This window comes from Centrocercus urophasianus, unplaced genomic scaffold (genome assembly GCF_019232065.1).
Source record: "Centrocercus urophasianus isolate 14NV4802_14NV808 unplaced genomic scaffold, USGS_Curo_1.0 seq_17, whole genome shotgun sequence".
Classification (NCBI taxonomy): Eukaryota; Metazoa; Chordata; class Aves; order Galliformes; family Phasianidae; genus Centrocercus; species Centrocercus urophasianus.
Genome location: NW_024884722.1, coordinates 16,752,910 through 16,996,702, shown reverse-complemented (window position 1 = coordinate 16,996,702; position 243,793 = coordinate 16,752,910). Strand labels below are relative to the sequence as shown.

The 243,793-nt window shown below is 40.1% G+C and overlaps 4 protein-coding genes across 11 annotated transcripts; 1 reads left to right on the top strand and 3 right to left on the bottom strand.

Annotated features, from left to right (window-relative positions):
* The first annotated feature begins 695 nt into the window (after positions 1 to 695).
* On the top strand, positions 696 to 128,458 carry WDFY4 (WDFY family member 4). 7 transcript variants are annotated; one of them, XM_042818027.1, is made up of 63 exons: positions 696 to 749; positions 5,155 to 5,320; positions 9,464 to 9,725; positions 13,780 to 13,894; positions 14,469 to 14,572; positions 15,831 to 15,968; positions 16,542 to 16,731; positions 17,582 to 17,771; positions 20,072 to 20,232; positions 20,537 to 20,989; positions 22,547 to 22,651; positions 23,746 to 23,936; positions 26,256 to 26,866; positions 29,998 to 30,091; positions 37,756 to 37,970; positions 38,751 to 38,863; positions 39,554 to 39,755; positions 40,038 to 40,114; positions 40,841 to 41,059; positions 41,984 to 42,168; positions 43,938 to 44,169; positions 45,985 to 46,136; positions 46,674 to 46,785; positions 46,917 to 47,107; positions 48,700 to 48,852; positions 49,768 to 49,841; positions 50,685 to 50,846; positions 52,463 to 52,554; positions 53,518 to 53,617; positions 54,340 to 54,545; positions 55,160 to 55,329; positions 55,838 to 55,963; positions 56,665 to 56,826; positions 56,962 to 57,159; positions 58,378 to 58,495; positions 58,958 to 59,115; positions 59,545 to 59,783; positions 60,898 to 61,007; positions 61,848 to 62,039; positions 62,439 to 62,578; positions 73,737 to 73,814; positions 74,284 to 74,448; positions 75,279 to 75,330; positions 76,365 to 76,531; positions 85,812 to 85,960; positions 87,126 to 87,246; positions 88,664 to 88,749; positions 89,960 to 90,022; positions 99,597 to 99,639; positions 100,423 to 100,542; positions 101,098 to 101,215; positions 101,875 to 101,984; positions 106,420 to 106,573; positions 107,620 to 107,711; positions 112,526 to 112,738; positions 113,253 to 113,394; positions 114,317 to 114,474; positions 115,986 to 116,144; positions 119,869 to 120,048; positions 123,252 to 123,434; positions 124,254 to 124,341; positions 126,538 to 126,649; positions 127,637 to 128,458. In XM_042818027.1, exons 3-63 carry the CDS (start codon positions 9,465 to 9,467, stop codon positions 127,701 to 127,703), a joined length of 9,531 nt encoding a protein of 3,176 aa, XP_042673961.1. In that variant the 5' UTR covers positions 696 to 749; positions 5,155 to 5,320; position 9,464; the 3' UTR covers positions 127,704 to 128,458. The 7 variants fall into 7 exon arrangements, with proteins under 7 accessions (XP_042673961.1, XP_042673963.1, XP_042673962.1 ...); XM_042818026.1 differs by having other exon boundaries at positions 703 to 749; positions 74,284 to 74,487; XM_042818029.1 differs by lacking the exons at positions 119,869 to 120,048; positions 123,252 to 123,434; positions 124,254 to 124,341; positions 126,538 to 126,649; positions 127,637 to 128,458 and having other exon boundaries at positions 74,284 to 74,487; positions 114,317 to 114,454; positions 115,986 to 116,084.
* Positions 91,498 to 92,288, bottom strand: LRRC18 (leucine rich repeat containing 18). The gene has a single exon (XM_042818033.1). It carries the CDS (start codon positions 92,281 to 92,283, stop codon positions 91,498 to 91,500), a length of 786 nt encoding a protein of 261 aa, XP_042673967.1. The 5' UTR covers positions 92,284 to 92,288.
* A 7,269-nt stretch (positions 128,459 to 135,727) lies between the features above and the next one.
* On the bottom strand, positions 135,728 to 168,038 carry VSTM4 (V-set and transmembrane domain containing 4). Of its 2 annotated transcripts, XM_042818793.1 has the most exons (8): positions 167,984 to 168,038; positions 162,598 to 162,996; positions 156,752 to 156,820; positions 155,182 to 155,289; positions 151,816 to 151,849; positions 147,145 to 147,251; positions 146,673 to 146,731; positions 135,728 to 138,205 (listed from the first exon to the last, which is right to left on the bottom strand). In XM_042818793.1, exons 1-8 carry the CDS (start codon positions 168,036 to 168,038, stop codon positions 138,080 to 138,082), a joined length of 957 nt encoding a protein of 318 aa, XP_042674727.1. In that variant the 3' UTR covers positions 135,728 to 138,079. The 2 variants fall into 2 exon arrangements, with proteins under 2 accessions (XP_042674727.1, XP_042674728.1); XM_042818794.1 differs by lacking the exons at positions 147,145 to 147,251; positions 151,816 to 151,849.
* A 17,066-nt stretch (positions 168,039 to 185,104) lies between these two features.
* Positions 185,105 to 204,698, bottom strand: TMEM273 (transmembrane protein 273). The gene is made up of 6 exons (XM_042818591.1): positions 204,565 to 204,698; positions 200,022 to 200,069; positions 199,249 to 199,359; positions 197,953 to 197,977; positions 187,276 to 187,304; positions 185,105 to 186,600 (listed from the first exon to the last, which is right to left on the bottom strand). The coding sequence occupies exons 1-6, from the start codon at positions 204,617 to 204,619 to the stop codon at positions 186,557 to 186,559; spliced, it is 312 nt and encodes a 103-aa protein (XP_042674525.1). The 5' UTR covers positions 204,620 to 204,698; the 3' UTR covers positions 185,105 to 186,556.
* Between the last annotated feature and the right edge of the window lie 39,095 nt (positions 204,699 to 243,793).

Genomic DNA, 243,793 nt, shown 5'->3' with positions numbered 1-243,793 from the left:
CACCTGAACACCCTAAAAGTTCTTTCATAGGAGAAGATTAAAACACATTTCCCAAAGAGCTGCATAGCTTCAAAGATGGTTTTTAAACAGAAGCGTATCAGGTAGCAAACCTTATGTTCCTATCAGTTTCTTCCCTCTGCTTCTGCTCTGAACTATGTAGGACAGCAAAAGCTAGCAACCAAGTGTAATTGTGGTATTAGCTTTGTAAGTAAGGAAGTAAAAAGTGGAGAAGATACATGAGTCTACTTCAAAGAGCTAGAAGAATATTTGTAGAAAAGCCAGGTTTATCCATGAAAAGGGTCTGACAGCTCATTAAGCACGCTCATTAGCTTTTTGAAGGTACCTGAGTAGTTATCACTGTGGGAAAGCAGTCCTGGATGCAGAATCCCTCTGGGAGTACAGTTTACAAGAGAGCAAGGTCAGGAGCAGTAGTTTACAGATAGAACTGGGAGCTACAAAAGGGGGGGGGGGGGAAATATGTCATTAGCAGGGGACCAATCAGAGGTGGAAAATGTCTACTCTCACGTGCACTGCAAGGATTTTGTTTAACTGGCTTAGCCTGACCTTCAGGCTTCCTGTTTCTTCTGACAAGAAGGGCTGCTGTAGGCTGTGCAAAGAGAAAAAGGGGGGGTATTAAAAATGAGGTAGGATAGATTTCTGAGATTTAAAGTGGTGTTCTCAAGAGGCTTTGGTGTCAATTCTCTAGGGTGAGAGGAGTAAACCTTCTCAGGAAACAGCTCATGAACAATGTATGTTTATATAATTACATCTCTGCTTTTGTCTGAGTCTGAGTGTTGCTTTCCAATGAGTCTAACTTCCTGTTTGCTGCATGATTTCTACAGCATGATCCTTTAATTTGAATAATCATAATCCTGAAAAAAATTCCTCTGTACCGTCTAGTAGAAAGTTAATCGAGGTACAAGGGGGGAGGGGGAAATGGCATGCTGTTATGTTGAATTAATCTTTCAGCTTCTTCAGTCTTAACTGGACTAACGTGCCTTCCAGTGTGTAGATCACGTGTTTAACCAAGCTGCCTTCAATATTTTCCTGCACAACATAGTTTTGGTCAGTAGGTGGCATCTAGTGAAAATAGCAGCTTCCCAGGGGAATTTTTAAGATTTGATAATGTTATTCTTCGGGGGGGGGCGGCCCGCGTGGAAATCTGTTCATTTATTCAAAATGTTTGGTTTGACAGTATTCAAACATGAATGTTTTGACTGTTCTTACAAATTAATTTCTATACATGGCTGTTTTTCTTAAAGTTGGTATGATTTTACGAAGTGAAATAATTTTAGCGGTGTTTTGTTATGCTCAGAAACAAAAGAAAGCAGTTTGAAATTTGAAAGAAGAAGGCTTCTAAGAAGAAGGCTGGATTTACTCCCACCCAAGCAAAGGCCATGCTATTCAGGGTGCCTAATGCCTGGCCTGTGCCCCGTGGCTGCTGGCAAAGCAGGAAATGCACTGTCTCAGCAACTTGAGCTGAACTTTATTTGCTATGCTTGCAAGGAGAGAAACTTGAAGGGGGGGAGAAACAAGCGCTTTCCCACAGCAGGCTTTCGTCCCATTTGAGTTGAACTATCAGCCCCTTCAGTTCTACAGCTTCCATTCCACAGAAGATCTCAGAAGACATTTGCTCTTAGTGTAAGCATTCAGGCTGTAGGGTGAATCTAATGGAGCTGAATTGTGCATGCTGGATTTCAAGAGACACCTGCAGTCACTCACCTCCAGCCTCAAAATGCCACCCGCGCTTCTTGTTAAGATGCACTGCTGTGGATGCTCTCAGTGCTGCACAGGCATGAAATGATATTTCCTCTTGTGTGTGGGAGTTGGAGTGGTGAAGTTTAACAAGACGGAGTGTTATTTGGTGATGTGAGACAGGCTATCTATGGACCCTTGCCTGAGGCTGCCTTGTGTATGACAGGAAGGAGCTACCTGTACCTGGATGACAGCCAGGGGAGAATTTCCTTTTTTGATTTCTTGTTGTCTGTTTTAATATAGCTAACATTTTTCTGTAGCTGAAATACCTTCTTTCTGTAATTTTGAATAGCCTTAGGAAACCTTTAGAGTGAATCTGATCTTGAGAGGCCATTCTGGATTACACAAGCTTAGATGCTTGTAATTATCTGTGTGTGGGGAGGTGTATTTAGCTTACGTTCCTGCCAGTGCTAGATGGAATGTGCACAGCTTCTCAAAAAGGAGTACCCCTATACCTGTTCATTTTCTGAAGTATACTTTTTCTGGATCAGATTAAATGGACAGTGTCAGTCCTGCTGTGAGAAACAAGGTGGTGGAAATGGCAACAGGCCTTAAGTGATTGTTGCATACTGTCAGGTTGCCTGTTCAGACTGATAGCTGTCTTGCATTCAGTGCAGTAGTGACTGTGTTGTGCACCGTTATGCACTTCTCGAATGTGTGACATTTGAGGACTAGAGAGGCTGAATCTTAAGATTACTTATTTCAGTCCATGTGTTTGTCTTGTATTGGATATTTAGGTGAAGCCAGTCTTGTTCCAGCAGTTTTTGAGGACTAAAAGGCACTGATGTCTGACTTGGTATCTACATCAGGTGCCATCTCATCCCCGCTGAATCATGCAGGATCTCCTTGAAGTGCTGCTGTTATCAGAGGGCCATTTATAGCCAGTCTTAGTAGAGCTAGCTCATGAGTCCAAGATGTTCTTAGTGGGCTTTTTTGAAATCTTACCAAGGGGAGGAGTCCCTCGTGCTATCTTCTGTGCACACAGATGCAAATGCAGGTGTGTAGATGTGCGCTTTTTCTGTGAGATTTGGTACGGGGAAGGTTCAAGACAGTAAGGATTGTTCCTCTCAGTTTTTATGGGTAAGTGGGTTATTAATGTAAGTGGCTTAAACTGATGAGGGGAGTTGTGGCAGCACCTCCTACTGCATTAGCTATTAGCCTGCTGTTACCTTTTGTGTTATTTTTACTGCAGATAATTTGGTTACAGCTGTTCTGCTCCAGTGAAGCAGAGATTAAGTGAGACAGTGTGTTGAAACTTTGGACTTTCAGCTCCATTAGCAGTTAGTACAAAATGAAAATGAGAAATGATGCTTCCTCTGCTGCATGGATTAAACATCTACCAGTGGTGTTGCAACTGTCTGTATCCAGACAGCATCTAGGGAGGGTGCAATGCAAGGTAGGAGGAGGCTCTTGGAAAATAATGCTCTCTGATCAAATAGCACTGGAGGATCTGCTGTGAGTCGTGTGGGTTTTTTTTGTTTTTTTTTGTTTTTTGTTTTTTTTTTAAACTGACAAAGGGGAAAATGGATCACTTCAGCTTGCTTATGAGCTCGGAAAGGGAAAACTGTTCTCTCTGGGATGATGTTAAAATTCTCTGTAGTATCTTTGCGCTTCTGTCATTCATTTCGCCACTGGTTTTGGCTTAGACTGCAACTAGGAAAGTATTGGCTAATATACGAACAGCCTAAGGCAGGAAAGCAGTGGCCATATTGGCACAGCATTTAGCAGCCTCCATGGGTGCATGCTTTGTGTGTGCCCCAAGCTGCCTGAAGGTCTGTGCACGTGGCTCTCAGCTGAGCTCACCAGAGTGGCCATTGTCATGTTCACTGGAGCTACTACCCTTGCGTGCAGCTGGCTCAGAGTGTGACCTCATATTTGCTTGAAAAAAGCATGCAGATGTAATTAGTTTAGCTAATCATAGAATCCTTTGAGTTGGAAGGGGACTCTTAAAGGTCATCTAGTCCAACTCCCCTGCGGTGAACAGGGACACCTACAGCTTGATCAGGTCATTAGAGCACTGTCCAGTCTGACCTTGGATGTCTCCAGAGTCAGGGCATCTACCACCTCTCCGAGCAACCCGTGCCAGTGCCTCACCGCGCTTCTTCTGAAAACCTTTTTCCCTTAAATCTGGCTGAAATGCCCCCTTTTGTCCGATTCCTTATTCTATCACAGCAGACATCGCTTAGTCTGTCCCTCTTCTTTGTTAAAGCCCCCTTTAAATACTGAAAGGCTGCTTTCAGGTCTCCCCAGAGTCTTCTCTTCTCCAGGGTAAACAGCCCCAGGTGTTTCCAAATCCTGGTCTATTTAACCCTACTGTCTGTACAGACTGGAGCAGAGTATTTTCCTCTAATTCTGAGAGCTTTATTTGTTTATACAGTCTTAAAGAGCTGCTTAACTTCTGATATAATCTGTATGAACCAAAGCCATGATTTGCTGTACAAAATTTCTACAATAAAGGATGAGAACAATCTGCTAGGATTGTTGCATGCAAGGAACATCACTGCATTGAGAGAGGTCCCTGTGTTGTACAGGCATCATCCTATTATTTTCATGACCTAACCATGTCTGACAGGGAAATCAATGCCTTCAGGCCTTTCTACTTCTACCTTTGGAAGCATTGAGTGTTTCCAGTCAGAGTTCTGCTGTGAGTTTAAGCTGGAAGGGAAAGCAGTTTTTTCTTCCTGAATTCTTTTTCAAGCATTTGAGTGAAGGAAATATTAACAGAAAAGTGATGTATTTAACTACTTAGAGGAAAATCTGCCAAGATTTTAGTCACTGCAGTACCACAGTCCCACTAAATCTCAAAGTAATTGTAAAATTCTCTAGCAAAAGCAGTTTTGGAAAATACCTCAATTTCTTCCATAAAACTGCTTAAACATCACCTCCCCTTTAAAACAAACTACAAAACCTTTCAGGTATGCCATGAAGAATAAAAAAAAAAAAAAAATAAAATAAAAATCAAACAGACCACTGAGAAGTAGTCTTCTATCACCTCATGGCTAATCAGAGTTTCCTTATATTGTCAGTGAAGTTTACAGCGCTTATTTGCCTCTTAATCTGAATAAATGCTGTGGCTGCTTCAGTAGAGAGGTCACAGACTTTATTATTCAACTCAGCTTGCAAATATATTTTAAGAGCACTACATTTGAGGAAGGACTGTGTTTGGTGCAGAAGCTGTGCAAGTTTGATAAACCTTCAATTTAAAAACAAAAGTAAAAATGATCACATGCTTTTCTTTGTGAACATGGTTTTTAGGAAGATTTCCTGGTTAATCTTGATCTAAGCAGAGGGATGCAATGCCTGACAGGTTTGTATTTCAGCCGAATTACGCTGTTTTGGGAGCTTGGTAGGTCTTGAGCATGTGGTTCATTTGTTGTCCTTCACTTCTGCTTTCCTCAGGAAATAAGTGCAGCAGCTCATCAAGTGATTCACAGTGGAAAGTTGAAAGAACAGAGTGAGAGCTGCTGCATGCACCAAGGTGCCTAATTAGACAGAAGCAATAAAGCTCTCTTTATCTGTATGTCCCCGTTGACTGTAAGAGGAGCTGCTGGATCTAGGAGCCCAGGTATGTGATACAATTTTCTGTGAAAGCAAAAGGAACAGATATTCCTATTGAAAGGAACTGCAGCACCACTTGCAACTGGTTTATTTTTTGTAGAATCATTTTCTCATAGCAAAAGCAGCATAAGTCAAAAGAAAAAGCAGAGCTGTTTGTTTGTATTTTATGTTCTAGGAATGTTAACAGAGTATTCTGTTGGTGCTGTTGGTGGAAACTAATTACATTTGGTCCTTATAATAACCTACTGTTTTGAGATATATACAGTTGCCCTTGCCTAGTTCCTTTGAGTTTGTACAACTATTTTGTCTGACTAAGTAGAATTATTCTCTTGAGTTGCAGGGAGGAAAAAATACCTCAAAAGCAGGTATTACTGATACCTGAGCTGCCTCTCTCGTGGCTTCATCAGGGGCATATAGAAGTCAGAGAAGAAACTGTTACCAAATAGATACCTAGACACGACTTTCTAAAACAGGAGGAAAAAAAAAAAAAAAAGTGAATGCATGAGAGACAGCTTAAAATACTTTTGTTTTTTTTTTAATTCCATGGGGATTATTTTAAAAGATAAACTGCTGAAAAAGGTAGGACTGTTTCCTACTGAAGTGTAACTTGTTCTTTGAACAGTATACAACCTTTGTGAAGCTGACAGTGTTTTAAGACTTCTTTTTATTTTGCATTTTGTCAGTGCTTGGTTCAAATAATCAACCAGATTAGGCCTCTGTTGTACAAAGTACCGTGTCAGAAGTTATGAAGGACAACTCCCTTTCTCAAATAATCTACAGTTAAAAGAATCTGGAACTGAGTCCTTCATCTTAAAGATCTTTGCAGTCCTTATAAGGGAGAAGGTAAATAGTGTGGTGACATCAAGATATGAGTCTTGTTGGTATGCCTTTTAATTTTGTCTCGTATAATAAGTATGATCACTAGACATTGGACTGAAAGGTATAAATACAAGTGCAAGCTCAGAAGGAACAAGTAAAATAGTAGATAGCCTGGCACAGTGCTGGTTCAGAGGTACCAGTGAGGATTGAATGGTATGAGTTACAGAGGGAATTTGTGATTGGATTTGTGGGATAAACCAGTTTGTAAAAGAAATGAAATATTTCCCGCAACTTAGATATTACATCATCGGGCAGCTTTTTGGGGGGGAGGTAGTGGAATCCCTATTTTTAGTATTTCAGAAAATTGACTAGCATGACTATTCAATAAGCAAGCTATCTTGGCTCTCCAGAAGAGGAAAGGAGTTGTAAAGAGGCATTGCTCAGTGAATTTTTAGGGTGCTGTGTGGTTCCAACAGTCACCACTCCTAGTTTTTAAATTTCCTTTTAAAACTTTTTTTGCAGACACTCTGAAATTTGCTATCAGACTTCATTGTGTCTGGGTCAACCATCTTGCTGTGAGACCCTTCACTGTTTACAAATGATTTAAAATGTTTAAGTAAAATTCTTGATGCAGTGCAGATTAGTTTTTTGTAGCATTATGAAATCATCCTTTAAGCTGCTGGTGGAGTTGAAATCTCAGGTAAATATGATTTTTAATTAAAATTATGTATTTTAAAAAACAGTAATGCTTGTTCAGTCATTAAGCTTTTAGTATCAATTACTTGTTTTTCTGCCAGCTTTGGTAAATTCCTAATTCCCTTTTATATTATCAGTCTGAAAGACAAAGCAAACTGCAGTGTGATTTCACACAAGCTTATTTTAGAACAAAAGGGAAAACATAGGAGTTCCACTTCCTCTCTGTTACCTGACACCACTTTCTGAATAATAGCATTATGTTTCTTTTGTGTATTTTCTCTTTCGTGTCTTTTTAAAATATTAGTATTCAAACTCATTTTTTTTCCATAAATGTGGTAGTTATATCTTACCGAAGCTGAACGGAGCCCTTAATTTGAAATGAGGATTAGGACAAATGTTGGGGTCTAGTAGAAACTCAACAGATTGGACCTTTTAAAAAATATCTAATTTACCCTTATTTCCAAAGATACTTGATTCCTAGACTCTGCGATATGGTGATTGCTCTAGGTGATTAGTTATCCTCTATGAGCAACAGAAAACGTGAAGGACTTAGAAGCCCAAAGGAATCTGTAGATCAAGGAAGAACTACTAGGAGTAAGAATATATAAAACAGAACATGCAAGTGGAGAGAACAGACTAATAGTATATTAGGTGTCTGACATCTAATTTGGTGTGTCTATTGTAGTCTCAACAATTGGAGTAAATAAGGAGATAAAGCAAAATGGCAATTACAATTTCAAGTGCTTCTAGAGATTCAAGATTTTAGTGTATTAGCATTTTATGTAGTTGCCAGGGGTTCATTTTAGGGCCAATTCTCTTCAATGTTTTAATAAAGGATCTGGATGCAGGTCTCAAATGTGCACTATATATTTTTGCTGATAATACTAAATTGGATGGAGCAGACTGGGCAGACTCCAGCTGCATGAAGTTTAAAAAGGAGCAGTGTTGGATTCTACACCTGGGACAGGGAAATGCTCCAGATATGTGTACAGATTGTGGGACAAGTAGCTGGAGCCCCATGGAAAGTGATGAGAGGGTTCTGGCCAATGGCAAGTTGAATGAGCCAGAAGTATGCCTGACAGCCAGAAGGGCCACCTATACCCTGAGATGTACCAGATCCAGCACTGCCACCAGGCAAGGGGGGGGGTGTCCCGTTCTGTCTGTGCTGTGTGGCCTCACCCCCAGTGCTGGTTGCAAGGTTTGGGTGCCACAATATGAGAAGAACATAAAGCTATTGGAGAGCATCCAAAGGACAGCTATAAATATGGTGAAAGATCTGGAGGGCAAGGTATATGAGGGGTGATGGAAATCCCTAGGTTTGTTCAGCCCAGAGAACCTCTGAAGGTTCCTCTCTGACCTGCATCTCTTCAAAGGGAGTGGAGGGATGGCACTGATTTCTTTTCCTAGCTGTGCAGCCAGGAGGAAAGGCTTGCAAAGTAAATTATGAATAGAAAGAGGAAAAAATTAGTAAATATTTTTGGCTCTGTTCAGATAGTGCCATTGATTCCTCGGGTGCTGGTCTTGTGATGTAACAAGAAGCACTGCATTTCACCTCTCTGCCCTGATTTCATCGTGTGTAAAATGACTGCCTCTGTGAAGAACTTTGAGCTTCTTACACAAATCATCAAGGTGAATCTAGGGATGGCAGTGGGTTACTTAATACTTACCATTTACTTAAGCTTAGCAGAGTAGTTTCCAAGGCAAGATATTTCCAGTAGGTAAGAAGACAGGCTGCAATCACATCCCAAATTGCACTCTTTGAAAAATTCTCTGAGCTATGCTCTTAATGACTCTGTGAAGCAGTACCCGGGCACTTTCAGAACATGGTACAGTGCTGTGATGACTCAAGTGGGCTGAAATCCTGTACCAGCGTGAAGTATAACATATGACAAACTTTTCTCCCACACAGTCATGAGGAACAGTGTCTTCCTATTTACTCTTTACAGTCAGCCCTGTGAGTAGTAAATGTATGATGTGTTGTTCTGATAAAAGTAATTAAATAAAACAACAGCAGTGAAACATGAACTGTTATTGAGGTAGGAAGTTCCAGACTGACACTGAAGGGTGATGAAAATCTCATTGCGCCTCATCTCCTAGTGAAGGATTGAGTATAGGCCATGGTAGAACTACCATCCTTTATAGTGTGAATGATCAGTATCTGCATCCAAATTCAGGTCTCTTGTGGGACTGCCACCTTGCTGCAGACAGAGTGGTACACAGTGATTAGCATTCATACTTAATGAAATTTATAACCAGGATCTTTTGTGCTATTCTGTTGTCGATCTGATTATGATAATAGTCACTTTTTTTTATTTTACAACTGAGACGATCGAAGAAGACTGACTCAGTATCAAAGTTGGATCTAGAATCTGGATTTCCTACCTGGTTTATCAGTTTGTCCTGCTGAAGCCCATATGACTCATTCATATGACTGCAAGGTGATAAAGCTATTGTCCAGAAGCAGGGTGCTTAGCCATTAAAAGTAGAAAAGAATCAGTGGCTGCAAGCATTCCATGCTTATGAACATATTAACTCCAATCACTGACTATCAAAGTCTAGTTTTTCAAGACAGTGGGATTGTATGGGATGATGTCAACTGTAAATATGATATCTTTAACTTCATTTCCAATTTCAGTATGGACAAAGCAGCTGAGCTCATGTGGCAGCTGGAAGATTCACCTTGTGAAGCAGCACAGCAAGAGCAAAGCCCTGATGATGTCAGTAAATCAGAAGTGCCTGAACAGCCTGCACACAGAAAGGACAACCAATCCCAGAGTCATACTCTCCACTGGGAGACTTTATGCAGACAATTTGTAGAATATGAGCAGGTAGCTCCATTTCTTATCCCAGAGGAACAACAGAGAAGGCTGCTGGACTTTCTTCCCCTCTTCTTAAAGGTTTGTTCTCTTTGCCTTTGGTGCTGATGCCAAGGATGTACACTGATATTCTGCTTCTGTGTATTTTGTGGCCCTCTTACCTGCCAACAGAGTTGATTAGTGTATGAACTCTGGCTAGGAAGTGGGCTCTTTTATTTCATTGAAAGTCTGAGGATACAGCGTCATGTTTACCTCTCACCTAACTAACCTGTGTTAGCATGAAAAAATATAGTGGAGCATGGCTTTGCTTATGTGAATGGCTAACTTGCTGGAATACACTGATGGTAGAGGCGTCTTTCAAGGTGAGTACACTGTGAAGTGGTTACTTCATGTATGCCTCTACTATTCTCTTACTTAGTGGAGGCTGGACATAATTTCTGTCTGGGGAAAATGTGACTGTGTTATGCAGCTAGCTTGGGGAAGTGCAGGGTTGCAGTGTGAAAGGCGGGATTTTGGGGTTAACAGGGCAGCACTAATGTCTAATTCTAGTGCTAGAGAGAGGTGTTACAGATAGGGAAACTGCAGCATGAAAAGCAGAAGGTCATTCTGTGGGTGAGAAAAGAGCTTTGAAGTAGAACACTTCAATAAATAAGCTACTCCGCCATGTTCCCTAGACCTTCTCATCAGTCAACATTTTCTAACATGGCGATTTTGAAAGTTAAAACTAGACAAGCATTTTGATCATTGGAACCTTATTGGTTGATTTATTTTTTTGGTAGTGTGTGAAAAATGCAGTGAGTAGCCTGAGTGAGCTGTACAGAGACAGGATAGCACAGCATAATCTTGAGAGAGGCAGAAAACCTGTCCTATATTTAAATGTATTGTAGCCATGTAGTACAGTTTTTCCTCCTGAATTACCTATGATATTTAGTAGGGGAAGGTGTACAGGAGATTTTGAACTCATTAAGTAAACCTTTCAAAAAGAAAACAAAAGCTTGTTTTTCATGAAACTATTTTAATGATGGCATATTTTATGTCTGTACTCATGTGTTTTCAGTGTTCTTAGGTGACCAAACTCAGATCTATCCATTCCCTGTGTATGAGCCAGTTCTCATTTGCTCATTAATTTTTAGAGGAAAAAATGTTGTTAGACTTGGTAACTGTCTATGTGAGAGCACTGTGGGACACAAAAAGTGATGCTACTATAAAGAACGTATTTAAATGTGTGTGTGCAGGGAAATCACTATGCTCAGTGCTATGAAATCTTTGCTGTCCATTGTGGCAAAGGAGAAATAATTTCTAATAGTCAGAAGTATTTCACTCTTCTGTGTGAAGAATGAACCTGTGAAGCTTATAAATCTTTGTGCAATAGAGGGCTTTGAAAATGCTATAGGTGTTGATGACAATTAACAGTACTGATCATTGTGATGCAAACAAACTCAGTGTGGATTGAGTTGCTGGTAGTATCTGACAACTACTGCATTTGAATGCAAGCTCACTGTGATCCAAGGCAGTGCAGACAAAAGGAGTTGAAGGGTCTGTAGAGGTAGCCAGTACTGCCTGGAGTCTCAGAAGTGATTTTTCATTTAATCTGAATCGTTCTACATGTGTTTTGTATAATGACTGAGTGAAACTTCCACTTTTCACAACTTCATCTTATGAATTTGTTTGCACAGAATTGTGTCCCTTCTGAACCAAGAGCTGTATCTGGGCAGTAGAACTGTTCCTGTGTGTGTGTGCATGTTCTCCTGCCACTGGAAATGAATTTCAGTCTCTTTCTCTCTCTCCTTGCATATGGCACTACAAGTACATGGGCAGACTTGGCTCGCTTGAGAGCTCACTGCAAATTTTTGAGCTCCTGTAATTATGGCCTTGAAAAGGGTCAGTGTTCTCTTCTGTCTTCAAATAGGGCTCTTCAGAATAGAGTCAGGACTGGTAATGTTTCAGTTTTCTGTAGTGAGACCCTGCTTTATTTCATGGATCTACTTTTTAAATAGCCTACAACAGATTGCACTGTTATTTCTCTGAGACAATGAGGGGCAACTCTTTCCGTTTTAATTAGGATGTAGTTTTTCTATTTTTTCTAGAACAGTTTTCAGGGTTCCTTTCCTTCCTCCTCTTGAAACTGCATGGAAAGCATACAACCTTACTGCTTTTAAGATATAAATTGATTCCAGTTAAGATTGCTTGCATGTGTAATATAGTTTCTGCCCGCTCCCTCTTTCCTAAGCAGTGTGTTGCAATTTCTAGGAATTGATTTGCTGAAGCAAAGTAATTATTTTAAATTTCTAAAGGATATTATGTTTACAAAATATATTCAAATGAGCATTTCTTGTTAGCTTAACACTTTTGTGTTCTAAGAAGGGAAGGTGAAGAATTCCTTTTTCTCAAATTTATCAGATCTTTGAGATGCTTTGTAGGCATTTAGGACCAGATGTATGCGTCATCGTGTCCTTTCCCATATGACCTTTACTTCCTTCTTCTGATAGCTTCCTACTTTGTGCTAAGTCCCTCATTTGGCCTGGGAAGCATGTCTTTTAAGTTGGATCTGTTACAAAGCTGTTTGTTATGTTCATTACTCTTTCTTCTTAGTTGGACTCTATTCAAGTCCTCCTTCTCCCTTAAGGATTTACGTCTGTCCTTTCCTCATTGAACCATACGGGTGCTGATGTATCACTGTCTGAGAGGTTTGGATCTTACTGGATGTAGAGAAGGCACTAACCAGGAGCCAGCTGAGATGTGGAGGCTCATTACTCACCGACACTCCTTCAAGCAGAAGGAGAAGAGAAAAATGTCAGCTATCTAGCAGTAGGCTGGGAGACATTTTCATGTTATCTTTGTATCTTCCCTATTGATGCCTCAGAAAGCATTAGAATCTTCTATTACATGGATGGCTTTCAGCTTAGCATTTCTCCCTTTAGCTCTGCTCAAACTTCAGAGGGAAATGTCATCCTTCTTACATTGAAACAGTTTGTTGTTCAGCATAGGCAATTCTAATGTAATGCTCTATAAAACAGTTGGGAATTTGTACTTTGCTGCCTGTTCCCCCAGCCTGTGAGTAGGAAGAACAGATGGTAAGAGCAGACTAGGAGTTTGTGGCAGAATCTTAAACATCTAGAAACAGCCAGGCTTGAAAGGAAGAGAGAACAGATTAGGTTGACATCGCATTACTTGATTTTTTTATTTTTTTTTCTTTTCCCCTGAAGGCAGACATTTTGGAACAGAGTGAGGTTGATTTTTCTTCCAGATACAGATCTTCATATGTTAAAAACTAATCTGTTTTTAGAGGAGACCATATTTTAGGGTTAGTGTCCCACTCGCAGGGTGATCACCCATTGAATTGAACAAAAATGCTAGTGGCCTGATCTGTAAGTAGCATTGTTTTGAACCTTTGATTGAATAATGTTGTTGGTTTGTTTAGAATCAATTACTGGGGACACTGTGCACCTGCATTTCACTCTCACGTAGTCTTCCAAAAAGAGGCACTTTCAGAGAAGACAATTATGTGAAAGTCTAATGAAGTGAAACGAAAGTACTCACCTTATTGCCTGAGTTGTTCTCTGATTACAGTTTGCTTTGTGTAGGTATGAAACTGCTTCTCTACAGTCTGCCCTCAGCAGAACAAGGAGGAGCAAATAACTTGGAAAAGCACAAGCATGCTTTTTGATACAAATAATTACTGGCACAGGGGCTGTGACAGACATTTACACAGTTATGATTGTATCCACTGAAGAAAATAAAGTAAATACTGTCTGGCAGGTACATTACATGATTCACACAGAATCATGGAATCACAGAATGGCCTGGGTTAGAAGGGACCTCAAAGATCATAAATCTCCAACACCCCTGCCACAGGCAGGGCCGCCAATGTCCTCATTTAATACTAGACCAAGTTGCCTAGGGCCCCATCCAATCTGGCCCTGAACACTTCTAGGGATGGGGCATCCACAATGGTAATTCCAGGTATACTGCTGTATTTGTGGTGGTAGTGCTTCTTCCAAATGGAAATATTTGACAAACAAAACTGGAAACTTATGGGGGAATGTTAATTTTGTGTATTTATTGGTACTTATCAATCCATCGAAGGCATGCTTTATCAGAAACATTTTAACAGTTTTTCAAACTTGGATTTCAGGCTTGGGAACAGTCTGCTGGAGTAATTGTATTCCCTAGTGTTCAGCTGCTAGCCAGTGAGGTTTCCAAGCTTCTGACGAAGGAGATTAAGAGGACTCTTAATGGCAAATCTGCAGGTAATGATCCTGTGGCTCATCCACTGGGAGTTTGCTATCATCTGCCCATCTTTTGTGCTGCAGTGGTATGCTTAATACGAGGGAAAGGAAAAAAAATATATATATAGAAAATGCTAGGTATAGGAAGCCAGATCTTCTAGAAGGTGTCAGCTAGCATTGGTTTTGTACAACTGCACTGAAGATCTGGCCTTGAATGCCATGCTAACCTTATTTCAGAACTTGCTATGCAGTGAAAGAGTAGGCTACACTTCACGTTCCAAAGAGCTTTCTTTAATGTGAAAAATACTGCTAGCCCTGTATGACTTTCCTGGTGGCTGTTATGCATTCTTTGCACCAGTCAGCTGGCAAACTTCGTGACCTGAGATGATATTCCCAGTGAAGCTCATCAGTTTATGAAAAGCATTTTACATAAACTGGCCTGAGCCCAATGTTGGATCAAAACCCTTTAATGTATTTTCATTCACCTCATTAGGCTCTTGCTAATATAATTTCATAAAATTTGTCAGATCTGTTAAGATCAGAGCAATATTTTAACCTTTCATTAAGGAATTGAAGTTTGTTTTTGTACTAACAGAGGAAGCTCGGCTGGCTTTGGAGCATTTGCTACAACAGAAAGGGGAAGTAGAAGATGGCCATTTGCTCCTGAAATCAGTGTATCTGCTCTCACGGACTGACTTGGTAAGAGAAGATAACTACAGGGGATTTTTTTTGTTTTTGTTCTGAGAGGGTAGCTGCCCCACCAGTGGAGCTTATAGATCTTATAATTTGTGGTGTTCCTAAAGCTTTGTGCATCAGAATGCCTCAGGTACACAGTCAGAGGACGTGACGTGGTTTATAGTGGAGGCTTTTCTAAAAGAAGGAAGTGCTCTGTGCTTTCAGATGCCTGATGAGCAAAACAAGAAAGGAATCTGTTTTTTCTAGTCGTCTTCTGATTCTTAACTTTTCTTTTGCTCCAACTTATCTAGCAAGCAAGTAACTGGTAAGGAACTGTTTATCTCATAACACAGTGGTTGGATTGTCATTTTGAAGCACCCCTGCATGTGTAGAGCCTGTATAGTTGCTCTCAATGCAGACTGCAATCAGCATTACAGCCTGATACTGGAGTGTGAGGGATGTGTTTGCCCCTGATATCCGGCTGTGCAGTTTGTCTTATTCAGATGATGATTCTAGTAGACCTAGTCTGTGTCACAAAAGAAACTTTATAGTTGGACACAGAGTGAAGTTTCTAATGAGATTTGTGCTTTTCAGATATAAAATCATGTTTTTGTAGTACAAATTCTCACAAAACTTCATATCACATACCCTGCTCTTTTCTTTAGTTTGCTGCTGATTTTATTTTGATTATTGCATGCCAAACTGGCACTCTGGGATGCCACTTCTCTAAGTTGTACAGAGTGATTAGTGGAAATAGAAAGAAACTAAGTGCTGAGGAATACTGCAGAGAAACAGCATCTTACATTTATAAAAGGGATAATAACTGTTTGTACAGTTATTTGGTAAGTTACAAAAATAAAAATTATAGCTAAATTACTGCTATGCTGAGACAAGGATGGATTGGAGAATTCATACTGCTGTCCTTCCAGTCTTGTATAGCTACAGGGCATCTCCTTTGAACTAAGGATAAAGGTGGCTCTGTCATAATACTATTTTAGCTTTAGTTTGCAGGTTGCATGCTTTATCAACTGCAGATATCCTTACGCAGAGTATGGGATCTGTCAAAGCTGTGTAATTCTGCTGGGGTGAAAAGCCTTAGGAACAGCTATGGCAATGTATGATCAGTGTGTTTGCTGCTTCTAGGCATGTTTGTAGAGCTGTGGTATGATTGCAATGTGCACTCATAAGAATGAAATTCTCAAGTAGCTGATTGAGCTTTTGTGGCTACTGTTAGTGTGTAGAAACAAGGAAAGCACAGCCGACTTTTCTTTTCCTCACTTAGAGAACAATGTGGAACATCATTGGATCAGGACTTCCAGCTGCTCTGTTGCAGTGCCTGTACATTTTCTTTACTTTTCCTCTGGAACAAAACACTGATGGAGAGACAAATGAAGATGAAACTCAGGAGATGCTTGTTGAGGTGAGATAGCCCTCTGGGAGCTTCTTCCCCCAAGTACTTGTATGTTTACCCAGACTTGGGATTGGAGCTCATAGTGATTCAAATGACCAAAGGAATAAGATAGGTCTGAAAATTATTAAATAAACTGAGATTATGCAGTAATCTCTTTGTGTTTAATAATAAAAAAAAAAGTAATTACAACTGGGAAAGACTCTAGAATATCCTACTAGAAGTTGTCATTTTATCTTCTGGTACCTGTATAAGAACTATGATGTTTTTTAATATTCATGTTTCCCCATCCATCCCTTGCTTAACTTCTCCAAAACTACTGATGGATGGAGCAACCAATGGTTTAAATTCTTGTTTCTGAGACCTGGTTTGCAATACTCAGTTCTTATTTTACATTACCCATGTTTAGATGTTTGGGAGGACTTTGATACTATGGTACTATGGTGTCCTTGTAAGCTACGTGTGATGTGCCCCAGAATTTTCTGCTGTTTTTCAGTTTTCATGTGTATCACTGTAGGTTAGTGCTGGCCTTTATTTCCCAAGCGTTTATAAAGGTGTTTATTCCAGCTGTTTTTTTCTTTGCAGATAATGCTTAACATGTACAGAGAGGAGCGAGGTGTAGAGGAACTTCTAGCAGCTGATAAGCTTCAGTCATTAATTATAGCAGCTGCTTCCTTCTGGGACCAGTGTAGCCATCTTTGGAAAGTACCCACAGGCCGTGTGCTGCGAGCAATTTCAAAGGCTCAGACCAAAAACAGCATCCTGTACTTACAAGGTATGGTTTCATAACTTAGCTTCTCCTTTCCTTGAGGTTGCCCTGAGTAAGAATTCTCAAGAAACTAATCTCCAGGGTGGATTTTCTTTTTCTATGTAATCTGGTACTCAATCAACTGAAAGGACAGGTTCCTGATTTTCTGGGCAAGAACATTTAGTGCCTATAGACACCTGGAAACTGAGGATTTTTCCTACGTACTCAAGAAAACTGCTGGCAAGGGTCCATGTCACTTGATCATGCTAATGTAGATTAGCACAAGATGTATTATGGTTTGTATTTATTTATTTTTAGGTAATGTGACTCAATGTATGAGGCTTGTCAACATTGTAAATCAAGAGATTGAGGAATAATAGTTTTAAGTACTGAATGGTTTAGTAATTTAGAAGCTATTCTGGAAGGACTGTCCATCAAATAGACAAGAAAGACTAGTCTTCGTTGTTCAGAGCAAAATGCATATGCCTCAATACATACGCCTCATTAAGCAGAAAATTCATCTGTGAATTCTGCACAGGATGTGACTGACTTAGCACATGACAAATGTCTGCTTCCCACTTATCTTCTACTAAGGCAGCTGAATTCACAGACTATGAACTTGGATGGATGGGCTAGGTGTTTATGTTCTTGAGAGTGAGCTTCTCTGGGTTAAGCAAAGAAATGTGTGCATGCTTTAAAAACAGACGTACGTGTGCATTTAGCCTGCAGGTAAGTTTGGTGTTCTGTTTTTTCTTTTTGGAAAGATCTAAATGTTTTCTATTATTGAGAAGCAAACTTGTTTGTTCCATTTTTATCAGTAGCCTTGGACTTATTTGAATATCAGTTCTTAAATAGCTGCTTTTTTTCTGCCCCACAGCTGTGGACTGCATTAAAATAGCTGTTCAGAATCTCTTTAAACTGGCTGATACTCTACCTGCTTGTGATGTGTGTGAAGCTGTTAGTATTGTCGTGTGCTTTGTGAAAGACTCCTATCCTATATCATCAGCTTTGTTAACAGAGTTTGAAAGTAATGATGGCTACCAACTCCTGCTAAAAGTTTTACTGAGGTAAGTACAGAGGTGCTCTGTGGGTTTCTAGAAGGTGGTAGAACTTCATTTTCAGAGTGCATGGTGGTCTGTTCTTAAATGTTAATTGCATGTGTAATTCTGTGTGGATGCAAAAACAGTAACAAAGGCTCAGATGTTGAATTTCTCATTGCTATTTTAGGAGGGAGGAAGCAGTTTATAATTTCTGATACAGTTAATTTTCCTTATGGTTTCAAGAGTAGTTAGTCCATAAGTGGGGTAGGGACTTACTGAACACATGGCAAAGGTTCTTCATCAATTATTAGTACTGGAAGAGATCTAGGACACTTGTTTCAGTTAGGATGGACTCTTAGTTCAGGAATACAATCAGTAAGGGAAAGAAAGCAGATCATTCTTTTGTGCAGAAAATAAACAGAATCCACCCGAATTCATACCTTCGTTCTTCAGAACTGAGATGAATTTGAACTGGAACAAATTCCCACTGCTTCTCTTACTCATCAGTAGTACAAAGTAGAAGCTCTTGCTCTTCTTATATGCATTGACTAATCAAGTTCAGAGTTTGTGTCAAAGTAATACATTATACCACTTCCCCAGAAACACTTAAAAGCATTGTTCTTGTTTATTACTAAAAGAAAAGACCACTTCCAGATCTTTGTTCCTGTTGATTGTTGTTTCCTTTCTGACTTTGCCTGTTCTTGTACTACTACTCAAACACTCAAAAGAACTTAGGTCCCTGACTAGTGTCATACATAGGAGGTATTTTATAAGTTGGATCTAGGGATATGTGGTTTGGATGATGAATCCCAAGATGTCTAAAGGTGTTATTTCTGATGATTTTTTTGCAGGGCAATAAATGATATCTTCAGTTGGATCAGGTCTTCTTTTTTTTTTCTTTTTTTTACAATAGCATTTATGGATTGTCTAACTTTCCCTTATAAATAGGTGCTGAGAGATGGGTGTACAATCAATTAATGTACAGATGATATAGTTATGAGATGTACCAGAGAGCTTGGCTACACAGTTATTACACCAAAGCAGAAAAGACAGGATGCTTACCCACATTCTGGGCTTGCTTATGAAACTTTAGCAGAGCGGATCCCCAGAAGAGCTCCTTCCCCACTGGTAGTCAGCTCTTAAATGGGTCTAGGAGAGGTGGAGCCTGGCTCCACCCCCTCTGGCAGCACAGGTGAATTACCTTCACCTGTGCTCCTGTGGCTGAGTCATTGCTTGCCTCAGGTGATCAGAGGTTCAGCTGTGATTCAGCAGTTCCCATACAGATGGGTATTTCTGATGAAGCTCTAATGATGTAAGAGAAGGCATCTGATGTTTGTCAGTAAGGCCTTTTTTTAACTGATGTAGGCTGCGAAGATGAAAAGAGTATACAGATGCTCACAGCTGCAATTTCATGTCTACTTTCCTGAACTGTGCCAAGTTTTCTTATTGTCTGATCTTAAAATTTTTTATTCAACAAAGAAAATCCTGATTATCACACTATTCCCTACTGGAAGTGGACACTTTTTTCCTTTGTCAATGTTTTTTTCTTACCTAGCTTCAAATATTTTCTTGAGAGATTTTCCTAACTTCCAGTGTCTATTGCTCTGCCACTAAATCATACCCAGATGCTGCAGTTTTCCTTGAGAATTAACCTCTATATGCAGTACTGAGTAGGATGACATGAAAAACAGTTGTATCAGACTTTAGACAGGCATTCTTTTCAGTCTAAACTATGGCACATCTAGGATCACCGCTCAGCCTATTTCACTACTTAAAGGAGAGACATGCTGTGCTTTATATTTGATTCACAAAGCTCAAGCAATAGTGCTTTTCTCTTACTAAAGAGTGAGCTCTTTCTATTAGTTATCACAGGGGATTCCTCCCCTTGCCAGTCGTGTGTCTGCCTTTACTTTTTAAATGTAACCTTGACTTGGACTGTGGAAAAAGCCCTGGGAAGTGTCTGTAACTTTTGATTTCTCATAAAAATTGCTTTTTATTCACCAAAACAGGCATTATTATGGTGAGAATTACCTTTTTTAAAGTACATTCAAGTATACTCATTTCTGAAGTCTATCATCTTTATCTGCAGAGAACTGTTACATTGCCACTTTTCATTTTCCTTTTAAGTTTTGTTCCGATTCAGAATGTTCCACCAAGATGTGAAATTGCTGTTTCAAGGATGGCTAACGAAAGCAAAAAGATGACAAAATAAATGAGGAGAGACAGAAATGGTAGCTCTTGTGTGTTCAGTGCCTAGTGATTTATCCAAAAAACTTTGTACTGCTAAGGCTGTCCTTACATGTGACTGTCTCAACCTTTGTTGCCAGATGTGAGGGGTTGCAGCAAAATGAAGGAGATCCCTATCTGAATGAGATTCTGGACATGCTGACTTGCCTTACAACTTGTGGGAAAACTGAACTGAAAGTTTCTGGCAATATTATACATCCACAATTACCTCAGTTTGATTATGAATGGACACGGTCTTCTGGTACAGTATATATGTGTGGCAATGTGGGTGGGTTGTAAAATGAAACTTTGTAGTATGTCTTTAGAGGAAGGAGTATGAGATAACATTAAGCACATAGGCTTCTGTAACATCCACTGATCTGAATGTTACTTAACCAAAATGAACTGATCATCAGCTGTGAAGTCTGATTTCATGCTGAGGATGTATATGTGAATCTTGTTTCTGGTCTTGGATGTGATTAAGCACTGTAATTGCAGTGCTTAGTGTTGATGTTTAAAAACAGAACGCACACAAAAAAAGGGTATCTCACCTGTTTGTCTTGCAGGAATGACAGTCAAAAACCTTCAGGCTTTTCAGGTTTTGCAGTCAATTTTTCAGAAAAGTAATGATCAGCACCTGTGTGGAACAGTCTTGGGAGCAATTGGTACCATATGGGCCTGGGACACTGTGAACTTCTTTCTTCTGGAATGGACACTGCAGCCTATCAACCAGTTTATTGACATAATCCATTTCAAACCACATCCAGTCCAGGTCCAGTTCTTCAGACTGGTAGAGTCAATAGTTTTAGACCTGTCCTACATTCCCCATGAAATTCTGAAGAAGGTTCAGTGTTTGATAAAAGAAAATGTAGTGCCTTTCTGCACTTTGACAGCTCTCCGGTGCCTTCTCAGCATTACCAAGAAGGATCTGCTATTCAGCGACATCTTCCGGGACTCTGGGCTATTAGGCCTACTGCTGGCACTCCTAAGGAAGCAAGCCAAAATCCTAAGGAAGTCAGGTATAACTTATTCATGATGACTGCAGAGGCAGGTATACCAATAAGAATGAATGCATCTTAATGCAATTAATTTATATATTTTATATACCAAGTAGCTAGATTTGTCTGGAAGCCAACTGGCCCAAGTTTGAAATTGGGATGTTTATGTCATGCTAAGCCCTACTAAGGTGCCCCTGAAATCCAAACTGTATATCATTCTGTGCACTTTTCTAAGGAGTTCATGCACTGCTCTTTACTAGTGTACAATAAATTACTCTGGAGGGTACTGTTCATCCTGTTCTTCTATAACTGGTCTTCAAAGTTTTTCAAAGTAGTTAGTTCCTCTGAAAACAACAATTAGTTGGGAGGACTGATTATGGAAGGTAGCTTCTTGAATTTTGGCTGTACATTAATCACAATTACTGCCACCCATTGTCATCTGATACAGTTACGTCCTATATAGTTATTTCACAGAAAGGTAATAGTCCAGGAGTGGTAACTGAGTTTAACTGATTTATTGTATACGCTTACATATCTGAAAGGTTTTTATTTAACTGCTAATTTATATAAAGTGTGGTAAAATTGTGCTGTATGAATTGGGAAATTCATCTAAATTTCAGTATGATTGTTATTTAGTTAAGAAAAAACCCAAACTGCTAGATTTAACTTCTAATGGAGCAAGCAAAACTGAATCATTTTTATGCATTTATTTTAAGCAATATATTGAATATGAATTGCAACAGAAATTCTACAGTGTGGGTTCTGTTAAATGCAAGGAAGCGGATTTGTGTTCTTGATACCAGAGAACTAATGTTTTGAGAGTTCTTAAAGAATGTCAAGATAAGTTGCCGAGAACTGTGGTATTTATCTTACACTTATCAGTTGATACATTTTACTGCCTTAGATTGCTTGGTGATGTAAACAGTACAGAATGAGTGACTGAGTAGTTAGGTAATTTATGACACTGGATATGTGAATAAAGAGGGGCAGATGAGAACACTGTGAAGAGATCACTGCTTCCCTCTCTTGGTTTCCAGAAATTTAATCTGCAAACTTCAGAGTCTTTAGATTTAACAAAAACTTAACCTACATTATATGATCCTGGAACTGTTTGCCTTTGAACATGCATGAACATGGATGGGGTTCCTGTTTTCCACTTTCAGTTTACTCATTTATGTACTCCCTGTTGCTACAATATTTTACTAATTTACAGCTCAGAAGCCAAAGTGTTCTTTTGATCATGTGATACCTGCTAGGTATCACCAAAAAAGACAACTGCATCAGCTTTATACATGGGAAGTAAAAGCATAGCTATTATCAGTATTTTCTGTAGTTTTGCAAGAGATGTGAGATGCAAAGCATAGAGTCAGACCTGTGTTTCCCAATCTCAGATTACATCCTAATCATTACACACTGCCATGTCCGTTTTGCTACTTGCCTTTGAATTCAAGTAGCCTGTAAATAATAGTATAGAGCTAGAATTTGCTGGAGGATTGGTTTTGTTGTTTTGGTTTAAGATACTCCAGCTACAGCTAACTAAATCTTATATAATTTCTGTTGTTAACAATACACTCATAGCTGGAACCTCTCTGCCTGGTCTGGAAGAAGGCACTGATAAGGAATTAAATGCTATAATGCTGAAGATGGTGGCTGCCCTTACTGTGGGATGTGTGAGAAACTCTGGTAAGAAATGATGCATGACTGCATGACCTTAGTGATACTTCATGATAAGTGGTCACGATGCCTCTTAGGAAGCACAAACAGAATTTCTGGCTTTTGTGCTTCAGTGAGAGGTGTTGCTCTAGGCAGAAATGTGGTAAAGATACCACATTCTCCACAGTTAGCCTTACTGTACAGTTGCTCTGCTTCCTTCTGTGTAGATACCTCTAAGGTGTTTAATTGTGGTGCATGTGTGTTTTGTGTAATGATTGTTTATTCAGATTTTTTTCTGTGTTATCTAGTATTTGAAATCCTGATGTGATCAGGCATGGATTGGATCACACTCGTATGCACAATCATAGAATTGTTTGAGTTGGGAAGAACCCTTAAAGATAATCTTGTCTGCTGCACCTGCAATGAACAGGGACATCTACACATCTACAGCTTGAACAGGCTGCTTGGAGCCCCATCCAGCATGATTTTGGATGTCCTGTCCTTGGAGACATTTACCACTTCTCTGGACAACCTGTGCCAGTGCCTTACTACTTTTCTCATAGAAAAAAAAAACCCACAAACCTTTTTTAAATCCAATCTAAATATCTTCTCTTTTAGTCAGAAACCACGTTTCCCCTTGTCCTATCATGACAGACCTTGCTAGAGTCTGTACCCTTCATTTTTTTGGCTTCCCTTTAGATACAACACAGTCTTGGCACACTTGGGAGAGGTTTGTTAGGGAGTCTTTGGGAAAGAGTAAGACAGGAGTGAAAAGGATCTTCTGAATGCCGGAATCCACTCAGTACATTCAACTTGCATGGTGAGAGTGTATTTTAACAAACAAGTCTCCTTCATAAACTGTGGTTTGATCTGAAAACTAATTAGGCATTATTTCATGCATTATTGTATTGGGGAAACTACTACTCTAATGAGTAGAGACCATTGTCATCCTGTCATTTTATTCCTACTTGTGCTTTTTGGTTTGTGTCCTTCAGTTTAACTCGCTTTTCTTTCTTGACTCTTCTCCATTTGTTGAAATGCGGCACCATATACTGAAAATATGCATTTGAGAACTACAAGTAAAGGATAGTTTAAATAACAAATGATACCTTACTTGTCCCCAGTTGTTTTAAAGGACTATGGAATGGTGCCATATATCAAGATATTTTTGGATGAGGAGTGCTACAGGGGTGCTACTCTGAGCATCTTGGAGCAGCTATCAGTCATCAACTACGAGGAATATATGAGCATTGTTATTGGAGCACTCTGTTCTTCTACTCAAGGGGAACTACATCTGAAACTAGATCTGCTGAAGGTAATTCATATGGATTCCAATTTACTTATTGTTTTCTTGGGAACTGCTTGGCTTGTGGCAAATTGCTTTTAATCTTACCCCAGTGCTGTCTTTTTCCAAGATGGTAAGAGCAAAAGAGGAAAAAGCTATGAACTAGTTTTTGGTTCTGCTAGATCTGTTCCTCTGTTTTTTATCAGGGTGTATGTGTATGGTCAGCACTCTCAATCAGTATCAGACTAAAGTATTTTGAAGACTTAAGTAGTAATGCAGGGCAGAAAAGAGGTGGCAAATATTAGGGCTGATGTGGATGCAGTTATGTAATGTGAGAGAAAAGACAGTTCAATGTGAATGAAATGGAAATGTGGAGAGGGGATGTGAGAGGAGGTAGAAGAATAAGATGGAGGGACAGGGTAGACAGGCATGAGGTTAACAGCTTGATTCTCATACACTTCCAAGGTTGTAGATTTGCTGTCCTTATTTTGGTAATCTCTTAGGTACACCAGTGCCAGGGGAAAAAACAGATGTTAGTGAAGAAGAGAAGGTTTCGAGAGTAAAATTAAAACTATTCATGACCTTTTTTGTGTGTATAGTCTTTAATTCATTAGCAACTGAAGCAGGGGAAAGAATCCACATGCTTTAATTTGGTTTAGTTCATGGGCAGCAAGCTGAAAAGGAGTGGTGTGTTAACATGAAACTAGATCAATGTTTACCTTCTTTATTAGGTGTAAATGGAATTCACCTTTCAGTGCAATATAGCAGCTGCGTTTGTGATAAAAATACCACGTTACCCTAAACTTCGTTTCATCTTTGTTTTTATAGCTTTGATATGAAAAAGTAAACTTAATATTTATGCAGAAGTTGAGTACAGTGTCCAAACTAATATGAAAATAAATGCAGCTTCAGTGTCTAATTCTAACAAATGATAACTGTATTAAAACATAATGTAAGCAAATGAATTTATTATCTGCATCTATTGGGACTGTGATTGCATTATACACAAATTCAGATTGATTTGCTAATATATATTTAGCTGTTAAAGCCTGAGCCCAGATGTAATTAGTAGTGCCGTATTCCAGTGTGGCACGTAGACAATTATGAGGAATAACAAATAATGGAATGTGAAATAAATTCTGTTAGCGTTAACTGAGTTAGGGGGTTTCCAGCAGACATCAGTTTTATAGATTCAAGACAGAGGAATACTAACTCATAGCCGATTAAATTCTAACTGAGTTAGAGCTGGGGGAAATGTGGTTACTGTTGACCTTCTCTGAAATGTGTTAAAGCCATCCTGATAACTTCAACTCTGAGTTATTAAATTTACTCCCTGTTCAGAATTCTCTGCCTACTTTGATACATTATCCTACAAAACTGAATGGCACTAATGGTGTTTTCCTTCCCCCTCTAGTTCTAGAAACCTTTTCTTGAAGTCACAGGTCCTGTTACAGGGAGATATATTTGTTAGAGTTGCTCCTCTTCAGCAGATTGTGAAATGAATATCTTTCACTAAATATCTATAGGGAAACTTTGTTTAAAATGATCTTGTCCTATGTGGAAAGGTATAGCCTGGCATTTGGAACATCTCTGGTGCCTTAAAGAGCATCATTTTTGCAAAACAAATAGTGGAACATCTGAAAAACATGGGATAAATTACATTGAATTACAGTAGACTGTTTTCCAGCAACCTTTTTTTTTTTTTTTTCTGCTGCTTTAGCTCTTAATGACTTTAATATATTTGTTTTGCAATGGCAAACCTGAGGCATCAAAAATTTGCAAGTGGAATACATTGGGTTTTTATGCTTGTTTAATATTGTGAAGTACACTTAACATATAACCTGATTTAAGCTCTGTGAAAATAGAGAAAACCTTTGGATTTAATTGTCTTTGGATTTGACTTTCAGGGCTTTTTTTTTTTTTTCTTCCTTTTTTTTTTTTTCAATCTCAAGATTTCTGGAGAGAGTTTGAAAAGATTGGTCAGAGAATAGGCAAAGGTCTGAAACAATACCTCCAGCCAAATTAGATAGGCTATACAGTGCATATAGCTAGGATATACAACTTGATTTCTTCTCTTTATTTCTTTGAGCACTATTCCCTACTTCACTGGTTCACTATGCGGATTTTCTCTTGAGATTATGTTCTGGTCTTGGATACTTGACTTTATAGGTACACTGGGAAAGGTAAATGGAGAAATGCTACACAGTGGTGTAACCAATGATTTCTGTTGTTGATAGTGAAGTTTCATTGAAATTATTTCACAAAAAAGCTTGTTATTTAAAAATATTCTACGTATTTGCCCTTTTATTTTAAGTTCTTTTTTGTTTCCTTTCTCCCCAATGTTTATAGTCACTCTTAAGAATACTGAACAGTCCCAAAAGTCATTCAGCGTTCAGAACTTGCAGTGGATTCAATGGACTCCTGTCTCTTCTCTCAGACATGGAAGGTGCTTTGCAGGATCCTCCATGTGGGCTGTGGGCAACAGTTGAGCAGAGTTGCATACTGGAGCTTGTTTTCTGTACGCTTCAGGGGATAACAGCAGCTCTGCACTTGGACCCTGTAAACAGCAACTTCTTTCAGAGGAATGGCCTCTTTGAAAAGATGGCAGAGGATCTTGAGTCACTTGGCTGCTTCTGGACACACAGAGAATGGCACATCCCTCTGAGCCTTGAGAAGACAAGGACATTTGCAGAATTCTTGGATGCAGCTTTCTGTTCTTCAGAACCTTTCCCAGCATGGCTGAAGAACTGCATATGGATTCTGAGTTTTCTCGATCATATGATCAAAGGAACCCTCCATCTGGAGAATTACTTCAAGGAAATAAAGTTAGAGATGGGTGAGGCATCAAGAGATGATCAGGAAGGAACTCAAGCTCAAGGGGAACATCCTACTTTTTCTGAAAGACCAGTCAGTGAATTATGTGCCTCTGCTTATAGGTTATGGGGAAACTTTGAAGAGAAGTAAGTTCTGATTTACTACAGGCAATATAATAAGACTAGAATCTGCAATTTATATGGTAGTTAAAAGGCAAGGTGTGACAAGATTTCCCTAGAACAAACAATTTGGTCATACAGACCCAAAGGTCTGATGTCCCAGGACATCAGAAATCATATTTTTGAAAGGTTAAATAATGGTAAGCATTAATGTTTAGTGGTGTAGTGGGATGCAAAAGGCTGAGAGTTATGCAGTTAGTGCTGAAGGATTTGGCATATGCAGTGTGAGCAGGACTGGATTCTGAGGAAAGGGTTGTTGAGACTTGAAGCTAGCATTTAATCTGTTTGAACATTCTCCAATTGATTTTGGCTTTTTTTAATGATATGGAGAGATGTTTCCAGTCGTCTGATAAAAACAGAAGCTTTTAAATTGTTTTAAATGCTCCCCTATTCATGTGCGCCCCCATGTGCATGTGCCAATTCACCTACCTGTACAGGACAGAAAAATGAAAAAAGAATGGTCATGAGCATTACTGATTTAATGGAGTATGGCAGTAAGGAAAGGCTATATCAGAAATCAGTGCAGCTTTCAGCTATGAATCATTTCTGAATTTTTTTTTCTTTTTTTGAGACCTTAAACCCCTTCCTATGTCTGCAGTCCTTTTCTCAAAAATGTTTCTGATTGGAACTCCAGGTTAAAAGAAGTTAAGTTCAGTGTTTGCAATGTGTGATTCCTTCAACCTTTGTTTTAAACTATTCCCTGCTCATCACTATATACAAACAAGGTCAAATGTATTCTCAATTCTCATGACGTACAGAATGTATACTTCTCCAGTAGTAACTTTTTTGAAAATAAAACCAAGAGATCACATTCTCAGAGCTCCTGCAAGCCTGTAGTTCCCCTAAAGCAGCTTCCTCCCAGCTGTAGTCCGCACTCACTTCCTCCTGAAACCTTCAGCAGGGAACTATGCAAATTGAAAGGAGGAACTTGAGTGCAGTCAGTGTTGGTGGTCTGCAAAGCCCTGTCCTGTGACATGGGTTTAACATGCCTTGAAGAGGGGGATAAGGATGTGATGTGGTAGTTCTAAGAGCCTGTGTCTCATACACGGGAAAACTAGCATTTATACCAGATAATATTCATAACCCTTACACTGTGCAACAAACTGCTGGGTAATGGGAAATCACCCTTAAATTTCCATCTGGAAAATGGCTCTCTGTGTTCCTGCTCTTGTGTTAATGTTTGAACCATCTTCTGTTTTTCCTTTTGATCCTGGTGATTTGAGACTTCTTGCTGGAAGCTATGTGAGTAAGGCTGACCATACTTTAGGAGGGAAGGTGCTTCTCATGCCCACCCCAGCAGAATGGCTGCTGCAGCTGCTGTTGGGTGGATTAACTGTGTTAATGGCACTTTGTAGCTTTTCATTTTAGCCCCATGCTGTCTTGTCTTTTAAGTAATGACTAGTGCAGAGTGTATTTGGGATCCATGCAGCAGTAGTGATCTATTATGTAGTAGTAGAATCTATCTACTAGCTAAAACTACCTGAACCTGAGGCACCACAAACTCACAAGCACAGACTACATTGGCTACATCTCTTTAATATGGGAGTACACCAGTAGTGTAGGGGTAAAGGGAGTAGTTGGTTGGATTAGTTGGCTGATTGGATAACCCTGAGACTGGGATATTTGTAGGAGCGAGGAGTTGGTAAATGGAGACAGCTTTTCTACTGATAAAAGCCAGCAAATGAAGGTGTATAATCAAGATGTTATAATTACAATATAATTGTATAACCAATAGATATCAAGATGTTATAATTACAATATAATCAAGAGAATTAGGCAAAGTAAACAACGATCACAAAAGAGAATTAGTGGAAGAGCTTACCCTTCGGCTGAGCTCACCAGAAGACACCAAGAGGGGTGATCTCCAGAAGAGATCCTTCCCCTCTGGTAGCCAGCTCTTAAATAGGTCTAGGAGGAGTGGAGCCTGGCTCCACCCCTTCTGGCAGCACAGGTGAATTGCCTTCACCTGTGCTCCTCTGGCTGACTCATGGCTCGCCTCAGGTGATCGATCAGAGGTTCAGGCCGTGACTCAGCATTCCCATACAGAAGGCATCCCAGAAAACTGCAGAGAAGGACAGAGATAAGACTGTTTAAATGATCTAATACTCTTGAGGGAGTGAGTGCTGACAGAATGAGTTTGGTACTGGTCTGGCTCTGGATTTTCCTCTTTTGTTCTGTGTTCAAAATAGTGCTAAGCCTACCAGACAGTGTTCAAAAGTAAGAAAACCATGACAAAGACTTAACTATTTAGTGATTTTATTGATTTTTTTCAAAAGGTGATCTTACTTTCTTGTTGTCTGATGCTTATGATTTGATAGGTCACATTTTACATTTGCTATGTGGCATACCAGAAAAAAAATTCATGTTTAAAAGGAATGATGGGATTCAGACGTAACTGCATTTCTTCAATGATCAAGTCTTCAGAAAAATTGCTTTTTGTTAGAACTGTACATGCTGCCTGGCAATTTACTTCAGTGTTAGAGCTGGATAAATTGCAGGCTTTGGGGAGTTTGATTGCAGCAGGCTTAAGCTGAAAATGACTTTGCTAGAGGGGGCGGAAAATACAGCAAATGAGCTATTGCTTTTGAAGTTCTATTTCTTGAGGGTGCAGTACGAGTTGTTTGACACTGTGTGGCAGTGTTACATGTTACTTGCTGTTCTAAGACATTTAGAATAACAAGTGTTGATAATGACATTTGATCCTCCTTTATATCTCCTGTCCAAAACTTTAACACCTGTTCTTTTCCTTAAACTCTTTATACTGCTTCTAAAGTACATTGTGACACATTTTTTCTGCCTAATTTTGTCTGTTAGTTGTTTTTGTTGTTGTCTGTTAGTTCTTTCGTTGCTTTCCTCTCAATCTATTTGGAGCAGGTGTTTCTGAGAGAGTGCATCACAACTCCAATTCAGAGGTGCACCCAGAAATAATTCTCTCATCCTGCTGAACCTGTGATGCCTGGACTAGTTACTGCTAAGAATGCTGAGCCTGAGCCTTGTTACTGCCAGGCAATTTTAAGCTGTACTCTGCTGGAACATTGGACAAACTCTCTTTGATGCTGTTAATGGTAATGTTAAGTCTTACACGATTTTTCCTGCAGGTGGGAAATGAGGGACTGCGTCATTGTAAATCCAGGTGCCGTCTGTGTTATGGTGAGGCTGCTGCCTAAGTTGTACAGAGAGGGACACTCTCAGGTGAGTATGAGCCATATAGGCTGTCTGCTACTCCTCTCTTGCTGCATTTTTGAGATTTAATTAATATTTCCACATTAGAAGAGAGTAGAATTTACTGTGGAGTTCTGGCAGTAGTAGTATAGAATTCCATTGTTAGGCCAGATAAGAACAATTAAAATTTCATGGATATTGGTTTGACTAAGAACTCACACCTATCTGATGCAGTGTGTTGATCTGGGATCCAGGATAGTGCAAAGGCAAGAGTAAGATGTTAGTCCTCTTTTTACTATAAAATGTGGAGTTGTACCCAAGGAACAAGGTGGGGAGAGAATAATTCCACTTTCCAAAGTGAGGTCGCATTTCCTCAAGGTGTGAGTGAGGAAAAAATGTAGGAAATAAGAAAAACCACTCCATTTCTATGCTCAAGTAGAGAAATGGGAATGGGGCTGGTGAATGTTACTTTTAATTTTGTTTCTGGTATAATGGTGAAGCTGTTCTAAACAGCTTACCTCTGTCCTCTAGGCTCCATTACAAAATAGGCATAGTGGTTCTGATGGTTGGTTGAGCTGGCCACTAACTGACAAAAATTACTACTCTTCCTTTCAATAAATTATAATTAGTTAAATATTTAAGGCTCTGTTTAGCTGTCTAAATTGCATGTGTGAACATTTCTGCCACTGCCCTCACTTAATGGAGTGTCTGTATTCAGGAACCACGTTGCGATTCCTCACAATGATAAAAGAACACAGACACTTGTGGGTGCACTATACACACTCAATGTACCCAGGCACAGAAGCTACTTAAATACAGACAGCCATCCTTGTCTCCATTTCAAGCACTCTCATTGTGCACATTTCACCTTTCTTTTCATTCTGAGAAAATCTGCTGAAGCAGTGTGCAAGCATGACATTTTTAGTGTGGAGATGAAGGGGTTCTGGAGCACCTTTGTGAAAAGCACTCTTATTTATTATGGTTGTAGCTAAAACTGCCTGACCCTGAGACACCACAAACTCCCAAGCGCAAACTGCATTGGCTACATCTGTTTGAGAGATTGATATTTGAGTACACTAGCAATGCAAACACTAGTAATTATTCAATATCTTCATCACTTATATTCCTTTTAATCCCAGGGACTTTGTTTAACCGTATTTTTTGTATACTACATTTCCCATCTGCAAAACAGTAGCCAAAATTTCTTTCAGAACAATCAACAATTTTACCTGTGCCTTGGTATCTTTCCTATGTGGCTTTTGTTTGTAATCCTGAGTAAGCTGGGCTTTGATATCTTCTATAAAATCAGATGAATGGTAGCAAAGAATAAACTGAACTAGCCAACTGACAATTGTTGAAAAGTTGCTAATATATCCAGCAGCCAGAACAATCTGACCCTTTTGATCTATCAGTCCATAAACTTACAGCGTAACTTAGACTCCCTTTGCTTTGTCAGGCTTCCCATACACACAGGGAATCAGAGCAAGTAACTTGCCTACATTACAATCTTCTGTCTTTTAAGTATCTGAATAGTTAATGTATATGCAGAGAAACTGAAATAAAACCAGACTGTTCATCCACAGCTATGCTAGGTGGGCTTGCAACTAACTGCTGGTTCTGTGGCTGAGCTTGTGAGACCCTCAGTAGATGGCAGTGTTCTTAAAAATATGGAAGTATAGAGCACAAATTCAGGCAATTTCAATCTTGTGTTTAAATGTGTTCATTTTTTTATTTCTTGTTCTTTTTTTCTTAGCTAATAAGAAATTCTTACTGATAGTTCTTGTTTAGTATTGCTGTTGTGAATAGAATTGCCTCAGGTAGAATGGGATTACTGTTATGCTCAGTGGACTTGATAGAATTTAACACATCTTGAAATTTTATTCATCAAATGAACCACAAAAAAGGATGGAGGAAGTTTTACCGACACTTCTTGGTGACTAATTCTGTTCAAGGATGTTGAGTGAATGAATGGAACCTTGTGTCTTATTTGGGCAACTGGATGATGCTACCAGGTAGTGACACAAAATACTAAACTTAAATACCTTTACTTTTAATGTATGCCACTACACAAACACTTAAGGAATGAAGTCCTTCTTGGAAAATGCAAGTCAGGCAAGATCTGATCCAACAAGAGGAATTAAGTGACTTAATGAAGGAGGAGAAACTGGGTAGAAAATGAAGGAATTTCCCCTGGAGTTTTCCTCAGTAATAAATATGGTGCTATTTCTTTTTTTTCTTCTAGTTTGAAAGTTATGAGAGATGAATTAATTTCTTTGTGGATAGAGCTTTCTTAATGAAAACTTTCTTTTAAAAAATCCAAGGAGGCTTCTTGCACTGAGTTTAATGCTGAGTCAAATAGTCAAATAACATGTATTTTTAAGGAGCAGTGGTGAAGAACAGATAGGGTAGCTCATGTCTCAAAGCTTGTTTTTAGTGCTATGATAGACCTTCTAAGGAGTTGCCCTGAAAAATAATCAGAATAGGGTCAGATCAAGTGTGAATCTTTTGTTTTCAGCAGAACGGCAATGAGAAAGCCCTGCTTTTAGAGAGATGTTAATGGAACTTTATAAAAAGTATCAGCTTTGATTCTGATATAATATCTATTTCCTGCCAAAGTCAGACCCAAGCAGTAATGGGCTAAAGCAACATTGAGTATGTTGGCGTAGAAGAAATAATTGAAAATGAAACAGACTGTGTTGCAGATAAACTTCTGACTGTCTGAAAGAAAACTAGAAGTCAAGGACAGATATTGCTGCAATTTCTAGATATGATAAAATCATCAAGATGTTATATGGATATGAAACACTGCTTAGGAACCTTTAAATTCCTAAGAGGACAGTCATTGATGTAGATGTTCAGAGGTTTTGGTCTTATTTTTGCATGGGATTCATGTGCCAGTTCCCACTGAACTTCATGTAGTTCGATCACATAGAAGATTCTTTTCTTATCATGCTGCTTATTCACTAATGATGGCACTATTGCGTGCTTCAATAACTAAGTACCAGAATTAACAAAGGAATTCTTAATATTACAAAAACGTTCTGTTAGCTAACTTCAAATGTATAAAACCAGGTGGTTTTTCTTTTTTTTGTAGTAGGTGGCAGACCCGGTATTCAAAGAAGGAAAGCTCTGTGGCTTCTTTTGAGTTCTACTAATATGGAAGATGAAATTGTGACAGAGAGAACTTCTGTGGTACAGTTAAGATGGACCTAGTTGTATCTATCCTGCTGGAAAAGTAGAATTAGTTTATGTATGCAGTAGTATGTAGTTCATAGTACTGGTTTTTTTTTTTGTTTATCTGCGAGGAGGACATGAACACCAGTTATGCTGTAAGCTTCTAAGGTGAAGTTATACAGATTGTTAGCAAAGTAAACTTTAAGACCAGTCAGTGAGAATAATCAGGAAGTCCTTTCTAACAGGATGGGTTTGGCTTGTGGCTGGGAACTGCGCATCGGGAATTTTAGCTATGACTAATTTTTGAGTGATTTTTTAATTACACATATTTTAAAGAGTAAAACACAACTGATTTTTCAGAAGTAGAGCCAAACTACATTCAATGGTTTCTAAACTCCTGGATGTTCACTTCTTCTTTTGAAAGCATGATATAAAAACTCTGAGTTTTTGAGAACATTACTTTCGATGCCTTGATTTCTTTGCCAGGTAATTGCAATCTATGTTAGAAAATTAATTCTAATTTTCTGCGAAGGGCTGATAGCTTTTCAAGTGAAATGTTCTCTGAGTTTGAAAAGTATTTTCTTTTTCCAAATGCACACTCAATTACTGAATATTGTTCTTAAACATTAGAAAATTGAAAACCCTTATGAAATTAATCCTCATTACTGAAGATTCAAAGTTCTTAATCACTTTCTACATCGCATAATCATTATCAAATGGAGTAACAGTGATTTAAAAACAGCTACCAATTTTGAAACTATAGGTTCTTAGGAGCAAAAATCTGGGAACTACTTAAACAATCTGGGCAAATTCCTAGTTGACATTTTGACCTTTTAACACTAATCTGAAGTAGAGCTATGAGCCCAACTGCATTCTAATTGCACCTTCAATATCTTGATTCATGGTGCAGGTAATACGTGTTAGGAAAATCAATTCATGTGTACAGAAACAGCCTTATTTTCTGTCCATCATTAATATTTCCACTAAAATCTCATTTTACTGGCATTTACTTCCTTATAAATAGCACATTTTATTCAAAACAAGGCAATGCCAGTATTGACTAAGTTTATGAAAATGATCAATATTTTTCTATGTCAATATGGTTTTATTGGCTTTATTTTGGAGTAATCCAGTATTTTCACTTAGCCAAGATGCGTATCTTTATGCTCTCGTGGCTTTCTGTACCCAGAGTTTTTCCTTCATCCAGTAAAAACGTGGTGTGAAATTATGTTCCAATTAAATGTTCCAAAAAGATTCTGAGGTTTCAATACTCACAGTAGGAATAAGTTCCTCTCTTTTTTGAAGAACAATGATGTAAGTTTGTTCTAATGGGAGATTTCTATATTTATTTGGAAGCACGCTGGAACTTGTTTCACTAGGAATGAATGTTCTGAGATGGGAGAGAAGGTTTTTCTGAAAAAAATCTCAGGTATAAAAGCCAGTTGTGTTTATGAAAATGTAAGTAGAAGTTTTATTGCATAGGTGTTGCAATTAAGGCTTTTGGTTGCTGGGTACTCTTAAAAAAACCTTCCTGTGAACTTTATTTGTCCTGTATTTGGTTTTTAGCTCTCCAAATAGGGCCTGTATACAAAAGAGATGAATCACACTTTACACTTAAACTAGTTTGTTCAAAATCCAGTGAAGTTTCTTTTCATTTGAGTTATAAAATCAAATCCAAATATCATAATGTCTGTGCCTGCCACCACCAGTAGTCTTTGTTTTTTAAAGTTTATGTATCTTTTCTAGAATCACAGAATGGCCAGGGTTGGAAGGGACTTCAATGACCATGAATCTCCAACCCCCCTGCCACATGCAGGGCCACCAACCTCTCCATTTAATACTAGACCAGGCTGCCCAGAGCCCCATCCAACCTGGCCTTGAACATCTCCAGGGATGGGGCATCAACAGCCTCTCTGGGCAGCCTGTTCCAGCACCTCACCATTCTCTCTGTAAATAATTTCCCCTGACATTCAACCTAAATCTCCCCTCCCTCAACTTAAAACCATTTCCCCTCATCCTGCAGTTGTCAACCCTTTCAAAGACTTGATTCCCCTTCTGTTTGTAGGCTCCCTTTGGGTATTGAATGGCTGCAATGAGGTCACCCCACAGCCTTCTTTTCTCCAGGCTGAACAAGCCCAGCTCCCTCAGCTTGTCTTCATAGGGGAGGTGCTCCACTCCCCTGATCATCCTCATGGCCCTCCTCTGGACCCTCTCCAACAGCTCCCTGTCTTTCTTGTACTGGGGGCTCCATACTTGGATACAGTACTCCAGATGGGGCCTTGCAAAAGCAGAGTAGAGGGGGACAATCACTTCCCTGTCCCTGCTGGCCGCACCTCCTTTGCTGGACCCAGGATACCATTTGCCTTCTGAGCCACAAGGGCACACTGCTGGCTCATGTTAAGTTTTTTCATCCATCAAGACCCCCAGGTCCTCCTCTGAGGGCTGCTCTCGAGGACTGCTCCTTCCAGTCTGTATGAATGCCTGGGATTCCTCTGGCCCAAGTGCAAAACTCTGCACTTTGCTGTGTTGAACCTCATCAGGTTCACCTGGGCTCACCTTTCTAGTTTCTCAAGGTCCTCTGAGTGGCATCCCTTCCTTTAACTGTGTCAACCATACCACTCAGCTTGGTGTTGTCAGCAAACTTGTTGAGGGTGCCCTTGATTCTGTCATCGATGTCATTGACAAAGATGTTAAAGAGAACTGGTCCCAGGACAGACCCCTGGGGGGTGCTGCTCGTTACCCGCCTCCCCCTGGGCATAGAGCCATTGATGACTACCCTCTGTCTGCGGCCTTTCAACCAGTTTCTTATCCATTGAGTGGCCCACCCATCAAATCCACGTCCCTCCAATTTATAGATAAGGATGTGGTGGGGGACCATGTCAAAGGCCTTGCTCAAGTCCAGGAAAATGACATTGGTGGACAAGGGAAAGGTGACCAATGCCATCACTCCATCATCGAAGGCCACCAGATTGGTCAGGCATGATCTTCCTCTGGTGAAGCTGTGCTGGCTGTCTCAGATCACATGCTCTATCCTCATGTGATCAAGCATGTTATCCTGGATGATCTGTTCCATGATCTTCCCAGGCACAGAGGTGAGACTCACCAGTCTGTAGTTCTTGGGGTCCTCTTGCTCCCTTTCTCATAAATTGGAGTGACATGACCTTTCCTCCAGTTATCCAGGATCTCGCCTGACAGCCATGACTTTTCAAATATGATGGAGAGCGGCTCAGCAACCACCTCAGCCAGTTCCTTCAGAACCCTGGGATGCATGCCATCTGGCCCCATAGGCTTGTACACAATCAGTCTCATGAGAAGGTCTCACACCTGCTCTATTCTCACAGCAAGGGGGAGGGGGGGAGAGGGGGGATTTACCACCCTGGTCCCCACCTAGAGGTTTATGGATGCAGGGCTCAGGGATGTGCGAAGTGGAATCCTGGCCTCTAGCGAAGACTGAGGCAAAGAACTCATTCACAGAATCACAGAATCACCCAGGTTGGAAGGGACCTCAAGGATCATGTAGTTCCAACCCCCCTGCCTAGCAGGGCCATCAAACATACACATTCAGATCAGGTTGCCCAGGACCCCGTCCAACCTGGCCTTAAACACGTCCAAGGACGGGGCATCCACAACCTCCCTGGGCAGCCCGTTCCAGGGCCTGTTCTTCAGTACTTACTACTTCAGTACCTCAGCTTTCTCTTTGTCTGTTGAAGCAAGTTTTCTTTTTTACATTTACCAAAGGAGATACACTTGCTTTGGCCTGTCTCTTTGGCCAATGTACCTGTAGGAAGTCTTCCTATTGTTTTTTTCACATCCCTTGCCAAGTTCAGTTCCACCTGCACCTTGGCTTTCTTGATCCCAAGAGTGTAGTGAAGAGTGTATCAAAGCCAAAGAAATCTTGAGGATGAAGAAGAATAAAAAGATTTGTTTAAATATAGTGCACTATTACTTTTGAGAGAAATCTAGTTTGGTCAACAGGGTAGGCTTCATTCTTAAGTGGCAGAAAATTGTTCTAAAGATAATTTACGAGAATTCAGATGCTTCTTTAAGATCATTAAGAAGCAGTGAAGAAGTAAAACATCAGTTCAGCAAAACCACTAAGTGCTTAAGGGCTTTGCTTTATTCTGTTTTGTTTAAACAACAGTTCTTTCAGAACACAGATCATGTCAGTGTGACTCCTCATGTTAAGTACATTCTGAGTAACTGTATTGGTGTTGAAACTTATGTCTAATAACCTTCCATAAATGTTTCCTTCTTTTGCGTGAGAGGTGATCTGTCATTCTTTTGTTACTACTGTGGTGTGACAGGAACTTAACTGCAGATAGCTGAGCAGTTACTCAGATGTGGATATATCCAGACTGCTCAGGCAGTTTTATAGAACCGCCATATGGTTGCACGTGAGACTCTGGCTTTAAGGGTTCTTTTGAGGGGCCAGATTTCTACGCATAGCAATTGCAAAATGAAGTTCGCTTGTCATGTACAGTTTTTAGTTCCTGATCACTGACCTCAGATCTGTCTTCCAGATTTCTCAGGAAATCCAACGTGCTGTGGCTGATCATATACAGTCCCTGGTGAAATCAGAGAAGAGCCGTCAAGTGATGTGTGGATCTGGCTTGCTGAGCACTATCATAACTTCCTGCCAGGATGCATTTCGCAATGAGAGTCATCCACTGCATCTGCCCCTCACAAGAGTTTTTGAGAAGCTTGCCTCACAATCTATTGAGCCAGATGTGTTAAGGTATCACATTGTTTTTAATTGAATGAATTTGCTGTAGTGGTGCATATTTTTGTAAAGTCTGTGATAGCTGGAAACTCCATATTACACCTAATTCATCAAGACAGGATATATGACTAAATGAATTACTGAAGCTGGTATAAGTCTTCAGTCTCATGCACCATCTCTGCAAGGGTTATAAAGCCATTCATGAATAATAACTAAGTAATTGTAAAACAACTAGAATTATTTAGGATTATTCTGCCCTGGTACGAAGAAGCTATTTCCTGAAGAGTTTAAGTGATTCACTTGGTACAGCTCAATGTTAATGATAGACGCAGAAATAAAAAGTGAAATTTTATTTCTATGTTGAGGATGTGCTTTTTCCTTAAATTCTTCTAGAGAAGAATTCTTGCCATGAAATACCTGATAGAGATCAGAGTGCAGGTGTGTAGTGCATTTGTCTTAATAAAAAATGGAACCAAAATTTCTTTTTTAAGGATAGATTTTGAGGGGGCGGACGTTAGGGGGGAAGGGGGAAGGCAAATTAGTAGTGATAAAACAGCATTACTTAAAAAATTGAAACCTTGAATTTTTTTTTCCAATAGGAAAACTTTGAAATGGAAAATATAAGCCTAAATGTATTTCTGATGATAAAATAGAAAGCATTCCTTCTGTTTTATTTAACTTTAAAATTTTGTTTCCAATCAGAAAATTGTTATCTCTTGACTTGAGTTTTAATTGCATGGTTGCTATTACTCCCAAAACTGTATTGTATTTTTCTTTTTTTGTTTTGTTTTTCAGACAGTTTCTTTGTTTGGGAGGTTCTTTGTCAGTATCTTCCCGACCTAACACAAAGAGTACTGAGGTCCTTTCATGTCAGGAGAGTGTTTCATCTAAAGCAGGTTTGAATGAAGGTAAGCACTCAATGAACAGCCTATTACTGATAACGTAGCTGGATTATAGATGTCTGTATAATGACAGAAAATTGTTAGTGGAATGAGCAATAGCTGGAAACAGTTAAACATGTGAATAAGAGCTGGTTTTTTTTAATCCCTAGGATATTTTAGCAGTCTGCCTGCTCATACGGTCTGGTTGCTATCTCAGTCTTTTAACTATTCTCACGTTTTTCATATGGAAAGCTACCATGGTAGAACTTTGCTCTTCTCATGCTTAAGATACCCAATATAGCATGTTGCAGATTTGAGACTTAAATTCTTTGCAGTCATTTTTTTTAGATCTTCTCCTATATGTTGATTGTAAACATTTGTTATGGTGCTGTTACTTTTCTAAGGGTGAGGGAAAATGGAACAAAAAAGCCCAGGAACCTTTTATTGGAAATGGAGTTCAGAGCTGCCTGAAGACATGGAGAGAAACCTTGACTGTTTATCACTTTTGCAAACTCATCCATCTTGCCAATCTGCCATTTTGGAATTCTTTCAGTGCTATACTTTGGTCTGCTGTTGAGAATTTCTGCAGACTGCTGAGGCTGTATCACTTAAAAAGTTAATGCCTCATGTAGTGCTAGATCATAGGAGTGGCGGACTGAATACGGTAGAAGAATTGCAGTTATTGGTCTGACTATGACTTTGGTCTTGTATCTGCAGAGGAAGTGGCAGCAGACAGTAAAACTGCTCTTCAGACAGCTGTGCCTTTCATCAAGTCATCTTGGGTGTCAAGGGGATCTGCATTGGCGCTCCAGACTGCAATGAGTCTCATCTCCATGACATCACCACGGAACTTACAGCTACACAGCACTGCTCTGGCTCCATCGTTTGTGGAGTTTGACATGTCCATGGAAGGATATGGGTATTGCTGCTGTTGTTTTCCTCATTAGCTGCTTTGCACTCTTCCCAAGACCTTATTCGGAACACTACTAGTCAGATCTCTCATCTTAGTTATTCCTTTATGCCCTTTATCTGCCTTACTTGCAGGGAGTTTGCCAGTGTATTTGGCCTAGAGAAAGTATATCAAATTATTGCTGACAGGATGGAGTCTGCCTTGCTATCTTGACTCTGCAGCAGTAAGACACTGCCCTTTAGGGATGACTTTCCATTTCTCTGACGAATGAGTATTTGCTTGCCTTTGTAGGTGCTTATACCTTCCTACTTTAGCCACTGTATTGGGCCCAAGTGCTGAGCAATCTGTTTCAGGTGGAATTGGCATGTGTAAGTACTTTCTACTTCACCTACAGATTTCTGAAAACACTGATTTTTCTGGCACATTAAAGGTAGCAAATAAACTGTGTGCTTTAATACACTTGCATGTATGCCTCAGTACGTCTTTGAGCAGCTGTAGAGCTTGGCTCTCCAACATTAGACTTTACATGCAGCTTAACAGTGTTACCTGTTGACATTAACTTCAGCAGTGTAAATTTAAATGTAGCTATTATGTAAACAAGTAACAAATACCAGATTTTAAAGTTCCAAGGAGAGTAGAAATTGTCAGTTAATGTTCAATGAGATTTTCCTATACCTGAAAATCCTCTATTCCGTTTAGTGGGAAGTGGTTATTCCTCCTGTACCTTTTGCTTCCTGATTGTTATGGAGTTTGTTTAAAGTTTTTTATGGCTTGGTGCTACCCAAATGATGAAGTCTGTGATACACGGATCAGTAATAATATCTCAGCAGTCAGTTTTACTTCAATTATACACACTTGTATATTTCAATTATACTAATAATTATACTAATAATATACTTCAATTATACACACTTATAATTGCCTTTGCGTATGCAGTCTCTGATATTGAAGATAGGTAGTAAAATCTAGTAAAACAGATGGGAAATTAAATCTCAAATTCTAATGTTGTGTTACAAATCAAACACCAAAAAGTCTGCTAGTGCCTGCATAGAGAGAAACCACCTTTCTAACTACCTTTTGTTTCCTATCTACAGGCAGCAGGATGTTCCCTCCCTCAAGTGGTCTGACTCTCTCTTGTTGGTTTCTGGTTAGCAAATTTGGCGTGGTGCACAACAGTCACCCACTCCGTTTCCTGACTATTGTGAGGCACATGTCAAGAACAGAGCAAGAATTTGTTTGCTTTTCAGTAAGCTTCTCTCCTCAGGACTGTTCCTTGGTCATTTCCACAGAAGAAGTAGAATTCCAGCCACTTGGTGAGGCTTTTCTCAGTCAAGCTGCAGTATTGTCCTGCAGTGGTGTGTTAATGACACTTTGTCTCTTCAGTTTTCTTCTTCATCGTATTTAAGTTTGCTTTAAGCATTGAGAATTATCTTGTGGACTGCAATAAGTGATGAAACTAATGGATACTCTAGGGAAACTTTTGAAAATGAGCTATATTACTATGCAAAGCTGTGGAGATTGAATTTGAGGAACCAGCTGGTTTCTGTCCTAGTATGACAGCTTATAGGTTTGGAGAGTAGGACTGAGGAGTTTTGGAGCAGTCTAGCTTCCTAATCAAACAGCTTATTTTTTTCCTCGCTTTGCATGTTTCCTCTCATGCCAGCCTATTCATCATCTTTCCTTATTAGCATTTGTCCCTTTGTCCTCATTGAGTACAGTAAGTACTTCAAATGTGGATTTGATTGAACTTTCTAGAGAAGGATGGAAATGGAATGAGAATAGTAGGTGGGAATTTCATGTGTGTAGTATTCACACACATTTCAAGCTGTGAGTAATTTGCTTTCTGTGAGTGAAGTAAAAAATCCCAGCTTGCCTTTTTTCATAAGAACTACAAATTAATTTACAGAGTTTTACCTATTGAATGTGCTAGGAATTTATTTCTGTTATCTGTGTCATTGGGTAGCCTAAAGGGTTCTCATTCCAGCTAGTATTTTGAATTTGTTCTAGTTCTCTCTAGTTTTACAGCATTCAAGCAGACTCCTGGAGGATTCGGAGTCTTGGAAGTTGTGTAAGTCTCAGGTCCCTTTAGGGTAAGTTTTAGACATTCAGTGGGACAGCATCAGCTCATTCTCTATTCACAGACTTCTTATTTCTGTCACATTTGATAGTTGTGTTCCAGAGGAACAGGGGGAGGTGAGAGAGACTTCCTGTTGACTGTCCACTGTTTTTGTTGTTAGATATCATGGAACCTGAGGGAGAGGTCCAAAATATCTCCCCATTTCCAGAGCAAGTTCAGTTTGACTGTGGCAAGCTGCTGGTCACTGGCCAGTGGCATCATCTCACAGTGACAGTTGCTAAGGAAGCAAAGAAGAACTGCATTGTGTCTGCATTTATAAATGGTCAGATGCTTGGCTCTGCAAAGGTGAGAACTGCACAGAACTTATACCTTACAGCTTAGCCTTTTATAGCATTTCGTTTTTGTATCATTTTGCATATACCACATCTGCTCAGTGTAACCATATTTGCTTACATAAGATATGCATATACACACTGCACCTGAATGGAAAGAGAGATCCGTATGAAGTAGGAAATATCTGTGCTGCTGCCCAGAAGTTTATCAGCTTACACTGATGCTTTGAACTACATTGTTTTTTCTTGTTTCCCCTCCCCCTAGTGAGCAGATAACTTGGCAATATTGAGTTGTTATACTCAGCTTGGTTTACAGGTAGCCCTGAGTTGTGTTCATGAAAAGCAGGTGTACTTTCCTTGCAGTCTGTTCTCTGCAAAGTGGTTTTCACATAGAAAAATGGTGAGCTAGAGTTCATAGTTTGTGTGAGATATCACAAGAAAGCAACAGGACAAATGAGAAGAGCTCTTAGTTTCTATTATCATAATGCTCCTGGGTTTGAAGTTAATCTCACATAATTACAGTGATTTGATTTATAGATATTGAATGCATGAGCGTTGAAAATGCAGCCTATTTCTATTGCAGCTCTAATTGGTGTGGTGTGTTTTGGTTTGTGATGTTTTTTGATTCCTTTTATTAATTGGAACTTGCAACCTTGGTCTCCTCCAATCAGTTCCCATGCTTCAAATCAGTCTTAATATATGCAGAGCTCACTTGTGTGCTTTCTACTTCCTTTGTAAAAGCAACCTGCTTAATTCCAAATATTCTCTTTCACATACTTGAGAAAAATGATCTGTCTTCTAAATGTCTTTTGGGACCTACATCAATTTCAAGAATGAAAATTTAATTTGCCTTCCTTCAAATGAGGCTGAAATTTATCAATAAAACTAGGCCTCAGCATTGCAATTGATTAAAGAATTCATAGAAAATATGTTTAACATACAGTGAAACAGCTCATAATAAATAAAACAAGCATTTAGCAAATAAAAGATGGTCCCTATGCTAGGATCTCAGACATGATGCAAACACTGACTTACAGTGAAAAGAAGACTGTGTAATAAACGATAATTGTGCAATAGTTGTTAACGTCAAAAACTGCTTTTGGGTTGTGGTGGGGGGGAGAGGTGTATGACGTTGCACCAGAACTAATGGTCATTCATTTAAGCACTGAGCCCTGTCTCTTGTTACTGACCAGCACTGTGCTACGTATCTCAGCGGTAAGAGACTGGTCAGTTCCAGCAGTCTCACTAACAGCAGGTTGCTGGAGGCTGAGTGAAGCACTGAAGTACTGTACAGTACAAAAAACATTCTAGCTAGTTCTTTCTAGAATTGTCTCAGTTGAGGAAGCGGAATCTTTATTTTGCTACCAAAAATAACTGGTCTACTTAGCTTGCACTGATGCTAACTAATGCACTTGGGCACTTCGTGCTCTTCAAAAGCTGTTTGCTCTCTGAGTGGCTAATACAAGGCACAATTTGGCTTCCTGTGCTGAAAGTCAGTCTGAGTTACGAAGTTAAAAACAGAAAATTTTGTTTGTCAACACTTGAAATGATTTTGAGTGTGTTCCCTAAACAAACAAATAGCTTTGAACTTCTCATGATGCTTATGTTTGTGTTACTTATGAAAGTCCAAATTCTAAGCAGTAGTTGATGATAATCATCTTATACAGTTGTGAGACTTCACTGAGGAAAGAGGAGACAGGTTGTGCCTTTTGGAACAAGACCAGGACCTAAAGGGGCAATGAGTGTGCTGAGTCCCCTCACTAAATTCTTCCTCTATTGCAGATGCGGTATTTCCAGATGTTACCAGGTAATTGTATTTCCATGGATCCGTCGTCTTTTATTGATGTCTATGGGTACATAGCTACGCCTCGAGTTTGGAAACAGAAGTCCTCCTTGATTTGGCGCCTTGGCCCCACATACTTGTTTGAAGAAGCCATTTCTGTGGAAACCATGGAGATGATTAATAAGCTTGGTCCACAGTATTATAGCAACTTCCAAGCAGTACAGCTTCAAGGTATGTGATAATTCTTCTCTGACGCTATTTGTTTTTCAGGGCAAAGTTGTTTTTTTTTTTTTTAACTGCCATTAGAATGATAGCTGTGCATAAAGTTCTCTGTAGAAGCCTGGAATTCCATGATGATGGAAGTTGTACAAAATTGCAGTAAGATGCAATGAGGATCTTTTAACATACTGCAAAACAGGAAAAAAAAAAAAAAAAAAAAAAAAAAAAGGAATAGGAGGAATTAATTTTACCCGATTTTTTTTTTTTTTTAAAGAGGGATAATATTTCCTTCAGATGTAAGATTGCAGTTTCTGTTGCACAAATGTTAAGGATGGAGCTTTGTAACAGAGATTTTCTGCATTTATGGTACTAGAGAAAAATATGGCAGTGAAAGAAACATCTGTCATTGCAAATGTCCGCAAAGTAGGGTAAAGAGGAGGGGTAGAGGAATAAGTTACATTCCATTTAATGAAGAGGCTTTTTAACTAAAGCATATTATTAGCTTCAATTTTTAAGCAAGCAGATAAAACATTTCAGTTATTGATTACTATTTGTTCAACAAGTAATGCATTCCTCTCTATATTATAAATCAGCGGTGAAATAGGATGATCATTTCCTGTTAGAAAAGAACAGAATAGCCCCACCTAATGATGTGCTAAAACAGAGTGAAGAGACTGGCTGAAAGTCTTCCTTCAGAATATTGTGTGTGTGGGGGGAGGGGTGGTGAAATCTCTAAGTCAGGGTACAGGAGGATGTGTGGGGTTGAAAGATAAATTAGATGAAAAATACATCCCTAAAATTTAAAAAAAAATAAAATAAAATAAAATAAAATACTGATAAGAGTCAGGTGGATTTGTTTTTTTTTGTTTGTTTGTTTGTTTGTTTGTTTTTTGAAGTACTGAGTTTGCAAGTCTGTGATGCTTGTTCTCTTCTGCATGCGGGTCTTCCCAGATGACTTCAGAACTAAATGTGTATTGCAGACATTTGACTCCAGGTCAAGGACTTTGATGTCCTTTTGCAGAAAAATCATGACATAATCAGATCATTGTGAAATGATCCTTCTCTCTGCCCCCCTTTGGGAAGTATCTTACATATTCCTATTCCATCAAAATATCCAGAGAAAATTTTCAAATAGGAACTTTGATTTAAGTTTCAGCATGAAAACCCCGAATACTGTGCTATAATTCTATTTGCTTTTAGGAACTGTCTTGAGCATTATTAAACAGTTTCATAAATCAACATTTTTCCACTTTATGAAATGGTCAAGATTTTTTAAAAGAGATTACATATTACTTTTCCATGTGTAAGTAGGAATAAAAACTCCTTTAAAGAAAAGCATATAACTTCATACAATTGATAAACTTCTGAATTTGGGATGTTTTGGTAGCTTCCTATATGTTATAAGTTGGAAGCTCTGAACTTTTGCCCTTGTCCTTTACTTTCTGGCACATGAATCCCTGCACCTATCTGAGAAAGCCCACAGAAATGTGGAAGGAATCTGAAATGTTTTCTGTCTTGACTGTTTATACTGACTGGACGAGAATTTATTTTCTGGACTTCTGAGTTTCATGGGATCTGGGATAGGATGTAGCATATGGATGATTGACAAAGAAGAAACAAGGAGACAAACTAAGCTCATCTTCTGGTGCTTGTGTTGGCAAGCTGCCATGCACTGGGTTGAAGATTCAGGGATTTTTCTAACTCTAGTTAAGTCAAAATTAAGTTCCTGTCTGAACTCTGTTTTCCTCCGATTATTTTTCAACTTCCTCTCTTCTGTCTTGCTGAAGTTGAAAAATTGTTTCGGAGGCTTACAGTTTCTCATTTTAGGTGAGAACCAATATAGTGAACAGAATCCTGCACAGCTGGTGGCAGAAGAGAAGATTTCTTTTGGAATCAATGCGGTGTGCTCATCTTTCAGTACCATTCAAGACATAAAGAGCTCCTACAATGAAGTGGATGGCCGTCTGGTTGCTAAAGAGGTCTCTTGTTCTCCTTATTCCTCATTTCTTTCAAATGTTTTTTTTTTTCATTTCTGTTTGGTTTACCTGAGCAACATTTGTGACTTTTCTTCATTCCATATCTTTAGTGAATCATTTCAGCTCCTTTACCCATTCCTTTACTTTATTAATTGCTTTAGTTTTCATCTATAGAGAGAAATAGATAGAACAGTGTGAACACAATATTGAAAGCCTTTCTTGAAACAGCATCAGATGCCATAATTTTAAGGTCTAAGGATAATTCATTTACTCAAAGCCTTTTCAATGATTTTTCATACCCTATTATTGCAGTCATGACAGTGCCAGGCCTACTTGACATGTCAAAGAAAGAGTTGTGCAGTGTTTTTGGTGGGTGGATGTTTGTCCTAATGATCAACTTAGAGGGAAAAAAAAAATCAGTTTTTATATACAGAACATTTTTTGTATTCTAAAAGTAAAAAACCTGAAATATTAGATCCTGTTTCTTTTTGTCTCCCAGTAACTCCAAATTTTTCCTAGGATGTCTCTTATCTGTTTCAGATTGGGATTAGTTCTCGGGATGCTTCGACTCCAATATTATTGGCCAAGAATATAGCTGGACACCTCTCAGGTTCCTTGCGGACCATTGGATCAGTTGCTGTGGGCCAATATGGTAAATGCACAATGCTTTAATGTTTCTGAGGTTTGTGTTGTATGGTTTTGTTTAAGAGTTGGGTCTGTCACTGTCTGATAATAGATATAGTCTGTCTGACTTCCTGACAGAGTAACACTACAATTTCCTAGGGGTAAGAGTATTCAAGTCCTCTCCAGCAGCTACTAGCCTGAACTTCATTGGAGGTCCTTCCATTCTCCTGGGTCTCATTGCTATGGCCTCTGATGACCACACCATGTATGCAGCTGTCAAAGTTCTGAACTCCATCCTAAACAGTAGCCCAATGAGTGAAAAATTGATGAGACACATTGGGGGATACCAGGTGGGTAATCTTTTGTCCTCCTGGGTATTGTCTTTCCTTTAGAAGGCCTTATTCATTGTCACTGACACGTTTTAGAATATATTGGCTACCAGCCCTAAAGATTGGAGCTGTATAAGCTCTGGGATCTTGGAGGGGGGAATATGGAAATCCTGTGCTTACAGTTCTCTTCAGAATTCCTTGTTTTCTGGAATTACGATTTCTGGGAACATATGTAACTTTATATCCACTTGTGCAGGTGATGCATCTTGGTCAGACATGGTCTAATAATGAAAGGTGTCATTTCTTTATGTTAAGAATATTGTGTATAGTTAGTGAAATCAGTGTGGCAGGTGTCTGAATTATCCACCTCTTACCAACGTGCTTCACTCCTCCCACAAAGACCAGTTCTCTAACAGATCTACATTTTGGCTGTGGTTCATCCAGCCTCAGATTCATTTTCAGAGACTGTATAGCATAGGGTTGATAGGGAATTCCTATGCTTCGGTCTTTACTATCTATGAAGAATTGTGCTGAAAGAAATAAGTGCTGTCTGCATTTTGAATGTAAGCCTGTTGTAAATTGATCTTTCAAAACTGAAAGCTGTTTAGACTTGAGAGTTTGGTTGTTTCAGAGAGAAAGGGCAAGTTTTGAACACTATGTATGTAATACTGGGTGTTTTAAGACTGGAGTGTGGAGTTTCAGTTCAATATTGCTTACTTTATTTATGCTTTGTAGGCTAAGCAGTCTCATATTGCGCAGAGATGGTTTCAAGCAAAACACTGTTAATGTTAGGGCTTCATGAATGATTGATTATAAAGTTTCCATGTTCCCAGTTTGTCAATTTTTCATGAATTGATCCTCATTCCTATGAATATATTTATCATACTTAGGTACTTCTTGCTCAATACTTTCTTCTAGATGATTAGTAGATTGTGCACAAGCTGTTCCTTTCTACTCTGTGCTAAAAAGTATTCTCATCATGTGGCAATGGAACGATTTTGCTCTTTAGATGTCTGAACCTTTTTTTAATTTTAAGTAGGTGAGTGATAAGCATGTGTTGATATGTATTTTCAAAGGAAGTCTATTCCTCCCAAGTTATTTAAACTGTAGTGATTTGCTGAATGTTTTTCTCACTGTACCAGGAATTGTTTGAATAATTAAAAATTGCTTCAGTTGAAGCACTGGAAAAGATTCACAAAGATGTCTTTCATTTGAAGAGATCAGTATAATTTTTTTAACTAGCACACTTTGCATCTTAAAGAACAGAGTAGAAAATCTACTGTGATTATTTGAAATGACTTACTGTAAATGGCTATTTACAATTTGTATGTTGCATTTCACAAACTGCATTCAACATAATATGGTATATATGGTGTGCCTGCTCAATGGCACAATTTTCAAACACCTTCAAAAATTTAACTTTTCACTTATCACATGAGTTTGTCTCAATTTGAGCTCAAATTTTTACTTCACGATGCTTATGCACCATGTTATGTTGTATGAACACATGTATGACTGCTGCAGCCAGGCAAATGGTGTATTTGACTTGGATTTAAAAATAGGGTTACAATTTGTGTGTTCAGAAAATATTTAACGTGTTGTTTTTTTTCCAGTTGCTGACATACCTGTTAAAGAGGAAAACACAGCTGTTAAACAACAGGATTTTACAGTTAATGTTCTCCCTAGTGGGCACGGCTGAACTTGGTTTTGGGTCTTCAGTTATCAAGAATTATAATGCATTCCAGTATATTCTCTGCAACTTTGAGGTAAAACTGTGGGTTTGACTTAAAAAAAGATGCCCTTATTGTATAAAGTATAGTTTGCTCATAGCACCTTCTGAATCTGATTTCTGGGATGTAGTGGTGTGTGCTGGTATTTCACACCATGGCTCACCTTATGAGGTTCTGGGTCCTGGAACGGCTGCTGCTCTGACACTGTGGCTCCATGTCATGCCCTGTTGCAGTTCCTGGAGTGTTTCTGTAGAGCCTGAGGGCCTGTTCCTCATGTCTCATAAGTAGGATTTCTTTGGCACTGGGTTGGGTTTTCTAGTGCCTGTATGGAAATAGCTTGCTTTGGTGAGAAGCAAGTCTGAGGCTTTGTGCTTCTCCTTGTTACATCCCTGCAGGGAAATAAACACTGTACCTTTCCACCTTCCTGATCTCTTTCTCCAAGCAATATCTATATGGCACAGAATGTCTGGAAGTTACTGTGTCAGAAATAAAATATTCCTTCATTTGTGGTATTTGATAGCTTATTTTTAATTCTAGATATGGCTTTGTTTTAGCTCTTTATTCCACAGAGGAGTACTGTGATTTTCACGCTCCTCCTATAAATTGTGTTCCCTGAGAGTGGATGTACTTCTTAGGCATCCTTTTCACTTCTTTCTTTGCCTGCACAAATATACCTGTTACTGTGTTTCTCCTTCCCAAACTGCAGAAACCATTCATACAGTGCTGAGAATATTTTTTGTTTGTTTGTTTGTTTTACTGTTTACTTTAAACTTTAAATTTACTGTTTAATCTTTGTACACATGCATGATAACAAATTCTGCACACTGTCATTCAGAGATTAGCAGTTTGAGGTTATCGTCTCTGAGCCACTTACTGCTCTTCCTCTGCCACAGGTTACTGTACTGTCAGTTCATCACAGTAGTAAAATCTCTGCTTTCCTTTATCTTTCAGCTTTGGATGAAAGCACCAGAAAATCTTGACCTTATTCTTTTTGCACATCTTGTGGAGATCTTGCAGTGCTCCAGGTACACAGCTAGTATTTAAATCAGCTGCATGTGGCTGAGACTGAGAGATTGATGTGGGCCCTATCCTAGTTGGAATGATTGGATTCTGTGTGAACGATTCATCTGCACTCATCTGAAACTTCAGGTGTGGAGTTGGTGATTTGATCAGACAGATGACAGCAAGACCAGACTAGGAAAAGCTTGCTGGTGACCTTCTTTATATGGAACTATGAGCGCACAATGAAAGTTAAAATGCATGTTAGGGAGAGGCATCTGAATCTTTGAAGGAGTGTGGAATTTATTTAAAAAAAAAAAAATAAAAGGGTAGGGGTAGAAGTCATGTGTTTAAAGCAACTATGATGTTTTTTTTTTTTTTTTTTTTTTTTTTTTTTTTTTAAAGAAAGTATACTTTCTTAACCAGTTCACTAGAGTTAAACGTATCTGAAGAGATGCAGCAATACAGAAGGGCTGAGTACAGCAGGATGCTAGGTTTCTTCATTTGGCACCAGAAAGATTTCTGCAGAGCTATTTGATGTCCCTTGCCGAGTTTTACAAGAACAGCATTTATTACCACCAACTCACTGCTTGACAAGTCAATAGTATTTTCTTTGAACTCACTGAAATGCAGCAGTTTCCTGCGGAGAGGGCAGATACAAAAGGTGGAAAACACACACAGACGTCTTTAGATCTCCATTGTTGACGCTATGTCGAAAATATTCAATTTGCCTGACAACGTTTGGTTGGTTGCCAAGGCAGCATTAGAAGCCAAAGGTGCAAAATATCAATGCAACCTGATTTGCTGAAACCCAGCAATTTTTGTTCTTTCCAGTAAAAGCTTTTAATAGTCCCTGTGCTTTTATGCAGAGGTGGATGTCAGAATGCTGAAGTTGCCCACCAGGTGCAAATGGTACCGAAGCTCATTTTCCTCTTCAGTGATCCTGAAATCAGTAACTCCAGGATCACTGTGGTCTGCACTATCCTATCCCACCTGCTGCAAGGATACTTTAACACAAAGGATGTTCTCAGGTAACATTCAAGTCTATTGCTTTTTCTCAGTTTGCAGGTGAGCTATTCTCCTGCCTGTGTTGGAGAGAAATCTGATAGAACTTCTCTAAGCTCACCTTTGGTAGGAGCCCCAAATCTCTGGCAACTCCAAAATCCCCACTGATTAATGACTCTTATGCCTTCAAAACAGTGTTACTTAAGCTTACGTTTATGTAACTCACAGGCTGGGTGATGGCCCTTAAAATGAAGGCATAAATAGTCCCACTGATACGGCTGGGACTATGTAGTGTCTGTACTTAATATTTGGTCTCACTAAAGCCTGCCCCTGAAGTATTGCAACCCCTTTAGTACTGGAACGTGGCCTCACTTATCTATGTACTCAATCATATTGGCTTGACTTGTATCCCAGCAACTGTACTTTTCGTACTTTCGAATTTCTGTCAGCTAAACATGTAATTGTCAGGAATTCATGAAATGAAGTGTTTCAATGCTTGTTTGCTTTCCATAGAATGCAGTGTCCTATTTATGTTCCCACTTAACACAAAGTAAATGCACTGCACAGAAGACAGCTGTTTTAAAGCTCTGTCTTTGACCAAGTACATTGTAGAGGCAGTTGCTGAAATTTGTGGTCTCTGCAGTCAGCTGTTAGCTCTATTGACAGGTAAAAGTATCTCAAGTGATTACTGTGGAGTAAGCTAACATGAACTTGCTGCTAGCCCCAATATTTTACTGGTGAAATTGTCTGATGTGTGTTCCTACCTTGGGCTGTATGAGTTGGCCTGTGTTCTGTGGCTTTTTTTTTCCACAGATGTATGAGCAATGGATTTGTTACATCACATTTGTATTATGCTAAGGAGTGAGCATGAAACTTTTAAAATCTCATAAATAGTTATTTTGTATGGTAATTGCGTTGGTTGTCAGGCCAATTGGTGCTGCATAAGTGGATAAAAACAGTCACCATCCTTTAACCTGCCTGAGAATAGAGACTATAGCAGGCTCTCTGCAGCACTAAAAGGTGCTGAGGTTTCTATTGCTCCCAGATTTTATGCTCAGCTGTTGGACCATTCCTGCAGAACAAATGATATTCTATCCTTCAAGGAACACCTTAAACATGGGCTGGAGGTTATGCACCTGCACAAATTGTGTATGTTGCATCTATCTGCATAACCAGTTAATGGGTTAAGGCAAACTACTGATGAAAAGAAGTTGCCAGTTTTCCTTCCTGAGTAGCTGCTGAGGCTTCTCTACTTTCTTCTTTACAATTGGAAACTAAATGCTAGTGACAGTGATATCCAAGTATCCCAAGTTCAGAGTCTGTCCCTGTCTCCAGCTTTATGTAAGCAGAGTGCTTAACCCAGTATTGCCATAGTTAGAGTAAAAGACCTTTAAAATTAGGAGATAAAACCACATGCACAGTAGAATAGACATTATTTACATTAGACAAATATCTTTTTTACTTCCTAGGTTATAAAGTTTTACCTTCCTATTTCAAGCTTGTTTCTGCAGCTGTTAGAATTTCTAGCAGTCATCATTAACATTCATTGTTAATGAACATTAGGGTATATATGTTATCTCAAGTTAATTAGACAAATCTTTTTATTCTGCTGACCAAAACTGCTGCCTTCTTTCTCTGGAAGGATTGGTTTGTTCCTTGTTTACACTTTGAAGCCCTCTTCTGTGGATGAAAATCAGCTATGCCTGGACAGTACAGCTGAGATGCCCAGTGAAGGTGAGGAACTACCTTTGGTGCATATGTTCTCATAGATGGCTGACATCCCCTCTTTCCTACAGCATGATGAACTCTAAATGTAACGTAATGCTGCTGCCGCCAGTGACAGGAAGAGATGCAACTCAGACGACTGGCTGGCAAGGGATAGGCTATGCTCATGTGACATAAAAGTGTGGGGAAGAGTTGCATTGTTACAAAGTCCCAGTGTGAAGAATAATGGAGTGTTAGTCACAATATTCATGTGGGAAGACCCGGTCTTTAGCAGGATCCTCCTCTCTGCTAAGCCACCAATATTTTAACTGTGTTGTCCAGACCTTACACATAATGTTGGATTTCACAGATGCACACTGAAATGAAGGCCAATTACATTGAAATTGCTTCCAACGTACTGGATGGAATAAAATTTCATTTGACAACCTGGATTTTCTATGAATGACTTGCTACACTTATAGCAGATAATTGTACGGAGCTCTGCACCTATTAAGTATTTCCATTCATTTAAGTCTCCTACGTATGGAGGAGCTTCCAAACAACTGACTCTTCTTGCCTGTGATCTCTCAGTTTAGACGATATGGGTTATTGCACCTCTAAGCAATATGAGGCAGACACCGATAACTGTAGTTTGTACCTATAGAATAGACATCACAGCTAGCAAATGCTTCCTATTCACTTTTTCCTCTCTAGTTAACTTGAGATTGCTTCCTATGGATTATTATTCAACGCGTAGTTCAGATGAGTTTTAAGAAGCTCTGAAGACAGAACTTTTATAATGTAAGCAGTAGTCATTTCTAATTTTTGTAGAAATTCTTATATGTAAAATCTGATATTGGCATCTTTTTACTTTGTAAGAACCATTGGAAGTACTTCCATTGGGATAATGTAATGCAAACAAGGTTGTTCATCAAAGCAATGGAACGTGTGTTTAGTTTCTTCATTAGTCTTAATACTTTCTGATATTTATAGCCTTAAGCCAAACATCTGGAAAGACAATCTGGCTTCGAAACCAGTTACTGAAGATGCTGTTAGATGTAATTTGCTCAGCCAAAATTCATCTGTCCTCTGAGTAAGTAGAAAATTTGGGAGGTAAAAATGATTCCTCTAGACTTCCTCTTTTTTGATGTTTGATCATGACAAAACACAATGTTATTTGCGTGTTAGAAAAAGGATAAGATCAGAGCAGATTCATAATTGTTTTGGCAATAATTTATCTGGGTTCACAGTCATCTCCATTAAAGAAAAAAAGCAACAAAGTTTCAAGTTTTCTAAAAAAGATCTCGAAGGAATGAAGAGTTTGCTGTTTCTTCATGACAAGAGTTGGAAAAATCTCAACTGTCTGAAAAGCGAACGTGGAATTAAAATCCCTTATCAGTCATAAACATGCCGTTATAGTTGTACCTTGAATAAGCAAAAGGAGGATTGCTGGATGCTGTAACTGTGCATTTCCATTTGTTAACTTACATTGGACTTCAGAATTTAAACTGGAATTTTGAATTTCCTAGGTTGAAAGACCTAGTTGGTGATGTAGTTTATATCAGTTATTGATTCTCAGAGGGAACATAATGCTAATAAGCTTTTTGTAAAAAGATGTTGAATTTAGCGAGAATGAAATGGCTTGAACTGCAAATGTCTTTACATCTTCATCAGTCTGTGCTGCAGCAAAACTTTAATCAGAATTTTTCCAGAAAAACTTGGGTGTCAAAATTACTCAGAGGTGATTTTGAAAGAGAGGAAACTTTTATTTACCCTATCTCTTTCCACGTATTTTCATTTCTCTGTTTATTCTAGGGCACAAGAGGAAGCTTTTTTAACTTTAGGGCCAGACTGGTTTCTACTGTTCACGCAGAGCTACCTGCACTCTAGCACAGTTGTGCTAGGAATCAAGCTACTGCTGTACTTTTTACACAATCGTTTGCTGCTGAACAAGTTCAAGGAAGGGATAGTGGCTGGCCGTTGGCTGGAAAACAGCACTGCTGGATTGAATATTCTAATGGGTACGTGTGTGTTGGTTTAATGCTCCTGAAACAATCCCTTGATCAAACTCAGTAGCAGAATTCTCTTTAATCTGGTTAGACCAAGAACTGGTGTTACTTTTCAGGGTGGGCTTATCCTAGTACCTCAGCTCTTCTGGGGTGAAAAGTGGAAGGAAGCTGCTTGGTTGCACTGGAGTTGTTGGCTTTTCTGATGAGAGTTTGCAGACATGAATTTTTTCATGTTTAAAATCAAGTTACATCACAAGCCTGTGAAGATTTCAAATGTCAGCTTGTGTGCTGAATCTTATCTTCCTTTAAGTTTTTTTCAGCTTTCTTTTTTCTAAGTATTTTTTTTTCACCTTCTTCCCAGCTTGGCAATAGATCTGTGGTTAGGCAAGAATAAAGAGAAAAGAGGAAAAATTCAGGGACAGTCTCCTGTAACAAAAGTGGCAATGGGAAAAATTGCTACGTTTTAGTCTTAAGTAGTTTTGTGAACTTCTAATGTTGAGATCTAGCAGAGTTACGAGTGGCCTAGGGCACATACAAAGGAGGATAAAGTTGAGTCAGTAATCTTATTTCTAATATGTTATTCATTTGTAGACACTTTCTCAGAATGTTTTCCTTTTCTTTTAAAGATAATTTAAAAACTCATCCTCTGGTACCTAACAGTGGCTCCATCTTGATTTTTGGGTTTTCTGTGTTGCAAAAATGTCTGACTGATCATGTCCACATCCCTGAGATCTACTTGCTGGTGGCAGGGCTCTTTCTTGCAACTCCATACAGTGAGCCACCTGAAGCAGCCAAGGTAAGAAAGAAGTAGTGGACAAGCATGAAGCTGCTGTAACTTTACTACTTTGACATTCTATGGCCTTTTGTATGGCAGGATTTACAAGAAAGCTACCATACTTAGTTTTTGTGATAGTTAAAAATCAATCATTCACACTTTAAGAATGAAGTATGTTAAGTTTGATTTCAGGAAATGTGTTCAGAGCAGATTTCTTCAAGTCTTTTAATACCTAATGCACATTAGAAGGCAATTCAGATTAGTTTTCGTATCTGTTCCTATGTTGTCAGGACTCATTAAAATCTCAAAGTTAGTGGATTTGGGTACTTCTTCCTGGTGTCCTGAGAAGGCGTAAGGCTTTCCTCCCCACAAATAATGCCAAAGATGTCTTTCAGAAGGGGACAATACATTAGGGTTAGATGTGAAGATGTGAATTGAGGTTTTGTAATTTTTTTTTTCTTTGAGCAGGTGGTGTTCTTGATGTGTCATAAATCTGATCCCTTCTTAAAAATATGTCTTCCTGATGTAGGGGGATCTTGACTCTATGTTGCAGTGGATCTTGCAGCAGCATGATACAGAGAATGTCCTCAAAAATGGGTTGTGTGCAGAGGCAGCTGCTTTACTGCTAGAAATGGTTAGAGCCATTGTGGACAAGGTAAGGCTTTTGTAGCAAGGTGCATATAAATCAATGAATATTAAAATGTTATAATTACAAAGTAAACAAGAGTTTGGCAAAGTAGATAATGATAACAAAGAGAGAATAGATAGAAAGCTTACCCCTATCCTGGGCTCACTTACAAAACTCTAGCAGAGCAGATTTCCAGAAGAGATACTTCCCCACTGGTAGCCAGCTCTTAAATAGGTCTAGAATTGCCTTCGCCTGTGCTCCTCTGGCTGACTCATTGCTCACCTCAGGTGATCAATCAGAGGTTCAGGCCGTGACTCAGCAGTTCCCATACACAAGGAAAAGTGGAAGTTGAATAGCATAACAAATTATGTGAGTGTTAGAGGTTCGTAACAGTACTGAGCCTAACTGTGAGCTTCAAAATGGGCTTCAAATGTTTGCACGTTTGATGCAATAAGCTTACGTTTAAGAATTCTGAACATAGAGATTAGGGTTTTACTCCCAGCATCGCCCATTTTGCTCATTCTTTATGATAAGAAAGGTATAATAAGAAATCTTGATTGGGTAAATCTTCAGCCTGCAAGCTGGGAGTTAGGTATTTGTGCCTTTTCTGGCTTCCCTGTGGTGGTGGTGGTGTTTGCTTACCAGCTTAGGAATACCTGTAAAGGAGCAAAGATAAGCTTTATCTAAGTATGGAATGCTGCCTTGACCAGGTGGGTGTTTGTGTTCAGCCCATTGCAGGTGCAGAAGTCTCCTGGGAGATTGTCTATCCGGGGAATGTTATACAATTTCTATGCTTGATCTATCACAGTTATACTCAGGACCCAGTGTGGCACTGTCCTGACTTGTTGAAAACTTTGGCTGTAGTTGCCTTCCATTCTGGAACACCCAAGGTATGTGAATGCGAGGCAGCACAAATCCTTCAGAAATGTGTTGCTGATTTAAAAAAAAAAAAAAAAAAAAAAAAAAAAAAAAAAAAAAAAAGGTTGTAAATTAAAATCCCTTTCTTGTTCATCCATGTTTTACAGGGAGGTTCTGAAGGTCTTTTGACTCCTGATGGTCCAGCAATTGCTGAAGGGAAGGGCTGTACTGATTCTTCTTCTCTCCCATGCCTCCCACATCCTGCCAAGAAACAAGTGTGGGATTTCATGCACATCCTCCTGATGGACAGTCTTCTCAACATCCCAGCAAACAAACAAGGACATCCACTTGAGCTGCTTCTTGAGGTTTCTTTTGTAGTCTTCAGTTCTTTTTGCTGCTCTGCTTTGCAATAGGGGTGGAAGGACAGAAGGCAGTTAACGTGCTAGTGGCCTAGTGAAGGGCTAAGAGTGACGAAGAGATGTGTTCAGTGAGCAATGTCAGCAGCCCGGAACAAGGCTGGATCACAGCTCTTAGCATGCATAACTTTCTGGCAGATCTGGACAACATACTTAATGGAATTCTAACCTTATCTGCAAGGAAGAGACTTCTTTTCTACCTACTCTGCATTCATGTCAACTAAGAGAATGCTACCTTTAGACAACAGCAAATGCATTTTTCAGGAAAAACCTAACATTAAAGTAAGGCATGGAAAATTTTCCTTTTCCTTAGTAATGCCTATGTATCATTAGAACTACCCCTTGAATTCTGAGACCAAAAGATTTTACATGAAGCATTACTGTATACTGTTCTTTTTTTTTCCCCAATTTCTTTTCAGTACCCAAATAACCCCAAATCATCTCTTAAAATAGATGAATAAAAACAATCAACAATTAACTGTAACAATTGAACCTTGGTTATGAATTCCAATCACTCAGAGCACTGGAAAGATTAAATCAGCAAATTGTCAATAGTCCAGATTCACTGAGGACAAGATTTCTTGGGAACCACCTGTGAGCCTCCATTCTACCCTTGTGCAAAACTTCACTTGTGCTCAGTATGCAGAAGGGCATTGTGCTGGCTCTCTGTTAGAGTGTAGACCTATGTAAGATGTTCTGTTCTGACAGATAGGGTATGAGGGTCTGCTGCTACATTTGTTGTCTGTTGACTGTCCAGGCATGTACTTTTCACAGGCTTTCTAGGAGAACTATTGTTTTGCCTTTGTTTGCCAGTTCTCCGTGAATATGATGAGAAAGATAACTTGTCACCTTGCATCAGCTTTTCATATGCCCTTAGCAAGGATTAAAGCATGGAAATGAAATAGAGTTATTGTTCTTTCTGTTTTTTTTTTTCTCCTTATCTTTCTAAAGCAGTGCCTAGGGTGTTAAGGGAGATGTTTGACAATGTAAGCTATCTCAGGTTATGCTGCTTCACTTGGAATCTCTTCTCATTACTGTGAGCACAACTTTTACCAAACAAGATCTACTGAAATTAAAGGCCTTTGAATAAAGGCTAGAAATGAATTTCAGAGTTTAACTTTCTAGGTGTTTTTCTGCTGTAGTAATGTGTACATGGTGACTATACAGGCTTCTCCAGAGGATGCCACCAGTGAGCAGAAGAAACACTTTCAGACAAAAGTCTTGCTTTCTGCTATGGATATCTTCAATGCCGTCAGCCAAGACGAAGGGAAAACAAGACCAAGAGGTGAGTGGTGAGATGCAGATCATTAGTTAGCTGACATTTGTTGTTTAGCTGTAACTATTAGGCAGACTTGGAAACAATATGTAGGACTCTATTCAACAATCTGGTCTGTGTGTTTAATTCTGCCACAGACCAGATTGCATGAATTACTGTAGTTTTGTAACATGTAAACTTAGGATATTCCTTGCGTGCTTCTGGAAACAGCCCTTGTTAACTTAGTTGTTGCTGCTGTACTTGCTGAGTCATTGGTGGGACCAGTCCTTCATGACAGCATTTTAGTGAGATTGATTCTGTCCCTCCGGTCTAATTAACTTGTTTCTGCTAGACATAGAGTTTTCTTAGACACGTCCCACCTCTGAGTAATAGACATCAATCCATTAAGACTCAGCTCTGATAGTCTCAGATCTCACTTATTTTACATCCCAGTATGTTTCTGGGATGATCACCCTCTTGTATCCTCTCCAGGGAATAGTGATCTTCATAGCTCTTCAGAATCAACTGCATCTGTATCCATGATGAACGTTACTTATTTTGCTCAGAAGCTGATTGAGAAAATGAACAGCAAAATGTTTGCCGCGGACTCCAAGCAAATCCTGCTCTTCATTGCCAAGCAGATTACAAGGGTAAGTCACATGTAAGACTTATTCAAACCATTGTCAACATTTTCTGTTTCACAGCATGGTGGTGATGCCACAATTCTCAAGAAAATGGCTGTAATCTGCTTATTGTTGTTATTCCTGTTTTCTTGCATTAGCTCATTGTGGCTGTGAATGACAACCAGAGCTAGACTGTTAGCTCTTCTGCCTGTGCCACTGTCTGTTGCCTACACATGTATTATTGAATGAGAAAAAATTACTCTTCCACAATTCAAGAGACTTTCACAGAACTACTGGAAGAGTGAGTTCGTACCTAACCAATGGTCTGGGGGAATATTCCTGAAATAACTTTACAACAACTAAAAGAAGTGAAAGGAATGGATCCTTGGTGATGGGAGTTCTTTGAACAAGCCAAGTACGCTACTGTTTTTTTTTTTTATTTTTTTATTTTCACAGGTCTTAGAAGCCCCTGTTTCTCAAAAGGATGTTTACCTCAGTACCATGTACAGCTGTTTAAACAGAGCCATCCTCTACTGCCTCTCCAGGCCACAACAGTCACTTCCAGAACAGTTTAATGTCCTGAATGCTCTCAGTGTTCTGCAGGAGCAGTGGGACATTATTTTTGCAACTTACAACTCAAGTAATAATTTCGTTATCTGCCTAATGCACTGCCTTTGCCAACTGAATTCTGGCAGGTACAAATGTTTGTCTCAGTATGTCTACTTAACTCTGTGCTATCATGTATAGCAGTGGGTACAGAAAGGGGCATCTTGCAGTGGTGCCTGCTTTCAGTTGAAATAATACTATGTTACAGTATTATATACTATAATACAGTATGTTACAAGTGCCTTCAGTAGGTCAGAACAAAGATCTAGGTGGCCCTGACTCCTACATCGTCTAATTCTGGCCCTTAGAAAAGAATGAGAGCAGGGCAAATGCTAGGGGATGCTTTCCTGCTTGATTCTTTCAATCTCTAGTCTTCTCAGTTCATGAACTTCCTGACCATTTGGGGTCTCTCAAGCTGCTTTAGATTTTGTGACGGTCCATTTTACCTGCATGGATTTTAAGAAGGGTCGTGATCTTTTATTCCCCAGCTATTGATAGCATTTCTGGATCCATGTATGAGTTGTAACAAACTTCATAAAGCCACCAGACATTTACTTTGAGTACTACTGTTTATCTGAAATTCCTGGTGTTCTTTACCTATTCTCTGACACTCCACACCCTAACAACTGTAATTTTTTTTGGCCAGGATGTTCTTAACTGTAATAATACGTGATACAAGTACCATGGTGCTAAAGTATGTGGCTTTTGTAAACTGAATAAGTAAGCAGATCAGCTCTAAGATATAGCAACACAGTGTTTACTGCATAATGGGAGATAACTCCAGCGAGGAAATTTAGAGCAAAGAGGTTGCATACAAGGTGCTCAGGAGAGATGTAGAAGAGGTAGATGGTGGAGGTGGATTTGGCTACCTCAGAACAGTCCTGTGCTTTGGCTAATTGAGGTAAATGGTAGCTACACCATGGATTACAGGGATAAGACTGCATATGTAAAACATAGTGATCCATAGGATCTTAATGAGTGCTCCATAACTTGAAAAGACAGATTGGCTGTCATTTAGTTTCCATTTCCAGTAAATTCTGCAGTGTCATCTGATTGGTTGTTGTAAGCAATTGAACCTGGGAATATTGACCTGCTACATGAATCAGATAGGAGAGGATGAGAGGAAATATCTCTAGCTTTTTTCACTGTTCTTGGTTTTCTACATCTCCTTTCCTCACATGCTCTCCTTTTCTTTTGCCATAGCTATCCAGAAGGTTTTGGGGTGGATGCAAAACCAAAACTGGCTTCATATCACCAAATTTTCCTTGCACCCAGTGAAGAAGAGGTGGGCAGCCTGCCTACTCCAGATGATGGTAATTCATTGCACACACTGACATCAGCTTACAGAGTAGGGAAGTGCCTGGCCCAGACGGCTATCCATACAGCTTGTGCACACACTGCTGAATTCTCTTTAGAGTTTATAGGAGCTGCAAATCATGTAGTAGAAAAGGATTTTTTTATGCAATATATTTTAATTCCAAATTCATATTCCATGTCCTTGGGAATAATAGATATGTTTAGCAATCTCTTCATCAGATCATGACCACTATCAGTGCACTGCTACTTGCTATTTATAGTTCTGATTCTTTTTTTCAGGATGCATATAGATTATCTCTTATACATAGGAAGAAGCATGTGGCTCTTTAGAGAAAAATGTGAAAATATATGGGCACGATTCATTGAGGAGTCTGTCAATTGAACCATATTGCAGAGGGATACTCCAAGTTGGTCTGACTTGCAAGGAAAGACAGCAGAACAGCTCAGCACTTCCTTGTACAGCTCCTGCTGCTATATCAGATTGTTTTATGACTTGCCATGTTTGGATTGTTTCCTCTCACCATCGCTGATTCTTGAGGAATCACATTTAGGTGCTTTAGAACTCCATGTGATAAGATCATCAAACTTCTGATGAGATGTTTTTTGAGAGATGAACAGAAAGAATCATTTGTAGCTCCTACTCATTTCACTCAGGCAGCTGAAATGTGTTTTTGTGTATTAGACTAAATAGTCTGGCTTTGAATGTGTGGAGGCAGTGAGTAGAATGAACAACTTTACAGACTCCAGCAGTGTTTTTCCAAATTAGATGTTTTTACTTTATCTGCTGCTTGACATGCTACTGATAAATTGATTCTTCGTTCATTTTGTTGTCTTAGTTCATCAGGAGATTCTGAGAACAATAGAAAACATCTGGAAGCAGCTCATCTCACAGAGGCGGCAGGCACTGGAGGACATTTACAACATGGATCTCTCTGTAAAAGGAAGTGACAGAGAAAGGGATATAAAGATAACTGAGATCACTCCTTTATGGGAAGAAATGATGGCAAAGTCTTGGCAAAATTTTCTAGGTCTCTACTTTTTTACATAATATTCACTTTAGCAAGCAAAGGCGTTGCAGTAAATACAGCACATAATGTAAAACTGCTGATTCCTTGGCTGTACTCATCTTATTTTTAGTAATTTACTACTGTAACTGTTTTCTGTGTTGACCTGCAAGAAAGACATTCTTTGATAATTGTATCCCATATAATGTAATAGTTTAATGGGGGGGGGGGGGGAGGTATTTGGGTGAAGGTCATCCCAATGACAATTTTCTATGGTAAACCTCAGTAAGACTTTCAAACACAGGCTTTCAATGTTCTTGTAAGTACAAGGTGTTCGGTGTTCGCTAGTGTAAGATGATACATTATACACGACCTTCCCAAAAGCTCAACTTCAAGATCTTTTTTTTCTTTTTGGGCTGACAGCATCTGAAAAGAGAGTTCTTCAGAATAAATCAGTACTAGGCCTGTCTCAAAGCAAGCATAATTCCTGGAGTGAAAGCCTCTCTTCAGCTATGAGATTGATGCCTAGCCGAAATACAAAGGAAATAACATGCAAATCTGAGGTAACACCTGCTTTTTGTCTTTTTTTGTCTCTCCTTTTCCTCTGGCATGGTTCTGGAGAATTTGTCTGGATTTGGAAGGCTTCTGGGTATCTCTGAAATGTTCCCTTTGGAAATTAGACACCCATTGCTACTAAAGTTGCTTTCCTAGCATTCAAGACTAGAAAAGATGAGTAATTTTTTCTGACCTCCTGGATAGCAATTGCCAGGAAGCTTTACTTTGAGTTTGCCTTTCAGTGAATGAGGTGGGAGATGATCTAGAGCTTAAGTTAATAAGCAATGTTGGAACTCTCTGAGGGCAGTCCAAGTGTTTTTGCAGTAGTGTTGGCGCACTCATGCAGACTGGACAGAGGTATCTACGTGACCATAATCAGTCATCTAGAGTTTATTAGATCAGTCTTGGAGCAGCACTGACGTATTGTGAAATAGCTTTAGACTAACAGATCATCTGCCCATGTATGGAATGATTATGTAGCTCACATGGGGTAAGAAAACATGGTTTATCCTAGAAACACTGTCATTTTGTGTGCATGTGTAGCTATTTTTGCTGGAGAAACTTTATGCATGTCCAGTATTTAGGAATTCATGCCTCTGTGGAAAAGGAAGTTCAGAAGTTGTGCTACCAACTGGGTTTGTTAATAGTATTTCTGGTCATCCATGCTTTTCATCTTCCTTCATGTACCTCCCATTTAATGACTTAAATCCTGCTTGTCAACATTATCTGTTAGTTCTTTAGTAGTGCTTTTTACACATGGAGAGAGAGACATTTCTGTGTTTTTTTTGCTAGGTGATTGTCCAGAAAACCAGTTAGTTGTGTGCGCTGGGGTTAGAGTAGCTATGGGGTGGGGAAGCACTGCATTGACAAACTATTCAGAGCTGATTCAGTGGGTCACCTTAAAACTTGGCATTCTCATCTTAATGCGGTGCAGAACGTATCAAGGTCTTCTCTTCTATTGAAGAGACTGTCTGCTACAGCACCAGCTAAAGGCATTTGAATCCTCAAGCTCAAGTTGCGGCAGGCTGAAACTTTATCTCCAGTGATCACTGCTTCATTTTCAGGTGTATTGATGAGAAACTATGATACCCAAGTAATGTGCCTGATGATAGTGCCTTGCTGAGGAGCAGTCTTTTTTTCAGTGTGCCACAGCATCCTTCTCATTCCTTAAAATCATTTGCTGCTTAGAGTGAGCAAGTTCTGCTCAGGTACATATGTAGACTGTGATGTCATACTGCAAGAGCATCGACTATTTGCCCTGGGGTCTGTTTAATTATTTTTTAAAATTAATTTTGATTATTACAGCTGATTACACCTCAGTGAGCAATGTAATTGATATTTGTAAATGTATCCCAAGGAACATTTTGTACAACATGCTTTCTGCTGTTGAAGGTTAAAGACTCCGTTATTGGTTTTTCCCTAAATATGCCCACATCATTAGTTCCTCCAGTGAAAAGGTTGCCATCTGGAAAAGGCAGCACAAAGACATTATTCAGGCACAAGTGCATGAAATTGGTGTTTCTGCATCTTCTGTCTCTCTTCTGCAAGGAAGCGGCTTGTAATTAAAGGAGCTGAGTCTGAAGGAAACATTACTCATCTGATGTTATTCCTTATCATGTCAAGGACTGACAGCTCCGTACCTCTGATAAATTGTTCCTCTCACTGAGATGCAAAGCTACAGTTCCAAATATTGTTCTCCACTCTCCCTCTCCCTACTTCTCCCTCCAGCCAATATTTGAAAAAGATTGCTACACTTTGCAGAGATAAAAATTTATAAGGGGAAAAAAACATGGTTTTCCATAGTCCTTTTCCTTCATAAGAAAAATAAAATATGGCTTTCTCAGTATCAAAGTAAGCTGGGAGCACCAGTTACATTTAAAGTAAATGAGATTCCCATCAAATGCAATTGATAAGCTTCTGCAGATTTAATTTAATTGTATTCTGGATTAAGTTTTTTGGACTTGCAGAGTGTCTCTACACTGCTGTACCAGTATAGAAATGACTATACATTACAACTAGGGATTGATAGATGAAAATAGTCTCTTACTAATTTAGTGTCAAAATGTCTGCAATGGAAAAATGTGTAAATAATGTCAAAGAACACTTGGAACTTGATTTGGTGTTATATTATGGTCTCTTATCTTAAATGCATCTGTTGAAGGAAAAAGGTAACGATCATATAAAGGCTGAAGTTGGAAGGTATCCCATCTTGTTCATCAAGCTGTTAATCAAACAGCGTCACCTAGAGCAGATAGTTTCTGAGTGTCTCCAAAAACTTGAATTCCACAAGCACTCTGGGCAACTTCAGTGCTCAGTCACATTCACAATAAGAAAGTTTCTTGATGTTCAGATGGCACATCCATTTGTTTGTGCCCACTGTCCTGTCACTGTGCCACTGAAAGCACTAGCCTTCAGATATGCATCTGCAAACACTATTAGACATTTTATACATATTGAGAATCCCTCGAACCTTCTCTTTTTCCTAGACAACATAGTCTCAACTCTCCCTATCTTTCCTCATGTAAGAGATGCTCAAATCCTTGCTCATGTTAGTGATCCTTTGCAGGACTCCATCCTGCATCTCCATCTCTTTCTTCTACTGTGGGTCTTCCAACTGGACACAGTACTCTAGATGGAATATATTTACTGAGAGCTAAGCACTGTTGTTCCTAAGTGAGAAAAATATTTGTGAATTTGAGAATGGTGTAGGAAGCCAGTCAAAATTTGAAAGCTTTGCTTTCAAGTACAGTACAGGGAGGAAAAGGGTGTTGATTAGTGAGTTATTATTTGCATTCAATAAGGAGTCAGATTAAAGAACATGAAGCAGTAGTAACATTACCTATGGATTTAGAGCAAGCCACATTTAGACAAAGGCAGGTGCTTCTTTAGCACTTACAAACTGTACAGGAAGCTTTTAACTTGTTTTGTACAGTGTCAAGACTGACTGACTTATCTGGAACAAATCACAACTACATCACAGGTACAGAATTAGTCCTGCCTCCCCCCCACCCTCCCTCCATGAGTCAATCAAAAAAGACTACAAAACTTCTCTCCTGTTCTCAGTTCTCTTCTGGCTGTTAATGTTGTTTCCCAGTTTTGACTGCTGTATATATACAGATTTTTGCATTAGGTACAAAGGAGTGTGGAGAAATTACTTGTTAGAAACTAAAATTCTTAGATCATTCACAATCTATTGGGTCACACAATTCGTGTGCAGATATCTATATCTGAACTGGAAGGCTGATGTGCATCTCCAGACTCTTGCTGGGGCAGAGAATAGTTGGCCCCAGCATATAAATGAATGTTAACACTCAACATGCTGCCAGTGACTTTTTGATATCCGTGGGAGATGGATGTGAGCTTAGGGACTTGGCCACAATCACCCAAAATGTAAAGCTCAACATTTTGTTCAGCTGCCTGTAGTGGGTCAGTGCCTTCCAACACTAGCTGCTTTTATCCTGTATTGTTACAGCCTCCTTCATTAAATGACTGTAGTAGGAGTAGTGAAGAACAGGGAGGGATTGGACAAAACGAACTTATAAATGTACGTGTAACATTTGGGATACAGGGAAGGGCATGCTTAACAGTTCGTGGAAGGTGAAATAAAAAATAAAAAATTTCTGAAACATAATCACAATTATTATTTAAACAAATATTTTTCTTATCAGTCATTCTGTTAGTTTTCTACCAGCTTTTCAAGTTAACTGAGTTAAAACAAGCATACATAATGGTATTTCTTAGAAAAGTGCATTACTTGTGTAACATTTTTGTCTTCATAATAGAAGGATAATTAACATCACTAATTATCTAATTAAGTTCATTAACCATCTACCAACAGTGCACTGTGAAGTTGACATTATGTTCTACTGTCAACAAATGCTTTGATTTCTTAGGAAGTAATTAAAATGTAAATTAGCATGTCATTAAATGCACAAGGGAAGATTGGAATCAAATATTCATTTCAAACTGCTCACAGCACACATTTTTTTGTTCAGTGAAAGCAGGCACTTTGCTATTAATGATGTATATTAAACAATTTCCATTATAATATTATTGTCTTGTTTAATAACTGGCTCAAAGCTAAATTACAGTATGCTGCAGCAAGCTGGAAAAGTTTCTTTAACTTTGAACAAAGAATTTTTTTTGTCCTTTTAAGCAGTTATATGATCATCTGTTCATTTATCAATTTCAGATACTTTGAAGATCGTAAAGAAATAGCCCAAGAGGTGAGCAAGTTAGATAACAGCTAAATGAAAACCAAAAATACAGGGCTATGTAATTTTATGTAATACAAATCATAGAAATTTCTGGAATATTTGGAATTAATTTTCTCTATTTAATAGAGAAGTCAGAATACAAAGATAATGTAATGGTGAATGCAAATCATTAGGCTGTCTCTCCCACAATCATCGTCCCCCCCTTCCCCAGCAGCAATTGCTATAGGAGGTGGTGTGTCCCAGCATGATGCATAGTAGGGAATCTATCCCAGGAACATTTTTCCTTTCTTGATTTGTAGCAGCTACAGTTCATCTAAAACCTGTAACACAAGATCCATTACCCTTCCAAAACTTCTTATTGGCAACTATTCCAAGGGAATTTTTCAGTGTTTTTTACACTGTTGTCCTATGACAGTGTACTCCCAAGTTCCTTAATTTGATTACACATTATGTGAAAAAAAATCTTTTTTTTTTTTTTTTTGTTTCCTTCATCTTTTTATTCCTATTTTGATTTTATTTTTTCTTTCAAGTTCATCTGGTTCAAGTTTAAGCTTGGATATGGAATTTCAGCCCAAAGAGTTTAATGCCTAAAGCTGGTAGCATTGAAATCTCATCTTTCAAGAGCTGCTGGATGCAGAGTTTTATTTTCACATAACAGAGATCGTGCCAATTGAATTGAATGGTGTGAATGTGGATGAAAAAAGTTTTGTTTTGGTACAGAGAAGCCCTGGAAACAGATGCTAGGCAGTGAGACAATTATTTTTTTTTCTCTGCTGAATACGGAAAGAAAAATCATTTTCCATATTTCTTGGTTCAGAGACATCTATTTTCTTCAGGAGTTTTGATGCAACGTTTCGTAATAATTTCAGGAGAATTATTTGTTTTAAATTGCTTTACACAGGGATTTCTAAATCACGTTATTTTTATTGAAAATCCTTAAAAGGAGAAGAAATATGACCAATTTTACTTTTCCATGTGTTATGAGTTTATATGCAGGGAGCAGTATAAAGTATACATAGGAGTTCAGGTGGTGAGAATATCAAGTTTCTATTAGAGAGCAAGGTTTGGAGAGAGCTGAAAGTATAACTGGGTGGTGGTACCTGCAAGTGGAGAACAGGAAATCAGCAGAGGCCCTAGAAATCTCTGCAGGGTGATCTTAAATGTTTCTCCTGAATGAGGGCACAGGTTTCTTACCTGTGCCATCACTCCATGTTCTTCTTGCCCTTGTTAGCCAAGTTAAAGATAAAGCTTTGTTGCACTTGTCTGTGCCCCATTCACACTTTCTGTTGCAGAGTATCATGTGGAATATAGGATTGTTCTACAGGCTCTAAAAAGCTATAGAATGATCATATCACCTTTATTTATGTGCTGTTTTATAAAACTGGTAATTTTGGAAGCCAGGAGAAAGAGGTTACTTTGTGTTCTGGACCCTGAGCTAAGCCTATACTAGTGTTGCAGCTAAAGCCTCACCTTTCAGTGCTCACTACCTCTTCTGTAACAGGAGAGAAACTGTGCTCAAGAGGTTGAGTGAATTATCCCTAAGTCACAGAAGGTATTCTTAGAGACAGGAATAAAGGATAGGCCTCACCTTACGTTGTGTTTTTTTGCTATTAGGAAGTAACTTCTAACTGCTCTGACAGGAATTCATATGTTCAGTAGTAGTATCAGCTGTTGAAGAGGGATGTGTGTGCACGCTTCTATAGCAACTATGTGTAGTATGTATTTAAGTAGGGCAGTTTCTATGCTGCCAAAGTGTAGCTGATAATACAGTGTAGAAATCTCATCACGTGTACCCTGTAGTTCGGGTTTATCCTCTTGAAACTCATCACTCCTGTGTGTGGGTATGTTTATGGTGCACTGAAATACGGAGGTTTTTCTCATTAAGTTTGCTATTCCCCAACCAACTGGCGATGCCAGGAATCCATCCATGATCCTTAGGAGCAGTTGGCAGTGTGCATTAGCCTCCTAGCGGGTTGAGGCACGAAGCTCACATGCCACACTTAACTGCTGGAACTACAGTCTATTGGAAAGCGAAATGAATTTTGGCAAAGTAACAATAAAATCCACATGGCGATAACAATTTTGTGATTCAAAAGAGTGCAAACAGTCCTCAGTGTGGAGAGTATGTGCCAAGGACTAGGACAAACTACTCTTTGATCTGCTAGGAAAAACATTATTTGCCTTAGTATAATGTTTGCTACCTGATGTCTAATGAAACAACTTCTCCTCTTAAGTAGTGAACCTACTCACTTCCCAGTGCATGGTCTGTTCCTTGAGAAATAGTTGAGTCGCAGGATGGGTGGCCTGTTTGCTTGGGATATCTGGCTTCTGATTCACCATGTTAGATGTGGAAGTTTGGTGACTGACTTGGCTTTCATTGGAAAGCCCCTTTGTCTTCTGTAGCTGAGTTCCAAAGAGCCAGTGAACTGAAGACTTCAGCCAGCTTTAGTAATTCACTGTGGCACTTGGATGCTTCTCAGTAATGCTCTGGATGCTAACTGGAATCCTCTGCTTCTGAGGCTGATTTATTTTCTGTCATCTAGCAGGAAAAGTCCAGAAGCATTCAGATTTAGTTGCATATTTTTGGGAAGGGGGAAGAAGTTCTGGTTAGATTAGTGGAAAAAGGATGAGAATGAGAAATGAAGCGAATACTACAAGACAACGTTTGTATTTTGGAAGAGTTTAACTTCAAAACCTAATTGTTGCCAATCTAGCTCTGTAGCTATGTAATAGCATTTCAGGAATTTTCTGTTAAAACAATTATTGGCTTTAGATGATGACTGAAGTAAAACTGAATTTTATAAAATCACATTTATTTGAGTTCTGTGTCATTAAAAATTCATTTCTCTGATTCAAGACGGGAGAATGGTTGAAATATTAAACTTGCAGTAATTTCACGTTTTTGCCTTTCTAATGATGTTTGTTTTCTGTATACTGGCTTTAGTAATCATTGCCCATAAAGGTTTTAAGCCTGCTTAACTGTCACATTTAAGGTGTCCAAGCATTTGTTACGTACCATATTTATATCTTAACGCTTGGATTTACAGTGACATCTGTGCATCACTTTAGTAGCAGAAAAGTCATATATAAAAGAAATTGTGCAATTTTGTTAGTAGTTTGACTGTTCTGCAGATGCACGGTCTGGTAATATCACTGAATAGATTTTTATCTGAGGACCTACATTAATTTTATTTATTAGGAGGATTGTTGCGTATTTTTTTGTACATGTGTGTTCTGTGATGAAGCACAGCCTGTAACTCACAAAAGAAAGCCTCAAAGCATGGAGCTCCTATGACATAATATATATTTTTTTAAGAATGAACTGTGGCATATATGGAATCTGCATCACACTTTGTGAGTTTATTATGGAAAGCCTGAATATTGATGGACTGCAGCAGTGTGAAGTGGTGTGTGTGTATGCATATATATACACATACACACACCAATAGTGTAGGCAGTACACATATGAAAATAATAAAAGGAAATATAGATATAAAATAGTCCAAAGCTCAGTAAAGAATTGTTAATTTGGAAGTCGCACCTCAATTGTTTTTGGTTTTGTTTTTTTTTTTTTTCCCAACCATTTCTTATTGCAAGATGTCCTTCAGTTGCTTTTGTTGAAAGAAATTACAGAAAACCTACTCACTGGGCATTTTTAGGATGATGATTTTCTCTGCTCCAGCATTTTTCTCCCCGTTGGTTATACTGTTCCTCATTGCTAATAATTTTTGTTTTTATTTGCATGATGTCTTCATGCTGCAAGAGGAGGAAAAATGGCTTTGGCTTCCAGTTGTTCATTTGGCAGTGGTTGTATTGTGTTGTTTTTTTTTGTTGTTGTTGTTGCATGTTTTGTTGTTGGGGTGTTTTTTGGGACAGAGCTTGTAAATTCCATCATCTTTTCAAGCTGTATGTATATCTGGAGAATGTGAAGCAGCAAGATGACCCGATTGCACTTCAATTAAGTGCCTAGGTCTGCAAAGTAGAGGAGTTGCTATAAGGAAGACTTAAAGCATGATACCACCCTAAGCGTGTCAGTGTGACCTTTAGGTTTGATCTTCCATAGCATACTGCTCATGTTTCCCTCCTTCAGATTTGCTTTTCTATATATAAAACACAAACCTTATTATGTCACACAGTGCTAACAATTATCATAGCCAGTACCTCTCTTCTTGTTAAAAATAAATACTGAACTGTGGCAATGTTGCATTAGATCTGCTGTGTACATTTGCCATTTTAAGGGGTAGCCACCTATAGTGTATGATTTCAGTTGTCTTTGAAATAGAAGCTGCTTATTCATTAGGAGGCTATGGCTAATACTCACTCATCAATTATTGCTATATATTTTAATTATTTTGAGCAAACACTGAAAGTCTAGTCTGTATGCTATAGTTTACTGGATATATTTTAAAGTTGTTTTTCTTTCTTTTCCTAGTAACAGTGATCTCCAATTTTGTTAGCCGTTCATTTTTATAACCAGATGGTTTTCTTGCAGGGGTGTTCACTAGGGATGTGTTCATCTGGTTGAAGATGACTAGTTATTGCTAATTTGGAAGCCATAGTGGTTAGTCTTTTCTGCTGGCCTCATCTGACAAGAAGTTTTTTCTTCTTAGAGCCCCATGTGTGTTCCAAAGACTAGGGGCTGGGACAGCAAAGTCGGTGAGAGTCTTTGGAGCGTGGGCTTTGACCTCAGGGGTCTGATCGATGACCATGACTGAAGTACAAGCTATATGCAACTTTGAAACAGCTGCCAGTAGGGCTCCAGCTCTGCTTGAATAGCCTGTGGGTATCTTGAAATGGCTGCTAATACATGAAGGAATTGCTTATCTACTCTGAATGGCTTTTACCCTATGTCCACAAAAAACTGGGGTCTCTGCTCTCCTCCTGCACTAAGCCTGGCTCAACAGCACAGAAATGCTGTTGCTTAGTAGGTCAGCCTTTATGGGAATTTTATATGAATTATGGAATACTTTTGTGAGGCCGCAACTGTGATTACAGGTTTAATGATGCTTTAAACAAACAAAAATGTAATGACTTTCATTAGTGTAAAACAGGGGCTTCCTGCAGGGAAACACCAATAAATGTGACTTCACGGCAGGGGTACAGACCTGGCTGGCAGCCAGCAGTAATCGGCACACCACACAGACCTTGTGTGTTAACTTAATTATAGCACAGTGCAAGCAGCAGTCAGACAGTTTGCTGTGAAGAATCACTGCCAGCGTGGCACAGAGTCCGTGCATTTAAAAGTTACCCATCTGATCCATGGCTTTAGGTAGTAAGGAAATGGAATTTCCACAGCCGCTTTAGAGTTGGACTGTGACTCACAGCAATCTGAATCTTTTAGCTTTGTTAGAAACCCATCTGGTGGGCATGTGAACTTTTGCATGGTACGTGAGGCTCTCTAACCTATCCTACACAATCTCTGAATGGGTTCTGTCAGACATGGCAACCTGTAGTTGTAAAAGGGTAGAATATTTTTCTAGGGAATACACTGTCAAACAGGTGTGGGGGTTGTTTTTGTTTGTTTCTTTTTTTGTTTCTTTTTTTGTTTCTTTTTTTGTTTTTTTTTTTGTTTGTTTGTTTTTTACTTAAGAACAATAAGGTGATGAACTTATCCCAGCACCTACTTGCTGGCAGTCACAGGGCAAGATACTGAACAAGGAGAGATACGATGGAGTGACAATCTTTGCGTAGAAAAGTCTTTTACAACACTGGAGAGAACTCTCATGATTGCAGGAGAGTCTATTAAAGCCAAACTCTGAGCTGTTCCTTCGGTGGCCTTCGTGAGATAAGGTGAAACAAGCTAGCAGGTTACTCAGCAGTGGCTTGATGCTTCAACTGTATGTACAGTCTTTCAATGTGCTGTGTGTCTCTGATCAGGCAATAGGTATCATGACAACAAATACTTCTTGTTTCAAGTTCTTGGGACCCAGTATTTCCTAGGTTGCTAGGAGAAAGAGAAGGACCAACCTGGCATTTTCAAGGCTTGGAAGATTGTCTTTGAGTGAAGCTTAAAACAGGAATTTGATGAATTACTATGACAGTAAACACCCTAGGTTTTATTTTGTTTCAATTCAGATGATACTAGTTTGGCCTATAATGTATTTCATTAAGTTTAATTTTTCTCATTCCAGAAGGGAGGCTTAGGTAGGAAGTTGAGAAGTTCTTTCAAATAAAATAACAAATGAAATGCGAGTGCTGATGCACCTTCACTGTTCTGTGTGCATTTTGGAAAGTGGCCAGAAAATTGTCAGACTGCTTTGGAACGTGTGTTTCCAGAAGTACTTGGGTGGTGATGGAGTTCAGGGCTGTGTAGTGAAGCAAACAGTTACTGTGGGTGCCTTTTTGCACTGGCACAGCTCTACTATCTTCCAGTTGTAGAGCTAGCTCAGAGATTTGTGTCACATTCCCAGTAAGTAGTGTATTTATAGTGAAAATCACTTGTTGCCAAGTGGACTCAGGCTCCTAAATATCAAAAATATTTTTAGGAACAGTTGGTTTCCTGTCTGCAGAAAGATGACGTGGCTCATTCCTTTGTCTGCACTTTCTGCTTATACAGCAAGGAGCAGACATATAATTAGAAATCTTGGATCGTTACCTCACTTGGAATCTTAACAACAGATAATTGTCTTTTGTACTATTTGGAGTACTATTTCAGCTCCAAAAGAAGAAACCTTACAATTTCATTTAATGTTTTCATTCTTCTTCTTGAGTAATTCCACTAATGATCCTTGTTAAGATCATGGATGTGTTCACCTTCCTGAAGTAAGCATGCAGCTTGTACACAGATATTTGCCTCATCTCCTTACCGTCTGGAGAACTGTCAAGCTCACAAACACAGGTTGTAGTCCTTAATTATTCGTGTAAAAGACATAGTAAGTAGTGCCTATTTCTGCCTCTCACAGTTTATCTGCAGTACTTCATATTGGCATAATGATATTTTTTTTCCTAGGGATTTGTGTCCTGTATGGAACGGTACCGAAGAACTGGGCAGGAGCTGTATGCCTCTTTGTACAGGAATCATGTACAGGTAAACATAGCAATATTTTTCATGTTCCTCCTCACCTTCTCTCCAGGACTACGTATTTAGATTTATGCCAGGGTTTTCGGGAGCACAATATACTTCTGGGACTTTCAGACTTTGCTTTCACTGAACATAGTTGTTGCTGTTACACATGAACATTGGCCAGGAAAAGAAATTGAGTGAATAAGTCCGTGATGCTGCCTTCCTGGCTCAGTGTTTTTGAGCTGGCAATCAATGGAAACAGCTATTCTTAATGAGACTGAAGTTAGCTGCATTCTTACATTTGTTGCTATATCTGACTAGCAGCATTTCTTACAGTACTTTTTCAGTGATCAACTGGTACTGAATTTGCTGGGTCTGCAGCGGTCTATAGGAATCCCATTCAGCAGATTGGTCCCTCTGAGTTTGGGGTGGTGCTGTCACTGAATGGGAGAAAGGAAGCATGTAGCAATGACAGAGTGGTTCTGTCCTACAGATGCTGCAGTGTGGTTACAGCAAAGCAGCTAAGGACTGGATGATACTTGAGGAGCAACTCTTCAACAGACTGGGCCTATGGGGAGTTGCCTCACAGTCCTTAGAGCCACGATGGATTCTTGACTGTTATGAAGGGCCTTCACGAATGAGGAGAAGGATTCGGCAGGCAAGCAACCAAGCGACAATGATGCGAATGAAGAGTGAGGTAGAAAGCTTTTACAGGAAGTGCACAAATTCTGTAGCAGTTGCTGATGAATTTATATTCCCCTCTTTCCTCTGATTCTTATCAGCTGATTTACCAATTTGCTGTGCTGTGCATATGGAATCCAATGAGTGGTCTTTTTTCAGGAGACAGTAACAACAATTGCAATGTATTTAGCAGCCACAGAATGATTTTCCATCTTTTCTGATGTGAAATATCCCCAGATAAGTGAGAGTATAACCCAGAATATTTTTTTGCTTGCAATATCCCAAATGTTCAGTATTTTGAAATATATGCATAAGACTCTGCTGGATACTAAGGCTGCTAAAATTGGTGGATGATTAAAAAAAAAAAAAAAGAGCTAAATGGTTTGAACTAAGCACTGTACTGTATATGTGGGGCATCTAGTACTGTCTCTCCATAGTGCCTAAGTGCCAAATTCTATCAATCAGAAGATGAAGCAATTAAAATGTCAAGAGGTTCCCATCTTCAAGACATTTTCAGCTTTTATGTGAAGTTCTAATTCTGACAGTCTTCGGTAGACTGCGTCATTTTATCCTATAAAAGGCCTTGTGGAGGGTCATCTTTGAAAAGGCAATAGACTTTTCCTTAATTGTTGACACTTATTCTTGCATCTAATTCTTCCCTTAGGTTCTTTAAAATGCATTTATTTGAATTTCCAAGGCACTTAGTTGCAACATGGTTCTAAATCTGTGTTTTGCTCTGCAGCAAGGTTTTGAGTTATGTTTACATGATAGTATATTCCAGTGTTGTAATATCTAGTCTCTTTTCAGGTTCTCCTAGCAAACAGAAATGAAACAACCTCTACTGCTGAAGTGGATTCAGGTAACCACTTACGGCTAAATTACACTGTGGTAGTGGTAGCCACAAAGAGAGCTGGAGATGGAGGATGGAGTTCTGAGTTAGAATTTAGTCTTGGGAAAAATAGTGTTGTGGGCTGAAAAGCACTAATACAGGGTTTTTTTTGGCGGTATATAAACATTTCATTTCTTTTTTTATGTTGCCATCAGAAAGGTCTGAAAGCAAAAATGCTAAACAAAAATCAAGGCTTTCATGTTTTGCTTTCATGTGCACCTGAAAAGTTCCCAATGGCTTAACCTCAGAAGGAAAAGTGCATAGCTGTTCCCCTGATTTTTGTAGATACTTCAGTTCTACTTCTAAAATAGTCTTAAAACCAGGTGATAAAAGGGAAGTGGTAAAAGAAATGTGAATTTCCAAAGATGTGGACAGAACAATGGAGAAATTGAAGAAAAAAAAAATAAATTAGCTTTTGAAATTGTTTTTCAGTGTTCAAAACAGAACCAGATTTTTCAAAATATGATGGTTGTCAACATAATTCCTTTTTCTAAGCCAGGTTTTCTGTTACATGAGACCTTAAAATAATAATAAAAAAAAAGGAGAGACTTGTGAAATATGGTACAGAAGTTGATTATTTTTTAGAGGTAGGGGAAATTGAGAAAGAACTCTGTGTTCAGAAATGTCAGCTCAGTCTTAAGGTTGTGGATGTCAGCCATTACTATGGCTGCTCCAAATCAAGCTTCTTGTGTACATTGTTGAGTATAAGGGAGTATCATATAATTTTTGAATCTCGTTGTTGAATCTTCTTATTGTTGAATAATGTTTGAATCTTCAGTAATTACAGGGATTTCCTGAATCATGATGAGTGCAGATCTGGTTTTAGTTAAAATATGTATCATACTTCAGCAGCAACACACTTCTTGACTTTTTTTTTTCTTCTTTTGGCAGATAAATAATGCAATTTCCCAAGGTAGAACAGACTGGGCAAATGTCTAAATTGTCAATGATTTTGCTGTCATCCGGCTGCCACTAAAACTGCAATCTCTTTCTTACTGATATAGGAGAGCTGATTTTAAATGGAGCAGAAAAGGAGAGGGATGAGAAAGGATTGGACTGTAACCAGCTAACATTCTTCCCTGCTCTACATGAAAGTTTCCATTCAGAGGACTTCTTGGAACTGTGTGTGGAGAGGCAAATTATACTGCAGGAGTTGGCAGAAAATGAAAAGGTAGTAAAGATGAGCTAAAAAACTGTCTGAGTTGGCATTACAGAAGGTGAATTGGATGTGAAGGCCTACCTGTTCCTTTCAGGTTTTGATTCAGGTGAATTAAGTCTGCACAGAGTAAACATCAGTATATCTTGATTTAGAGCACTTGCAATTTCCCAGCCGCTGTAAAAAAAACTCTAATATAGCCCTATTCTTGAAGAGCTTTTAACACTAATTCTGTCAAGTAAACAAAGTTTTCAGGCATGTGATTGAAGGTATTCTGGTACCTAGGAGAAAATTGTATCTGAATTTGCCGGAGACATTGTAAACTGTGCAAACCTGAGATTTCTCTCACTTCCCTGTCTTTACTCACTTCCCTGTCTTTACTCAAGCCCAGAGCAGTGTCTGGATCCAATTTATCATCCCTGTAAAGATATGCCAGTTTTGTATAGATGCTAGTTCAGTGATGCTTATAATCACTTTCTGCTGAATACCAGTAAATGTTTTCTTTGTCCCTTCACACACCTTTTTCTTCTACACCTTTCCCTGAATAGATTCTACTCCCTGAGGCTATAGAGACCTGGCAACCTGCCCTTCACTTCTGGCATAGTCCCCACAGTGATGTCTTCAGGCCAAATCCTTGATGTTGGATATACACTGCACAAAGCTATTTTCCCAGAAATATTGTCACGAAGAGCAGAGCTAACTTCATTCTCTCATCTACTGTGTACCTCTTACTTCCAGAGGCAAGTTGGCTCAGGAGCTAGCATCCCATAGTGGGAGCTGGGGGTTAGACTCTGTCACTTAGACTCAGCTGTTACAGTGCTGTGTGACGCTTGCACCTAGATACAGAAATAGTTATTTTATTTTTGTCTCAATATCATAGCTGAATTTTTGTGGCATTCTGCCAGGGGTTATATTGGTGCTCTCCAGTGTGATGGCTTTCTTATGTTATTAGATCTGTTGGTACATTGTCTGTCTGTACAACATAATTCATTCTCCTGCTCCTCTTCCCTGCACCCATGTTCCTCTCCCCAACAGAAGGAAACAGGCATGAAAATGTGAAGCATGTTTTTCCGTGTGCTGATCTCATTTTGCGCCTTTAGGCTGTCTGTCTCTTCTCCATGTAACTCCACAGGAAGCTGTCAGAAACGCTAGGCATGTTTTTTCCCAGCAGCAGTCACTGTGTTGCTGAGCTGACAGAAGTATTAAAAAAAGCAGCGGGGGGTGACATTAACTGTCCTGCGCTCACTTAGTGCACTGCAGTCCTGCCTTGTAAATGGCTGCCTTGTGAGCTGTTTGCACTTTAACCAGGCAACTGGAACCATCTTACCTACTGCACTGCACAGAGTGCACATTGTGATGCCTTGGAAGCTGTTGGATTAATTTCTGCAGTGCAGGGATAGCTCTAATCTGGATATTGGTCGTTGTTTTATATTGTCGTGCAGTGATGTTTGTTGTTTTTTCTTTATTGCCATTAAACAGACAACTGTACATGTTCAGATGTGAGGTGGCTTTTTGCAAAAATCAGCAGATCCAAGCTGTTGATATTGTTGGCTCAGAGTTTATCAGCAAGTCAGGAGCGTATGGGTGCAGGTGGGGTGTTATGCTGATGTCAACTAGTCACTTGTTTAAACAAATAGATTGACTGTTCCCTTATATCATGTTTGAACAGCAGCAAATCAATGTGAATTTCAGCCTTTAGACAAGTCCTTTTTTTTGCCTTAAAAAAAAAAAAAAAAAAAAAAAACATTAAAGTGACCACAGAGGAACACATTTCTCAGATTTCAAAATCAAGCACTCTTATTTAGAAAATTCCGGAAATCAACAATACCAGGTCTGTGCAACTGCAGCCTTTAATGATGCAATCACTAGTCTGTCATTAGACGCCCTTCTGCTCTGCCAATACATAGGATTTGAAGGCAAGTGTATACAAATATGTACCTTGAAAGTAGTTTTAGTTGTATTGACTGTAAGTTTTGCCTCTTCCAGCCAGAGGCCTTGTAACACAGTGTTGCACTTTTAGTGTTCTACGGTTAGTGAGAACTCCTATAGCCTCTGGGCATTTTCTCTTCACAGTGGTAACTTACCGCTAGAATTTCCAGTTGTAAGGCTATGAGCAGTTCTTTTCCTGTTTCTGTACATATTCTGCACCAGTTTCCCCAAGATCCTGTCACCTTTCAGTGATCTGTTACTGCCAGATCCAAAAGCCAAAAACCATGTGAGGTGCTGGTGAAACTAGAGATGCAGAGTGCCGTTGTGTTTGACTCTGTGGTGGCACAAAAAGAAACAAGTGGCTGGTAAGAAGACTTGTACATGTCTGTAGCTTGCCCTTCCTTGAGTGTAGGCTCATAGAATGGAGGTTCAGGGCAGCTGTCAGCAGATAAAAGCAGAATGGCAGGCAGGGCGCTGAGATATTTTGATGATTCACCTCCTTCCTTACGAATAGCCCCAGCAAGGACCACTTGTTAAAGCTAGGCCAAAGGCAGCTCTTGGTGGGCTTAGGAGAACTGTACCATAGCAGTGTGTGTTTACAGGTGAAGATTGCTTTGTGTGTGACTTTAATATACAGAGTCTGTATAGGTCATGGGCATGGTGGGAGAGGTAATATGTGATGTGGGTAATAATGTGATGCTATGGAGTTGTTTGAGAAAAATGCTGGTAGGAATCTGTTCTGACCATCAGTTTGCCTACCAAAAAATAGGGCTAGTCCTTTATGAATAATTCTGGTCTACCAGCAAAGACAGGGAGCCTGGATTTCTACTAGATCACCTCCCTGATGTTTACAAGCCTGAAGCAATCCTTCCAGGTTGTTAACGTGCAGTTAGCATGTAACAGATGAAGAAAGTGTGAAAGGCTTGGGAAATGATTTTGGTGTAGAAACTCTTTTTTTTTTTGAGAAAAATCAAGTTCTGTTTGCCAGCAAGTCTCACTGGAGACTAAGAAATCCAAGCAGCTGGAGTAATGAATCTGAAGTTAACAAGAGGGCATGGCCTAGCAGAAATCTGGGCACAATGCCTTTCCTTAAAGGAGGGGCTGGGGAGAGCACAGAAGATGCCAAGGACAATAATAGAAATGACTAGTATAAATCAGTTAGAGAGGGGATGAAATCCATGGCTGCAAGAAAGGCACTTATTAAAGAACAGGTTCAGCATCTGGGGCAGACAGAAGTGTGCAGCAGCTCTGCATCCACATAGAGGAGCCAGTGATCTTAGGAGCGTTGCACTAACTTCACAGCTAAGTAAGACACCAAGGCAGTTTGTTTTTGTGAGAGCACTGTTACAATTCAGTGCAGTTCAAAGATGCTTTGTTAGTTTGAAAGAACTCTGCATGTGCTAATGTGTGGTATGAATTGGCTCTTGGAATCAAAACTGGAGAGTGGGAAACCAGGTGCTTGAAAGAAGTAATTCCCCTTTTCTGTGCCTCAGACTCTTTTTTCTTCTCTGCTGCATGGGCAGAAGCTGTAATTGCTGCCTTGCTGCTGAAACTAGTGCTGAAAATTCAGAAGTGTTTTCAGTGTGAAATGTTTCCTATGTTCAGATAGGACTGCCTGTAGAAGGACATGTTCAGATGGTTACTCCTGACTCCCCTGCTGTAGGGTTCTGCTGCAGTTGAGTGGGTGCTGGGAGCACCCTCCTGCATCCCCACCCTAGTTCAGCCAACAGCTGTGCTACTAGGTGCAAAGGACAGTGTCTGAATTTGTGTTAAAAAACAACAATAACAAAACAAACAAACAAACAAAAAAAAACAAGCCAGTTCTGCTCTCCTGACTTTACTGCTCGATCATGATACTTTGTACTCTTCCTTCCAGCTCCTTGCATATGTGCTCTGTGTTTTTTCGTTTGCTTTGAAAAATGTCTTTCAGTTGTAAGCCTATAATTGCTCCCAGAATCTCTGCAGAACTCCTAAGAAACGCCAGGGCCCTGACTGCCCACTCCAGTTAGCACAGCCCATTCCATAATGCAGTCACTTTTTGTAGAGTGATGGAGCAGGGTATGGTGTTGACAAGCTTTGCTGTCATTTTTATTCCTGGGAGTCATGAGGAAGGGCATGAACTCAAGTGAACTGGTGTAAGGGAAAAATTAAAAGACTCATATTAGTTTTTGGCAGCATTTTCTGTTTGAGAGGAGCCTGGAGTGAGACAGAGACGTCTGAGTGTGCAAGAGGTATGAGCACAATCCTATTAGTGCTGGCTTCCAGATGCTGTCATCAGCTAAGGGATGCCAACTTCTTATGCTGGCAATGGGCCGGGACAGATGGCAGCTTTCAGCACAGAAAGCAAGGACAAAGAGCAGCCATGGTGCCCATGGCCATGTACAGGCATGAACCTTCTTCCATGTCCTTTCTCCCAAATACCTAATATTCTTTTTCCTGCAGCATTTGGAAAATTGTTAAAAACCTGATGCATGCACACTTAAGGAACGCCTTCTGTGCATGGGGTTTTTTGCTCCAACAGATACTGGGAGGGAGAGAAGAGGGGTGGATAGAAGCTACCTGGAAAAGAGTTGTGTTGTTGGTCTTCTGAAGCAAAGATATGGCCACAAGGCTTGTAACTATCTTTCTGGTGTATACAATAGTTTAATTCCAAGTAGAAGGAATTTGAGACGATGTTTGTAACAGTGGAGATGTGATCAGACTTAAGCCTGGAACCATTGCCACAAAAGACAAGCTGATTTAGTTTCCTTTGGTCATTGAGCTGCTGAGGAGAATGAAACAACCTGTCAGGTACTCTTGAACTGTGATTAATGAGCTGCATGTGTGTCTGTTGCAAAGTAAGATGAGTCTTCAACAACAAGCAAACTAACAAACACTGCAGGAAAGATCTTGTGAGTGGTGTTGAGAGCTGGACGTATATGGCTGTCACCAGGAAAGCTTACATCTGTTTACCTAGCGAAAGTTGTGAAAGCAACGTATTCTATTTCATATATTCCTAGTCATTTTGAACTCTGTGGCTCTAAATAACATTGATCTGACTTTACTGACAGATCTGTTGTAGCTGACGCACCCTGATACACAACAGAGCAGACAGAAATAGTATATACATACAGTTTTCATCTCCGAGCAAGTGATTAGAGATGGCTGTGTTTATAGAGGAATACAAGTTGTGGCATTAAAGAGAAGGAGCTTCAGGATGTCATTAAGCCACTGATTGCTGAGAAGATATATGAAGAGGAAGAAATATTCAATATCTAGCTTGTTTCTTATAGTCTATCCATAAGTTTCTAATACTCAGGGCAGTTGTTTAGATGGATCTCTGAACTGACTCAGAGTATCTATTCTTTTGTCCATATGCTATAAAAATGCTGTGCTCCAGATTCTCTGTGAAAATGGGTAAACGTGTTCCTTTGATAGGGTTCTATGACTTAAATTTCCATTCTCTGTATTTTTCTCTGGAAGGGCAGTATTAACACTGCTAGGTTCTGTAGGAGTAGATGTCTAACTTCCTCATGTTTTTGTAAGCCATTTAAAGACTGATTGCATCTTCAGGCATGTAATTGCTTTGGAAATCTGACTCCTGAACTACAGAACAGGTGTGGTTTTATTGCTGTTTGTTCAACTGCAACTGTATTATAAACTGCAACTGGATACCAATAGCTCTTCTGAAAAATAGGAAAAAGGGAGAGTCCACCCCCCTTCCCTCAACCTTCTCAAAAAAAACCGCCTTAGCTTTAATTCCTTTGTTGTGAATGAATGAATAGAGCAATCAAGAGATGCAGAGCTTTAGGCAATACCTTAGAAGGTAATTATTCAATTATTTTATGTCAGCTTTGCGTCATTGATTAATGATTCTAGTAGCTGATGAACTAGATTACTTTTCTGTCAAAACAGAATAGAAAGTTTTTATTTAAATTGTGGTAATTTCAAACTGTCTGCTGTTTTGATATAAGTCTTGTAGGTACAAGTCTGTCCTGGTGGGGGTTCCGTAGTACACCTCTTTGTCAGATCTGTATTATACTCAACTGGAATAAAGATGAGCCCTGTTCTCCAAATGAGAGAAACTGCCTCAGCCCAAGGGGCTTTACTATTTCTAACAGTGCAAGCATGTTTAATTCCATTGGAGGTGTTAACATGAGATGAAGAAATGGATTTGGCACCAGTAACTGTTAGTGGTTTGACAGCACAGAATGCAGACTGTACTAAGAAGGAGAGGTACATGTGCTTTCCTCTTCAAGGAAGAGGAAAACTGAAAGCAGGTATTTGTACCAGTCCATGTTGGTAATTGTGTGCAGGCCCCCACCTCAATCTGTACCTCTAGTTTGAATTCCTCATTTAAGCAGCATTTTTGGTAGAGCTCTGAGAGTGGTTTTGTTCTTCTCCCACTGCATTGCTAACACTCTCAGGTTGACCTGCAGACCTTTCTCACTGCATACTGTGCAATCTTGATCCGCAATGAAGCTCCAGGAATTGTGTGTAGTTTGACCCTTGTTGGCTGCTGTAAACTATCTAGGTGATCAGCTGCAGTTCTTCTAGGGTTTCCAACCTATCTGATGGCTCTACCTGGTCTCCCCTGCTTGCCTTTTTTCTCGCTTCGTATCTGTTGCTCCTAGCAGCAGCTTTGCCTCCTGCACTGTTCTAATCAGTATGTGGTTTCATACCATACATACAGTCTAAGGGCTTTCACTGAAATCTTTTATCTGTTTACTGTGACTGTATAGCTGGAGTCAGTATGCTGTGCCTGATGTCTTACACCAGTATTCAGATTGGCATAAGACATAAATAGGAGAGGTGCATTCATGCTGGTGCATTTAGCTTTGTTAATCCTACATCAAGCTGTACAGTTTTGGGACTGACCCAGCTGCTTCCTGAGCTTTACCCTACATGCTGTTCAGCCAAATATTTGTGGTTTGAGTTGTTCCAAACCCCATTCCTGTTGGCTTTTTGCTTTTCAACATTAAAAGGATCAGAAATGCAAGCATACTCACCTTTGTTTTTCCTTGCTGTTTTTCTTACAAACTTCCTGCTCCCTTTTGATCTGCCTTTTTCTTACTTCTTATTCCCCTATACCTACAATTTCATGCCTAGTTCTTCTACTTGAAAATCTCCTTTCTCTACTTGACTTCTGTCTGTCCATTTCTTCTACTGCCTGCCCAGAGCTCCACGATAGCTGTATGTGCAACAGAACAAAATAATGATGCAGAGTTAAACTGGCTCTTTCACATGGAATAAAGTGCTGGTTTTGCTGAAGCTTAGAAGTATGGGTTTCAACTTTGTGTCCATTTAGCTATTTTACGCAACTGCCTGATGTTTCATTATTCAGTTACCTTCCATTTGAGAAGAAGCAATCTTTCTGCTATATAATGATTTCAGGAAGCCATGTGGTTCACTAATGTGAGCAGAATACCCCAGCACTCTCAGTGCAAGCATACATGCCTCTAACCACACAATGGTATGTGCACGTGTGGGCACTCCAGTTCAGAGTTCTGCAATAGCAAATATTGTCAGGAGAGAGGCATCCTTGTGGGATCTGCAGAAGAGTTGACTGAAATGCTAGAGTTCCTCCTAAAAATAACTGGAGTGGAAAGAAAGGAGAGGTTTTCATCAAAATTTGTTTGTAAAAATCTTCTAGAGTTCATTCTTTTCTGCAGAATGAAACCAATCTTCTATTCCTACAGAAATGATTTTTAAAATGAGGTCCTCCCTCCATTTTGTTGGTGAAAAGAACTAATTTTCATTTAAATTTTTTAAATGTAGAATCAGAACTTTATTTGAATTATTTATGAATTACCACTTTGAATTCTTGCATCTTTCCATTTCATACAATTTTCATGCTGTACTGAATTTCAAAGCAGAAAACTTTATAATTTCACCAAGTTAGGCTAACATCCGAGGCTAGGAATGTTATATAGTAGTGCAGGTCTCTTTCAGCAGACCTGAGTTAACTCTGTATGCAGTTTGGGGTGGAGACAAGTAGGGCTGTAGCTTTGCTTCCAGAAATAAAGCAAGGTAACAAAGGCAGAAAGCTAAGTAGAAACATGCAGGCTCTAGAAAACCAGACTTATTCTACGTACCTTCATCATAGTGATTTGAAGACTTCATGTGATTTACTAGAACCAGTGCTATTTATGCATGTCCATTTTTTGCATGTGCAAGAAATAATACTGGAATCTTATTCTGATGAATCTTCATAGAGATACGATCACTGAGACTTCAAGAGTGCAATAACTCATGCACACACAAAAACAAGAAGCGTCTTGCTTCTAAATACTAGGAAAATTCTTTACACTGAAACACTGATTTAAAATCAGAACTTCTACTTAAGTTTCCTGCAGACCAGTTTTCCAAATCATTAGAGATTCTTATGATCTCTATAGTTTTGGTGTTTCTTTCTGCACCATCTCTCAGCCTTAAAAACTGCTCCTTAGGAAAGGATTTTTTAAAATCAAAACTGGTCCATTCCCAAGAAATCTTTCAATGAACTAGAATAAATTGAAAAGCTATTAAGTATGAAAATTCCCAACATGACTTAAATGTGGGTTAATAATTCCTCTGTTTTAAGGGCCAATTTTTTATTTTTTTTTGCACAGGAAGAAGAAAAGGATAGTGAATCTCTTAGGAGGCCAAGGGAGGTATTTTAGCTATTCCAGGATGTTAAAAATAAATCTTTATTTTATGGCAAATGGAATCATAGCCTTGTATATTTTGACTGGCGTCATTTATAATATAGGAAGGGGAAGTACCAGTGGAAGAAGTTTTGTGTTACTTAGATTTCTGTTCTGTGCTGATTTGTCTGACAGTAGAGAGATAAATACCAAGAGTATTATATCCTTTCCTTGGTCACTGCTTCCTGGAATCTGCTTGTGAGGTTTTGTTATTGTTTTTTTTTTGTTTTTTTTTTTTTTTAGTAAGTGTAGTTTTTACTTTAAAAGGTATTTCCCTTTTTGCTGTATCCTGTACAGCTATTCGTTATATACTACTGTTTTTATGTAAGTTACTTTCCCCTCTGCTTCAACCCAATGCCCTTGTAGCATCTCTATTGCTGACAAGGTTTTGCAATCAAGTCTTCTGCAACATTTGCAAGACCCTTATGTTCTACGGTGATGCAGGCCCAGGTAGATGGGAAAGGAGCAGATTTATTGGGTGGAAAGGAGATCAGACTTTCCCACTTCTTGTTCCAGAAAGGCATATGCTCTTAATTTTTTGGTGATTTTGTGGTTGCATCCTTATATACTTGCAAATGAAGACGGTGGTTGCACCGTTTTGGTGCAAATGTATGTCCTTCTGCATCATTGAGTCTTGTTCCTGCTATCTTTCTTGGTTGTGTAACCCAGTCTTGACTTGATTATGCTTGCTTCTGTAATAGGTCACATTCAAGTGCTCTGTGGCAGTTGTGCAAGGACACACAGCTTTGGAAGGAGTGCTGCTCTTTGGCAGAAAGCACTTCTACATCTGTGAATGCTTTGTATTGTCCCCTCTAGAAGAGGTTTGCTGTACGCAGCACTGCTTGTCCAGGTGAGTCATTCCTTCCTCCCAGAGATCTGCTTGGTTAACTTCAATGTTAGTGCATTCAGCCCTTGATGTTGCACAGACTTTAGGAGATTGCAAGATGAAATTAGACCAGCAAGAAGACTGCCATCCTTTCTATATTTGCAGAATCATTTAACCTAACTCACTGTAGATACATGGAGGTGCTTCAAGGACTCCCAGGTCCAATGGATGGAGATGGTGAACAGTCTAACATGTCTGTTTTTTCATTCTTTTCAAGTGCTATTAATGTTCCTTTCTGGCTGGCTCCCATCTTTTATTCATATGGAACAGTCGTTACAAGAGTCTTTTCCTTTATTATCTCATAAGTTTGTTTCTCCAAGACAGAGATAATAGTAATTAATATTTGGAACACTGCTATCATCTTTGACTCATGATTTATTGATATTGATCAATATTGAAAATGAGCCTGTTAGACTTAGCTCTTTGCTCATACTGTGTGTTCATGTGCAAGGCCCAGTGGGACAGTGAGCAACTCAGTGTTTTTACTCACTGAAAGACTGTCTGCTGTGCATCCGATTCTTACTAAATCTGATACCAGTCAATCCGATCAAATGACTTACAGATCGATTGGACAGAGTCTGATTAAATAATTTGAGTTGCTTTTCTAAGGGGTTTGCTGTAAGTTAAATTGTGGGTATCAATTGAAGTACATGTACACACCTCTAGTAATAATGAAGTGATAGTTTAATTATTAGTTCCAGTTAATAGCGGTTAATGAAAGCAGCATGTCCATATGATGTTTGCCTTTGACTCTGGCTTTCAGGTTCTCCCACTATATTCCTTCCCTTGCTGCTGCTGCTTAGACTTCAACACATGCAAAACACTGCTCTCTATGTACTTGCATACCCTAAAATCATCACTTCAAATCTACCTTCAGCCTCCACAGGCATTTAAAAAAACAAAAAAGAACAAAAAAGAACCCAACCTTTTCAAATTTTATATTATTTTTATTATTATTTTGAGAGCTAGTTAAAAAAATATATATATATCTGCCTTTGTAGTTCAGCCTTGTTTTCAATTCCTCTGTATTCCAGTTGTCTTATAAACAGGACTTAACATGTTCATGAAGGCTTTCCAGGTCTCTTTTGTTTAAAATTGATTTCTTTTTCTTTTGTTTTTCCTTTTCCAGCATCAGTGATCCATTCATTTTCAACTTGTGTCATAAAGAGCATGTTGTGGGAGATCAGAGATGTTTCCGTTACTCATATCATGATTTAAAAGAGATCCGTCTAATGCGCTTTCTCCTGCAGGTAGGAACTAACATGCTTGATCATTTGAGTGAAAGCTGCTGCAGCAGTAAAATTATGTGACTGAAAACTACTTGTATAATTTTCACTAAGACTGTTGAGGTTTTTCTGAGCAAAAACCACCCTCAATGGAGTGATTGGCTCGTTAATTGTTAGGCTGACAGTATTCTTTACAGTCCAACTCAGTGTTTTTGAAAACAAGCTTTGAAATCATTTTTGTTTTGACTAAAGTTTCCAGTAAGCATCTAATTTTTCAGTGATATTCAGTACATAGTTCATGATGTATGTGAGTTGGACAGTTTCAGCAGAGATCTACTTCAGGATATAGGATATGGGGTACTGAAGTGGTTAGGTCACTATCCAAACATGTACGGAAATGTTAAGTCTTGTTATGAGTAACTGTATGAAGCACATTTTCTTACATCACCTGATGAGCAATCAGAGCAACAGAACGGTCACCTCTTCCTCCATTTCTCCTCCTAAGTAGAATCTTACTTTCTTCACATGTGTTTGTATCTATACATGGATTTGTTTTGAACAAGAGAAAAGGAAGTGTTTTGTGTTACACAAACTGAAAAATAGAGACCAGTGAAAGTAGTCATTGATTGGACCTCGGGTGAAAGTGTGAAGCTGTGCTTCAGATAAAGCTGTTTATTGTCGTAGCTGCTTTTATATACCCTTTCTTCTTCATATTTTATTTGTGAATCATGTATGGGCTGTTGTCATTCTCTTGTTTTCTTAGATTTGTATTACACCTGCCGTCTTTGGATTGAAACTCATGTCTGGCTTCCCAGATACAATGCATCATTTGTAATTTTACCTGGCTGACTTTGGGGAGGGTGGAGAAGGGACTGATCACTGGGTAAATTACAGGAGTGTATGCAAATGACCAACTTAACCTGTGTGAGGATATTGTGGAAAAAGGCTGAAGGTGTAACTTTTCTTTTTTAAAGCTTCAGTGAGAAACATCATAAACTCCCCTTCCTCTTCCACTTCCAGTCTTAAATGAGTAGTAACCAACAATTTTGAAAGTTGCAGGGTTTCTGTTTGGAAGAAACTTTTACTTAGGATCCCCCCTTCATATACCTATTTAGAAGTTAATACTACTTGTGTTATGCTATTCGCACCAAGATTTCAAGACAAAAACAGAAGTAGCAGATGTTGGGTGATGGGATCAGTATCTAGGCTTTGATTTTGCTTCACAGAAGCATTCATAATCCTAGTCAACCCAGTACAACCATTTCTATAGATGGAGAAATTGGGAACATTAGGTCTATTTTGCTATGCTTTTTCACACTTGCTATGAAGTCATGGCCTTTGTTTTTAAAGCCTTGAAGAACTTGAGAGCCCATAGTGGGCTCTTCACAGCACTCATCTTAGCTCTTCACTGCTTCAACCTGCAAATGATTTACCTTTCTAGGAGATCGCCTTAGAAATATTCTTCAAAAATGGTTACTCCAGATTTCTTGTCTTCCATGACTGTGACCGAAAAAAGATATTTAAGAGGTAATAACTTCATAATTTCATGTGTATGGTCTGTGTTTATCTTGGCTTCAAATTTCTGTCTTTGTGCTGTCTCTTTCTTTGATTAGAACTTTTTGGTCTTTAATGACTTGCATATAAACAAAGCTATGAAACTTCATTTGCTGACTTATGAATTCTTTGGAACATTACATAGTCATTGATTTATCAAGGGAGCTAATGCATCTGTAATACTCTTCTAGCACCTGATGGCGTGTTGTTATATATCCTTGCATCCCAGAGAAATGCAATTGTAGCTGTGCTGCTTCCTTTCCCTAAAGATCCTTCTGCTCCTGAAATCTCTGAGCACTCTAATGGGGAGCATTCCTTAAAAGGCCATTGTGAATTTATCCACTTCTCCTTTCTAAACTGGACTTCTTAAAATTACCAGATTCTGCCCCAGAGATGGCTGCTTTTAGTCCTTATCTTAGCTGTCTCTTAGCTCTGAAATGCATGCGTTGGAGTGATCTCGCTGAGGGCAGTTCAAGACAGTGCATTAGTCTTCAACTGCCTGTCTTGCCATTCAGCTGCAGGTTACCAAACCTATGGGTTTAATGTCTGACATTAAAAAAAAAAAAAAAAAAAAAAAAAAAAAAAAAAAAAAAAAAAAAAAAAAGAAGAAAAAAAAGAAAAAAAAAACCCCAAAACCTACTGGAGGTAAAGAGGTGGGAGGCTGATATGTGAGTTGGTGTACCTTTCTGCCACTTTTGCCAGCAGGCTGGTAAATGTCAGAGAGGATTCTTTTCCTCTGGGTTTAATTAGTACCATCCTAAGCCACTTGATCATAAGTTATTACTGATCAATTCAAAGCCTTATTTAGGAAAGCAACTGTTTTTATCCAGCCCACAGACAATTCCTTAACATTAAACATATGTTTTTGCTGTGTCGTCTTGCAACTTTATTCTGGGTTGGTGAAAGGCTGGGAGGCTGGGACATTCCCTTGCTATAGGCAGGGACACCTCCAAGTTGGTTTAGTGGGAGATGTCCCTGCCTGTAGCAGGGGGGCTGGAACAAAATGATCTTAAAGGTCCCTTCCAACCCAAATCATTCTATGATTCCATGATCCTTCATAAGAAAAGTTGCAGTTAAGGTATGATGGTGTTTAATAGATTATATACGGATATGAGATGATACACATACATCCTCTGTACAAATAACTGTTTAAAAGATTGTTTTGTTATTTTTTTATCTGTAGATTTTGCTTTTTCCAACCTGCTTTGAAGTCAAAGGGGGTAACAGAGGAGTCCCTGAATGTAAGGTAAAAACATGAACATTGGATAACAGTAGAAAATAAGAGAAAACACATTATTAAATTGTACCTTAAAAACATACAAACAAAAAAATGGAAATTGGAAACCTAGCTCTTTGTGCTCTCTGTTTTAAAGATTCAGTTGTGTCTCCAGAACTCTAAAGTGTTCTAGTGTACAGCATCCATGATTTGAAGGTATGAGGAATGTGTTAAGTAGCTGACAGTGCTTAGTTGATTAATAATTATTAACTCCTTAATATGATTTTATGGTAAACTCTACACAGATGGTTACTGTGGGATAGAGACAGTCAGTGAGGTGAGGCTACAAAGCTAATCCATAATGTTTCTACATAATGGGCTGTTTATTGTGTGTTTAGAGTAGACAGTGACAGATGTGTGCGTGGAAGTTTTGGCATGCTACAGTAACAGTGCATTGGAGATTCCAATTTGTGGTTCATCAGATTTACTGCTGCAGGAAAAGAAAGCTTTCCCTTCCGGTGTCAGTTGAATGAAACCATGTTCAGTGCAGACACTGAGTTATTTGTATAGCTGCAGATCTTTTCCAATTGGGTGTGTGAGGAATACACCCCTGAGGGCCTGACTAGTGTACTCTGGAATGATCACTTGGAGGCAGAATATTGTTGAGATCTGTGGAGTTGTAGTATCTTGTTTGTGTGACCTCTGCTTCCCTTTTTTTGTTTGTTTTCATTCCACCTGTTGCAGGTCGTTACTTATCTTTGAAGTGAATGCTTTCACCTTGAGTACCAGCCATCTGCTTGCAAGAAGTATCATTGCAGTGTGCAAACAGCTCTGGCTAGAGCATAATCTGAGCTAGAAATGATGGTTAACTCTATAGAGATGGTAGTGTTCTGTGACATTTAAAATTGATAATCTTTTTTGATATTTCTGGACCACTGAATGCTTCACCCATGGCACTTCATTCTTCATTTAAATACAGTTAAATCTGTGCTGCCAACATGTTACTGAGGCTGCAGCCAGCAGCTATTCATGTGCCATGCTCAACTACTTTTATAATCTGCTCATTGCTTGCACTTGTATATTGTATTCACTGAGACTGTGGATGACTACGCCTCACCCGATGAAAATTAACAAAAGTAACGTTTGGGGGGCTAAGTGGTACGAGATAATTACTAGAAATAACTATTTTTGTAAAGTTTCCCTTCAGTGGACATGTGACAAGGACATAAAGTTCATAACAAACAAAAAAAAACCCACAAAGAACCAGAAGAACATGTTGTAGGAACAGGCCCAGGTGCTAGAACATAGTCTTTCCAATGTGGCCTTTTTAAAATGTACATTTGTTTTACTTATTTGGGATTTGGTTTTAGATACCGCCTCAGATCTGCTTCTAAAACTGGGTGTCTTTAAATGAAGAGAACTGCAGAAAAAGGCAGGTGGATAGCTTTTTAATTAGCTTGAGCTAGATTTCATAGGACATGGCCCATGGAGCACGACTGTAGAGTTCAGAGATGTTCATCTTTTAATCTCCATTGTTCTTGGTTATCCATTGCAGTGGAGTTGGGTGTAAGGAGTAAAGGGAAACTGAGCTTCTTGGAGGGGCAGGACATTGTGTTCTTCAACTTGCTTAGTTTGCCCCTTTCTTCCTGACAGGTCTTCAGGCAGGAACAGCATAGGTCTTTCTCTTGTACTAAGTAAAGTGATTCTACACGCTTGATGGGGTCAATGTACTCTTCTTTTTTTGGCTCAGGGAAAGGGTTTCTTTCTGCATTCAGTTTCTGGAGCCTGGGAAGCGTTTTCACACTCTTTGGGATAGTGGTCAAGAAGTTGTCAAAGAGACCTAACTCCTTAAGTTCCTTCAGGGCCCCAAGTGTGGAGGGGATGTTGTCAAGACAGTTCAAGCCAAGATTGAGAATACGCAGGTTTTTTAGAAGGTTCAACTCTTCTGGCAAGGTTTTGCTGTTCAGCTTGTTGTTACATATATTCAGGTAGAAAAGATTCTGAAGTGTACCTACTGTCTTGGGCAACTCTTCGAGCTGATTGCTGTGCAGGTCCAGCCAGCGCAGTTTCTGGAACTTTTCAATGCTGTTTGGGATCTTTTTTAGCATGTTTCTACTCAAATCAAGCTCATCCACATCAGCCAGTTTTAGAATGCATTTGGGAAAGGTAGTGATACCCATCTTACTTAAGTCAAGACGACGGCCTCCATCAAAAGAGATCCTGATAGAATTTTTTGCAGTTTTCAAGGTGATTTTTTTTCCTTTAGGACCTTTTCCTTTTCCCTTGGCCATCTTTCCTCAGAGAAAGACAAACACACCAGACTCTGGAAGAAGCGGGGAGCCCCAGCCTTTGAAAGCAGTGACTGTTAATTCCTAATTAAAAACAGAATAATGTCTTAGTCAACAATTAACACGACTGTAGAACTCATCAGAGGTCTTTTTTTTTTTTTTTTTTTTTTTAAGCTCATGACTTTTCAACGCTTGGGCTGCAACTTTGAAAGGCTTTCCTGAAAGCATTTTGAGTAGGTGAAATTCTAATTATTAAAAATATAATTTTATTGCACCATGACACTTGCATTGCTCTGTAAAGCAATGTAAGTATTACAGGATGAAATTAAAAGTATTACAAGTGGGAGAAATTTGCTGTCTTTCATCCCTAGATACTGGTTTGAGCCCAGCATGTAATGAAACCGAATGAAATACATTATCCATTTGCTGTATGAGGACTCAGGTGAAATATATTATGGGTCTCAATGCAGTCCTTGAGGATAGCACTAAAAGAAAGCACTGTTGTAGGTATTTGTAGCAGACTAAAAGGTTACTTTTTTAAAATTTTATTTTACAGTCCTGGCATCGGAGGATAGGTTGGTTAAGTGTCGTGTTGAATGGACCCGAGACTTTCAGCTCTGGACAATACTGAAAGAAAAACTGAATGTTTAAAGCAAATGACCGAGAGTTTTTCTTTAAGTGGGATCTCAGAGACCCAGTTGGCTCACAGATTTGCCAGAACTGGTTACAATTGCTTGTTGATAGGTTAAGCTAGATCACAGAGTCTCTCTGTGCTCTTAAGCACAGACTCTAGATACTTCTACTTTGTTGTTCTTCCGCACATGTTGAAGGATAAGTGAATTCCCATGGTGAAGGTGTTTTGTCCTCAAATAATGCATGTAAGGGTTCTAGTCAGACTTGTCAACGCTTATACTAAATACGTGCTATGTACTGTGAATGGGGACCTGTGTGAGTAGTAGTAGTCCACTGTAGTCTTAGGGTTGGTGACCTGTCTGTATAATTGAACATCATTAAATATGAATAATAGTCACAGTTAGTGACAAAAGGTGCCATAGAAATGAATGACTCATGCTGAGAGGAGCAGGGGTTAAGCTGGCTAACCATGGGATAGTCTGGGTGCTCTTGCATTTAGTTGTGAAAAGGTAAATTGCAGCTTTGATGGGAGATTGATTGTGACAAAATATGGATTTGTCCACAGTACATTTCCCTATTAAAAAGGCTTCATTACAAACCCTCAGGCTCTTTGGCTACTCATTAATCATGTGCAAATACATGAAGGGGTAGCTCAGGCATTTCAAATACATTCTTTCAAATACATGCCATAGCCAAAGATGATGCAAAAGCAAAATTATCTCTGCATTCCCAGGAGCTCCATAATGAGGCAGTCGCTCCAGGAAGCAACGCAGTGGGGTCAGTCTTGCCCTGAGGATATATTCCAAAATTGACTCTTTCTGATATTTTTAAAAATTGTTTAGAAGGTTAAAACCTACAAGATTCTGTCTCTCACCAGTAATTACAGGGATTTATTAACACTACGTCCGAAGGCCACTCACCCTTTTCTGTATTTAAAGTTACTGCTTCAGGAGCAGTATCATGCTATTTCTTTCATAGTATAGACTGGAAACTGAAGGAAACAAGAAATTACAGTGGAAAATTAAGCATTTTCTAAATGTTAGCTTAAATAATTTGCCCAGGATTGTGCAGGAACCAAATCTTTTTTTTTTCTTTTAATTAGAATTCTCATATTTTAAAGAAGTTGATGGAAAAAGATCTGCAGGACAACTGCCTTAGGCTTGGGCAGGCAGGCTTGGGAGAGAGATTTTCTGCTTCCTGAAATTTATGTGATCTTGGCGATGTTGAGATCCGACTTTTCTCTTTTTGCTTGAACTTCTTGTCTATGTTGGACAAGTTGATGAAGACATTCAGCTGTAATCAGTGAAGGGTTTTTTTTTTTTTTTTCAGCTAAATATGCCTTGAATAGAAATGGAATTGGCCTCAAGGAAAAATGTTTGTTTTCTAAATTCAAAATGATAATCTTTTAGAATACTTTTAAAGACATCTTTAAAACTCTCAGAAGGAAAACATTTTGTTCAGTTCCTAGTGATTTTTTCCAAAACTTTTCAGTGAAAATCCTGAGTGGGGGGGGGGGGGGTTCAGAGTGGGGGAGCAATCCATGGAGAGAAAGTTGCTTTACTTTCGTCCCAAACAGTCGTCTTAAAATAAAAATAATAAAAAATAAAGAACACAACCTTTTGTTTTATTAATGCTGGTTCCCAGAGCTGCCGTTGCTCTGTGCTGTGTGCACCTGGGAACACGAGAGGGAGCCTGGTGTGAACAGCTGAGTGCTGGAGGAAGACTGGTCAGGAATATGAGCGTAGTTTTAATCTTTGAGGTACTTCTCTGCCAATGACCCTCACTGACTTGTTAAAAAAGAAATATTAAATAAACCTAGGTCTTTCAGAGTTTTACAAGTCCAAACAGGTTAGTAATTTTCGTGAAGACAGATCACTTACTATGAGGCACTGGATAATGGCCAGATTTCAAACCACCTTGGTCAGGTCACTTTAGTTGGATTTTTTTTTTTAAATCATACCTTGGATCCTTACTTCATATGCAGTGATGAGGTAAACATGTCCAGGATGTGTGATCACATACTGAGGGGCTGTTTGTTTTGGGTTAAAAGTGGGATCCAGGTTTTAAAATAACTTTTTTTAAAGTCCCAGAGAAAAAGATCAGCATTAGAGTTCTGAAACACCACTGTAGCACACCAGCTTGCAGAGCATGAATATCTCTCTCATCTCTGCATGCTTGTAAACTAATTATCAATGTTTTGCAGGGCTGTAACTGGAGATAATGGAGCTTACTTATCCGTGTCTCATTTTCTTCAGCTTTGTGTAAGAGGCATCCAGTTCTGTAGACACTGGTATTAAAAATTCAGGAATCACAAGAGCCCTCCTTGCTGTAAATATTAATTATACCCATTTGATCTCCTGCTCACAGTGCATCTCTGGTGGTAGCAGAGAAAGAAGTACTTTCCTTGATCCAAGGAAGGCTTGCAGATTACTCCTTACTTGCACAGGGCTCTGCCATGACCCACTGCAGTTTAGGCCTGTCCTAAGCAGATCCATTTAGGCCTAGGAAGCAGATCCAGTGCTAGAAGAATGCAGATTTGGACCCTGGTGCAGTCTCAGCATTTCTTTTTCCTTCCTCAGCATAGTGCTGGCAGGAAGAGATGAAAGGGAGATGGCAGGAAGAGGCTTTCTGCCCATGCTGAACTGGGTGTTTCAAGATCTCCTCTGGGATTCTCCCTGTTCTTTTCCTACCATGGGTTGCTGCTTCCTACTTCACTGCACCCAAAGCCATACAGAACCATCTCAATTCTATCGTGAACTTGCATGTGGAAGAGTTTGTTGTCTCTCCTTGAAGTTTGCATGCTGCAGAGCAGCAGGCCTGTGCAGTCCAGCAGAGCCTCTCTGGGATCAGGACAGTGAGGCAACACGTTCTGGCTCAAAAGAAACAATTTCACATACTGCTTTAAAGCAGCATTCATACAGCAAATGATGTTGCATGAAGCCAACCAGTTCCAACTAGGGGATTGTTTTATTTCCCTGCTTACAAGCCTGTTACCATTTCTTTGTTGTTGGATACGACCTATTGTGGAAGAGAGATTAATTCCCTGACTATTTTAGATGCAGTCTCTTGCTAACAGGCTGTTTGAAACTAAATCCTATCAGAACAAATATATACTGAGCATTTTCCTTTAATTTTTTTACTTTAGATAGCTTTTGTATCAACATGTGCAAGGTTACTTATAAACCAAAACCCACCCCACCAAGGATATACAAAAGTACTGCCTCATCTCAGCAATTCTGCTATCCGCCTACTTAAGATCTTACCAGCTAGCAGAGAGACAGTCTTAAAAGCTGTGGTACCGATGTCACAAGCTGCTTCTTTCTTTCAGCAACATGAGATGAGCCTTCATGGTCTGCTACTGCGCAGTCTTCCTCTGGTCTGCTCCTCTGTGAGAAATGAATTTGTCTTTCAGTTGGTAAAGCAGGGGAGCACAGGACAATTTCCTTTTCAGAGGCCTGTAAATTTTTAATTGGGCTTACTTGAAGGAAAATGGCGGGCCTTCAAGAAACTGTTGTGTATATGAGTTTACTGAGGGGAAGAAGAGTTGAAAAAGAACTTCCCTGGCTACAGTGCTTCTGTTCAGTTCTCTGTCTGCAGCCTATAAAACTTTTGTTCCTAAGCAACAGCACTGCTAGGTCCTTGGAGATCATTAGCATAATGTGTGGTTCCAGCGTGCAAGTTCAGGCTGGAGGGAAAAGAGCTGAACTGCATGTCGTGTTTGGAAATGTTAGATTTCAAATTATGCAGAAAGAAAACACATCTGGACCTGGTTAGAAGCTATTTGTCAGCTTGCTGCCTTAGCTGTCCATTTTAGTCATTTGACCATTTCATTTTACTTAGCTGTAACTCAGTGTGAAATGCCTGCATGTACATGTTAGAACTCCCAACACTTGTGATACCATCCATAGCATCTGTCAGACTGAGTAGATACAGACTAGGAGGAAAAGTTTGTTCTGTCCTGAGCTGCAGCTTGCATTTATCTATCTGTGACCCTTCAAAAGTGCTGTTGCAACAATTCCCTCTTGTATGATGCAAGTTTCCTGGAATTTTTTTGTATAGCTGCAGCTCATGATTTTAGTGGTTGCAATTATTTCAAAATGGTATTTGGAAAAAAAGAACTGAAGAGATATATCTAATGCAATCAACCTGTCAGTTGACAAGTGAGATCTCAAAGCTTGGAGAGAGCATCTCATTTGGACCACCGAGGCCCAGAAGCACAGCTGTTTCAGGGAATGACTACTTTGAGCCTTGCAACTTCTCAAATCAACATATGTATGTTTGTATAGCATGCTTGCAGACTAAGCCAGTTTAGCCCTGTCTGTAATATTTTATTTCCCTAACTTTACGATACTCTCACTATAAAATGCTGCAGGACTGATAAACTGAGCAGGTTTCTACATGACATAACTCCCTGCCTTTTAACTCAACCATAAATCCAAAATAAAGCTGGACAGTTTTAGTGAGTGTGTCTACCTTTGTGGAAAGGGAAGAACCTAAGCGGCTCCTTACCTGACAAATACTCTAATCCAGTAACACATGTGCCTGGATTCCTGATCCTGTACCTTCCATCTGAGAGGCAAATAGCCATTGGAGACCTTACAAAGACCAGTGGAACAAAACTCAGTGAAACTATAGTACAGTAGTTCTGTATTGTAAAGGCCCATAGATGTGTTTTTCAGTCGAGAATTCGTACATTCTTGAGCTACTTATGGTTCAAAGTGGGGTGCAAAACTAGTATAATTCTACTCCAGTCAGTGGACTTTCTCCCATTTTACATTGTGTAAATTAGAACATCATTTAATCTCTTGGTTTTTTGTTTTTTTTAAATTGCTGAAAAATGACAGAATGTCTTGGGTTGAAAGGAAATTGAAGATCATCCAATTCCAACCCCCTGCTGTGGGCAAGTTCGTCATGCAGCAAAGCAGGCTTCAGAGCCCCATCCAGTCTGGCTTTGAACATGTCCAGGGATAGGGCACCCAAAGCTCTCTGGGCAGCCTGGGCTAGTGCTGCTTCTTCCTCTGAGTGAAAGATTTTCTTCAAATATCTAATCTAAATCTCCCCTCTTCTAGTATAAAACATTGTCCAATCACTATCTGCCCCTATAAAAAACTTTCCTTTTTGTAAGCTCCCTTTATGTACTAATTCCTTTTATTTTTTTTTTTCAGACAAACTGTCAAGGCCCCATCTTCCCATGTCAAATATGAATAATACCTTTTTGTGTTTCCTGCTTGTTACAAATATAACCTATCATTGTTAGGTTTCGTATGCTTAACAGGAGAACTAATCAAAGCTTAAGAGTTGTAGACCATGAGCCAAAATTAGTCCAGGGTTCCACATTAGTTAATGAAATAGGTTATTTAGTCTATGCAAAATCTTGCGTCAATTACCTACCAACCTACCTCTGGCGAGAATTCCTAAACAAGGAATAAAGTACTTTGTTGAGTAAACAGTACCGTTTATCCTTAATGTATGCTATTAGCTGATCTGAGACTGAATAGGCAGTAAAAGAGTGATTCATAATCATGAGATGAAATGTCATTTACAAGAATTTACTGCCACAAATTCAATAAAACTGTAATGATCGTAGACCATCCTAGTATTTTATTTAGGTCTTTGAAAATGCTTTGAAACTAGCTTTGTGGACTGTTAGTGTGATCCAATACAGAGCACAGCTTGTTCATGTAGCAGTTCTGTCTTCTGTGATTGAATTGATTCCATCATGCTTTATGAAGTTAGTAAGTTCGTCTCTGAACTGGCATCTTAGCTTTGGTGTAAAGCTATGTACTCAAAAGGAAAAGCATCCATAACCTTCGGTTATGTCATATTGTGTCACTAACCTCTTTATTTTGGCAGATAAAGAGTCTCTTTAATCAAGAAACCGTCACTTGTCTCAGTTTGATTGCCTGCAGCTAGCAAGAACAAATCCACGCCCTTTTGATACTAACACACCTGATTCAGCTCAGCTGGAGCGTTACTTTTGCCTCCTCTGATCCTTTGACCCTTCCACCTTTTCAAATACATTTCCCTGTTTAGAATCTGCCTTCAGCTGGTTTGTTTCTATTTAAAGCTTCAGTAGATGTTGCTCTGAATTTTGAGAACAAAGAAAGTGGAAAAAAATATTTTAAAAAATTGTTAGAAAAAGAATCAAGCCAAAACAGCAACAACACAACAAACTACTTTTTCAAAACTGCATTAATTTAAAAGTCCTTCATACAAAAATAATCTTTGATATGGAGAATGGGAGACCTTTGTTTTCAGCTGTCCTTCTGTTCGTGCTGCAGGGGTATCTTCTCTCCCCGTTTGGCAGTTTCTGAACTGTTTCTGAGTTATCGTACTTCAGGTGATATTTCATTCAGAAGCAATTTGGCACGTAGCTTAGCACTCTGTCCAGTTAGAAAGAGTGGCTGGCATGGTAGCCTCATCCGTCACCTGAAGCTGGCCATCTCTGTTCATCAGGCAGAACCTTGCCTCCTACTGAAAGTGGTAATGAAACTGGGATCCTGCAGTGCTAACGTAAGCGTCAACACTTTCTGATTTTAAAATTATTTGGTCTCTGTTGAAATCTCAGTATTCTTTTAGTGTTGTCATAGGATGAGAATAGGGGCTCAAGGAGCACAGGCAGTAATGTATTGACTTTCTCTTACGGTTTTAAAACAATTATTTCAAATATCTGTTCCATACAGGAAACACTCAGGAGGAGAAAAAGTAATGCTCCAGAAGTGGCAGGTAAACTAAATCTTGTCTGCACATGATTAAGCTAAGATTTTCATTACCCGTGTGTCCACTCACATTTATATATTGTGTGTTTATGTGCTTCAAAGCCTAAGCTATTCTCTCACAGCTGGAGGTGAGGATATTGGCAAGACGAGCAGAGTATTTACATCTGGTTATTGCAGAGGTTTTGCTTTTCCCACTGTGAAACATATGGCCAACTATCTGACAGATTGTGTGGTCCTATGCATGTTTTAAAATGGAGCTCAGAAATAGCCACCTAGTTAATGACAGATCATCTAAATCAATGTACATCTTTTGTCTTCACTGACTTTATACTGAGCTGAGAAATGTACTCACTTTCTTGTATTCCTGTTCTTGGTGGTTTAAGGCATATTCAGGAAATCTATATCCTTTTGATTATATGCAGCACTTTGTGAATCCTTTCCATATAAAGTTGTCCAGGATTTGCAAATACACAAATTGTTTGCATTTGGCGCTTCCAAAATCCAAAAAAGTGCTCTGTTACTCAAATACCACATAAAAGTGTGGATTGATTATAGACAAATACAAATGACCTGTCTGAAGAAGAGCCAGAAGAAAGACTTAGATTCTCTTGAATGGACTGTGGCATAAGAGCTGTTGTGCTGGTCTGAATGGTGATAGGTGATTGATTCCACTATGTTTAATGTTTATCCTGGTGGATGGGGGAGCTATGAAGCTCTGAGGTTGCCTCTGGGGCATGGTTTTCAGGGGTGGAGTTAGGAGATTTTAATGTCTGCTTCTTTTCCTTGACAGAAGAGGGAGATCAGCAACTTTGATTACCTCATGTACCTGAACACACTGGCTGGCCGCAGCTACAATGATTACATGCAGTATCCTGTGTTTCCATGGGTCCTTGCTGACTATCACTCCCAGGTCAGTGCATGCTGCTTAGTGGGACTCAGTACTTTCTGCAATTTGTTGCATGATGCTACTGCAGTAGAAGGGCCTAGACCAAAGATTCAAAACTTGATGTAGTGAAGTCAAACTGTACTGATTATTTCCATATTAGCCTTGTCTTCAGGTCAGCTTGTGAAGGGATGTGTTCTGCCTCAGTAAGGTGGTCCAGCACCTGTTATGTGCATACGTACGTAAGGGAAGGCTAAGCTGACTTTGCAAGTAGTCAGTGGCAGGCTTCTGTCACCTGCTAAGGGATCTAGGCAGAAGTGACTTTGAAAACAATTTGAAACATGCCAAGACTTTTATTCAGTACCTCGTAGGTTCTTCATTTGTGAAGCATCTTGTACGTGCTGTCTTTTCAGTGGCACATGTTGCCATTCCATTTCCAAGTCCTTTCAATACTGAATCTGTGACAGCCTTGTACAGGTGGAACTTTTAACCAGCTTTGCCATAATCCAGTATCACTGAGATGGTCATGATGCCTTAGTCTGTGTTCTAAAAAATCCCATGTTTGTTCTTTTTGTGTTTCAGACTCTAAACCTTAGTAATCCCCACACGTTTCGGGACCTGTCAAAGCCAATGGGAGCACAAACTATGGAGAGGAGACAAAAGTTCATTCAGCGCTACAAGGAAGTGGAGAAGAGTGAAGGTAAGCATTTTAGAAGGCTAACAGATAGCAGAGGCTTTAAGGCATGCTTGTGAATCCTTTGGTCTTTCAAAACTTCGATGATGGGAAGCATTATACCAAGGAGGTCCGCTTGCTTCTGCATACAGAGTGCTTGAGGATTGAAAGAGAAATGGCTGTCTTGCAAACAGTTCCTTCTTATGTGACTTGAACTGTTGCATTCTGTCATCTTCCCTTGGGCAGAAAGATATGCATCGGCAGAAGGCAGTGTCTGAAAAGATTGGTCTGTTAGTTAAGTTGTATGTATCGGTTTTCTCCGGTAGCTAAACTGCATATAGAAGACTGCTACATGCAGTGCAGCTAATGACAGCTACAGTAAGAGGAGAAAACTGGGCGTTTAAACTATTGACCTCTGGAGATTTAGACCATTTTTCATTACTAACATGGTGATATAAGAGGATAAAGACTTTATTCATCAGAACATGAAAGGTGGGAGGCAAAGCAGAAGAATACATAGATGGTTTTAACAGCATGTTCAATGCAGATATGCAGGGTGTGCTTTTTGCACATCTTTGAACGCATCTACTATAAAGAATTACTGAATTGTGCCATAATAAATTAGTGTTATGGACTTGAAATGGTGAAATTTCCCATTAAAATCTGATTTTGTGTTGAATTTCCAGGAGACTTGTCAGCCCAGTGCCATTACTGTACTCACTATTCCTCAGCAATTATAGTGGCATCTTACTTGGTCCGATTGGAGCCATTTACACAGACCTTCTGTTCTCTGCAGGTAAGGAAAAGATAGCTTCCATCTTACACCTCCTTAGTTGCTGGAACAGTTTGCCCAGAGAAGTTGTGGATGCCTCATTCCTGGAGGGGTTCAAGGCCAAATTGGAGGGAGCCTTGGGCAACCTGATCTAGTGCCTGATTCAGTGACTGGCAACCCTGCTCACATCAGTGGAAATTGGAACTAGGTGGTCTTTAAAGTCTTTTCCAACCCAAACGATTCTGTGATCACAGAGCATACAAGGATGAGCATGTAACAAAGAGAGATTCATTCTTTTGGCATCTCTAGTCTATTCTGTATTGGCCTCCTGGTTAACTGAAGGCCATGTGTTGTGACTGCTAAATTCAATGGAAACATTTTAATGGAGCAGAATGATGCAGAAGGGTCATTTTGTTTTTGGTTCTGTGTTGTATTTTACAATTGTGAAGATATTTAGCTTCCAAGTCAGTGTTTTACTATTGCTCTGAACACTGCCCTTCTGACTTTGGGGCAGATGCGCTTAGAATACCTGTCATCAAAGTCTCAAGTGCTCATACAATAACATGGCTATTGGCAAGCACTTGGAGCTGGCAGAATGAAGGCTCTGTCTGGAGTATGACAGGAGTCATGGGAATGGTGTATGTGAAGTAGAAGTAGAGTGAGATAGATCTCACGTCCCAGAAGGAATATTTTGATTTTACTTGTTCTGAACCTGCCACCATTTTTTTTTTTTTTAGGGCTTAAAGCACTTCCAATGGAATTAAACTTCATGGAAACTGAGTCGTGCATTTGCCTTTCCCAGCCAGTCAGCATGCAGGGGCACCAGATTTCCTGGCTGCTCTCCTCATGCTGCCAGTGATGCACAAGCAGGGCAACTTGGGCTGCAGCAGAGCAGTTGTTGCTCTCATTTTTGTAATATGTTTTGTTATAGCAGGGTCTACTAGGATGACACACTGTCAAACATATAATTTAAGAGATCTCTTGTTGAAGTTTTCCTGTGTTTACGGGGCAGTTTGAGAGAGGCAGCTGGGCCAGAATTTTCTACAGGCTGCTTGAATAGCAAGGGCTGGCGATATGTCCTGAAGCTCTCCAGAAGCTTTGCTGTTGAGCTGTTCTCTAATTTTTCAGAATGAGCTAATACAAATAAAGCAATATGGTAATTAAATAATGAGCCCTATGATATCAGCTGTTACCAGCAGTAGATGAGTTAGCGAACCACCTGAGGCAATGGTTACCATTGTGCTCTGTGAGCCATATGTTAGCTGCAGTCATGTATTACTGTGGAGCAGCTATTTCTTGTAAATGATAAAGGTTGCTATGTCTCACTGGCACAGTTTTTATGCAGAACAAATTTTTAGCTTGCTTTGTGGACATGCTTGTGTAATTGGTGGGTAACTGGCATTTCCGTGTGGATGGTAATTTTCAAGGACTGCTGAGATGTAAAGGATTAAAAATGTCTGGATATGGATTCACTATACCTGCTGAACTCCCATTCTCTTCCTTTGCTCTTTTGTTGCTACACATTAAGCTGAGCTTGTTTCCCATAGGTGATCAGTCCTACTGTGGCATAGAAATTATTGTGAGATGCAGTCAGGCAAACAGTTGATCTGAAACGTTTATACTTAGTAAAGAGCGTATTGGAAAAGTACTCCCAAAGTTAAGGCCTTGGAAGGGTGCTGAATCAGCAGCTGCAAAAGTGTCTCCACATCATAAGAATTGGAAAATATATGCTTATAACCCCAAAGTGCCTTTCTGAATGCACTTGACAGGAGAGGCAGGGTACTTGAGTGTACTCCTTGTGGTAAATTGATGTTGCAAAACATCCTGTTTGTCATGTCGGATACATGGTTTGCACCTAACCACAGAAGAAGTCAGTGTACAGGAGTTTGCAAAACCTTATCTTTCACAATTTAACTGTATTGAAATCTTACTGAAAGAATGTACGTATCTACTATGCATATTATGCTAGGATGGATGAAAGATTGTCTCATCGCATAAGCATTTACTGGTACATCTTCTTCCACTGATTCCTCCAGTTACCTTTTTAGGTATCTCATAAAACTCCTTTCAGGAATTGGTCTCGCGTGACAAAAGCATAGTAAAGGTTTCTGTGCTTAGTGTTTCTTTTGGAAAGCTATTCTAGGGCTTCATGGGCTCAGCAATTAGTGACACTTGTGATTCACCTTGTATTTTAGAATCATAGAATCACCAAGGTTGGAAAAGACCTCCAAGATCATCCAGTCCAACCATCCACCTTACCACCTGAATTTCCATACTAAACCGTGTCCCCTAGTACAACATCTAAATGTTTGTTATTCCCTTTTGTTCTTATCCCACTGCTGCATTTCAGCTAGCAGGCTGATCCTCCTGGTGCTTGCCTCTATGAGGTACTTCCGGAGGACAGGTTTCTTGTTCTTCATTGTGTTGTTGAGCAGTCGTTTAAGAACTATCTGCGGGTAATTGCGTCTCGGGGGTTTGGTAGGCCTTTGCACCTATGTGAGCATTTCTTAGAAGTACTTGGATGTCTTTGACTGTAAAACAGCCTCAGTGTTGCTTCGTTTTATGAACGTTTGGAGTTCTAACTTCACTCTAGAGATCACTTTGACCAGCTGCCTTTTATATACCATGCTATATTTTTGGAAAACATGTTTTAACCAGTATTCTTTATTCATAGTTTAAGGCCTCTGCTAACAGAAAAGAAAACAGGCTTAGTGTATCTAGCTATAGAAGAGTTGTAAGAGTTTACATTGACTTGCAATCTGAGGGCATAAAGCAATTCTTGATTCTTTTTTTCCTTTCAGCACACTTTTTGCATTCATAGAGAGAGAAAACTCATTAATTCTGATATAAATATATGCAAATACATTTATTAATATAGGAAATGGGAAAATCAGTTATTGCTTCCTTTATAAATAATACAGGCTTAAGTTTTAAAGATATTACTTTTCCCTAAAATGAATTAGACAGCGAGGGAAAAAATCACATTTTTTCGTGGTGGTAATATCTTTAACCAGATTTGTCACGCTAACAGCATTTCCTATGTATATATTATTTTTATTTAATACAGGTAATCTTTTTATTACAAATCATATTGTTTCTCAGGAGATTACTATCAGCTCTCATAAAAGCTGCAAAAAAAGATGAAAAAGCATCAATCACCACCAGACACAGTGCACTGTGTGCAGATTAAATATACAAAGCCCTTTAATATGCTTCAATGAGATACTTGTTAGCTGTTGATTTATTTATAGTGCTGCTTCTATTCTGTTTTAATTTCAATTTGAATTTGACTCCAAGGGTCCCTCTCTAATAATGATCAAGAGCAAAATGACCTTGTGTATCAGATTAACTCCATCTAGGTTTACTCATATGATTTTAGCCACTTCTTTGCTCAGTCCCTTCAGTGGGTGTGGGAAAGCTTCACAATTGCTGGTGGCATAAGGATGAAGGACATGAAATACAGGAAGGTGAAGCAGGACTATGTTATTGTTTAGAGCTGAGGCTGGACCCAAGTCCTTTCAGAATTCACCTCAGGGGAAGCAGTAACAGGATCTTTACATATAGAATACATGTCAGCTTTTGTTGGTAATCTAAATCAACTTGCTCATTCTAAAAAGCTCGGTGTGATGATCTCCAGAAACTGATTGTCTATTGGGCAATTTCTGTTACTGTAAAACTTTGTTAAATAAATCCTTTGTTCAATGTGGGGATGTCTATATAGATGTGCACATGGGATTTTCACAAATTCAAAGAGTATCTGAAATACCCATTAGAAAATCCTGTAGGAAATACAGTTCCAACATAAAGCATACATCTTTCATTCAGTGGGTGATTTATTTTTATTTAAAGATCTTGGTTCATAATGGTGGTTAAGGCTAAGGAGGGTGCTGCTATCCAGTGCTTGACTGTTACTAAAGTAAACATATTCAAACACTCTTAGGACTCGAGGTAGTTTGTTTCTCCTTCCACATGCAGCAATTTAGCCTTATCTTCAGATGTTCTTCCCCTCTTCTCTTCGTTATGCTGTGTCTCCTTTCCTGCTGTCCCCTGCCCACTGGGCCTTTCCTGCTTGGATCTCAAGAAGACTGAACTTAAGATTTGGCACAACTCTTTGGGTCACAGATGAAAACACCAAAGCTATGTTCACTGCTTAGAAATCACTTCTTGACAAAAGGAGTTACACTGAAAAGTATTAATATTGGTTATGCTGATATTTTCAAGCAGATCGTTTCTGCTTGCCTCCAGGTTATTACAAGCTGCACAGTGTCTAAGCTGTATGGTATTCTTAATCTACCTATCTGCAAATTGGGACTGAGGTAGTAAACAGACCTGGGACAGATCCTGAGGTACCACCTAATCAAATGTGATGGTTATTGCAAAATTGACTGAGATTCTGTATCTGCTTCTTGTTTAACAGAATATTCACAATGCAGTTGTTTTTTTTGTCTCCATTTTACAGGGTGGAAGCTTTGATGTTGCAGACAGGATGTTTCATAGTGTCAAGAGCACGTGGGAATCAGCATCAAGGGACAATATGAGTGATGTCAGGGAGCTCATCCCTGAATTCTTCTACCTGCCAGAGTTCCTCACCAATGCCAATCACTTTGAACTTGGTATGTGCTAGAAGGGATCTCACTTCTATGGCTATGAAATACATATTAATTTAACTTTTGGAAATGGATGGGTTGCTAAATGGTAATGATGAAAGGTCTTTTTAAAGCTGTCTGTGGTGCTTAATGTTGCCATGTGTGACCTCAGTGTCGCTTGGAAAGATTCGCTAGAAGTCTTATGAACTAGATACATCATCCCCTGGCATCAAGCAGCATTGCAGTCCCTTCTGAATGAGTGTACACTTTCTCTAGACCTGTAGGGTGATGTTGAGATCTAGTTATAAATTGTACTTAAAAACTCAGTGGAGTGAAATGTGCAATATAAAAGGCAGAGTAGAGGATAGGTGTTAGAAGACTGTTAAAATATTGTAAAGAATTTGGGCATTTTCATCTTTGAGAGGAGACCAAGGAGCAGAGTCTAGCTGATAAAAAGATCCAGAAATTGACCTAGATGTAGTAAATTGAGGGATCTAAAAAAGGAACCAGAATTTCATGGATAGCAAATAAATAGAAAGATTTTGCAGTAGGTCAATCCACTAACCAGAATCTGTTAACTACTGCCCTGTTAGGAAACTTGCAGTCTCAGACCTAGGCCTTAATTTAGATCATCCAGATGTGTAACTCCTGTCCTGATTTGAGACCTTATGCTGACCTTCTGAAGGAATCAGACTGCAAAGGACTTGAGAACAAAATCCTTCCTAGAAGCTGCTTCAGAAGAAATAGCTGGCAGTTAGTCCAGTGGGATTTAGTATAAGAAAAAAGTTGTGTCAACAGGTCTGTCTTGTCTGAGCTTGCATTCAGGGTTAAAATGGTTTGTGCTGAGGACATGCATATATTTACTGTATTAATTACATCTTCTCAGTGCTTTATTACTAGATCAGACACTCAAGGAGAAAAAAATTCTTCAGTGTTCTGTGACACTATAGCATAGAATCTGAAATTGTTTGTGTGAAAGTCACCTAAATTTCCCTTGACTTCACTGTTTTGGAAAAGCTGTTACTATTTGTAACGTGTTATTCTCGGTTTTAATTCTTCCTTTAATCCTGCAGGCTGCATGCAGGATGGAACAGTGCTGGGAGATGTGCAGCTTCCTCCTTGGGCAGATGGAGATCCCCATAAATTTGTTCTCCTGCACAGACAGGTTAGTGAAAATGGTGTTTTGGGTCACAGTGTTGAACTGATTCCCATTGAAAATGAAATCCTAAAGGCCAGAGTCACAACAAAGGCGTTAGACCCAAATAAATCCTTCCTTAGTGGAGTTCATGTTGTGTTTGGGACTTTGCTTGTCTGCTTGACAATTCGCTCAAGACCAACTTTGCAGATTGAATGAAATTAGATTCAAGCCACACACCTAGCTCTGATCTCAGTCCGTAAGAGCATGTGAACATATTTTAATGCATGCACATGACATTCGCATGCATGCAGTTCCATGTTGTTGCTAAGCAGCTACGTATGTATTCAAACTACCTTCCTCTATCTGAGTCATGCTGGCACTGCAATTACTTTTTTTTTTTTTTTTTTTTGAGTGGGAGGAAGTAAAATCTAATATTTTAGGGTTAGTTTGGTGTTTTAATGAGGCCAATGTTTCTTTTAAAGTTTGCCTTTAATAAAGTCAGTCTTGACAATCTGAATGCTAATAGCTGTAAGGCCATGAAACTTACTGCAGTTGGGGTGTCCACAGTTAGCAGGACAGCTGTGGGAATTTCTATGTAATAAGGAGTTCAAAGGCAATTCTGTAGGGAAGTTTTTCATTGAACACAGAATTTGCAGCTGAATGCTGTTGTGTAGGTCTGCTAGAGCTAATAATGGTATGAGCTGTATTGCCTGCCCCTTCTGGATGTATCTACCGTATTTCATCAGATTTCTGCTGGGGAAAAAAAAAAGTGTGTTTGTGAGTGCATGAAGGGTTACTGCTTTGTGCAAGGCGTGTGGCAATTGTGTGTTAGCATTGGTGTGACAAAGCAAGTAGCCCATTATTTATTCTATAGTCTCTTCATTACATGACTGTACCACACAAAAATGGATGTGATTGTCTTCTCTATTTTATTTTTAAATAAGTCTTTCCTTTCTTTATCTCCCCATATACTGGTTTCTAAATCCTGTCTCTGACGTTCTTAATGACTGTATCAACTTTTTATTCCTGTTTTGAAGAAAGATCAGACAAAATTCTTGTCGTCTTAATATTCTTTTCTCCAACTTTTACTTTACAACTGACAGCAACTGCCATTTGTCCATTAAATTACCACTGCTTTTATATCCCTTGCTTTGCACTTCTGCACTGCATTTAGGGCTCATGTTTTTTGCCACTACTATTACTAAATCATTTTCCAGTTTTTCTTGGGTATTCTCTTGAATCTTCATTTCATTCCTTTGTTATCTACCCATACCTTACTTCACATCAGAGAACTAGAAGGCGACTATCTTCATGTGACTGGTGTTACATACAAGCCTCCTTCACCATGTCTTTATGTTTGGAATTTCTCTGGCTCCACTCCTCATATCTAAGGATTCTCTCTCTATGTGTCAGCTAGATTCATTGTTCTTATCTCTTCTCACAGTTTCTTGTCCCTGCAGCCACCTGGGTACTGTCAGCAATCTTGCTCCAGTACTATGTTTGGCAAAGCCTTTTTATCCTTTTTTTTTTTTTATAAAATATGTATCCTTTATAAGCTGGTTTACAGTTTGTAAATCCATCCTGGAGAAAGTTTTCTTCTATGAAACCATTTTTAAGAGAGCAGACTCCTGGTAATGTGCAATGTCTGCATACTAGCTAGTGAGTTAGTGATATTACAAGTCACACAGTGGGGTGAATAGCTGCTTACTATTATTACAAGTCTTCAGTGTCCCCAAGCTTAGTAACTAGATGCTGTGTTGTGTTGCTACATAAATAACTTAAGCCAGTATGTTGAACTTGCTTTATATTCAGTAACTTATAAGTTACTTCACTATGTTTATCTTTGTTTGTTTACCTTGTATTTCTGCAGTTATTAAATGTATAACTCAGTGTTACTGGGCTGACAAGCACACAGCGAGTAGATATGTCTGATGAAATAAGAGGATGTCAGTAATAATAAGGACATTACTCAATAAATCATTTCAACTTCCAATCTTTGGCTGTTCAGACTCCTGTACATACACGGTCGTGGGTATTACTGAGTCAGGCATCACAAAAAGTATGTAGAGAGTGATCTAAAGGCTCGGAGCCATAGACACGCTGAAAGGTAGTGAGTTCTGATCAGTGCTCATCACCACATGAGAATTCATCTACTGTAAGGAAGGAGATTCTTGTAAATGTATGCTGGTGAGTGTGCTTGGTTCAAGTACAGTCATTTCCAAAATGAAGAGTTGAGCCTAAGGACTGCCCAGTTCCATCACTTGCAGGGAAGCAGCTCAGTGCTACCCACCGCATGTAGGCTTTGACCACTGCCATCAAGTGTGTAACTCTTCCTTGGTGTTTCTTTTCCCAGTGACTCTAAAGAAGGTATGTAGACTCCAAAGAAGGTGTGTAGGTTTGGAGGCTCTAGTTTCTTCCTCTGCTCTGTCTCATGCTCACTCTGTGACCCTACAAGTTGCTTAATCTCTGTCCTCCAGTTAACTAAATATGGGAATGACATTGTCCTTCCTTAATAGAGAAAAACTGAAAACAGAAATCTATAGATGCCTGAGAGCTGCTGCAATTTTTACTGATATTTTTTAAAGGAATGAAATCTATGAAAGTGTAGGGAGGCATTCTGGCCTACATTCTGGCTTGTTTGGATATAAAGTACTGAGCTTTGCTCCTTATTTCTTGTGTAATGCTGGCCACTCTGAAGGCACTTAGATACAATGGGACCATCTGGTTTAGCTATGTAGTTTGGAGCAAGGGTGCAGTTTTGAAATGATCTGTCAGTCATCCCTGCATAACATGCTTGTTTTCATTGTAAAGAGATCTCTGATTGTTAACTAGATTAGTTTTGGATGAAGTAAAACCAAAAGCTGTGCTCCAGTTGTGCACCTAAGGGTATACTTTTGCCACTGGTGGCATTCAGCCTGAGGGAGCAGACTAGATCTAATTTGAAGTAAAGCCCCCACAGTGCAAGTAATGTGGGTATTGGGTCCTCTCTACCAGCTGTTCTGTTCTGCAGACCTGCTTCCAGCGAGCTGCACTGTTTGATAACATTGGCACAGATGATTAAGTCACATGACTTGTAGAAATTAATCGAAATCTGAAAGAGGAGCAGTTTAGCATGTGAAAATCATGCTTATAAATTCATATTCTTAATGATTTGCCAGGCCTGATCAGACCTCAAATACAGTCAGTCCCATATTTTCTCTCCAACCACAGCTGGCACCACATGCTGCACAGGAGGGTGCAAGAAATCTTGCCATGGAAATTTAGTTCATTAGGCTGCCTGAAAAAGCTTTGTCTGAAGTGAAGAGTTAGAAGTCTTGAACTCCATAATGCCAAAGCCTCTCTGTCCTCTAAAATCACCTGCAGTACTATATGTACTTGTTACTGGTGTTGTCCTTTTCAGGAGGCTTTACAGAATTTGAAGAACTAAAAAGATCTGGGTCAACACTGTTGTGAAATCTGGCTACTTCTCTAAAGAGCATGAGAGCAAAGATTGATTTTGAGATAAGTCTGTGAATAGCTCCCCGTTTCATGTGTATTAAATAGGGAATCTACAGGTTAGGTCTATATAAAGTAATTTTTTAGTCTCTTTCTAGACTACAGTTCTCTCTCTCTTGCTGGGCACGTCTCAATGCTCAGTGAGATAGTGAGTGACTGCATGGTTGCAGCTCTGTTGGTTGCTTTGTTTTGTGCTGGTAGTGAAGCCAGACAAAATTTATAGTTTGTAATTCATGCACTAACTGCTTTTATTAATAAGGATGAATTCTGAGTTGATTTGTAAGTGTTTTCATGATTTGCAGGGGACAAATCGTACAGTGTACTTGTTTTCTGAGCTGCCCCATGAGTTGTTTAGCTGTGGGCATGGTCATTTAAACCAGCTGTACTGGGCTCACTGTCTGCTTTGTGAAATGAGCCATTGTTCTGGATCCCATTAGCGTGTTTAATTCTGCTGTGCTTTGAGTAGGATGGCCTGCTTGGGAAACCTTTAAATGAGCATCAGGGAGTATTACACAGTCAAATGATTTGGAGATAGCAAAGTAGTTTTAATCATGCTTAACACTGGTGTTTGAATCATTGGGCAAGGCCTCTGGGGAATGCATGAAGATTTGGTGATTGCAGGTGATAGCAAGGGCAATAATGTTTAGTGAAGCTTCATAGGTAAGGCTCACTAATCTGGAGATGGGCAAAGATTTGACTTGAAATTGTGGCTGTTGCCTGTGAACTTGTCTGGGTCTTGCAAGCACAAATTTCATTTTTGATCATTCGGTTTTCTAGGGAGCCCACCTTGGGTTTGGATGTGTGCTGCCTTATAATGTCTCTTATGGTATTCTCCAGTAGTAATTATTTCATTTGGTTATGTTAATTCACGTACCTGTGACTTGGATTGCAGATCTGGTCAGGAAAAGTAGATATTTCTTATATTGGGATAAAAAGACAGACCCTGAGGTTTTCCAGCATGAGAGAATCTGGTTTCTGCAATGCTTTCTGCTTAGACCCTGTAAGGCTTCAGGCACTGGAATGGCTGCCCAGGGAGGTGGTGGAGTCGCCATCCCTGGCAGTGTTCAAGAGGTGTCTGGATGACGTGCTGTGTGATGTGGTTTAGTGCTTGTGGTGGCAATGGTGATGAGGAGACAGTTGGACTAGATGATGTTATAGGTCGTTTCCAACCTTGTGATTCTATGATGCTATGATGATATAATGTGTGTATTGATGAAACCCAGGCAGTCATGAAGCTTCTGTCAGACAGCAGTGAGTGCTGCAGAGAGTTTGTCTCTAACAGGGAACTGGGAGTGATAATGTATCTGCAATGAATGTGCTCCACTGAATTAATTCATTTTCTTCAGGCCCTGGAAAGTGACTATGTCAGTGCACACCTCCATCGCTGGATAGACCTGATTTTTGGCCACAAGCAACAAGGCTCAGCTGCTGTGGAAGCAGTTAACACCTACCATCCTTACTTCTATGGAGACAAGATGAATCTCAACAACATTAAAGATCCTCTGATTAAGAGCACCATCCTGGGTTTTATCAGCAACTTTGGACAGATACCAAAGCAGGTATCACTTTATCATGAGAGTAGAAGGAAAAGCAGAGAGCACAACTTATTTTGATCTTGAAATATTTCAACTGGAAAGCAAGCAACTTAGATTAGAGGTGGCATTTGGTTTTTAAATTTGCTGAAATACGGCCTGTAGAGTTCTACAGATTGTCTCCACTGTCTAAATACACTGTTCTTGTCATATACCATACAGCTGCGGTGTCAAATCTGGGTTCTTCTTCTGTACAATCACATGAGTAATCATTAGTCTGGTGTTGAGTACAATCAAATAAAGGCAGCTTAAATTCTCACCTACAGTCTTCTCTCTTCTCCCAAATCACTGAGACTAGCTTCTTACCTATGTATGTGCTGTAGTCTGATGAAAATGGGATGATAAGGAGAAGATGACCTGAATTTAATGAAGAGGTTTGTGTATTATAGTTCTGGAGTCTATGATTAATGATTTAAATAGATGTTTCCTTCACAATCTGACTGATGGAGGTGCATTTTTCAATTTCATTCCCTTGTTCTAGCTCTTCACTAAGCCACATCCACCCAGGAATGTTCAGAGTAAAAGTTCATCAGGAAAAGAAGCAGTACTGTCCTTTCAATCAAGTGGAATTCTTCCTCCATTTGTCAGCAGCCTGCAAAACCTGAAGATCTCACCAGTAAAAGGTGCAGTAGGGGCTGTGCTCCATTTTCTGAGCTAATAAGCACTGAATTCTTAAACGGGGTTAATCTGAATTTTTAAGAGCACAAAAGCAGTTGCGCGGTCTTGTATGAATTCACATGAGTTGGTACCAAGATCCCTTCCCTAAGTTATTTGTGGAATATGAATGGACATTCAAAGTACTCAGAATCACAGGATATCCTGAGTTGGAAAGGACACCAAGGTCATCTCCTGGCTCCACATAGATCCTCTCAAAATTATGATATTCATGACAGATCTTGAAACTTATTTTCTAGTGTTCAGAGCAGATTTTTTATGACATCTATATCTTTTTTTTTTTTTTTTTTTTTAATCTTCAGCATTCTGAATATATCAAAGTAAAAGTTAATACTCATTGTTTTCCCTTCTCTTTTTCTCTTTTTATATTCATCAGCAAAGTAAATATGTTCTTTCCCTGCCTCTTTATCTCGGTCTTCATCTTCTTAGTCTGTGATTCTTAAGATGTAGAAATCCTGAAAAATTTCAGTGTATGTACTTTTTAATCCCATGGCAGTGGTGTTTGCATCACACAGCCTTGTGGTGGTAGCAGGCTCCTGCAGCTGTATTCTGAGGCTGTTGGTGAGATGCCCTGCATCCTCTAGTTCATGGCGTATGGTAATCTGCCACTGAAAAGAAGCTTAATGGCAATGCTGTTAAATCCCCTCCTTTGAAGCCGGTTTCCCTCTCTGCATGGATTGATTTATTCAAAAAGGGGGTTTCTGCTCTTGCCTGGAATTGCAGTGGTGGAGAGGGTTTTTCTGTGGACCCAGCCACCACTCACTGAGCCCAGCTGTGGGGCTTGCCAGCTCACCACAAAGCCGTGTAAGGCAATAGCTAACCTTAGCGTTCTAAAAACAATAGAATTAAATACATTCTTTGTCTTGTCAGAATGTTCAAAAGGAGCTGTTGGACACATTGTTCATACTGAGAAAGGCGTCCTGGCCGTTGAAAAAAATAAAGTTTTGATTCCTCCTCTTTGGAACAAAACATTCTGCTGGGGATTTGATGACTTCACCTGCTGCTTTGGTAACTATGGGTCTGAAAAGGTAAAAATAAGAAAAAATCTAAGTGTTTCAGAAATGGATGTTACGTAAGCCCTTGGTTTGTTTGGGAACCATTTTCAGAGGCTGGTGATGAGCTGCTCTGATGGGTGCTGTGCAGTACTTTTTTTGCAGTCAGGCTTTTTGAGAAAAATCAAATTGGTTATTCCAGTGGAGTACAAAATCATTCCTCTGCTGAAAAATGTGATATTTCCCCTCTAAATGATCTCAAGCTTTCCTTCAAGTGATTGTGCTGTCTATCAAATGAAGGAGAAACCTCATTTCATAGGTTGTAAGAACAAAACAAAGTCTCCTAGCCTCAGATTAGAAATTTCATTGTGCAGAACTTTCTGCTGGATATAGATAGGACCATCTGCCAATTCCCCTCTGACTTCCAAGCTTAGTCCAGTGCATTCATTCAATGTAATGCTGCTTCTGTTAAAAATCAAGAGTCTGTGTCACCACACTACTGACCAGGGCACTGGGCAGATTCAGCTTTTCTCTGCTACTAACACACTGATTTGGGGTGTCTTTGGGACAATATTATGATATGCTAAGACACAAATGTTAGCTTGGATACCAAAACAGTGGGGTATGTTGTTCAGCTTGGCTATTACTGCATGTCAAATGGTTATGTTTTTACAGACATATCCACAGTCATTGGACATGAAAAAAAACAGAGATTTACTTTGCTTTCTGTGCCCTATGAAATCACAAAGATTTTTCTGTAAGTTCCAATATTAGTGGTGGCCATAACAACCTGAGCTTTGTTCTTAATTGACATTGAATGCTTGCACGTAGTCACTATATGGTAGCAGAATGAACTTGCTTGAGGTCATGTAGGAAGTCTGTAGTGTGAGGGGATGGAATTCTGGTGTCCTGGGACACTGAATTAATAGATAAAGCAACTTCTCTCTACAAAACATTATTTTACAATATGATCACCACCATTGGCTGGTGATGAAAACAAGAATCTGCCTGCTGCACTCAAAATCTGTACCAGCAGAGGTTACCACTGTCACTTTCACCACTGTTGAAATGCACCTCCCACTGCCTGACTCTGCTGACATCCACTGTTTGGTCTCCATAAACATTCAGCAAGCTTTATGACTGTAAATAGGTACATATTTTTTCTGCATGGAAGAATTCTGTTCCAAAATTTTGCTTCATGCATGCTTCCGTGTCAGATGCTGTTCTGTCAGATTGCCTCTCTGCTGCCATCTGTCACATGGCACCAAAATGGAATGGAATATTGGTAGGAAGGTTCATCTACTGTCATAGCACCATCATGCACATCTGACATTGCGTGCCAACAGAATAAAACAGGAGGTGTTACTTTTGGATGAGCCCTTGTACATAAATTGCAATTGTATATTAACACAGGTGTGGGATAAGATGAGCTTTTCTTTCCTGGGTTTGAAGACCAAGGAGACTGAGTTCAGAAAATGAAATTTGCATGTAATAAATGCATGGTATCACCAGATGAATATTTGCCTGACAGCTGCTTTCTCATACAGAACATGACTACATTTGAGTGCATGGCAGACTGGGGAAAATGCCTCTGTGCTGTGTGTCCTTCAGCAACTACTGTAATCACATCTGGAACAAGCTCAGTTGTGTGTGTCTGGGAACTTTCTTTGGTCAAGGACAAAGTGAAACATCTAAGCTTGAGACAGGTGAGAGACTTTTATTAAAGAAATTTAAAAAAAAAAAAAAAACAAAAGATAACTTTCTTTCTGTCTGATGAGTGAAAGAGAAAACATGCTACAATGAAACAGAAGGACAGAAAAAAGTGATGGTCTTCAGTATAATGTGAAAACCTGCAGTTAGGCCAGGAACTGATTATATGCTTTATACCTATACCTGATTATTACGTATTATGTTTGCTTGTTGGTTTCCTTTTTTTTTTTTTTTTTTTTTTTTTTTGCTTGTTTGCTTTGACAGCATTTCCAAAGTTTATGATGATAAAAAGAAGGGGATAATAAAGCATCTCCTGTCTTCACTTGTACTGCTAGAGCAGTGTGACCCCCAAAACACCCTGTGAACATAACTGATGGAGGTGAACACTTGAGTAGGCAAAAGAATCGATACTTCTCTCTCAACCTGAATTCAGAATTTACTCCATGAGGTAGAGATGGATCCCTACAAGTATATAGTTTGTGACCCCACTGTCCACAGTTGCTTGATGTTCGTTGATTTCGAACTCAACTCTGGTCACCCAGTGACCACATAAATGCAATTTTATTTGCGAAAGTGAATTCTCATGCAAGATTTGTGCAATTTAGCTATGGAGAGTTCTCAACTTTACAAGAAAATATGGAGTACTATCATATCCAAAAGGCAGCCTATCACCTCTTTTCCCTAAGTATTCAAGAGACAGAAACCTCTCTGCCATTCTCAACTGAATTAATAAACTGTGCATCGAATGCTCCAGATGTGACACTTCTGTTCAAATGCTTTGGAGGGATATTCAGGAGATGTTTTGGTGCTTTTTATTCCAAAAACTTTTTATTTGTCATTAAATAACATGAGAACATCAATTCCCATTAGGAGGCCAGAGAAGCTTCAAGACCTTCATTTATCTGAAATATTGGGATGTTGAAATTACAAGGGAAACAGTTCAGAGTACCCTTTTTTTTGTTTCTGAGATTTATGTTAAAAATAGGAGACAAGGTCTTCAGTGATGACCTTTTAATCACCCTGCTTAATATTCTAAAACAAGAGATGGACATAGAAAAGGAAGAAATAACAGTAGAGAAAATGTAAGCAGTAATCTTCATAACCATCAAAATGATACCAATCTGGGGATCTGCTTGAGTTTCAAGCAACTCATTGAAGAGGCTGTTTTATCTTCAGTGCAATGCCTTTCACTTTTGTTAAAGGAAATTCAGAATCAGCTTTGCTGATGTGTTCCACTGTGATTAAACTGATACTACCCATTAGTCCATTAAAAGGCATGAGGTCATTCAGTGACAAATGTTGTATCTATTTTTTTTTTTTCTTTACTTGCAGAGGTTTTGGTTTTTGATGACTGGCATAGATGTAAATTTGTACTAAATGACTTCCAGTGAATTACATGCTGCTTTCATGTCATTCAGTGTTTTGTAGGGGCTATTTTTTTTCTTTTTCTTTCTTTTTTTTTTTTTTTTTTTTCCTGAGCAAAAGAATGGTATCATCTTTCCTGAGAGAGTGAGCTTTGCTTAAGTAAAGCTGATGTGCTATAAAGTGGATGCTATTCACTTATCAGTTGTCTCATGGGACTGACACATTCTGGTTTGGAATGTAGTAAAGTGCAGAAACTGTGTTTCACCATAAAAAGTCTCTTTTTCCTCTCAAGCAGGGGCTGCTTCCACAGTTTTCTGGAACGCTAAAGATTGAACATAATAGCCTCAGTTATTGATCCATGCAATTTACTGGTTCCCTTAGTATTCAAGAGCAGAGCAACCCATGCAGTCAAACCCCCAGAATTTTTGGGCCAAATGAACAACCAGGCTGGAGAAGTCCTCAGGCAAGCTGTGCCCTGTCTGCTGTGCAGACCTGCCAGGGAGGTGCTGAACACAGATAGCTGTGGAGAAACTGTGCCCATGTCAGCCAGTTAAGCTAGATGGCCAGAAACCGGTTTAATTTTCATGGACTGAGCGTTCCTGCAGTGAAGCTGATCCTCTTTTATTTTTGGTTGATATTCGTGAATTTACTGCGGACGCAGGCCTCTCAGTTTTTCCCCAGTCTTCACAGAGGAATAATGAGATGTTAGAGAGCTACAGCACTTGTCTGTTTTTTGCATTAATGCATACTGAAACACTGGTGAATTGAAGCTGAGATTTTTAGCTGAGCTCAGATCTATATTTCTTTTCCACACTTAGCTTGCATTTAAAACACTTTATCACCAAGCAGGAGGTCTTCCTGAGTTAAAAATGAAAAAACCTTGATTAAAATTTGCATAGAAGCATAGCTTGTCTGGCAATATGGATGCTGTCACAGTAGGTATGCTTCCTTTCATCCTTCTGAGGAAGGGAGGGGAAATTTGGAGCCCCTGATCTTGCCCTATCCTAGCCCTTTCTGCAGTGGTCCTGTTTAGTTCTTGAACACAGACGTGAGTTTATCCCAGCCCTTTGTAAACAGATTGTTCTACATCCAAAGTTACTGCAGAGAACGTCTGAGGACCACTGTTGGAGAGAAGACCCAATTTTTGTCAGTATTTTAAATTGATGGCTCTCTTCAATAGAATACATTGCAAACTGAAATTCATCCCTTGCAATTGCAAGACACCTTCTGTACATCATAGGCTGCTACAGCTCAGCTGTACCAGTGGGTTATCTTTGAATACTGTTGTCCTAATAACCTTGTCAACTGGTAGCACGTGCTAGACAGCAAGACTTCAGTCTGACAGTCACAGGCTGGAAAAGAGTATGAGATGTGTCTGCAAAAATCATTTGAGATATGTGGCTCTCTGACACAGACCCTGAAGATCTGGTAATTATGTCATGTAGAAAAAGTCAGTGAGGAGTATGCAGTTACTGTTAAAACCAGCAATAAAACTGGTGGCTCTAATTTTTCACAGTAAGGCAGTTAAAAATTGAACCCTGAAAGGCTTTCTAGGAAAGTTGTGGAAGTCTTTCTCTGCCCTACAGAATTTAATGTCATTGGTGATTAAGCAGCAGAAATGTTGTTGTCACTTGAGAATGCCGCAAATTACACAACTGTCGTTAGCATATTTCTGTCTATGATTTCTGTGACATTAAATTGCCTAAAATGCAATTTACTTATGTATTTGTTATAAAATTGTTTCAAGTTAAACTAGGTATTTTGTATGACTTTGAAACCTGGGAAACAGAAAAAAATGTGCTGGATTAATGATTGATGTGAGAGGAATTAGCGTATGGTTTTTTAAAGTAAAAATTCTCCCACAAATGCTATTTTTATTCTGAACTAAAATTGGAAAAATGTTAGTGCTTGTTCGGTAAAAGAGAAAGAAACATTTGATACGTTTTATTTTAAAATGATTTCTAAATTTTGAAAAGTGATAATTCTCAAGTCCAAATTCTACTTGCTTTAGACAGTCTTGACTGAAGTAAAAGGTGATGATTTGTTTCTGCACGCAAACCACTGTGGTAGACTCAGAAATGTAAGCCAGTTCAGTTGTTCCACTGAGTTACTGGGCAACTTGGATCAAGTCATTTAATCTCCTTGGAGACTGAACTTTCGTAAACCACAAGTTGTAGACAAGAATAATTCTGTAAGATACTTCAGGATTTTTGCTTCATACCATTTTCAGTTCTCTGAAATCTGACTGGACAGTCTGACTGGATTGTTTGTTCTAACTAAGTAAATGGCAGTAGGATTGCAGTTCTCTCATAATTCAGCCACCCTCTGATTTGTTGGTTACTTTTCCCTCACTAGGCTTTGTATGGGCACTCTCAGGCAGTGACCTGCCTTGCTGCATCTGTGACCTACAGTATCATTGTGAGTGGATCTGATGACAGAACCTGCATCATTTGGGACCTGAACCATCTGACGTACATAACCCAGCTTCCTGCCCATGGAGCGAGTCTCTCTTCTGTTGCCATCAACAATTCAACAGTAAGATCTTCATTTATCATCTTTCTTCTGATGCATCCGTGAACATTTTATGATAACTTAATGGGTACTCTTCCCAACAGAAAAACATCCTGAGTCTGATGCATTGATTTTTTTTCTTTGTATTGAGACTGCTAATAGTCTTCTTAATGATGAGAGGGGAGCACTAAAAGCAACATCTTAGACTGAGTAGCTAAGCAGAAGCATCTTTGGGTAGGTAGGCAGCAGGATTAAAAATCTTTTAGTTTACAGAGCGTGAAGTATTGGATCTGGCTCACCCATAGCCTTGTTGCTTCCATTATTCCATTAATCTCTCCTGACGTTCATGAAACAGACTGCGGCCAGCTAATACCTGTTGGACCTCAGTCTGCCACCTCAGCTGACAACTTTCTTACACCCTTGTAGTGACAGTGTTGTTTTCTTTTTGCTTTCCCTGCTACCACCAGCTGAGAAGCATGCTGCTGATAGCAATGGCTGGATTTGCCTTTACCAGCAGTGGAAAAATTCTTGCTGTGGTCTGGGCATAGCTGTAACTGCATGCATGCTGATAGGAAAATATTCTGTGTTGGATTTGAGCTGTAAACACTCTTGGTGGGATTTTTTTTTTTTCCAACCTTCTATCTTCCAAGAATGTTGCTTGTACATTTGTTTTTTATATGTCTTTTAGTATACTAGAGCAGGGTTCCAGCTGCCCAGACAATTTGAGCATGCATCGAGCACTGTGGTTTGTACTAAGAGAGGCAAAGTTATTTAATAGCAGTAAGACGAAGTAGACATTCTCTACTTAACCTGTGTCATATTAGAGTTCTACTAACCATACAGTCTGATGGCTGATGATTGAGGATGGGATTTAATTAGTCTGTTCAGTGTCAGCTCAGCACTCAGCCCCAGGGATCTTGCTTAGCATTACGTGGCTGTTGGCTTTGAGCAGCCAACTCACAATACCTGGTGATCCCTTGAGATGGTAGTTAAAATTGTACTAAGCATTCAGAAACAATTGGGTGGGCTGGCAAAAAAAAAAAAGCCATGGGCTTCAGACCTCAAGATAATGGAGTCCTCTTCATCTTGCACATCAACTTACCATTAACTGTAGCTGTTTGAGCTGGTGGCCCTTCATCTGAGCTATTGAAAAATAGGATGGTCTGTGCCAGGAACATTGTGATGACGGAGCCAAAAGCAGTTCTCCAGCTTGCTGGATTGTAAATGGTAAAACTGATTGGACAATAGCCTGCAGAAAGGTTCATTTAACCTTGAGAAACCTTGGGAAATTATGTTTGAAGGAGAAAGCATAGCAGGATGTTTCATTTTGAAACTTTAGTTTAAATTACGTCTTTATATAGTGTAGTGAAGATAGAAATAATGCTTACATTGCATTAAGTATTTCAGTTGACACAGAATTATGATTTTGGTAATGAGGTTTTTTTTCTTGAAAAATTCAAAACATTTTGAAACAAAGATTTGTAGGAAACAAAGTTCAGAATATCATGTACTCCCATGCTGATGAGTTTGCTGAAATTTAATCTCTTTAATTACTGGTAATTCTGTGTTAAATATGCTATATTTGTTTTATCTTCAGAATTCTGAAGAATTCTGCCCTCCAGTGTGAAAAGCTCTGTGCTCAAATAGGCAGAGATGAAGTACAACATTAGTAAACTGGGCAGCCTGATCTAGTTGTGGATATCCCTGTTCATTGCAGGGGAGCTGAACTAGATGACCTTTAAAGGTCCCTTCCAATTCTAAGGATTCTACAGTTCTAGTTGATTTAAACCAGATGCGCACTGCTAGCTTGAAGGGCACACCAGCCATTCCCAGAATCATTGACTTTGCTGGTACTATTCTATTTAACTAGTTCTTAGAATGCATCAAGGGTGAAAAGTGTGGGTGGAATTTCAGTTAGTTTGTTGATCAGATTTAAAGGTACAGCACTGGCTTTTGGTTTTCTAAGTTACTTGCTTCAAGGGATTATGTGTGCATTTGCTCCTTATGTACGGTCAGACCATGAACCTTCACTGAAAGAATAGGAGAAATACTATTGCAAAGATGTTTTCTGAATTGAATGTGCAGCTCACTGAATGCTGAGCTGGTTATTGCTAGAATGCAAAGCAGTACAAAAATGCGATGACATTAAGCTCCCTGTGAGGGGCAGAGGAAGATTGTGAAATCACCAAAGGCTTCACAGCTAAGGAAGTAAGCACTATGTCCTTATTTAACAGAACGTTTATTTGTATATCAGTAAAATTTAAAAGCTCTAGTTCTGGCCCAGAATCTGCACTAGGTGCTGGCTGCATACAGTTGCTGTCCCTGGCAGTAGCTGGGGATCAGCTGATGCTCTGCAGGGCTATGCGCTGACTGAAAGGTAAGGGCAGAACATAGCAGTTAGCTTTCTGTACTCTTTTCTTTGTTTACCTCTTTTTCTATGATTCTTTGAATCCTTTGTCATGTTCAAAAATTCTTTCTTGATGGGTAAGGAGAGGATTCGATTGCCTTACGTAAAGGTAACAGACTTATCTTGGTGCAGCCCGCTGTGCTGTAACCCTGCGCAGTCTGTAGGCTGCCTGGCTGTGTTTTGTACCCAGGATTGCAGAATGGTACTGAGAACCTCCTTTGGTCCCCCCCTGCCCAGTTGTAGGAAATGAATCTCAAGGTTGTTTTTGTGTTTAGCATGAAACAAGGCATTGCTTTTTTCCTTTTTTTTCCTATTTTCTGACACAGCATCAGGTGATCTGTATCTGACATGTCTGTGCATTTTTATCAACAGTTGGAGCTAAGATCATTTTGGCAAGTCAAGAGCACAAAACTAGAAAAACAAGTATTGAGGCTTGCATACTTAGGAGGATGTGAAGGAAAGAGATGCTGAGATAGTTTGAATAAAAAGTGCCAAGTAATTAAGTGCTTAGAACCAGCAAGACTACAGGAGGGTGGAAGTAGACTGCAGGGTGTGATGTTCTGTGGATATTTGATAGCCTCAAACTATTTTGTAAAAGGAAATGTCATTCAAAGTGTCACCCAGTGTCTTTTATTTTACGAATGGGCATTGCAATTCTAGCCCAACTTACTAAATGGTTTCTGTTGAATATGTGAAGGCCTCCCCACCTTGAACCAAAAGTTTACTGCTGATTTGCATCCTTCTAAATCCATTAGCTCTGCCCTCCTGTGAGAAGAACAAGTGTAGGATCTTGAAAACGTTGCCTGTTGTTATGTTACAGGGTGATATTGCCTCCTGTGCTGGATCTTACCTCCACCTATGGACAGTCAATGGCCAGCCTCTTGTGAGTGTTAACACCACCTGCAGCCCCAAGAGCTGTATTGCTTGCTGCTGCTTTGCTGAAGTGATGGACTGGGATACACGCAGCATTGTCATCACAGGAAGTACAGATGGAGTGGTCAGGGTAGGTGGCCGGGGGTGAGAAAAAGGGGAATCCTAATTCAGTGTAAACCTGAATGGAGAGACAGAGCTACTAAAAGCCCATGCCACTTTCTGAACAGGGCAGCACAAGGGAAAAAAACTGAAAACTGGAGTAAAGACTTCCTTCTTATCAGGTTGTGTCCTCCTCGATGAGGAGTGTCTGTCATTTGGGAAGAGTTTTGAAAATACGCTTTTCAATCTGGTTTGTTTTTGAAAGCAAAACTGTTATTGCCCGTCAGAAATATGTTTGTGTTTCTAGGAAAAACAGTTCCTCACAGGGAAAATGTAGTGCCTGGCACTTCTGTAGCACTTGCTAGTGGGTGTCAATGCGTTGCCTAAAAAAAAAAATCAATATCCACTGCCTTTGTTTCATAAATGGAGACATAGATGTGGTGCTGGTGAGAAAAGCACTGAGATTCACTTTTGCATAAGTCAGTACTACAGAACCCTTCGGGATCCATAGTTTCTGAGAGTTTGTTCACAGCTTAATTTATTACATCATGTTCTCAGGAGCAGAAGGTTTTTCTGGTTCTGCCTCCAGTCTGGTGAGAGAGCTTCCTGGATGACTGGAATCATGGCTACTGCCTTGTTTGGAAACCCTGCCAGCTCCCCCCATACCTTTCTCCAGTGTGACACACTGTAACACGGTGGAGGGGAGAACCATGCCAAATCCTGCTCAGATCATAAAGTCCAATTTTCACCCCTTACTAGGAAGAAAACAGCCCTGTCTCCCATGTGATTGTTCTGTTACAATCTGTTGTGTTTTTTCTTTCTTCTCCTTTCCTCCTCTTTGCTGGCACAGCTGTGGAAGACTGAATACACCACTGGCCCAGAGCAAGCTGCTGGCCTGAGCTCGCAGAGAGGAACTGTGGGAGAGGCAAGCAGCCCAGGTATGACCGTAGTGGGCTGTGAACTTCAGGCTGACTTACTGCAGCCCTTGTTTTATTCTGAGAAAGAGGGGGTGTGAGAGCAAAGTGGCATGGCTGAGAGGGTTCAGGCAGTGATAAAGTGTGACTGTAACCAGCAACAGTAGTGGGTAGTCACTGCCATGCCTTAGAGAGACAGAAGGGCTCTCAGCCACTAGTCTCATGGACAAATCTGATGCGGATGAAGCTGATAGGTTCTTCATAGGTTCCATTAAGCTTGACAGGCCACCTTTCTGCATAAACCTATGAAACTAATGAACTATCCTAGTGCCATAAATCCCACTTCGTTAGCATATCTGCTGGTAGCCTGTACTAAAGTGTGCTGAGACATCAAAGCAGGCAGGTTGTTGTCTGTGCTGCCTTAAATGAGGTCAGAGTTCCTCCAAACCAGTTGGATTCCAGCAGCATGGTGCTGTATATTGAAAGCAGTGCCAAGCCGATGCCCTGTAGTTCTTACAGAGCCGAGATGTACAAGGTGACAGTGCTACAGCACTGGCTGGTATTAAAAACAACTCAGGCTCACTTTTCTGTTCTAACAAACACAGGAACTGAAGCCTGCCAGGGAGCTTTACAGGCATGTCCTAATAGCACAGCTTGCTTCTGTTCGCAACACATTTCATTAAAAAATAAAAAAAGAAAAAAAAAAGAAAAAAAAAAGTTGTGTTGTTAACATGTATAATTTATGCCACTTATTTGCTCTGAACCTCATTAGACATTCTCTGTTGCTTTGGTTGTGGGCATACGGTTTACATAAAGGTAGTTGTAGATGTAACATCTGCATGAAAAGATATTATGCAGTAATTGGGCATTACCACTGAGATCTTCAGAAGTGCTGTTTGTGGAACTTGGCATCTGAAGTATACTTAGATTGAGATGCAGAAACATAGGTACAGAGGCATATTGAAAATGCCAGACCAGATGCCCGTCTTGCCTTTTGTTACATCTATGAGAGTAGGTAGAGCCAGATGCTTCTAGAGAAGGAGCAAGAACACTAGAGATGCCAGATGTGAGGCAGTCTGCCTGCAGAAGCTGGGCTGGTTTGGTTTCACTGCAGTCTCTAATCAGAGATTGATGCAAGTCAAAAAACAGGTTTTAACACTTTCCAGAATCCTTGTAGCGTTCAGCAGTCACTTTGCAGATTCTTTTTCCATGTAGAAGCATCTAATTAATTTTAAGAATTTTCTAAACTCTTGTCCTTCACTCCCTGTGGTAAATATTTCCATGTTAGTTTTACTCAAATACAATTGCATAGTTTTTGTCTGTCAGCAAAGTGAGATTTTTGCTTTAAAAAAAAAAAAAATTAAAAAAGTAATCTTCTTCACCCATTTTCTAAGCTAGGACTTAAAAGCTGCCCATGGGAGCACAGCAAGATGCTTCTGTTTGTGCCTTTTTAATGCAGGATCATAAAGGAAGACATGCTTTAATTAGGCATCTTTTGGGGTGTATGTACACACACCTGTTCTCGCACAAGTGTAAGGAAGCATGTTCTCAGATGCATGCAGCAGCAGCATTCCTTATTGAAGAGCTGAAGAGTGATCAGCACTGTGACATTCTCCCTTAAAGTATCCAGATGATTTCAGAATTATTTTAAATGGCCAAGTATTCCCACATCTCATTCTGCACATTAAAGAAAATAAAATTAATACAAAACACAAGTCATTAAGAAGACTAAAGTAACTATGATTGAATTATGTTGTTAGGTCTCTGTATGTATGTGTGTGTATGTGAAATGTTCTCAGCATTTAATTATTGGCTCTGTTACGAGCAGATTTAGATAAGTTGATAATAACAGGGCTTTATGTAATTTCTTTTTACTAGGCAATTATGAGCTGTATTATATCTTGGCAGCAAGGTATTGTGGGGCATCTTATTAAACACAGAGCCAGTGAAAACTGATGAACAATTTTGCTGAACTAGGCATGCAATTTAGAAAGCAATAATACACAAATCCAATTTAGCACACAATTGATACAGCCACACGTCAGCACATGTAACTATCATAGCCACAAATTAAATTGGGATGGGCCTATTTTGCAACAGCACAGGTTGGGATTGAATGTATTTGTTCTCAACAACTTGCTGACTGTAAATAATAACAATCCCTTCCATGCTGCCCCCTAGACACTTTCTAAATATTTATTTTTTTAAACCAAACAACAGGTAACAAGTGTGGAAAACATCTTGTTCTCTTTCGGGAACTGAATCCCAGCCTTGCCTTGTCAGGGAAGCCAAGTAAGAACAGCCCAACAGTGACAGCGCTTGCTGTGTCCAGGTAATGGTTCTGTCCTTTGCATTGTAGCCTATGCCTGGCAGGGGACAATGCGTCATCCTCTGTCCTAAATTCTCAGGTTATTTTATTCTGAACTTTGTGTTTTGTTTTTGTTCTGTTTGTGAGTTTTTGTTTGGGGTTTGCTTTTTAAATTTCATTCAAATTCTTTGCCGAATTCAGTCATTCTAGGAGCTGGCCTGGCTAACAACATTACATGAAGGGTGTTGGGACTGGCAATGGTCAGGAGAAAGCCCAGAAGAAGCAGCAGCTTTTGAGTAGAATAGTTGGAGAGATTAGTGGATGCTATGCTGTCTCTATACCACAGGAAAAACACTGTCCGAGCAATTGTTGGAGATGCCATCTCCTGAGAAGAAATGTAATATGGAAGTTTCTGGCTAAAGGATAACTTTGCAGTTAAACTCAGCTTGCACAGCCAGCAATACTTTAGTTTATTCAATCCCCCTCTTGCAGTGTCATCTGGTGTAATGTTTGTTGCTGTCTTCTAGCCCATGATGTTGCAATGTTCTGTAAAACAGCTGCTCTCTTCATCTCCAGAAGTGCTGGCATTTTGATGGTTGCTAAAATGATCCCTGTATTTTCTATACTGAGAGCTAGAGTTCTTCGTGTGATACTTATATGCATGGAAAGTGGGAAGGTGTTGCTGACTCTGCATGCAGCAAAGCTTTCAGTATGCTGACAAGTCTGAATTCTGAAGCTGCCCAGGTGATTTAGTTAACAATTACAGATTCTTCGGATCAGAGGAGGTTAAAAGCACCAGATCTGGATTGATCAATTACAAATAACACTCTGAAATTCAGGAAAACGTGAATCTATTTCTAAGTTCAGTCTTTTGTCTAGTCTAGATCATTGTTAACATGAGAGATTACTTGCTGCCCTGCCTGTTGCATTCTCCCAATTGCTGCACATAGAGGAGAATGCCTTATCGTATTTACTTCTTATTCTTAAACATTTTTTTCTCTCTTTTTCAAGAAATTCCTCCAAAATTCTAGTTGGTGATGAATGGGGAAGAATCTGCTGCTGGTCTGTGGATGGGTAGGAAGGACTGATCAGGAACTCGTGTTTTCAGCCTTTTGAATGGAGAGAAAAGAGCATGAAAGAGTCAGAGACATCAGAAGCATATGTCTGGGGACTGAATCTCAAAGGAATTGTTGGAGTGAGAGTGCAGTCAGCTTTCTTCAAATCAAATAATGGACTCCAAAGCTGTGGGAAAGACACTGACAGACATACAGATAACAAGAATTCATGGTATTTGTCCTTGGAAAATTTCTGTATTTTAAATGTTATTTTAAATACTGAATTTGACATAATACTTTGTTGTTCACAAATAAACGCTTGCAAATAAAGTATTCTTGATTTGTGCTGAAGAGCAATGTAGCTTAGTAAAATGGACCAATTCTAATTTTACTGTCACGACATCAAAAACTACTGAATCTTCAAACTGTTGTTAACTGAATTTGTAGCAGAATCTTTGTTCTTACCAACATTACAAGTCTCTTCTTGACATTCCTCCCTCCTGAATCTGCATTATTTTCCCCCTCCTGCCTTCTTTCTTGGACATGTTGTGATGTTACCTTGACTGTCAGTATCACTACTTAATTTCATAATCATTCTTTGTGGTAGAAGTGGATTTTTGCATTGTAAGAAAGCTGAGGCCATAATATAACAAATACAAATGTGATTTATGTTCCTAGTTGAAATGGAGGAAGTGTGAAAAATCAAGCTCCTTAACATTTTATTAGCAAATTTGAGGGAACTATTGCTGATATATATATTGCTGATAATTCCCCCTCACTTCTCCTGTCTTGCTTTGGTAAATAAGTTGTATGTCTTAGCTTATTAAGGGAAGGCCTGAGAAACCAGTTAGGCAGAGTGGCTTCCTGGACATCACAGCCTGGATAAGGATGGAGCCTGGATGAATACAGAAGACACTGTGTCCGTGAAGGTCTGTGTGTTCGTATCTGCATATGTACCATTGGACAGCCAGAGCCACAAGAGTTCCGTGATTTCCACTGCACTGACTGCTTAGTGCTGCAGGAGAGAAGCCATGTGTGTGCTGTGCTGAACAGGAACGTGCAGAACTGCTGTATGTCATAATCTTGGTGCTTAGAAACTTGCAAGCATCGTTTGGAGGAATCAGGAGTAGATTTTACTTGTCTTGCTTATACACCATCTTTTGTTTTCCTGTAGGCCAGTGTTTTGTTCACAGCTTGTGTTCTGAACTATATTGTTGAATGAGCAAGATTTCCTATGGCAAACATAGATTTCCTGGCTTCCCCAGTGTCAAGACAGATCCCTTTCCTCATGTCCTGCCTAACCTCCATCTTGAGTGAAGTAATCACCTATAGTAATTAGTGATCAGCTCAGGAAGGCTGCATTATGTCTACACAGATGACCTCCCTGGTTAAATTTCCTAACCTCCCAAGTGCATGACCTGATGACTCCAATACCAATACCAATACCAATACCACCTCCAATACCACCTTTCTGTGTTTGGTGAAAACATGCACTTGGAAGTTGGCCAAAATTCACCACCCTTATTTCAGATAACCCTCTTTTCACGCCCAGCTTTCTTGAGGACTGGAGAAAGATCAAATGCCAGAGAGTTCAACAATTAGGTACACCTCCTTTTTAAGTTTTCTCTCTCTGCTTGCATTCCTTAAAAGTAAGCTGTCATTTGGTTACACAGCAGGATTTGGACTCCTTTCAATTGTGAATATAGCTTTGCTGAAACATAATAAAGGAAATTAAGAGCCATGGAAAAAGCTTGCTACCCATGCTTTCATTTACCTACTGGACTTTTTGATGGCTTCCTAATTATCTGCTCCCTTTGTGTTTTCATCTAGCCTGTCTTTGCCAGCAGTAGACATTCCCTTTCTTAGAGCCAGCTCCAGAAACTACTTTGCTGCCCACACAGCAGCACTAATGGTACACGTCCTCTAGATAGCAACCTGGCTTTGTCAGGCATAAGCAGAGGCCACTTGAAGGTGCAGATTAACTGTGCATGGATTTGGCAGGCTAATCTCCTTGAGCCTTACATTGTTTTTCTTACATCTACAGAGAGACATCAAGTTGTGGATCACAGAACAAATCCAGAGTGTATGTATGAATGGGAGTCATCAGGTTAAGAACAGAAGTCTTTATGAGCCAACCTTTTCCAATACTCAAGGATATTTAATCTGGGAGAATATAATAGCTTCTCTAATAGCTAATGGGATGTAGGGGTGGAAGATCTAGAATATGTTTTTGAAAATAAGCAGGTAAAGCAATTCCACAGCAAATGCTTTCAGCATAACTCCATTGCTTCTGTAAGAGGCATGATGCAGACATCACTAGAGCATTGTAATGATCTCAGAAGCAACTTTTGCGAAGTGTAAGTAGCTTGGGGTGAGAATTACCTTTAAAAGAAATCCAGTCCTATTAGAAGACAAAATGCAAAACAAAGGTGCAGTCTTAACTCTGTCCTCTAGGTAAACCAAGAAGTAAAATATACAAGAGCACAATGTTTACATGACTTTAAAAAACAGCTTAATCTAATTGGGGACTGTGAAACCTAAAATGCCTCAATTGCATACATTTGGTTTTTGCACAGACCATGCTGCCTCCTGGTTCTGGAATAGGAGTTTTATAATTGTTACAGTGAGCACTGAATACTGTCTGATTTCTGTTGGTCTGATAAGAAGCCCTGCCTTCTTATTTTATTGACACTACAGGAATAACCAAAATATGATGCAAAGTGTAGTAATGTAAGTTGTTGTCTTTGAAGGTTGCAGTTGGTGAACAAGCAAAAGACACTTATTTGCTTTGACAGTGAGACCATGCACCTTATAAACAAGGGATTCTGGTAATTTTACTGAAATAACTGTGGTTGCTGCCAACCTAGGAGTTAGTTTGTTTGGGAAGGTGAAATGCTCATTTGCTCCATAACTTTTGCCTGTCCTCTGCCTGTGATCTCATTTTTTTGACTTTGATTGTGCAAGGGCTCAGCTGCTGTCGTAAGGAGTGTAGCATCACATGGTGTTCCTGACGGGTTGAAGCTCTGGGCTGCTTTTGGCTCTTCAGAGGCCGATTATGAGCTAAATATATATTCAATATTTGGTCTGTATATTTACAGGCCCTTCCCTGTGCAATGCTAGGTCTGTGATAAGTGGGAGGAGGCCCACTAGAAATCTACTCAAGCAGGTCTAATTGTACCAAATAGAACGGCTCAGTAGAGTGGAAAATAGTCCTCATATATCTACCCGAAGAAGATAATGACCTTTTAAATAACAGAAGCAATTTTATTTCAATACTCCAATTACTCTGAACTCTCAAATGTCAAAGTGCTGGGCACTTTCAAAATAACTTAATTTAGACATTTATAGCACTTAGACATCGCTAGTTTCTTATCTAACCTAATTATGGGTTGTACAGGAAATTGCAAAGCATCCCAATTAATGTTATTTTTTATAGTGATACATGGAAGTGGCCTTTGCCATTTGCTGTCATCATGTGCACAGTGATTTACTCATTTGGACTTTTGAGTTGGTTCCCTATCAGGACAGAGCACTTCTATTCTCTGACTGATCTTTGAAAGTAAGTGAGGAAGAAGTAGGGGTAGAAGTGAATGTAGTTATGTTTGCCTGGGGGATTTGAAGGGCACAAATTTCAGTAAGAGCAGAGTGACTTTGCAAGGCAGGACCATTTCAGGCATGAAGATGCCATATAGAATAATATCAGCTGGCTTGCAGCTTCTCTGAGTACTTAGGCCAGGATTCTTCAATTACCTCTCAGCCTTGGGATGAGTGCAGTGGAATGAGGCCTCATTTTTCCTGAAGATAATCCAAATGGATCTATGTTTAATTTCTCAGAGACGTGGAGCTGTAATTAACTGTGTAACGTATCTGCTGTCAAATATGTCCAGTGCCAGCACAGAAGATGAAGTTAAAACAAAACAAAACAAAACCCAAAGAAGATCTCATTTCGTGAGGTTCTCTACGTACAGAGCCATAATGCACTGTTGTGTTCTTATTCACTTTCTTATTGTGAAATATTGCTGCTGGATTTTAACCAGAGTTCAAGAAGCATTTGGACAACACTCTCAGAAATATGGTTTGAATTATGGGTGGTCCTGTGTGGAGCCAGGAGATGGAGTATATGATCTTTGTGCACCCCTTCCAACTCAGGATACTTTACAATCGTTTGATCCCCTGGCGTTTGATGTATGAGAGTGCCAGGTTTTGCACAGCAAGAAGTTTGACTGCACAGACTTGTGTTATTTACTGAAATAAAGAACCTGTGCAGCTCTCAGGTAGAAACATAACAAAGGCTTCATTTCTGACTGGGCAGTCAAAGATTGAAAAGCCTCTGAGGGTTGGGCAAAGAAAACAGCAATGTTGATGAAGAGCAAGAAAGTTAACATAGTATGATGGCAGGAGAGGTAGGGTTCTTGCCCTACCTATTGTTGCAGTCAGTAGAGCATGTTGCTTTGTTTAGCCTCTGAGCAGAATGTGCAATACACTAGCACTACAATACACTACACTAGCAATATGCTAGCCACTGGCGTGAAAAGGAATAAAAAACTCTTTTATAAATACATTAACAGTAAGAGGAGGACAAAGGAGAATATCCACTCTTTGCTGGATGAGGCTGGGAATGTGTCTACTGAGGATAAGGAAAAGGCAGAGGTTCTGAATGCCTTCTTTACGTCTGTCTTTAAAAGTCAGACCAGTTATCCTCAGGATACTCCTCTCTCTGACCTGGTAATCTCGGCTGGGGAGCACACTAACCCCCCTGTGATTCTGGAGGAAACAGTCAGAGACCTACTGCTCCAACTGGACTGCCACAAGTCGATGGGGCCAGATGAGATCCACCCGAGAGTGCTGAGGGAACTGGCGGAGGTGATAGCCCAGCCGCTTTCCATCATCTGTCAACGCTCCTTGTTGACTGGTGAGGTCCCAGAAGACTGGAGGCTTGCCAATGTGACTCCCATTTATAAGAAAGGTCGTAAGGAGGATCCGGGGAACTACAGGCCTGTTAGCCTGACCTCGGTGCCAGGGAAGGTTATGGAGCAGATCGTCTTGAGGGAGATCATGCGGCATGTGCAGGGTGACCGGGGGATCAGGCCTAGCCAGCATGGGTTCATGAAGGGCAGGTCCTGCTTGACCAACCTGATCTCCTTCTATGATCTAGTGACCCATCTGGTGGATGAGGGAAAGGCTGTTGACGTGGTCTACCTAGACTTCAGCAAAGCCTTTGACACTGTCTCCCACAGCATTCTCCTGCAGAAGCTGGCAGCCAGAGGCTTGGATGGATACACTCTTGGCTGGGTAAGGAGCTGGTTGGAGGGCCGGGCACAGAGAGTGGTGGTAAATGGAGTCAAATCCAGCTGGCGACCGGTTGTGAGTGGTGTTCCCCAGGGGTCGGTGCTGGGGCCTGTCCTCTTCAATATCTTTATTGATGACCTCGATGAGGGCATCGAGTGCACCCTCAGTAAGTTTGCAGATGACACCAAATTGGCTGGAAGTGTGGATCTGCCTGGGGGTGGCGAGGCCCTACAGAGGGATCTGGACAGGCTGGAGAGCTGGGCTGAAGCCAATGGGATGAGTTTCAACAAGGCCAAATGCCGGGTCCTGCACTTCGGCCACAACAACCCCAGGCGACGCTACAGGCTTGGGGCGGTGTGGCTGGAGGACTGCATAGAGGAAATGGACCTGGGTGTATTGATTGATGCTCGGCTGAATATGAGCCGACAGTGTGCCCAGGTGGCCAAGAAGGCCAATGGCATCCTGGCTTGCATCAGAAACAGTGTTGCAAGCAGGAGCAGAGAGGTGATTGTTCCCTTGTATTCAGCACTGGTGAGGCCGCACCTCGAGTACTGTGTCCAGTTTTGGGCCCCTCACTGCAAGAAAGATATTGAGGCCCTGGAACGTGTTCAAAGGAGGGCAACAAAGCTGGTGAGGGGTCTGGAACACAGGCCATATGAGGAGAGGCTGAAGGAGCTGGGAATGTTCAGCCTGGAGAAGAGGAGGCTCAGGGGAGACCTCATTGCTCTCTATAACTTCCTGAAGGGAGGTTGTAGTGAGCTGGGGGTCGGCCTCTTCTCTCGTGTCATTAGTGATAGGACCAGGGGGAATGGCTTCAAGCTACGGCAGGGGAGATTCAGGCTGGACATGAGGAAGTATTACTTTTCAGAAAGGGTGGTCAGGCACTGGAACGGACTGCCCAGGGAGGTGGTGGAGTCACCGACCCTGCGGGTGTTCAAGGAAAGACTGGATGTTGTGTTGAGGGACATGGTTTAGTAGGAGCTATTGGGAATAGGTGTACGGTTGGACTGGATGATCTTTTAGGTCTTTTCCAACCTTGGTGATTCTATGATTCTATGATTCTACACAATAGCTGCCAATTTGCTGAAAGAGTTGAGGCAGCTCTGAGAGGGGATGTTTGAGATTCATGAGTTGGAGCAATGGCATGGAGTGATTAGGGCTGTGAGGAGAATATGGAATCCTATCGCTTCGAGTTTTTGAGAACAGGTGAGACCAGCCTGTAACACACCGAGTCAGGTACAGTCAGACTGAGTTAATCCAACCTTTAGATCAAATGATGGACTAGCTGGCATCTCACAATCACCTCCATCTTTATTTGCTCCTTTCTGAAAGGAATAATTCAAACTTGGAGTCTTCAATTTATATGCAACTTTTCCATCTACTCTACCTCCCAAGTAGGGTAATAAAATTGAGACATACTAAATGTGGAACAAAGCACAGCAAATGAGGATATTTCAGATTAGCAGATGAAACTCAAAAGAACAACCATTGTCTAGTAGAATTTAGGGATTATATGTTTCACCCTGGCAGTTTAGACTGTGACTGCCAAAATGATCGTTGCACTATGATGTTGCTTACCAGTTTTGATTTAGAAAAGATCTCTAAATAAAAAATCAACAGACTGTGACCTACGTATAAAAGATCAAATAAAATTTCAGCTGATCTGAGTCCAGCTATGCCAGCAGAACTTGGCCAAACCCTGGCTAAGGTTATAAGTTTTTTGAACTTCTTAAAGAAGAGAACTCCACTATTCTGTTACTGTTATTCTAAAACAAATAATTTGCTTGTAATTACAGAGATAATGGCATTCCAACCACACCTACCATTAGAAAGTTGTAATAAAGAGTGATAAAAACTCCCCTTTCTTGGGCTGCAAAATCAACTCCCACACAGCCTGCAACACTAATATGATTTACTCCTATTTGCTGGTGGAGGATTCTGGTAATAAAATTTAATGTGGGGGAACAAGGCGCATTTAACCAAAGCTGTACACATCTCTAATTCTGTTTACAGCTATAGAGTGCAGTACATTAACATTTAACAATCTGACACTAAATTGGTCTGAAGCTAATAGAGCTGTATTTGTTAAAATTTCAACACTGGGCTGTGTTTTACCAATGACACCAGAAGGAGTAACCAAAATTGTGTGACTCAGCAGATTTCAACCACTGTTAAATAAGGTCTTAAGAATCTTTATGGGAGTTCCTGTCGCTAAAAAAAAAAAAAAAAAAAGGTGGACCACATTCAGCTCTGCTGCTATTCTGCTTAAGCATGATGGAGCTGGTCAGAGTGAATTCTACCTTGCATTTCCTGTTAGGAGCTAAATCCATTTTATTCTGTATTTCTACTAGGTTATACTCGATGAAAGTTTCTTCTCTGTAGTATTGAATTGCTTTGAAACATAGAAATGCACAATTACTTGCAAGGGGAAGGATAATGTTTTACTTTCTCCAGTAAAATGATCTCATACTAGTAAATCTGGATGAATACTGTGCAAGAAGCAGCTTAGGAGACATCTGCTCATGAAGACAGGTGTTATCCTAAATAGCGTTTCCAGCCTCTCTTGACTCAGCTGTCAGGATTCTGCTGTGATTTACATCTGTCACAAATGGAAAACATTTAAAAATCATGGAATTTTCTGCAGAATGAAAAATTCAGTTCTCACCGACTGAGATCATCTTGTGCCTTGCATTTTGACAATTTTATTCATATCATTCTCTAAAAGCAATAAATCCTACACAGACTGGGAGAAATTATCTCAACAAAAAAAGGTAATTTATTTAGCTCAATTAACTATTATTTTGGGGAATTAGATATGAAACATAAACAAGAATATATATATATTAATACACAAAGAATGGTATTCATTAAAATACTGGGCATAAGCATACAGTAGAGGACTTGTCTGAACAATGGATATCATGGCCACTTGAATATAAAAGCAATGTTCATATACCAAACTTGTGTAGTTTTTTGCAATTAAGTGACCAAATTAGTAATGTGCTAGGCTTGTAATTCTTTTGGAATTAAAAATACTAAGCCCTGTAACTTTCCAATGCTTTCCTTACAGCTCTCCTCTCTGAATATTCAGACTCTGAATGTTATGGAATGTATCCCCTGAATATTTAATGATTCTTTAAGCACCAGGTTTTTTTGGTAGAATTGAAAGCTCATGAGTGAATAAGGAATGATGCCATGTTGTTTTGGTGGGTGATTAAATTCCTGTGGTAATGAGAAGGCAAAACAAACATCCTTGACAGCTCATGAACCCAAACATAAAAAATGCAAATAATTGCTAGCAATAAACCTATTAATAAAAGCTGGCTTTAGTTTGGAAAGAGCCACTTCAATGAGAAGCCAGGGGTGGGATTAGTACTGTACACAAAGGCCAGCCTGACAAATCTTGAATTCTTCTCTTATGAGAGAAGTTTTCAACTAGCATGGAAATAGGTGGCTGCATTTTACATTTACTCAATCTGGCTGCAAGGTAACAGTTTATGTATGAAATGTAATCTCTATCCCCATTCAAGAAAAGTCTAAAAGCAGTTAATATCATGCAGTTAAAGCAGTTAATGTCATCCAAAGACTGCTCTTCTCTGTCACATGTTCCTCTCTGAAGTGCTGCTATTGCCCTCTGTTCCCAAGTGCTACCAGCAGCATGAGGGCTCCCAGCTGTGCTCTGAGCCCTGGCATGAACTTACTGTGTCACTGTGAAGACCTAACCTGGGAAGGAAGAAAATACCTGGATAAACTTGACTAAATTTCAAAGCACGTGACCCACCAGTGCTACTCAAAAACCCACAAGTTGCTGAATGAATGCCCATCAGGAGGCTGCCTCTGCCTTATGTATGCCTAGAGAGCAACTAGCATATGCTGAACATTACACATCCAGGCCTGAGAGTGGGCTAAAGAACCCATGCTTTTATGTCCCTGTTAACTCTGCAGTTACTCAAGGATTAAAACTTCCAACAGCAGAAAGGAGCTGGGTGTTCAACCCCAACCATGAGTGTAGACAGAGCATTGCAAATTCAGGAGCTTGAAAACACCAGTCCTTTCATGACTGGCATGCCAGAGAATAACCAATGTTCATCAGTGGATATCATAGGAAAAGGAAGAATCCCTTTCAGCTAGAAAGAGGGGAAGCAAGAAGAGCATTTGTGCAGCCTAGTTTCCTACCTCCCAAGCCATTGCCTTTCCAGAGAAACAACTCCAAGGTAAGTAAGCAGGGTATTACAGAGTTTGCTCTGTGCTAAAGGAGATGATCTGTGATTTTCCTTTCACAGCAGCAGCTTGCTAATAGGCCACAGGAGGCAACTTTTGCAGGTTCAGGAGCACCAGCCTACAGGAAGGCCAAAACCAGTGTCCTGGTTCTCAGGAAGTTTCATACTATCAGCTTTTTCCTATTCTCAACCAGAACTATGAAAGCATCAAATCCTGGAAAATATTCCCAAACTATAAATATTTTTCCTCAGATTGGTGTGGTTTAACAAAGAATGTTTGCTTTGGATTATTTTGAAGTGTTTGATTTGAAGTACATAAGAAGGGTACATAGAAAGGGAAGTTGGAAATACAGAAACCAAAATTTTGATAACTACTATGAGCTGGGGGAAGGCAGAAAAAGTAATTCTAGATATCCATTTTCTGTGGAAAAAAAATCTCGGTTTTACTGAATTAATATTTTTCTGATGGGACGAACAGCAAAAATTTGATGAACTTCTGGTCAGTGGTCTTTCTTTGGTGGAGGAAGCTGATGTGCTCTGATCCTGCTGCTGGTATTTCTGAGGTGGCTCAGATGTCCATGTTTGCAGCTAGACTTGTCACATTAATGCCAGAGAAGGAATGAAGATTAGCACTGAAAATGTCCAAGTGGAGCTTCATTCTCTGTAAAATGGGGGGGGCAAACACTGCAAGGGTGTCTCTGGGATGTCACTTGTCAATCAGCTGCTTATTCTGTGATTACTTCCAACTACGTTTTGTTTAAAAGTCATATAGAAATACAAAAGCACATGAATGTCAATAAAAAAATATGGACATTTGTATGGTCTTTATAAATAAACAGCACAGAAAGAATTAAATAGAACACAAAGGACAGTTATACAGGCATGAACTGTTACAGCTTGTTCTCCTCAAAGAGTATCTGTGCGTAGACTGTCGTACTGGGAATGCCTTTGGCCTCCTGAATCGGCTTCATAAGTTCAAGTTCAGCATATGTTAAATTCTCTTCAGCAATTTTTGGCTAGGAGACAAACAACAAATTAGTTATAATTCCATTATCACTGAATGTAAAAATCACTTTAAGTATCCAATTGAATAGAGTGTACTTCTTCTCTCAAGCGTGCTTGTTCTACTCTGCTGCCAACAAATTTACTCTGTACTAAATGTAGCTAATAGAGGAAATAAAAGTAACTTTTGTGCCTCACCAGTTATAGCCACAAACAAAGGAGTTGCTTTCAGGTTGTATCTGAGCTTTGGATTTCAACCCAGCTCCAGTTTGTCCATGGAAAGTTAGTCTGCGTTCCTCAGAAAAGGGTTAAGTGCAAAGACTCTGGTGTTCTCATGTTGAAGACTGAGAAGGACAATTAAAAAAAGCAGCCATGCAGTTTGTTGCAGTCGCAAAACTATACCTCATAGGAAAGCATCTCTGAGACCAGGAAAGGTTCTCCAGTTGCAAACTGAAAACTGACTCAAAATTCATAAAGTTTCCCGCATTCAAGCATTATAATGGGGGAAAAAAACATACACAAAAAAATGTTTTCCCAAACCAAGATTCCTTTACATTTTGGTTACTGCTATTTTGTCCTTTCTGACTTAATACACGATTCCTGTTTCCTTTAGAAGTGTTTGAATAATTACTATATTATCTTCTGACTATGATAATATTCAAAATAAATATTGAATATTCTCTGAAACCAGTCCCCCTGCTCCCTCACTTCCTGTCTTTTGTGCTTTCCTGGAATCCTTTCATTGTGCCCTGACAGTTGCTCGCACTCTTCGTTTCAGATTGTTTCCCTCTGGGTGGATCAGCTTACAGTTTTCCTGCATGAATTTAATCTTAATTCTCTTCTGTAGATCTGATACTGAAATACTCTGTGCAGCTGCTATTGCAAGTGCTATTGCTGCAGTCAGCTGATCTGTGCGTGTGAGTAAAGGCCTTCTACAGGATTCTAATATTTGCACTTGGTTCTTCCTATGGTCTTCCCCTACCTTGCAAGGGTAGCCTTACTTGACCTCAACTTCTGCTTCTTATTTGCTACTGAATGCTTCACTACTGACTTCACAAAAGTTCCTCCTTTTGTGGATTTTTCTGATGCAATAACATAAAAGAACATTGTATGGACTGCAACTAGATCTCATAAATAGCACAGAAAGGAAGTCTTTTTGATCACATATTGGGAGTGACCTAAAAGGTCAGAAAGGCATCCATGCTATGGGTTAAAGAGTTAAAAAAGCTCTTAGTCATCCGCTGTGATTAATTACATTTCTCTTCCTTCTGGCATGAAAGTATCTAACCTCAGGGTTACATAGGCAATTGTTTTTGCCTTTTTTGTTTAGTATTCCTTTACAGACCTCAAAACTATACCTGCCTGTCTATTCAGTTGAAAGTGAGCTAGGTTGATGGAGGACATCACAGTAACTCCTGCAAACGCTGAAGGTTTTGCTCTTGGTGTAACTTAGTAGATCTAGCCTCTGTTTGAAGTTACTGGGAGTTTTGCTGTTGGCTTTAGTGGGAGTCACCTCTGACCCTGAATAGAATGATATGTTGCAAACATATGAAGGTTCCTAAAAAAGAATCTGATAAAACATTACAAACAAGCTGTTGTTCATTGTTAGATTAAAACTCCACTTTTCCAAAGACCAATCCAATACATTTTTGAAGTGGAAATGTTTTCATTGTGCTGTAGAAATAAGTTGCTGAGGGCATACTAAATCTGTATATGCTTTCCTCTTTCATTGTTTAATTGCATTTCATGTTATGTTCCCATTTAGAAAATGCAGCATGTCCTAAAATAGCCACATCAACGCCCAACTCATGTAAATTTCAGAACTAAGATTTATGAAATCATATTGTCCAGGTGTTTTATTGTATTATCTCAAAATTGCATTGTTTTCCAGTGTAGATTATCTCTTTATTCTTACTTTATTCTATTATGTTTGGATATGAAAAATAACACTAGATTCCCCAAAACAGGTCATTGGGCAGTAGTAGCTGATGTGTTGTTTTCATACATTTTTATGATGTTCCTATAGTAAACATAATTTAATAAAGCCAAAACACACTAAATAAATAATTACATCTAGAAAAGCAATAAAACCAAATAAAATTAGTACTTTCATAAGTGGAAAAGGTACTTCAATTACTGCTACAAGGAACAGCACACCATAAAATGTGTAGAATAATTTCCCTTATGCATATTTCTAGTATGTAATAATTTGATTGAAAATATGAGGAAACACACAGGAGGTTCAAAATTGTGAAGTGTATAGAGTTTTCAGCAAAGGATGTGTAATAACTGCACATGGAAGCCAACATTACTTTAGAGTACCTATGGTAGCCAGGGTTGTTTCTCCACGCGTTCTTCCATACTTCATTTATCAACCACATATTTAATTCAATTTTGGTGGTTTGTTTGTCCAAACACAATTATTTTCTTTTGAGCAGGTAGAAAAAGAAAACTAATTCTGTGATTTCATCTCTCATTTGGCAATGTAAGCCTGGAATCCTGCCACCCCCTCCTTTTTGGAACAACAGTGTGACTTTCAGTAACTGATGTTTGAAGTGGGACTGACATTTGGACAGAAGAGCGAGAGGCAGGGAATGACTGACTGTTCACCTCTCTCTTTCCATCCTGGCTCTCAACCTACGAAGTCATTGAGATTTCTATGGCTACAATGTCTTTTTTTCCTGAAATATTACATTATTGTTCTAAAATTATATTGAAATTATTTCTTTAAATAGAGATCTGTTCCAAAGTGACATTTCTAGATGCGGCCTTTATCTTGTTCATCTGTTTTGTTCTTGTCTTGGAATCACACCCTTTGCAGAAATACGTTAGGAAGAGAGTCATCATTTTCCAGTGTATCTTCTAGCAAATACAAAATCACTTCCAGTTTTAATTTTTATTTATTTCAGTCACAGCTCTTTCTTTGGGCAACTATTTGAAAGAGTTCAGTTATAGGAACATTTTTTCAAAAAAGACAATCTGTGAAGTCCTACATGTAACTATTTAAAAAAAGCTACAGTATGTGTATGCACAATTTTGTTCATTGAGTTTGTCCAGCACAAAAATGCATAGAAAAAACCTTTATGAGTTGAGATTTTAATGAAAATTACTCTGATTATGTCCTGATTATGACCAGATAGGTCAATTTTGTTCTTCTTAAGCTCAGCTGGGTTGTTTAATGGCAGCATCAAAGATGTTTACTGTGAGCAATGTCAGACTGAATTTTTTAAGTTTTAACTAAGACTACTTCTACTCAAATTCAGAAATAGGTATAGAGAAAACAAGCAAATACTAACCTCGTAATTTTAACTTGTCTGGAAAACAAGTCTGGTGGGTTGGAACTAGGTGATATTTGAGGTCCCTTCCAACCTAAGCTTATTTTATGATTCTGTGAAAAACAACTGCTGCCAGCTTGCACTTAGAGCCTCACTGTTTCATCACCTTATCAGTCATTGTGAAAACAGCAAAACAAATCATAGATTGTAAGTTTCTAATTTAAAAAATAATATTGATACCCTATTGATTCTAGTTTACAACAAAAGTAAGCAGGCAAGGTCTCACTTCCCAATTCACTAGTCTTAAGTACATCATTGACTACTGCTTCAGACATTTGCCTTAGAATCCTGTCTCCACATAATCGCATGTGAAGGACTTGTTTGGGATGTGATGCAGAATGAATTTAACAAGAGATGAGGTTAAGAAAATTTTGCTTATTGATCAAATTGAATTATCACCGAACAGAGGCAGACTTAAAAAATGACTTCTGCAGACCTTTGTGAGAAGCTGAAGCTAGATCTGTGAGTTAAATTATCTCTCAGAAATGCAACTGCTGGCCAGTAGGAGTTCTGCAGTATCAAGGGAGCCATTGAGCTCTCTGTGCCAAAGCCCAGAAATCTGACACTGGAAAATCGTGGAGTGGGAAGTATGTCTTTTAGTGGCACTATCAAATTAAAAAAATGATGGCTTCTTTCCACTAAGATGCCTGGTTTTTAATCTCTAGAAGCGGCTTCGTCACTGGAAACAACATCCACAACAATTTGTGAGCCCTCTTACAGCACCACATCTAAATTTTGCTTTTGAATCCCACAGAAGTTATGATAACAAAGTCAGAAACAAAGATGATTCACTAAGTCCCATTGAAACATCAATTTTAAAGAAACAGAATCCCATAGACATAAAGCTAGAGGTATCTATAGGGAGATAGTTCATCTTTCTTCATTAATAGAGTTAATGCACCTGGCAGAGGTTTGTCCTGACTGTTTTAACAGCTTTTGCAGAAGAGTCTTTCCCTTTGCTAATACTTTATGCCACATATTATTTTGTTGTATGAGTTATACAGAGTTATTTCTTGATTCCGAACACTGCTGGAGATCAGGCTGATTTCTCTTAGTCCTTCAAAAAGGCTTAAGGATTTTTCTGGTGAGACATGATTAGTGTTCCAAAGGTGTTATCACATAAAAATCATCCACTGTAGGATTTTGTAAATACACAAATCTCAGCACAATTTCAGCAAGAGTTTTTCTGTATTTACATAACCTGTTCTTTCTTAGGGTAAAGGTAGCAATGTGGGACCTGAATGTGAAAGTAGACATAACTCAACAGTTTTGAATATGACTTGTTCTGAGTTTCAACCTGACAATATAAATGATATTCATGAAGAAATGGACAACTCACACCTTAATGAGAGACAGCTGAAGAGACATCATCTGGCAGAGAAGTAAATTATGTGGACTGGATGGAAATATTCAAGGATCATAGGGAGTTGAGGAAAAAAAAATTCAGTTTTTCTTTGTATATCATACACAATGTTACTTGAAGTCTGTGGAGATAAATAATACCTTGAGAAACTGGGATCTTAAATCACAGACTGTTACATGTTGTGGAGGAAACAACCTCTAGCAGAGGATGGCTTTTAATTTAAAATCATGCACGAGGAAGAGAGACATGACAGTTCTCTGATCCGGAGTCCTAGAGGTTACTGAGCAGTATTTCATTTGCCTTTTGTTTAAGAAAGAAAAGATCGTGTTGAGACTTATCAGGAGTTCTACTTGTTGCACAAAAAATGATGAGCCCATTTTTTCTAGCTGGCATGCTGAACACAGCATAAGACTGGTTTTGAATAATGTACTGCCTAATTGTAAGATAAAAAAGAGGGGAGGAAAAAAATCTGTTAATCGTGCATAATAACCTTGCACTGGGAAAATTTGTTCCTGTATTCCTGTGAGGCTGAAGTTGTAGGATAACAGCTTGGAGCATCATTTAGAATGCACAAATTCGTCTGCATGCAAAAAGCAAAAGGAGCTTCTCTATGTATGTTTCAGTGCTCCCTGAAGCAATTCTGAGACTGCAGATCATGCACTTGCACAGCTAGACCCTTTCGCAAAAGGACACCAAAGTCACCACTTTAGATATGCAGTGGGTCTGGTTGGTTAATTGTACAGTGGCAAACATACTCCTGAAACCTAAAAGTCAAAATGATTTTTCAGGTGAAGGAACATTCAGCTTCTGGGTAGCTCTAGGAGCGCCTTTCTTCATTCCTTGATTTAGGATTATACACATATATAGAACACTGAGCTAAATAAGCTTAATTTGACTGAACACATGTGGAAAATGAGAGCGAAATGTGGCCTTCTCAGTTCCACAGGTGTCAAACATGAGTTCTTGTTCAAAACAACTCCCTTCTGCCTTGCAGACACAGCAGAATCACGACAGCTGTGCCTAGATGAGTTGCTAGCAAACGGCAGGCCTTCAGACACACTGCTTGCTGCAGAGTCAGCGCTTTCTGTGCAGGGACTGTCCTGACATGCACTGACTGGCATGCAGCACACTGTCAGCACTTAGCCTGCAATGGAAAATAAGGATGGGATTTTTCAAAGCTGGGAAAAAAAAAATTCCGAGCTTCCCATTTGATTTGGCCCCTGCCAGGATAAACAATGCTGTCTGCACTATATGGGCTGTAGATAGAGGTGCTTCTTACAGATAGCTCAAATACAGTCACTGGAAGCTCTCTGCTTTAGAATACAAACAGGACCAGTATGTGTCCTGTGATTAACAGAACTCAGATGCCCTCCAGTAACAACTTATCAACGCAGGAGCAGTAGAAGCCAACTCCTATGGACCGTGTGCTTTACATTTATAGTGTATTGAAGGAACTAGGACCAGAGGCATCATTTGTAACATGGATTCACATGTTTACAAAGTGGGATGACAATCTGACTCGTCAGTGGCAGAATCAGGAATATTTCCTGGATTCTGCCTTACCTGCACAGACTTTCCTTTCCTTATAATTTAATATAGAGGAGATGAAGTCAATAAAATTTTTACTCAAGTTTGCAGTATTTGGTATAACTTGAAACCAAGCCCTTTCCATTAGCTCCAGTGAATCTCACAACAACTCCTATGTTTGGTGGTGCAAATGTTTGTGAAAACCTTTCCATTTCTATGTTCAGCACCTGAAACTCTTGGACTATAACAACTAACCTCTAGGAGGCAATGAAAGGTTTACCAGAAAATTTGGTTGAAGAAGTACAAGATTTGTAGCTACCAACTCAAAGGGCTATGTACTTAAGGCTGTAGCTGAATCTTCCTTAGAGAGAATAATTTGTGGCCCTCTAGAATTTTCTTCTTCCTAATGACTCTCTGGGCTTCTTGCACGCTATAAAACCCATCCCTTTTTGCAGTTCATCATCTCTATTTCCTCTGATCTGTACACATTTCTCACTGATCTTAATAGAGAATGACACTGATGGGGAATGTTTTTGCAACAAGGGGAGCATAGAATTGTTGTTCTGGCTAAAGCAAAAGCAATATGACATAAGCAGAGTTTTTAAAAAGCTTTACTCAAAGCTGTGCAATTGAACATGATATTAGGTTTTCTCTTTTTATTTTTAATTTTCATTGAGATTATGTCCATATTTTATCCAGGTTATTGTATTCTTGTAAAATTATACTGCAATCCACTCTAGCATGTTAACAACAAAAGAAATTTGCTGGTTTATTATAAACATCTTTCAAGAAACCAAAAGCACATGTCCTCTGGAAATAATTCTGCCAGTATTTAGGTTATTACAAAATTTTTCCCAAAACACTGGAATTATTTTGTAATGTTTCCTTATACTCAAGCTTGTTTGCTTAGGTTTTCTGGAATATTCTCCTGGTGTGGTACTTCCTTGGGCTGCACAGGGAAGCTGCAAGAAGCCCTGAAACCTCCATAGTTTGAGTCTCTCATTCCAGCTCTGTGCCATCTGTGGAAAAAAGGCCCACTACTGACACCAGCTGTGCAATCATTACAGCTGGAAGGAAAGCAATCTCTTATCCTGCAGACATTTGGCAGGATGGCAATGTTTTTTCCACCTCAAAGGGGATAGAAAGTTTAAAATCTGAAAGATTTTTGAGGATTAAAAAAATGCCTTGTGCCAAGGTAGCCAGGCTGTGCCCTGACCATGCATAAAAGGGCAGGGAATATTCTGTGACAATTGGTGGGAAGGCTCCCAATCCTCACCTGAAAGTGAGCCCATTGCAGAGGCATTTGGGTTACTCACACAACATACCTTTAGGCACCCACATCCACCCAAGTGCTGAAGTCAGGGAGTTAATCACCCTCTCCATTGCCAGCAAAGGGAGAAAGTATCCCCAAAAACGTAGAGCTGGGCTCCTGCTCCAACTCACCTCAGTCTATTGAGTCCATAGGGAGCCCTGCAGAGGCTTGGCCATAGATGCAGCTGAAATAACTGCTATAAAGCTGTCTCTGCTTCCCCAGCTGTCTGGGCCAGGTGCTGCTATGTTACACCTGCTCATCTAGCTGATTTGGCTAGCAAATATCCACAGGTGTTTATAAACAGAAGGTCACGCCCACTAGAAAGCAGATCTAAGATTTCTTCTACCTTATTACGAGCTGCAAACATACATTTCATCCCTTCAGCTATTGCTGACTTACACCACTATGGGGCAGAATCCAGTCCCCCTCTTTCTGACTTGAAAAGTCACGAAGGCAGCACAGCTATTATCTGCTGAAAACAGACGTTCTCCCGAGCGCCAGCTCCCAGCAGCACGTGAGAATCAATAGCAAGTTTCATTTAAGAACAAGCTAAATCTGTAGGCACAACAACTGCAAGAAAGTGGAAAAATATAATCCAGTGTAACCTAGTGCTCAAAATGAAAAGAGCCAAGATAATTCATCACTTTACAAAGTCATAGAATTACAGAATGGTTGGGTTGGAAGGAATCTTAAAGATCATCCAGCCATGGGTTTAGTGCTCCCCCCCAGGTCAGGGCCCAGCTTTGAACGTCTCCAGAGATGGGACACCCATAGCTTTCCAGGCAGCAGTGCCAGTAAGTGTTACTGTATTAAAAAAAAAAAAAAAAAAAAAATTTGTGATTTTTAAGCCAACTTGCTTTTTCTGAACCTGGAGTTCTGGCAACATTGCAGCAATCACATTGAGAGAGAAAAATATTGAGAAAATGTCACAGAAAATTACTTACCAGGATCAATTTTCTTTGAGGTTTCAAGAGCTTGGGCTTAGGAATATTGGGTATTGGAGCTGTGGAAATAAATATTAAGGGGTCATTTCAAGTTACTGTAATTCACTGTCATTTTTTAGCATATGCATTAACAATTTATAAATCAGAGATGTGTAGTGGATTGGGAGTAAATAAATACCTGTACTTATATTAGTGTAAGAGCTATATTTCAGATAACTTACTTTACAATGAAGCACTGGGCTTATGAATTGGAAAAAAAATGTAAGATTCAAAGATCTGATATGCAAAAGATGCTGTTTGTATGCAGAAGCCAGGGTCAACACAGCTCTTGAGAGCTGGTCACTTGTGATATAACACACAGAAATCCTCCAGTTCCTTCCCCTCCCTACTGCTGGCAGAGCCCTGTCACCACAAGCACATACCTCCTTGGTATGCCCAGTTTTGAACTCTCTCTGCATCTCCATTCTCATACCTTTTTCTGGGATGGCTGGTGGCAGCTCTGCTTTCTCTTTCCTTTTCTTCACCTTCTTGGGCTGCAGAGGGGACAAGCTCGTCACACTGGTCACAGTCTCCCCTGAGCTGCAATGCAGAGGGGCAAGTGAAGGCAGTTCAGGGACAAATAGTGCCAATGCGTTCATGCAAGAAGACATGACTGCCTTTCACTTGTGCAAGTCTCAACCAAACAACTTGGATTCTGACCTGGGGATATACTGAAAAGCCTCTGAGAGGGCATTGCAATTTCTTGCGTTTCTTCAGCCGTGAAGTTGGAAAAGGCCACCAAGATCATCTAGTCCAAGTATCAAAGTATGTCCCAAAGTCTGAGACAATAGAACCCTGCTTTGAATATTGAGGGGCTTGGATACGCAGTCAGGTTGCAATTATTTGATTCTGTCACCACATGCTAGCTTGCAACTAATGTGAAACAGAATCATAGAACTGTTAGAGTCAGAAAGGACCCCACCTGGTCCAACTCCTGTGCAATGAACAGGGACACCTACAGTGAGATCAGGTGTTCAGAGTCCCATCCAGCCTGACCTTGGATGTCTCCAGGGATGGAGTTTGGTCTACCATCTCTCTGGGCAACCTGTGCTAATACCTCACCACTGTTATTGTAAAAGCTTTCTTCCTTATATCCAAGAAGTTATCTACAATAATGGTAGTGATGCAGGATGGCTGTGGGGATGGTCCTGGCCTGTGCTGGTGTATTACACCACAGAGTGGGACCCTGTCAGGTTCTCCACAGCAATAATACAGACAGTACTGAATTCTCTGAATTTTAAGTCATTTGTCCCAAGATGCTGTTCCTCTCCAGGTTCTTTTGCATAATGAAACATTCTCTTTTTATTAATAGAATTAAATATTCAAACAGGGCCAAAGTCTTAATGAAAGTTGGGATGTCTCATCTATTGCCCACACAAGAATAACAAAATAACAGGCATTACAATTCTGCACAGCTGTAAATCCAAATGAATATCACTATCATTGGTGAAATCACTCTGGATTTATGCTTGTGTCAATTAAAAAGCCTCTGGTTTGCTGATTTTGCTGAACTCTCTTCCTTGTATTCACTCTAAAGCATAAGTTTTCTTCCAAATTTCTTAAAAAACATTTAAGAGGTAAAATATTTTCATAACTTATAAACAAATCACATCAATTATGTAAACTGAGGGTTGCATTAAAGTAATTTTAAAGTCTGCCTGCATAACTGTGAACCTATCCCACAACAACCATTTGTTTCTCTATTAAAATCAAGATGTTAAATTGTTTTAAACCAGCAGCAAATGAAGCTGTCCTGCCCAGCTCCATTGCTCAAACACAGCAAACTGCAAAGGACAGAGAGCATCAAAATGGGGAGGGAAGTCACTTTCTGTTTGGTGTTTTTGTTCATTAAGGCAAACGTACAGCTTAAAGATACTACTGTTCTAATATTGCTGCTTTTAGCACAATATATGAAAAGGCTCAGTGTCACTTCATTGCATTCGTTATTCCTGCTTGGCTGCTGAAAATGTGAAGCTACAGAATAATGTATTTATGGCCTACACTTTTCTTGTAAGTGCCAGGTCTGTACAGGGTTAACTGATTCTGAAAGAGACAGTAATTGTGCTTGCTGTCTCCTAACTGAGCTCCTCGAGCCAAACAAGGAGGCTCAGAAAAAACTCCTTGGCTCTGAAACAGTGTCTTTGTGAACTTGTCTTGTTCTGCCTTAAGGAAGAAAGTTACTTTTTATCTCCAGCTCCTTCTCTGGCCTCCCAGCTTCTATTTCAACAAGAAAGTCACCTGCGTTTCTTGAAGGATCTAATGAGCTTTTAGAGTGAGAAAGAGACAGGAGTTTGGGGAGAAGAAAGCCTGTGGAAGGTTGCTGAGAGCTGTGTCACCAGGACTGTGATTTCCTTGGAGGTTGGGGCTGGTAATTGTGGAGTACACTATGTCAAGAGCTGGAAAACTGCTCCCGTTTGGTGCCTTGCTACCCTTAAGATGTGGGACTATTCCTCTGGCTGTCTTGGTCAGCTATTCCCTCTTGTCAATGATCTGACAAGGGTTATCATAGAGGTTGGAAAGGACCACTAAGGCCATCTCATCCAACCATGAATTCGTCACCTCCATGCCCACTAAACATGTCCCTCAGTGCCTCTTCTTGAGCACCTCCAGGGACGGTGACTCCACCACCTCCCTGGGCAGCACCGGTGGATTCACACAGACGGCTGTGTGGGAAGGTGCCTGGGAGTTGGTTACTTGGTCCTGGTTCAGTGTGGCAGAACTTGCTCCTACACTGTCAGATTGGTGGTGTGGGACCACGGCACTGGGATGAATGGCTTGGTGAAATGAATGCTTTTTGTACCTTCAGTTGTCTCTGGAAGAGCAGTGGCAGAAGGACTGGAGGAGAGCTCAGGCCAAAACAAATAAATAAAGGGCAGGAAAAAAAATCCCATTTTCAAAGTTACACCTCCTGAGGGTTTCTTTATCTGAACACTGGCAAAATGATCCAATAACAAGGCAGATAATAAGAAGGAGGATATTTAAAGAAAGAGGATATTTAAAGAAAACCTCAGAAAATAGAATTAAGTGGTTTGGAAAACCCAAAATAACCATGCTTTTTACTTAGTTTTTTATTTTTAAAATGTGGGAAATAAATGGGTTTGGGTTAACTCATTTTTTTCCCTTAATTTGTTATTGGTCAAACAGTAAGCCAAAGCCCAAACATTTGCTTTGTTCCACTCAGGAAATCTGGATTTAATTGTCTTTTCTGCTGAGGCTATTTTGTGAGTCCTGGGGCTCACATCACTTAGCTTCAGTTTACAATTAAGTGAAGCTATCATTATGATACCAAAACATGAAATATTTTAAGATGCTTAGGTATTACTGCAGCAGGAGTGCTGACAGTTCTTAGACACCAGACTAGTCGTGTAATTTTGAAACTGGATTCTCACTGCTCTCACAACTTGAAATATTGCTAGGGGAGTTGGAGCTAAGCCTCACTAGTCTAGGCTGAACCCTTTTGACTGGCAGGAATCTCATGCAAATATGTTCATCAGTTTGACCTGGGTTCCAAGTCTGAATGTTTTAAATTGTTAAAATTGTTTAAATGTTTGGAATTAAGTTCCAAGACATGCTAGCAAATACTTCTAGAGAATAGCAGGTGGAGTTCTACCTGCAATGCAGATAGATGAGGCTATGTTACACCTCTCATATCCTCTATCACTTCAAATTGTCTGTGAACTTCTGAACTGTTACTGCCTGGCCTTAGCACTGAAGGTGCACTGGTGGCACCTAGCTAGAATTGAGCAGTGCCCAATGCCAGCTCACACAGATGCATCTCTTTCCTTTCAGTTGGTTTACCTACAGCAGTGACACATCTGGATGAGCCATAATACGAGATCTGTTTGGAATTCAGGTTTTGTGATGCCTTGAAGTGCATCCTTGGCTAGGAACAAATGGAAACAAATGTTTTGCATTAGATATGGATCATAGTGTGTCTAATACCATTTACAAATTTAGGTATAAGAACAGTCCTAATGTGTTTAAAGAAATTGATGGTTCATGTTTGGAGTAGAGAGTGAAAAATAAAAGGTAATAAGAGTGAAACAGAACAAAAATCATGATACTGATAACACATTCATAGGCACTTAATTTCAAAGCCCTGAAGTCAGCACACTTCTAGGGAGAAATGAAAACTGCTGAGCTGTCTGTACATTTTTGGTGTGGTGCAATGGCTGGTTAGGGTCATAGAACAAAGATCTTCAATGAATAACATGAAAGCTTCAGTTTGTACTGACCTCTCCTGAACTCTCTGTAGCCTTTTTTTGACTTTGCTTACATCTGAGTGTTGGTTAGATTGAATAAAGCCATTATCTCATGAGACAGCACTAAAAATTACCCTAGTTGAGGATCTAGGACATGCTATACTTGGCACAGAATCAGTTTGCTAAAAAGATACTATGAGAAATAGCGTCTGTGATACCAAGCGATTCTGGATTTAAACTATAATGCTAGGAACACGTTTTTTGTCACTGAAAACTGGGAAACAGCTGTTCTTTCCCATTATTATGAGGCATCACTCTTTAATCTTTTTTGTTTGTAAAAAAATATTTGTCATCTTTCTTTTACTGCTGGTCCAGCACAGTTTATATCTTAAGAAGCTCATACGTTGGAAATCAGTTTTATAGCACCGTGCAATTGAAAACTTGGCAGTCAGTACTATTTAAAGTGATTAATGACTGCAACAGAAATAGAATTTTCCCATCCCTTGGAGTCTTCAGCTGGGAACAGAGTGTGGGCCTAGAAAATCTGATTTGAGCCCCAGTCCAGGTTATGTATGCAGGATTTATTTGGTCACATTGTGGTATGCTTTGTGTAGGAGGACGGCTTAAGCCATTGACATCTGGTGAGGTGCTGAGAAACCCTGGAAGGCCATACAGGATCAAAGCAGGCTTCTGCAAAAGGCAATTCAAACTGTAAAGGAAAAGCTTTCCACTAAAGCAGACACTTTAGAAAGCTTTACTCATGGAAGAAAAGAATCATAGAATGGCTTAGGTTGGAAGAGGCCTTAAAGCTCCCATCACCTGCTTTGGGTAGGGTTGACACACAGCAAAACCAAGAAGGAACTGGTGCCTTGGTTATTGTAAAGAGAGCAGTAATCTCTTACCTGTTCTGGGGGCATTTCACCAGGTAATGCTTCACTGTTAAAGAAAAGAAAGAGAGAAAATGTGGCTTCCCACCAACACAGTTTGTAAGTTACAAACGGACACTGCAGGTAGACCAGTGCTCCTGGGACTGCAGAGGTGTCAAGTGGTCACAGTGGGAGAGCAGCCAATCAGCACGATATATAGAGGATTAAAGTGCTGTCTGTCTCGAAGCTGTGTTTGGGAGAGGTAAATGTATCAAACAACAGAAACAATCTGCTGTGGAAGTACTGGGCAGCTCACATTCCAGTGGTCAGCCCAGCCAAGGGACGGCTTGCTTAGGAAAAGCACAGCAGGCCAGTAATTTTACTTTGAAGACTTCCCTTATGGTGCCTCTATTTATTTCCAGAAGCCCGAAATAAACCATTCTGCCACAGGAGCCACTGCCATTCATAATGCAGGCTAAGCTGCAGCCTCAGGCATACAGGGGTTGCCTCCTAGGATCGAACTGGAGGTCTAGACCAGCCAGACCCACCTCTGACAGCTCATGTGTGTGAACTGCCTAAATCCATCTGCTTCATACTGCTTTGAATCAGTAGCCTGGAGCAAGGGCAGCTTCCCTCCTGCAGCCTTTCAGGAGCCAGGGTTATTGAGATGCTCTTCCGTGGCTTTGTGGTTTCTGTGCTCTGCCCAAGCTGGATCATATGCTAAGCACAGAGAAAGGCAGGCAGGAGGAGAGCCTCTGGTTCTGCTGGTTAACCTGGGCCAACTTATTTCTCAGAAAGAAAAAAAGGGTGCACCCTGTGTAATGGAACATAGACACACACAAACACAAACACTGTCTCATAATTTTTTCAATTCTTACCAAATTACTCTCTTCTGTGTAAGAATTACAAATTACTTCTCTTTTACAATTACTTCTCTTCTGTGTACAGAATTTTTCACACTTTCTTACCTCAATTGTCCTATCCTAAGGAAGCTGCGTAGTCCCTTCTGGGCTGTATTTCAGACCTAAAGGAAAGGGGAACTGAGAGCACTGAGAACTGGGGCTAACACACCAGAGCCAAGTCTCTGTGTCTAGGCTAGCTAAGGCAGGATTTCCATCTATCTCTGCTATCTTCTTCAGGTGTACAGTTAGGACAGTAGGTCTGATCCATCAAGAGATACCATTTACACTGTTGGAATGCATTTGACAATTGCTAGGTATGCATGACTTTATTCTGCCCTAGAGCAAAAGCTCTCATCTTTTGATCCAAGGACTGTGAAGAGCAGACTTCTACCAAAGCCCAAGGGCTGTCTGCCTGGGGTGGGTGATTATTTTTGTGATGTTGGGACTGAGAAACTGTGAGGAACTTGGAGAGAAGGTGGGGGGAGAGTGGAGGAGAACTGTAGGTGTGTTCATGCTTTGTTTCAGGTGTGTTCCCCTGAGAGAGTGACTGGAGACAGTCAGAGAGAAGCCCTAATGGAAATACACCCAGCAGGTGGGGCAAGGAGGTAGTTTGGTTGCCCTAGGCCTCTGACATAGTTTTGAGGAAAACTGCAGAGCCAGGCTTCTCTTGAAAGAGGAGGAAGGTGATGGAAGCCATTGCTTCACCATGTTGGAGGAAGATGGAGGTACAGAGTGACAAGGATGGAAAGAAGGTAAGGTAACACTTTTTGAGGAGAGATGCTTTATTCTAACTGTCTGAATGAATCAGCACTGCTGTTTTCATTCTCTGCTGCTTAATGCTCTGGAAAATATCTGACCAGGTAGCCCTGGGTGAAAGGCTATATTATATGTATGTATCTATATATGTTGAATACTGAGTGTGTATATACATACATATATTTGCTATATATATAGGTGTTGAATACTGAGTCCATATCTGCTAAATTTTATTGTTACATTTCCATTGGAACCACATTTAATGCTGCCAGTGTTTTCTGGACAATGCTCAAAATCTAAATAAATTTTGGTTGTGTGCTATTTTTCAGATATTAGGGTAGGGACAAAATAATTTAGCAGCTCAGAAGAAATTGCTTTTTCCCTCTTGTACATACTTTTTGTACTCTGTATTACTTTTATATTTAGCTTCTGTTGGCTCATTGTGAAGAGAGATATTCTCCATGCTGCTCATTCACTTATGCCAGAGTGAATAAACATAAGCAGAAACAAAATCTAGCCCAATGTTGGCTAGAGGAAAAAAAAAAAAAGAGGATAAATCGGTGCTTGTGGCTGCAAGGTGACTCACCATGACCAACACACTTAACTGTGGGTACTCCCTTGGCACAAAACCTTTGTCATCACTTAACAGGGTAGGAAGAATAACACTGATCTTATTTCTTCCTCTTTGGCAAGCACTATTGCTGGGTTCGAACAGAACTTGAGTTACAGTACTGAGTGTACTACCGGGAAATCGGACCTGCAGCCTGAAACACAGCTGTGGTCAGGCAAGGGCTTCTGTAGAAATCAGTGTTCTGGTTTACGTGTCTTCTCCCTCGTGTATCTGACTCGCATATTCCTCTGTGGTACATGTGATGTGCTGAAGAAGCAACGAGTCATGATTCTCTTCTGTCGTTAACAGGGCGAATCACTAACCAAACTCTTTTTGTCAGAGCTTCTGTTTGGAAATGGCCCTTTGTTCTTTCAATTCTGCCAATGTGAGGTCTCTAAAACACACCATTCTGAAACAGAAATGAAAGCAGAGCTGCCACTGGTTACTCCACGGATCTGAAGTAGCAATTCTGATTCTAACAGGGCTGCTTTCAGGCAGGCTTAGCCTCTTTGAAAAACTGTCTCTGGGGAAAAAAATGAAATAGTAGTCCTTTGTCTTGGAAAACTATAGTAAAAATGCACATCTGAATAACAAAATGATACTTTAGGTTCAAAGCACACTAGGAATGAGTGCTAATAACAACCCTCATTTTCCCAAGTATGTTGACAGCCAGACAGGTAGGGATGAGGAAGTGGAATAAAAGAAAACCTCTAAACATGTCTGCAGAAACGCCATTCCTTCACAATTTTAGCTAGATCTTGTCAAAATGCAATTGAATAGTGCAGCAGCACTTAGTCTCCTTTGAAGGAAGTCCTAACAACCTCCAGCTCATGTTTATGAAAAGTGGAAAGGTTTTGCAAAGTCCAGTTCAAATTTAAAGTGAAATAGCTATTCAAAGGGAGCAAAATGCCTTTGTTCTAATTAACCTCTGGAGGAATCCAATTTTTTTCTGACAGTAATAAAGTGCTCTTTCCTACCTATGTACATGTATGTATGTATGTATACATATATATACAGCTTTCATTTAAATTCGAAGTAAGGAAATATTTTCCTTTCCTGCATTTTCTCCACACTCCTCCCCTCTCCCTCTTTGGTATGGGTTTTGCAGCCAGCAAGGAAGGATATTTTACTCACCTGTGCATCTCCTCTTGTTCAGAAGTGACTGACAGAGAATGACGAGTGTAAAAAGGAGAACACTGATGATTCCTATTGAGCACACAAACACTGCATACACATATAGATCTGAAAGGCAAGCACAGGGGAGGCTCAGTGCTGCAGCTGTATGTTTCATGCTTACAAGACAAAAAATGTTTCAGTCAACAAGACTGAAATAGAGCATGGCCTGAAAGAATTAGGGTAACTGTTCAGAAATAATTAACTCTCCTGAAATTTTCATACAATATCCTACTCAGCTTAAAATCTGGATGAAGTCTCCATGAACAGTAATAAGTGCATTGATGAGGGCTCGCTTTTGGGAAGAAGAGAGCTGGTTTGGTTTCTTTGTTTAATTTTCTTGTTGTAGTGGTGGTGGTTTGGTTTTATTTTGGTTTTGGTGGGGCTAACAAAAAACAGAGCAACTTCAGCTGGATTATTTCCCAGTTTAAACAGCTGTACTGATTTAAAAATAATAAAAAAAAAGAAAATACTGTTTAAAAGTGGCACTAGGGAGAGATGTGGGAGTGCTGAGTGAGGAAGAAGGAAGGAAGGAAGTCTGCAATTATTTTTTCGGTTGCAGTACTGGTTTGAAATTGTTGTCTGTATGTTTTCTTTATTTTTCAATCTACAGCATCAGACTCCCTTAATGGCTTTCAGTCATTTTCCATAGCACATTCTCACCTGAAGGGCCAGGAGTTCTACCATGGCACATCAAGACAGAGTATTTTGTTCAGAAGCAGAAGGCTTTGATGACTTATTCTGCTTTTACTAGAATTCTAAATAACACACTTCAAGGATGCTTTACCCATTAATGTCTTCAAACTTTGCCCTTAGCAAAGTATACTGGCTTCTTTCCTGCTTTACAGACAGGAAACCAAGCTTCAGAGGTCAAGTGTTATTGCAGAAAATAGCACTGCTGGAACAAGACCCCCTGACCTACAGCTCTGTGCTTTGTTTTCAGCGTATCCCCCATACACAGAACAATAGTGTCTGTAAGTTGTGGTTTAAACAGCAAGGCTCCCCATGGAATGGTGCGAGCAGAGACTGGTGTGCAGCAGAGCAGCATGGCTGTGAATACCGGGCTGCTGCATTGGTGTTGGCAGTGAGAGGAGGAGGAGGGAATCCCAGCTGAGTGTACGTTCTGGATTTCCAAATATCTTGGAGCAGATGTTTCATAATCTACAGAGAAAATACTGCTTGCCTTGAAACTCCAGGGAGCTTTAAGCATTTCTAAGGCCAGTGGGAACATACAGTGCTGAGTACCTCTTCAGACATGTCCAGCACCACTCTGAGTAAGGGTCTGCATTTGTATTTCACAATGAGCCAGGCATAGAATATTCCAGTGTTGACTGTAATAAAAATATAAGGAACTGAAACCTTCCATTCTCATTTTTCTAGCAGCTGGTACTCTCTGGGATGCCTTCTGAGGCACAGCGTGAGTTTGTATAGTGTGCAAAATCAGGCCCAATGGGAGCATTTCAGCTGTACTGCAGTGTTGGGCCACGCTAACATCTTGTATGCAACCAGCAGCAGTTAGATGCACCTTTACCTTCAAAAAACTTCCAAGCTTCATGTTTTTTCTTGTAAGTGGGATCATCAGAAGTTTTTGATGAAATCACTGGAAAAAAAAAACAACAGAGGACATAACAAGAAGTAAAAATACAGAGCATAAGGTGTTGGGACTGCTTGGAGTAAAGTCTGTTTTGCCTCACATGTCAGTGCACCAGATAGTAATTTAACTCACAGGATAATTAACTTTCAATGAAACACTTCAATTATAAAATAGTGTTATTGAAATATCTCCTATCAAATCTCATCTGGTTTGGTAGCCCCAACGAGGGCTACATGGCTTGTGAGATGGGATTCCTTCTGTCATCTCATGCTGCAAAGATGCAGCACGTGGCTCTTCAATCAGAAGTTAAATGCAGTGAAGGGGAAAGAAACACAGCTTTAAAGAGCCTAGATTTTAGAACAGTGGTGGCTACAGACTTGTAAGATCTGTAATGGCTTTGTGAGGGTGGTCTGAGTATGCCAGGGAAGGAGCTGCCATTAAAATTGTATGTGGCTATTTTTATTCCCACTCTCTGTTCTCAGTTACCCAGAACTACTACCTCCAGGGCTATAATTTGTGTGTCCATCCCAAAACAGGCTACTTCTCAGAAAGGAATTGAACAATTGTTGTTCAAAAGAGTAGGAATTTGTTTTATTTAAGAAAGCTTCCTAATGTTGTAGTCCATCTCTAAAGGGAAAAACAAAAACAAACTGGAAGAGTGACAGCTTTATTGAAGGACACAACTCTGAATATTTCCTGAGTACTGACTTCTAGCAAGACACATTAGGCACAGGTTTTTTTTAAAAACAGGAAAGTCACTCTGACAATGCTTGGCACTGAAGTGATCTCTGCAAACACACTAGCGACTTTGCAGCCACAGGAATGACTTTCCAGACCCTTGATTTTTGCCCAGCTTCCTTATTTCTCATGGATGTCCTTTGACAGATCGTCTCTTCCCTGCGATTCCTACAACAGCACCCAAATAATCCATCAAAGTGAGATGCTGCTTGTGAGTTCTTTCTTTTCCTGCTTCACTCAAAGGTTGGCTTCTGTATCCCACCTTTTAGAGATACACAGATAGGATACTTGCATATCTGAGCTGGGAAGCAGAACACTTCTTCATACTCAGTGTTCTTGGCTTAGCAGCAGAAACAGACTAGGTTAAACACTATAACTATATAAAGGGCTCTGTCACTGCCATATCAAAAACCTTTGCCTGCTGAGAGCAAAATAGTTTATGTTCTTCTCTGTAGAAATTCCTGTGCCTGTATTGTGGAGTTTTCCTGACATGTGAGAAGAAAGTTTGCATGCACGCAAGTCATACTAACTCAATTTTATAGCCTAGAGAAAGGGCTGACTGAATGGCTATGTTCTAATGCAGGTAACAGGGAAAATGGCAGCAGGATCTGCACAGACTTGTTCTCTCTGAAAGAGAAGCAGAACTGCAGAGCTCTGGGCAAAAGGATGAATGTCAGTGTCATAACAACTGTACAACCCAGTTCTAGAATCCAAATCCTCTGACTGCTGGATCACCATACAAACCCCTCTCTGCTCTCTTCAGCCTGTTTACGCATGCTGATTTTTTTAATGACATCAGATTAGATGATCTCATTTATGTTAATCCATGAATTCTTCTGTTATCCATCCTTCTAATACAATAGGAGTATGGTGATGTCCTTCAGGTTGCATCCAGGAGCAGTTCACAGGGCAAATTACTACAGAAAAGTATTCTACTGGAAAGGAAGTTAGTTAAGGTGTGTCCTGCAGGACTGTGATGTGTGGGGCCAACTCAGTGAAAATGGAACTACTTTCAGGTCTGATGAAATCTACTGTTTAGTTATGATTGTAAGCTCATCCAGAATATTTATTTTACATGTCTACTCAGCATCACATCAGTAGATTTTTGGCAAGCATTTTAGAATACATGCACTGGAAAATGGTCTTCTGTTCATTTTGGGGAAAAAAAAGGAAGTCTTGCATTCTTTTATTTTGCAACATTTTTACTTGGAGAAAGCATCACAAGCTACTAATATTCAAAAGAATTCAGGATCTGTCCTATAGGAAACTCACACACAAACTTTCCAACAAGACAGATTGTTGTGATCAACTCTTCTTGTTTGTGTTGTGCATGCCAACAGGATTTTAGTTGAACTGTCTAATTTCCTACTTGTCCTTCTACAGTCTCATCTCTTGGATCATAAACCACTTGAAATACATACTGCTCTTCCTAAGCCATGTGCAGCACTTGGTACAATGTACTTGAGGGATTACCCGACTGTAAATGACAGAGGGTGCTGCATATTGTTCTGGAAGCTACTCATTGTTCCGAGATTTCTCATAGGAAGGTGTTTACAATGGCTTTTTTTTTTCCTCAAATAAACTCTTTTTTTTTTTTCTTTTTTCTTTTTTCTTTTTTTTTTCTGGTGTTTTCTGTACTACAGTGAATATTACTAACTTGTTTTCAGGCTAATATTGACCAGATAAGACCAGGAAAAGAACAGATTCCCCGAACGAGAAGATGGGCAAAGGGGAAAAGGTCCACCCACCATAGTTTGGATTTAATATGTTGCATGGCTGGTGTAGGAGACACTTCTTGGTAACGAGAGGATGTGGATTTCTGTGGGGTTTACTACCAGGGCTTAATGGTTCATTTACGTGAATTGTTTGCTAAATTATTGTCAATACACATAAAGGGGCAAACTCAAATGAGGCATCTTGTCTGAAAAATGTATTCAGGTCCTGAAGAAGAAGGTAGATATGTAACTTATATTTTCACTGCCACCACTAAACAATAAGGAGCTATATAGCCTGTAACTCAGCCTTTTTCTTCACAACTCCAATGCGTTTGTCCACAAAGAATTAAGTTGCAAGAAAATACATTTGCAACCTCTTTATGTACTTACACAAATTCACACTAGCAAACAACAAAATGTGCATATGAATAAACAGCATTAGATACAACAGTCCCAGGCTTAATCCGTCAAGCTATTTTACTTGGGATGGTGCTATGCTTTGTGACTGATAAGGGCTCTGTGATGAACTGCCCTGGGCTTTTTCTGCTTTTGAAGATGCAGAAAGACTCTTCCTTCTGTGTTCCTCCTGCAGTTTTCTGTCTTATGCAGTGACCTCTTCTTCCTCTATGAACCAAGTGAGCAATATAAATGTTATTTCTGCATCCACTTGATGTGCAAGCTTGTATGAAATTTACAGGTGCTTTAGCAAAAAGATGTCATATTGAATTAGTGCATAATACAGCCACATTAAATGGAACAGAATGGTTGAAAAGACAGTAACTGTATTGTCTTTGAACACTGTTACCTTTGTTGATACAGCACAAGCAGTGCAATTGAAGTATCCAAGTGCTTTACGCAGTTTGTATTGCTCCTTTTGCTTTATCTTGGGTCTAGCTGTAAAATAACTAAATCCCTCTGCAATAGAAAGTGTAACTGATTATAGTATAAAATACAAAATGGGTTTGGAAGAAAATTTCCCTGAAAACCTCAAGTGCTACCACTGGGGAAACTGGAGATTTCATCACCACTCTGGAAAGTTGCCTTCCCTCCTGTGTGTAGCAAATCCTGTATAATCAGTGTGTTATCTGAATACTAGGACCCAAAGGTCCCCCTTCCTACCAGTTCCTTCATGACAGTGGTTGAATCTCTCATTTTAGCCAAATATGGAGGGGTAAAGGAGGAAGAGAGAAGGAGAGGAGGATGAGGAGGAGTGCCAGCTCCTAGGCAAGAGCAGGAGCAGCAGGGAAGAATAACTGCTGAGTGATAAGCAAGCTAATGCCTGAAGTCTGTAGAGCTAAATCACACATACAATAAAGTTTAATTTCATATCCCTGCATAGTTGTGAGACTAACAACTGTGCCTTGGCTCCAGCCACCCAACATGGGGCCAGTGCTCGTGAAATTTAATGATCTCCAGTGATGCAATATGGCTGAACTCAGGAGAGGCTGTGCTCCAGCATTTTTACTCCTCTCTACTTAAAAACAAAAGTGTGAAAGCAACAACAAAAATCAAAGATGAAACTGGTCATTCTTTCAACTGTGAAGTTAATGAATCCTCTATGAAGTTAATGTATCCTTGTCCCGTCTCCTAATGACTCCTCTCTCAGCTATAACTTTAGTACTGGGCACTTTCTCCTGTGGTATGTCCAGGAGCCCAAGTCACTGACATGGAGGGTCCCTGGGCACCTGCAAGTCAAGAACAAGTTACTTGTTTTACACTTGGAACTTTCCTTCAATGAAGGAAAAGTTCTGCAGACCCAGTAACAAAATTAGTTCAGTTTTTTTGTTCTTGTTGTTTAAAATTGATCCAAGTCTTTGTTACTAAAACAGAGTTTCAGCTTTGGATTGTTAGTGTCTTTTATCACTGCTAAAATCAACATAAAAAATCAACTAATTATGTTATGTTAATGCCGTGATTCCTTAAGGCAGATTTAAACATTGCTGATCAAAGTGAAGACATTATTTATCTCTTTTTTTTCAACACTGTTTCTCTTGTCCTTCCCATAGATTATAAATCCTATGAGACCTGAGTGCTCCCCATAGGAGATCACACACTCACAAAGATTATTTTTTACTGTTTCACTTGTCCTCCTGCTGTGTGTATAATCCAAAAAGGGATAGAGAAACATGAATGATGCCAATGAAGTTGGTACGGAGGAAATGTGCTTTGAATTTAGTCTACCAATGTAGACTCTACATAAATGTGCTTGAATCTGTCTGGAAAAACCTGTCCTTAGTGGGGCTCTCTCAAAGGAAAATTGTTTTCAGAAGAGAGTTAGGGCCATTTTCTCCAAAACACTAGTTAGATAAATGGGATTAGGTTTTCTTAGTTACAGAAATAACGTGTGGTCTAAACAAAGCAGTAAACTTAGCATCAGCATTAACAGCAAAAACTTCACGGAACACTATCTTCTCCTACAAGTTTTTGTCTGATTGCTCAGTTAACCTCTTGAATACCCAGGCCTATAGACCAAGCAGTCCCACTTGATTTTTAGTGTTATCTTCAGAGCTGGCTCTGTGTGAAATCAGCTTTTCTGTCTGTAAAACCACAAGAGAGGGCTTGTTTGCCAGCTAGCCCTAACAATACAACTGCTGACTCTACAAAGGAGTCTGTTCTTCAACATCCAGTTTCACCCATCTCTGAAAGTTCAGATCAGGTGGTGTTAGCTTTGAGATAAACCACCCCAAATAAAAGGCCTGTTTTCAAGTTGAGATCTGTAGTTCAAAATCCTCACTTGTTGCTGGCCATAACTTTATCTGAAGTTCAATACAAGCAGGCTGGTTACTTCTTTTCTAGCTCTGTTTTCTGTCTATAAATGGTATAATGATGCTAGAAATGCTCCTTGCAAACTGCTTCTAGACTGGAATTAAACGCAATGAACGTACCAAGAGGGACAAAACATAGACCTAAAATACACAGCTTCTATCTCTGTCTTGACTCCCTGTGTATTCGTTTGAAAATAAGTTAATTTCTCTCTATTTTATTTTGTATTTAAATAATAATGACAGTTGTTCATTCTCACTTGCAAAGTTATAGAGACCTGTACATGAATGTAAAAGAGTTTGAATTGCTTCTGTTTTGGCAAAACGCAAGGGAAATGAACTGTTTTCAACTAATCTACTAATTCCAACTCTTTACTTTCTACTACAGGCTGCATAATGTTTAAATTATTATGTGCAAGTAAGGAAGCAGAGTATTTGATTTTTCTTCTCATAGTCTCAAATAACACTAAAAAATCACTTCAAATGTCTTATGAATGAACTTGATAGAGAGGAAAGGAGGGATCATGGGACAAGGAAAACTGTAGCACTGTAATTGATGATTTCTCACCTCTTATTTCAGTAGCTGCTGTACCGTTTGACCAGGCTGTCCACTTATTCCTGTGTTTTCCAATTTCCTGAACTTTACATATATAATGTCCTTGATCTGTTTGCTGGAGGCTTAGAATAAGAAATTTGTACATAGTTCCATGTTTTTCTTTAAGAAGACGAAGTCTTTGCTTATGGAAATGATGAGTATAATTCCCATAATACTGGACAGACCCAAATTTGGTCATTTTGATCATCAGATACTCCTGGGTGGGTGACACAGCAAAGACCCACCGCACAGCCAGCAAATTGTCCGTCTTTCTCTTTTGAGAAATGTGGCAGTAAAGGGTAGCATTATCTCCCTCAGAGTACCGCACTGTTGGTCCTGGAGAAACCGTCACATTTAAAGCCTCACAAACATCTGTAAAGGAAAAAGAGACGGTGAGAATCCCATGTAGGCAGAGCAGCACCATAATCTCTCAGCACACAAGTCCACATCAGGTAAACAGATAGCATCATCAGTTCAGTGTGCAGCAACACAGTGAGCTTCTAGAATCTGATGTATTCTGAGAGATGGCAAGAGGACCTCCTTCAGTGAGTCTGCTCCAATATTCTTGTGTTCACTTATGAGACAGGGCTGAAGTAGACACTGTGGTGCTTTTACAGGCTCCCAATCACCCAAGGCTTTCGACAAGCCTTGTCTGAAGCTAGCTTGGAGCAAGAGCCCACAATATCCTTTGGCAATCTGTTCCATAACCAGCTTTTCTGGCAACATGCATCCTGCTGAGAATTTCCAAGCTAATTTGTTTTAATAGCCAGTTTATGTTCCTGTGCCAACTTTGTCTTTTAAGTTTAAATGCCATTTACTTCTTGACTCCAAATATCTAGTCTCTCAGCCTTCACTTTATTGAACTAAAGAAGCAGAGTTCTGTTAGTCTCTTACAAAGAAATGTTTCCCTTCCCTATCCACTTCCCTACTGAGTTAGTAACTTTCTGTGCTCTGGTTCCAGTTTCAATTTTGGTTTTATTGTGACGTTCTTGTTGCTGTTGTTGCTCTCTAACGTTCTGTGAAATAGCCAGTGTACACCCCAGGTGATTAGAAATACCTTGCATGTGTATCCCAGAACAATGTTGACCTTTTTCATTATATTTTGAGATTGATGGTTCATATTTAGGCAGAATAGAATGTTTTCCTTCCTTTGTCATTTGTGGTTCAGTTCCTAGTTTATCCAAGAAATTCCCCAAGTGCATGACTATCTTACTAAATTCTGCTCCACTTTTGTTTCTTGTTCCTCAGTCTTTCCTTCATGGTACTCCAATCATACAGTGACTTCATAAAGTCACAAGCAATGTGTACTTGTTTCTTTCTTGGACATTAGTTGTGCAAACTTTACACAATACTGTTTCCTAGATGGGTCACTGAAAGACTAGTAACCTCCCGTTATGTCAGTAAGTTCTCATATATGAGTAACTCCGCTCTTTAGAGTTCCTTATGTCCTCTGTTTTAACTAATACTCTTCTTGTCATAACCAAATGATCATCTGGATTAAATTTTTCAGATCTCCTTCTGACTGCAAATTTGATTTAATGACATTACTTGCATGACAAAATGTGACATGTGGTTATATTGAGACAGACAGTTGTTCCATTTTCCCATTAATTTCTGACTCATGTTCTTCTGTTTGTCATCACGAGCCTAGCTCAGACCAGTCATTTGTTTCTCTCCTTTCTTTTTACCAATAGTCCACATAGGTGAAGGTTAAAAGACATCCATAGCTGTTCATTAGCAGATTTTTATTTCCTGACCCTACTTATTCATGCTTAACCTCTTTTCTGAGGCATGGATTAAACATTCATTCTATTTCCTTCTCAATGTATGTTAAGAATGTATGTCTATTAGTCATATCACATACTGATCTATTTTTACCAGTTGCATATTGTGGCATTGTGTTCCCCAAATTATTTTTCTGATAGCAACCACTAGAGAGAAAAAACATATTTTAACAGGGAGTAATGTGCACTCCATGCAGTACACTCTGAGAAGCATGAAATATCCTCTAAGATATGAACATTAAGCTTCCAGTTATGTACTGAAATGCTAATGAGAATTGCAACTCTGGGAGATGGATTTTTTTAATTTCTGGACACTTTGCTAGCACTCAGCTAGGAACATTTTAACAAAGGGGATGAGCATTTTGGCAGACTCCTGGTTGACATCAGCTCCTAAAACACAAACATGTATTTATCCTCAAAATAAGCAAGTACTTCCATCTACTTCTGAAAGAGCATTGGAGTCAAAGACTTTGTGGCCCCTGAGAAGTTCTGAGGTGCAGAGATTAAATGTATCAATTTACTTAAATCCTCTGAATTAAAAAAGTTATATTGTGACTGTTTGAGAAAAGAACCTTCCGAAAGCTAATAGTATTATTCTTTGGGGTTGTTTGTTTTAATAGAAAGCATTACTGATGGGCGTGTTTTTTAAGATAGATGCTGCAGAATAGGCATCTTAGCCACATAGACTCTGTGAAAGAAAAAAAGTCGTATGATGAACGTTGTATGTTATTTTTTTAAACTTCTTTAAGAAAAAGAAAGCTAAGCATGATTTAAATTACTGCTGTAACTATCTGTGCGTGAAGTTTGTGTATGCAATTAATGTGAGCTCCAAATCAAGAGATAATTTATACAAAGCACACAGGAAGAATGGGATGTTGAAATCTAAAATGAAGTCTGAATACCACCACAGATTTCCAGGCATAAACCTTGACTTATTGCATGCTGGAGTTACAGGACCTTGGTGCTTTGTAGGCAGAAGTGAAAATAAGGTGGCTGCCTCTGCCATCAAAATGACATTCCATTTTTGAAGATTGTGCTGCTCAGGAAACAAGTTCAGAAGTATAGAATTTTTTGAAGTTGCTTATAATTGCACTGCAGAAGTTTAAGAAATCGATTATAAACATGTGGTTTGGGTAAATGCAAAACACAAGATTTTTCTACTGAAATTATGGATGTGTCATGAAAAACTGTAAAGGAAAACAATTATGTCACTTTCCTGATATGTGAACTTCTTGTTTGAGAAAGCTGGCTAGGATTAATTGTAGAATACTATCCCTAAATAAAAAGCAAAAGAATCGTTGCTTAATTTGAAACTAGGCAGAACACACTGCCAAAAAGTACTCCAGAGAAAATACAGAGGAATTCAGATATAGTGATGATGGAAGCCTCTGTGAGAAGATAAAGAAGCATTGTATGTGGCAGCTCTAATCCCTTTCTAGCTCTTTACACTCACACAAACATTGGTATTTTATACATAGGGTTTCTACTTTTCCTCAGGAGTTGTGCCCTTTTGTGAGGAAGTATCAAATTTTACTTCATCTTTCATGTAGCAAAGCTCATCTGCTGCAAAGGCCAGTTGCTTGAAGGCTTGTATGATCAGGGGAAACATATCTTTCTTCTGCAACTATCGATGTAGTAAAGGGAAGAGCTTTCAGAATTTCTGATGCTTTCTCTGTGACCTTTTCTCATTTTACATTGAGCAGAGTCAGGTGATGCTTGATACAAAACAGGAAAACTATCCATTGGACTCTATCCTCCCCCGTTGGAGGTGGAACAGTGGTGAATGGTTGGAGGAAAGAAGTCATTTACCTCTCATGTGGAAAGGAAAAGCCTTGTTCAGGGCTCCCACGCACTTGTGGAAGTTTGTTCTGTCTTTAACTGCTGCTGAATCAGCCCCAACATGAGGTTTGTCCTAGTACTGGGTTCTGTGCCAAGACAGGAGACTCCTCCGCCACTTGAGAGCAGGCTTCTGTGCCAATGCAGCACTGACTTCCTAGACTTCAGATTCCTGCTTTAAGTGAAGAATCACTGTCTTTCTGCCTTCCCAACATAACATGAGTTTAGTCCTACTTCTACTTGAGAAGGGAAACTACTTATAGAAAGGGAAGGAGAGTGGGTCAAACCTTGAGGATTCCTTTAAATATCTCTCTCCTATCAGCAACCAGCTCACTTAGTTGCCCCCATTCCAGTGTTTTAACTGTTTCTTTGGTACCTTCCATCTGCTTGTCTCACCACAGTCACAGAAGTGTAGCACTATAACTTAAATCCCATTCTGAAAAACCCTACTCTGAAAGTATTAGCTAGATTTGGACTTTGTTATCTGCCATATTTCTTAGCAAAATACATTCATGGCGCTGTCAGGAGTAAGGAGCTACAAGTTTAGCAGCTAGAAATCTGTACGTGCCAGGGCTGTCCCCACAGTCTGTGCTGGAACAGCAGCAGACCAACAGTCACGGAGGCTGCATGCTCGCTGGAAAACCCCAGCTCCTTCATTAGAGATGCTCACATGAGGGGTTGTTCCTGGACACTACTGCACCCTACCTGGATTTAGCATTATTAGCGTTATATAGGTTCCTCCTAATACTCCTTTTTCCATGGACACTAATAGACAGAATCTACAACCCAGCCTTCAGGGCTATGAGGACTTTTTCCTCAGTCCCTGCTGATATGTAGGGGACTACAGAGGCCTGCCATCAGGTTAGCTGCCTTCTCATCTTGGATTTGCGTGACCAGAGTCAGGTGGGGTGGCTTCTATTTGCCCTACCATTTGTTCTGTGAAGTGATATTACTGTCCAAGCTTGCTTTATTTTGGTTTCTATTAAGTAGTAAGAAGAGCAGATGAGCCAGGAAGAAGCAAAGCTCTTTGTTTAAATGAAAATAATTAGGAGCTGGCTAGAAAGTTCACCAAAAGGAACCAGCTGTTTTCAGTTGAATGGCTGTATGTGCAAGTTTCTCAAGTCAGAGGCTCCTTCTCTCGCAGTGCTTCTGCAGTGACTGAACTTGAACTGAACTTTTGCCTCTGCCATCTCCTGTCCAAGGCAGAAATCCAAAATCCAACTTTTATCACTATTGAATGAGAGAGATTTCCTCACCCTACTCATCCCCACTGTGCCCTGAAGTTCTGATCCAGAATCGTGTCCATTTTTACAGCTTCAGAATATAACCTCAGCCAAGACACATTAGATTTTGGAAGCATAAGGCTTGAGCAGAGGGTTGTTTTTAATAACAAGAGATCTGGGAGTTCTAGTCGTCTTTGCCTCAACTTTGTTTGCAGTTGTACGAACGCAGTCCCGCCTGACAAAGGAGGCGGTGGAGAAAGCTTTTCCAGCAGCTGCTGTACAGGCGTGGGGTTTCGCTCTGAACCCACGGCTGCGGGCGCTGCTGCCGCGGCGATGCGGGAGCAGCGGACGGGGGCGGCGGGTCCCGTCCTTTCCCTCTGAGCCGAGGCGCCCGCCGTGCCGTGCCGGGCTCCTGCCTGCTCCCCGAGACCGGGCGCTGCCCAGACCCTTCCCGGACCCCGCGGCGCCGGGGTCCCGCAGCGGCCGGAGGGAGGGGCTGCTGGCGCTGCCGCTTACCTGGGGCCGGGGCCGAGGCCAGCAGGGCGGCCAGCGCCGTGGCCAGGAGACGCATGGCCCGCGGGGCGCCGTGTCCTGTCCCTTTCCTCTCCGCCGAGCTGGCTGCCTCCTCTCCTCCCCGGCCTTTCGCCTCCTCCCCGGCCGATCTTTCCTTCTCCCCTTGACTTTCATCTCCTCCCCTTTCTCCTCCTTTTTTTCCGCTCTCTCCCTACCCTCCCTACTTGTTCGCTCTTCCCACCGTCCGGCCCCCTCCGGAACTCCCCTCCTCTTTTCCTCTTCTTATTCCCTTTTCCTTCCTACATGCCGAGCCCGCTGGGATGGCAAAGTATTAGTTGGGGCTGCGCTGTCTGCAGGCTTGGCAGTCCCTCCAAGCACGCACAACCTGCCCAAAGGACGTGGATCTGTGCAGACAGCAAGTGGGATGCTCCCCTTTCCATGCACAGAAAGCCTTTTTGTGAACAAGTGAGAGAACTTGTCATGGGACAAGGACAGCATCCTCCACTTTCCTGGAGGTGTCTGAAATTTTGCAGGCTCTGATTCCCATTCCTCATGCCCACTAATCTGCTGGAGCAGAACTGTTGTTTCCGGGAGATTCCAGTTAACAGCCAACCCCTAATTCAGCGGCTTTGCTGGTGGCAGCCTGGGGAGGAGGAATAGCCTTCAACAGGTATGGGTGGGGATGGATGCTAGAGGCTGTTTGCACACCTGCGCTACGACATCACAACTGGTGCTCTGGTGATGCAGCAGCTTGAGATGCATCACTCCAAGAGTACCATGCTTATTTTGCCAAATGGTGCAACACTCTAGGCAATAAGGAACCATTCAACCTAATACCTTTGTGAAGATAATCCAAAGGCGCTGACCAAATGCGTTTCTGGGCTCCTATACACAGCTATCACCACCTATAGCTGCTTGGTAGCTCTGTTCCAGGCCATATAGCGATAACTCTGGTAGAAAGGGATGTTTTCTTGCTTCAGCCTGTGTGCAGTCTAATAATCCATCCTATACCTCAGTGAGGATGGCATTCACAGTGAATGAGGCTTTGGTGATACTGTAGTCTCGTAAAGACCTGAAATCAACAAGAAAAATGTTTGCTAAAGGTTGCTGGTCACCATCTTGACTGGTATCGGAGGGCAGGAGTTAACTGTTTTTGCTGGAAAGATCTGTCCAGAATTTGTCCCAAAGAAGACAGAAAGTGAGGACTGCTGTTCTGCATCACTTGGAGGAGCTGTTTTGGTACATTTGACACTGTTTTCCAGCTGCTTTCTGTGTGAGGAAGGCTTGAGTTGTACTGAGGGGCTGTAAACTTAAGAGTTTTGGGTCTCTTAATGGGGAGACTGAAATGGCACTGGTGGGCAGGGGAGCAGCTGAACTGCTAAATCATTGTGCTGTGGCTGAAGATGGAGCATGATTACCACTTCCTTAATTATCCTAATCAGCACTTTCATTCTGTGATGGCTTCTGCATGGCATAAGGTGTACAACTCTGTTAGGGATGCTGGTACTTGGCAGCCTCCCCCTGCCATTCCCCTTTGTCTCTTTTGATGATTATCATTTGAAAGCCCACAAATCTCCAGAGACAGGGTCTTAATTCTTCTGTCAACAGCCATGATGGATCGTATCTGGTTTTAGTATTCATCTTGTGTGAATTGTGGATGATACAAACATATTGGCAGTCCTACTTGCATGGATAGAGCAATTAATAAGAATTTAGTTGCTCCACCCCTCTCCTAGGAATCCCTGAGGCAGAATAGTACGTCTCCTTTTATGCTCACAGAAAAATCAGCACATGCTTCATCTGATCTTTATGAGGCTGAACATTTCCTTTAATAGATGTGGAAGGAGGGAACTGTAGGTTCAAATCTACTTCTTTAACTCAGAAAAGGAAAATCCTATCAAAGAGAGAAACTAATTCAAAAAGAAGTGAGCAAATTCACAAAGAGCTGCACCAGCAGTTACTTATTTTGATAGTCCTAATGGAAGATCTAGTTGTGGACATCCCTGGAATGCTGACTGAAAGGTGAATTAGGGATGACTGATTTTCCATGCTCTTTACCAAAGCATTTGCTGTATGCCCTTGTTGCAAGAAAACTACTGGCTTGAATGGGCTTTCTAGCACTTCTTATATTGTTCTGCTTGTCATACTTCACCCCACATCATAAATTCCTTCAGTCTACAAATCTTTTAAGGGTGTATGCAAAATACTGATGTAAAGACACCAACAAGGTATACCTAAGCTCTCCTATGGATACCTGAGCCTAGGTAGCCTAAAAGTGCACTGTGAGAATCAGCCTCAATCAATATCTGTCTTTCTGCAACCACCCATTATCAGTGGCGCTAGATTCTTCTAATTGCATCAAGAACCCTAATGAGCTGAGAGATGAGCTGCATCAGTGGGTGAGAAGACTTACTGTAATGAGTTTGCCTGTGGTTCAACATAGGCAGAAGTCAGAGGCCCACCTGGGCTTCTCCAGTCTTATGTGCCTGCGAGCTCACTGAAATGTGTTCCCTCTGTTTTGCAGCTTGCATTCTCTGGATGTGCGTTGTGGTATTTCTTTATTGAGTAGAGCATTTAGTTGGTTTCTCCTCCTCTGAAACACTTTTGTTAATATAACAGCATGAGAAGTGCTCCTTATTCTTAAAGAGCTGTTTCTTTTAAATTTCTGAAAGCACTTTTAGAAGTGGTTCAAGTTGAAACTCTTTTCTACTTGTCATGACTTAAACAAACATAGGTAATGCTGACATTGTATGTCTTTTACCAAGAGTGAGCTTTGGTCAGCTGGAAGCAGGACCTGTGAGCCTCTCTGTTGCCACTGATGTGCATTTCAGATGCATCTGTTGGGCAGTATAGCACTTTACATACTTAATAAGCCTATTACCATTGTTTTTGGATGTACTTCTGGGCAAGACAGCACTAGTCAGGCTGGCAAATAATGAGGAAACACAGACCATTGCCCCCACCATCTTCTCAGATTTGCTGCTGACTTCAGGGATGCTTTGACTCAAGTTGGCCCCAGCTCTGGGCTGCAGTTGGGTGATCTGTGAACTTCTTCTGACTGGATTGGAAGGGGCTGTGAAGGGACTGTAAATACTTTGGCAGCTTGGATGAAAGGCTGCAACTGTATGGTTTGCATTATTTCACTGCTAAAGTCTTTCACTCCTTCAACCCATTATGCTGCATTGTAAAACTTACTCTTCTGCTTTTATAAAATGTTTTCTCCAGATTGTCTGTGCTGCTGACCTGATAGGGTCACGATCTGTGCACCAGAGATCTCAGAGGCCTCAGGAGTGTGCAGTGTAATTCCTGCAGGGCTGTGTCAGCCCATGCACCTTCCCAGCTCTGCTGGACATGTGCTGACACAGGCAAGCAGGGCCTCTGCCCCACAGGATACTGCTTCCTCAGCGATGCAACCCAGTTTCCTGTCAGGACAGGCCTGCTGGGAGGAGGAAAGTGCCTGCTCAGCACTCTGGAGCAGCTGATGCAGGTCAGGGCTCCTCTTCTCATGGAGCCTAGAGCCCTCTGCCAATGGAGCAGAGTTGGTGGGGGCTCATGCTTGAGGTGAGCTCTGCTGGGCAAGTTGCTCCTCCATGCATAGCCACAGTCAGGGGACGTAGCCACAGCCTCCTGCTTTCTACCATCCCATAGGTTTTGCAAACATGCCCATTCTCTGCCTCCCACACCTCATGCATGATGCTCCCTGCCTGCCCAAACCTTCCAGTGAAGGCAGTTACAGCCAGGTCTTAAGAATCTAGCAGCAGGTAAGTCCATGGCCCAGGGAATCCTAATTACAAATGAATGTTTAGTGATTAGAGATGGAGAAAATCCAGACCTGTTCAGTGTTGCCAAGTATGGAGGGAACTTGGATCTGAATCCAGATTTTCCCATCCCTTTAATGGGCAAAATTAACTTTAGATTTTAACAGTCCAAAGCTGTAGAATAACTTTGCCTGGGATTAAAAATTCTACCCTGGTACTTTTCCCTGGCTACGGTGTAGGCTGGTGTTTGGGAAATACAGTTTTGGTTCGCAGCTGTTGGTGTGCATGGACAATACAGACACTGCATAAGGACTTTAACTTCCCCCTTCTCTTTTGGATTTATGAATGCTGCTGATGTACCTGGGCAGGTTCTGATAGTTTTGTGGGATGTTTCCTGGATAAATGAAATCCTATTCGGAGAACTGATGCTGCAACAAGTTACTCAAAGCCCCTTCCAGCCAAGCATTCAAGGCCAGGATGAACGAGCTTTGATCAACCTGGTCTATTGGGAGACCAAAGTTCCAACCTGGGTGGTTGGAACTAGATGATCTTATCTTAAAGGTCCCTTCCAACCCCCACCAATTCTATGATTCTATGATTTTCCATTTTATCTTTCTTTAAATGAGAGTACATTACTGAGTCCGGGAAACTTGCTTCTGCTACTACTTTTATGATTGATTGCATTTGGGTTTGCATAAGAAGAGAGGATATTTATTATGGGTTTTTCAGGTCTTGTTTTAAGTTTGATCATAACAATTTGAAGGGCACTGCTAAACCTGCAAAAATGAGATTTGTCGATGTTTCACAAGTGCTAAGAGCTTCCATCATATGAGACAGCCTCTGTATTTTCTACTTCTTCACAGGTAAGCAAGTTGCTGAAATCTGACTTAGTCTTATTGTGTCTTACTATGCATCATCATGCGCAAAGGCATAATCTTGGCTTCATATAGCAGTAGACAGCAGTGTCATTAAGGCTCCCTAAGAAAATCTATTGCAGTTCCATCTCTGTACTCTAAATATATAAAAATGCAGATGTTAGCTGTCCTTACAGGCAGTAGGTGAGCACATGTCATGCTAAGATAGATTTCAGAGCCTCTTCAGTACATTAATAGGTTTTGGCTACGCACTCATTAGGCACGTGTCCCAGCTAAAACATTCTTCCTGCTTTTCTCCAAACTGCCCACTGGGAGCCTGCTCATCCCAGTTTGCCTGGCTTCAAGAGGTGCAGACTCCAGAGCTGCATGGTGAAGTTTTGGTTCGTCTGCCTCCCCAGTAAGTGACGTAAGTGACGTGACTGAGTCTGGTGGAGTGTGACCTGGTGTGTCGGTGATATCTGCTGCCTCGTGGGATTTGCTCTGTGCCTTCTGCACACCCTGTGCTAGCAACATTGGATCTTTACTGTAAGAGATGTCTTGTGACCTCTTTATCACATGGAAGGGGGTAAGAAGGGCTCTCACAGTACAGAGCAGTGTTCCACCCAGCTCAGTGCCCTCTTTCTGACTCTGGCTGTCAGCAAATGCTTGGAGAAGAGTAGCATGGTCAGAGCAGGCACACAGGAGACTTTCCCAGCTTCAAATGATTTGCAGCACTTACTTTCTTGGCAAGATGTTGTGTCAACATCAAGAAAGATAAGGTGTGCCAGTGTACTCCTCCTCCCTGACCAGGGTCATGCTGGATGTGGCCTTGGTAGCAGTAAAGCACAATGCTTGTGGAGGGAAAGCTTTCTGAGATTAAAATAGAACTTAGAAGAGGCACTGAGCCCACATGGAGACTCTCAAACAGCCACTGCTCTCAACTGGTGCTACACAGCTTGCATGGCAAATCACACCAACAAAAGCAGTGAACTCATATCAGAACGTACAGTGTTCATGTCTAGCATTTGTCTGATTATATCTGGATTTATTATCCATTATCCAAACATTCCACATCCTCTGCAACAAATTTCCCATATTATTAAATTTAACCAGGATGAATCTTAAGAATAAAGGTCTCCACATCAGTTCTGTAGCCTGATAGCTGCTGCTCAGGCCAGAAATACCACAATAAGTGCTCCCTTGGCCTGCTCCTGGCATTTCTGATCTGTCCTTATCCCTCCACTCGCTGAGGATGGAAGTTGGAGTTGGTGTCCAGGAAATAAATGGCTGTGAAATGCTGGTTTTACATAAGGTGAATAATGAAGAGGTAGATGAGATGAAAACCAAAATGGCTCAAGTATTGCTTCTAACTGATACCACACTTTTTTCCCTATGTTTTAGTTACTATTCTTCCTACCTAAAAACCTATGAAACGTTGAGAATCTGCCTCTTCCAAGAAGTCTGGAAAATTGGCTGTGAAACTCATACTCTAACAAATGGAACCACTGTGACTTTAGAAACTGCTACCTCAGTTTTGGAAAGACCTGAAGCTCACAGCTAGGAAAAAAAAATGCATTATTCAAGGAAGATCACAGCTCTAGTGAACATGGCCTGTGAGGAAATGCTGCAGAGTTGGATTTCTCAGTGGAGACTGGGAGGTATACTAAATCTTTGGGTATTTTGGGGCTCTTGCAATAAGAGGGAGTAAACAACCCTTCACATTCACTGACAGTAAAATGAGAAAATATGGATCTAAATTGCAGGAAGGAACATTAGATAGCAGAAAATGTTTTCTAACCATGAGCTTAGGGGCCCCCTTCTTATGGGAGATTTTAGATGTAGATTATGCAAACATCTGTCAGAAATTGTTTAAGGTTGGCCAAGCAGCTCTTCAGAAGGATGTTGAACTAAATGAGATCTAGAGAGCTTTATTAGCCTCTTCTTCTTTGATATCATCTCACTTTCTCTATATGTTTTCTCCCTTATAATACTGAATCCTTGAACATACAATAGAAAAGGCACTTCAGCTCTTCACATCCCAAGGAATAACAAGGTACCTTTCCCCATTCAGACACAGATAGCACCTTGCTCCTTATCTCCATTTTCTACCATCGCCTCCTAGACTCTCCTGCGTTTCTGCTTTTATTAGATTTGGATAATAAATCATGTATTTCTGTTTTGCATTTTTTAAAACATTCCAGCCTGGAAGCAAAGTACCCACACACGTACCCACAGCATGGTTTGTTGTCAGAAAAGCAGGGAATCCTTCTCTAACCTCAGGAATGTCCCTGGAAGATGTGCTTGCCTTTTGCTCTCTCATCAAGAATGATGTTGCTACACTTTGGCAGCTGCTAACTTCAAAACAAATTCTCTGTACTTTAAATCAGAAGAAAAACCATACTGTCTCTTAAAGAAATCTCTCAGTAAAGATCTTTATCAGGGATAGCTCAAGCCCATACAAATTTTGCATGCTATCTGCAGTTGAGTAGTGGCCAAATTTGGGCTTCTGAGCTTCAGGAGGAATTACAGAGGAGGCACGTGCTTACGTTTTCCATTGAGCAGTGAAATACTGAAGGAATCCCATCCAGCTATTCAGAAGGCACATGAACTGCTGAAAAAATTACCTTGCTTGTGTTTCTACAGTGATTGCTTTGAAGAATTTTTGGCACAGCTTTGAATAAACAAAACAATTGACTTTTATGCACTTCAAATATTGAACGTTTTAAGGTATAGTCTTTTGTGTGTTGTAGACGGGGGTGTATAGTATCTGCTCTTAAGATAAAAATAAAATGCTGTAGTAAGGCATCTCCTTCACATAGCTATTAGTTGCTGAATATCGTGTTCTTCACCATCTTTCCTTTAAAGGTAAAAATAAGGAGGAAAATAATTTCTTTATCTTTCCTTTTTCAAAGTACATAAATTTAGGTGCTATTTGTTAAATGATTCTTTGCAGAGAACATGAGAGAAGCCACATTTTGCAAACTGAACATACCGTTTGCTTGGATAAATCCCTTAACCAAACATATTTTTCTTAGTAATGTTGTGGCCACTTGGATAAGATATAGGGTTGCCACGTCATAAAACTAGCTTGCATTTTTTCAGTCTCAAAAATAATCTTTCATAAACTTTGAAATTTGGAGTACATATTGAAAATAAAAAAGAACCCAATCGCTTTTCCTTGCTTTCTTTTCCTCATATGACAAAACAACGAAAGATCCTCATGTACCATAGAGAAGAGAACTGCCTCAGCAGTAGGCTGTAGAAAGTTACTCAAATACTGACAATGCCTGGGGGAAGAGGGGACATCTTGTCTGAGCCAACACAGTGATTGTAATGTGATGAAGCTAGCTCTCTTTTGGCTGTGTTCTCCTGGTTGCTGGCTCCATGGCTACATGAAACAATGTCTGTGCAGGGCAACAGGGACGTGGGCAGAATCAAAAGCAAGCATCTGCAGAATTCCTCTGTGCAAATACAAAAGGAGGCTTTCCTCTGCACTCTCTAAATGATAGAAAACCTGTATGAATGATTCTCTACTACTTGGTTAAGACACTTCTGAACTCTAGATTATTCCCTGGAAGTGTGACAATTGATTATTTTTTTTTCCCCACCTATGAAGAGATTAGAAGTTTCTTGTGTTGATTTTAAGTCAGATTTTGGCAAAGCTCTTGGTTTTCAAACAGATGCCTAATATTTGCTCAGACAGAAAAGAAAACAACTCCTGTTGGAGAGGCCATGCATAGAATATTTTTGTTCTGATTGTTACAGTCTGTCAAAGTTATTAATAGTAGAAGTGGAGGGTTGTGATGGAAATTGCTGAAGGAAGGTGCCATAAGCAATGGCTGAGTGCAGTGACAAGCAATATGTCAGTCTGAACTTAAAATGTGGAAGTATTAAAAGGTCAGATATGAAACTTTGGGTAAATGCCAGTAAATGTTACACAGCAGTGCTGAGAGCAGCAGAAGAGCTGATACACTTGAGCTCATGCACATAGGCCAGTAGTTATCCACAGCCTTACATCTCTGTTGACTGGTAGTTTTCACAGCAGGATGAAGGCATTTGCTGACATTTTGAGAGTTTGGGGACAGAAGAGTGCCATTTGCTGATTTGCCACCATAGTGATTTACAACGTACTTGATAAAATGGTCCATGACTGTACTTCATAATCTTTTTTATTTTGTGGATCTGACAGGAGAAAATAGAAGAGTGTCAGAGGGTGAAACTTATAATGCCTATATACATGCCTCATTTTTTGGTTAAAATACTTCAGGCTCTCCAAATTAATATTTCCTTGGTTAGGATAAGGATTGCTTGGTAAATATAGCCAATACCTCTCTGTAGCATTCTATAAGTTTGTGGGAGTACATTTAAAAGTGTGTGTGTGCCTGCGTGGCCATGCAGACACAACCAGAGAGAGGCAGGATTTGGCTCCTTCACTGGGATTCACAACACACAACATGCTGATCTTATATACAAAGTCGTGTCTGAACCTGCAGAACTTCTAGTATTGAAGAGGGCAGGTAAGTGAAAGCACCTGAATTCTGCCTGGTTGACTCATGAAATTTGTTAATAGCTTATTGAATATCTGCCATGATTCCATGGTCTGATTTATTTGTATTTTGAAGAGATGCCTCTCTGACTGTTGGTGCAAAAGCAGTTAATGATTTAACTGAAAAGTTAGCTGCAGTGTAAAATGACCAATACAAATAACCATAATATGGGCCGTGGCACACACAAGTGGTTTTCAAAAAGGAATGTGTTTGAACATCACTCTAAAGAAAGAGATTGTAGGGGAAAAAGGGAAGCATGATACTATTTTTTTTTTAAAGTCACAGCACACAGTGCAGGCTCCAGAATGTTCCGTAATTGTTTGTGGCCTATCCCCAGGATAAGGAAATATTATCATTAAGAAGAAGTAATTTGAGTGAAGCCACAGATCATAGCATTCCTCTTTAGCAGTTGCAAATGCGTACCATCAAAACACAGGTTTCCAATAATGCACAGAGACTTTTTCTGATTTTTTGAACAGTTAGCATGTAAAAACTATACTTGCCTTCTCCGACACTGAACTTAGGAAAGTAAATAAAACTAAAACATACTTAAAGTACTGACTCACAGAAAACGTTATATATAAAAGGCATATGTTATATTAGTCATTGTGATTAAAATAATGCACACATCTGTTTTACGATGAAATGTGAGCGATGTGCCACTAATTACTTGCATCTGTAGTTCTTTCTAGCTAGGATATTTCCTTTTTTAAATGCTGCACATTCTATGGATTAATAAAACGTGCAAAAGCACATTTAAAATTTAAATTTAAAAATGATGATTCCCTGAGCCATACTATGATTTCTGTTGTATCAGCATGTGTTCAGGGATTTTCTGTCTTTCCAGGAGTTCTGTGTGTTTTCTCACTGCAGCAACCAGACAGATGTTCAAGAGCCATGTTGGTTCTTCTTCCCCCTGTTCCCAAAGCAGCTTTTCTGGAGGCCTGTCTTGAGGCAATTGTGTCCCTTCTGCTCTGTTCTGCACTTTTTGGGAGCTTCCTAATTTTCCAAAAGGTGCCTTTAAGTCTTCTCTAGTAGTTTCATTCACTTTTTGTGCAATGACTGTTCTGCCTTGTTCAGACTTCAAGATCTTCAGTAAGATTTTCCTTCTTCACCCAGGCTCACAAAATCACCTTGTTTCCAGCTAAACATCCATACACCTAATTCATATAGTTCTTTACTGGGGTCTCGCCTTTGATTTATTTTGTTACCACTGTAGTGTGAACAACATTCCCAGCATTCACTGATTTGCAAATCACCAACAAAATCAGTAAGCATCCTGCAGTTGGCAGCCAAGTCCCAGTCTGTAGCCATTCTGTCCATACTTCTGCAGGATTAACAGAGTTGGTGTTGCCATCATTAAACTTGTCAGGCCTTGCTTGAAAGCTCATTGAGAACTGTGACTCTCATGTTCTTTTGTGCTCTGGATACGGCTGTGGCTCGTGTACTGTTGTGTACTGATGTTTGGTCTTGCAGATCCATGTGCAAGCTGTCTTGATTTCTGAAGAATGTTTTTTATATACACTCATGACTGCTGTATCAGAGCAGTCTGCACTCTTCAAGATTTATTCAAGTCTGGGTGACTTCCTTTGCTTGGCAGATTCCAGATGTTTTGCCAGATTTTGTATCTGGGTCTTTTCTTAGTCTGCCTCTGACTACGTGTGTATGCATGTCTTATATGCTGATGAAGAAATATTCTCTTATCAGGGACCTTCCTCCCTTCTTTAGAAAAAGAATCCAACTGTCAAGTCTTAGAGCAATTGCAAACACTTTTGTGTTTTATCCATTTTATTTTCTTGCCTTAAAAACATCTTGCCTGTATATTCTGCAGTATGATGTGAGTTTCTGCAATCCATTTCCATTGTGAGAGTCTTGGCTATCTTAATTGAAGACTATTAAAAAACTCGATTTTGTATCCAACTTTTATCAGAAATAAATTGACTTTCTGCCCAGTATCCTTCTGAGAGCAAAAATTGTTTTTAGCTGTGGAGACTGTGCAGGACTTCTCCAAGGTTTGTTTTCACTGGAAGAGAGTTTACTTATGCTTTTCTGAATTCATGCAGAATAGTCTTCTGGTTCAGATCTCCCCCATTACTGTATGCTGTCCTGAGATAATGCCAAGCCTGGCAGACTGACAGACTGTAAATATGATGCCCAAACTTGTCTGTATTACTCTGCACAAACTTCTGTCAAGCTGAACATTTCCTTCTGCACATCTACCATCACAGGCCCACATGTGCTGTGAACACTACTTTTTCCCCAGGGCGTTTACATTTCCACCTATCTTCTCTATGCCCTAGAGTAGCATTGATGAGAAGAAAAGTTAAGAGATGTTAATGCACCCTGCAGGCGAGGGCTGTGCATTCGTCCAGCTGCTTGTGGAGCATTAATGGACACTACTCAGGCCAAAAAGGGACAGAGAGAATTTGTCCTGACAGTTTTTAAAGCTTTGCCCCTGCTGCTAATGACACCTTTGAGAGTTAATGAAATAGCTTTTGGATACAGAGTTCTGCTAATACTTGTAAGTGTGAGTATATGAGGAGTATTGCATGCTCCAATGGGAAGTTTACTCAGGCACAATTCCCACTGAGGTGAGCTGGGCTTTTTCTAGAACAGCCCTTGACTAATAGATCCCTTAGTAGTAATAATTATTGAGTTTGGGGATGTAGTTAAATATAGGAACATTTTAAATTAAAAAATACACAGGCTCTGCTCTCCTTCTGTCTGCATTACTCTTTCCTGCAGTAATTCCATGAGGTCTCCCAGTTTTTGTTGGTGTAGCTGAGTGCCTCCTATTACCACTTGAGAATCATGCCTTCTATTGCCACTTGAAACAACACATGAAAAAAAGCCTGTTTTATACAGTTTATTTCAAAGACAAATTTATGGTTTTAAACTAGTGCACAGCATGCTACCCAATGGCTCCTGGAGTATGTTAACCATAAAACAAAATTAAGAAAAGTTTTTATTTTCCCTAAATGAGGACGTGATGGCAGAGTGGTTACAATGTCTGGCTTTTTGCCAGGGGTGTACGTTCCCTTGTTGAACTAGCAATGGCTATTTTCAAAGCAGGTAAAGAATCAGATCATGCTGATTTGGGGCTTCTTGCGGTCATCTCAGTTGCAAATGAGTACCAGTTGTTCCAACTGGGGAGTCAGAAAGGCAGCTGCCTGCAGTAAAAAAACCTCTGAACTGAATAGGCCATTTTCCTACCATGTGTTCTGTGTGTTTCAAGTGTAAACAAATTTGTCTTGGGTGCAGCAGAACTACTGAAGTCTGGTTCCGAACAGACTTGTGTTGTGTGCTTACATTGCTTTTTAGCTAAATAAGCTATAATTGGTGTCAGGTAATCTATAAAGAGTTATCTAGAGAACACCCCAGTCTTGGAAAAATCTTCAAACAGGTTTTTGTGTCTTCTTAGGCGCCAGGATCCACTCTGTAGAGAAGAATAGGCATTTTCCAGCTTCCTGACTTCATGAAAGTGACTGGAATGGAGCTGTCTTGGTGGTCTCTGTCCTTTTGTCACATTCTGACACGGGCAAACCTAGTCAGAAGTTGGTGGGAAGTTGCTTTGAATGGAGCTCCAAAATTCTCTGAAAGGGAAAATTCCAGAAATCCCATCACTTCATAGCAGGTTCTTGCTTTTGAATGTGTTGTCTGTAAAGATGTGCTGAGGGCACATTCCCAGTGGGTGTGCCCTGAGTTCAGCAGCTCCAGTGACCAGGTATGAAGCTCTGCCACAGCCAGGCTGCAGCCTACAAGGTGCAGGGATGAATCCACCTCAGCAGACTCTACACTTTTAGTTTGGAGAAAGTCAGTGTGTCTCAGTGTGAAAAACTGATCAACATTGCTTTAACACTGGATCTGATTCTTCTCATATGCTTTATAATACCCACACGACTCAGGTGCTTTGATTTGCTTTTGATTTCCCCAGCATGCAAGAGATTGATTTTTACCCTCAGTATGAAGTGATGTTGACTTCTTTAATGCCATGAAATCGTATCAATTGGAAGAGTCCAAAATGACTAAAAACATAACTCCTTTTGACGTTCTCCTTCAGAATGAAACAGAAGACATTCTCAGCAGGCAGGTCACCATCAGCTGCTGGTTAGATACTAGGATTTTTCTAGGGAAATAGTATCTTTGAGAACTGTTAGGGAAGTTAAGTCCATTTATACTATGAAACTGTGCAGTGTAAAAGATTTGCAAACAAATACACAAATATTTCTCTCTCCGACAATTCTTACCCAAATCAGAGAAAGCATCCTATTCTCCTAAGTCCTTTAGCATGTGCTTAACTCATGGAAAAAGATATTTTAAGGAGAATTTCCGTAGAGCACTGTGCACCTCCTATCAGCTGCTTCCATGTGGGAATCAGGCCATTTATGTATACAGTTCCTGATTTTGGGGCAATTAAAATCTCAACCATAATGTTATATTAACACAGAATTTGGTGTGTCTAATGACATATTAAATCTTCCTAAATTATAGCTAAATTACAAAAAGGACTAATTTACCAAAACCAGTTAATAAATGTTTAGAAAAGGAAACTAATTGAATTATCCCTTGTTTGTCAGAGACAGATAATCTCCTTGTGAGAAATCTCATTTTTTCTGAAGCATGATTAATTGGCCTGACGAGTCAGAGATTATGACAAATTACGCAGGAGGAGATAATAAATAAGTCAGTAGGAAAGCTTGGGAGCGGGGAACTAGCAGCTGTTATTTGGTCTGAGCCTGATTCTGATTCTGATTCTGGATCCACCCTAAGCTGTGGATGGTTTTTTTGGTCCCTCTGAGGACAAGTCTCCCTTAGCTCCTTCCCATTTCAGATCAATGGCATTCCCAAGGAAGGTGCCTGAAAAGCCACATGCCACTAGGCCAATGACTGGTTCTTAATTCATGAATAATCAAGGTCACAGGATGAGGTTTTTTATTTTTCTTTAGTCAGGGTGGGAAGACATCTATGGCTTACACAGATGGTGCAGTCATATCTTCATTTTGCTCCCGCTAAACTCAACAGAAGAATTAAAACCAGTTGTAGCCATGACAAGTTCTGAATGTGATACACATCTAAACCCTTCAGCAAAATGTGGCTGGTGGCTGTACCACATGAATTTTCCTTGAAAAGAAGGTTTCAACATCTGCTCTGGGACTGCCCAGTTTTAGTGGATGTTGCTGGGGTGCTGCTGTGCTTCAAGCTCCAGCACTGAGCAGAGATGAGCCAAAGTAGGACACTCACTGTGCAAGAAGTTGCAGATTCTCAGCTTGGCGTGGGCTGGTCTGTCTGGGCACAGACATTTTGGACACTAAGTACAACAGAAGGTACAACAGAAACTTCTCGGGCTTCGTGTGTGTCACTGGGAAGTGACTGCCTCTCCAGTAGCAAGCTGATGTGAGCCTGCCATTTACTGAGCTTGTGTTTGCAATTCTGAAAATTCAAATGTCCGCAATCAGGCACAAAATAGCCCTGACAATTTAGAAGTTTTGTGTTCAGTTGTTGTTTTTTTTTTTTTAATTATTGTTACTACTATTAATTACTAATATTACTATCGATTTCCTGGTTTCTGAGCCTTTATGTTATGGCAGAGATCAGGGCTTCCAGCTATTCTCTACAAGCCCAAGAGCACGATGTATTTTAACTCAGAGGGGGGTTTGCCACAGCCATGCACTTTGAAGACCTGATGTCTCAAGTAAAATATCAGCTAGTATAAAACTTCAAATTAAATCATGTCTATTGCCAGCACCTATATAATGTCTATTGGCACCTATTGATACCTGGAGGATGAGGATAGATTCATCAACTAGCCTGCCCAGCACTGACAACTGCTTTGCTCATCCTGTGAATATGCAGCAGCCTTTTCTTCTGAGTAGCTGTTTTCTGCTTTATATTACTTTTAAAATGGCACCTCTTTTGAAGGAGTCCCCACAGGTATCGATTCATTCCTTTGAGCCACTCTAATGGCTTTAAATATGAAACTGTTTAAGACGTACAGGGTTTTTTTTCCCAGAGGGGGTGAATTGTCTGTATTTTATCGCCATTGGAACAACTCAGCTAGTTTTAATCACAGCAGAGTGTCTTTGCATCTGGTCCCAGTCCTGCGAGTCTTCCCTTGGTGCTGTGGAGTAATTGAAGAATATGATTAAAGGTAATTATTTTAATTGTTCATTGACTTAGAAAGATTTCTGATAGCAATAAGTGGAATTTGATCTGTAAAGTGAAAGGCTTTATGGATTTCCTGCATGAGGATAGAGTGCTGCCAGCAGCAGTGTAAGGAATGCAGATGAAAGATCGCTGGCCTCCTGCAAGCACTGCATGACTCGTAGGAGGGAAGATATTTTTATAACTAAATGCAGAAGACAAGACCTGCACACGGCGCCACAGTTTGCCTGTGAAGCATTTGGGCTTGTTTTTATTACACACAACATTCACCCCCAGAGCAATACCACTGACTTTGCTGTTAGTGCTTGATACAGCTGTGAATAAAGGCATAGGGATATTCAATGGCTTAAAGCCTGAAATATGAGAATCAAGACCAATAATATTCAATAAGGTGAAATACTTAACACCTAACCATTCCAAAAGCAGTATTTTTCTTGGAGGCAGCAGTAAAGAAGAATGATGGTCTCATAATAATAATTAGATCTCCCACGTTGGACTTGGAAAATGTCTGTTTTCTCTGCTCTGCTGAGGCTGCATTGGCCTTTGGCACAGCACTTTGGCATCTCCATGTCTCATTTCCCCTCTCTATAAATTGTGAACATGCCTTCTTTGGAGTATGGGAATTGCCTTCCCACTGTGGGAGTAGGGACCGTGCAAATTCATGAATGTAGTAACAGTAAAGGCCTCTATTTTCTTAGTAGATATATTTTCTATGGAATCCACTACTTCTAACTATGGAAAGTAAGTACACCTGAAGGTATCAAACTCAACAGCATCTCTTTTGGCTTAGTGATGCTAAGCAGAAGCATGCTGAGGCCAGTAGTATCTGCTAGGAAAGTAGAGGCATGTGTTTGCTGGGCTTAGACTTTGTGCAGGCATCAGTTACTAGCCACTGTGACAAAGAGGCTTCTGGAGAAGGTGAACTTTTATTCTGACCTAGGAAATTTCTTCTCAGAAAGAGAGTGACGCATTGGCACAAGCTGCCCAGGGAGGCGGAGGAGTCACCCACCATCCCTGGAGGTGTTCAGGAAACATGGAGATGTGGCACTGAGGCACATGGTTAGTGGGCATGGTGTCAGTAGTTGGACTAGATGATTTTAGAGGTCCTTTCCAATCTTAATGATTCTATGGTTCTATGATCCTGCATTAGCAGGCACTTGGTATTCCATACCTGGTCTATGTGATCATACAGTGCTACATTTCTTTGCCCTTTCTTTGATTCACCTTCCATTTATATTTCTCTTTGTAGGTAAGTATAAACATCTTAGTAAGCAGATTTGGTGTCCTTTGTTTGTGTTTTCCCATTTGAGAATAGCTCGTGGAAGTATTTGTAATAATCTTATTTTGTATTTATTTAAGTGTGGTTGTAAGATACAAACAAAAAAAAACTTGACTAAAATGTTCTGATTCTTCACTTATAGCCATGAGAATGAGAGACCAAAGAAGATTCAGATTTCAACTGTTTTGATAGAAAATTTGCTGTCCTTTCTGTTTGGGAAGAGTTGAATCTGGCTCTTCTCTTACATCACATGGAGCAGATTTATGTATTTTTCAGTCCAGTGCCTTTGCCTGATCATGATTATTAACTATAATTCTCAAGGCCTTTCTCCCCCACTGCTTGTAACTTATCCTTTTTTGTTGTTTATTTTCATTGTTATTTCCTGTCAAGTAATGAAATGATGCAAAAGAAATGTTTTTTTACACAAATAAGGGAAGGTAATACCTTCCCTCCCTGACCACATGCTCTCTTCTTTTCCAAGTCTTAATTAAAATGGTACTAAGGGAAGCAAATCAATTAACGGATACCTTACAAGATAGTTTATTCACTTACACAAGTACATGCACACAATTACTAGCAAGTATCACATTTAGTTCATCCATTAGCAAATGCTACTAATGAACTGCACTGGAACTGGAGTGGGTAACAGACACCTAGGCAACTCAGGGAAATTATTCCAATATATCACTTTTCTCTGGAATAAAACTTACATTTTCTTGTTCAAAACATGCAAAAAAATCATAATCCAAGCAATAGGATTTTTCCTTTGTACATTTGGAAACATTACCTGACTTGCTATGGTCGGAACAAAAATACACCCAAATCATTTCAGTTTCTATTAGTATTTAGTACAATATCTTCCTCATAGAAACAAAATTTTGGTATTTCTGCTTTGACAGTTTTGATTCTAAGCCCCCGACTCAGGATATCAGCTCTGCCTATAATGCGGGGCTGACTGTGGCTGTTCACAGTCTGGAGGTTAATTACTGGGTTGGGAGGCACCTGGTATCCATGAGTTTTTCAAGTCGTGCTTTTTAATAAGATAATGGATTTTCCAAGCTGGAGTTGAGTCTAACAGTTGTTGTTCTTTCTTCTTGTCATTTGTAAGAAGCCTGTACCTAGAATCAGGTAACGCAGAGCTGATGGAAACAAATTGAACAGAATATACAAGTCTAGAACAAGAATGAAGGGGGTGGGAGACTGAAACTATTCATGAATTCAGAGTGAATTTGGTGCATTGTTTTATACTGAAAAAAATGAAGATGAGTGGATTTTGGAAGTGGTAGATTGGCTTGTTTGTAGAAAGTTGAAATGGAACGTTTCCTTTCAAATGCGTAGAAAGTTTTTGTTTAGGGTATACAACAATATCTTAATTTCCATTTTCTAAAATCAAAACATGAAAAACACTTGTTTGTAATTGACCACAATTCATTTAAAATAGCTGTAATTAACATTATCATCTAAAGTTAAACAAAAGATATTGATCCTAAAGTTAAAAAATATAACTTTAGTTGATGTGAATGAAATGTTTTCAAATTAACACAAATCATTTTTCCCATGTTACTTCAACCTCAAATGAATGAGTTTTAATATAATTCAACCTCATTTGAAATATGAGCACAATTGTGAATTCTGCAGATGAAATGTATTGCTAGCTTTTCGTTTACCCTGAATTTAATTGATTTTAGAAATCAATCATACACTTGTCACAGACTAAACAGGATCTGTTAATGAGCAGAGTTCATCTTGCTTATTTTCCTCCTACATTTCCTTCTTGTGCATGCTGTTGGGGATTATGGGCTTTGTGATGCAGGTGATGGGAGTTAGCATGCACTGTAAGCTCTTCCTGTAACCAATCAATCAATTGGTCTTTCAATTAAAGAACAAGGAAAGGAATTACTACTAGTGAGATTCCTGTTCGTGGGCAAGAGATATCCATTGATTCTCAGACCGGGTAACTGTCAATAGGAAAAGGATTATTGCTTATTTGTACTTTGCTGTTCTGGTGTGTTGGTGTCATCTCTGAAAAAAAAAGAAAAGACAGCATTACAGGTTAATGCTAACTTTCTGGTGTTGGTTTATCTAAAAATGATCCATAGCATCATTATAAAAACTGAAGTGGGTGCTATACAGAGAATAATTACAGGATTTCTACAGAATTATTATTATTGGGGTTGTAATTGCATTCATGAAGTCCTTCCAGCTTGTTCTTTTCTTTCCTAGGTGTTTTTGTCTCTTTGGAGGTACCTGTTTTCCCTCAGTGAGCTAACAGAATGAATGAAAAATCCTGACTGTCATGTGACTTCTAGATGCCCCCTCTGTTGCTAGGTAGGGGCATGCAATGCACTTTAAGGCAGCATCCTGGTGAGAGAATTGCACTGTATCATTACCCTTAGGGCTGTTTCCACAGACCCCTTTTCATCATCAGTGGGGAACAGCTCTGTTGCTGCATCACCAAGAGCTCACTGCTCCAGTGGCTGCTCATGTGGAGCAGCTGCACTGCAGCACAGTCGAGCCATAATGTAGGTGGCCTGCACTATGCCTTATGTTGGGGAATCCCAGTTGTGCAGCTGGGATGCAGGAGAATGAGGCAGCTGTATGGCTTGTCACAGCCCACACGGAGTAGACCTGAACTCTCTGGGTGTCAGTAGGAACCAGGCAGATTGTTCCCAGCCCCACGTGCACACAGAAACACATCTGTTCTGGCTTGATCCCATGTTTGACCTGCAAAGAAAAGCAAGTGAAATATTAATAGCAGCTTTCAGTGCATTCTTCAAAACAAATATGGAAAATATCAACATGTCTGCAGCTAGTGAAATGCAGGAACTTTTCCTTCTTTCTCTTTCTTTCATTGCTCCTAATGTTTTATTCAGCTTTACTCCATCTAGTGTCAGTGCTTGGAAGTAAGATTTCATCGTGCCTTGCAGCCCTCAGCTGTTAAATGTTCTTAGATCTTGTGACTCGGTGGCAAATGGCATTTGGTCCTCCTCCTTCAATACTACGTAAGTATTTTCTGATGATTTTGCTAAAGAAATACCTTGTAGGACATCAGGCAACCAGGGATGGATTTCTTGTAACATGCCTCAAACTTTTTCCTCCTCTGAGAAAAGTTTTATCACATTGTTCTTTTTGAAAGTTGTGCTGAAATTATCTGTTAATGTGAAATTTGCTGTGCCAACCATTTGTGTCAGTAAGAAACAGCTAAGAGCTGATCTGCAATCTTCTAGCTTGAACCTGGCATAAAGTCCACAGGAGAGCATACAGAGCCCTCAGGTTCCTGGAGCTTGTCTCTTTTGCCTTCACCAGCCTACTCTGCAGACAAAGTAATTCCAAGTAGAGACACTGCTCTGCTGTGGTTTGGGGTACTACAATTAAATACCAGCTCTTTTCAAAGAGGAGAGAGACTCGAGAACACCATCAGGGACCAGATGTCTGCGGTGCTTATGAACTTGTCAAAATTTCTTCACGCACACATAAAAAGACACAAAATTAAGCATATAAATTGAGTCACACAAATTTCTGCCTGTCTGCAACTGTAGTCATTAAAATAATAGTAATAATTCCGCTTTTATTCTGGCCACGGCAGCTGATTAATGCAGAATGAGGCCAGTGCAAAGTGATCTGAGCTAACTGGAGTGAATCAGCAGTGGGTTAGGTTTAGGGATGCTCACCTGATCCCATTCCCTGCCTGTGTTTGGGGGGAGGTGGCAGGGAGCTGCTGGGACAGGCACTGTGTTCCAGCCCTGTTCTGAAGAGATTGGCAGCCCTGTCCTAAATAATTTGAATTCTTTGCATTTGGGAGCAGCAGAGAAGACTGCTTGGGAGGCTGATGCTCTTTGAGCTGCGCTGTGTACTTGGTAAGTTTCTTACAGAGAATGGCTTTCTTGCTGTTACTCTCAGGCTTCTTTCCCACAATTGGCAGTGCCAGCTGGCACACAAAAGGTGGTCCAGCCTTCCCAAGCACACTGGTTTTAGAATTCCATCACTTCCTTTGTGCTGGCCATCCTTGAGCAGCCTGTTCTCACTAAAAGTGGTTGTTGCTATGCCATGCAGATTTGCAGCAGGTCTGATTCTCTGGGCAGAGCACACAGATGTTTTGGGAGGGAAGGGGGAGCAGGACAGGATTTCTTTGAGATGGGACCATCCTTTGGGAACAGCTCACACTCATACTGTGCTCTCCTCCAGAGAGCAGTGGAAGCTCACTCCCAGGTCACGAGGACTCAAAAGGCAGTACTGTTAACTAAAGGATAGTTGCTCCTGGCTCCACCACCTCTTCTGTGCCAGTAAATCAAACTAGGGAGTGGGTCAGGTGTTGTGATTTAATGCACTGAAAATACCCTAGTTACTTTTCAGCTAGTGGTTTTCTGTCTTTTTCTATTTACAAGTCCATATTCGCTTTCTGTTGATGTGTAGGCATCGTGAATGGTATTTAAGCCAAATTTAAACACATGTGAAAAGTCTTAAGGCCCTATAAACCCCTTAGAAATAGCCTACAGAACCCCCAGGCACTTGCAGCCTGCAAGGCAGAAGTCAGAATTTCATTTTGTGACGCTTGCTCTTTTTTTCAGCTCTCAGACACCAGGCTGAAAACCTGTGATACCCTGTGAGGCCTCGTACAAAATGCACATGAAGTATTGAGGTGAGTGCATGCAGTGATAGAAGACAGACTTGGCATGGGTGCTGAGTAGGTGTTTTCTGGGAGCAGCCCTCTGCCCTGCAGGCAGGGCAGGAGTTGATGCACCCCAGGTGGGTGTTGATAGCAGCACAGAGGGTGATCTTCCACCTGTGAACTTGTGTCTAGGTTTGCATCAGCTCCATGGAAAGGCAGGATTCTTTAGTGCTGGAGTCAGGGCACGAGCGGGTTTGCCAGCAAAGACCACGATGGCTGTGGAAGGAATTGCCTCCGACAGGTGTCTGAATATTACCAGGAAAGCATTCTCCTGCCTCAGCAGGTTTGGGACTAGCTCTTACAATCAAATGATTTAGAGCTATTCAGGACTAGCCTCAAACAGTTGTGCAGAGGAGGAGGAAGGAATAAGGATTCCTGTCTGTTTGGCAGCTGTAGAAAGGTCAACTGCAAATGCAGCCCCCAGATCTGATGAGAGCACAGGCATCTTGGGGCAGATGCTCTCCTAGGGAATGTGGAAAGTAGCCAGGAAGAAGAAAAAATAGCCAGAAGTGTGGCTCTGCCTATCAGGCTAATAGCTGGCATCAGTGAAGTATCCTGGAATGGGATTTAATGAACCCTAACAGTCTGGGCCGTGTGTATATAATACTGCTTCTGTGTGTATGCATCTGTATATTAAATATTCCTTGATTTCATGAATAGTGCTAAAGTCATTGAAGGCCCGAAACTGCCTACCAATTGCCTTAGGACTGCTTTTTACAGCCTGGTGTTCAGAGCACAGTACAAAACTCAGTGTCCTTGGTTTTGACGTATGTAATTACAAAGATTAATTTCATTTTATTTAAAGGGTAGCCTGAGCAAAAGTAACTTGCCAAGGTTGTTCAGAAGAGCAACCTTCTGCTAGGCAAGATAGTTACAGAACTAGGTAGAAAAGCCAGTTTATTGCTCCGTTTGTTGCCTTAACAGAGAATGGGTATTTAAAATTTGTTTCTGCAATTATGTATTTGCAAGAGGTTGAGACAGCCATTTTTGCTAGGATTACTTGCCCTTCTTTTTTAATATAGTTACACAAATACACAAGAATTTGTTTAGACCACCTTTGCCTGTTTCTATATGTGTTTACTGGCAATCGTGTGCATGACTACAGTTTTGGGTAGCTTTTGAACATTTTTCATTAACCTCAGTTCCCAGAGTTCATTCTGAGAACACCTGTTTGGTGTTTTTTTTTTTTTTCCAAAGAATTACTGGAATGAATGCGACCTTCAGTCTATCCTTAACACTGAGCAAAGAATCAAACCTGATCGAGTATATTTTGGCTGGGCTCAAACCAGTGCAGGTTTGTACTGGTCCTTAGCGAAGTGTCAAAGCACTCCCACTGCCAGAGTGGACAGTAACTCTCCAAGTTGTCTTCCACTCACATTCCCGCAATAGTTGTTCACTGCTGATATTTTTTCATGGTGACAGTGCAAAGGAAAACTTTGCCATCTAAGCAGACCACAAAGGATCGTTTTTGATTGATTCGGTAAAGTAGATGCCTTCTTTGCAAATCTCATTTAGGTTATGGAGGCTATGTCTTTGTTTTTCCTTATTTGTAAACCTCTAATGATTGATGAAAACCCCGTTGGCATGATGACTGTGCTGTTTGGAGAATGCATTAGTTGGGAGAATTTGAGAAAGTCTTCTGGAGAAAGTATGAGTGGTGAAAGGATAGCTCAAAGTATATATAGCTGAGGAACAGTAAGAGAAAGCTTTCTGATCTTTGATCCTAAAGGTGTCAGAGATTCTATTGAATGACACAGACCCAAGAAAAAACACTGACCATCATAGTTTAAAAAGAGAGTAAAAGAGGCTTGTTTTAGGAAAGCAAGCACAGATGCCGGTGCCTCAGTGATGCTAGGGATGTTGGGTTTGCCTGGATGACTGGGAATTTAAAGAGAACAGAGATGCAAGTTACAGCTAATTCTTTTCCCTTTGATGCCTCAATTCTCATACAAGATGCTCCATGAATGTGTATAAGAAAGCTTCTTTGAAGTGGTGATAACTTCTGTAGGAAGGAACAATAGCACTGAATGGCAGCATCCACACAGATGTCTGAACAAATCCTGAACGGGGCCATGGCTTGAATGAAACAGTGAAAATGGACAAGCCTTATACCAAATATCTTCAAGCTGAAAAGTGAAACACCTTACTTCTGGGAAGTATGTCCTCTTAACATCAGATTAGTTCAAAGAAAACATCCATCTCCAAGGCTGACATATTTCCATACGAGGAAATTGCTGCACTGAAAAGTAATTAAAATTCACAAAAATTGCTCTGTTGTGGTTTAAAGCAACCAATAGCAGTCCCTGCTTCCTCCTGTCTTCATTTAAAAATTTGCTGTGGAGAAGACAGTTTAGTTACTCTGATTGGTAACTATAAAATAGAATTCCTTTGCAGATGTATTTTTGGCATCTTGCTATTTCAAGAACTTTTTCCTGTGAACTTGCCTGTAGTACAGCAGCAGTATGTGTTTGCATCTTAAGCAGATATGATTTCAATGGATAGTAGAGTGGCTGAGAGGCTGGACATATAGTGTTACGTGTGGATAACTGATCCAGGGGTTGAGCCATTGCAAAGCATTTCAGAGTGCAGAGTCCTGAACAGCCCGCATTCTGGATCTTAATTCTTTTTCCCCATGCACCACCATTCCCCATGACACATTTAAATAAGGGCAAGACCTCTTCTTTTTAAATGCATTTTTACTTAAAGATTTTGATTTGTGAATTTTCTGAAGGATTCCTCCTTGAGACTTTCTCAAGTACCCTAGCATTAAAATAAGGTCACCAGTTAAGTTTTTGAGCTCAGACTTCAGCTAATAGTATCAGTGGTGTGACTTATGTGTACTTGATTGCTTCCTGCAGTTCATGGTATTATAGACCAGTCTGGACTACTTAGATCAAAAGCAAACTTAAGAACTGTTCTCCATTTGAAAATATGATGTTTTTCTTTCTTTGTGGCTCTAAACCCGATGGGAAGCACTGAAACTTAGATCAGCTATTGTTAATGTTCATTATTTCTGCTTGTCTGTGCAGCTGAATACAAACCCAAATGTAATAAAACAGGAAAAAGGTTCTTAACCCAAATGTATAGGCTGAGACAGTTTCTATAACCTATGGAGCTTCTGGAAGAAACTGCAGCTCAACATTCAAACTTGTGCTTCATTGTCCAAAACATGTCTTTGCAGTGCCATCTATCTCTGATGTTTATCTTTTCCAAATGGAGGATTTCCCCTTCTGTTTAATCCATAGCAGTACTTTTAGAGTTGAACAACATAGAGAATGGAGGCTTTCAAGATGCAATGATTGTTTCGCCTTGGTTTTAGAGAGGGAGGTTAGATGTAAGCAATGAGCCATGACTTCAAACCCTGTCTCAGCCTCAAAGGTTATCATTTCGTGGGGGCTTTGAGAATTTGCTCAGCTGCAGGCCCTTCGCAGATTGCCGGTAGCCTGGACAGTAACACGCTATTTCTACAAAACACTTCTTGTACTCTGCAATTGTAATTTTCCTCTGTTCAATGGGGATGTTCAGTGCAAGAGACCATCCCTGCAGGCTCCTTTTATGCAGGGAAACTGGGTAGGCTGAAACTAAATGTGGCTAAAATTAAACCTTGCCTCCCAGAGGAACACCTTTGAGCTGGAGTTGCAACTGTGTCCTGCATTTCTGGGCTGTAGTGAGCCATTATGTGCATGCAGAATACATAGTGCCATCATGTGCCGCTCTGTGTGATTTGTTTCTGGTAAAGGACATCTTTTGCCTGTTTCATGAGGGTGTAGGAAGAAAGGAGAACTGTTTTTCATGGAGCTGCTTCTAATTATAGTCTTTAAGTATCTTACTGCCTTGAAATTGCTTACTGACCTTACTATTATTTATGAAAATCTGACATGACCAGGAAGGTGCATCACTCATGCTTGGAGTGCACAGATTTTGTGTGGTCAGAATGAGGAAAGAGGGTTTTTCCTTTCAACGGGCATGGTCTGCTACAACCCACTGGAAAAATTCCACCAGCTGAGAATAGTGCAAGGATGACAGTATTTAGCTGAGTTGTTTTTCCCTTCAAAAAGGAGATTTAAAACATGTATTTAGTTTGATTCCAAGCCCTCTGCATTTTGTCTAAAGAATCCTCTGACATGCATACCATGTATTTCACAAGAAAAGTCCAGCAATGGAAAGAAATGGAAGAAATCAAGTGTAAACTCAAGAGAACATCTAGATGCTTGTTTGGGTAGCAAAAGAAAATCGCCAATCTGCTTGGCACTTTGTGTGTGCAGCTCTGAAGCTCCTCCTTCACATATCACAGTGACTTGTGCATTGCATTTAAAACCTGATCTTATGCTGAGTGATTTATGCAGGAGCCTGTAGAACCCACAAAGCTGCATGATGAGTTTTGATATACGTTGCTGCTAAGAATGTGTTGAGGCAACAGATTATTTTAGCTATTTCAGCAGGATCAAATGTGTGCCTTTCCATTTTACTCCATGTCCTCTGTCTCTCCATCCTTCTCCTTGTCTCTGTATGCCTCTTTTTTTGTCTCCTGTTAGAATAAATCTGGCTGCCATACACTGTAGTTAACTCAAAATATTGCTAGCATTAAATGTGCCCAGACATTTTTATTAATACATTAAACTTGCATGAAATTTTAGGCATTATAATTTACTAAGCTTACACCAAGATGATATTTGAAACTGACATGAGCTATTAATTAAAAAAAAGGACATTAAATAATTGTCAGTTGACATCTAAATTACCGTTTTGTTAGTTGACAGCAGCTTGCCTCAAGGCTCTTTCTCTTCTCAGGTGTTAGTAAATATTCCATTGTGTTTAAGGGCACCCCATTGTGAACTGATTGTTTAAGCCATGTGTTATATGCCTGACTTAATACAGAGGTAAACACTGTGAGTTATTTCACGGTGAACTGGTATCATATAGAGCTAGAAATACTTCTGTTGTAATGGCTTGGGAAAACAGCGAAAGTGACACGTGGGAATGCTGTCTGACTTTGGTGAAAACATGACCTTGTAGTGTTTTCTCTTAGGTTAGGTTCCACGGCTCTAAAATGAAAGGGGATTATCTGCATTCCTTTGTCTGTTCTAAGTTTGATGGCCATGATGACACTGCTCTGGATGACATCCACCTAAGCTTATGACAGTCATTGGGATGGCTTGAGGCACTTATGGGTACAATATGTGAAATTTGAAACAAAATTTTAGCAAGTGTGGTGTCAGTTGGATTGAGGTGGTGGTTTTTTGTTTTACTTTTCCCTGAGCAATCATCAGTGGTCAAGTAGAAGATTGTCTGCAGATGATATATCAGTTTTCCTCTCCAGTCCTAAAGGAGTGATACACTGATTATCACTTAGAATGCCTGTATGATTGATTGGAATAAATTTAGAAGGTAGTAATTTGTAGTAGAGGAGTTTTCTTTATCAAAAGGGTTTTCCAGAATGAGCCACTGGCCTAGAAATGCCATGAATTAGAGTCCTCAGAGTATTGAAGCAAGTAGTGAAAATTAGGTTACATCTGATTACCATGTCTCCATTGACCTGAGTAAATGGGGAGTTATCCCTTTGACCTATAGGAAAAAATGAATCTAATAAAATGAGCATATAGCTTGGTTACTCTTGTGGAAATTCACAGTTCTTATAATACTGTAGTGTTTACAATGTAAGTATTCAAGGTAAATAATATTTGTGGACTGTTGACTGGATGATCTTGGAAGTCTCTTCAAGCTTTGGTGATTATGATATTTAAGTGTGGCTTTCAGGAAAGTGATGGTTTCTGGTCCAGTGTCCTGAGGGGTTGCAGTGTTCATGTGTTATGAGGTTTTTTGTTTGTTTGCTTTTTTTTTTTTTTTTTTCCAAGTTGTTAGGAACAGCTCCTTCCCATACATTTTGTTTTTAGACATACAAATGTCCTCAAACACTTAAATGATGAATGTTAAAATCTAAAACATATACCACCATTTGTTGAGTCCTACAAAGAAGAGATGCCAGTATGAATAAGAGTCCTGTGGAAAGGTCCTATAAAGGGTAGGAGAAAAGATGAAATAGAACATTGGATTTTGTATGCTGCATTTCCCTTTGATTTTTCTGTGACTAGATAGTTTATATTGAAGAATGATGGTGCAAGAGCAAGTTTTTGCTGAGATGTGGAATAGCATAGATTTCTTTATAAAACAAACTATGTTATATACTTCCTAGCTAAAAAGTGGTGTTATATCAAGAATATCTGTATTTCACAGGTAATACTGTTGTTTTCTCACTAATATCCTCATAAGCTCCTTAGAGCCCAATGTACGTGTTTGCATCACCTGCAGCATTGTTTTATCAGCTGTGCTACTCTATCATTATAAACAAGAGCAGATTACATATTTGTTACTCACTGAGGCTTGCATAATATACTAACTCTTACGCTTACAAAATAATGGTTTCCTCAAGACCAGTAAAAGTAAATACTGTTTCCTCAGATCAGCTTCTGTTTTATAGAACCCCTTTAAAATCCACTAAGGAGTAGTACATAGGTGCCTCAAAGTGAACAAGAACAAAGGAGTTTATACATTACTCAGTGCTATAATAAAATTAAAAAGTACAACTAAGAAAAGATGGTGGATTTCCAGTTGTTTTCTACTTAACAGAAAAACATCATCTTTAGCATACATAGTTTTGCCCCTAAATATTCTGGAATTACAGCTTTTCTCACTGGTCAGCGTCAGTGGCTCAAAGGCAGAAAACTTATATGCATTGCATCCTGTTTCCAGCCTGAAGATCAGAATTTTAACATGCAACTGGGAACTTCTACCTTTTAGCAACTGCTTGTAGACTGGGACAAGGAATCATCTGAGAGGCCAGTGTAAGATCATCATTAAGGCTGCTAAATCTTGCTGCCATGACAAAATCAGTCGCTTCCCCTAGGAAGATCAGAGGGAAGATGTCATGGATGCTCATACTGTCTCTATGGTTTCTGTTTTGCTTTAGTTTTCTTCTTCACCTGCTCTTCCTCATTCACTGCTGTCCATACTGTCCTTAGCTCACCAGAAACAGCGTACTACGTGCCTAATGTTTTGTCTTCTGACTGTACGATAGTCCTAATTTGTTTTGGGTTGATAGGCAGAAATTGTGAGTGCCTTGGAAGAAAATAGATTGAATGCTCTGTGATGTGAAAGGAAACGGGTTTTGTGCCCATTAGCTGGTTTAGGTTGTGAAAGCATCTTCCTTGGAAAACATTATATGCTCCAGGCTGGGGCCTTTTTCTGTCAAGCAAAACACTGAATTACTTTTCTCAAGGAATGTCCTTGCCTTGATCTTCAACTGAATGTCTGCATATGTTGTATGGGCTCTATGAGGAATGGCGGTGATGGGGACATGCCTATTAGCCTCATATTCATCCCTTTGAGAGAGGCTAAAAGGCTTTTCTTAGGTCACTGAGAACAGCTGTTGCCTTCACTTTATGAGAATGCTGATTAATTTATGTAATCTCTTTTCTAGTTACTTATAAAGTGTCTTGTAGAAACACAAAACATCATCTACTCCTGCAGATTATTGTGATCCAACAGAAAACTCGCAGGCTACGTTTCCCACTATGTACGTCTCTGCCCTATTGAATGACCTCAGATGAGGAGCAGTCATCTCCTAAGCAATCTGGCATTGCCTCTCGTATCATTAGGTGCTCAAAACGTATAGTGGACTTGCTGTTTCTGGGTAGGGGGAAAGAAATTAAAGGGTAAAAATGTATCCCTTCCAGGATGATCACTGTATGACTTGATCTGTAAGAAACCTGGGGAAAAGGGAGATCTCAGAACTGATCCAATCATAGTGACTGGGAAGCTTTGGACAAAGCCATTTGCTTAGATTTGTATATATTTAATCTAAAGCACTTTTGAAAATATCAGTATCATAAAAACAAAAAATACGGAAAAATTCTAACAGTGTGAAAGAAAACCCTTGAAAAAAGGCGTTTGGCTTTCATCTAGTAATTCATTTAATGGTTTTGGGGTTGTTTTTTTGTTGGTTTGTTTTTGATGATGTTGTTTTGGAGGGCTGGTGATTAAAACTTGCAATTGTAATATGAAATACAAAATAAATAGGCAGAATCAAAAGTATTTGAACAATTTACTTTTTAAAAGAAATCTCATCCTACTGAGATGTTTTTTTCCAGTTCTTACATGTCAAACTCCTGTTGAATGGGATTTCCCTTTTCCATGCTGCTCCACTAGATATACTGGTGTATGGTAACTGTTGAGTCACGGCCTGAACCACTGATTGAGCACGTGGGGAAAGGACTGGGTCAGCCCTGAGAGCACAGGTGAAGGCAATTCAGCTGTGTGACCGGAAGAAATGGCTGCACCTCTCTTAGACCCCATTTAAAGGCTGACTGCCACTGGGGAAAGTTCTCTGAGATCCCTCTTTTGTGGAGTTTTCTCTGAGAGCTTAGAGTTTCAGAGACTGGTGAGCACTTTTTCTTTTTCTTTGTAACACCTTTCCATTTGTGCTAGTCTCTTTGTCATTACACCTCCTGTATTGCCATTCCACTGCACTGATCTTTCTGATCATTACAACTGGGTAGCGTGGTCCTCTAGAGACCTGCATATATGTTGTGTTATCTTTTAAATCACAGCTGCAAGGAAATATCATGCATAAAGACAGCAGAGTTAGTTACTACAGTTGGCATATCACACTGCATCTCAGAAGACCCCCAAAGCAATGACTCTTACCTTCTATCCATTTTGCCCTCTGACTCTAAAGAGAGAATAGGAAAATAGGATTAGTTAAAAAGCAAGGAACAGGGTGGTGATAGACCTGTTCAGAAGTAGTGAGGATGCAACCAGAACAGGTGGTGAAGCAGGCAAAGCTATCCTGTCTGAGGTAAAACTCTGATACTAGCAGTACCACGTAACATTCCTAAAGCCTTTCTCAGTTCTTCCAGCTGGAATCTCTTCTGACAATTTTTCTCAAAATTATTTTTGTTTTTATTTTAGCTATTTTGAGACTGTAGTACATCCTCAGAGTATAATGAGGACCAACTTCAAGGACAGATGCTTGATGAAAATTAGGAGGAAGTAGTTTCCCCTTAGGACCATTGCATACTGCCCATAAAGAAGACATCAGCCATTTGTCTTTCAGGAAGTGGCATTACAATATCATTTGTGTCCTCATGGGGTGCCTGGGGAGTCTGTTTGCAAAAATATCCATTAAGAGATCAGCATTTACTGAAAATGGCCTTGAATCTATGCTATGATGGAGACCAAAAGGCTAGGCTCAGGGAGCTCAGTCTACTTCACTTCATGCTTGATAGTTAAGACAGCTCTGCTCTTCTTTTTACTAAGCAAGAGACTGTATCTGCTGTTGAAGGGCTGGGACATGGTAAACTGCAGAATTAATAGTTATACAGTTTGGGATGCTGGGACATAACTTGTTTGTCACATGAAGGCTAAAGTGAAGATACAGTCGCAGAACCAAGTTCTAGATATGGTGAACAGATGGGTGGTTCCCAATCCTGTTATGTAGCAGCCTGGCTGCACTGAATTCTTTCATTGCATTTTTCAGATTGACATCTTTAATAACTTCTTTTATTTTTAAAGTGATGGAAATTTGCTAAGTTTAGGGGAATTCCTTTGTTCTGAAAAATGAACTACACAGAGCTGGTGCTTTGCATGCACCTTGAGCTGCAAAGTTGATTTTTGAAATCCACTCCTGTCCATCCTACACATCCAACAGACTCTTACTTACGTTGAATAGGTAGAATTTTGTTTTAAAAATTCGTTACCCAGAAAGATATCCAAGCAGTAAGCTGTAGTGAATCATATTTCTCTAGTTAAGTGGAATAGCTGATTTAGTTACACTGAAAACTTCTGGGTCCCTAGCACTTCCGACATTTTCAAATAATTCTTCAGAGGAAAATTGGAGTTGCAACAAACATGCAGTGCCTAACAGCAGAGCTCAGATCTGCTGATCCAGAGCACAAGGAAATCTAGAACTCTGAATAAGAAATCAGGAGTAATTTCTCTTACCTCTGAAGACATGGTCAAGCATTTGTTTTTTGATCATGCAAATTATTACTGCTATAAAAGCAATTGCTAGAAAGGCTCCCAGAGTAACTCCTATAATAAGATATGTGAAATCTGCAAAAATGGAAAACAAAACTGTGAATACACACCAATAATTAATAAACAGAACTGTGTTTCAGATATCGTAACACAAAGTTGCAAAGTTAAAAATTTTTTGTTTGTTTTTATTGGTTTTCTCTTCTTGAGAAGGGGCTGACAAAGCTGAGCCAGACTGGTTAGCTGAGAATACTAACATACCAGACTGCCCCTGTATAGCATGAAGTTGTGCAAGCCTGTTGGCTAATGGGCTCAATGAAGTTTTATGGTAATGAACAAGTTTAGCATTCAGTGTGTCCAGGTCTCAGCTGAGTTTTATAGCTACAACTCTAATTTTTCCCTCAAAATGGATCCCAGAATCCCAACTGCCCTTCACTTTGTATCCCCAGACTCATATTTCTGCCTCCTGACTGCTCTGTATGTGAGTCCTTACTAGGAAGAAGATTTTTTTTTTAAGTGTAAACTGCAAAGCATATCATGATTCATGTGTGCACCATAGGGATCCACCTTCATCTATCAGGCTGAGGCTATAGTCCCACAGCAAGACTTTACTGTGCTAGGAAAAGTACAAGCACATAAGCAGAGTATGATTTTCTGTACATAAAAAGCATGTGAATTCTTCTAGATATATAACGCAAAAAGGAATGTAGTTTTTCGCTTTCCTGTACCCATGAACTCACCTATTTCCTCTGTGTTTCCAGAAGCATATACCTTTGCTCTCCAAAAATCTGAAACATAAATATTTTGGCCTGTTAGGACATCAAGAAAAGTGTTCTACATCTACCTGGGTAAAACTGAGAATGATGTATCAGTCATTCTGCCTTCTTTGGTGGCTGGGCTTTCATTTCTTCTCCAGTAAAATGAATGCTAGAAATAGGATTGCTTTTAAACTTGAAGTATAATTCTCTTCTTCCCAAAGCCATGCAACCAATCATTTTGGTCCCTTTAGAGAGTCCACCTTAAGTCTGCTTTGCAGATGGCTGGAAACCTCTCTTGAGCTGAGCATGGGCTCTGGGAATTCTGCCATGATGTCAAAAAATCTGATCTATTGGGTAGCTCTGAACAGATTTATTTTTATTTACTGATCTTAGTCACATTTTTAATCCCAAATTTTCATAAATTATGAACCAAGCTTCAAAGCTATGGAGAGAAGCTTAAAACAAGCTCTTGTATTTTAAACCAAATGTATTTTGGGAGCTGTAATTCTCAGCTGAAAGTATTTTTTTTCCCCTAAACTGTTCTTCATAATCAAAATGTCTGGAAATTTATTTTATACAGACAGAACCAAAACACTTTTCTCTTCAAAAATCCCATGATGATTTGAGATGGGAGTTGTGAGGTGTGAGGAATTTGTTTCCGGATCCGACCACAAAGATGTTTGTTTAACCTGACCAAAATCGAAGTTACAAAGAGAAGGAAATTTAAATAAATAAAACTAAGACTACGTTGTTGGTGTAAAAAGCAAAGCTCCTGGGTTTCCAGATTCACAATCAGTCTCTTTTAGTCTCTTTGCTCTTGCCTGTGAATTTATTTCATTATAAATTAAAAATAATTTTTAAAAAGCCACCTTTCTTCCACCTCTCTAATTATTCTTTGTGCTCATATGAAGAATGTTTCAAATTCAAACATAATAAAAGTTATATTGTATTACTTTTATTATCCTAATGGTCATAATACATAGACCTTAATGTATGCTTTCTAATAGAATTAAACCAGTGACAGATTATGTGTTTTATGGCAGAAATAATATTTTACATGGAATATTTTATGTAGGTCAGTTTAATATACTGAGATTTAATTATTAGTTTCCTTTTAAAAAAAGGAGGGAGGGAAATCTCTGAAATCCCATGGGACTGAAGGGGATGTTTTCAGTTCATACTTCCAATATGATTTTAATTAACATTTAATATCATTTACTAGATGCTCCTTGAAAACCTTTCGCTTTTGAGGAGTGAGTGTTAGATGGCTGTCTTTTGTTTGCTTTGGTTTTTCCTTAGGTGGAAAGAAATGGATTAATGCAGTCATAGAATCATTAAGACTGGAAAGACCACTGAGACCACATCATCTAGCATAACCATCAACCCATACACATGCATGTCAATGATTGATCTAAGTCCTGCCTTCAGCTCTGATCTCTTGGGGATGGACACAATCCTCGAGTGTGACAGCAATGATTCCCAATGCTCTGCAGCACCCCAGGCCCAGTTCTAGCTTTCTGACTGGCTCTCATCTCTGGGTTCGGACTATCTCCCATCTTTTCAATAGACCCTCTGAACTTGGACAAGATTTGCTTCTGGGTCATAAAACCTTGAAGATGAGTTTGATATCTCTATTGGAGTGACTTCCGGATCATTCTCAAAGGATCTTGAGGCAACTGATGGAGCTTTCTGACCCCTCAAATGTGCCTGACTCATCCATAACATGAAATTTGCACCATAACACAGGTTGATGACTTTGTGAAGAGACACCACTGAGTTTTACTGATACTGTACGGCCAGTTTGCCTACCTAAATCCGGTCTAATCTGCAGTACTGGATATCTGGGTGGGGAGCAGAATGCCAAGGAGGTAAAACAGCAAGTGACTTGAATTATGTCATGGTACCTTAATAGGACATTCTACGTGTAATTCTATCAATATCTGCAATGGCATGATTTTGTCTACGATAATCTGTACTGGATAGTTAGAAGGTGGAATTGATTCTTGTCAAGGGGACAGTGGAAGTCTTCTGATAACAAACAAACCCTGTGTGGTTGTTTGGAGATACCAACTGGGGAAGTGGCTGCACTAGTTCCAATAGGCCTGGAGTTTATCGAAATATAACTGTGTTTACAGACTGGATTTATAAAAACATGTATGCCAGCAGATGGCAATGCCATCTGGTTGTTCTATGATACTGACTGTGTTGATGTTGCATATTGTGTTTGAACCAGGAGCCATGATTTTATTTACTACCCTGGAGGTAAAACAGCAAGCAGGTGATGAATCCATATATATATATATGTATATATTTGTACCATATATATATATAAAAATTCCCCAGACTGCGAGGGGACCTGAATCTCCTGTAACCTGCCATAATAAAAACATGCACCTTGTCTCCCTTGATGCACAGCTCCTTCCTCACTCCCTTCTATTGCCTCCTGTTTCCGTGTGATTTTCTTCCTCCTCCCTCTCAGATTTCTCCTTTTCATTGGATCAGGTAGTGGTTGGCCTTGTGGCACTGAAGTAGCCAGGGGTTCAGCATCTGCCTCCTTTGGGGGGGAGCAAAAGGGGAAGGAAGAAAATAACTGGGAAGCTGAGAGGTAATGTGGAATAAAAGGTCTCACTGTGTATCTGAGCAACTCCATAGTCAAAAGGGAATGACTTCAACAAAGAAGTTATTACTGGCAATGACTCCACTGAAAACAATTCCTGAAAACCATTTGTAGTGGAAATGCTGAGTCATGGCTTGAAGGAGTGATTGAGCACCTGGTGGGAAGGCAGGGCGAACTCAGGTGCATGCAAAGCTCCTGATTAATCAGAAGAGGTAAAGCCAGGATATACCCTTTCCCAGACCTCATTTAAGTGTTGGCAGTGGAGGCAAGGGTATCTTGGTGGAGATTCCTGCATACCTGAGGTGTTTTGAAGGTAAGCAGTTTTTTTTCCCTTTATTTCTGTGCTAACGACTACTATATCTGAGCAAATCCTCTCTTGCTGCAGCCTAGGACTTTGCTACTCTGCTGTCATTTCTGTGTTTTCCATCATGTTACAGCATTATTTAAAAAATAATAATAATAATAATAATTGGCTGGTGTTTGATGCAGTAAAATTCTAAGCTAAATATAAATTCTGTAAGGTAGGCATTGTTCACATCCGTGTAAATGGTTTCCTTCCTCTGTCCTTTTCCACAGAAGACAAGTGTCCCTCCTACAAGGAAGCAGGAACTCCTCTAGTCCTTGCCAGGCTCCTCTCTATCCAAGGCCCACAGATATGGTATTGTCTGCACCCTTCTGTGTAATGCTTGGAGGCATGTCAATGCATTTTCCCTGTATCTATTGCAGAGTAGCTTTTGCATGTCTTGCTCTTCTTAGGTCTACATCTCCTTGCTCCAGGGAAATGTTGCCGTATTAATGGGACTTGCACCATTTGTTTGCTGAGCAATAGCTAGTCAGTAATAGGGAGCACTTGCTGCTGACATTCTCTTCACATCTATAAGCACAGCTGGTTAACCATGTCCTTTGTGGCAAACAGCCTCATTCCTCTGGGTTCTTGGGAGCATCCATAGGAAGGCACAGAGAACATCAAAAGCCAACAAAATGGTACTGAGAGTGACAAATTTCTATGCATACTAAGAAAGATGGAATGAGGACAGAGCACTGCTCTAGACTATGGATAGTATTGCTTGCAGAGGCAGCAGGAGCATGTTTCCAGTGAATGTTAGGGGGAATGTCTGTTCTGCGTGCTTCAGGTGGGGAAAACTATCTGTGGTATTCCCTAAGGACAGGTGATTTTCTGTGAATTTCTGCTCGAAATAGTTTGGCATGGGGTGTCTGTTTGGTGACAATAAGGTTTTGACCACCAGAGGGTGCCTGCCCCCTTACCTAATGTCTTGGAGGTCACAGTAACCCATGTAAGCTTCTGTTGTGGAGTTGCTATCAACTCCTTCTTCTCTGATAGTCCACCTCAGCCCCAATGTTAACATGAGTTCTGATGATACTTCCTAGCTGTGTGACCCAGTACTTCCCTACAAAAAATGGAGCTGAGAAACCATGAAGCAAGAGGCAAGTTATGAGGGTGACAAAGCCTTGCATTGGTTTGAAAGCTATAGAAGCATCATCCTGAGTCAGGAGCTTCAACATCCTATGAGAGACACAGAGACCAAAAGTGGTTTGCAGGTAGCATGCACGTGGATCAATTTCTTCCTATGCTCCATTGAACTACTTTCCTGCATTGTGCCAAACAGGATGCTTGGCAGCTTTGCCATCTCATCTGCAAAGGTGCATGCTTTTAACTTCAGGATGTCTTCTGGATGATGCCTTAGTACTCAAGCTAGGAAATCTTGGCTAGAAAGCACAGTAAAATTCTACACTGTTTCAACATAAGTTCCCTCCCTAAGGATCAGAGTTCTAAATAAATTCTTAAACAACATACATGCAGTCATATGGGAAATAACCCCACAAAGGTCAGGGGGAAAAAAAGCACCTCTCTAAAAGGATGAAAAAGAAATACAATAGACCACTTACATAAGAGAAGAAGAAACGTCATTAGGACTGGTATCCAGCTTGCTTGTGAGGTCATTATGAAGTTTTGAGAGCAGAGTAATTTCACCCAAGTTTTCTGAATTTAGTTCTTCTGTAGTGAAGAGGGAGACAAAAAAGCCAGGTCACGTGGTGTATAGGGAAGTAACAGTCACATCCTGCGTAGTTAAACTTGCAAACAAGTTCTCACTTTGGTCTTAAGTTCAATATATAAACAGTAATAATAAATAAATATACTCTGGGGAAGATAAACAGAGCAACATTCAGCTGTTTGGCTTCTAAGGGAGTTTTAAATGCTAACATTTATTTTTACAACTTTGATAAAGTTCAACCGAAGTGGATGGGTCTCTGATGAAATCTTCTGTCTAGTGTGGGGCAAGTGGCTTTTCTGCCTTAGAAGGAAAACCTGTTGCCAGCCTATTTATTTTTATGTATTTTAAGTCAACATTTATGCCATTATTCAGGAGAAGAGTACTTGGCTGAACACAGAGTGGAAAAAACTCACCACAACTGCAAATACATTACAAGTCACTCCTAGGAAAAGAAAGCCATCAACGCCACTTCTATTCTAGAACAATGTACAGACATGGTAGAAACTGAAAAACAGCAACTAACTGGCAAAATTGTAGGGGCTGGAACGGACCTCTAGAAATCATTTAGTTTATTTTTTGGACCATGGTGGAGAAAAAAAAAAAAAAAAACAACCTTTTTTTCTTTGTGGAAATTCACATTTTCAAACACATCAGCCTGTTGCAAAATCAAATGACAGTAAAGCTGTCTAAGTATGTAACTAAATATTAACACATTCTGTTAAATGAACTTCCAAAGTCACTTCAGGTCCGTTCCTTAGGGATGAAAGGCACAAAACACTGCCCACTGCCCACCTCACCCAGCAGTCTCTGGAAGGTCTCCTTATTACTTTTGTTTTTTGATTCTTGATATGCTTTTCTGCTTTAGGTTCATCTTTTGCTGTCTAGTACCTCATGTAGCTGCTTGTATAATGAAATCAAAATAACTGGAAACGAAACCTGAGTGCAGATTTTTTAAGAGAAATCCTCTTGGATATTTCCTTTTCCTCCTCTTTGTGAGGTAGTGTTTCAGCAGATTCTCGCATCTACAGGCTGGATGAAATATCTTTTTTGCTGAGAAAATTAGAGCTGTAAAGCCCTCCTTCCAGAAGTCTGTTTTTAATGAGGCCATTGTAGGCCATAAGGGATGCTAGTGACTGCATATGTATGGCCACCTTGGCAGAAGAATAGATGCAGATGGGCAGTGTTTAGTTGATCTGGCAAGATATGAGTGAAGAATCTCATTTATGGCTTTCAGGTGTTTGTGGAAGAATAAGGAAAACACAGCATTAGTTAACAGATATTGCTCTGAAGGCACTAAAAATACATATAAAAATAACCCATGAACTCTCTAAGGTGACAGTAATTTATGACTCATTTTGCTTTGTGAGGTATAAGTAGAAGTGATTGAATGTGGTATCGATAACCATAGTATTTGCTAATGTTTTGACCCATTGTGAGTGTGTAGATATGCATATGTGTAATTCATTGCTGTTTTCTTATTATCCATGGATTTATCTGTGATCAGAGTTGGAAACTCCAAAACCAAACAAAATTCTCTGCAGCACATGAAGGTAAAAGATATCAAGATTCTAGGTAGAAACTCTCAGTGTTTTTGTATGTCATCAGCAAATGATCCCATGTTCTTAAGATCCTGAGAACCTATAATGGAAGCAATAAATAACATAAACATTGACCCTCTTTCTTGCTTGCTTTCTTTTTTCCGCTGGCCTAGCTCATTGGTCTCTTACTTCAAAGAATAAACTGAGCATTTAAATATGATTTGTTTGGCTGAACTATGTAAAGCTGCTTGGTTTATCCTGTTGCTGGTTGTCTGCAAAATGTTTCAGATAACTTGGCTGGCTGTGCACTGCTGAGCATGTATGCTTCACTATTCCTGTTCAGAACAGTTCCAATCAGTTCCTCTGGTAAGAAAGGGCACTGATCAGAATAAGCCAGACTTAATAATCTCCTACTTGGAAGCAGGTTTATTCGAATTCTTGGCCAAACTAGGAAATGTAGTTTCAAGCATGATCATCATTACCAAGCCTCTGTTACCCATCTCCTCCACTTGGCCACTGGGCAGGATATATATGTTTAATTAATTCTGCTTTTACCTTTGACCTGTAAATAGTGGGAGCAGTGTCAGATTTATATGTTATATGAGTAACAAGGATTTCTCAGGAGACCCTATCCTGGTGAAAGAGGCTAACTGTAATTTTCAGCTGTGAGTAATTGTATATAATATAATCCTAAATGATTTTTCTTCTGTAATTTCATTAGAGTTTAGAAATTTAATTAGATTTTGAATCACTCTGAAATAAAGTAGCAAAACACCCAGAGACTAAGAGCAGTGGTTATTTTTTCCTCTGAGGCTAGAATTCTTGGTCTCAAATTGGCATGTGTTCATTAGAAGGAAGTTTGCAGAAGTTCTTGATATATTATTCTCTTTCAGAATGGACTCTGAATAGGTCTTTGGAGAGCATTAGAAGAGCACACAGTTATTATACAGACTCTTTTTGAGGTTTAAGATCATCTGCCTTGCATATACTTAATAAAAATGTGCCTCTAAAGTTGTTTAAGAAACTGTGGAGATAGGGAAGATGCACCTCCAGTGCCTCAGTGCTCTTCCTGGTTTATTAGCAGCTCCAGTACCTGTGTATGATGATACAGAGAGGAGCTGTTTACTTTATTTTAATGATTAGGTAGGTTTATGGTTGTTTTTATTGCTACACATATGAACTGTCATGGTGGCTGTAATTAGAGGCACACTGAAGTGCTGTTCCTTCTCTTCCATCTGTGGTTAAAAGAAATATCTATCCTTCTGGCAGGCTTTGATTCTCTACTGAATTTGTACTGATGTGTGAAAACCAGTAACAAAGCAGGTGACAAACTGGACAGGATAAGGTCAATGCAGGAGCCAGTGATGGTGGGAGGTCCCAGGGCAGCTGCAGTGTGTTCAGAAATTGACCTTCTTAGAAGACTTCTATAGCCTAGGTGTGCAAGTTCTTGCTCCCTTGTTCTAACAGGCATAGCATTGTTTGTGAAGATGCTGAACTGATAAGGGGATTTGAGTGTGTGGGAGCACTTTCTATAAAGCCTTTATCCTCATGGCAGGGACACTTTTCTCACTGGTATTAGTTGTTTGAGATAGGACTATCTGATCTGCAGATATTAATTCCTTACAGGGCAAAGCATGTAGCAAATTAAAGTGTTAGGAAGAGTGAAGGAAATTCAGGTTACTTTCAGCATGGCAACAATATAAAGAACTGTAACTGGGACAGACAGCATGAATGGAGAAATCTGACAAATAAGCTAGGTGTGAGAGACAGCAAATGTGAAATGAAAAATACCAGCAAAACAAATTGAGCAGAAAATAACGCTTTAAGTTATGGCAATCCAACATTTTGAAGAGAAATAGGGAAGTCCAATGCAGTAGGGTGCATGTCAGTCCTGAAGTGAGCAGTCAAAAGTAAACTTAGGAGCTAACTGGGATGTTCTGTCACCAACTGGTCTATGTTACCATTGGTAACATCCTCTGTATTGGCTAAAGTGCTAATACACTGCAGGCAGAAATGGGGTGAGATGATTCCCTGGTCTGATTCTTTTGTTCCCTTAGCAGCTCTCAGTGGAAGTACATCATTGCACACATCCAGTCTTCAGACTCAAAATTTGTTTACAGTGTGTTCACTTAAGTCTTAGAGACATTTCAGGAAGAAAAATATATAAAGTTTTGTGAACATGTATCAATGGATCTTAGGCAATCTCAGGGTTATCTGGTGTATGTGGGCATGTTGTCATTAACGTGCCATTTGACATCATGGAACGAATCAAGGAAAACATGTTCCAGCTGGTTACTGCCAAAAAATTGAGGATCTTTTGCTATGGGCATCTGGAACAAATTGAAACCATGCTTGAAAACTCACAGCTGCTCTTCTTTTTCTATTTTCTCCATCTCCTCCTCTGTCAGGACTCTGAGATGCTGGGACAACTGGGAGGGATTCCACATCTCAGCAAGCAACAGAATCACACACAACAGAATGTTGGGTGTGTTAACAAAGGGAAACATGCCTGCACCAATTATTTAGTGCCTTCTTCCCTTGGCAATAAGGAATAGTACCGGAAAACATTCAATATGTCATTCTTATTCTTTGTTTCCTTTTCAATATGGGGGAATATGCTCATACATTTAAAAATATCTTTTTCTTTATTTTTCTTGGGGGATGCTAAAGCTTATACACAGAGAGGTGTAAGGGGATGAAGAAAAAAACCTTGTGACAGGTTGTCACAACTTATGTCTCTTTCTTGCAGCACCATGAAAGAAAATGTCAAAGCAGTTCACAGCTCATCTTCGCAGTCTTCAATTTCAGATGTCATGCCCCAGATCTTGCTCTATTCTCACAAGGATTATAAAATCATGTGTGTAGAATTGAAAGGTGCATATCTGGTGCATTGAAACAGTCTAATTTTCAACTGAGTTTTAGGCTCTTACCATTGCCGAAAGCAAGGTTTGGGATCCTGGGGAACAAGGTGATACTTTTTTCAGAATTATACTTTAGACCAAGGGATTTCAACTCCTTCCTGGTTTTGAACAATTAAAAAAAATAAAAATAAAAAATAAAAAAAAAATGCTAGGAGAGATTTCAATCTCCAGGTAGTACATTTAGACCTACAGGTTTGGTCTCAGTGTGACCTTTGGTGACCCTTAAACATAATGTGCAGCCTCATGTATTTGTACCCCACAGCTCAGAGGAAAGATTTTACAGAAACTTGTAGCCCTATTTGTCTTCAGACAACCCTATTTCAATCTGGAGCTTGTTGCTTAGAATGTTTATGCTATGTTGGAGACAAATAGTCTAGAATGAAGTAGTTTATTTAGGTTAAAAGATTACTAAAAAAACAGTCTTTCAGGCTATTCATAATCCCACCAGCTGGCCTGTCAGTTAGTTGTGAGAGCCTACAAGCAGGAGGGTGCTTGATATGACTGAGCTAAGGGAAGACGAAATAGGAAAAAGATAAGGATCCTGTCTTAGGCACAGCAGTCCGTGAGTCTCTGGGAGAGATGCGTAGGAACATACAGGACAAGAGTTTAGCAGTTTAAAGGAATTGAGAACACTGAAAGTTAGCTCATGTTTCTCCAGAAGCAAGATTGCAAATAGTAATCAATGGAGACAGAGGCTTTACTTGTTTTTGTAGTTCGAGCTTGTTTTATTTTTAATAGAAGCAGCTAACATTTTAGTGGTAACTTGAGACCACTTGATCTGATTTCTTTTCTTCATGAAAGACTTCATTTTTCCTGTTTTTCAGAGAGCCAACAGGTAGGAAGTTCCTTCTAAATCTACAGAAATTTCATCAGTTATAAGATACTTCAACTCTCAAATTTGGTTGAAGTAGCTCAGTGAGTTCAGATACCTTTGGAAGGTCTGATGTGCACACGTATGCAATACGGTAATCATACCAGTCCTGTTGATGATCCATAGAGGTTCTATGGATCCTGGCTCTCACCAACCTCTTTGAGATATCCTGCAATACTTTGGGCTTGGTTGTCTAAAGAATGTATCCACATGGATAATGTACTGTGTTGGGTTTTTTTTTGCCTGTATGTCCTTCTCTATTGTATAAATGGATTTCTTGTATTGCGTAGAAGATACTGTACGATGGAAGATTCAGCAGTCTAACCCTGATGATACTTGAACAGATGGTGTTACAAAGCCAGAAAATCTAATTTGTATTTTTTCTCCTTATTAAAAGAAAAAAGAAAACAACACAAACAAAAACCCACAGCATTAAAAATTGCATTAGGAGAACTTTATTGCTATAAAAAAAACTTTTTGGAAATGGTACTATGGGAAACATCTGGAATAAGAAATATTAACTCAGTGTGCTGCACGTTTCCATAACTGTTTTTAATAGTAAAGTCCTTCCTGTTCCCTTTTCCCTCTCCTGTTCACACATGACTTCAAGAACAAATCCTTTCCTCGTTTAAAACTGCTGATGAATAAGGCAGAGTGAAGAAGGCAGTTGTTCAGCATATATCTTTCTTCCCATCATGCTGTGGGAGTGACAGGTCTTATTTATTGTGCAATCTCCATGCCAAACAGAACAAAGTTGTATAATCCCAACAAATCTACTTATGCATGTAAGCAGGCACTTTGGCAACTGAGACAGCTCCTGTGGCTGAGCACATGACAGAGCAGCATTGTGAGGGCCCTTCTGCACCAATGAGCCTCACTGCTGGCAGATGTCCTTCACCGCTTGATCCAACTCCATCAGAGAGATATGTTGGTTATGTTCGTTTGGGAAGAGAGGCGTCTGCTTGTCTTTTCCCCACTGTTTTCAGCTAGCATCTTCTCTGTAAAGGTCAGCTCCAGTCTGGAACTGAGTCTGCTCAGGGAGAAAAGGGTCCCTCTTCTTAGGCCACATGGATTTCCATAAGCTTGGCATCATATTGGAAAACCTCTCTATGTTGCATTTGTAGTAAGCTATTCTTTGTGGGTCTTTGGGGGTGAGCTTGATTCTCTAGCAATGAGCTTCTGCTTGGGTGACCTTAAATGAAGGCTCCAGTACTCACTGGCTGATACTGTCTGCTCCTCTGGTTATCAAGTGTGTCTCAGTTGCTGGAGGGCTCTGTGTTGATAAAGCATTCCTGGAATTTTTCCTGTGTAGGTTTTCATATGATACAAACAAAACATCCTAGGCAGCCCAGCTTTGTCGTTGTTGCACATTCTGATACGCCCATCTGTGTCTTAAAATACCTTTGAAGTGTATGATTATAACTTGGAAAGCTTCTAAGCAGCCTCTGGAAATGGCTGTGTTTGCTCTTTGCAGGTGGCACGAGTGATGGGGAGTGAAGTGCACTGTCTGGGAAAATTCATAGCCAGAGAAAGGGTAAAGCATGTATAGTTCCTGTCCAGTATTCCTGCATGTCCTCTCTACCTCTACTTTGTATAAGTAGAGAAGGACAGGCATGTTAGACTTTGTTGAACTGAAAGCCCTGAGTATAAAATGGGATAAATCTTGTAAGAGCATTGCAGATACTGAAAAAAAGGCCAAATGGTAGAGGCTCTGAAAATCTGGAGCTGAAGTTAAAATTTATAGGAAATTTAACCATTGCAGATTTGGAATAAATTATCAAGGCAGAAGACTTAGCTTAGCTTAGCCCCCATACAGAGGAAATCTTGTTTTGTTTTGCATATTGTCGTCAGAGTTCCATGCTCTGCAGAAGTGCAGGACTATGACACAGCTACCAGCTGTGTTCAGCTGAGTCCCGCTCATCCAAAACTGCTGTTGCCATCCAGGTACAGGGAGCAACTCTTTCTGCTCTCCAAGAGGTACTCTGTACTTCTGAAAATCAGCGTATCATTTTACTGCTAACTTGGAAAGCAGCGTACAACCTTTAGCCAAAAGATCAAAGTATGAAAGTAAATAGCTGTGTGTTAATGGTAAACCTAAGGGTGCTCAGAAAAGAAATGAGGAAGTCAAATAATATGAAAATAATGATACTGCAGCCAAAACTGAGTGCTTCTAATGTTGCTTTTTTTCTAAAACACCTATTATATATACATATGTGTATATATATATATATATATATATATATATATATATATATATAAAAAATAAGATCTGAAATGAGCAAGATGAGACATCCAGTGCAGTCAGATGTTCCTGGTTTTTAGAACTGCACCTTCTCTTGATACATTTGACTTCAAATTGTACAGGCTCTTAAGGTTTGTTGGATAACAATAGTTTTAAAGTTACTGATCATCCTTTTTCTTTAGCATGTACTATCAGAGGATGACCGAATAAAACTGTCCACCTGTAATCACACTTATTTTTAAAGAATCAGTTAGGCTTTGAAGGGGAGGATCAAGTAAGGTAGATGGGAGCAGAAGGTATCAGAGGTGACAGATTTGCTCTTGATTTCAGTAGCTATAGTGGAGGTGATTTGTTAACTTGCTCCAGTCTTCACATGTGTGTTTTCTTGTTTTAGTGATGTTGGTGTCTGGAAAGGAAAATAATTTCTTTGAATTTGGCCCAGGACAGAATGCAGTGTTGGAGAAAATGAGGCAGCTGGGGAGCAGGAAAGGAGTTTTGCAGCTCATGGTCACAGTCTTATCAAGTGCAATGAGAGCTGTGTTGGATCATGCAGCAGGCCCTGCTGTGCTGATGATCAGCAGATCAAGGAACCAAGGAAAAGGTAGACACAGGAGAATTGTCAGTGACTGCAGGGGAGCGAGAGAGAAATGGAGGAGCGTTTACTATGGCCCTCAGAGCTCCCTTTCACCCTGGAAAATCTCATTTATTACAGTATGTCTGTGTTTATTATCATGTAGCTTACACATCTGGAGCAAAAGAGAAATGTTTTATGGAATTCAAGTGCTTGCATGCTGATTGAACTGTTTTCACAGTGTATCTTCTAAATGACAGAAACTTGCCTTTAGTTGCGATATTTTAAAATCAGAACAAAATGCAAATGTAGGCTTAATTGAGATAACCCCATTTTTAATTTAAGCATTTTTGCTAATGCAGCTACAGATTTCTTTCCCTGCAACAGCTGACATCCAGAAAAGCATGTGAATGAAGAGGCTCATTGTTTTGCTGAGGAAGGGCAGGGAATGAGGATTTCCTCCCTGGCTTCTCCCCACACTGATCTGAAAGAATCTGCATTTGCTGGCCTCTGCGGGTAGCAAAAAGGTCACTTGCTGTGCTGACTGGTGAATGGGGGATACAGCATTTTCCTGCGTGCTGACCAAGTATCTTCTCAGTATTTCAAGAGTAATGGTGTCAATGGCATGGCATCTGGCTCTGAAGGCAGAGGCTTTAGGGAGCAAATATGTCTTTCAGTGAGATATCATTGATTTCTTATAAAAAATCGTGCTGCCATCCCTCATAGTATACAGGAAGCTCTCAGAAAGCACAGCTGTCCTTATGTATCTCAAATATAGTAGAAAAAAAATTATCTGTAGTTTGCCTACTTCTGAAATCAGAACTTCATCGAGGTGAGAACATGTTTAAGTGATCATGGCTGACATCATCATTTGGCAAGCTAAAACGAGTGATCTAGGAAATTTAGAGGTGTATTTAAATATAAGAGTGACATTCATTCAGTAATATGCATTTTAAGGAAATAATGAGGTTATCATAACAAACTGTTTAAAGCTACTACCTGCTTCTATAGGTACCTAGCAATATAAATACAGTAAGTTCTCAGAGTAGCTTTGCAATTCACTGGCTAAGTCTAGGAATCCATTGCTGCTTTTAGCTCAGGCAGAAGTCAAGTTATTTTTCTGTCAAATGACTGCAATTTCATTCTTCCACATAACCTGCTAAGGAATGTGGTGTTGCTCTGGATGAACATTTGGTGTTCCTCCTCCTTGCTCTGAAGGAACATCTTCTGTTCCTAGGAGTCAAATAAGGCTGCAAATAGAAGAAATATTTCAATAAAACGTGAAAAACATTGAGCTTCTATCAGAACTGAACCTCTGAAAAACACCAGTTGTTCTTCTTTGAGAATGTGGATGATGTGCCCAATCCAAGTTGTGATTCAGGTACTTCATATCCCTGTTATTCCCTCTTGGCTGGTTTGCCAGCTGAGTTGCATTCGCATGATGTGCTGTAACCAGAGGACAGAATGATGCATTGCACTGGCACAGCAAAAAATTTCATGCATCCTGGGACGTTTTTTTTTGGGTAGTGAATTCTGTTATCAAAAAAAAGAATGCACAAAATGTGTGATACTGAACTAGTATGAACTTAGTTAGAAAGCACAGTAAGTTTCTGAATAGCAAAGTTTAGCTTGGGTCACTTTTTTTTTTTTTTTTTTTTTTTTAATGATAAAAAGCCCTTTAAACATCCTGACCATCTGTAGCTATGTACCAGATAATAAGGGAAAGTGTGATATCACACCACTAATAAAGGGCAGTGATGACCAGTAGATAGCAAACTGGCTCTTATAAACTAACAAGCATGCTTAGATTGTACCTTAAATGTACAAACATTGCATTTTACAGTAGAAATCCTGTTGCTGGAGGCAAACTCTGAATGGACATACACTAGAAACTACTTAAACAACCCAGTTATGCCTCAAAGTAATTGCTAGTTATTTTGTTTATGATTTGAGCAATGCTGGTGACATGGCATTACACTTAACTGCATCCCATTTTGGTGCTAACTAATATTTGCCCTAACACCAGGCATAAATAAGCTGGGGCTTCTCTTGAGACAAAGCAGATATTGCCTCTTTAATGGAATATAATAGGCATAAACAAGCCAATTGCCTTTCTTTGGAATTGGAGTTATGTGATTTTTCTCCTTTTGCAAATGTTGAAAAGCATTACAAGTCATTAGGCAATCTTCATAAACACCAAGTTAAAATAAAACATCCACTCATCATTCATTTCCATGCAAATTCCCTTTCAAATATATTGACTGTGAAGACAGTCATTTTGCTCCTCTGCATAGTGCTGTGGAAACCTGAAAGCTCTCAGGCCCTGGCAGAAATTTCCAAAAAATCTGTGGTGCCTGCCTTGTTCTGGTGTGCCAAGCAGAGTGAGTGGAAAGGTGTTATTGAACAAACAAGGAAGAAGGGCACCTGATCTAAATGCCTGAAATGAGACATATGTTTGTCCCCTGTTTTCTTTAGGCATTTATGTATAGTTAAATAAGTGATGATCTGTTTTAGCTCCTTCCATGGGAATCTATGCACCTACATTAGGATTTAAATGCTTAAATGGGGTTAGAGAATCTAACCAGTGTTGTCTATCTGACAGATGAGGCCTGGGATCTTTCCCATGGAGACAGTGTTAATGATGAGCAATAAGCAGAAACAGCATCTCAGTGCATAGTCACTTTGCTAGTAAAGTCATCACTATGCATGATCAAATGACAGCCAAAGCATTCAACTTTGACTACATTACTAGTTTCTTTGCGCATCACAACTCAAATTAATCTTGTGGGAGGGATCTGAACAAGGCTGCCTTTTCCACTAAATTCTTGAGGCACATCAGATCGAGCAGATACCATTCCTCTGTGTTGTCTGTCTGTAGGTAGCCTATATGGAGTCATCCGCTGCCCCCTTCCACTTAAAATTTAGCATTCTGTTACATAGATTTATTTGAAGAAGTCCTTAAAAGCCCTTATGTGATGTACAAAAATACAAGGTGACCATTGGTCACAACTTCTGTGAAGCAGTGTGTTCTCTGGTCATGTTTGCTCTGTGGAAATCAACCCCGTGGCCGTGACAGGTTTCTTGTTTTCCTTCCTCCTTATTTGTCACCATCCTTTTCATTCAAGAGTACATCAGATGCAACAGTTTGGAGGTAACATGAGGTCATTTAGAGGTGCTGATGTCTGGGGTGGAAGGAGCAGAACCACTATGTGAAGAATTTGAGGCTGAGTTGGAAGTATGTGAATTTGTACTATGCAAGCTGCACCAGAAAAGGGAATGTGAGGTTACTGCAGTCACTCAAGCTTGGGTATTAGTCATTCCAAAACTATGCTGTTGAGAATTTTAGTTGAGGGACAGCATCAGAGAGGGGAAAATAGAAAGTGGAATTAGTTTCTGAGTTGTTACAAGCCACCAAAAGACAAAAGTGCTATCATTACAAACTCCCCTGTTACTTACCCAGAGCAGTGGAAACAGTACAGATAACATTTCCTTAGATCTCTAACGCTGATTTTTTTGTATAAATCTGGTTCAGTGTACATTCACGCATCTGAATTCAGGTCATGACTGCTGTGTTCAATGGTAATCTTGCCTCATTTGGGTTCTTATTCTTTTTCCTGTTCCTTGACTAGCTAGGCAAGTCCTTGCCTTGCTAACTCCTGCCTGAAAATGCAGGTTGGGCTGGAGCCAATCTGTTGCCTACTTGTTTGAGTTCATTTTCATCAGTTCTATGCTTTGTTGGTTTTTTTTTATTATCCGTCTTATGTTTTCTGAGTGTTTGTTGTTGATGTTCCTGTTGGTGATCATGTTTTTTATTGTTTTGTTTTTCTTACCAACCATTTTGGTTGTACCGTCTCCTTGAAGTGAATGCAACAGAGTGTTCAGAGTTTATTTTCCTGATGCTCAAACATGAAGAAAATTAATAAATCCCTGAGTCAGCACTTCAGTGTGGGAAGATTATCACTCGGATCACTGAAAACTTCATGATTTTCCTACATTCAAATGGTCTGACAGTGACGTTAAGAGAGGCAAGGGTTCATTTCCCATTTTGTTTTGTTTTTTTTTTTTTGGGGGGGGGAGGAGGGGAAGGAGGCATTTGGTTATCCAACCTACCAAGTAAAGTTCCAATCAGAGTTACATATGTCCTGTTTAGTATCACTGGTTTAGTATCTTATTTAGTTTTCTGTATGACTTAAGTATAGTAAAATTCCCCAAATCACTGCAACGTTTAGGCAATGTTACTAAAATTGTAAGGTATCTTTCTGCTCTAAGAAAGTCCCTTGTGAGTGATGTTAAGAGGTCATCCTTTCCTCCTTGCAGCCTTTATTGACATGAAACGTAGCCACTGTTTCCAGAGTTTCTGATGGGAAGGGCTTAGTTAGGGCTGTTGTGGTTACTTGAGGCAGTAAGGCAGATTTATGGAGAGCCAATCTCAGCAGTATTCATTCCTGAGACAAATGTCTAAGGAAGAATTTTATATATGCCTGTATCACTGGGCTTCTGCATGGAGCTGAGAGCATTATTTTCTGGTGGGGATAGATTGAGCAGAGGGGCAGCAGAAGGGCTTGCCACATCCTACAGAGCTCCAAAACTTGCACAGGGTTTTCCAAAAGCAGGCCTGCAGCAGTCAGATACCTCTTAACATTTACAGCTCCTGGACTGGGCATCTATACCCCTCAGCTCTTCAGACTGTCCCTTGTCTGTTTGGTGAGCTCTTGCTATCCCACTTGGTGTGATAAAAGAAACTGCTAAAACAAGAGGATGCTGAGAGCTGCCTCTATTCAAATCTCTAATGAGCTCCTCCTTGTAGCTCTAGGTTTAATTAGTTTTCATTGCAATATTAATGATCCAAACAAACCATTTTAACTTTCCTGTTGCACAGCTGGAACCTTCTTATTTAGTATTCTGCTCTATAAGGGAATTGTATCAACTTCCTTTCCCCTCCTCCATTTGTCCCATTAATATGCATTGAAATCACAGTCTTGTTGGCATAGAGTTTCAGACCTGCTATAAAAGACTAATAATTTCTAAAAATGGCAGGATTGAGCTAATCACAAAGTCTCATCCAAATAATACAAAGATAGATTTCTCCCAGAGTTTGATGGTGATGATGATTAATACTTCATTTATTTATTTATAGTGTATCAGCATTTACAAAGACTCACTCATTCCTCTGAGCACACATATGATCTCTCTGAACTCCATGGTATCATATTGCAGCAGAAATGTCTAATCTGTAAGTCTGCAACAAGACCGTCTTTCTTTTTTTTCCCCCAGGAAAAGAGTATACATTTCTCAGTGTAGAGCTAAAGACGCAACAGAATAGATGCATCTCACATTTCCCTCTGAAATCTCTGACAGAAAAGTGTCTTTTTGACATCATCTGATGTGTTTCTGCTCCTGGACTCAGCACAATTTACAGAGAATTAAAGGTATATAATTTGAAGACTGTCATGCTGACGGACGCTGAAAAGGAGTTGGCTCTCTTGTGCTGAAGGATGGATGTGGAGTTATTCATTGCCAGTGCCTTCTCCTTCTTGTGCTGTAGAAATTGGGGGAACATAGGTAGCAAGGAAGGAATCTCTTTAGTCTCCTCCTCAGAGCTAGTCTATCGCTAACGTGAGATCTGTTCTGTTTTGGCATTGTCTCATTCAGAACTGAAGGTTTTCTAGGAGCTTGAGGAGCTGTGCTCTGCAGATAGGCTGTCAGCTACTGCATTAAAGGGTTTTCCTGGCCATACTGTACAAGCAGAAGTCAAGATGCATCTCTTAAAGTGCCAAAGAGATTTAGTGCTAATGTCAGATTAATTTTCATTGAGACTTACTTTCCTATGCTCTCACATAGTTTTTAAAAATAGGGCGTTGGAGTGAGAGCATTAAGATTAAAGGATGATGTCTGATTGCATGCTTTGACACTGTCTGGAAGGTCTAATTTCAAGAGAGCAATGAGAGACTTGATGGCAGAGTAACAACCCCAAGGCCCAGGAGTGGGAGTGGGAAGTGCCTTACTGGACCCCTGCACTGGAAACCTGACATAGGCAGCCTTTCCTCATGCATCATTCCTAGCTCATCTCAAGAGGCATGTCCTCACAAAGCAATTTTCCTTATGTTGTCATCTGCCAGATGTGAACCTAAACACACATTGGAATTTAAGCTAACGCATTTTACATCAGATTTGCTGAAAGCTAATGCAATCAGGCAGCCTATGGCTGGTCAGCGTTGTTCAGCTGATGTGTGGTTGTGTTGACGAACCTGTAACCTAGCCTTTCAGAGGAGAACAGAGGAGGGTCAATGTGGCATACAAAGCTTTGTGGTGGACAACTGAACCAAGTCGAATCATAGAATCATTTGAAATGAAAAGGATCATTAAAGGCCACCTGGTCCAACTCCCCTGCAACAAACAGGGACACCTACAGTTCGATCAGGTTACTTAAAGCCCTGTCCAGCCTGACCCTGAATGCCTCCATGGATGGGGCATCCACCAACTCACTGGGTAATCTGTTCCTGTGCCTCACCAGCCTTATTGTAATAAACTTCTTCCTTATGCTCATAATAATCTCCTGTCTTTCAGTTTGAAACCATTTCTCTTTGTCCTGTCACTGAAATATGTACTGAAGAGTCTATCCCCTTCCTTCATACAGACCCCTGTAGATACTGAAAGACTGCTCTCACGTCTCCCCGGAGCCACCTTTTCTCCAGGCTGAACAGCCCCAGCTCTCTCAGCCTGTCCTATGCAAATATTTAGGCAGTGTAACTTAAGGCTCAGACTGAGTTAGCATATTGGCTAGCATGTATAACTACTTACTTATTAATGGGCTTATACTGTCCTTATGGGTCTGCCAACATTAATTATTGTGGTTTCTCCCTAACCCAGTTCCATCAGAAAGATGCAGGTAAGTTTAAGCACTTACTAAGATGACTTTCATTCTGCGCTGTTTCTACAGAGTCAGGCTAGGAAGTCCAAAGGGGCCAGTAAGATCTAGAGTGAGAAGATGGGGCAGTAAGACTAAGCCAGAAAACTGCTGGGCACTAGCCTCCTGACTGGCTTGGCAGCAATCAGCACAGCATGTATAATTGCAGCTTCAGAGTGACCTGCTTTGTTCTTGCTTCACTCAGTCCCTTAGCCAAAATTGCACTCACAAGCTAAAATCAAAGAAACTATACCAAGGGATGGATCTGATTTAACAAAATTGTTTTCTAAATTGATTTAAATTGGTGTTCAAACTGTGTGCACTGCTTCCTTCAGTGACAGAAGTATGATTTTACCTCTTCCTATTCCTGGTAACTGTGCAGAGCTGAGCCACCTGAGAGGAAACAGGCTCGTGCCTCTCCATAGCTGGGCACTTACACAAAAACTGAGCCAACTTTTCATAACATAATTGTCAGTGACGTTTCAATTAAGAGCCTTGGGTGACTTTCTGCTACCAAACTAAATCATATGGTACTTAGAGAAGCATCATTTTATCTGCAAGAGAGTACATTTTCCTTTGCTGGTGCATGATATTTGATCCTGGCGGTGTCTCTTTAAAACTCAACATCTCAGGAGAAGCAGATTCTTCATTTTATTTCTATTTGCTTGGCACTTTGAACCTTTGTAACACAGCTACCTTCAGGCTTTCTCCTTCTGCAGCTGAGAGTCAACAGCATAAGCAGTTTTGGGAGGAGTGAGGTCTGACTGCCTTGTGTAGAAAATATTCAGCCTTACTGTCCTCTCGTTTAATGAAAGAATCATTTCTTATGCTAAAAGAAATGTAAAAATTGGTGCGTTATGGGGATTAGCTAATGTGTCTGCATTAAACATTGAATCTTATGGCTCTCAATAGAAGCATTAGGACCAGCAACCTTGCCTTAGATGTGAAAGCACTGAAAAATAAAAACCCAAATACTTACCTGTGATTTCAGCATGTGCAGTTTCCAATGATGAATGATACTGCAGGTGCTAGGTACATTTATTGCTTTTTATGAATAACACATATTAAGTCTGCAGGGTTGAGAGGGTAGATTTTTTTTTCGTCTGATATTGAAATCTTGTGTCAAAACCTTTGACCTATGATTGAAAGCTGGGTGATATGATGTTTCCACACTGAAGCTCACTGTAGGGAAAGGCTGAGAGTTGTCAATTGTTCTGAGAGTTAATGGAGGCATTAAAAATGTAGCAGCTTACTGGGGAGAAAGCAGGGTGGGTAGGGAATGTGTGTTAGTAGCATATGCTGTAACTGGACTGTAAGTGGTCTCCACACATTCATGAATGATGGCTGACCTCTACTCTGCTAGGGCACATGTGTGCATGTCCATCATGGCAACACACTCTGAACTTACTGCATGAGAGGCTCTTGGGAGCATAACCCCTGTATCTATCTCCAAATATAGCTCTGCTGGGCTGCAATATAAGGCAGTGGGGAGAGCTGTGGGATTGAGTAGCCGTTTGGAAACTGCACTGCAGTGATATTCACCAAGATCCCTATGCCTGGTTGGTGACCTTCTTTGCTAAGAGGCAAATGTCTGCAGCTTGTAAAAGAAAAAGATGCCTCTGAATGCCTTTCCACTTTTAAAAGTTCCCCAGTGCCGGCTCAGCAGAGCAAGTGAAACCCATGGCAGTGCGTACTGTACTCGTACTGTATCAATGCATGCAGCCATACATCTGGACAGGGAGGCATGCCCCAAGCAGGGGGCTGGGAATTATTCCTGGAAATGCCTCTGACTTAGGGTTAGATCTTTGACCTGAGCCAAACTGCTAACTAGGAACTGTTTCAAAGCCAGTAGTTTTGAAAATGATGCCAGTTAGCCCCTGTCTGTCTTGGTGTCCACCCTTATAAGTCCTTTATAAAAATGAACTGCATCAGAATCCTTCGAGGAAAATTTCCTATTAGAGAAATAATGAATAAGAATTATAGAAACAATTCAGTTGTCTCTGTGAAATTCTAGGGATTTGATCATTATCACTTGACTGCAATTTTGTTTGTCCTGCAGATACAGCAAAGAACAAATCAACTGAAGTATGTATTTATTTTTTTTAACGTTGAGAATGAAAATGATATATTGCTGTCTTTTAAAAGAAAATTAAAACTTTAACTCTAAGGTGTGTGTAATAAAATGGCACTTTAATTCTCTGGTGTGCCATGAAGACTTCTTCTGTTAATTTATTCTTTTATTTTCATTTTTTGTGCTTCGTGTAATATTCTGAAGTTATTAATGTGGCAATATATTTGACCACAAAAGCCTGCCTTGTGTTGTTAGACTGTGAATTAACTCCACAAATAGAAGGCATTTCTGAATTCAAGGCAAATAGATCATGCTTCGGATAAAATCATTAGCAACATGACAGATGTGCAAGGGCTTCTAGGGAGGCATAAGCACCTTGAGTATTTGTAGCATCAAGACCTGAATTCACCAATACTAGGCTAGGTCGCAGGTGCTCGCAAATAACTTTCCTAATCTGTGCATAAGAATTTGTAGGACATCTCCTGCACCTATGGTACAGCTTCCACAGAATGCAAATTAGCTGACATAATTTCATTATTTTCTATCTGTGTGCATTGGCAGTGAATGACTAATTCATTGAAAAAAGAAGCAGAGTTTTTATGTCAGGGTTATCATAGACTTGTAAATTGATATTATTGTTTGAGTTAGAAGGGACCATTAAAGGCCATCTAGTCCAACTCCCATGCAATGAACAGAACCACCTACAGCTCAACCATGTTGCTTAGAATCCCATCCAGCCTGACCTTGGATGTCTTCAGGAACAGGACATCAACCACGTCACTGGGCAACCTGTTCCAGTGTTTCACTACTCCTATTGGAAAAAACTTTTTCCTTATATCCAATCTAAATGTCTCTTTTAATTTGAAACCATTTCCCCTTGTCCTATCACAGCAGACCCTGCTAAAGAGTCTGTCCCCTTCTTTCTTCTAGCCCTCCTGTGGTCACTGAAAGGCCACCCTCAGGCCTCCCCAGAGCCTTCTCTTCTCCAGGCAGAACAGCCCCAGCTCTCTCAGCCTGTCCTCATAGGAGAGGTGTTCCATTCCTTGTATCATTTTTGTAGCCCTCCTCTGGACACACTCCAACAGGTCCAAGTTTCTCCTTTACTGAGGACTCCACATCTGGATGCAGTACTCCAGATGAGGCCTCACCAGTGCAGAGCAGAGGGGCAGGATCACGTACCTCACTCCACTGGCCACCATTCTTTTGATGTAGCCCAGGATACAGTTGGCTTTCTGTGCTGTGAGGGTACATTTCTGGCTCATGTCCATACTGCCATCCACCAGTACACCATTATTTTCAGCAGGGCTATGCTCTATCCTTACATCCCTCCAGCTTGTAATGTTAGTGGAGGTTGCCATTGCTCAGGTGCAAAACTTTGCACTTGGGTTTGTTGAACCTAATTAGGTTCACTTGGGCCCACTGCTCAGCTTGTCTAGGTCTCTCTGGATGGCATCCTGTCCCTCAGGCCTGTCAACAGCACCATATATTTTGGTGTCATCCTCAAACTTGCTGAGGGTGCACTCAATCTCACTGTTGATGTCGTTGATGAAGTTGTTAAAGAGCATCAATCCCAGTACAGAGCCACCACTCATCACTGATCTTCATTGAGCTATTGACCACTAATCCTTGAGTAGTGATTAATATCATGCACTGGGAATGTATATTTAAGGATATCATGGACAAGCTAAAGTAGGTGGTAAATTCCACAAATGGTCTCAGGAGTTGCTGAGGCCTCAACTTGGTGATGGATGCAGTACATGCTCTTGCGTTGGAACTTCTTGGAACAGAACTAAAAGGAACAAAGATTTCAAAGACACTTTGCTGAAGTGTATTGCTTTGTTAGCTTTGATGTCTACCTCTCCATGCTGGTAGGATAGACTCATGACTCTGAAATGTCTGTTTTATGCTCAGCAGTCAGAAAGACAAACAGAAGACTGGGAAAGCAATCAAGAATCATACTGTGTTGCCACAAATCCTTTCTGAATACTAACTGTGACTATTGCTGTCACCTCAAGAAGGATGCAAGAATATGCAAGAATAGATTAGACAAGAAAGAAAGAGCAGAAATTGAGAAGTCACTTTTTTTTTTTTTTTTCCATGAAAACTGATTAAATAACTTCAACTCTTCATCTTAGAAGAAAGATAATTGATGGGATGAGCTGTTACCATTTCTCACAGTTTAGGAGCTACAAACCACAAAGTGAATACCGGTGGAAAGATAATTCTGGCCAGAGTCAGAGGCAAGCTATTTTTTTCTGTTGTTCTTGGGAGTTACTACATAATAGAGTTTGCATGGAAGAGAATGTTTCTCCGATACCAAACTGCCAATGGCCACATCTCATAGCTGTTGATTTTCCACCCTTTTTCTAGACTGTGCTGATCAGACTGCTGGCTCCAGGCTGTTGTGTGAGCATTACCTTACCTCCAAGCTCTCAGACACTTGGCACATGCAGGAGTGAGATCAGTTAGTGTTGTCTTAGACTGCACAGGGGCAGGTTGTACAGCTCTGGCCCTTTGTTGGATTTCTTCTGGAGAAGAATGAGGTGCAGTTAAGGTCAGCTCTTCTTTAGAATGAATGAAGAGCTGAGCCATAACTGCTCAGCCCCCCATGGCATCCAGGCAGACAGCTAGTGAAATGTGGCCTGGCCATGGCTCTCCTTTGCCCTGCCTCAGCAAACCAAGAGCCAAGGACATATGCTCTCCATAGCTGTCAAAAAACAGTGAAAGGAAGCAGACCTAAATGCAGTTGTCTTTTTAGGTGAAAGCAGGGTTTGCTGTCATTCTTGTCAGCGACAGGCTCTGCTGGAAGGCCCCGCAGGCACCTGATTACATCAGGGCGGGGAGTTGGGGTCATGCTGTCATACAGCATAGCTGGCAGGGAAGGAGACTGACTTCTCCGGCAGGGTTCCCATTCGAGGGTATGTATATATCTCTTCTATTCATCTCTCTGGTTAAAATGCTGCTTCCTGCTTGACTTTGAAGTGAGATACAGCATTCTATACTTATGTGACCTTGCTGTGATGCTCCATCTTGCTCAGATTTGCTAACAGATTCTGTGTCCACCCCCACTGCACTGCAATGATCAGGAAAGACACTCAGGCATGAAAGCAAAAGCTCTCAGCAATGCCAGCCAACAGTACTGTGCTTGACTATGTTCAAAGAATTTACAGGGCACTAGGCAGGCCCACATCTTCCTTGTTGTGCTGAGGAAGTCAAAGTGAGGGGACGTACAGGCGAGTGCCTAATTCATTTGTTTAACACTCTTTTTCTGATCCTGTGCAATCTTACTCTGTTCATATTTCCTGCCAGAGAGAATTTGCTGGTAGCCAAGAGAAACAGGATCAGACCCACAGAGTTTCGAAGCCAGAAAACCAGTGATTGCTGCTGTTTCATCTTTCCTTTCCTTGTTTTTGTAAGACTTTCCCAGTACCCCCACTCCCTTTATATTCCTTCTCCTCTTAGACACGTTTCCTTTGTATTTCCTGGCTGTGGAAGTGCTGGATCTTGGTCCCTTACTGGGGCTGTGGCTCTGCCACCCCTCCTCCTTTGTTTCAGGAGGTTTCTGGAGTTCTGGAGGAACTGACCCCTTGGGGCTGTGATTTCTCCCGTGGGTAGAAAGGCATTTCAGACCTCCTAGAGCCCTACACTGATGAGGAAGACAGCCTAAGTGGCCAGCTTAATCATGTAAAAGGCCAGGGCTGAGTGTGATTAATTCCAGCCATTGAATCTCATCTTCGTGCTCTTATGGGATGTTTTGTACTAGAGCTTTTCTCTCCCTCTTATCACTGATTGTGAACCATCCGTGCATTCAAATGCTGAAAGTGTTCTTGAGTGTCTTTGTCCCCTGAGGCTGAACTGCTGCAGTCCTGTCATCTCCCAGTATTAATAATAATAATATATTCTATTTATAGAGCTTCAAAGTTTCCCATCCACCTTTGGGATAGAACATACCAACAGTTAGATAGTGCACAGCAACCCTAAACAACAACTTAAGACAGATGAGTGCATCCAGTTGAAGCTGAATATGAGATTTCATTTGGCAGAATTTAATTGCAAAAGTTATTAATTATTATTGTTGTTGTTTATGTAGCTCCAGACTCGAGAGCAATAGGCACTTTCTAAATACTACCAATAGGTAGACAAAAGCACAAAGGCATTATGATCATATCAAAGTAATTTGCAGAAGGCAGAATGTGCTAATAAAAATCCTCCCTTAGAGATTTTCCCATCTAGGACTCAGCTTAATCTGATGAATCGTCCATAATGCTAGAATCTGGACTCTTTTCATGACTTTTCTATTGGTTCTTATTGTAACCTTTGCTATATATATATTAGTTGCTTTGAATCTAAATCACATCTGCACAAGCATGTTGCAGCCATTCAGCAAAAGAAATCATCTGATACAAGTATTTGATATAAATCTCTACGTGTTTTGCAGAATGGTTTAATTTAAATTGACAACTGTTGGTTTCTTTGGTTGGGGTTTTTGTTTGGTTTGGGGTTTTGTTTGTTTTGTATGTTTGGTTTTGGCTTGTTTTTGTCTTAAGATACAGGACTGGGTGTACATGGGGTGTGGCTCTAAAGATCATCACTACTGAGTGTGAAGTTAGGTGCTTGCTTACTGTGGTACTGGCCACAGTAGAAACCCCTAAGATAGCTGGTGAGTACTGTTAAAACCTCATGAATAAATAAGAGACTTTACAAACTAATGTGACTCACATCATGAGTGAAATGAAGGATTGTGTGAATGCAGTTGGATTTTTCATAGGCAACAGAAATGGTAGAGTCATGAAAGGTGCAAAGAAAAATGTGGATCCTGACACTGGAATTGATGAGTATCCAAAGTCAAAGAATGTAAAAATACTGCTGTTTAAATAACATTTAATTCCTATTCAGTTCTGTTCATGCTACCATTTCCTTGCTTTCTTCCTGTTTTCTGCATTTAAATTATTGACACTGAACTTGAGTACTTGATTTCCTGAAAGTCTTCACGCTCTCAGAACTTGCGGTATTTTTTTCTACAGAGATGTTTCATGCTTGTCATGCTCAGCCAGGCTGCAAAAAGACTATCCCAAGGTATCATTAGCATCCCTTCTGTGAGAACAGCACAAGCTCCATCTTTAAAACAGTATGGGAACAGAGTGTGTTCCAGCTCCTCACTCATGTCTCTAGGAGGGTTTCTCTTGATTGGAGCTGTCTCTGATACATCTGCCAGGCTGCTCTTGCAGTCAGTACTAATTTCCAAAATATTCAGGTTCAGCACATCAAATCATTTGAAATGTCTGGAGAGTTGTTGTCCTTCAGCAGGGCTGGAATATTGAAATCAATGGGCTTGTGATCCCAAGTGACAGGGACACTGTAGAAAATGTCATCAGTGGAGACATCAGACTTTTCCTCTTCATTTTGTTCTGTCTGCATACACAGTCTGTTAATGGATTGCAGATATACCCTGGCTTTGAGTAGTGTTGCTGTATTTTGAAAAAGCAATATTTTCTTGCAATAAAAATGCACTTTGAGGTTACCATGCTTAAATGCTTCAGTCTGTGCTCTACTTTGTGTGTAAACACTTCTGCTGAAATCAGTGAGAACATCTGCATGAGTGAAGTTATGGACATGCTTACAGCCTTGATTCTGCAAACGTGTCTAGTTTTGCTCCTAAGGAAAGTCTCTGCAGGAAGATAATTAATCACATATATTTTATAGGATTAAAACTTGCATCTGTAGTCATTTTATTATTTATCTTTTTGTCCAAAATGTCTTTGTAAAATTTAAAGAAAACCAGTTGTGACTTTGAAAAAGTACAATATTTGTCTTTTTATTCTTATTACATTTTTATTGAAATATTTAATAATGTAAATTTTCTAATGAGTTCTGCAGACTACAACCCTTTAAAAAATGTCTGAAGTCAGTTGTTTTTGTTACCGTAATTCAAACCATATGCACTTTTCTGAATAGAAAGGGACTAAAGAATGGTTCTTTTATTTGCATTTGTCTCTGTATTAATACCAGCCATTTTAGTATGTAGATTGCTCCAAAAGTAATGCCTCCTATTTATTTCCAGGAAAAGTGCAACAGATACAAAGAGCACAATGACGCTATTTAATAGAGCAAATTCTCAGCTATAAAACACTGTTTTTCAATATAGACACCACCATTGCTGTTCATTTTCACCAGAGATGAACAGAAGCCTGCATGCCACACTCATGAAACTCTGAATCAGTGAAGGTACCTCACGGCCTCTGTCACCACTGCTGAAACTCACCACTCACTGCCTCTGACTTTGTAGGCCAACAGAATAAAATAGGAGGCATTACCCTCGTATGAGCAACCTTGTATATTGGTACAGTTAGTTTCAGTCCCACTTCAGTTTCACTTTACTGCTAAGAGCCGTGTCTGATAACCAGGAACCCATCTGGGTAATCCTCAGTAAGGGTTTGTGACAAAATATTTAGGACCAACAGTCAGGCTATCTTATGCTGCCCAGGCTTAGCTCCAGGCTGAGGTGCTGTCCCCAGTTTCCCAAGCTACTCAAGCTCCAAGGTAGATGGAGCCAAGGATGTGACAGCCAGGTCCTGGGCTATGGTAGATGACCCTGACGAGTGCCAGGTGAAGAGCTGGTGCCTGTAGTGAATCTGTGCAACCACGCTCTAATTCTGATGGCTCCATTGCTGTTTTCTTGCTTTTCTGCAGCAGCTGCTTTCTGTTCATTTGACTTCTTTCTTTCCAGTCTTATACAGCACTGCTCTGCACAGAAAACACATTTGCTATCTTTCAGAGCAGGTTTTTACTGTTCTTGGCAGTTCTGTGTTTGCCTGGATTCTTCCTGCTAATCCTGATAATCTCATCATCACCATCTGTTGGCTTGTTAATCTTCCATTCAGGGCATTCAAGAAACCCTGAACAATTACACACTGGCTTTTTCTGAAAGGCTGGCCATCAAGTTCTAGTTCCCTCTCGCATGTTTCCTGTCTTATAGAGAGCCAATTTTAGATTATTTGCTGTCTTTAGTGCAACTTAAAGTTCTACCATTTTAGAAATACAGTAGTCTAATTCCTAGGATTAGTGGAATGGGAAAAAGCAAAAGGCTGCCTGTCCCAGTTAGCTGGTGCACTCTGATCTGCTAATAGGCTGGAAACAGGTTGGGCAGTGGTGTCTGCTGCAGCTCAAGTGCTAGCGGTGCCCATGGTCCTGGCTTGGCAGCAATCTGGGGGGAAGGGCTGTGGGGAAGACAAAGTGCTTTACTCAGGCAGAGAGCATTTCTCATGCAATGGAATGTTCAGGATATGCAAAACTGAAGGATTTTCAGATTTTTTTTTTTTATTATTATTTTATTTATTTATTTATTTATTTATTTATTTTGTGGTTTCCAGCACTTCTTTCCTGAGGAAGGCTTTGAGCTCAGAAGAGTGTTGGTTTGGGAATGCAAATTTAAATGCCTTCCCTGTCTAATTCACATCTGGAGTCAGGTCTCTATCCTGAGCCAGGCTGATCTTTCCATCCCTGCCTGCCAGTGCTCAAGCATGGAACAACACAGGCATGCATCTGCACCCTCATATTTTCTGTGCAGTGCTCTGAGTTTAGGAGACAACATAAATATGCTTTGTTCCTGATGAGGAACTAAATTCTCATGTTTTCTTCTGCTATTTCCTCTTTTGGGCCCCCAGAAAGTATATTCTGGAAACCACAAAATGAAAACCACTGTGAGCAGGGCAAATTCACAAGCCTATAACAAGTTGTTCTGTTTTATCTTCTGCCGCTTGACTCCTCCCCATCCAGCAGAGCCCACACTCAAACAGTAGCTACTTCTGCAGTACCAGCTGCACTGCAGTGTGACACAGCTCCCTCCCATAAAACACTGCCAATCCCCAAAATCTGCATGGGGTCACCCCTGCAAATGCTACCCAAAGCCCATCTCTCAGCTGCAGTTGTCAATGGCCCTAAGAAAAATGTCATGGAAAATCTTTCAAGCTGTTGTGTTAAATGCAAAGAACTGCACAAAATGTGGATGAGATCTGGAGAGGGAATGGAAACAATCTCAGTGGCTCCACAGTCTGCGGTGGTGAGGTACAGTACTCAGAGCTCTGGGCAGCCATGTGACATCTCCACGTTGACCAGACTTGTAGCTGGTTGGGTGCTCATATGATTCCCTAAAAATAGCAGCTTATGTTTCCCATCATTGCCGTCCAGCTATTTTAATTAGCCTGTGGTCTCTGGTTTTTGCTTTGTGATTTGTAAATAGGAAATATTTATGCTAGTCCAGTAAATCCACATTCCTCCCACCTCTTTTCTGAACTCAGATGGATTAGAGCTATGTTTATAAAATGCCTAATGCATTTGTCTTAGCATCTCTAAATGTCACCGGCTTTTCTGTAATGTTTTTTTCAGAGGACTAATTTTTAGGTCACTGCAGTTATTCACAGGTATTTTTCCTTCATCTGATGTTACAAGCCTGCTCATTTCCTAACCTTCACTTGGAAGTCTACTTCATTGCTCATCCTGGGACTGGCTGACACTCTCACAATTCTTGCTTATTGCACTGACAATACCTGATGGCCAAAGTAAAGAAGAAAAAATTATTTCCAAGGTAAATTGTTGCCCAAACACAGATAGGTACCTGGCAGGTTTTTTTTGCTTAGTGGCTTATGTATTACAATGCTTTCCAGGATTGAACTTTTTTTTTTTTTTTTTTTTTTTTTTTTTTTTTTTTTTTCAGAGTAATTTAGCTGTCTTCTGCTCTTTAGCATTTTCCATAGTAGGTTTCTTTTAAGTCATATCTGTCTTCTGCTCTCATGTTCAACATGAAATTGCTGTGCAAAAAACATCTTTCTGGGGTTGTGCAGATATGATCAAGGTATGTGTTGCTGCTGTCTTACTGTCAAAAACATGACTTGGCTCCTGATTGCAGTATAATTTGGGGGAAATAGATAGGATGTGGTCATGACTGATGTCCTTGACAATATTTGTAACAAAGTCTTCTGGTCTTCAGAGTCCTTCAAGGGCAACTTCTGTCCCTGGGAGCCAACAAAGGGTTGCTGAGCCCAGGCCTGCCATTACAGGCAAGGCACCTCCCAGGGCTTTTAGTAGGGTGCTCGGGGCTGGAATCCAGAGGAGCCATTTCTGGGTCAGCTGAGACTGGGTGATAACTGACTGGGCAGCAGTGGAGAGAGCAGGTCAGGCTGGAGACATTTTTTTTAAATTGAATTTAAGGTAGAACTCGAAAGATAGCACAGCCAACATCTGCCAGAGCTCACAAGTGCAGTCAAAGCTGAGATGCAGCAAAGATTGTTGGTGTCAGGAGAAATCTGATTTCAAGGAAGAATTATAGCTTTCTTTCAGTGGGAAGAAAACCTCTCCTAATACTTTCAGAGGGCATACCAAAAACAATTTAGATTTTGTATCATATTAAATAATGTATTGTAAAATTCTGAATTGTAAAATCAATGGTTTGTTTTTTTTGGTTTTGGTTTGACCCATGCTGAATTTTTTTTCAGAGCTTTCTTCTACAGAAATTTTTTGTTTTTCCAGGCTTCCTTCCAAGCTGCAATAAGGGCAAATATGGAAAGATCCAATGACTTCATAAATCAGAATTTCTCTCCTTGTCAGAGCTCTAGAAGTCTCTGGCAAGGTTTGTATCTTGAAAAGTAGCCTTGGATGATGGCTGTGCAGGGGTGAAGGTAAATGGCCCTTCTAGCAGGTTGGAGAAATGGCTGCAAGGGAGCAGGCTGCAGGACTGCTCCTGTCTGCCCTCACTTATGTCTGCTCTGCTTTGTTTGTCTGGACAGAAGTTTGTTTTGAACTGGGATGTGGGTTGAGGCTGAATGCAGAAGAAGACAAAGGTAAAAAGGAATATGGCAGAGATCTATTTGTCATTCTTGTGTTGCCAGGTGCAGCATAGCCTGTGTTAGCTAACAAGAGGTGCTGATGCAGTGTTAGAAGATGTGGCTTCAGTTTCTCTTTGCGTGGGAAAAACCTATAGCAATAGCAATAACAAGGAAACTTCTGTCAGAACCCTCAGCCCTTTGCAGCCTCCTGCAGTTAGGGAAGGCCAGGGTTTGGTCTGAGCAGAGCTTTTGCAGAAAATCCACCTGCTTGAGGAAGCAGTGATGCTTTTCCACTTGAGAGAAAATGTGCACATGCTCAGACAAGCCCAGCGCTTCCTAAAAGAGACAGCAAAACTGGAGACTTCAACTCATTTTCAGTCTTTCTCTCTGCTCCTTCCAGGTGCAAAATGCAGAGATTGCAAGAGGAGGAATAAATTGAGCACCCCCTCCCCAGAAACTGTATTTCTATTATCAGAGGGGGTGTGTATTCAGATCAGCTTGAGCCTGGAAAGAATTTGGGTCTGCTGACATGCTGCAGGAATGGGACAGAAGTTGGCAGCCACCTCCCCATCCAGACAGGTCCTGTGGCAGCGGAGCCCTCTTGCTGGCAAACAACACTGGGCACTTGGGCTGTTGCATGAGGGTAGGTGGAACAGAGCCTGGTTTGCAGCATGACTCCTTGTTCTGCCCTGCAATGCTGCTGCACCTCTGGGCACATCCAGGAGCAGGCATGCAGGTGCTAAAAGCACCCTCAGAAAAACAGGCCTTGCAAAACTTCAGGTGGTGTACATGTGGAGCAAGTGAAAGTGTTGTTAGGCAGTGTGGTATGTCTGTCCTTTGCCCAGAGACGAAGTTATTGCACTGACTGGGGTATCAGTCAACAAATCATTCAGCCTGTGCCTGCCAGGTGAGGGCTGAACCTGTATTTCTCTGTGGGGCAAAAAGTGCTGTAAACAAACAACTGAAAACTCAATATAATCCTAATACACTTCTGGGATATGAAGTAGCCCCCTTGCTTGTCCACGCCAAGAGAATTATAAACCATTTACTTTCTACAGTCAAAGTAGTTTGATGCTTGCATTTTCCTAGTCTAGAGTGGCACGCTTTCATTTCTGCTTATAATCAGTTCAGTTTTTTGGTTTCCATGTACCAGGGACCTTCTGCATACAATTGGTCCATTATCCCATTGAGGTCTGCATAATATGCTCCTGTGAGACTTGCAACTAAGGTAATGAAGAAAAACCTGGCTCCCTTACTAGGGAAGAATTCCATTCATTTCCCTGAAGAAAGTGTTAAGTGGTGGGATACAACTCTGGAAATCCTGAAAAAATACTGCTTTTGCATAAGGCTTTCATGTGAGTGCTCTCAGCCTTGCCAAGCATACTGAGTTTCAATTTTGTATGTGTGAGGAAGTGTGTGTGAAAAATGGAGTTCATTAAACTGCATACATTCATTTGCTATTGACATATTTGTGTTAATGGCCTTCTCATTTCACATAAATTTAGAATTTCAGTCCAAATAGCTGTCTACAAAAGTTCGATGTGATCTATTATTGCTCCACACTCACTGAAAGAAAGCAGCAGGAATTTTTGCTTTCTAACTTTCCTGGGAGTAGGGTAACAACATCTGTGTGCCTCTGGGTTGTGTTTGCTATGTGCTGTTCAGTAATTTTCCCCAGAAGTGGTTTTATTTTAATGTCAGGCCATCTGATCCCAGAGTCTCATCTGAGCACTGAATTTGCAAATATTTGTATTTATTATCGTTGTATTTGAACAAATATAATGCCTATCCTAAGATGTGAGCCCGATCAAAGCTGGAACCTGCACAGCACATTCATCATGCACAGCACTAGCCCCAGCTGCTTTCCCATGAGAGGCCTCTGTTGGATTTTCCAATCCTTCTAGTCACCCTTTCTGCAAGCATCCACAGTCAGTTTCCACAGGGGTCTTTTTAGTTGTTATTCAGCCTCCAAGCAGTTCACAAGTTCATGGGCTCACAGAAACTCGGGCTATACCTGCCTCTCTTCATAGATAGCAGGGATGGATTTATTTTTAGCACAAGTATTCCAGAAATACATTCCACCCTTCTTCAGAAATGTGTGGGAGAGCCAGGGATACATATACAGACAGTTTTGCCTCCAGTAGTGTCAGTGGGTGCCTGAAAACTGCTTTTCCACTGCTTGTTTTCATCCCAACCTGTTTTTGCAGAGTGCAGCAGTTCTCTTGGATGGTTCAGCTCACAGGGGCCATGACTTGTGCACGCACTGGATCTTAACGTAGGTGCTGTCATGAGTTACAGGTATGAGTAGCTGTTGGAGTGTACAGTTTGGAGCCAGAACTTCACAGAAGTGCCCTGATGTTTGGCAAGACCAGCATTTGGTTTGGGATGAATTAGCAGAAGCAGCTGAGCAGCAAAAGCACAGACCAGGAGCCTAGGAGAGTGGCCTTAGCAACATCTTCCTGCTGGGATATGTGGGGAAAAGTACACCTCTCCCAGGTGGGAAAATCAAGGCTGAACGCTGCTTTGGGGAAGGCAGATCATTGCCCCTCCAAGGACAGGTGAGTTCAGGCTGCTCCTGGGTTGCAGAGAGTTACTGTTTATCCCAAGCCTTCCAAAGCTCGGAGAATCTCAAGCGGTGAAGACGGCATGGTTGCTGCCTTACTCATGCTGTATCAATATAATTAGCAGCTCTTTTTAAAATGCAGGTGAACACCAGGCTCACATAGAGCCCTGCTCAAGCATAGAAATAGAAGTTGGGCCATAATCATAGGAGATTCTTTGTTTGCTGTAGGCTGAGGCTCAAGTCCAGAACAATGCTGAGCCCCAGGAGAAACCCATAACTCCAGCAAGAAGCTCTGCACCTTTAGCAGGGCACAGGGGGCAATCCACTGTTTGTATCTGTGCAAAAACTGAGCTTGCTGACTTTGTGGCATACTTCCCCTATTATTCAATATCCTATTGCAGTTCGCCAAATGAAACCCAATGCTGGCATGTGCCTCCAGGAGGGCTGCTGATGTTGTTTGCTTTGGAAGGAGGGTGGAATGGGGTCCTTACTCTAAGAACTCTGGATACATTTGTCCAACTCTGATGATGAAATGAGCTATTTATGAAAAGGCATTGGTAGGACAGTAGTGTGTCACTCATGCCTGTATTTCATACACAGTATATTTCATGGTGACCTTAATAAACACTTTGACTCACACCTGTAGGTACAAAAATGCGGTACTTTCAGGTTTGAATCACTGGCTGTAGCAAGCCAATTGCACACCATTACTTTCTGTATTAGTTATCTCTCAAGCATTACCACGGGCAAATCTGAATTAAAAATAGCTGATGACTGTTTGTTTCATCTGTCTGTTACTTGACACCGCATGGTTATTCCAATACGTATGTTTGCCTCTTCCCCACCATGATCTCCGTTTGGCTTCCCCTTGCCTGATAACTATTTAAATACATTTTACTAACTTTGGATTCCTTGCTCACTTCACTTCACCTGGCCTGGCAGGTCTGTGAGGACTCAAGGGTTAGCTCCTCCACTTTTCTTTTTTGATTGTTTATTTTTCAGTTACTGTTTCTGTTAAGATAACCATGTTCAGAAGAGAGTCTGAAACACATAAATAATGGGAAGTGCTAATAGTAAGCAGACTGCTGTAAAATGTGCTGGGGCTTTGACTTAAGGGAAGAAAGCGCAGCACTGTACTGTCCCTGATCAGGAAGCTGGAGCACTGAAGGTAAGGGGGAAGCGTATGGGCATTTTTAAAACCTGGAAATGATGAAGAACGGTGGTGTCTGAGCGTGTGAATGTGAAATTGATCAGATGAGAGAAATCAAACAGCACTTTTATATTTTTTTTCAGTGATGAGAGGTGGAAAGTTGTTCCGTTTGTCCAGCTTTTTTCTGCTCTTAAAAATGCTGGATTGCCTCTGAGAGTCTGTGTGTGGAAAAAGGCATACATATAGTATGCAGGGTATTATGCAGTGATTACTGTTTTTGACACAACTATTCAATAAAGGGGGGTGATTTTTTTTTAAAGACTGCTAAATTGCTATGAAGCTCCATTTAATTGTCCTGCACATTTTGCAGTAAGCAATTTTAAGCAAATATACATTGATATTATTTTCCAGATGACTACTGTCTAGAGATAAAATACTCCTACGTACTTCAGTTATTTGTGTAGGGGTGTGAAGGCATTTTTATTTCTGGTACTTTTGGTTTTGTTTTTTTTTGTTCATTTTTGGGGTTTTTTTTGGAACAAATAGAAGAGAACAGTTCAAATATTTCATAGGCAGCAGTAAGTGCACTATAGAGCCTGAAAAAGTGAAATACTTCAAATACCTCAGCAGTGCTAAGAGGCCACTATAAATGACTGTGACTAGGACTTGTATCCACTTTTAATCACTGGAAAATTTCTTAAATGGCATAGGCTTCTCTGTGTCCAGTTGTTGCAGAACTTCTTCATCTGCCATCTGAAGGAACAACACGCTGTTAGCCTAGCACAGAACTCAGAGCAAAGCAAGAACGGGAATAGCTGAAATGAAGCTTGGGAACCCAAATCACTTGTGCTTTTTTGTATGTCCTGTAAATAGGCAATCCAGTTAGTTCTGAATAAGGAAAAAAATCCTCTCACAAGGCCATAGTGGCCAACTGAGGCTGACTTTGTCAGTTCTCAGTTAGAGATCCCTTGCTGGTATCCTGCCATTGTTGGTGGGGGAGTGGGAGGGAAGGAGAAGTGAGAAGAAATAAGGAGTTCCTTTTCCGCACAGACTCAAAGCTTGTGGTTCTTCCCCTTTAGTTCTTCAGAGAACTGCCCATGCAAGGAGCAGAAACCCGCAGTTAATTGCTTGGAGGATAGACTTGTGAAAAATACTAACAAACTAGAGATTCTCTGCATTCAGGGGCTTGAAACAAATTTCTCTGTCCTTCCATGCTTCCCACTGGAACAATATTTAAATTACACGCACTTTTTCTGGCTTACTTGGCAAAACATTATTAACAAGTGCTCACCTACGAACTGGAAGGGCCCAGCCAAGTAAGGGCATGCAGGTATAACTGCATCCTTGTAGCACAAATCTGTGTACAAAGATTTCACTCTGCAGCCTCTTAATCCTATCTCCTTCTTGGAAATGTTTGTTTTGATTGTGCTTGCATTACTTGAGCTGTGCAATACAATGTAAGGCCAGTAAAAAGCCAGCTAAATCTATGGCCCAGCTTGGGAGAAAATACCACTGCATCAGTCTTTAATTTCTCCACTGGAGCTGGGATTGCTCACACAGAAAGCTGCTGGCAGAGCGGAATTCTGCAAGTGATTGTTAGCTGTAGGCTTAGCTGTGCTGGCTTGCATGCAGCTGGGGTATGGGAGTGTGTACTGTGATCGGAGAGACTGCCATGGAGACCCTGTTTCCAGGCAGCTCGTAGGGAAACTGAGGCAGTACTGAAGCCATCAGAATACAGCCCTTCCCTGATCAACCTCTTCCTGACCAAATGAGCCTCTTTAGTCAGGGATAGAAAGCAGATACTTAATTACAGTCCCGGGTTTCTTTATTATTCATCTCCTGTGCTTGCAAATAATGATATACATGAAGGCATTAGCTAGCAGTGATTTATCTAAATCATCCAGTAACAGTCAGACCAACCTTCCTGTGAGCTAAGCAGGTCAAACGTCGATGCATCTTTTTTTTCAGTCTCTCACATCGCTGCACTGCAACAGTTTCAGGGTTATTTTCCTTGTTGCTTAGAAAATATGTCTGAAGCTGTTTTGGTGGCAGAGCCAGGTGCCTGAAGGCCACCCAACTCATATCTTCCAATTATAAAAGATAGATGAAAATTCTGTGAAATTCTGAGGAAAATCTCTAAAAGGGATACATGTGGTTAACATTTAGATACACCTTTACACGCAGTCATCAAACAGCAGTACCCGGCAGTTTACAGCCAGTACAGACCCTCTGTCTCAGGTATGCCTCCACCAGGCTACAGCTGAATCAGACGTAAGTTGTCACACCTTCATGTCAGTTTGGCTTCACTGTCAGGTTCAGTGCTAACTGTTGTACAGTTCTACACACTTCTGATGCTTCTGCTCCGTTGAGGTGTATTTCAGGGTGGTTACAGCGTCACTGAAGTTGCTGAGTGATGCTACTGAAGGAACTCCTCTGGGCTATCCTCTCTCAGGCTAGTCATTGACCTCCCTCTTGGGAACAAGGGTGGATTCTGCTTAAAACTTCATCTTTTCTTGTTCTTTCTCTCTTATTTTTACATAACCATTACAGGATAATCTCAAGAAATGCCTTAGCATATGCATTAACTGTAAAAGAATGAAGAAGGGCCTTAGGGACACACTATTAAATCATGGCAATGAATCAATGCCTGAATAAGAAAAAGGAATCTTCACTTCCCAGGAAATAAAAGAACCTATTTCACATTGAAGAGGGAATTGTAAAGGACTTTCATCTTGTTCATGAGGAGACCATTAGATGGCTTTTTCCCCTCAAAAGGAAGAACATATTGCAGCCTCCAGAGGTACCAACTGGAAGCACAGGTGGGTGGCCCTCTCAAAGTCCTCCAATGGGTGGGAAGCTGTCAGACTGACTCCCAGGTAGCAGGCATGAGTTTGTATTATGTCCTTCAGCTGGAATGGCTCTGCTATCATTGCAAATGATTGAGGTGCAGTTTGTCATTGCAGAAAAGATGTTAAGCAAATGGATGGCTCTGTGCTTGAGTCATATGTTATGGCACGTACAGGAGTGTTATTTTCTGCCTCCACATCACTTGCTCAAGAACTGAGCTCTTTTGACTGCACTTGAGTGCTGTAGCAAGGTATAAGTAAGAAATCTCTCTCTTTCTGCAGCCTGAGCCAGAAAACCTTGAAAACCAAGGCCTTCACCTTTTCTTCCCTGATCAGATGTATGCCCCTATCCCCTGGTCTGAACTGTTCTTGGGGTCTGATTTTGTCTGCGGGGATGTTAGTAGGGCAGATCTCTGTTTCTCTAGATTGGTTCTGCATCATGCTGGATGTTGTTAACAGATCATACTAATGAGCCTTGGCCCTGCCTTAATCTTCTGTAAAGACAAAAAATAGAGATTGGCTGGAACTGATGAATTCATTCTGGTGCAAATCTTCAGTGACGAAAATTAAACTGGGGCTTGATTTTAGTGTGCTTAGATAGTTTACCGGGTATGAAAATCATCATTTGTTACTCAGGTGTTTGAAGATGAATAAAAACTGGGTATGTGAATTCTTGTCCTCCAGTTATGGACAGTTTCCTCACTGATTGCACCCTGGCATTCAGAGAGGCAGCCTTAGCTGCTACTCAAGGGAGCCTGTCCGTGGATAGCAAGGCTCACAGTGCAACTGGCAAGCATTGTGCCTGTCACAGGTTGCCACATGCTGATATTCACCTCAATTCAGTGTTGTGTCTTCTCTGCTCTTCTGTTGTGTGTTTGTGTGTGCCTTCCATGATAGGTGTTTCTCAGGGATACTATTAGTTGCACTGGATTCTGGAGACAATGTGTTGCATATTGTTTTGGGTTACCTCTTGAAACACAATTTGTGAACATCTATGTCTCACAAAGCCTTTGGGAAGTTCTGCGTGTTTCCAAAATCAAGACTGATGTATCTGGAAGATTTCTTTAGTAACATATGATGGCTATTTCATGACGTTACATGTTATGTGGAATTCACTGGGTCACGTGGAAAAAACTGGGTCACTACTTAGAATATGAACTCTAGAACCTACATATGGCTTGATTTTTTTTTTTTTTTAATTTAATAGAAAATAAATAGATAATGCTAATCGCTGTCCAGAAGATACACCCAGAAGATAAAAAGGAAAGGAGCAGGTGAGACCATCTGTAAAATCTTGTTTTCTGCAAGCCTGTTATTTCCTGAGACTGTATCCTATGTGAGTGGGTGCAGGTCAGTCTCTCCTTGCCTAGAGGGTTCAGTGGTCTGAGTGTAGACTTGAAGGTGCAGATGGTATGGTAATGCTTTTACATGTAATATCATTACAATTTTCTCCTGACTAAAGTTGGGACTGTCCAGCACACTCCTTTACGAGGTAACAAGGTTCTCTCATCCATGTTTTCCCTCTTCCCTCATCTCTAGCTATTGCAGTACTGCAGTACTCTACTGCTTTGCTGTAGGGATATCTCCTTACCTGCACTCAGAAAGCAATAACTCAACTTTCATCCTCTAAGACTTGCTTGAGTCTAAATGAAAGGAGGTGAATAACTGTCTAATTAGCCAAAATCCTGTCAGTGCTCTATGAAAGGGTAGTACCAATACAGCGTCAGTCATCACTTTGAACTGACCAGGAGGGCTGGACTTTTCACAATCTCAAAAAGAGATACAGGTGTCAGGAATCTGAGGAGGACATGGGGGTTTTGCAGTATGACAGTCACCTGCAGATCTGCCTGATTTTCACTATATAGTGTAATGCTAAACTGCATCACCATACTGAGTTGAAGGGTTTTATACCATAAAGCTTCTTCCTTGCTCTTGCAGCAGCTTGTGATAAACTACCATGCTCTAGGAAGGGCAGTAGAAAGACACTTTTTTTGCCTTAACAGCCAAAGGTTAGGCACCTCTTCTGGGATTCAGAATATAATGGTTAGGTTCCTTGCCCTGCTACAGTTGTTTTGTTTGATCTTGAGCAAGTTAATCAGCTGAAGTTGAATATTCGCTACTGAAGTGTAAATGAGACAGAATTCCTTCTTGTACGATGAGAGTTTCTATGGATAACTATGAGGTGTATACATACCATTTTACTGGGGAACTGTATAAATATCCTGGAGTATAACGACTGGTGTAGTTGCAGACAGTGGCCTTTTCCAGTCAGACATTTAATACCAAGAGATTTATTGTTTGGGTTCAGTTGCTTAAATGTCACTTGTCTCTGTTGGAAGTCATGGAAGGAGCACCATGCTCTTGCCTAGTGATTCTTATAGAGTTGTACTGTTCGTCAAGTGCAGTACCTGCCCAAGTTATGTGCCTTGCACCTTTGCCTTTTTCCATTCTTTCGGTGTGTTAGTGACTCTACAAAGACAAGGGACAGGGCTCAGGTAGTGGAAGAAGTGAGCAGGGGTTGCAAGAAGGCCTCAGTTCAAGTGCAACCCTGTCTGAGAGACATCTCTTCCTTCTAGCCTAGACAGGCCTGTTGACAGGATGGGACATATAGAGGACACTGGCAACCAAGGGAGCAGCTGGAAATATCCGTTGGGTCTTTGCCATTGAACCAGAAGGAGAAAAATAGATTTGCCATAATTCTCCATAAGTATTGCAAGGAGTCTTTGTTCCTCCCATTTTTCTTCATGGCTCAGTGCTTAAAGGTTTGTATTCTGAACAGAAGAAATAAACATTCCAGCTGAGGCCTGGAAAAGGTTCTCTCTGGAGGCAGAACACAGAGCAGGGTACGTAACACATGGTCATCAGCTGTGTATATATCTTAATTGCATTCATGCTTCTACTAGGCTGCAACAATCTTCTTTGAGCTGTAGGTCTGATGAGCCCCCTGTTCCAGATAGCAGAAACACCAGCTTCAGTAGAACTCACAGAGAGAAAATGGCTTCAGCTGTTTTTTCTTCAGAAAAAAAAAAAAAAAATTTGATTAGTTTGATTAGTACAAGAAACTAATGCTCATATTTATTTTAACAGTACTTCCTCTAAAAAAATAGTTGGAGTAGATTTTTATGATCATTTGGAATATTTACTTAGGGAAACTTCAAAACAAAACCACATTCCCTATCACAGCACCCTCAGGATATTGTTTGATGCAGGAAATAAAATGAGCATTTTTAATTCATGCAAAACTGCCCTCTCTGAGTTAAGAACAGTAATAATAGACAGTTTTAACTACTCAAATATATATTACGTGCTACTTCTCATGGCCTGTCATGTCGCACAGTGGCAATTCAGTCTGGGATTGCACTACGTCTACCACGCCACTCTCAGATCTAGATACTCTGGTTATAATTGCAGAAAATATCAAAATTACCACAAATATGTTCTGGCTATAAAGGAGACAATTTGGTAGCATAGAAATTTACTGTAAGTTCCAAATCCTATTCCTTCACATACTGGTTTGAATGCCACATGGGGGTGAGGTTTGGCTCTGGAGAGATGTTGGATTTCTTTTTACTATGAGTACAGTTACTTAGGTAGCCTTCTGGATAGTGCACCAGTGTCGGCTTAGGAAGTAGATGTATTTTGAGTCACCAATTCTGTTCTCAGTTATTCTACTGACGTCAGTAACATGACTCTAGATTTATACGAGTGTAACTGAGAACAGAAGTTGGCCCAAAGTCAAGAACAGTGTCTCCTCTTCTCTGGCCCAGGACAAGCTATTTGAGACACAATTGCTAGGCCAAGTTCTCAAGGTGAATGGACCCCAGTCTACAGTGGTTGATCTTTGCAATGATCGGATGCTGGAATAGCTAAAGTCACCTTGTTCTATGCTCTTACTTTCTTTCAATGTTTGAAGTCTGCACTGTAAACTGTGCAGACCCAGTTCTCCATCTTCTTTTGGTTGTTGCAGGTATTTGTACTTCAGCAATGTAGTATCTCTTCTACCAAGAAGGTGAACACACTTTGTCTGTTCATTATGACCACAGAGTATAAATGAAAGTGATCTTGCTGGATGAGAGAAAGGAAGACTTGTGCTAAGAGCTTTTACCTTTTAACTGTCTTAATCCAGAAATTGCCTTTCCTGATCGACTGGGGAAATGTGGCTGAAGTGACACTGTCTCTCTTGGCAAGCAGCTTCTCTCCTTTCTGAGGGTGCTGTGATCCTTCCCCCAGAGCTTATGCCCTGAGTAATGGTCAGAAGAAGCAGTGCTCGTGGAGATGCCCAGGCAGCAGGACAATTCAGAGGGGAGCACTTAGCTCTAATACAGCCCAGGATGACCAACAACACATGCACTCTTGGCAGCTCTACTACCCAGTAGTCATTGATCTCTGGGTTTGGGGCTTCCTTGTGGATGGATGCATATACAAAGAGCACTACATAAGGAAAACAGCTCACAAATATTAAGAAAAGTAGTAAACCTTCCCTTCCCATGCTCAGGGGGAAGCAGTGCTGATGACTTCAGGCTGCTGTGTAACTTGCAAGGGTGCTGCCAAAATGCCACTGAGATGGAAAAACATTTCAGCCAAATAGCAGCCCATGGGGGTGTGGAAGAACAAACCATGCCTTCATGTATTGCAGCAGCAGTGATGTCACTCTATACAGCCAAGTTCGCTGGTTCACCCAGCTCCTGCCTAGTGAAAACAGTTGACATTCAGTCTGTGCCAGGCCAGGAATAGTCTCTGTAACTTAACCTCCTCATCACAACTTGCTAGACACTTAAAAGAGCCACTGAAAAAGTTCTTTTTCTTTCTAAAAGGGAAGGAGGGTTAAATTCTGATTAAGCTCCTTGAAATCTGTACATTTGTGCAAAGTTTTTCAGTAGCTTACATCAGATACCCAGTGCCTGGTACCTGACCTGTTCCTCAGCATTTCCCAAGGAGTTTCGTATGTTTAGCTTTCCTTTTCACTGTGCGGAAATTGAATAGATTAAATTCACGTATCTGAAATTTTAGAACTGAGTAAATACTGAGCTAAGCATAAACACTGCATCTTACTTGCAGACTGCTATGTTTGTCCAAAAAAAGTAGAGAAATATGATTTTATCAGATAACCAGACTGTGAATAGTTTCTTTCCTCAGCAGTTCAGAAGCTGCCATCATACCTATGTAAATGATAGCCAGACCAGTACAGTGCTGTTGTTTCAATCCCGTCCTTGCAGTGACCTGTATCTTGAACGTTTGAAGAGGATACATTTCCCACTTTAAACACTACACTGCCCAAGTACTAACAGTATGGCCTGCTGAGACAAGGATCTTCACAAAGGGATTCAGAGACAGAGACTAACCTACTTCAATCAGCAGCATTGAGTAGTTTTTATAACTGTGACTCCATCTAGGAAAATAATTGCTGGGATTGCTTCATGATCCCTGTGTTTATTGTTATCCTACTCACTTTTCAGCAAATGTTCTCAGTTTACAAGGGACAAGATGTCTCTTCAGACCTCTGCCCATGAGATCTGAAAGCCAAGCTTCTTCCTAGTTCAGACATCACCACCAATAAATAGTGATAAGCATTGTGCCACTGGAATTTAGTCAACAGCTCTGTTGATGAGTGAGCCAGAACA

What these genes read in the sequence shown, in the direction of transcription:
- WDFY4 (XM_042818026.1), top strand. Translation starts at nt 9,465, where the DNA reads ATGGACAAAGCAGCTGAGCTCATGTGGCAGCTGGAAGATTCACCTTGT. An exon ending in ACGCAGCACTGCTTGTCCAG is followed by an intron (nt 85,961 to 87,125) that starts GTGAGTCATTCC and finishes TTCCTTTTCCAG; the next exon opens with CATCAGTGATCCATTCATTT. An exon ending in TTGCCATCAACAATTCAACA is followed by an intron (nt 120,049 to 123,251) that starts GTAAGATCTTCA and finishes GTTATGTTACAG; the next exon opens with GGTGATATTGCCTCCTGTGC.
- LRRC18 (XM_042818033.1), bottom strand. Translation starts at nt 92,283, where the DNA reads ATGGCCAAGGGAAAAGGAAAAGGTCCTAAAGGAAAAAAAATCACCTTG.
- VSTM4 (XM_042818793.1), bottom strand. Translation starts at nt 168,038, where the DNA reads ATGCGTCTCCTGGCCACGGCGCTGGCCGCCCTGCTGGCCTCGGCCCCG. An exon ending in GTGAAATGCCCCCAGAACAG is followed by an intron (nt 147,252 to 151,815) that starts GTAAGAGATTAC and finishes TCTGCATTGCAG; the next exon opens with CTCAGGGGAGACTGTGACCA. An exon ending in ACCAGCCATCCCAGAAAAAG is followed by an intron (nt 146,732 to 147,144) that starts GTATGAGAATGG and finishes TTATTTCCACAG; the next exon opens with CTCCAATACCCAATATTCCT.
- TMEM273 (XM_042818591.1), bottom strand. Translation starts at nt 204,619, where the DNA reads ATGACCTCACAAGCAAGCTGGATACCAGTCCTAATGACGTTTCTTCTT. An exon ending in GAGGGCAAAATGGATAGAAG is followed by an intron (nt 187,305 to 197,952) that starts GTAAGAGTCATT and finishes TTTTCTTTGCAG; the next exon opens with GTCAAACATGGGATCAAGCC. An exon ending in GGGATCAAGCCAGAACAGAT is followed by an intron (nt 186,601 to 187,275) that starts GTGTTTCTGTGT and finishes TTTTTTTCAGAG; the next exon opens with ATGACACCAACACACCAGAA.